At 40.1% G+C, this 288358-nt stretch overlaps 2 protein-coding genes and 3 long non-coding RNA genes across 8 annotated transcripts in view; 3 read left to right on the top strand and 2 right to left on the bottom strand.

Annotated features, from left to right (window-relative positions):
- Window positions 1-7672, top strand: part of PRLHR (prolactin releasing hormone receptor) — a 21950-nt gene extending 14278 nt beyond the window's left edge. Inside the window, exon 2 of one of the 2 annotated variants that reach the window (XR_007728766.1) lies at window positions 7605-7672. The gene's annotated coding sequence lies outside the window, so the exon portion shown is untranslated. The remainder of the gene's footprint in view (window positions 1-7604) is intronic. The other variant, XR_007728765.1, reaches the window with a different exon arrangement.
- Window positions 7673-117324: 109652 nt separating this feature from the next.
- Window positions 117325-282786, top strand: FAM204A (family with sequence similarity 204 member A). Of its 3 annotated transcripts, none has more exons than XM_050803996.1 (9): window positions 117325-117328; window positions 250413-250486; window positions 256297-256538; window positions 257077-257164; window positions 257292-257322; window positions 257507-257606; window positions 267435-267524; window positions 282194-282300; window positions 282598-282786. In XM_050803996.1, the coding sequence occupies exons 2-9, from the start codon at window positions 250426-250428 to the stop codon at window positions 282647-282649; spliced, it is 771 nt and encodes a 256-aa protein (XP_050659953.1). In that variant the 5' UTR covers window positions 117325-117328; window positions 250413-250425; the 3' UTR covers window positions 282650-282786. The 3 variants fall into 3 exon arrangements, with proteins under 3 accessions (XP_050659953.1, XP_050659955.1, XP_050659954.1); XM_050803998.1 differs by lacking the exon at window positions 117325-117328 and adding an exon at window positions 250828-251029 and having other exon boundaries at window positions 256300-256538; XM_050803997.1 differs by lacking the exon at window positions 117325-117328 and having other exon boundaries at window positions 250417-250486; window positions 256300-256538.
- On the top strand, window positions 190667-200108 carry LOC126962702 (uncharacterized). The gene is made up of 3 exons (XR_007728781.1): window positions 190667-190706; window positions 193258-193410; window positions 200059-200108. It is a non-coding gene; the product is annotated as an uncharacterized LOC126962702 (long non-coding RNA).
- Window positions 228029-235848, bottom strand: LOC126962697 (uncharacterized). The gene is made up of 3 exons (XR_007728777.1): window positions 235513-235848; window positions 231421-231542; window positions 228029-228544 (listed from the first exon to the last, which is right to left on the bottom strand). It is a non-coding gene; the product is annotated as an uncharacterized LOC126962697 (long non-coding RNA).
- Window positions 243141-250373, bottom strand: LOC126962699 (uncharacterized). The gene is made up of 3 exons (XR_007728778.1): window positions 250325-250373; window positions 248642-249885; window positions 243141-244398 (listed from the first exon to the last, which is right to left on the bottom strand). It is a non-coding gene; the product is annotated as an uncharacterized LOC126962699 (long non-coding RNA).
- Window positions 282787-288358: the final 5572 nt, after the last annotated feature.

The raw sequence follows: 288358 nt of genomic DNA, 5'->3' as shown, positions 1-288358 counted from the left end.
TCTCCTTTCTTCACCCATGTATCTCCAGGGTCCAGCGCACTTCCCTGCAGTGAGCCAGGCTGCACCCAAGAGGGCTATGACCACAAGGTTAGTGCCTTCATCCATGGGCTGGGCATAGGCTTTTGCCAGGGGAATTTCCATTATGTTCCCAGTATTGTCTTTGAAAGTACCCATAAATGACTTGTTCAGGAATGTACTAGATTTCCCTTCTTGTTTTTCTCATTTAGAGGCTCCCTTAATCACACAACTATGAGATCAGAGATTATGAAACTTCAAATAGCAAAAACAAACGAGTTAAATGACTTGCTTCAGAATGCAGGTACCATTATCTGATTTTACTAAATTGAAAGGCTCCCAAACCTGGCTGTGCATTGGAATCATTTGCACAGCTTTTTAAAAACACAGGTTCCTAGTACCTACCTGAGACCTACTAGATAAGAAACCCTTGATGTGAAACTATATTTTCAAAATGTCATGTTTGGGAATCAATTAAAAAAATGTTGATGTAGTGAACATGTTAAAAATAACAAGCTCGGCTGGGCGTGGTGGCTCATGTCTGTAATCCCAGCACTTTGGGAGGCCAAGTCAGGTGGATCACTTGAGGTCAGGAGTTCGAGACCATCCTGGCCAACATGGTTGAAACCCCATCTCTACTAAAAATACAAAAATCAGCCCAACATGGTGTGCCTGTAGTCCCAGCTACTCGGGAGGCTGAGGCAGGAGGATCGCTTGAACCTGGGAGGCAGAGGTTGCAGTGAGCCAAGATCATGCCACTGAACTCCAGCCTGGGTGACAGATTGAGACCCTGTCACAAAACAAAAGAAAACAAAATCAAGCTTGCTAGGAGACACATCCTTGTGTTATTGAACCAGAATTCTAGTAGCAAATTGGCCTAGGTCACGGGGTGGGTGTTTCTCAGGTGCCTCAAATGTGTAAGGTGCAATCTTTGGAGCATTTTCTCAGTCCAACTTCAAACAAGAGATAAGAACTCTCCGAGGGTGAAGTAAGCCCTGCAGGTGCCTCAGAGCTCTATGGTCTCTCCAGGAACTGGGGGCAGCCTGGTGGGCTCGGGATGGTGCACACAGTGGGTGCTTGGGGTCCTGCTGTCCTTGCAATGCAAAGTCAGCACAAGCGGTGGGGTCATGTTTCTTCCTGAGATTCCTACTCCAAGCTGTGCTCACACATCTTCAACACCAGCAACAGCCCTGCGGGATTGATACTGGTATCCCAGTTTTACAGATAAACAGACTGAAACTCAGAGAAGTCATTTATCCACAGGGCAGTGGCACTGGGATTCGAATCCAGACCTGTCTGGTCCCTAAACCCCTTTCTGTTACACTGTCCTACCTCACACAATGGACATAATAATAATGACAAACAATAATAGTAATAACTATTGAAACACACCTGATAGCAGTAGCTTAAGCACACCCTTAGAATCACCACATGGCAGATGCACCTGAATGTGTGTTCTGCGTGAGGGAGCCCAGGTGTGGCCAACTCAGAGATTCATTCCTTGGCTATTAGGAGCATCTGAGCCCCTGATTAGACATCTTATTGAAAATTTACTACATACTAGGCAGTGAAGTATTTTACAGATAGATAGAAACTCTATGAGGTTAGAATTATGGAAATCCCATGTATCTGTTAGCTTTGGCTGTGTAACAAACCGCCCCAAAACATAGTGGCTCATGCTGTGTCAAACCCCTAACCACTCCAATAAGGAAGGCACCAGGTTCAAGAGACTGAAGAAGAGACCCAGAGCCAGCAAATGAGACATGGGGTTTTATTAGGGGCTTACATACAGGGGAGAGAGTCCAGTGGTAGTGGGCTGGGCGGGAGAACTGCCTTACATACAGAAATGGCCTAGTGGTGGTGGGCTAGACAACATAACTGCACAGCCCTGTGGTAGTGGGCTGGGCAAGATACCACAACCACTTGCTAACAGCCTGCAATTTCTGTAGCATTTTGACTTAACACCCTCCTGTTAACAACCTCCACCTGGCAACCTTCATTTGACCCAAAACTCAGGGCCTCAAATCATCTGTGTAGCCTGTATTTAATGGGACTGACCAGGGACTCAGATGATTCTCATAGATAAGGAATTAATCTGAGTTGGCCACACCTGGACTCCCTAACGCAAAACACACACTCAGGTGCGTCTGCCATAGGGTCATTCTAAGGGCATGCTTACACTACTGCTATCAGGTGTGTTTACCATTCAGCTTAAATCAATAAAAAGTTATAGCTCACCGTTCTGTAGGTCAGCTGGGCAGTCCTTCTGATCCTCTGGCTGGCTCAGCTGATTTCCGTCTCCTGGTGAGTTGGCTGGGACTGGTTGACCTCACAAATCAACCTACAGTGCCTTCACAAGTCTGGTGGTTGGCAGGCTACTGTATTAGGGACCCTCAGCTGGAACCACTTATCTCTTCCTCACATAGCCTCTCATCCTCCTAGGCCAACCTGGGCTATTCACATGGTGGTAGAATTCCAACAGAGGGAGTGGAAGCTTCTAAATTTATCACAGTGTAGGCTTGGGACTCATACAACAGTACCCCTGCTTTATTCTATTGGGCAAAATCAGCCACAAGGCAGCCCAGATTCAAGGGGTGGGGAAATAGGCTCCACCTCTCAAAGGAAAGAGCTACAAAATATTTGTGGCCGTTGCCAATCTATGTATACCGTACTTTGTAGGTCAGGAAAGTACGTAACAGAGAGATTGAGTAGCTTGGCCAAGACCATACAGCTTGTAAGTCAGCAGCAAAGTTGGGAATCAAGCTCAGGCAGGCTTCTCCAAAGCCCATATTCCTTCCCAATTATCCCATGCTGCCTCTCGAGAACTGTACTGTTTCCTAACATGTGATGGGTTTTCCTGAACTGCGCTTTCTCTCTCCCTGTCCCCATTGCTTTGTGTTTGCCAGTATCCTTCGACGTCCAGACAGCTGGTCTCCTGGCACATGTTGTGCAAAGGCTGGCCTCGAGACAAAACTAAACCCACAGTGGGTCTCCCAAGCCAACCCGTACCCCCTCTGTGGATGCTGACCAAGTGAGGTCTGATATTCTGTCATTAGATAGACTTCCTTGCCTCCCTTTCTCTCCTCCTTTCCCTCCCTTCTCTCCTTACCCTCCCTCCCTCATAACATTTATTACCCATATCTTTCTTCTGCCTTTGCTACTGGTTATTTTCCACTCCAATGGAAGGATGAAGAATGCTCTGGCTGCTTGAATGAATGCCCTACTAAATACACCAGTGCATGAGCAATTTATCAAGCCATTCTTGCTCAGGTGCCCATTATGATAATTAGCAGGTAATAATACTCGGGGGCCGCAGCTAAAGCCTGAATAGAAATCAGCCTGGTTGGACTAAGAAAAGAAAAATCATGGTAAGACTGTATTTACGCACCCATTTCTCATGCTTATTGTCTAGGTAGTTAGGATGTGTGTCTCAATGAATCTGTTCATTAAGGGTGATTTGGTTTTGTGTTTATTTAACACTCAGCATCCCTTCCCTGTGGTCAGCGCACCTGCTCAGAGAGCATAGTTCATCGTGTTGTTTTTTGGCTGCAAACCAGACTCACGGTGAACAGGCCAACTCCTGGATGCTTGCAGCTGATGGAACAGAACCTAAGAGGAGCAGACACAGCCTTGCACTTTACAGCAATAAGGCTGATTTCTGCATTTGATTGTTGACTGTTATTCTGGGACACGCCAGGCACTGCCCACTTTACAGAATTCTGCTTGCTGCTGTGCCTGCTGGGACTTGGAGAAGATTGAGTTTCCTGCTGGCTAGTCATGCTGTAAAATATCCTATTCCGGGCGGGGAGAGACTGACATACACATAGAGGCCAAGATCCTCAGAAGGACCATGAGGGAATATCTGATTCATTCCCCTCATTCAACAGATGAGATGACTGAGGCCCAGAGAGGGTATAGGGCTTATCCCAGGGCACACAGCCTGTGTTAGTGACACAGCAGGAACATACGTCAGTGATTTTGTTTCAATTCTTAGTATCATTATTTTTCTGACTTTATAAATCATTCGTCTTATTTTTAAACTAAACAATATATGAAAATATAAGGAAGACATAGAAAAATGCAAGTGGTTTGTTAAACTCTACAAGAATATCACTGTGAGTTTATGCATGATCAGGCTTATTTCAGACACAGTTAAGAATAAAGCAGCTGGGCCAGGTGTGGTGGCTCACGTCTGTAATCCCAGCACTTTGGGAGGTCAAGGTGGGAGGGATGCTTGAGTCCAGGAGTTTGAGACCAGCCTAGGCAACATAGCGAGGTCTCATCTCTATTAAAAAAAAAAAGAATAAATTTGCCAAGGAGAATAGAACTGGCAGATAATTGAATAGCAGATAGCCATCGATTGATGGATTTCTTTTAAAACAATTTATTGAACACACTCAGCTTTTACAATGACAGCAGGTCAGTGGATTCAGTTCCCAGTGAAGCTTATTTAAAGCAAAGATGTCGATTTATACCTCACTTTTCCATCATGAAGCATGGTGCTGCAATGTTGGATTCCGGGACAAACAGAGAAAGGAGAGGGTATAGCGGGGACTCACTTAGGGCGAGTTCCCACAATGCAAGAATTCTTGTTGGGTGTTTACTATTTTTTTTTGACATATATATATATCTTTACAGTAACTTTTAAAATATAGGTAGTAGTGTATGCATTTAATATCAAAGAAATTTAGGTGCTAAGAGATGAGTTTATCTTGCCCAAGAATGGCAGCAAGAAGCTTCATAAGCTTATTCAATAAGAAGCCAGACTGGTCCAGTGGGGAGCACAGTGGGGATGAATGAATGCCACCTTCTTCCACTCTCTGTCTCCCTCAGATCAAGCTTAAAATTACAGGGAGGGAATACACGATGGACTTGACTTTGTTCCCCTGGCCCACTTCATTTAAATCTCTAAGGATATTGACTTCTGTTGGTAACTGGATAACAACTGCTCCAGTCTTTGGCCTGTACTCCATCCTTTGTGGTTTAATCATGGTTTTCATGCCTGTTTTCTGACCCCAGGACAATGGTAAGTACCCAGTGACAGAGACCATGTTTCATCTCTTGTACCTCCCAGATAAGACAGCTTAGTATGAAAAAATATGAATGAGTAGGTGAGTATATGAATGGATGTGTGAGTGAAGCATCTGAAAGAGGCAAGACACTCTTCTCCCTGTAGTCAGATGATTCTAGGGACATTTGTTTTTGGGGCTGCCCAGCCTCCATTGCCCCTTCCTGATGGAACTTCCCCTTTCTTTGGTGGAATTAACTCTTTCTCTGTAGTTCCAGATAGGTGGGACTGCAGTCAGGTTCCCTGCTCTGTGTGGCCACGGGAACAAAACCAGGTTAATCTCTTTGTACTATTACGCTAGAGAGCAGGAGAGTTAACATAGACCAGGAGCAAAACTACAAATGTATCTTGAATGCAAACTGGTTTTGATACTTTTATTCTGATAGGGATGAAAAAGAATGCATTTGCCTGATGAAAGGCTATAATATATCACATATCAGAGGCCAGGTTAATAATTTATAGCTAAGACACCATATTCAGCACAGCAGCTGCAGTTGCTTGGCTGAGTTTACAGCACTCCAATGTCATCTTCTAGCATCTATCTAGTTTTTACAAGGTCCAGCTTTGTGAATAAAATGGAGGTAATGAATAATCACAACCTCTGCATCTTTAGGTCTATAAGGGTGGCACTAATTTGTGCCATTCCCTCTGGGACACAGTATTGCTTTTGATTTACTGTTTTGGCTGGGAGGGGCTGTTTTAGTTTTTCTGAAGGCCTTCCCCATTCTGATAGGTCTTATCCCAGAGACCATGAAACTAATGTAGACGTTATACTATCAAGTGAGTTTATTCTAACTATCTGGGAACCACAAAAATGAACACCAGGTGAATCCATAGACCCAGTAGGCCTACTGCAAGTCAAATCTGGCTGAGAGTTCATATATTACCTGGCCCCCAAATACCCCCAACTATAATTGGGGGGGCATGGTGGAGCTTTGGGTCTCTAGGTGTCAGTGCCAATGGATATCCTGTGCTGACAGTCCTTGAACTGTTTGGGTATTCCTGTTCCCTCAGTGTACAGCGGCCTAAGTAGACGGCTGTAGGACCTCTTAGGGAAAGACTGCAAGAATCACTACCATGTATACTTGCTCGGGTGTTGCTGAATCCTTCCTCCTAAGACCTATCTCTGCTTTAGTCAATGGATTCTGGGTCTGAAAACTGGCTTGGGTACAAAAACTGGACACAGGACCATGACTTTTTATTGACATGACTATTCTCAATCTCTGGATCAAAATTTTGGTTATGTTAGCCCAGATATCCCTGTCCCATGTGTCAGCATCCCATCCTTTCCCAGTGGGGCCTTGACTGTAACAAGGGTTAGGTTAAGAGCTTGGTTACCTTTGCAATTAAGTCTGGCTTTGGTCCTCAGCTTTCTCTGCCCTTTGGCAGCAGATCAGAGCCTTCTTATATGTTCCCAGGAAAACTCTCTGGCTTTTACACGTAGCTTTAAGTGGCCAGTTAATTACCCTCAGCTGTTTGTTATTTATTTTTTTTTTTTTTGAGACCGAGCGTTGCTCTTGTCACTCAGGCTGGAGTGCAATGATGCGATCTCGGGTCACTGCAACCTCTGCCTCCTGTGTTCAAGCAATTCTCCTGCCTCAGCCTCCCAAGTATCTGCAAGTACAGGTGCCCGCCACCACGCCAGACTAATTTTTGTATTTTTAGTAGAGATGGGGTTTCAAAGTGACAATCAAGTTTAGCGACAGCCAACACCCTTTCAGCATCACCAGGAGCTATCTGAGCTTCACCGTAAGTGATGGGGTCCACATGCCAGTTGCATGATTCTATATCAGCGTGTGCTTTCTTGGACCATTCTTGGCACCCGTGATTGCAGGTTGGGTTACTCAGGAAGCAGATTGGAGATTAGCACATGGGGGTATTTATTAGGAAATGCTCTTGGAATCAATATCTGTGGAAGGAAAAGGAAAGATCGGGAAGGTAGAAGGAGAAATTGATTTCTATTAAGTGTCAGTGGAGGCCTTAGCTGATCCGACAGGTTGCTCTGAAGCTGGGATGATTCTTCAGAGTTGTTCTGATTTGGAGCAAGGAGTTGGGTCTTTATTTCCCAGCACCAATTTGGATACTGGATGCAGCCTGTCCCTAAAAGAGACAGGATCTTGGGGGAGGCAATTTTCTTTCTTGTTGAAGCAATCCTTGAAGAGGGCTGACAGCTGAGAGCTGTCTTCTGCCAGCACTCCCAGCAGCTGGGGAATACATCCATTTTCCCTGAAGGCAGAGCTGGGTGACACATCACAGTGCTCAGCATGCTTTGTGTGCTCTACCAAGTAAAGGGACTCTACTCATCTTCAGATGCCTCCTCTAGTATCACAGGAAAACTAGGAGAAGCATTGAAATTTCAGGAGTTCCTTTCCCTTGGCACCATTCTTCATTTCACTGTAAACGAAAGGAGCAAGCAGAGTGGAAAATTTGTCTTGCCTCTATCTCCCTACCTCCCTAGAAGACAAAGCAAATATTTCCAAATTTGTTCTAAGTAATATATTTCCCCCATTTTTCTACACAGTTAATACGCATAGAGGAAGCAGAGGATTGACATCTTTACGACGTTGAGTCTTTCAAACCATGGACATGGTATGTCTCTCTATTTTGATCTTTTTTGATTTCTTTCATCAGTAATGTTCAGCCCACGAGTCCTGTAAATGTTTTGCTAGATTTATACCTAAGTATTCCATTTTTTGAGCAACGGTACATAGTTTTAAATTTTCAATTTCATATTCAAGTTTTCATTGCATATGTATACATGTACAATTGATTTTGATTTTCATTTATCTTTTACCTGCTACCTTGCTGAAGTCACTTAATTCTAGGAGGGGGGTGTGTGTGTGTGTGTGTGTATGTGTGTGTGTGTGTGTATTCCTGGGATATTCTACATAGACAATCATGTCATCTGCAAACAGGGATAGTTTTAATTCTTCCTTCCTTTGTGATCTATTTGCTTTGTATTACCTTTACTTCCTTATTGCACTGGCTACTGCTCCCACTGCTATGTTAAATAAAAGTGGCGGGAGTAAATATCCTTGCCTTGTCCCTAATGTCAGCTGTAGCTTTTCTGTAGATGCTCTTTATCAAGTTGGGGAAGTGTCTCTCTATGCCCATTGTTCTGAGGTTATTGTCATAACAATGGGTGTTGAATTTTGGCAAATGCCTTTTATGCATCAGATGACATGATTATGAAATTTTTATTCTCTAGCTTGTTAACAAGGTAGAGTACATTGATTAATTATCAAATACTGACCCAGCCTTGCATCTCTGGAATAAACCCCACTTGGTCATGGTGTATTATTTTTTATATATTGCTGAGTTATATCTGCTAATATTGCACTAAGAATTTTTGCATCTATGTTAGTGAAGGATGCTGGTCTGTTCTTAAAAAGATTTGTACTATCCTTGTCTGATTTTGGTCTCAGAGTAATACTAGCCTGAGGAAATTAATTGGAAAGTGTTCTTCCTCTTATCGTCGGAATGAGATTGTGTGGAATTTGTATTAATTCTTCTTTAAGTGTTTGGTAGAAATCTCCAGTGAAAATATTTGGGCCAGGACTCCAGAGTTTCCCGGCACAGTAGGTGATCCTGCCGTAAATGTCCTCACCCAGGCCTTCTTAGCGGGTTTGGACTCAAGTTTTCAGAGTGTCCAGAGATGTCACTGTGATCACAAACTAGAACCTGCTGCATAGCCTGACCTGAAGGAACGAGCAGAGGATGCCTTTCCATTAAGCTCATTGAACCCTGGGTGGTTAAATTTGGCAAATGGTGGGAAGAAGATGCTGGAGAAGGGAATATCTTTAAGGAGAGTAGCACCAGGCCTTTGTAGAGGTCAGCCAGGCCCTGAGTGCTAAGCACCTCCCTGGCAATGAGGGTGGTAGAGGTGCAGTTGTGGATGGAAGCTGTGACCTCACCCTCATGGGGAAGAGGGAGGCACTGCCTCATTACTGCTAGGGGAGGTAGACGTTCAGGTTTTCCATTTGGCCTCCGTTGACACTCTAGAGGGAACTTATTTATCATTACTGCTGTATAATAGTGAAAGTCTTGACCCTACTAAAGGCCCCCTCCGATACTACCCCAATAGGGAGAGGGAGGGATCCCTTATTACTGCTGGGTGGGGTGGATGTCCCAGCTTCACGGATACTGGCAGGTTGGGGGTGTGGAGAAGGAGATGGGGGTCATTAAGGCCCAGCTGGAATGGAAGTCCTGGCTCCCTGCTTGGCCTCTTCGGATCCCACCCCGTGGGAGTGTTCGGGTGCCTTGTGAAGGTGGAAGTCTGGGCTTCCCACCTGGCTTTGCTCACATGGGTGTTGGCCACAGTGTTTCTGTGGTCTGTGGCTGGAGTGGAGCAGTTATCGTCTGAAGGTTACCTATCTTGCTAAGCTTCTTTCCTGGGCTTGGCTAGAGACAGCAGACTTTTTTGGGGGGCTTTTTTGGGATATATGAAGCAAAAAGACAACCCAGGGAACTCTCCACTGTGTTGTACCCCAGAGTCTGCGGTCCTTGTCTGGTCTCTCTCTTTTCCACCCTTCAGAGTCTTCTTATATTTTCTTTTCTGTAATATCCAGGATTTTTATTTGTACTTGGCAGGAGCAATAGGGAAAAGTAAATCTATTTTCTTCCTGGAAGCAGGAGTTCCAAGATAATGTTTTTAAAAGCATAACATACTATGTAGAGGTTTACAAGGGAAATCAATTATACTAAAACATTTAAACTGTTAAAAAGTCCACACTTGGGATATATTAATATATGTGTTTCTTTATTACTATAGTATATATAATATCTAGTGGCAGGTCTCATGGTCACTGTAATATTGAAATAATGATTTGCATAAATGGTATTCTGAGAAATTGCCACCGTTGCAGGGTAATGTCAAATGATCTGATTCCTACTGGTGACAGAGTCACTGGTTTCTCTCATACAGCTCTGCTTTTTTGTCCACATTTATAATGGAAGGAAATGACAGATTTTAGTTATAGATGAGTGAAAAATAAAAGGCAATTGTTTTCTGATCCCACTTCACAGACCCACTGAATCCTTAACCCTGGCTCACAGCCCCTGCTTTTAAGGATAAGATTGGATACATTTTTAACCTCAAGCCCAGAGTAACAACAGCAAACCTTATAGGCAGAGATTTCTGGCAGACTTTAAAAAAAATCATTTGAGACCAAAAGCCCACAACGATCAATACATAAGATGATCAGGCAGGGATAGCCAAGAGCACAGCTGGATCTGATTAGGGGATGACAGGAAGCCAAGTGTCTGAGCCAAACACGGGATTCCTGCTGCCCAGGACCATGGACGCTGAGTCAGTCAAGTGGGCAAACCCCGTGAAACCCTGGCCTCTGCTGATCGCCAGGGAAAGGTGCATCTGAGAAGACGGTGGGTCTTTGACAATTCAACTGGGCAGAGCTTAGAAACAAGAAGCCTCCCCCACCCCTTCCCAAACCAGCCAATGACTCACTCTGCGCCTGTTCCTGCTGCACAAAAGTGATTTTCCTCTGAGGACACTGTGTGCTGAATTCCAACGTTCAGGGCCTGACTCCCAAACAATGGCTATCTGGGCAGCCTCAGATTGGTCTGGCAAATGCACCGCGTCTTCATAAAAGGCAAGACTGCATGGTGAGGCCCTTGGAGGGCCGGAAAAGCTACATCTGCAGGAAAATGAAATAAGCACCCCAATTGACAAGTTACCAATTTGATCCTATTTGTCTAGGGCAGGCCTGATGCAATTTGAGGGGTGGTTAGAAGTTTCTTTTGCCTCATTCCTTGCTTTTCTATCCTTTTCATTAAAGTAAGAAATAACTGCGCCTCACATTTTAATGAAAAGGAGTGGAGGGAACAACTAGAGGTTTCTGAAGGAAACCTGAAATAATGGTGCAGTTGCTAAGGAACAGGCTGGACAAGTTAATTTTGTTGGCATAACATCTCCTCGTTATTTAATCTTGTAGTGTATTCATTTCATCCATCTGCCACCATGCCACTGAAGCCAGGAAGAGCTGCTACTTGCAATGCCAAGGCTGAGGACAGACCTGTCCAAACCCCTTGTACATTTCAGCTGTCAGAGTGAGATCCCGAGCTTTGATTTCACTGCTGGAGAGACCACCCCCTTCTATTTTGGGAAGAAAGCTGCTGAGGGGCCCACCACTCTCTTCTGCCAGAAAAACCTCTTGTATACCCCAAAAGTGGCTCTTTATATCTCCGCCGAACATTAGTCAGCTGGTGTGCTTTTTAAAAACCCATGTCTGTGCCCCAAGCCCAAGGATTCTGATTTAATTGCTCTGGAAATGGAGTCCAGGCATGATTTTTATAAAGCTTTCCTAAGTGATTCTAATGGGCTGCTCAGGCTGAGAACCACTGATTTATAGAATTGCTACCTTTCCACGGCTGTGCCTCAGTCTGAAATGAGCCAGAGCCTTTCAGTATTATTATTCTTTTGGTCATTTTCTTATCACTTTCTCCCTATTGCATAGAAAACTGTAAGTATGATAATGAGTTTTTAATGAGAGCCTAAAGCCAGGGTATGATCTTTTGGAATCCAACAGTCTTGTAAAGCAGGCATTTTAAAATTATCCCAATCTTACAGACAAGGAAACGAAAGCGTGGAGAGGTTAAGTACCCAGCTGGTTGGTAAGCAGCACATCCAGGATTTGGACATACGTTCCAACTCCAAAGTTCAACTACTCATGCCAGTGACTTCTGTCCCCATGGCGAACCAGCTGGAGAACTTGTAGGTGGAAGCTGTGACCTCACCCCAATGGGGAAGCAGGAGGCACTGCTTCATTACTGCTAGATGAGGTAGACATTCAGGTTTTCCATTAGGCCTCTGTTGACAAAGGGTTGCAGATGCAAGCTCAGCTTAGAACCAGCTGGGGTAGAAGACCTGTACTGGTGGATCAGATGACTCATCCTGGGCAGTTATATTTCATCAGCTTGGACCCTGGGTGCCGGCTCTGAGAAGCCTCATGTGGACTCTTCCTCTCAGCCTCTTGGATTCAAATCCAGCCTCCTTCTTACCAGCAAGTGACCTTGGCTGAGTGTCTTAGCTTCTTTCAGATCCGGTTTCCCCACCTGTTGAGAGGGAGGACAAATGCACCTGCTGTGTAGGAATGTCATGAGAGTTACATGAGGTAACACATATAAAACACTTAAAATAGGGGCTAGCACACATTACTCATGCAAGGTTAGTTACACTGGTCAGCCTTATTACCACAGAGCTAGAACTTGGAGGCTGCCTTACTCCTCTAGCCTCCGAAGGCCCAGAGACTCCCAGTGCCTGGCACGATGTCTGGATTCCAGATGCTGGACAACTCTGAGGTGGTCTCTGGGCTTCCTCAAGCTGGTGCCTGGACTCCCTCCTTCAAAAGCAAGTAGCTGTCGCCAAAGGCCAAGCCACTACCTTTACCTTTGGTTTATAAAAACCATTTCATGTGAACAAGGACCTTTCTTCACATGTAGTAGCAGGAGATTTTTTAGTGCAGGGAGAGAAACCTAACTCAAACTGGCTTTAAGCTGAAAGAGAATTATTGGCTGATGTTGGCTGATGCAACTGAGAAGCTGGGCTGGCTTCAGCGTCCACGGGCTCAGATGAGGTCCCCAGGCTTTTGTCTCCCCATCTGCAGTGCTGTTTTCCTTTCCTCTGTGCTATCCTCACCCATGGGCAGCTCAGGCATACAGCTTTATAACCAGCAAGCCCTGCTGTGAAGGAATTTCTTTTCTTTCCTTTTTCTTTTTTTTTTCTTTTCTTTTTCTTTTCTTTTCTTTTCTTTTCTTTTCTTTTCTTTTCTTTTTTTTTTTTCTTTTCTTTTTTTTGAGATAGAGTCTTGCTCTGTCACCCAGGCTGGAGTGCAGTGGCATGATCTCAGCTCACTGCAACCTCTGCCTCCCGGGTTCAAGTGATTCTCCTGCCTCAGCCTCTTGGAATTTCTTGACCTCAATAATTCCAATAAAGTCAGGCAATGGCCTCGGATCAGACCCATGTGTTCAAGGCCAGCGAGGCAGCAGTATCTAGTCTGTCCCATGTGTTGACTGAGAACAGAGAAGCAGCAACTCAAATCACTCCACATTTTACCGCCATCTGAAAAGTCAACAGCCAGGTGCCCAGAGAACTCCAGAAGTCCATCTTACGGCCTGTTTGCACAGATCAGAGTCTGGTTTGAAGAACAGTTGGATTGTGGTGGGTAGGGGGAGCTGCCTGGGGACACTTGCTTCCCCTCCAGATATTAAAAAGGAAAACCAAAACAAAACCCAAAATCCTGGTGGGGTGGGACGATCACTTTCAGCTGGCAAAGTGTAGGTCCAAAACTATGTGAGCCTTGATCACCACCTTGTGGCAAAGAGTGGAATTTTTCTAGGATGGACTTTTTTTTTTTTTTTTTGAGACGGAGTTTTGCCCTTTCGCCCAGGCTGAAGTGAAGTGGCCTGATCTCAGTTAACTGCAACCTCCTCCTCCCAGATTCAAGCGATTCTTCTGCCTCAGCCTCCCGAATAGCTGGGATTATAGGCACCCACCACCACCACACCTGGCTAATTTTTGTATTTTTAGTAGAGATGGGGTTTTGCCATGTTGACCAGGCTGGTCTCGAACTCCTGACCTCAGGTGATCCACCTGCCTTGGCCTCCCAAAATGCTAGGATTACAGGTGTGAACCACCGTGCCCAACCTGGACATTTTCCCAGGAAAACGCTTCAGCTGTGGGAAGGAAGGAAAGAAGGGAGGGAGGGAGAGAGAAAGGACTCATTAGATGCCATTGCACGGCCTGTCCTATGGAGAACCATTTAGTCTCCTCAACTGTGGCAAGAGGGTAACCAGAATAACTCATGAATTAGATAGTAGAGTAGCACTGGGCCTTTCGGGACTCCATGCCAGGGACACAGAACGTTACCCACCATGCGGAGAACCCGCTGGGCGGCAGATGCAAGCTCAGCTTCCACCCGTGGTGAGAACCAGCTCCAGTCCTCGTAGGGGTGGAGAACCCAGATAACACAACATGACCTGGCAAGCACTGTTTTAGAATATGAGAAGTGTCCCCATTTAAAGCAGTGTGTAGAGGGAAATTTATAGCACTAAATGCTCACAAGAGAAAGAAGGAAAGATCTAAAATTGACACCCTAACATCACAATTAAAAGAACTAGAGAAGCAAGAGCAAACACATCCAAAAGCTAGCAGAAGGCAAGAAATAACTAAGATCAGAGCATAATTGAAGGAGATAGAGACACAAAAAAACCCTTAAAAAAAATCAATGAATCCAGGAGCTGGTTTTTTGAAAAGATCAACAGAATTGATAGACCACTCGCAAGACAAAGAAGAAAGAGAGAAGAATCAAATAGACACAATAAAAAATGATAAAGGGGATATCACCACCGATCCCACAGAAATACAAACTACCATCAGAGAATACTATAAACACCTCTATGCAAATAACCTAGAAAATCTAGAAGAAATGGATAAATTCCTGGACACATACACCCTCCCAATACTAAACAAGGAAGAAGTTGAATCCCTGAATAGACCAATAACAGGCTCTGAAATTGAGGCAATAATTAATAACCCAGCAACTAAAAAAAGTACAGGACCAGATGGATTCACAGCTGAATTCTACCAGAGGTACAAGGAGGAGCTGGTACCATTCCTTCTGAAACTATTCCAATTGATAGAAAAAGAGGGAATCCTCCCTAACTCATTTTATGAGGCCAACATCATCCTGATACCAAAGCCTGGCAGAGACACAACAAAAGAGAATTTTAGACCAATATCCCTGATGAACATCGATGCAAAAATCCTCAATAAAATACTGGCAAACTGAATCCAGCAGCACATCAAAAAGCTTATCCACCACGATCAAGTAGGCTTCATCCCTGGGATGCAAGGCTGGTTCAAATATGCAAATCAATAAGCATAATCCATCATATAAACAGAACCAAAGACAAAAACCACATGATTATCTCAATAGATGCAGAAAAGGCCTTCCACAAAATTCAACAGCCCTTCATGCTAAATACTCTCAATAAACTAGGTATTGATGGGACATATTTCAAAATAATAAGAGCTATTTATGACAAACCCACAGCCAATATCATACTGAATGGGCAAAAACTGGAAGTATTCCCTTTGAAAACTGGCACAAGACAGGGATGCCCTCTCTCACCACTCCTATTCAACATAGTGTGGGAAGTTCTGGCCAGGGCAATCAGGCAAGAGAAAGAAGTAAAGGGTATTCAATTAGGAAAAGAAGTCAAATTGTCCCTGTTTGCAGGTGACATGATTGTATATTTAGAAAATCCCATCGTCTCAGCCCAAAATCTCCTTAAGCTAGTAAGTAACTTCAGCAAAGTCTCAGGATACAAAATCAATGTGCAAAAATCACAAGCATTCCTATACACCAATAACAGACAGACAGCCAAATCATGAGTGAAATCCCATTCACAATTGCTTCAAAGAGAATAAAATACCCAGGAATCCAACTTACAAGGGATGTGAAGGGCCTCTTCAAGGAGAACTACAAACCACTACTCAATGAAATAAAAAAGGACACAAACAAATGGAAGAACATTCCATGTTCATGGATAGGAAGAATCAATATCGTGAAAATGGCCATACTGCCCGAGGTAATTTATAGATTCAATGCCATCCCCATCAAGCTACCAATGACTTTCTTCACAGAATTGGAAAAAACTGCTTTAAAGTTCATATGGAAACAAAAAAGAGCCTGCATTGCCAAGACAATCCTAAGCCAAAAGAACAACGCTGGAGTCATTATGCTACCTGACTTCAAACTACACTACAAGACTACAGTAACCAAAACAGCATGGTACTGGTACCAAAACGGAGATGTAGACCAATGGAACAGAACAGAACCCTCAGAAATAATACCACACATCTACAACCATCTGATCTTTGACAAACCTGACAAAAACAAGAAATTGGGAAAGGATTCCCTATTTAATAAATGGTGCTGGGAAAACTGGCTAGCCATATGTAGAAAGCTAAAACTGGATCCCTTCCTTACACCTTATACAAAAATTAATTCAAGATGTATTAAAGACTTAAACATAAGACCTAAAACCATAAAAACCCTAGAAGAAAACCTGTGCAATACCATTCAGGACATAGGCATGGGCAAGGACTTCATGTCTAAAACACCAAAAGCAACGGCAGCAAAAGCCAAAATTGACAAATGGGATCTCATTAAACTAAAGAGATTCTGCACATCAAAAGAAACTACCATCAGAGTGAACAGGCAACCTACAAAATGGGAGAAAATTTTTGTAATCTACCCATCTGACAAAGGGCTAATATCCAGAACCTACAAAGAACTTAAACAAATTTACAAGAAAAAAATCAAACAACCCCATCAAAAAGTGGGCAAAGGATATGAACAGACACTTCTCAAAAGAAGACATTTATGCAGCCAACAGACACATGAAAAAATGCTCATCATCACTGGCCGTCAGAGAAATGCAAATCAAAACCACAATGAGATACCATCTCACACCAGTTAGAATGGCAATCATTAAAAAGTCAGGAAACAACAGGTGCTGGAGAGGATGTGGAGAAATAGGAACGCTTTTACACTGTTGGTGGGAGTGTAAACTAGTTCAACCATTGTGGAAGACAGGCGATTCCTCAAGGATCTTGAACTAGAAATACCATTTGACCCAACCATCCCATTACTGGGTATATGCCCAGAGGATTATAAATCATGCTGCTATAAAGACACATGCACACGTATGTTTACTGTGGCACTATTCACAGTAGCAAAGACTTGGAACCAACCTAAATGTCCATCAATGACAGACTGGATTAAGAAAATGTGGCACATATACACCATGGAATACTATGCAGCCATAAAAAAAGATGAGTTCACGTCCTTTGTAGGGACATGGATGCAGCTAGAAACCATCATTCTGAGCAAACTATCGCAAGGACAGAAAACCAAACACCGCATGTTCTCATTCATAGGTGGGAATTGAAGAATGAGAACACTTGCACACAGGAAGGGAAACATCACACACTGGGGCCTGTTGTGGGGTGTGGGGAGTGGGGAGGGATAGCAATGGTAGATAATCCTAACGTAAATGACGAGTCAATGGGTGCAGCACACTAACATGGCACATGTATACATATGTAACAAACCTACATGTTGTGCCCATGTGCCCTAGAACTTAAAGTATATATTAAAAAAAAGAATATGAGAAGTGTCCCATGGGGGCCCTGGAGAGGGAGGCGCTGTCTCTTCCTACAGACCCTGCAGGCCAGCTCAGAGCAGGCACACCATAAATGCTTGATGAAGGAACGTCGGTGGTTTCTCCCAGATTCCCCATTTTCCATTCTGTTTCTTCCTATGGACGTATTCCCAGGGCTAAAATTAGTCTCTGACACATTTCCAACTTTCTTGACATAGATATTTCTTCTCTCACTGCTGGCCTATGATTTGTCTTCCTATCCAGGATTTTAGGACCAATACTTCCCCTAGCCAATGACAAAGATTCTTTGCTTAGCCAAACTTCAGTCAGCCTCCTGCACCTTCTCCTAGGCCCACCTCTGTGCACTTCTTGTAAAATCCAGCTTTAGCAAGAGTCCTCCTAAATCAGGTTAGCTAGACCCCTCCACTCCTGGCTGTCATTCTCCATTTCTGATCACCCTCAATAACTGATCGGGTTCCTCATCTTTCACCACTGCCCTGGGGAGGTCTGATCTCCCTGTCCTGTCTTCAGCAAGAATCCCCTTGGCCCTAATGTTTCCTCTTAGCCATTTCCACCCACTGACGCCCACGCTGCTCCTTCACTCCAAGACTCCACTTGCCCTTATAAGTGGGAGTTGAGCCTGGTTCTCTATTCTCATTATTGCAATAGTCCTGAGTGAAATTGGTTTTTACCCCTTAGCTGATGTCCAGCTCAGGTTTTTGACTCCAGCGCTTGTCCCATCAATGAAGAAGAGCTCTTTGTCTATACAGTGCATGATTGCACACTCTAAACTCAGAAGGCACAGCTTAAAATAGGAACCCTCCACCCTGAGCCTGTGTTCATGGAACTGAAGTCATTTTCACCATATCATCTTACACACATGAGCCAGGAGAGCAGACTGGTCAGCAGAGCCAGGTTCCCTGGAGCCCTGCAAAGTTCACAAACACCCGAGCTGTGGGATGGCTTTGCAGCTTCTCTACCAGCCACCCCACCACAGGGGCAGGACTCAGGTATGCTGAGGGCCCAGGCTTGGTTGTGACCTCACCATCTCTGCCAGCATCTTGGTCTCCCTCAGCTGGGGGAGACCTGACCAAATTAAGGGGACCCCAGGCCCTAGCCTTCTCCCTGGAGTGTGTGGAAACATGCCTGATCGTCTGTGCCACTCCCATTTGGGCGTTAGAGTCTCTCAGTGTCTCATTTTGTCAACTGCTTCATTTGTACAAAATACAACAGGGAACAGCCTGGGTCATAGCAGAGGAATCATTAATTATGTAAACAACTCCATATTTGGGAGCCAGTGCCAGACGCTAGGCCCTGGGGATAGAGCAGTGAACTGAACCTGGGAGGCGGAGGTTGCAGTGAGCCGAGATCACACCATTGCACTCCAGCCTGAGCAACAGAGTGAGACCCTGTCTTGAAAAAAAAATAAAAAAAATAAAAAGGGTCACTTGGACAATTGACATGGGGGGCAAGAGAGAAAGTAGGAGGGGAGGGGAAGGGTTAGGGGGCTTCTGCCAGGTCCTATTGGACAAAGGTGAAGGCTGGGACTTGGGTAGGAACCACATTGAGGGGGCAAACTTAGGATGTGTTTTGTGGGAGCACCACCAGGGCTGGCCAATGGATTGGATGTGGGGCATGGGGAGGGAAAGGGGACCAAGCATGATGCCCCCTGTGGTTTTGGTCTGGGTAGCTGATTGATGGTGGTGTAGTGACTTAGATGGAAAAGCTGGAGGAATAGTAGGTCCAGTGTGAAAATCAAGCGTTCTGATTTGGCCATGTTGGATCAGAGAAGCCACCCACAGTAGGTTTAAGGCACTGCGTGGCACCTCCAGAGAATGACCAGGCTGGGAGGAAGCCTCCAGCCCTGTCTCAGGCCCTGGCTCTGGGGGGAGCACCCCTGCCCTCTTCTTGGAGTGGCCCCTGGTGAGTAGGGATCGGTAACCTCACCCACCTCCCACCCCGTTCATGAGGCTAGGCCACCGCATCTGGGCAGGAAACAGCAGAGCCACGCCGCCCAGGTTCACCTGAAGGCAGTGAGCACCTGGGGTGGGTTAAAATGCAGAGGCTGCAATCGGGGCCCTGAACGTGCATGTTGAACTTGGGACCCTGATATGCGTCATCAGGCAGGTTGTGTCCCATGCTCTGCAGATGTCTGTGAACCTAGGGTGTTGAATGGCCACGGACCTGAGTGTCCCCATGGAGACTCCTTCCCCCATACACCTCAGTTGACTCACTGAGGGCCAAGGTGACAGAGCCCTTAAGACTACGATTTTGAAATCAGATAACCCAGGATTGCCTCAGCTGCCTCCACTCCCAGCTGCCTGACTGGGAAGAGTTGGGGAACCTTTCTTGGGGATCATTTTCCCGCTTTGAGGAAGGTCTTAGCTACCAAATGGCCACATTCTGAGGCTTTGGTGGGCTCCTATAGGGGAAGGACATGGTGGCTCTTACTGGTTGAAGGAAAAGCCTCTGACTCCTGGAAGCTTCCAGGTGACTCTGGACACCTCACTTTCCATAGGAGGAAGACTCTGCCTGCCCAGGGCTGCAGCCACCCTCCTTGTCATTTGACTAAATGCACCACTTCCCATCCCTCCACCAGATGTCAGGCCAAAGCTGCGGAATGGAAGTGATGCCTGGGCTCTGCCAGGCGGCAGCAGCAGCCGCAGCCTGGAATGCTAACCTCCCACAGATGCCCCGTTAGGAGAGTTGGGAGGGGGCACTGAGGGTAGGGAGGGGATGTGCAGGGGTCCTGGCATCCACACCGGGGCTGGATTCTTGCAGTTCTGGGTCAAAGCTACTCTTCTGAAGTCAGAGAGGGAGGTGCATGGTGGGGTGCTGGGGCCCCTCTCCTCGCTGTAAGAGCTCAGAACACATGACCAGGAGGGACAAACAAATTCTCAGGCTCTACCAGATCTTTTAAAAAATGTTTTTGGTAGTGGGAGGCATTAGGATTTATTTGAAACCTGTCTTTTTCTATTGATTGAATTACAGGGGACAATAGCCATGTTTCATACACTCTCTTTTCCCTTTCGGGGGGACTCTTGGAGAAACAGCCTCATGAGTTCATCTGCCCCGTACCCACTGGGGCCGAGCCCAGCCAAGCCCAAGGGGTCTGTGGCGTTTCTGGACCCTAAACTGGCGGAGTAAGAAGAGAGGCTGCCAGAACCCAGGAATTCGGCTCTAAAAGAGACTGCAGGGGCCTTAGGTCCAATGTCCTGATGATGCCGATGCTGTTTGTTTGGTTTCTGTCAGTCCCACCAGACTGTAAGTACCATGAAGACAAAAACCACATCTGCATTGCTCACCATGGTGTCTCCAGCTCTAATAAGGTTTATTTGAGCTGAGAATGAATGCTTTTGGGGAGATGAAATATAACAGGATGCCCTGGTGTCAGTGCTTGCTTTGATGAAAAAAATCTTAGGTTTGTAACTTGCCTAGCTCTGTGGCCCTAGGCAAGTTGTTACAGCACTTTGGCCCTCAGTTTCTTCATCTGTAAGATGGGGAGAATAATGGTGTCTATTACACAGGGCTGTGGAAAGGAGTGCCAGAGATTCTGCACAGTGCCTGGTGCCTAGTCAGATGGGGTACTTGTTCCAGTTACCTATTACTGTGTAACAAACCATCCCAAAGCAAGTGGCACACAACAGCAACAATTTTATTACGCTCACAGATTTTGTGGATCAGGACTTTGGAAGGGAACAGAGGGGTCATTCTTTTCTGTTCTGCAGTGTCAGCCAGGACCTTGGTGGGAATGATTCAGATAGCTGGGATGGGGGGTGATGTGACAAGCTAGAGGTGGGAACAGCTGGGACTGAGGATCCACTTCCAATGTGGCTTCACTCAACTTTCCCTTGCCGGAGCTGGGGCTGCTGGGGGCCATCAGGATCAGGTGGGACTCTTGACTGCGGGAAGCCTCCATGTGGTCTCTCCTGTATAGGAGTCTCAGGGTGGCTCAGGGATCCAACAGCAAGCTTTCTAGGGAACAAGGTGGCAGCCTTATGGTCTTCAATGACCTTGCCTTGAAGTTCTGTGGAATCTCAGCACAATCGAAGGTGGAAGAAGACACAAGCCCATTTGCATTCAAGGGGTGGGGATGTAGGCCACCTCTCCGATGGGAGGAGTACTGTGGAATTCATAGCCATGTTTAAAAACTCCAACACTCTTAATTTTAATTTTTAAATTTCGACATAATTTCAGACTTTCAGAATAGTTGCAGGAATAGTTCAAAGAATTGCTGTATTCTTTTCACCAAGCTCCAAATTTTAGTCTTTAAAATGTATCCCTTTCTCTCTCTCTATATGTCTACATTATTTGTTTTTGCTGAACTGTTCAGAATAAGTTGGAGCTGTGATACTTCCTTATTTCTACACACTTCTATGTGTATTTCTAAAAACGAGGACATTCTCTTATATAGCCATAGTACAATGTCCAAAATTAGGAAATCAACAAATATGACTATTTCTGTTATAAGGTCACATTCAGATCTAATTGTCAATTATAAATTATAAATACATTATAAATGTCTTCATAACCAAAGAAAACCCAGGATTGTGTGGGGTACTCAGTTGCCATGACTCCTTAATATTCTTTAAACTGGAATAGACCCTGAGACTTGCTTTGTATTTCATGTATTTACATTTGAAGAGTATAGAGCAGTTCATTTTTTAGAATGACCCTCCTTTGGGTGTGTCTGGTGTTTCCTCATTGTCAGTTTCAGGTTATACCCTTTTGGCAGGAGTACATTATAAGTGATGTTGTATTCTTCTCAGTGCATTGTATCAGGAGGCACATAATCTCAATTTGACTCATAAATGATGATGTTAACATCAATCACTTGATTAAGGTGGTATCTGCTAAGTTTCTCTACTGTCAAGTTACTAGTTTGCTATTTATCATTAATAAATATCTTATGGTGAGATAATTTGTGACTATGTACATATTCATGTATAAAAATAAAAATTTCACCCACTAGTTTAAAGATTCATATGTTATTCTGACTTTAATCAATCATTATCGTGATGGTGATTTTCTAATTTTATCGTTTCTTCTATTAATACATTATTTGTTGGTTCTCCTCTGTAAAGAAGAACTTTCCTTCTTTTTCTTTCTTTCTTTTTTTTTAGATGGGTTTTGCTCCAATGTTTTAGTGCTAGGAGTTTATTACTAGGTGGATGTCATTGCTTCTAGGCCCTCACAGTAGGCAGAGCTTAGAAATAAATGAATGCACATGCACATGAATCTGTCTTTATTTTTGTATTGAGCAATGTGTATATTTTAAAACTCATTAGTTCCCACTGATACCCCCAATTTCAGTCATGTCTTACAGAGCATATTCTCGCCTTCCTTCTCCTGTATTTGTAACTCCTTTCTCTACCAGTGGGAAAACTGGCTCCCATGTTCTTTGGTATATTATTTATTTATTCAGTCCTAGTTTCAGAATTGCTAACCCATGGCTCTGTGGGGGGGGGGGGGGGGGGGGGAGGAAGTACCTTATTAACTAGAGTTCAGTATTTGTTCAGAGTTTTCTTTTTTTTTTTAAGTTTTAGCATGAGGACATGTTGTCTAAATACTGTCTTCAAAAGTTACTTGGATCACACTATTTTTATGCTATAAAAGGGAACCCAGGTCAGAGAGGAAAAGTGACTTAGAAGAAGTAATGAATTCTCTTCCAGTGTCGAATTCTCTGATTGGAGTTTGCATCCCCAGTGAAGCTCTCAACATCTCACCATAGAGCTATGCATCACTATTGACAGCATCCTTGGGACACTTCGCCACTTTGCTTCTCACTTTGTGCATTTTGTGCCAGGCTTGGTGGGAGAGGAAATGATTTAATAACTTAAATTATTTTAATCCTAACCTAGGATCAAGGAAATGAAGAAGGAAATTTGATAAAAAATAAAATTGCACAGTTAGAGAGCCATTTCTTTCTCCCTGTGGTCAGGTTGCCTTGGGAACTTGTCTGGTGGAGGCCAAGGGGGTGATAGTGGCCATTGGGATCCTACTCCTGGCTTTAGTGGGTGTCCCTTTATTGTCTCAGAGGAGTGATATTAGTTGTTAGTCTGGGATAGACAATTTTTATGGTGTTGAACTATTCCTGGTTTACCAAGAGTTTCTGACAGAGAAGGATGATAAACTTTATCATTGGCATTTATACAGATGATGATTTAGGTTTTATTTTATCTAGCAAGTATTTGTTTTATGGGTTTACTATATACCAGGCATTGATGTAAACATCTTTTACATGTGTTAGTTTATTTAATTCTCACAATATCCCCACAAAGTATGTAATGTTAGTATTCTCATATTTTGTAGTATTATTTTATGTGGCTGTCACATGTGGCCACAAAAGGAGACAGATGAAAGGCTCTGGAAAAAACTAAGTTTATTGTACTCATGGGTCCAAGAGACAGGAAGCACTGGCACACCATGCAGGACCACATGGGAATGACACCAGATGGTCAGGAGAGAGAAGATAGGGGTAGGGGAAGACTTAGGTCACTGCCTTTTCTTGGGGTTTCCAAGGGAAAGGCAAGGCAAGGAAGGTCAGTGGAAACAGTTTAGGATTGGCCAGTCTGGATAATTTCAGTGAGCTTTGGGCTACAGGGGTAGTGGTCACCAGTTGCCTGGTACGTGGACCTGGGATGACTAAGGCAGAGGAATATTGTCTCCTGGAATGCAGGGCCAGAGAGAGGGGGTGTGGCTCTGGACTGGCGAGTGTGCATGTCAAAGGCATGCTGCAGGCTGGATCCTTAGTAATCTCTAAGAATTAACTAGCCCTAGGAAGGACAATCTCTCCCCATCCAGAAAAGTTTATTTAAAGGCACCAAAACATTATAATATATAGAAAATTAAGAAAAAACATTTACAATACATCCCATCCCATGTCATAACAAAAGAATTGGGCACAGAGCTTAGACTGCTTGATGAAAGTCACAGTGGAAGTGGAAAAACCAGGTTTCTAGCCCAGGGGACCTGTCTTTAAAATCTGACTGTTGGCCTCTAACTATTCTGTTCTTACTGTTACGCCTTCTTTGATCTACTGACATGATAAATCACATTAATAGCTTTCCTGGTATTGAACCATGCTTGCATTCCAAATCATGGTTGGTTATGGTGTTATTATCATTTCAAAACACTACTTGATTTGATTTGTAACTTTACTTTGTATCTATATTCATGCAAATTTTTTTATTTTCTTGATGCTGTGTCAACAGTATTCTAGGCTTAATGAATTGAATTGGGAAACTTACTATTTTTTACAGACTTATGGAAATATATAAAATAGAAGTGATAGTTTCTTGAAAATTCAAAGAAAAATATAGCCTGTAAAACCAAGTAGGCCCAGGATCTTTCTAAATTGTGTTTTTCAATAATTAGCCTACTTTTTGAATTTCTTGTAGAGCTAATAGTCTGCTCAGATTTACCATTTACTTTTTGATAATTTTGAAAATTTACATTTTCTTAAAAAACCATCTATTTTATCAAGTTTCTCAAATTTATTTATACAGAATTACACATGTTATTTTCCCATGACTTAAAATGTCTTACATATCTTTGTTTATATCTCTTTACTTATTTCTAATTCTCAATATCTATTTTCCTTTTTTAAAAAACAGTACTTTCTGGAAATCTGTTTATTTTACTGTGTTCTTTCTTGTTTTCTGATTAATTAACATCTCCTTTTAATATTTACTCTCTTGCTTTTCTTAAATTTGCTGTGCTGCAAGGAACATTTTCCCCTTTTGTTGAAATCTGAAAACTCATCTTTTTTTCCTAGAAAAATTTCATGATGTTTTATTAACAAGATTATCATCACACAGTGGCAAAGCCTTTCATGATTGTCTTTCAGTTAATCCATTTACACATTCAGTAAAGGAAATTTATTTTTTGAAAGGAGCATGCTATGAATGGTTACATTAAATGTCTTTAGAGATATTTAGGCTATTATAGAAGATCAGTTTATAATTCATATCAAGCATTATAGATAACAGTTTCATTTTTATATCACTATCTGAACTGTCAATTTTCACATGTGTGCATATATGGGAGCCCATCTTCATTTGTCTTCCATTTGCATTTAAAAGCTCTGTTTAGCCTAACTCTTCTCAATATGATCTTATGTCCCATTGTGCTATTTCAGAATAATAATAGCTCAGGATTTAGGGCTGTGGAGGCCTAGTTTTACATGAAAATTTTTTTAATGGAGAAAAGGCAAGTAAAACAACAAGTATTTATTCAGCAACCAAGTGTTCAATGCTGGGATGGCAGGTAAGTGTGTTAGAAAAGTAGAGAAAACATCCTTGCCTTTGAGAAGCACATAATTCTGTCCATTATACACTTAGGAATGTGCAAGCTACTTTTCATGTACTTTGTGATAATTCTTATAATGACTTCTCACAAGAAAGCAAGGTAGGCATGACTGTCTCCATTTTGTAGATGAGGAGCCTGGCTTGCAAGAAGTTGAATCATTGACCCATGGACACATAGCTAGTAAGCAGTAGGTTTGGTATTCATACTGAGGTCTCTTTGAATCTGAAACCCACACTTCTTCCTGTTCTTGGTGATTTTCAAACTTCCAGAGTCTCAAAGAATATAACCAGCCCTATATCCCACCTTCTGGGTGATAATCTGGACACTTTCTACTGAACTGATCAACACTAGACTAGATTTTCTTTCACCTGTATTATATATTAGGCTTTACGTAATATTTCATTTGAAGATAGTCTTGTGGATGTGTTTCCTTTCACAATAAAAAATTGTTCTAACTAGTGTCCCAGTTCCTGTCAAAATGGCATGTATTGAGTTAGCTCTTCTCTGATAGTAATAATAAAAGCAGGAGGAAAAATTATCCACATTATGGATATAGATATATGTACAGTTATAGTTCAGGGGGTTGGTTTCCTGGATACCAAAATCTGTAGATGCTTAAGTTCCTGATAGAAAGTGTTGTAGTTTTTGGCCGGGCGCAGTGGCTTATGCCTGTAATCCCAGCACTTTGGGAGGCCGAGGCTGGCGGATCACGACGTCAGGAGATTGAGACCATCCTAGCTAACACGGTGAAACCCCGTTTCTACTAAAAGTACAATAAATTAACCAGGCGTGGTGGCCGGTGCTTGTAGTCCCAGTTACTCGGGAGGCTGAGGCGGGAGAATGGCGTGAACCCGGGAGGCTGAGCTTGAAGTGAGCCGATACTGTGCCAATGCACTCCACCCTGGGCACAGAGCGAGACTCCATCTCAAACAAAAAGAAAAAAAAAGAAAAAAAAAAAAAAAAAAGTGTTGTTTTTGCATATAACCTATGCACATCTTCCCGTATACTTTAAATCATCTCTAGATTACTTATAATACATAATACAATGCAAATCCGATGTAAATAGTTATCCTGTGTTTTAAATTTATATTGTTTTTATTGCTGTATTGTTATTTTTAATTTTTATTTTCTGAATATTTTCAATTTGTGGTTGGTTGAATCTGTGAATGTGAAACCCACCGATGTGGAGGCTGAAATACAGATGTGAAGGCCCTGGAGAGCAGCCAAAACAGGCAGGAACTGAAGGAAGCACAATCCCTGAATGAAAGGAAATACTTGAAGTGAGTTCCATGCTTAGATACTCACCTCAGCTTTCCCCCTAAGGGCGAGCACATTCCAGTTCAATAACCAGTAGGTCTTCACCAAGCAGAAAGCTATAATCTGACTGGGCCAAGGAGACAATGGATGGAGTCTGAGTCTGCCAGAGCAGGAAAGGATTGAGGAAGAAAATTCTGGAAGACTTAGCTACAATGAGAGGAGCTCTAAAATGCCTCGTAGGTCATTCGCTGTCTCCTGAGATTTCCACATACAGAGTGATTCCAAAGAGCCAAGCAGAAAGCAGCAGTTGAGAGGCTGGATTTCTGAGTAGAGATCCCAAAGCTTACCATTGCTGAGGAGCTAGAAATTGGAATTTAAGTTCTTTCAAATTGGGAGAGGTTTGGTTAATGCCTCAGATTCTCTGTTAAGATCTCAGAAGGACCATGCTCTATAAGAGAAGGAAAAACTGAAAGAGATGATCTCTAAGAAAGTCTTAAAACTTCCTTTCAATAGAATAAGGTGATCTGCTGACTTGCCAAAACGAAAAAGAAGAAAAATATTAACCATTTGGGAGAGAGATGACATAATTCAGAGCGTCACATCTTTGTTTTGATTCACAATGTCTATTACTTAATAAAAACTATAAAAAATGATTTAAACATATTAGTTTTTGAGACAGTCTCTCTCTTTTGCTGAGGTTAGAGTACAGTGGCACTAGCTCAGATCACTGCAACCTCCACTTCCTGGGTTTAAACAATTCGCATGCCTCAGTCAACTGAGTAGCTTGGACTACAGGTGCACGCCACTACACCTGGCTAAGTTTTTTTTGTATTTTTGGTAAAGATGAAGTTTCACCATGTTGGTCAGGCTGGTCTCGAACTCCTGGCCTCAAGTGATCTGCCTGCCTTTGGCCTCCCAAAGTGTTGAGATGACAGGCATAAGCCACCACCCCCAGCCTAAAAAAGGTTATTTAACTAGAAATTAAGAGAAATAATATCAATAAAACAGACCAGACCGGGTGCAGTGACTCATGTCTGTAATCCCAGCACTTTGGGAGGCTGAGGCGGGCGGATCACCTGAGGTCAGGAGTTTGAGACCAGCCTGGCCAACATGGTGAAACCCTGTCTCTACTAAAAATACAAAAACTAGCTGGGCATGGTAGTGGGCACCTGTAATTCCAGCTAGGCAGGAGGCTGGAGGCAGGACAGTTGGAGGCAGGGGTTGCAGTGAGCTGAGATTGCGCCACTGGACTCCAGCCTGGGTGACAGAGCGAGACTCCGTCTGAAACAAAAACAAAAATAAAAACAGAAACAGACCAACAGGTGATTCAGATAATTTCTCAGGAGCCAGATTTTAAATAATGATTAGTAAGTTCAAGAAAATGAAGATAAAAATGTAGAATTTAAACAGTAACCTGGATTCCATAAAAAAGAGTCCAGTGGAAATTCTAGAATTAAAAAATACAATGCCTAAAATTGGGAATTCAGTAGTAGATTGGACATGGCAGGACACAATGAAATAGAATGTAGGTCAGTAGAAAGTATCCAGATTGACACACACACACAGAAAATGGTATATAAAATAGAGGAAAAAAGGATAAGATAGTAAGTGGTAGGTCTAACATTTGTTTACTAAGAGTTCCAGAAGGAAAGGAGGCAGAGAATAGGACAGAAGTAATATTTGAAGAAATAATGCTTGAGAATTTCCAAAAACTGATGAAAGACATTGAATAATAAATTCAAGAATATGAGTCTCGAATAGAATAAATAATTATAAAAATTACATTTAGGCATAGTTAATTTCTGAAAACCAAGGACAAAGAGAGAATCTTAAAAGGAGTTAGAGAAAAAAGGCACATTACCTTCAGAGGAACAAAGATTGGAATGATGGCTTACTTTTCAACAAAACCTGTGGCAGTCTGAAGAAAATGTAATGACATCTTTACAGAACTGAAAGAAAATAAATGTCAACCTAGAATTATATAGCCAGCAAAAATATTCTTAAAAATGTAGGAAAAATAAAGATGTTTTCAGATAACCAAAGCTGAGAGAATTTAAAGCTAGCTGATTTGTACTACAGGTAATATTAAAAACAATTGGTAGAGGAATGAATTCAGAGGGAAGCACAGACATGCAGGAAGGAATAAAGAATACCAGGATGCGTAAATATGTGAGTAAACATAAATGGATATTGACTATTTAAGACAAGACTGATAATAATACACGGTATGGCTTAAAATATATGCAGAAGTAAGATGTCTGACATCAATAGCATGAAAGAGAGGAGAGGGCTAAATGGAGATTAATTGTAAAATTCTCATTTTCTTGAAGTGGCAAGAGTACTAAGTTAAAGTATATTCTAATAAGTCAAATGTGTGTGTTTTTCATTCAGTATCCAAACTGAAAAGCTGATAGTGGAGAAAAATATAAAATGCTTACCAAAAGAAGGTAAGAAAAAATGAAGGAAGAAAGAACAAATGGGGTAGGTAAAAAAGAGCAAGATAGTAGGTCTAAGCCCAACAGTATAATCAATTTCATTAAATGTAAATTGATTCAATTCGATTAAACCATCCAGTGTGGTAGCAAGTAGGCACAGGTGGCTAGTTAAATTTAAATAAATTAATATTAAACACAATTAAAAGTTTAGTTCCTCATTTGAACTAGCCATGTTTCAAGCGCTCAAAAGTCATATATAGCTTGTGGCCACTGAATTAGACAGCATAGATATAGAATGTTTCCATAATCACAGAAAATGCTATTTGATGATGCTGGAATGAAAACTCTAATTACAAGCAAAAGTTATCAGACCAGATTAAAAACCCAATTATATGCTATTTGTAAGAGAAATGCTAATAGAGTAAGGACACAGGTATATATACATATAAGTGAGTATCTTAATTAAATTTTTTTTCAGCTTTGTTAAGGTGTAATAGACAAAAATATTTATAGTCAAGGTGTGCAATATGTTTTGATAGATGTAAACAGTATAAAATAATTATTGCAATTATGCTATTAAAATATCTAATACTTTGTGTAGGTATGTTTTTGTAGTAAGAATATTGAAGATCTACTCTCTTAGCAAATTTCAAGTATATAGTACATTATTATTAACTCTAGTCACTATGCTGTAAAATAGGTCTCCAGAACTTATTCATTATATAACTGCAAATTTGTACACTTTGACCAAGATTTCCCTGTTTTCCCCACCACTCAACCCCTGATAACCACCGTTCTATTTTCTGATTGAGTTAGACTATTTTAGGTTCCACGTATAAGTGAGATCATGCAGCATTTGCCTGGACAAATACATTGATATATTTAAAGTAATGGGATGGAAAAAGATATGCCACAAAAACAATATCCAAAAAAAAGTTGGTCTGGCCATATTAATACCAGGTGAAGTAGACTCTAAGGCAAAAATTTTAACTAGAGATAGAGAATAAACTTCATGATGATGAAAGGATCAATTTAACAAGAAAATTCAACAACCCTGTATATATATGTACTAATAATATAGTTTCAAAATAAAAGTTGATAGAACTAAAAGAAGAAATACATGATTTTACAATTATAGTTGCAGATTTTAACATCCCTGTCAGCAACTGATAGAATAAATAAAGAATTCAGTAAAGGCAGAGATTAGATTAACACAATTAACTAGCTTGATCTAATTGACATTTATGGAACCCACACACAAACTGAAGAATACACATAGCTTTCAGTATTCACCAAGATAGATCACACACCGAATGATAAAGCAAGCCTCAACATATTTAAAATGATTAAAACCATAGTATATTTCTGAACACAGTAGGATTAAATGAGAAATCAACAAAAGAAAGAAAATTTGAAAATCCGTAAGTACTTGGAAGTTAAGCAACATATTCTTAAGTAACTCATGGGTTAAAGAAGAAATAATAAGAGAAATTAGAAAATATTTGGATGGAAGGAAAATGAAAACATGTTGCATCCAAACCTGTGAGACACAGCTTAAACGGTGCTTAGAGGAAAATTTATAGCTTTAAATGCATATAATAAAAAAGAAGACAGATGGAAAATCAATGATCTAAGATTTCATTTCAAGAAGCTAGAAAAATAAAACTTCAGCAAATTAAACCCAAAGAAAGTAGACGAAAGGAGACAATAGAGGAGAGAGCATAAATCCGTGATATAAAAAGCAAACATACAGTAAAGAAAATTTGAAAAGATTAATGTTGAGTATTTGGGTACGTTAATAATCTTGAGAAAACCCTAGCAAAACTTATCAAGAGGAACAAGAGAAAACACATATTATCAATAAGAATAAGAGAGGAGGGAACACGACTATATATCCCATAGACATTAATAAAGTAAGATATTATGAACAGCTGTACAACAATGAATTTGACAATTTGCATGAAATGAATAAAATTATTTGAATAGCACAACTTCCCAAAACTCACACAAAAAATATTTGAAAATCTGAAAACTACAACATTTGATAAGGAAATTGAACCCATAACTAAAAGTCTTTCCTCAAGGAAAGTTCATTACTCAGATGACTTTACTGAGAAGTGTTCAAATATATAAGGAAGAAATAATACTAATTTTACAAATGTTTCCAGATCATAGAAAAAGAAGGGATACTTTCTAATTTGTTTTATGGGGCTAGTATAACTCTCACAACAAACCCGATGGAAACATCAGCCAACATCTCTTATAAACAGACACAAAAATCCTCAGAAAAATTTTAGCTATGTGAATTCAGTTATGGATAAAACTGATACTTTATGTGATCAAGTGGGATTTGTCCAGGAACATATTAGGTTGTTGCATTAGTTTTTGTCATTAGTTTGGCAAAAGCCGTAATAATTACTTTTGCACCTACCTAATAAAATTGACTTAATATTTCAAAATTAATGGATATAATTCACACAATAACAGAATAAAAGAAATAAATCATCTAACCATCTCGATAGATATAGGAAAATTATTTAAAATACAAGAACTATTCATGAAAAGATTTCTTAAGGAGAACATACAACGCATTACCCATAGGCAAAAAGTTTGATAAAATTAAGAATTTTCTGTTCAAAAAATGCATCATTAAGAGGGTGAAAAGGCAAATCACAGATTGGGAAAAGATATTTGCATTACATATGTCTGACAAAGAACTGGTATCCAGAGTGTATAAGGAACTAATACAAATTGATAAGAAGAGATCATCACTTTTTAAAAAATGGGCAAAAGGTTTGAATAGGCATTTGACAAAAGAGAATATTTAAATGTCCAATGAACATGTGAAAAGGTGCTCAACATCATTAATTACCAAAGAAATGCAATGAAAATTATAAAATTACAATGGGATGCCACAACACACCCACCAGAATGTCTAAAATTTAAAAGTCTGACAATATCAAGGGTTGCCAAAGACACGGAATAACTAGACCTCCTATACATTGCTGGTGAGAGTGTAAATTGGCACAACTGCTTTGGAAAATTACTATTTGGTGGTATCTGCTAAAGCTAACCACACACCTTACACTGTGACCCAGTAATTCTACAGTTAGATATATACTCAAGAGAAATGATTTCATATGCCCACAAAAGGACATATCCAAGAATGTTCATAGAAGAACATGCATATATTCTTTGTTCGTAATAGTAAAAAACTGGAAATAACCCAAATATCCATCGATAGTAGAATGGATAAATTGCAACATATTCATACACCACCATATCATATAGCCATAAAAAAGACAACTGTTGCATGCAATAACATGGCTAAATCTAGACATTACATTGAGTGAAAGAAGCCAACATACAAAAGTATGTACTAGTTGATTCCATTCATTTAAAGTTCAAGAACAGGCAAAATTTATTATGGTGTTAGAAACTAGAATATTAGTTTCCTATTCAATAGGCGTATTGACTGGGAAAGTGGCAGCAGGCCTTCTAGGGGCTGAAAGTGTCCTGTGTCTTGATCTGGGTATGGCCACTCATGTATATACAAAAGTAACAATTCATCAGACTACACCTTTGAGATGCATTTAAGATTTGGGAACATTATCCCATGCATTTTATATTTTCTAAAATTGCTCCAACTAGGAGTCTGTCACAGCAATCCAGGCAAGGTAGATTCTCTTGGATGAATTGTGAGCCATGGACTAAAGCAAGCAAACAGGCATGCAGATTTGAAATTGTTGCCACCATAAACCTGGCCAGTGGCTCCCCACTCCTGCTCCCAATTCTGACCAAAGCCCTCTCCCTCCTTCTCAATTTAAACCACAATGCAGAGAAAAGAAAAGGAAGGAAAAAGAGGAAGAAGTAAAGAGGAAATAGTGGGCAGGGGACAACAGAGTGAATTAGATTTGTTCATAAATTGGGGAGCAAAATTAGAGCTGCCAAGGGGAGGACTAGTGCCGACCCTGAATCACATGGTCACACAGTCACCTTGGAGTACAGTCAGCCGCGATGGAGTTTGGCTCTGGGCACGTATCCATAGGGCTGTGAAGTCCTATGGGAACAGGCTGGAGAGTGAGGAATTCTTCCGTTTTCCTCCTACCAGGGGTCAGAGGCAGAGGAAAAGAGGCTGTATATGACAGCACGTGCTACCCACCCATAAGTCCAATCTTACGGACATCGGAGGCTTAAAGAGTCTGTTTCTGGCAGTCCTGTAACAATACCAGCTGTTCAAAATCTGACTCCATTGGTCCTGAGATACCCTCTCAGAGACACTCAAAGCTATATGGAGTTTTTAAACTTTTATACACTTATTCACTGTCACAAAAAATGAGGATGTTCATTAGATAAACTACACACACACACACACCACACACTCTTAAAGTCCTGAGAAGTCTCTTAGAAAAAGATCCAGTTGTGAGTTTGCGGAAATTGAATCTTATACCCTTGGAGCTGCATTTGACGGTAAAACTTCACTTAACACAAAGATCTTTCCAAAGGATATTGGGCTTGAGTTTCCTGGATGACACAGTGCAGGACACAATAGTCTTTCTTGTGGCCAACTCTTGATGTTTGAAACATTTCTAAAAGCTATTAATGTGTTCTCTCCCCCATCCTTTTCTAACTTATTAGGTAAAATAGCCCTATCATAATTAAATTTCTCCTTCAAGACCCAGGATGTTGGGGTCTCAGCCATGATGCTTATCATTCCACAATGATAATTTGTCTTCACCCAGGATCAGAGAGGAAAGTACATGGAAGAACATTCATGGTTCCCGGCCCATAGCTTAGTGAAATATATCCTTTAAATGAACGTCTACCCCGTCTCTGACCCCCCAAATTTGTGCCTTTTTTTCTAAGATGTTTTTAAAAATCCAGTTTAGTGAAGATCTGGGTTAATTTCAGCTTCAATTTACTGTAAGATTTTGAGTTTCTGAAAGGAGTAAGGATAGAGAAAGAGGGAAAGACAAGGAGTACCTGGAGAGTCATGATTCCTTCCTGTCTGCCTCTGCCCAGTTGCCTAGTCCACTGGCCAATGGTGATTTAACATATGTTCAAGTCCATCTTCCAACCTACTCACTGGAAATGGGGTACAATGTCCATAGGGAGCTTTGCCTCCCACCAATATGGATGGAAACACCAGAATCTCTGCAGAGCCCAGCAGAGAAACAGAGGCAGCTGGTCTACCCAGGGGGATGAGCAAAGAAGGGGTGGGAGAAACAAATTCTTGGTCTGAATACTCCTTCTCCTTCCTGATTCCTGGCTCATTCCTCCCACTCCTCTTATTATAGCAGCAGCACCAAGCCCAGCTCCTATGTATATGGCTGCCATGTAGGTACCAAACCGGTGGCTTGTCCAGTTGTGAAGTGATAGTCACACCAAGGTCAAAGGTCTAGCAGTGACCTTGAAGGTCATTTCAGGGGAGCCATCCATATCCGATGATGGATTAGTTAGCAATGCCTCCTTGAGGAATTTCCCTGCTTTTTTCCATGGTCAAAAAATAATCTAAAAATTTGCATAATTGCATTTCTGTTTCCCATTTGAAAGGATAAAGTGAAGTGCCACATTTCCACCAAAGGACGTCCTGCCAACAAGTTCCGGCCCGGAGGGCTTCTCTGGGCCTGCTGCTGCATTACAGCCATGTCGTAGGCAGTCCAGGGCCACTGGCTGCCTGTGTAGACCCAGTCAGTGGGTGGAGGAGAGAGACCTTCAATATATGGCTCAATGGAAATTCCAAATAGACAGAAAACAGTCTTAAATCTGATAGATGAAATTTCTATAATTTCTTGCTAAAATAATATAAGATTTTGGATAGGTCTTTAAAGGGCAATTTGACAATAAATATCGAACATGTTCCAGACAATTTTTTTGAGACAGAGTTTCACTCTTGTTGCCCAGGCTGGAGTGCAGTGGCGCGATCTTGGCTCACCACATTTGCCTCCTGGGTTCAGGCAATTCTCCTGCCTCAGCCTCCTGAGTAGCTGGGATTACAGGCATGCACCATCATGCCCAGCTAATGTTTTGTATTTTTAGTAGAGACAGGGTTTCTCCTTGTTGGTCAGACTGGTCTTGAACTCCTGGCCTCAGGTGATCTGCCCCCCTCAGCCTCCCAAAGTGCTGGGATTACAGGCGTGAGCCACCTCACCAGGCCCAGACAATTTTTAAAAACTTATTTTTAACTAGAAGAGACATGGGTAGAAAAAGAAAGTAGAATAGCCTGTGCATCCCACTATCAGCCAGTAATAATAATAATAATTGCTATCATTTATTAATATCTCCCACATACCAGATGCTTGACACACATGCATTATCAAACCCAATAAAGAAATTGAGACTGAGGATGTGAAGGGGGCCTTGCTCAACGCCTTTCAGGTTGGAAATAGTAGGAGGGGATTTACACCCAGGTTTCTCTGCTCCAGGGTTAAAGTACTTCATGTAATGTCACAGTGCTCTCATCGTAGGCATGTGGTTATCTCCAAGACTAAATGTCAGAGATCTCTTGTTTTTTTATTCACTGGGTATCTCCTTTGAAGACATCAGCTGGTTCTGAGAGCAGGTGTCTTAGTTTGGGCAACTATAACAAAATACCATAGACCAGGTGGCTTATATAAAACAGAAATTTATGTCTCACAGTTTTAGAGGCTGGGAAGTCCAAGATCAAGGCACTGGCAGATTTATTAATAGCATCTGGTGAGAGCCTGCTTCTGCGTTCATACAGGACTTTCTCATTGTGTTCTCACATGGTAAAAGGGGGAAATAAACTCTCTGTGGTCTCTTTTATTAGGGCAATAATCCTGTTTGTGAGTGCTCTACCCTCATGATCTAATCACCTCCCAAAGGATCTACCTCTAAATACATTGGAGATTGGGCTTTAATATATGAATTTTGAGGGTATACAGACATTCAGTCTATAGCCACTGGTACCTATGAAGATAGATGTCTTCAGGATCCAGCCTTATGCAAATGATTATTTTGAAATAGAGAAACTCTGCCTACTTCTCTTTACACTTTTATTGCTCTCAGCATCTGTCCAATTCAAAGAACTGCATGTCGTGGGCATTTTTGGCAGGAGTTCAAATGCAACTAATAAGGGCTGCATCTTTCTCCCACCTTTGGGATCTGCTGGTATCCATGGATTTGTCTAGGAGTGTTTGTATTTTAACTGGGGTAAGAAGGAGGACTTCTGGTAGTGGGAGCCGACCATGCGATAAATGGGGGAGGAAGAGGGTTGATAGGATTTGCCACTTAGCTGATCCCTTGGATAGAGTAATTGATAGGATTTGCCACTTAGCTGATCCCTTGGATAGAGTAGGAGCTACTGTGGTTGAAGGAATGAGAGTTGGAATGGCCAGATTTGGTTCTATAAGGGATCTTGTTAGACTCTGGGCAAAGTCATAGCTGATTTGGGGCTCAGATGACAAAGGAAGGAGACAATAACACCCAGAGGGGGTCCGCCACCTTTAGACCAGAAGACTTGGAGAGCACTGAGGTCATGCAGGTGGCCCCTGGGGCTCTGATGATGGGAGTGTCCACAACAGGCACCTCGTGACGCTATAAGGACCCAGATGTGAGTAAGTGGAGTTGCGGCAGGAGGGGAAGTGGGGACAAATGCCACGTGGTGACTGCCACAGCATGACTGTGAGAATCCTCTTAGGGACTCCCAGAAAAATGTGTGGGACAGTCAGCAGAGAGTGATAGTCCAGTTGAAGCCGGATAGGGATTACGCTACTATCATTTTGGTGTAAAAAGGAGTGCCATTTATTCTGTAGTAATACACAGATTTGAAAGTTGAAAGGAGCTGAATTAAATATAATATTCCCACTGATCAGATGACCTGAAAACCTATCACTCAAGTTGATGGGAAACAGCAGGAAAACATGCTCAGACTTCCAGAGGCCTCTACTGGATACAGCCCCAATCCACTTTTCCATTTATAATTACATGTATTAACAAGTTCATGGTGGTGATGCACGAAGCAGCATATTAGTAATCAGACTGTCTTTGATGGTATAGTTAATGCTAATGTGATGATTATGTGCGAACATTTAAATATATGACACTCATTATCAAAAATTGATTTAAGGACAAGATATCAGTTTTTCCCCCTTCTAGATTCTTTCATGTTCTTTGTCTCTAAGTTCTTACGAATTCAATAGGCACATGTCTAACTCATTCCTTAATGAAAGGACCTGGCTGGCATTCTGTTTGCTGTGACTGCCAGTCATCCTCAGTTCTCTGGAATCCCTGGGACAAAGAGTTTTTCTCCAGGAAAGGCCCTGCTCCTGCCCATGGGAACTGGAATAAGAAATTGAAATGCAAGGGACAGCATGGAGAGGAGAAAGACTGGCTGGGTAGGACGAGGTTTGCACAAAGCAGTTAACCTCTCTGGGATTCAATTTCTCACTTATAGAGTTGGATAAAGCTGGGCATGGTGGCTTATACCTGCAATCCCTGTACTTTGGGAGGCTGAGGTGGGAGGATCCCTTGAGCCTAGGAGTTTGAGACCAGTCTGGGCAACATAGTAAGACCTTATCTCTAGAAAAAATGAACAAAATTGTCTGGATGTCATGATGCATGCCTGTAGTCCCAGCTACTCAAGAGGCTGAGTTGGGAGGATTGCTTGAGTCCAAGGAGGTGGGGTCGTCAGTGAGCCAAGATCACACTCCTGCACTCCAGTCTGGGTGGCAGAGTGAGACCCTGTCTTGGAAAAAAAAAAAAAAAGATAAATGAGATGATAATCAAATGTCAACTGATAGAGGACAGAGTGAATAAATTATGGGGGATACAATGAAATACTGCACAACTCTTAGATCAAGACAGGTACATCTCTTTGTTTTGACAGGTGCAAAATTTGTTGTTTGATAAAAATATTTCACATATAGTATGATTCTATTTTTAAAAAATAATTAAAATATGCACATGAACAAAAGCTGCCTGGGGGAGTATGCACTGAACCACTATTGACATTTAACTCTGAGAGGTGAGGCTATTGCAGACTTTTGCTTATTAGAGCAAATATTTCTGTAATATTTTGAACATCTTACAATATGCAAATATTTCTTTTGAACGCATGTAATATATAAGTAAAAATTATAATATAAGTATATTATAACTTAGGTATATAAGTAATATAAGTAAATATAAGTAATATAAATCTTATATTTGTTGGGGTCCGTGTGTTTCCTAAACAAAGGAATGAACACACAAGACAACACTAGACAAGACAAACATGGCGGCCGCCTCGAATGGCGCGCTCTGCTTTATTTTATACAGTCGTTTGTGGAATGTTGCCAAGTCACAAGACACATTGTTGTTTTTCTGACCTTTCCCTGACTTTCTGGATTTTCAAGATGTTTACACATAAACAAGCCCCCAACGCCCTGCTTCCTTTGCAAGAGCAGGACTTACCGGGAACGCCCTGCTTCGTTTGCAAGAGCAGGACAAGAACAGGACAAGAGCAGGAACGTCTCGTTTGCGAGCACGTAGTCCTCTACATATATTTACTTATAAGTATATAAGAAAATATAAGTAAAATATAAGTAAAAATTAACAAAAAACTAGAGCCAAACCTGGCTTTTCCCCATGTTCCCTTAATGCTTTAAATATTAGGTTGGTGAAAAAGTAACTGTGGCTTTTGCAATTTTATAGCAAATACTTCTGCACCAACCTGTAACACTTTTCTAAGGCCACTGTCCTTTCTGCAGCTCTGTACCGTCATGGGAATTTGGGACAAACCAGGTCTTTGAGGGTGCTGAGAAATATTATTTAGAGCACAAAATCAGGGTTGGAGCAATGGGAATGACTGCCCATGTACGGTTAGTATGAAATGTATGTAGAAAACACAACAGCTCTGCGGGTGCTTGTGGGGCAGCGGGATCTGTTGAGTAGCTCACTGATACATTGTCCCTGATGCTCTAAAGGAGGAGCGGCATCTTCCTTCCTCTGGCCTGAGCAGGTACCCAGCCTTTCCCAGGCGGGCCTCTCTGGCTTCGTTTGCTATGATGTTTCACAGTAAAAAAATGTCACCTGGCAGGCACATGGGAGGTAACTCCCTGACCCATCTTGGCTTTGTTTGGGGAGCTAGGCCTTTGGAGAAGCCATGTGAGGTTGCAGAGGTGGCTCATGCTAGAAGGTGAGCTTGAGCTCCCCCAGGACTGGGAAGGGATGGATCGGATATGCCAGCTGCAGTCCACAAGGGCTGTATACATGTGGGCTGCTGTGGAGAAACTACTAAACCCAAGGTCTGGGGTGCAGAAGTGAGGGAGTCTCTAAGCCATCAGTGTGGGGAGAGGGTGCTGGGGAGCACTCCTGGGTCCACTCAGGCATCTGGGGATGAAGACTAGCCCTATGGGCGCATCACTTGGCAGAGGAGGCAATGATTTTCTGGAAAAACGTGTCCTGTTGGGCCTGGACTTGGAGGACTGGGGACACAAGGTGGGAGGTCAAGAGATAGAAGTCAGGGAGGAGGCTGAGAGTGAGGTTGGGGTGAGGGGGCACTGGGAGATGTGGTGGAGAGTAGAGATGCAGGGAAGACCCAGAAGCCAAAGGCTGAATTGGAATCAGAAGCCAGTCAGGAACCAGACAAAGAGCTGTATTGGACAGGACCAGAGTACTGAAAGATGACACTGACTGTTACCATGTTCCAGGCATTGTGGTAAGCATGAAGATTTTTGTGGACTATCTCGTTTCTGCCTCTGCAAGCCTATGAGGTAGTTGTCACTAATGCCCCCAGCTATAGAGTGTGCGGTGCCTGGGTACCCCAAACAGAGCTGCTGCAAGTGGAAAATGTCTTTGAAGTCTACTGTTTGATCTTTAAAAATTGTAGGGATTTTTGTATCCTACTGGATAACACATATGTGTTTGTTTTAATTTAAACGTCCTTAAAATTGCTGCCATTTTCCTCCTAAATCTTTGAATAAGTGTGCCATGTTTCTCCTTCTGTTCAAACACCTGGATCACCACTGGGCACCCTCTGGGATTCACTGGGAGACTGACACCCCACATTGCTGACTCATTCAAGGCCCTTCTCAAGTGGTTTCGATCCACATTTCCAAGGCTTTCGCCCCTACTTCCCTACCATTCCCTACGATGCTGCTGTGGAGCTCTGTTTGTTGCTCTAGGACCAAGGAAGGCACAGTTCAGCTTCCCACCTTGGCTCTTGCTGTTTCCTACCCTTGGAATGCCATATCCCTCTAACCAATGTCTCCCAGGCTGGCTTTCCAGGCTCCTCTGGGACACGCTACCTACTTCCATCTTCAGGACCCAGAAAGCACGTGCCTGTGGCAGTCACCAGTCATGCATCTTCTTTTGGTATGTGCCTGATGTTCCAGATGGTCTGTGAGGCAGGGACCTTGTCTTGTCCTCTGCTGATCCCGAGTCCACACAGCGCATGGAGCAGGTTACTCCCTGGAGCGTGTGTGGATCCAGCCACCTCCTCTTCCAGGTCAGTTCAACCTCCCAGAGCGCCATCCTCAACATGGCCAGAAGATGGCACCAAGGCTTCTGCAGTGCCGCCTGGCAGGTTTGTGTGTTTGGCTCCGGGTTGAAGGAGAGAAGCCTTAGAGGTTTTGCCCGCCATCTATGACAGTCCCTTTTCTTGAGTCAGGCAGAGGCGTCCCTCTGTGATTTTTACCTGTTTGGGCAGGAGGTGAATCCTGGCTAATTCAAGTTTCTAGAAGAATCCCAGGATTCCCTGTCCATCTCAGAGACGTGCCAGGGAAGACGAGACGGCAATGGAACGCCGGGCAGTGGAGAAATCACACCCATGTGAGCCCTGGCCTCCTCGCCGGGGCGAGCCTTAGCACTGTTCACCTCCCGAGGAGGAGCTGCAGAAGCTACGTTTTAGCAATTGAGGTGACCCCTGTCCCCCACTTCAATCCAGACATGACCCAGTTTGGGCAGGAAAATGCCTGGTGGGCAGAGTTTGACTTTCCCCCCAAAGGAAGTTGCCTGGTGAGGTTAGAAAAGACAGGGCTTCGGAGTCAAACTGGAAGCTGAATCCTGACTCCAAAAGCAAGTGGTGGCCTGACAGGTTAGCCACTTTCTGGTGTTGAGCTTTGGGCAATCTTAATGTTCCTGTCTGTAAAATGGGGTTGAGGGCATGAAATAAGAGACCATGGGAACACGTCTAGCACGTGTCTTGCATGGTGGTGAATACCGCTAGTCTCCTTCCCCATTCTGCACACACAACAGGGCAGCTGCTGTTGGTGAAGACGTATGTTTTTGGTATAGCTGAGAGACATCTACATGCAGACCTATATTTCCACTATATCTAATGCATCAACAATGGCATCTGTGGTTAACAAATACCCATGGAATACATGAATGAATTACAAGCAGAGATATGCAACATTTGTAATTTAATTACACACTTACATTTAAAAATATTTTTAACGTTAGACCTGGAAGAGCTCATAGAGATTATGTATTATAAAGTGTAAAGCAAACATTTTCTCATAACTAAGACTTTGTATTTGTCCAGAACTTTATATAATATGAAGTGCATTCATTTACCTTTGCTCCAATGGGCTTTTATGTTGGTCTCGTGAACTAAGCAGGGCATGTATTATTATCCTCATCTTACAGAGGAGGAAACTGAGGCACTGAGCACTCGGATCAGATCCCTGCCAATGCATCATTAGTGAGTCCAACAAGCATTTGCTGGTCCCCTCTTCTGTGCAGGGCACTGTATAGAGGAGACGAAGGGGCTTGGAGAAAGTGAGACATGGCTCAGCCCTTGGGAGATCAAGGCAGAGCAGGCCCAAGAGGTCCCAAGCTCCTCCTACCACATCAGGCTCCTGATCACAGTGGCTGGTCAGGAAGCTTTCACTTCCACATGGTAGAAGAGCAGTTCCAATGAGCTAAGTAAAATAGGCACTTCATGGGCTTTTATGTCCTTTGAAATTAAGAAATGGAATTGGCATCAGGCATAGCTGTATATAGGAACTCAAAGGTGATCACTGGGATTCTTTTTTCTCATTTCCATCTCTTGACTCTACCTTTCTCTTTATGTTGTTTTCCTTTTCTCTGCCAGCAAGAGGCTTCACCAGGGGGCCATAGAAGATAGCCATCAGCAAGCCTGACACAGGTACAGCAGTACTTGACCTTGAAGGCAATAGACAACCTTTTCCACCTGGGTAAAACTTTCCCTAGTGCTTGTGCTTAAGTCATATGCTCACTCCTGGACTAAAGTGAATGGGGCACTCTCATTAGCCAGCCAGAACATGTGCTAACCGCTGTGGCAGGGCACCATGACTGATTGGTACTGCGTGGAATAGGGGAAGGGAGGTTGCCTACAGGAGGGGATAATGGGATGACAACCAATAACTGCCTACCACACATATTACCCTGTTCTGCTTACCGGGGGGCCAGTGGCTCTTAAGAGATACGAAGGGGGCCTGTCTCAGAAGAAAAGCAGTAATTGACCAGAGATGAAACATTTTCCCTGGGATGATGGGGTGCTGGCCCTGTGCCTGTGTAGGGCATCCCAGGTAGGCACCTTGGCAGCATTAGGGCCTGACCCGGGGAGGGATGCCCTAGGAAATGACAAGTGGGTAGGAAGATGCTCCGTGCATTGATCTGACCACACTGCTGGAAAGTGCAGCTGTATTACCTTAGAAAAATAGAAGTCAGCTGTTTAGGAACATCATCTGATAAGGCCATTAGAGATTGTCTAAGCCAATGGTGTGAAATATATTACTTAGCAGCTGTATCAGTTAGCCATTACTGCAAAACCAAAACAAAAAGCAAAAATGAAAAGACAAACAAACTCCAAATCTTGGTGACTTAAACGGAAAGCATTTACTTAATTCGTGAATGTGCAGGTTGGTTGAGCTGTTCTTATCAGGGGCTGGATTTACTCATGTGTCTGCGATCAGTTGCCTATCTGCTTGTGTAGGAGGATTGGCTAGCTGTCAGCTGAGTCTTTCGCATGTATAGGAGCTCAGCTGGGAAGGCTGGAGTGGATCATGATTGTTGTGGTCTTTCATCTTCTTCCAGCAGGTTAGCCCGTGCTTCCTCATGTAGCAACTGGCTTTCATGAGCACCCAGAGAACAAGCCCCAATGTGCAAGCACTTTTAAAATCTCTGTGTCATGTTTCCTAATGTCCTATTGTCCAAGCGAGACACATGGCCAATTCAGACGAGATTGGGTATGTGTAGGGTGGTATGGATATAGACACATGGCCAATTCAGAGTCAGTGTGAAAGGGACAAAATCTGTAGCCATTTCAGAATCTACTATGGTAGCGAAACCATTTTTCAAATGAAATCTGTCTTAGAACTACATCTCCTAAAACAGATATTCCCCAGATAGTGTAGGGGTGGGGTGCCCTTGGCAGCTCCTAGGCATCTGTATTAGTCAGGGTTCTCTAGAGGGACAGAACTAATAGGATAGAGGTATATATAAAGGGGAATTTATTAAGGATATTGACTCACATGATCACAAGGTGAGGTCACACAATAGTCTATCTTCAAACTGAGGAGCAAGGAAGCCAGCCTAAGTCCTAAAGCTGAAGACTCTGATGTTTGAGAGCAGAAAGCATTCAGCATGGGAGAAAGATGTAGCCAGATAAGACTTAACCAATATAGTCTTTTCACCTTCTTCTGCCTGCTTTTATTCTGGCTGTGCTGGCAGCTGATTAGATGGTGCCCACGAGGATTGAGGGTGGGTCTGCCTTTCCCAATCCACTGACTCAAATATTAATCTCCTTTGACAACACCCTCCCAGACACACCCAGGAACAATACTTTGTATTCTTCAGTCCAATCAAGTTGACACTCAGTTTATTAACCATCACAGCATCTCCAGGGTTCCAAAGAATGGGGTTTGAAATCTACAAGTCATGTATAAACCCCTCATTGTACAGATGAGGAGTCTGAGGCTTAACAGGTGCCCAAGGTTGCACAGCTCATTAGAGGTAGAGCTGTCTTTTCTTGATCACATTTCTACTCCCACAATATATGATGTGAATCATTAGCGTATTGCAGTTGGAGAAGACTATAATGCCGAATAATTTTGGAGATGGTGTTTCCTATAAGTTCCGTAAGTTTTGATTTGAGGAAGTGACATTTAAACAGAGAGTCCAAGGAAGATGAGAAGCCAGCCTTATATAAAGTGTGGCGAAGATCATCTCATGCTATTCCAGTAAACTTCACTTCAGGTTTTTGTTCTAGTGGAGCTACAAAGTTGGTTATGAAATTTATTTGAAAGAATAATTTCAAATTATTTCTCAAGCAATAATAGAAAAAAACAAAAATGAAAGCAAAAACCAACACCTAAAATTTGGGGGGGCGGGGCGGGGGGAAGAAGAAAAACCAGCAGGGGAGAGGAATAGCTACCAGATACTGAAGTATAGTATGACTTCAATTATCAAAACGGTGTAGCATGGGTGCGTGAAGACAGATACAGACATATAGGGCAGAATAGAAAATCTAGTAATAAACCGAATTGTATATAGAAATTAAGAATGTAAAGAAAGGCTGCATTTCAGCTCAGTGGGGGAAATGATGGATTTTTTTAGTGAGTTGGGATAAGTTATCCGTATGAAAAAGAGAACACTGGGTCCATTCCTTATGCTGAACACAAGCATAAACTCCAAATAAACCAGATATTTAAATACAGGAAAGTGAAACCATGCAAGGGTTGGAAGAAAATCTGGGTAAATTATTCTATAATCTAGGATTAGGAAAAAAATTTACTAACTATAATACAAAATCTTAATGTAGTAAGAAAAAGATTGATAAATGTCAAAGTGGAACTTTTTCTTTTGCAGTTTATATAATACAGAATTAGTATTCCTTACTGTGCAGCCATAAAAAGGAACGAGACCATCTCCTTTGCAGAGACATGGATGGAGCTGGAAGCTGTTCTCCTTAGTAAACTAACACAGGAGCAGAAAACCAGACACTGCATGTTCTCACTTTTACGTGGGAGCTGAATGATAAAAACACATGAACACATGGATGACTGGGGTTGGTGGGGAGGAACACACACACTGGAGCCCATCAGGGGTGGGGGAGGGTGCGAAGGGAGAGCATCAGGAATAATAACTAATGGATACTAGGCTTTATACCTAGGTGATGGGATGATCTGTGCGGCAAACCACCATGGCACACGTTTACCTATGTAACAAACCTGCACATCCTGCACATGTACCCCTGAACTTAAAAGTTGAAGATTAAAAATAAAAATGAAAACAGTCCTACTAGCAAAAAATAATAAAATAATACAATAAAAAATATAATACATTTAAAATAAAGACAGAAAAGAAAAAATATCCAATGCTGAACCAAACCCTAAGAAGCAGCTTCTACACTAGCACACCCAGAGATGCTCAGAAAAGAAGGAATTAGTGTTCCTAAGATAGAAACACCACCTAAAAACAGAGAAGAGAAAGACCAACATAAATAGAATAGAAAAATGAGCAAGAGATGTAAACAGAGAATTAACAGGGAAAAAATTCAAACAAGCATATAATAAGAAGCTTAACTCCGCTCAAAAGAGAAATACAAATTAAAACTTCACAGAAATAGCCCTCTCCCAGTAATGACTGATTTGTAAGCTACTACTGGATTGAACCCTCTGTGGATAACAACAATAAAATGTGGACCAAAGCAGCTACTGGATGGTTCTGGAGTGTAAAGAGAAGCAGGCAGATTCTATTGTGGAGTTCATGCTTAGAGTAGGGGAGTTATATTGATTTAAGTTTCCTGTTTTGTTTTTTCTTTGCTTGTAGCCTGGAGGCATGTGGAGTGCTGTGTACACATGGAGTAGTGGGGGTGTTTGTGGAAAAACTGTAGTCTTTCTGGTCTGGAGAACAAGAGCACTGAGCAAGGTGTCTAGCCATTGGAGAGACAGGAGGGGGAATCTTGCAGGAAAGAGCTAAAAAGGGTGACCTCAAGCTCTGTCTTTCCCTAGCTCTGACTGACCCCTGAAACTTGCAAGCACAGAGGCCACTCAAAGCTTCCCAGCTGAAGACAAAAAAAATCTGAGCTGAGATGGGAGCTGTGGCCCAAGAAACAAAGTTAAAGTTTGTATCCAACCAAGTCAATTAACTGCTGAAACAAAAGAAACCTTACTCATTGGTCAAGTGTAAAGGAATCTAGACTCTCCACAATCACAGTAATGGCTAAGATACAAAGACTTAAAAGGTCTACAGTATGATCCAAAATCACCTGACATACAATGAACCAGGAAAATGGGGGAAAATGGCGATTCATCCCCAAGAGAAAAGGTAATCAAACGAGACCAACCTAAGATGATCCACAGTGTTGGAATTAGTAGACAAAAATGTTAATGTAGCTATTATAAATATATCAATGACATAAAAGTATATATGCTTTCAATGAATAAAATATAGGAAATCTCAGCAAAGAAATAGAAATGATTAAAAATTCTAGAACTGAAAAGAATACAATATGTCAAATAAAAACTTACTGTACAGATTTAACAGCAAAAACAAAAGAATCAGTATACTTGAAAATAGATCAGTAAAAATTGTACAGGCCAAAAAAAGAAAGAAAAAGATTTTTTAAAAAAGAACAGAATTTCAGAGACTTGTTAGATAATATCTAACAGAATGACATATGTATATTAGGAGTTCAAGAAGAGAAGAGAAATAGGGCAAAATATATACTTGAAAAAATGATCCAAAATTTCCTAAACTTGATGAAAGACATAGATTTGCAGATTCAACTTGCTTAATGGTACTTATCCCTAAGCTGGATAAGTACAAATGAGGGCATGTCTATGCACACATTATAGTCAAACTGTTGAAAGCCAGTGAGCTAATCTAGAAAGCAGAAAATGAGAAAAATGACACACTATGTATCGAGTAAAGGTGATTCAATTACAGCAAGCTTCTCATCATACATGATGGAGGCAAGAATAAAATGGAGCATTTTCAAAGGAATGAATTTTTTAAAAAGTCAAACCAGAATTCAATATCCAATAAAAATGTATTTCTGGAGTAGAGGTGAAATAATGACATTTTCATATATAAGAAAACTAACTAACTTCATCACTAGCAGACTTCAATTACAGTAAATGTTACCTCAGATCTTCAGAAAGGTGTAAAAAGCTTTGGAAATGATAAATATCTCAGTAAATATTAAAACCTATGCTTTTTCTTCCCCCTAGGCTTTAATTTCTTTATGATACATGCAATTGTTAAAAGCAAAAATTATAACACTGTCTATAACATGTAGATTATACATACATGTGTATGGTTATATTTACATACACGTGTGTATATTATACATTAGTTATAGCATAAAAGACAGGGGACGTTAACTGGACAACAAGTTTTCTACAATTTAATGTGAAGTGGAATAACATTAACTGTAAGTAGGCTATAAAAAGTTAAGAATCTATGTTGTAATCTCTAGAGTAATCATCAATAAAACAATATGAAATAATATGCCTAAAAAGCCAATAAAAATGTAAATGGAATTCTATAAAATCTTCAAATAATATTTCTTAACAATCACAGAAAGAAGACACAGAGGATCTAAAAAAGCATTTACAAAATAAATAATATGATAGCACAAACTTAATCATATTAATAATCACATTACACATTAATGGAATAAACACTCCAATTAAAAAACAAAGTTTGTCGGAATGAATTAAAAAGCAAGATTCAACTATATAATGTCTACAAAGATGCACTTTAAATATGACACAGATAATTTGAGAGTAAATACATGGAAAAGATATAGCATGCAGACAGTAAACAAGGCCAAAGTGAATCTATTGATTGATACCAGATGAAATAGATTTCCACACTAAAGGAGAATTACCAGTGGCAAATGACATTTCGTAGTAAAAGCAGGTCAACTCACTGGAAGACATAACAATAGCAAAGTAGTAAATATCTAATAACAGACGTTTAAAATGCATGAGGCAAAAAGGATAGAATTAGAGAGACAAATAGACAATTCCACAATTATAGCTGAAGATTTTTACACCCCTTTAACAGCAATTGATAGAACAATAGCAAAAAAAAATCAGCAAAAGCAAAGAAAATATGAACAACACTATCAATCTTTCTGACATAATTGATATTTATAGATTGCTATATCCAAACAAATAACTTACCATATGATTCAGCAATCTACTTCTAGGTGTTTACTTAAGAGAAATGAAAACATAGGTTCTAACAAAGACTTGAATGTTTATAGTGGCATTATTTGGTGGTAAAAATATGAAAGTTGCATGTATAAAGTTATTAATTGCAGCTATATTTATAATATTAAAAAACCAGGAAGTATTCATCAGTAGGACTGGTCAAATGAACTGTGAAACATTCAAATAGTGGAGTACTATGTATGCATAAAAGGGAAATGAAAATATTTCTACATACACATGTATTATACATATATTTAAAGAACAATAGAGAATAAATTGAAAACTTAGAATAAATCAACAATACCACAGGGTTCTTTGGAGAAATAGTTGATTCCAAGTCTGTGCCAGGAAATAAAAGAGACAAACCTGAAGCTTTTTGTTATGCTAGATAGGAAGGACACGTCAAAGCTTACTGAAGGTGTGCCCAAAAAATTCGGGAGCCTTTTATCTGATCAAAGATGAGGCAATTTAAGTTTTACTTTAAGAATAAAAACTACATTGGTTCAAAATGTAACATATATGTTTAAATCTACAAGTAGCTCATAATATAAGAAACCACCACTTGTCACCTTTGGAGGGTGCTAGGTAATTTAATTATGTTCTTTTATTTAATGATGCAGCATTAAATTACCTAGCACCCTCCCAAGGTGGTGCTAGGTGATTTAATGCTGCATCATTAAATAAAAGAAGATAACCAAACATTTTTCTTCTGCCTTTCTTATCCTATAGGATTCTATACTTTGGGTAACCAAATAGTTGACAAAATAAATCTTTTCTTTATAATTCCTCTTTATTCATTATTTTATTATAAATAGAAAAGAATAATGCAATTAGAATACCATCATTTTGTAACTTCTGATGACAAAATGGATGTAGGCAAGCTTATTAGTTGCTATTAACATAAGGGAAAGAGAGAGCTAGACATTCTATATCTCCTGATAGAACACACTCCCACCTACATTTGATTAAACTATCTAATGATTAATTTACAGAATACACAGAAGACAGAAGGACACGTTAAATGACATGAAGGGGATGTAATCAGAAAAATACAGACTGGAAAACTCTACAGGATCAATGACTTGGTTTCTTCAACAAATAACCTGCAAGAATATAAAAATGGAAAGAGTGGGAACCTATAGATTAAAAAGAAACATAGAAGAAGTATCAATCAATTGCAATGTTATTTTGATTTAGATTCAAGCAAATAAACTGTTAAAAAAATAGGATTTATGAGACCATGGGGGAAATGGGAATACTGATTGGAAACTGAATAAAATTAAGGAATTATTAATATTTTAGGTATATGATGGTATCATTTAATATTTTTTATAATTTTAGGATTAGGGCATGATGATATAATTTTTAAAAAGATCTGTATCTTTTAGAACTACATAAACATTTACAGTTTCATTGTTATGCTAAGATTTACTTCAAAATAAGTCTGGGTGGAAGGGGAAGAAGGGAGGGTAGAGATGGCCCTGGTTTATTGCTCACAAATTGAATCCGACTTATGGGTACACAGGGTGCATGCTACTCCTTTTTCCCTTTTTTGTATGTTTGAACTTTTCCATAATAAAAAGGAGTGTGTGTGTGCGCACTTACTTACACGTGTGTGTGTTTAAATAGAGCGAGTGGGCCGGGCATGGTGGCTCACGCCTGTAATCCTGGCACTTTGGGGGGCCGAGGCAAGTGGATCACCTGAGCTCAGGACTTTGAGACAAGCCTGGGCAACATGGTGAAACTCCATCTCTACTAAAAATACAAAGAATTAGCTGGGAGTGGTGGTGCATGCCTGTAATCCCAGCTATTTGTGAGGCTGGGCCACAAGAATCACTTGAGCCAAAGAGGCGGAGGTTGCAGTGAGCACCATTACACCATTGCACTCCAGTCTGGGCAACAGACTGAGACTCTGCTTCAAAACAAACAAACAAACAAGTGAAAAAATAGAGTGAGTGACGTCAATTTGCAGTCAGGAAAGACCAGGTACCAAGACTTTGAAGCACAGAAAAGTTTCATGCATTTGAAACCGTGAAGGAAGTCGAGAGGAACTACAGCTTGGTGAGGAGATGTCACAAGATACTAAATGGGGCTGAAGTAGGAGACAGAGGCCAGGTCATGTGGGCCTTGTGCCTGGAGAATGGAGTCTGGATTTTATTTTAAGAGCCATATGATTACACTGGAGAGTTTTTTTTTTTTTTGTTTTTTTTTTTTTTTTGAGACGGAGTCTTGGTCTGTTGCCCAGGCTGGAGTACAGTGGCACAATCTTGGCTCACTGCAACTTCTGCCTCCCAGGTTCAAGTGATTCTCCTGCCTCAGCCTCCTGACTAGCTGGGACTACAGGCGTGCACCACCACACCCAGCTAATTTTTGTATTTTCAGTAGAGATGGGGTTTCACCATATTAGCAGGCTGGTCTCAAACTCCTGAACTTGTGATCTGTCCACCTCAGCCTCCCAGAAGTGTTGGGATTACAGGCGTGAGCCACCACGCCCAGCCACACTGGAGGGTTTTAAGGATGGTATCAACATGATCTGGCTTATGTGTACATATATATATAATCTTAAAATTTTTTTTTAAAATTTTACTTTAAGTTCTGGGATACATGTGCAGGAGTATGCAGGTTTGTTACATAGGTATTCATGTGCCATGGTGGTTTGCTGCACCTATCAACCCATCATCTAAATTTTTAGCCCCGTATGCATTAGGTATTTGTCCTAATGCTCTCCCTCCCCTTGCCCCCCACCCCACAACAGGCCCCCTTGTGTGTTGTTCCCCTCCCTGTGTCCATGTGTTCTCATTGTTCAACTCCTGCTTATGAGTGAGAACATGCAATGTTTGGTTTTCTGTTCCTGTGTTAGTATGCTGAGAATGATGGCTTCCAGCTTCATCCATGTCCCTGCAAAGGACATGAACTCATTCTTTTTTATGACTGCTTACATTTTATGTAATAATAATATTGTCTATATTCCTTGAGCACCACTAGGCACCACCTGCCATGCCAGGTGCTGTGTATTCATTGTGCCTAGTCTTCGTATCATCCTCAACCCCGAAGCAGATATCAGTGCCCTCATTTTACAGAGGGGGATGCTGAGACCTAGAGAAACTAGGCCACTTGCCTGAGGTTACCCAGCCACTGAGTTGGGGGTAGATGGGAATTGTACTCAGGACTGTCAGGTCCAGAGCCCAGGTTTTTCCCAACAAGAATGGGATCGGTGAACCAAAAGAATGTCTTTTTTTTTTTTAAATTTATTTATTATTATTATACTTTAAGTTGTAGGGTACATGTGCATAACGTGCAGGTTTGTTACATATGTATACTTGTGCCATGTTGGTGTGCTGCACCCATCAACTCGTCATTTACATCAGGTATAACTCCCAATGCAATCCCTCCCCCCTCCCCCCTCCCCATGATAGGCCCCGGTGTGTTATGTTCCCCTTCCTGAGTCCGAGTGATCTCATTGTTCAGTTCCCACCTATGAGTGAGAACATGCGGTGTGTTTGGTTTTCTGTTCTTGTGATAGTTTGCTAAGAATGATGGATTCCAGCTGCATCCAAGTCCCTACAAAGGACTCAAACTCATCCTTTTTTATGGCTGCATAGTATTCCATGGTGTATATGTGCCACATTTTCTTAATCCAATCTGTCACTGATGGACATTTGGGTTGATTCCAAGTCTTTGCTATTGTGAATAGTGCTGCAATAAACATACGTGTGCATGTGTCTTTATAGCAGCATAATTTATAATCCTTTGGGTATATACCGAGTAATGGGATGGCTGGGTCATATGGTACATCTAGTTCTAGATCCTTGAGGAATCGCCATACTGTTTTCCATAATGGTTGAACTAGTTTACAATCCCACCAACAGTGTAAAAGTGTTCCTATTTCTCCACATCCTCTCCAGCACCTGTTGTTTCCTGATTTTTTAATGATCGCCATTCTAACTGGTGTGAGATGGTATCTCATTGTGGTTTTGATTTGCATTTCTCTGATGGCCAGTGATGATGAGCATTTTTTCATGTGTCTGTTGGCTGTATGGATGTCTTCTTTTGAGAAATGTCTGTTCATATCCTTTGCCCACTTTTTGATGGGGTTGTTTGTTTTTTTCTTGTAAATTTGTTTGAGTTCCCAAAAGAATGTCTTAACTGTTCCCACTGTTCCCTATATAGGCAGCTCGCTTACCTAAAAATTTGAGTCAATTAAAAAAAGTTAGTCCAGGAGGAGAGGCAGTGATACTAAACACCAGGCCGATTCTGTTCTTCTAGAGCTATTCTGTTGCCTGACACTCCTCCTTGAGAGAAGTCATTGCCAATTTCTGAGCCAAGTACCTGTGCCATTCAGCTTGCTTTGATTCATATCTACCTGAAAGAAGGATTAGCAAAAATTTCTATTAAGCAATAGGATACTTTATCAGAGGGATATGGGACTGAGGTTAAGAAATAGTAATATATAAAAATACTCTAATTGCAGCCACCACTCTAACCACCATCCCACCACCATCATCACCATAATCACCACCACCACACCACCACCCCTACAATATGCTAAGAGCTCTGCAGACTGAAGAATGCCTTGCATTTGTTAGCTTACATGTGTTGTATACTTTCCATCACTTGATCTTTACCAGAGACCTTCATACAATTTGAAAACGCCCAGGGAGCTTGGAGAGATGGCCCGGTAGGAGAGCTGGGTGACTATGGTTTCTCTCTGCAATGCATGTTTGTCCCGTTTCCCATCTTCTGGTTTCTTTGGGAGATACCCAGTAGATCAGAAGAGGAATGACTGTGTGGGTATCCCCAGTGTGAGAAGAAGAGGCCCCCTTGCATACCAGCAGGGCAGGAAAGAACAGCTAACCAGGGCAGAGAGACTACAGCTGCCTTCGCACCATATGCATCTCAGTGGGGCCAGGAGCTTAAAGAATGGACACTTTTGCTCCTCCTGGGCACTGTGTATCTGGCTGACCATTAGCAAGACCTCTGATGTTTCCTCTTTGGTCCGCCATTTGATTTAGGACATGGCAATGTAGCTCCATAAAGATGCCAACACACAAACCCACTGAAATGCTCATGATGATGGCAAAGGACATTGAAGGGGTCTCTATAGCTTCTCAACATAGTTCAGGACTGGACATAACAGGCCTGGTGCAGCCAGGCTTCCAGAAGGATCCCATGCAAAGAAAGTTTTATCTGAACATTAGTAGAAAATGCGTGCCAGGTGCCTCATTGCTGAAAGACCCAAGATGTCCCAACCACCGGCCATCCCTGCCCTCATGCCTCTGAACATTACACTGGGGAATGTCTCAGACTCCACAGGGAGCCTCTGCACTCCTTATTTGGAAGGCGTCTTTCTTTGGGGAAAGCTTGTAGAAAGGAGATTTTTTTTTTTCCTCACACCATCTGCTGGTGTGCATGGATAGAGGACTGTCTTTATTTGGTGTTATATATGTATGGATATGTAAACACAGCTGACATATGAATCAAGGCTGTGTAAGACTCTGCTGTGAATGCCTAGGGGACAGGTACATTTCCAGAAGGAAAAAAGGAAAATACATGTCTATTACTACAGTTTTACGCATCTAACATCACGGGCAAATATAGACACCTGGAGACTATCAAACCAAAATTAAAAACTCATCGAAAGGAAAGGACAGTATTTGCACAGATTGCCCGTAAATCTGCAACAACGGACTCTCTTTGGGCATAACATCAAATGTTTGCTTTCTTTGTGGTGTCTCATTAGGAAGGAAATTTATTGCCCAACTCCTGAACTATGTCAATTTGAAAAAAATATTGTGTGAATATTTCCAGGAACCACACGCTTGGTTTTATATTAGCTTTATGCCACTGAACAGGAAAAAGCTTGGTCTTCCCAATGATGAAATGACACTAATCATGAAATTAAAGGAGATAGCATGTACTCAGTTGGAAGAAACAGCAGTTTCCCATAAATGGATCATAGCCCTGGCTCCCTTTGATAAGTTAGGGTGACATCACTCCCTCCAGCCCAGGGGAAGTGGCCAGCGCACAAGCCACTTCCCCTGCCTCCCTGCCCTGGCACCTTCTTCCCCTATCTAAAAGGGGAGGCTTCAGAGGAACCAGGTTCTCATAGTGGGGTGTGCTCCCCAGCTGTGCTTGATTGCCTGCTGCAGTGAGAATAGTTTGCGAAGGCCCAGGAAGGAAGAGAAAAACGTTAAACAAAAATCAATGAATTGCACATGGTGCCTGTTAAAAATAATAACTAGGCGGGAGATGAAGGGCTGAGCTTACGCATGTGAACTTGTCTCTGCGAGGGCCCTGGCATCCAGACGGGGTGGGAATGGCTTCTTCCTGTTCTTGTTGCCCCACTCAGACCACGGCCTATGGCAAGCGCGTCACACAGTCACTGAAAGGGGAAGAGGAGGGGAGCAAGGAGACTTGTGGGTTGACCTAGCTCTGATCCCCACCTTCTCTGTGGGACTCTTCAAACAGGAGGCTGCCTAGGGCATGGGGTGGAAACTCCCGTCAAAGCAAGAAGGAATATTTAAATTGCTGCAAACATGTTTGAAAACCAGCGGAACATGGAAGGGGGGCTTCTGTAACACTGAAACCAAGTCTCAACTCACAGTTGGAAATGAGATTGATTGAGTGTTTTTTATGGCCCAATGTATGGCTCGCCTTCCCAGTTTTATTGTGTTAAAGACACTGCTATGCAAGCTTCACTGCTATTTCTTGGTAAGAACAGTTGTGAATTTTTTCTCTGGAGATTTTAAAGAACAGAATGGAGATAGAAAAGGAAATAATTAGTTCTAAAATAAAAAAATAAGTGAGATGTAAAGCTGCAAATTCACTTACTTTTTAGTAAAAAAAAAAAAAAAAAAAAAAAAAAATTGGAGGTCGGGGGAGAGAGACAGCAAGCGAGAGAGCCCAATACTCATTGAGACTAGAATGGAGACCACTCTCCTCAAATGAGCTAGAGAATGGGAGAGGAATGACTGAACACAGAACCTCATTCCTGGCTCTCCGATTTATGATTTGAGTCTTTAATTAAAGTATCCTTGGATGAAAGCCCTTTTCCCTCACGAAAATCATTTGCCTCTGTTAACATACCATTAATACTGATTTTCATTTGTTCAACTAATATTTGAGTATCTACTTGGCTAAAGACCCAGAGAGGCACGCAAAAAGGAGTCACTCACAAATAACTAGTATTTGAATAAAGAGCTGTATGAAACCATTTTGCAACATAATATGAAACTATACATATGTTTTTTTGTGTGGGTTTATATGTGTGTTTATGAATGTGCTTTTAAATTTTTAAACAACATGTACTAGTTTTTTTTTTTTAATGCAGCAGAGCCCCAAAAGGCTCAAAATATGACTGCCCAGATAACCCTGAAGACTTTTCCAAGAAATAAAAGTTACATATGAAATGATTGGAAAGTACTGAAAGGTGTGCTTTTAAATACCTTAAATATACATCCTGAAACCCACATTTGGAGTTGTGGCAAAAACTCAAAAGTTGTTTCAATTCTTTTTTTTGAGACAGAGTCTCATTCTGTCACCCAGGCTGGAGTACAGTGGTGCGATCTCGGCTCACTGCAATCTCTGCCTCCCGGGTTCAAGCGATTCTCCTACCTCAGCCTCCTGAGTAGCTGGGATTACAAGGTGTGCACCACCACACCCAGCTAATTTTTGTACTTTTAGTAGATATGGGGTTTCACCATGTTGGGCAGGCTGGTCTTGAACTCCTGACCTCAGGTGATCCACCCGCCTTGGCCTCCCAAAGTGCTGGGATTACAGGCGTGAACCACCTTGCCCAGCCAGTTGTTTCAGTTTTTAAAACTGCAGTGTATGTTCATTTCCCAGGGCTGCCATAACAAAGCACAAGCCAGGTGACTCAAGATGGTAGAAATTTACTCTCTCACTGGTCTGGAGGCTGGAAGTCAGAAATCAAGATGTTGGTAGGGGCATGCATCCCTCGGTCTCTGTGGTTGCTGGAAATCCTTGGTGCTTCTTGGCTTGCAGTTGCATCACTCCAATCTCCGCCTCCGTCATTACATGGTGGTGTTATCCCCGTGTCTCTTCTTGTCAGGACACTATACAAGTCATATTGGAAGAACGGTCCCCTCTACTCCAGTATGACCTCATCTTAACTTACATGTTAATTACATCTGCAAAGACTCCATTTCCAAATAAGGTCACATCCACAGCTACCAGGGGTTAGGACTCCAATGTATTTTTTGATAAGGGACACAATTCAACTCATGACACCTAGTTAAGGCTCATTTTTCTCCCAAGGTTCATAGACGGCTGAAGCAAGACAACCCAAGGTATTTCCCTGTAGTTATTTCCCCTACTTGTCCAGGTATGTGCAACAGTCAAATTTTGGGGGATCTTTAAAAGCACTCTCCCCAGCCATGGCCTTCCCATCTTCTGAAGGAAACCCAAGAAGAAAGAGCTTGGGAATGAAGACTGCAAACAGCGTTCTTTGCTACGTGGGGGCAGATGGCAGTGCCTCATTTGTGGTCTTTCTTGCAAAGTCCTATTTGGTTCAATGCACTTGCACTTACTGCTACTTCCTGGATAAGGAAGCTCCTGTAGTTTTCATCAGGGAAAAAGTGTGCCACGGTATTGGTAGAGCATTTTCCCATGTGAATCTGGCTTGGAGAGAGCAGAGAGACTATTGGTTTGAACTGTGAAATATATCTTGAAACCCTTCACTTCTCTCCGTTTCACTGGCCCAAATCACCATCACCTAGCTTCTTCACGTAGCAGCCAGATAGATCTCTTCAGAGCCTTGATCAAATCATGTCACTTTCTGGTTTAACTGCTCTATGATTGTCCCTTCCTCCCTTGGCCTTTAGAATGAAATCCATAAGGCATGGGCTACATGCCTCTTTTCTATGGGGGCACAGACATCTTAGAATTGAGTCAGTACTCTTGACCTGGCTTGGATTATATGCCCGTTCCTAACTCTGTCTCCATAGCCAGGGCGAACAGCGCTCTCATCAGCCAGATTCCTAGAGTAGAGAAAGGGGTCACCCCACCTAGACCATGTGCACTGACATGAGGGAGTGTTGGAACTTCGAGGATTATCAGTGAGTCATTACCAGAAGATAGGATGCCTAGCAGGCTATTAAGATAGGTGTCTGGCCGGGGTGGTGGCCAGCACTTTGGAAGGCCAAGGTGAGAGAATAGCTTGAGGTCAGGAGTTTGAGACCAGCCTGGGCAACATAGTGAGATCCTGGCTCTACAAAATAAAAATTACACGTGCATATTACATATATATTTTTTTAAATTTATTTATTATTATTATACTTTAAGTTGTAGGGTACATGTGCATAACGTGCAGGTTTGTTACATATGTATACTTGTGCCATGTTGGTGTGCTGCACCCATCAACTCGTCATTTACATCAGGTATAACTCCCAGTGCAATCCCTCCCCCCTCCCCCCTCCCCATGATAGGCCCCGGTGTGTGATGTTCCCCTTCCCGAGTCCAAGTGATCTCATTGTTCAGTTCCCACCTATGAGTGAGAACATGCGGTGTTTGGTTTTCTGTTCTTGTGATAGTTTGCTAAGAATGATGGATTCCAGCTGCATCCATGTCCCTACAAAGGACACAAACTCATCCTTTTTTATGGCTGCATAGTATTCCATGGTGTATATGTGCCACATTTTCTTAATCCAATCTGTCACTGATGGACATTTGGGTTGATTCCAAGTCTTTGCTATTGTGAATAGTGCTGCAATAAACATACGTGTGCATGTGTCTTTATAGCAGCATAATTTATAATCCTTTGGGTATATACCCAGTAATGGGATGGCTGGGTCATATGGTACATCTAGTTCTAGATCCTTGAGGAATCGCCATACTGTTTTCCATAATGGTTGAACTAGTTTACAATCCCACCAACAGTGTAAAAGTGTTCCTATTTCTCCACATCCTCTCCAGCACCTGTTGTTTCCTGACTTTTTAATGATTGCCATTCTAACTGGTGTGAGATGGTATCTCATTGTGGGTTTTGATTTGCATTTCTCTGATGGCCAGTGATGATGAGCATTTTTTCATGTGTCTGTTGGCTGTATGGATGTCTTCTTTTGAGAAATGTCTGTTCATATCCTTTGCCCACTTTTTGATGGGGTTGTTTGTTTTTTTCTTGTAAATTTGTTTGAGTTCTTTGTAGGTTCTGGATATTAGCCCTTTGTCAGATGAGTAGATTGCAAAAATTTTCTCCCATTCTGTAGGTTGCCTGTTCACTCTGATGGTAGTTTCTTTTGCTGTGCAGAAGCTCTTTAGTTTAATGAGATCCCATTTGTCAATTTTGGCTTTTGCTGCCGTTGCTTTTGGTGTTTTAGACATGAAGTCTTTGCCCATGCCTATGTCCTGAATGGTACTACTTAGGTTTTCCTCTAGGATTTTTATGGTATTAGGTCTAACATTTAAGTCTCTAATCCATCTTGAATTAATTTTCGTATAAGGAGTAAGGAAAGGATCCAGTTTCAGCTTTCTACTTATGGCTAGCCAATTTTCCCAGCACCATTTATTAAATAGGGAATCCTTTCCCCATTTCTTGTTTCTCTCAGGTTTGTCAAAGATCAGATGGCTGTAGATATGTGGTATTATTTCTGAGGACTCTGTTCTGTTCCATTGGTCTATATCTCTGTTTTGGTACCAGTACCATGCTGTTTTGGTTACTGTAGCCTTGTAGTATAGTTTGAAGTCAGGTAGCATGATGCCTCCAGCTTTGTTCTTTTGACTTAGGATTGTCTTGGAGATGCGGGCTCTTTTTTGGTTCCATATGAACTTTAAAGCAGTTTTTTCCAATTCTGTGAAGAAACTCATTGGTAGCTTGATGGGGATGGCATTGAATCTATAAATTACCTTGGGCAGTATGGCCATTTTCACGATATTGATTCTTCCTATCCATGAGCATGGTATGTTCTTCCATTTGTTTGTGTCCTCTTTTATTTCACTGAGCAGTGGTTTGTAGTTCTCCTTGAAGAGGTCCTTTACATCCCTTGTAAGTTGGATTCCTAGGTATTTGATTCTCTTTGAAGCAATTGTGAATGGAAGTTCATTCCTGATTTGGCTCTCTGTTTGTGTGTTACTGGTGTATACGAATGCTTGTGATTTTTGCACATTAATTTTGTATCCTGAGACTTTGCTGAAGTTGCTTATCAGCTTAAGGAGATTTTGGGCTGAGACAATGGGGTTTTCTAAATATACAATCATGTCATCTGCAAAGAGGACAATTTGACTTCTTCTTTTCCTAACTGAATACCCTTGATTTCTTTCTCTTGCCTAATTGCCCTAGCCAGAACTTCCAACACTATGTTGAATAGGAGTGGTGAGAGAGGGCATCCCTGTCTTGTGCCAGTTTTCAAAGGGAATTTTTCCAGTTTTTGCCCATTCAGTATGATATTGGCTGTGGGTTTGTCATAAATAGCTCTTATTATTTTGAGGTACATTCCATCAATACTGAATTTATTGAGCATTTTTAGCATGAAGGGCTGTTGAATTTTGTCAAAAGCCTTTTCTGCATCTATTGAGATAATCATGTGGTTCTTGTCTTTGGTTCGTTTATATGCTGGATTATGTTTATTGATTTGCGAATGTTGAACCAGCCTTGCATCCCAGGGATGAAGCCCACTTGATCATGGTGGATAAGCTTTTTGATGTGTTGCTGAATCCAGTTTGCCAGTATTTTATTGAGGATTTTTGCATCGATGTTCATCAGGGATATTGGTCTAAAATTCTCTTTTTTTGTTGTGTCTCTGCCAGGCTTTGGTATCAGGATGATGTTGGCCTCATAAAATGAGTTAGGGAGGATTCCCTCTTTTTCTATTGATTGGAATAGTTTCAGAAGGAATGGTACCAACTCCTCCTTGTACCTCTGGTAGAATTCAGCTGTGAATCCATCTGGTCCTGGACTTTTTTTGGTTGGTAGGCTATTAATTATTGCCTCAATTTCAGAGCCTACTGTTGGTCTATTCAGGGATTCAACTTCTTCCTGGTTTAGTCTTGGAAGAGTGTAAGTGTCCAGGAAATTATCCATTTCTTCTAGATTTTCCAGTTTATTTGCGTAGAGGTGTTTATAGTATTCTCTGATGGTAGTTTGTATTTCTGTGGGGTTGGTGGTGATATCCCCTTTATCATTTTTAATTGCGTCGATTTGATTCTTCTCTCTTTTCTTCTTTATTAGTCTTGCTAGTGGTCTGTCAATTTTGTTGATCTTTTCAAAAAACCAACTCCTGGATTCATTGATTTTTTAGAGGGTTTTTTGTGTCTCTATCTCCTTCAATTCTGCTCTGATCTTAGTTATTTCTTGCCTTCTGCTAGCTTTCGAATGTGTTTGCTCTTGCTTCTCTAGTTCTTTTAATTGCGATGTTAGAGTGTCAATTTTAGATATTTCCTGCTTTCTCTTGTGGGCATTTAGTGCTATAAATTTCCCTCTACACACTGCTTTAAATGTGTCCCAGAGATTCTGGTATGTTGTATGTTTGTTCTCATTGGTTTCAAAGAACATCTTTATTTCTGCCTTCATTTCGTTATGTACCCAGTAGTCATTCAGGAGCAGGTTGTTCAGTTTCCATGTAGTTGAGCGGTTTCGATTGAGTTTCTTAGTCTTGAGTTCTAGTTTGATTGCACTGTGGTCTGAGAGACAGTTTGTTATAATTTCTGTTCTTGTACATTTGCTGAGGAGTGCTTTACTTCCAATTACGTGGTCAATTTTGGAGTAAGTACGATGTGGTGCTGAGAAGAATGTATATTCTGTTGATTTGGGGTGGAGAGTTCTATAGATGTCTATTAGGTCTGCTTGCTGCAGAGATGAGTTCAATTCCTGGATATCCTTGTTAACTTTCTGTCTCGTTGATCTGTCTAATGTTGACAGTGGAGTGTTGAAGTCTCCCATTATTATTGTATGGGAGTCTAAGTCTCTTTGTAAGTCTCTAAGGACTTGCTTTATGAATCTGGGTGCTCCTGTATTGGGTGCATATATATTTAGGATAGTTAGCTCTTCCTGTTGAATTGATCCCTTTACCATTATGTAATGGCCTTCTTTGTCTCTTTTGATCTTTGATGGTTTAAAGTCTGTTTTATCAGAGACTAGTATTGCAACCCCCGCTTTTTTTTGTTCTCCATTTGCTTGGTAAATCTTCCTCCATCCCTTTATTTTGAGCCTATGTATGTCTCTGCGTGTGAGATGGGTCTCCTGAATACAGCAGACTGATGGGTCTTGACTCTTTATCCAGTTTGCCAGTCTGTGTCTTTTAATTGGAGCATTTAGTCCATTTACATTTAAGGTTAAGATTGTTATGTGTGAACTTGATCCTGCTATTATGATATTAACTTGTTATTTTGCTCGTTAGTTGATGCAGTTTCTTCCTAGCCTCGATGGTCTTTACATTTTGGCATGTTTTTGCAATGGCTGGTACCGGTTGTTCCTTTCCATGTTGAGTGCTTCCTTCAGGGTCTCTTGTAAGGCAGGCCTAGTGGTGACAAAATCTCTAAGCATTTGCTTATCTGTAAAGGATTTTATTTCTCCTTCACTTATGAAACTTAGTTTGGCTGGATATGAAATTCTGGGTTTAAAATTCTTTTCTTTAAGAATGTTGAATATTGGTCCCCACTCTCTTCTGGCTTGTAGAGTTTCTGCCGAGAGATCTGCTGTTAGTCTGATGGGCTTCCCTTTGTGGGTAACCCGACCTTTCTCTCTGGCTGCCCTTAAGATTTTTTCCTTCATTTCAACTTTGGTGAATCTGGCAATTATGTGTCTTGGAGTTGCTCTTCTCGAGGAGTATCTTTGTGGCGTTCTCTGTATTTCCTGGATTTGAATGTTGGCCTGCCCTACTAGGTTGGGGAAGTTCTCCTGGATGATATCCTGAAGAGTGTTTTCCAACTTGGTTCCATTTTTCCCCTCACTTTCAGGCACCCCAATCAGACGTAGATTTGGTCTTTTTACATAATCCCATACTTCTTGCAGGCTTTGTTCATTTCTTTTTCTTCTTTTTTCTTTTGGTTTCTCTTCTCGCTTCATTTCATTCATTTGATCCTCAATCGCTGATACTCTTTCTTCCAGTTGATCGAGTCGGTTACTGAAGCTTGTGCATTTGTCACGTATTTCTCGTGTCATGATTTTCATCTCTTTCATTTCATTTATGATCTTCTCTGCATTAATTACTCTAGTCATCAATTCTTCCACTTTTTTTTCAAGATTTTTAGTTTCTTTGCGCTGGGTACGTAATTCCTCCTTTAGCTCTGAGAAGTTTGATGGACTGAAGCCTTCTTCTCTCATCTCGTCAAAGTCATTCTCCGTCCAGCTTTGATCCGTTGCTGGCGATGAGCTGCGCTCCTTTGCCGGGGGAGATGCGCTCTTATTTTTTGAATTTCCAGCTTTTCTGCCCTGCTTTTTCCCCATCTTTGTGGTTTTATCTGCCTCTGGTCTTTGATGATGGTGATGTACTGATGGGGTTTTGGTGTAGGTGTCCTTCCTGTTTGATAGTTTTCCTTCTAACTGTCAGGGCCCTTAGCTGTAGGTCTGTTGGAGATTGCTTGAGGTCCACTCCAGACCCTGTTTGCCTGGGTGTCAGCAGCAGAGGCTGCAGAAGATAGAATATTGCTGAACAGCGAGTGTACCTGTCTGATTCTTGCTTTGGAAGCTTCCTCTCAGGGGTGTACTCCACCCTGTGAGGTGTGGGGTGTCAGACTGCCCCTAGTGGGGGATGTCTCCCAGTTAGGCTACTCAGGGGTCAGGGACCCACTTGAGCAGGCAGTCTGTCCCTTCTCAGATCTCAACCTGTGTGTTGGGAGATCCACTGCTCTCTTCAAAGCTGTCAGACAGAGTCGTTTGCGTCTGCAGAGTATTCTGCTGTTTTCGTTGTTGTTTACTGTGCCCTGTCCCCAGAGGTGGAGTCTACAGAGACAGGCAGGTTTCCTTGAGCTGCTGTGAGCTCACCCAGTTCGAGCTTCCCAGCAGCTTTGTTTACCTACTTAAGCCTCAGCAATGGCGGGCGCCCCTCCCCCAGCCTCGCTGCTGCCTTGCCGGTAGATCACAGACTGCTGTGCTAGCAATAAGGGAGGCTCCGTGGGTGTGGGACCCTCCCGGCCAGGTGTGGGATATGATCTCCTGGTGTGCCTGTTTGCTTAAAGCGCAGTATTGGGGTGGGAGTTACCCGATTTTCCAGGTGTTGTGTGTCTCAGTTCCCCTGGCTAGGAAAAGGGCTTCCCTTCCCCCTTGCGCTTCCCAGGTGAGGCGATGCCTTGCCCTGCTTCAGCTCTCGCTGGTCGGGCTGCAGCAGCTGACCAGCACCGATCGTCCGGCACTCCCCAGTGAGATGAACCCAGTACCTCAGTTGAAAATGCAGAAATCACCGGTCTTCTGTGTTGCTTGCGCTGGGAGTTGGAGACTGGAGCTGTTCCTATTCGGCCATCTTGCTCCGCCCCCGCATATTACATATTAACAAATTTTAAAAAAACTTAGCTGGGCATGTTGGCATGTGCCTGTAGTCCTAGCTTCTTGGGAAGCTGAGGCAGGAGGGTTGCTTGAGCCCAGGAATTCAAGGGTCTAGTGAGCTATGATCACATCTCTGTACCCCAGCCTGGAAAACAGAGGAAGACCCTGTCTCTAAAAACCCACTAACCAAACAAAAATAGGTGTTCACTCCCACTACAAAGGGCCATGATGGCTGTACATCTGCGGCTGTAACATTCTCTGGCAGCAATCTGGTAGGACTGGAATGAATGTAGGAGCCACATGTTTATGGGGTGGTGGTCGGACATAAAAGTTGGAAATTTGAGGAAAATTTTTATTTAGGAGTAAACCACAAGGAAGACTGGGAATAAGGAGGAGAAGAAAATACCATTCAAGACCCAGGGAAGCAATGTAATTCCAATTTCCTGGGGATTCTGCAGGCAGAGTTCTAGAAAGGTCAGTCATCTCTTGCTGTTCATCCCTTGTAGGCCCGCTCAGAGGAGGTGCCAGGGCTGTAGTGCAGAATCCAGGTGGGTAGGAACTTCCTGGCTTTCTTTACACTTGGCTCATTGTATTCATTATTTGCGTGGGGGTGAGAGAGGTTCAGACTATTTTTTGGGTGGGAGAAAGGACTTGGGCACTCAGGAGGGTGACTGCCAATCTGATAGGACCTGAGGCGCATTGGTCTGACTGTGCCTCAGAGGGTGCTGCGGTGGCCAGCAGGGCCTCACCGCATGGAGGGACAGAGCTGCCATCCTGATTGACTAGGATGCTTCATCGATGCAGCAGCTTATTCAAAGCCCTGCGTTTTCCTTCTGTGGCTCTGATTTTCAGCTCCAGATTTTTTCGTCATTATCAAAGTTTACACTCACAGGGTCAAAGGCTGAGTAAATATTTTGCTAGACAAGTTTGTATCGTATTGAAACTGAATATGCCTCTGATAATGCTTTTGAGTAAGCAATAAGACAGTGTACACAGAGAATCTTGTAAAAATTTAGCTGAGAAAGGGGGCTCTTTCCTCTACTCCAAAGGGAGTCATAGTCCCACACACTCAGAAGTCAGACTTCAGGCAGCCCTGACACTAATCCCAGCCTGCTTCACAGGTCATCTGCCATGTCTCCTCCTGAAATGAGATAATGCATGTAACCCATGGAAAGAACTGCCTGGTGGCCATGCTCAGTACAGGATCAGGTCCAGAAAACACATTAGCTTGGCACCCACAAAGCATTAAAAACTCATCCAAATCTTTACCAAGGTCATTCCAAGCAAAATAGAGATATCTTGTTCAGTTTATAGGAAAATTCCCCAAATATCTCTCCATTCCTGTGAGCCTCTCTAAGCCTCAGTTTTCTAATCTGAAAAATCTGAACAATACTTTTGTCCACTTGGCAGGGTTTTAGGAAACACCGACTACAATAATACCTGTAAAGTGTTTAGCACAGTGCCCAGCTCATATTAAGCCTCCATCTATCCAGTCCTATGGAAACACCCATATCCCACAAAGCTCCCTTGGGCCTCAGAATGAATCTTGCTAATATGGCAACATCCTACACACTCATGGACACCAAACACCAGCCATTTCTCCATTGGTTTCCTTAGTTAATGACATAGCCTCTTTCATCAACAAGTATGACTTACATCAGAGCCCAAAGGAAAGCTGCTTTTAGAAAACAAGTTATGGAGGGGCAGTCTCAGGGGAACCCTCTGATTGCCACTTTCCATTTGGAATACTTAGGACAATGCCTAAGATCCAAAGCCTTCAATGGAAGGGGCAGCATGGTTGAGAAGAGTCAGAAATTCCCATGGGACATCCCTGGACGTTTTCAGAACTATTATAAAAATCATATTAATAATTATGGCTCACTCAACACCCATTTCAGCCCCTTTCTCCTTGCTGTCTTCTACTAGAAAGGCAGAGGAATGAAAAATTCACTTCTCTAGCTCTCAGCTAGGAATAGCTGTTTGACATGGTGTCTGTCTCTGTTTTCTGTTGCTATTACAACAGAATACTACAGACTGGGTAATTTACAAAGAACAGAAGTTTATTTGCTAATGGTTCTATAGTCTGGAAAGTCCAAGAGCATGGCACCAATATCTGGCAAGGGTCATCCCATGGTGGAATGGTGGAAGGTAGAAGAAGCAAGCATGAGAGAGAGAGAGAGAGAGAGAGAGAAGGAGAAGGAGAAGGAGGAGAGGGAGAAGGGAAGAAGGAGGAGGAGGAGGTGGAGGAGGAGGAGGAGGAGGAGGAGGTGGTGGTGGAGGAGGAGGAGGAGAAAGAAGCACATACAAGAGTTTACTTTTATAACAACTCCCTCTCACTTTAACTTGCCTGCTCCCTTACTAAAGACATTAGTCTATTGATGAGGGCAGACCCCTCTTATTAAGCCCTACCTCCCAAAATTGTTACATTAGGGATTAAATTCCCAGTGCATGAACTTTTGGGGGACACATTCAAACCATAGCACATGGTCTGGCCAATCAAATGGAAGCGGACTGCACTGAGGGTTTCTGGGAAGTCTTTTGTTTACACCTTCCTTTCCCTTTCCTTCTTCTTCCCTTCAGAAATACAGGCATTGTATTAGTCAGTTCTCACACTGCTATAACTAAATACCTTAGATTGGGTAATTTTAAAGAAAAAGAGGTTTAATTGGTTCACGGTTCTGCAGGCATGATAGGAAGCCTGATGCCGGCATCAGCTTGGCTTTGAGGGAGGCCTTAGGAAACTTACAATCATGGTGGAAGGCAAAGTCAGGGGCAGCACTTCACATAGCCAGAGTAGAAGGAAGAGAGAGAGGAAGAAGGTGCTACACACTTTTAAAAAGCCAGATCTCATAAGAACCCACTCACTATCATGAGAACAGCACCAAGGGGAAAATCTATGCATATGATTTGATCACCTCCCACCAGAGCCCACCTTCAACTTTGGGGATTACAATTTCACATGAAATTTGGGTGGCGACACAGATCCACATCATATCAGGCATGATAACTGAAGGTACAATAGCCATTTTGCAGTCATGATGCGAAGTTCAGGAGAATCACAGAGACTTCAGTCCTGAAATTCTGGAACCTGTTGAACCAAAACCAGCAGATGTCTACTAGACTTCTTGCTAAATAAAAAAAAAAAAAAGAAAGAAATACAGTAGACCCTTGAACAACAAGAGTTTGAACTGCATGGGTCCACTTATACATGGATTTCTTTTTCAACCAAATGTGGACAAAAAATACACAGTATTCTCAGGATGTAAAACCTGCTTATAAGAAAGACTGACTTTTTGTATATGTTGATTCTGCAGGGCCAACTCTAGGAGCATCCTAGAGTTTGAGCTACATCTTAAGAGGTTAATCCATGTATTAGTTAGGATATAGGCTAAGCTTCTGTAACAAAGGCACCCTAAAATTCAGTAGCTCAAACCAGATGGCTCATTCTCTCTTTCATGTAACAGTTCAGAGGTGACAGGTACAGAGCATACAGGCTGCTCTGCTCCATGATGTCACCCAGAGCCCCAGGGTTCTTTTGGTTGTGGGTCTACCATTTCCAGGAGTGTTGCTCTCCATGTCATGTTTGAGGGTGGGTGGCTCAAAAAGAACCATGTTTGCACTTCAGCCCCTAGGAAGGGGGAAAGAAGACTGGAGGCTGAGTAGTCTCCTTTGTAAGGGCATGACTCAGGGGTTTTTGAAGACACTACTGCTCACAGGCCATTGGCCAGACCTTAGTCACAGCACCTTGCCTAGCTGCAAGGGAAGCTGGAAAATGTAGTCTCTAGCTGTGTGACTCTGTGTGTGTGTGTGTGTGTGTGTCTGTGTGTGTGCATTGACAGCAGTTTTATTATTAAAAGGACGAGGAGATTGTGGGGCCATTAGTTATCTTGACTGCATTTTCTGTTTTCACTAAATGCATTCCCTAATCAAAACATTATTTATAGCAATAATGTTATTAAATTTATTGGATACATTCAATGTCCTTTTTATTCATTATTTCTTTTTTTGAGACAGAATCTCACTCTGTCACGCAGGCTGGAGTGCAATGGTGCAATCTCGGCTCACTGCAACCTCTGCCTCCTGGGTTCAAGTAATTCTCCTGTCTCAGCCTCCTGAGTAGCTGGGATTATAGGCACATACCACCACACCTGGCTAATTTTTTGTATTTTAGTAGAGATGGGGTTTCATCATGTTGCCCAGGCTGGTGTCAAACTCCTAAGTTCAGGTAATCCACCTGCCTCAGCCTCCCGAAGTGCTGGGATTACAAGTGTGAGCCACTGTGCCCAGCCTTATTCATTATTTTTAACAGTGGATAGTTGTAGAGAATAATCACCTCAGGATGTTTCTTGAGAACCACATTTTTCTTGAAAAGCAGAGAAAGGACTTATAGCTGTTTCATGATGACCTAAGCTCACTAGGAATTTTCTGAGGTATCATGAACGTGGAAATGGAGGGTGGAGTTATTTCAGAACTTGTTTACTTCCAAGGCCGTGTGAATCACGGTAAGCCTGCTCTGGGTGATTCTTTCTTAAAGAAATCCTCTACCAGGATCTAATAGGATCAGCCCCAGGACAGGAAGGTTGGGGTTTCTTGGAAGGTGCTCAAATTAAATGGGAGAAATTGGAGGAGCATGGATTGACCCTATGGTTATGCTGAGAAGGGTTCTGAGCATTCATGTGTCTCTGGTCCATCAGCAGTAGGCTCTTGCATTAAAAATACCTACTGTCTGCCCAGTACTCTGTTAACAATTGTGGCCAGATCTTACATGCCAACTGAAGAGTCAGGAGCTACACATGAAAACTACACATGGTATCTAATGCAGTGTTCAGCTGAGCACTGGAATGTGAGGAACAAAAGATAAGTAAGAGTGTGGTTCATTCTCCACTTGCCTCTACCCAGATTCATTCTCTAGCCCTCACTCCTTGCTCTATGCCCTGAGGGGATGACCTTTCCATTTGGCATCACCAAGGTACCCCTCTTGGCTGGCTTCCATTAGGGTTTGGCCAATGGGTGGGAAGAGAGAGGGATTGGAGTGGTTCTCCTCTACCCCTTCTGCTTTGGTGCCATGTCTCTCAAAGTGGCAGCATGGCACACAACTACAACTCCTTTGAGGGGCCTCTTCTCTGGGTACCAGCACACACTGGGCTTCGCTAACACTACTTCCTCTTTTTGCCACTGGAGCTGAGGAGTGGTAACAGTGTCCCACTTTTGCTGGTCTCTGTGTGTTTCAACATCCTTGCTGGTTCCTTTAACCTGCCTACACCTCTGTATAATAGTTTCTTCATTAACGTTTCTTTAGTTGAACCACCTGAGTGTAATTCTGTTTCCTGTCTGATTTATGACTCATAAAGTATGGAATTCGGATAAAGACATGACTGTGTTGAGCTGGAGTCATCATGAAGGGCTTTCAAGCAGCAGTTGGTATAGAACAGGGTTTGGCAAACTATAGCCCATGGCCAGATCTGGTCCACCATCTATTTTGTAAGTGAAGCTTCATTGGAATGCAGCCTAACCACTTTTTCATGTATTGTCTACTGCTGCTTTCATGCTATGGTGGCAAAGTTGAGTTGTTGCCAACAGAGACTGTAAAGCCCACAAAGCTGAATAATATTTACTATCTGGCCCTTTACAAAATGTTTGCCAGTCCCTGGCATAGACGTTGGATTCACAGAAGGGATGAAAGAGGAAGTGTAATATAATGGAAAAAGAGGGAGAAATCTGTCCAAGGCCAGACGTGGTGGCTCACGCCTGTATTCCCAGCACTTTGGGAAGCCAAGTCAGGCAGATCACTTGAGGTCAGGAGTTTGATACCACCCTGGCCAGTATGGTGAAACCCAGTCTCTACTAAAAAAATACAAAAATTAGTTAGGCTTGGTGGCTCGCACCTGTAGTCCCAGTTACTCCAGAGGCTGAGGCAAGAGAATCTCTTGAACCCAGGAGGGCAAGCTTGCGGTGAGCAAAATCATGCCACTGCACTCTAGCCTTGGTGACAAAGCGAGACTCTGTCTCAACAAACAAACAAACAAACAACCCCCAGAAATCTGGGTCCAAATGTCAGTTCAGCCTTCATCAGCTGTGGGCAAGTTAACTTCTCAGAGTCTCAGTTTCCTTATCTGTAAAATAGGTTCTCTTGATGATCAAATGCAAACAGCATGACACCCACAGGTGAATAGTAGGTGATAGTCACTTACTCTACTTTTTTCCCAGTAGGGTATCAATAATGATGTAAGGGAAGACACAGATGTGGGTCTTAGAGAGGCAGCCAAAGTGTCCGAGGCATGGTGCATCGGGAAAGTGTGGGAGGTGAGTATAGATCACACCTGCAAGGAAAACCAGCTTTGCTGGTCCAGTGCAAAATGAAAATGCAGGAGCCCTTAATAAAAAAAAAGTAGGAATTGCAAGACAATGACAGCAGCATTAGACAATTCCAGGGCCCTTTTAAGTGTGGAGTCCTATGTGACTATTCAGGTCACAGGGCCGTGAAGTGCCTGGCGTCAAGTCACCAGATGGGACCTCACTATCCTTAGAGCAGATATTGGTAAAGCAAAGGAAGTGTGAGCCCTGGAGTGGTACGGTTTGAGTTCTAGTGTTGACATAGCTGCTTGCCAAGTATCTGGGAGAATGAATTACATGTTCTAGCGTTTGGTGTCTTCCGTAAATTAAGAAGGACCAACTGAAATCATGTTAAGGCCAGTGTGTGGCACTTTGCAGCCCTTAGTAAATGACAGTTCTCTTTCCTTTGATGGATTTATTCTTTCTTGGTTAACGTATGTACTTTACATCCTGTGTCTATCTGGAACCCCACAGAGAATATAAGAGCCTGTGGGACATGGCCAGAATTACTGAGAATTTGAGTCTCAATGTGTGGTTACTTCTGTGGGGCCACGTTGATGTTCACATCCTTTCCCCAGTGGAGAAAGATGCTAACAGAAGGGAGAAAACAGCACCTTTCTCCTTGCCAAACTCCCTGCTTCCCTATGCCTTTTGAGTTTCTAAAAATGTCAAGTTGAAAATAAAAATCCATCCTCCCTTCCCCTCAAATGGCTCTTGTCTAGTTTCCATTTGGTGTTAGCATCATGGAATGACTGCAGTCTGATCCAGGTCAGAGTGGAGCCCCTTGGTCCTGCCACAGGTTGAAGCAAACAGCTCCATGCTCTCCTGAAGATGGCAGGTGCTCCCAGAGCTTCCAAAAGCACCTGGTGTGGGATTTGTACAATGTACACCTGGCAGGTTGTAATTTGGAGTTTGCAGGGCAGCAAGTGACACCTGCTTGCCTAGGAAGCCACCCCTACTCTCTGGAAGGAAGCTGTAGGGGTGAGTCCTGGTGTGGGGGCTCCACTGCATGGGAGGACATGAGTAATGGAGACATTTGGCCTGTCCCTCAGTGAGCTCCATCCTGGAGCCGGGAATGAGGAGAGGGGACACTTAGAGGGTTTTGATTTGTTTTCTTTTAACGGCAATGGTGGCTTTCTGTCTTAGTTAAGGGACATGTTCTTCCCATTGTTTTTAAACAGCATTGGGAGGCTGCCAGCTTCCATGCTCCAGGTAGAGAGGCAGCACACAGCATATTCCACAGTCAGTGGTATTGGCCGCTGGACACTAGCATGCAAACAATTTAATCATGTGCTGCATTTTGAACCTGGCAACATGAGCACAACCTCTGTCTATTGGAACAGAGAATGCTTAAAACACACACACACACACACACACACACACACACACACACACACATGAAATGCATTGATTAGTTAGCATGGTTAAAAACAATTAGAGGGTGCTGGTTTTTTGTATTGTTGTTTTTTAATGGCATAGTGTGAAGAAGCCTTACAAATGAATTAGAAATTCCTTCTGAATCAATCTGGGCAGACAATACCTTCTGTGTCTCCGATTCCGATTTCCGGCACTTTGGTTTATGCTGGTGTATTTGGCCTTGGTGCTTGCTGGTGACGTTTGGAAATGGGGGCTCTGAGTACACAAAGGGAGTGAGTTAGATGACCTCGAAGTGCTCCTTTTTCTACAAAAGGAGGTATGCAAGAAGGTCATTTCTTTTGGCTCAAATGCACAAACAAATCCAAAAGGGTGGATAACCATTTCTCCCCGCTCTTTCCCCAGGCACCTCCACAGGGAATATACAGTAGTCAGCATTACACTTTGAACTTCTTAGTCAACAGAAAGTCAATTGTCCTCTCCAGCCAGTCCTGGAGACCTTCAGTGGTGTGATTAAAGTCTCCCTCTGCTATTTAAATGCCAAGGCAGAGACCCGGCATTTACCAAAAATAAATGATAGGTAAAGACTTGACATTTATTTTCAAAGAGGGACCATCTTTCCATCACAGCAGCTAGTTTGTTAGAAGTTATTTTTATTAGACCAAATGATTCGTGTTAGCAAATAAATATAAATCAGCTTATTGGGTCAGCAGGCTAACATGACCTCTGTTCACCATGCTGTTATTGAAAAGGTGGATTCTGATTTTTCAGAGCAGATGTGAGCTGGCTCAGGGATGGCTGATGAGAACACAGTAAGGCCATTGCTTCGCAGATCTGATAGGCAAAGTTTGCCACTTCTCTCCTTCAGCTTTAGTTTGTAGAGCTTGGGGTAGGATGATACCCAAGGAAGGTAATAGAAAATGGAATAGAGCACTTTGCAGGGATAGGACTCAAATCTATGTCAAGACTGTAACGAGCCTCCCCTAGACAGCTTGTTGACGGTTCAGTGGTAGAGTTTTGGAGACTGTTGGGTTAAGTGAGTGTAAGAACAGACCAGTGTTTGGTCTGGAGAGTTCAGATACCAAGTGGCATTCGGTTCTGCTGTCAGTGGCTGTGCTTCTGCTAGGCCGTCTTTTTGTGGTTTTATGGAGCCAAAGCACCCAGCTTCTCACCCTTCTTGACAGCATTTGTTTTACTGATCCTTTTTCTTCTCTAATGTCCATTTAATAGAGTTTGTAGGGCATGACCAGGATTGGAGGGCCTGAGGCTAGGTGTGGCACTGTTTGGTCACTGTTGTGCCTCAGACCTCAGGGAATAACATCTGACCAGGACCAGTTACATAATTTGTGGGGTCCAGTGAAAAATGAAAATGCAGGGCCCTAATTCATAAATCAAGATGGCAGCAGCAGGACCAAGTCAGGGCCCTTCTCAGTAATGGCACAGGGTGTACACCCATGTAACTGGCCTTGCCTCAGAGGTAGTAAACCTGGGGTTAGGATGAGGGAAGTCACCTTCCTCTAAATGGGAAGGGATCTGCTCCTGACTTAGCGGCCAGATGTTCCAGGAAGTGCATTTCTCCAGAGACACTGCATTTCTCCAGTGGGCAGATGTTCCACGAAGTGCATTTCTTTAGAGAAAATTGACACAGAAGGCTGGCTCCCATGAACAGTTATAAGAGACCGCTCAGAGACAGAGAACAGCTGCTCAAGGACAAAGTTCCCCTCGACTGGGATGGCTCCAGTCCTTAGCCTCCTGCCTGCCCCTTTAGCCCCTCACCACCCCCACAGGCTGATGAATGCTGAAATGGTACTAGCAACCGACATCATCCAGCTTTCTACCCTAAATACAAAGACAATTCTTACAGTGCTCAGGGAACCAGGGAAGGGATCCAAGGAATATATTTTGTTCCCATCCCTACTTATTTGAGATGAACTACAGGGGAGATCTGCACTCAAAACAGGAAACGAACACAAGGAAATCATGAAAAACTTCCATGCCATAAATGATGATCTGTTTGGAAGCCAAATAATGGAAAACATATGTTTGAGGAAATAATGTATTCCAAATCCTAATAAAAATATGAAAAGAAAAGTATTTACATGAAATAAGAGATTTTCATTATACTATTAGACCTAAATAAAAGAGATGTTGACATAGGTAAGAAAAAAATTTATGGAAACAGATAATACCAATATAGAAATTAAAATAATATTATAATCATTTAGTAGCAGAGCTGACACTGTTGAAACTTTTTGTAAGATGTGGGAAACAGGTTTGAGAAAAATCTTCCAGATGCAGAGGAAAAGATCACAGTGGGGAGATCAGTTAGAGGGATACTAATTGATGCAGTGGTGAGATTCCATAGATATAGGTATCTAAGGATTTACTGAAGAAGAGAAAAATAGTCAAAGATATGGTAGAAGAAAACTTTCCTGAACCAAAGAAAGATCTGAATTCATGGATTGAAAGGTGAACTACATATAGGTAAAATTAGTGAAAAATTGCCAAGACCTGGAGAAATATCTATATCTTGAATCTTAAAATCATCCTGGTTACCAAGAATAGAAAGGGATATAAGGCTGGTTCTAGACTTTTCTGCAATGTTAGATTCCATAAGATGTGGAACAACATTCATGAAGGTGGTTTGAGAGTAAAAAGGGGTGCAGTGCAAAAATTTTATGGTCAGCTGTGGCAGATGCCTTTTGTGTCCTACACCACAACTCTTAGGCCACTTGTCATTTTAAGCGCCCATGGTAGCAGTTTCCAGATATGCTGTCAGCTTCTCACTTCAAGCTTCCAAAGCTGTAGAAGCAAGAAGTCAAAGGGAGCTAATAATGTTCCTAGGTGAATTCTTGACCAGTTGGAGGGGAGAGTTGGTAGATGAATGCCCTGGCCTCCCACCTTTTGTGGAACAATTTTGAGGCACTTTTTACAGGGTCATCAGAGGTCCCCAGTAGCAGTGAGCTCCAGTTGCCCACAGTGTTAATCAGCTCTATTATACACTCATTATTGATTTTTCCATCTTCCCTCTCTCTCTCTGTTCCCTCACTGCTGTTTCCCAGGAGCAGCTCCAACATAAACTACCTGCACTCAAGTCCTTGTCTCAGGCTCTGTTTTGGGCAGAACCTAAACTAAGATGCCTACCAAAGTGTTATTTTTGTATGAAAGCAAGAGAAAGAAATTTTCACATATTTGAGGACCCAGAAAATATACATATATGTACTCTTTATGATAAAATTACCTGAATATATACAACATCCAAATGAGAAGTAAATAAAGCAAAGATTTCATGAATTAGGAAATGAGGGGTGAAAATGTAAAAAGGACCAGTAGTGAGCATAGGAACCAATTAAAACACAGAATTAGTCAAATGACCATGGTAAATGTCATTTTAGAGCAATGTAAATATTGTAACTCTTAGAAATAAAAGACAATGATAAACAATATCATAAACATCAAGAAATATTATTTCTACATATCATAAACATATAACATATCTACATATCGAAAACAGTATCATAAACATCAAGAAATATTATTTCTATTGTTTGACAGAATCTTCCAAAGTGTCCCCATCACACTCAGAATACAATGTTATTTCTTGATATTGATTATTCAAAATAGATAGCATAAAATATAAATATTAAAGTCCTAAAGGTTGCACCACTAAGATAAAAAGCACTCTTATGCCTTCTACCTCTGTTCCTGAGCCATTCAGTTGCCTTCCCTATAGGCAACCATCTTAGTTTGTATATTTGGAAATATTCAATACTTATACCAGCAATTTCATATATACTTCTCTTTTTTTGCACAAATAACATACTAAAGAAATTTGTTTTTTTTTCACATAACAGTGAATTTTGTAACAGTACTATTTTGAAAATTATTCCACCCTTTCCTTTTCTACAACTTCAGAATATTCTTTTGTATGGGTGGGCCTTAAGTCAGAGGTTCCTAACCCCCAGGCCACAGATGGGTACTGGGGGTTGGGGACCCTTGACTTAAGGACTCTCCATATGAAGGTACCTGTTTGTGGCCCATAAGGAACCAGGACACACAGCAGGAGGTGAGTGGCAGGTGAGTGAGTGAAGCTTCATGTGTATTTGTAGCTGCTTCCCATTGCTCACATTGTGCATGAGCTCCACCTCCTGTCAGATCAGTGGCAGCATTAGATTCTCATAGGAGCATGAACCCTATCGTGAACGGTGCATGCAAGGGATCGGGGTCTAGGTTGCACATTCCTTATAACAATCTAATGCCTGATGATCTGTCACTGTCTCCCATCACCCCCAGATGGGACCATCTAGTTGCAGGAAAATAAGCCCAGGGCTCCCACTGATTCTACATCATGGTGAGCATGTAATAATAATATAAACAAAGCACATAATAAATGTAATGTGCTTGAGTCATCCCAAAACCATCCTCCCAACTCAGTCCATGGAAAAATTGTCTTCCATGAAACTGGTTCCCAGTGCCAAAAACGTTTGGACCACTGCCTTAAGTTACTTTTTCAGTTTCTCATCATGGGTCTTTAGGGTGTTCCAATCTGTTGCTATTATAATAGTGCCTCAATGAATAACCTTAACACAGGTATGGGATTACCTGTCCCCCTTTCCCTTGTAACCCTCTCCTCTTTTGGTGTCCATGATGCTACGCTTTCCTTGTTGTCTTGTGACCTTCTTTTGTTGCCTTTTCTTAGTCTCCTCTGCCAACTTCTCTTCTTTCACTTTGTCCCCTGAATGTTGAAGTTACTGAGATTTCTCTTTTCTCCCCACACTTTCTCCCTAAGTATGCTCATCCATTCCAGGGCCTTAGAACCACCTATATGCTGATGATTGCCCAAATTCTGTCTCAACGAAACCTCACCTCTGAATTCCAGTGCCTTCGCAGACCTACACACACAATGTCCTTTGGATGTTGCAATCTTAACAGCCCCAAATAGGACTCTTGAGGTTTCCCTGCAAACCACTTCTTCCTCAAGTCTTCCCCAAATCATGCAACAATACACTCTTGATTTCCTCAAGCCAACTCCTGGCCACAATTTTATCTCCAAACATATTTACAATCCTACACTTTTCCTCTTTCCAGCATTACCACCACCATGTAGACCAGCATCATTGTTCATAGGGACCATGGCATACCCAGCCTGGTCTCCCCCTTCCCACTCTTGCCTCCTACAATTTACCCTGTGTTCATCAGTGGAAACGACTTTGTAGGATGTAAGTCACCCTTTTTTTCTATACCATAGCAGTTATCATGCTGTAATATAATGATTTGGTTTTGTGTTTGACCCCCTACAAGACTGGGTCTCCTTGAGTTGCAACTTGTTACTGATTCTCTAGCACCTAGAACAGTAAGGGCACCTATTACAGTAGGAAATTCACATGGAACTGAGTTTCCAAATTACAAAGAATACATTTAGGTAAAGTTAAGATGACATTTTCCCAATCACCATTAAAATATTAAGGATTCATTAGAGCAAATGTAGGATATCCGAACCCATCTTTCCTCTCAATGTCCTTTATTCTTTTCATCTTATTATTTGATCTTTAGATGACTTGAAATAATTTTTTAAGAGAAGCAAAGATCTGTACAGCTATCATATTCCTGAGTCTTTGGGAAGGTTCCCTGTCCGTATGCAAGGAACTCTAACAATGAAATCATAGTCCTGAAAGAATTTCAAGATGTCATGTTATTATACTACTTGTGAACAACAGTGATTATTATGATCTATTCTTCTGTATAGACACAGATATCTGTGTAGACTGGTTAAGCAACTGAGAATTAATTTATTGGTAATGAACATTTTCAACTTCATTAGATACTCAGAAGCCTACTACATTATCATTATCTGGATGCTAAATTTTAATTGCATGCAGCCTGGTCCCTCAATAATTAACACATTGTATATCCCACCTAATTCACAAACTAATTGTCATTTCTTAGATCTTAATATTACTTGCTAATTTTGCCAAGGATAAAAAAAAAATCTGACTGTCAAAACTCCAGAGTAAATGACATTATACAGGCACAATACTGACAAAACAAGTTAATTTATTGCAAAGTCACAGAGAGAAGGAGTTTTTAATTGCATATTTGTTACCTTCATAAAAGACATAAATGGCTTTTTAGTTACATATTTGCTTATTTCTTACATATTAAAAAAAGTGTTAACAAGCCTGATTAAAATTAATTGCAAAGGTCCAAGATCTGAGCAGGGATCCTAGCATCAGCAAACTTCTAATTGAAGCTGAAAGAAGAAGAACGAAAGGAGATGTTGGTGGAATGGGAATCAGAACAGATGTTCGACTGTGGAGATAGGAAATAATTAAATGACCCACTAAAGAAAACAAAATCTAAAGAGAAAAAGCAAACTTGATAATAATAGGAAAATTTTTATTCTAATAATATTAACAATTGGTAACAATGGTGTTTAAGGTTGAAGATGGAACAATAACCAATATTATTAAACAACTTCCGAGGAGTAACACTGTGTTGTTATGGTTTGAAAAACTGTAATAATGAAAATCATAGAATCACTTGGTAATATTCCAAATCATTGTTGGTTCCATCTACATGTAGTAAGTTCCATGTAAGTTTCTACTGGCAAAACATGGCATTTTTTTTTTTTTGAGATGGAGTCTCACTCTGTCACCCCAGTTGGAGTGCAGGGGCGCTATCTCAGCTCACTGCAAGCTCCGCTTCCCAGGTTCACGCCATTCTCCCGCCTCAGCCTCCTGAGTAGCTGGGACTACAGATGCCTGCCACCACGCTCGGCTAATTTTTTTGTATTTTTAGTAAAGACGGGGTTTCACCATGTTAACCAAGATGGTCTTGATCTCCTGACCTCGTGATCCTCCCACTTTGGTCTCCCAAAGAAAACATGGCATCTTTAATGAGCTGGGGTTACCATATCATTTGGAGAGACTGGCAGATGGGAAATACTCTTACCTTTTATTTTCATGATGGATTGATTCTAACATGAGAAAGTATACCATCCTCCCTTGTGGGACTGACATTTCCTTAGTCCCACTTACGTTAAATGTCTTTCAGTCCAGTCATTATCTGCACAGAGGGATGATGTCCTGGGGTACTGACATGGAAGATATGTCTCCAAAAATGAGAAATAGCTCTCCTAACTATAGATAATGCAACATGCCTGTAAAACAGGGCTTTCTGAGGAAAAGGATTTTGAATATGGAGGAAAACGACCATTTATACCATATATAGAAAGGTCAGTAGAAAATGACTATATATCCTGTGAATGAGTTAAACTATTAACATTCAATTTGTTTTCATGATGCATTTGAGCCAACATGGCTTTCTATTTTTTCAGCAACAAATTAATGACATCATCCATTCTGTTCATAAAGATTTTTTTTCCACAAGGTTATCCATTGATTGTAAATCCTATTATCCAGTACAGTGAAAAATAGTTATCACTCAATTAATTGAAAAAATGGGTTAAAGCAGGGAATTCTAAACTACGACACATGAGAGCTAGACTCAAAAGATCCTATTTTAACTTAAAACATTTATTTGTGCTTAACTTACCAATATTTTGATATGAGGCCAAGGCCTTTTCTGTGAGTGTGGGCTTGTTGATTAGATTTTATATATTTTTTGCGTTCAACAAACCCTTAAGGCATTACCTATCATTTCCAGAGTTAATTTCTTTAAACTGGGGCATGAATTTGAAAGTGTTTGTGAAGTAATTTAAGTGAAAAATTATTCTAGTTTTAATTTTTGCATGCATTTTAGAGTTTTCTCTTCCACAATTGATAGAACATTTTTTTGAGTCTGACTCTTACCTAGTCTTTTCAAAGGACTCTAGGTTGAGCTCATGAGCCATTGCACATGCCTGGAGCATTTGCTATATGTTATACCAATGAGTAAGAGAGTTTCTACCTTCACAAACAAATTTAAAAATAAATATTAGGAGTTGATTTTTTTTTAAAAAAAGTTACATCTATATAGTGACAAAGCAAGTTAATTTTAAATTGCAAAATAACAGAGGAACTTTATAATATGTGACAGAATATTATAAAGGAATCAAAGACATTTTTGTCACATATTTAATAACCTGGAAAATAGCTCATGATATATTAAGTGAAAAAGGAGGTTACAACACAGAAAGCATAATAGTATCTCATGTTTACAAAATGAGAATCTGCATATGCACAAAAGATTGGATATTGATTACCAACAACATGCTGAAATATTAACAGAGATTATCTCTGTAGGGTGGAATTAAAGGTGGTATCTATTTCCTTTGTGCTTGTCTATAATTTCTAAATTCTGTATAAGTGTCTGTGTTGTCATAAAGGCATATATTTTAGTTCTAAGTTAAAAGCAGGTTACAATTATTTCTGGTGAGTGTCCCAAGGGGATTACATCCAACGTCCTATGCTGGTTTGTTGCACCTCCCAAAATGGGAGGTCAGAGATGGTGACACCAGTTCAGGGAAGGGAGACCTCATATTGAACAGGATGACCCTGGGGAAGCTGAATCACTGGAGGTTGCATACAACCCTCAATCATAAACTCTCTCATAAAATCATAAACTCATCCCCCAAATCTGTGTCAAAGATGGATTTGGGTGATGGATTGACAAGACTTCCTGCTTTGGAACACTTTGTGGTTTACAAAATATTGTCAGCTTTCAAGGCACAGAACCAATTCTTGGCCTTTGAGAAGTCCTGGTCTTCTGATAGAGAAGTTTAGAAACCATTCTACTTCATTGGAAGCCCCAAAGGGAGAAATGTATTTTGTAGAATTAACTATGGCAGCAACTCTACAACACCCAAAATTTGGAATAAAATATTTGCAGAAATCCCTATTTTTGATTTGAACATTTCGTTAGACCCAATTCGCACACATGCATTCCCCTAATGTCTCTCCCTGGTGTGGGAAGGGTGCTCTGAAAAGGACATTCCCATATATTGCTGAAAGAGTGGAAACTGATAATCTCTTCCTAGAGGGCATTTTGGCAATATGTATCAAAAGCTCTAGAGTGTTTATCTGTCGGACTTGGTAATTCAACTTCTATAAAATGTTTCTTATGAAAATGCAGTTGATCCTTGAACAACATGGGTTTGAACTGTGTGGGTCTATTTATATGTGGATTTTCTTTTGCCTCTGCCACTCCTGAGACAGTAAGACCAGCCCCTCCCTTTCCTCCTCCTCAGCCAACTCAACATGAGGAAAATGAGGGTGATGACTTGATAATGATCAACTTCCACTTAATACATAGCAAAAATATATTTTCTCTTTCTTATAATTTTCTTAATAACATTTTCTTTTTCTCTAGGTTACTTTATTGTACGAATACAGTGTATATATATATATGTATGTATTTATATATGTAACATATAAAATATGTGTTCATTGACTGTTTACGTTATTGGTAAATCTTCCGGTCAACAGTAGGCTATTGGTAGTTAAGTTTTGGGGGAGTCGAAAGTTATACATAGATTTTCAACTTTGCAGAGGTCAGCACCCCTAACTCCTGCATTGTTCAAGGGTCAACTATACTCAGGAGAACTTAGAAAGGGTGAAGAACAAGGATGTTTACTGCAGAGCTATTTACGTCATTGGAAAATGAAGATAATCTAAATGCCCAACAACAGAGAATTTAATTAAATAATTGATTCATCCATAAATGAACACCATTAGCCTATTAATAGTCAAGCTTAAGAAGAATGTTTAATAACACAGGAAAAGCTCAGCACGTAATGGGGTATAAAATATATAGTGAGCCCAATTTTATAAGAGAGAAATAGAATGTTAGTCCATAGGAAAGTGTTGGAAGCATACCTCAATGTTAACAGTCTAATCTTTGATTGGTGAGGCTATGGGTAATTTCCTAAAGACTTAATTTAATTTTATTAAAAAAAAACCAGTCTAACATAATAAAAAGTATTTAGTCAAAGCTAAGACTCCTTCCAATGCCTACCTTCCACACAACCAGATCCCTCCCCTCATGCAACCATTACAAGTTTCTTATGTTTCCTTCCAGAGACATTCTGCACACATTAGGATGGATTTTATTTTCTTCATCATAATTTACTATATTTTCTAAAATAGAAAAAACACAAATATTTAAAAATATATTTTACTTTACTTGTTCCAAATCTCCATAAATAATTTCCACCAGATCTTGAATCACCATTATGTCATATAAATGAAAAGATGGAACAAAAGTTAGTCATCTTTTCATTTAGTTTCCATTTATACTTCGAAATGAAAAACAGCTTCTTGCAATTTTACTTAAATAACTAATTTTGATACTGTTCTATTAGCCTTCTAATAGCATGAAGGCCCAGAAATTAAATTGTTCCACTTCCTTATCCATAATTATGTGCAATTAAAATGGTTACAGACCCTAAAGTTTTTTCTAAGTTCCAGACCCTTCGACTGTCATTCTTTATTATCTTGAAGCCCAATACTTTTTAGCAACACATTGTATACAGCAAGTTAAGTGAAAGAGGAGGTATTATGTTTAACTGATGTGGGTGTTCTTTAATTAATCTGAATTAGCTTTTTTGATATGGGTACTAATTGTTTTCTTTGAAAAAAAATCACCATAGATGTGTGATTCTTCTATGCCTGTTGCTCTTCAATAAAATAGTTAATTGCAGAAAACAAGAATGTTACCTTTTTCAAATAAATAATCAGCTTCGCATCAGAAGAGTTACTCAATCTAACTTTCTCACTTGTGTTAACAGGAAAATTGGTAGTGTTTGTGAGCAGTAGAGTCTCCTCTGACTTTTGATATTCTCTTTACACTTATTCATAAGGCAGGAGGAATAATTACAACATGAAGTGGGAACAACAAGGGTTTCATTTGTTTATCTTTAACAATGTCTTATAGCTATACATCAAAATATCTAAGACTCTATATAAGGGAGCAATGGTAAGAATCAAGTCCGTATCTGGAATTATAGAGACAACTAAGCAAACTTGTTATTCTTTCAAGATCTCTTAATTCCATTGATTACCAAAATGTAAATCGCTTATACTAAATAGATGGATTTGACTACAATTACCACACTCCACCCTCATTAAGGCACCCTTTTCAAGATCTGACTGTTTTGAGCATTTATAAAGAAGTGTTACCCTAACAAGAGTGATAATGAGTTAAGTGCACTTGAAAGTCAAGGTGCAGCTGAATAATTTAACTTTACAGAGATCATTAAACCAATACTGTCTTTTCAAAAAATTTGATTGTAGTATTTTCAGATCACTTTTTAATCAATATAAAATCTTACGCAGAATCCTGCCCACCCCCAAAAAAGAAACTTTAAAAAACAATGGTGAAAACTTGGTAATCTATTACACTCTCTATGTTTACTTGATGTTTTTTTCCCATTATGGAACAGGATAACATCTTTGAATCTAGTCAACTGTGGCATGTGTCAGTATATTATCTGTATTTTTCATCTAAGTAAGAAGGGCTCTGAGTGGGAAAAAACAGCCATGTGGAACATGGTGAATTATACATGCTTCCCCCCCAAAACTCGTTAGAGCTCAAAATACCTTCTTGTGCTTGACTTCGTCATTTTGGACTTTAGCTGGGAGCTAGCTCTCCCGCAGGCCACAGAGTTATAGTTATTCCTTCACACATGGCGAACAGAGGTAAAATACTCTGTGGGAAAAAACCCAACAAAGTTTAAGTGATAAAAGCATGCTGTAAGCTATTTCCAGTAGAAACACGAGAAACGATTTTCTGAACGCTCAGTATCACATGAACTTGATTTTAGCCCCAAATCTTCTTTGAGCATCACTGGGTTATTTCATCACCCACTGAATCTTATCTTTTAGTCTACACATATTTTTCTAAGGGCCTGCCATATTTGCAGCACAGTGTTGGAAAAATAATTGATAGGTATTGGGCCGGAACAACTCGTGCTCTCTATGGGGATGCAGGTCACAGGTGTGCAGAGTTCCAGAACTGTGCTGGCCAGGTGCTTGCTGGGCATTTCAGAGAAGCCGGAGAGTGGGAGAAACACCAGTGGCTGGACCTGAGCTCTAGGGAATGGAAAAGGCCTTTAAAGGTGGAATGGAGCAGAAAGGGCCTCCAGGGCAGGGGCTGGGCTCAGAGGAGGGATCCACAGTGAGTGCCCGGGAGCAGGCCACTGGCTTGACCTAGAGAGAAGGAGTCACTGTTTCTTAGGTATGAGAATGATATTGCTGAAGACTCTTGAAGATATGTCTGTGGTTGGTTTTCAACAGCAGTGGTGGGTTTGGCCTACCTGCTATGACAAATGATGTCTTTATGGAATGGCTAATGATGTCTGGGGGCTCCCTGAGGCCCCTGCCCAGAGCACAGCAATGTGGCCCACGTGATTCAGCCCAGGCTCTCTCCTCATCACCCACTGGACTCTCTGGCTTCAGGCAAGAAGGAAGATTCCAAGGTGAAAAGGACAGGGTCGGAGGAGCAGGCCCCACTCAGGCTTATACCCTTTCTGTAGCCCTGTGGCTTGTCACTGCTTGGTCACCCCAAGAACCATGCTGGGCAGCCCACCTAAGAAGCACTGGTGGGCTCTTCTATTTCTTTTCCTCAGCACCATCAAGGGCAGGTCTACATTTTTTTCTAGTTCGATTTTCACAATGCTTTAATTGAGTTATTTAATTCTTTTTCCAGGATCATAATTTTGATATTTTTTTTTACCCCAAGCAAGGCAAGTACGTGGACTTCAAGGTTGGCTTTGCCTGGTAAAGCTCTGATGAGGAGGATAATGACAAGGTATAGTAAGAATCGCTACTCTTTATTGATGGCTTGTACATGCCAGACACGTTTTAAAAGTTTATATATGTTAACTTGTTTAATGCTCTTTACAACCTAATGGGGCAGTTGCCATTGTCTCCACTTTATATATGATGAAAAATGAGGCCCAGAGGGGTTAGGCTACTTGTCTAGAGACACACTGTTGGCATAGAGAGCCAGATAAGCACCAGGCAGTCTGCTTGCAAGTTTGTGCTTTACCACCACATGTATGACCTCTATGTGACCTTGGGATGCATTTGTTCACTTGTTTATTAATTCATGGATGCCCTGTTAGCTTCTGTGTGTACACTGGAGCTTCAATTCCAGGGGGAAAGCCAGGAAATGGTATCTGTGATTCTAACACAGGGTGACAGGAGCATTGACCAGCCTCTGCGCTGTGAGCCCAGAAACAGGCATCCAAACAGACTGTGGCTTGGGGAGAGCAAAGGGATGTCATGGAAAACCCCCTAGAGAAGCTATCTTTAAGCACTGGTTAGGTCAGAGGGAGGAGATGGGCATGAGATGCAAAATGAGGAGGTTATTTCAACTCTCCGAGGCTCAGCTTCCCTTTGTGAAGTGGAGAGGATGACTTCAGGGTTGCCATGAGAATTACATGATATAATATGTGTTAATTGACTGAAATGGCGTCTGGCACACAGTAGGCCCTTCACAAGTGGAAGCCCTGATTACCAGGGCAGAGAAGGATTAAGCAAATAGGTGTGAGGCCTGTTTGACCCTCTTGGGGCTCAAATACTGCAGAGCGTAGCAGAAAGATTGAGGAGTGGTACCTGCACTGTGGCCAGAGAAGCCAGGGCTGTGGGGATGAGTGTGAGGCTGGGGAAAGTTGCTGTCAGTGCTACTTGGACTTTGAGGCACCTGGTCCAGCAAACCCTGAGTGGGCTCATGAGCGTTTCTGTCTCTTTCCTCCAGGCAGAGTTCAGCCTGGAGTTCAGCTAGCGGGAAATAAAGCATGCCCTAGAGGTGAGCTTGTAGGCTTGGGAAAAGAGAATTTACTGACAAACACTGATGATCTGGGTGAAACAGGGCCCTGCTTAACCACAATAACTTTTCACTTTGTTTCAGCTGTGGAGACTTTGATTAGGAAATAATGTGTTCTTCTTTCCCCTTAGTAATTGAGAATACATAACAACATCAATAATTGTAATCACTATAAAGTTGAGGAATGAGATTGCCTGGGTTGGATCCCAGTTCTGATACTTGAAGCCTGGCGGGTTGCTTATCTCTGTATGCCTCAGTTTCTTCATGTGTAAAAAGGAGAGAAATGGTAATGAATAAATTATATGATCCATATAAGTATACATAATCATATCCACATTAATATATTAATCAGATTATCATATATAAATTATTTATTAAATAATGTATATTGTTTATATATTAAACAATATATTTAATTTATTTATATATTAGATTTTTAAAATCTATTTTCCTCAGCACTAAATCTAAAGTTCTAGATTATTTAATTTTATTTTTTAATATATAATCTATCTCTATCTAATATCTAATCTAAATAATATATAGATATAGATATCTATAATATATATTTGTATTATATATATTATTTATTATATATAAATATTATATATTTATTTACATATTAAGTAATCCATCTCAGTAAGTGCCTACTCAATGTCAGCTTGTGATCTATTTATTGAGTACTATGCAATGCCAGCATTGTGTGGGTATGAGCATGGGGCTGGCTCAAAGTTCTTCTTGCGACCTTGAGAGACAAGGAGATGGAGCCTCCAAGGGGTGAAGTAACTTCACCGAGGTCACACAGTGAGAAAGTGCCTGAACTGAAGTAGTTTTTGCCTCTATTTCACCACCTACAACATCAGGCTAGGTTTCCATACTGGGATTTGAAACAGACCCACGGGAAGAGTGTGTAAATGATTTGAATAGAGAACTCAATGGGAGCTTAAAAAACAAATCTTCTTTGCATTATTCACTTCTCATTTTAAGTGGCACAAACGTAATTTATAGCCTAAAAGGTACTTGCACAACATCGGTAAAAATGTGTTCATTTGTCATTTATAGATTGTTTTATTTTTAGATTAATGAAGATCCAAATTAAACCATCGGAGTGCAATCATCCTGATAGTCCTTAACACATTTTACTCATTATCACTTCATTTATATTTATGATGAAGAACAGATGGTACCAATGTCATATTTCAATGTGTATCATATCCAGCTACGAGGAAATATCTCATATTAGCTGCACTTATCAAAATATTTGTACTTAACAACAACAGAAATCTGAGCTTAGTACTATCTTGTCACCATGTCATAGCTACCATTTAGAAAAAACCATTTAAATTAGATATGCTAAGGAAGAACGCATTCTTCATTATTATTGAACGAATTCACTGAACTCTGAACAGTAATTATGGGTTCGTTGTAAGGAGAGAATCATTAAGCTTCAGTGGAAAACAGCAATTACAGTCTGTTGTTTTTGTGGCACGATCAGATTTTTTGATGTAAGTTGCTTTTGGAGAGCACCAAGAAGGAAACAGAACAATGGGTGATGGTGAAACAAGAGGCTGTAAGGCAGACAGTGGGTGTGGCATAGACACCGAACTGATGAGTCGGCCTCCCTTTCTAAATGGTAGCTCTAAGGAGAAGCAGCCTAGGAAAAGCCTGCTCTTAGAGATGAGTTAAAGCCCTGAGGATCATTGTTCAAAGGCTTTTCTTGCACGTGTCAATGTTGCAGACAGTCTCAAAGGGGTGAGGAAATACAGGAGCCCCATGTTCCGCCAAATAATAGTCTTCGTTTCTTTTCTTTCTTTCTTTCCCTCCCTCCCTCCCTTTCCTTCCTTCTTTCCTTCCCTTCCTTCCTTCCTTCCTTCCTTCCTTCCTTCCTTCCTTCCTTCCTTCCTTCCTTCCTACCTTCCTTCCTTCCTTTTTCTATCTTTCTTTCTTTCTTTCTTTCTTTCTTTCTTTCTTTCTTTCTTTCTTTCTTTCTTTCTTTCTTTCTTTCTTTCTTTCTTTCTTTCTTTCTTTCTTTCTTTTCTTTCTTTCTTTCTTTCTTTCTTTCTTTCTTTCTTTCTTTCTTTCTTTCTTTCTTTCTTTCTTTTTCTTTCTTTCTTTCTTTCCTGTCTCTTTCTTTCTCTCTCTCTTTCTTTCTCCTTCCTTTCTTCCTTTCTCTCTCTTTCTTTTTCTTTCTCTGTCTCTCTCTCTCTCACTTTATCTTAGCCAAAAGGCCATGAAGTCATCTTTTTCTCTATCTCTTTTTCTCTTTCTCTCCCTTCCCTTCCCCTTCCCCTCCCTCCCTCCCTTCCTTCCTCTCTCTTCTCTTCTTTCTTTCTTTCTTTCCCTTTCTTTCTTTCTCTCTATCTCAGCCAAAAGGCCACAAAGCCATCTTTTCCTGTCTCTTTTTCTCCTTCCTTCCTTCCTTCCTTCCTTCCTTCCTTCCTTCCTTCCTTCCTTCCTTCCTTCCTTCCTTCCTTTATCTTTCTTTCTTTCTTTCTTTCTTTCTTTCTTTCTTTCTTTCTTTCTTTCTTTCTTTCTTTCTTTCCTTTCTTTTTCTTTCTTTTCTTTTTCTTTCTTTCTTTCTTTCTTTCTTTCTTTCTTTCTTTCTTTCCTGTTTCTTTCTTTCTCTCTCTCTTTCTTTCTCCTTCCTTTCTTCCTTTCTCTCTTTTCTTTTTCTTTCTCTGTCTCTCTCTCTCTCACTTTATCTTAGCCAAAAGGCCATGAAGTCATCTTTTTCTCTATCTCTTTTTCTCTTTCTCTCCCTTCCTTCCCCTTCCCCTTCCCTCCCTCCCTTCCTTCCTTCCTCTCTTCTCTTCTTTCTTTCTTTCTTTCCCTTTCTTTCTTTCTCTCTATCTCAGCCAAAAGGCCACAAAGCCATCTTTTCCTGTCTCTTTTTCTCCTTCCTTCCTTCCTTCCTTCCTTCCTTCCTTCCTTCCTCTCCCTTTCCTCTCCTCTTCCCTTTCCCCTTCCCTCTTTCTTTCTTTCTTTCTTTCTTTCTTTCTTTCTTTCTTTCTTTCTTTCTTTCTTTCTTTCTTTCTTTCTTTCTTTCTTTCTTCTTTCTCTCTCTCTCTCTCACTTGATCTTAGCCAAAAGGCCATGAAGCATCTTTTTTCTCTCTCTTTTTCTCTCTCTCTCCTTCCTTCCTTCTTTCTTTCTTTCAATGGGGACTCACTCTGTCACCCAGGTTGGAGTTCAGTGGTGCAGTCAAAGCTCGTTGCAGCCTCAACCTCCTGGGCTCAAGCAATCCTGCCACCTCAGCCTCCCAAGTAGCTGGGACTGCAGGCACATGCCGCCACATCCAACTAATTTTTTTTGTTTTCTGTAGAGATGGGGTCTTGCCTTGTTGCCCAGGCTGGTCTCAAATTCCTGGGCTCAAGTGATCCTCTGGCCTTGGTCCCTCAAAGTGCTAGGACTACAGGTGAAGCCACCATGCCTGGCCTAAGTTTGTTTTCAAATAGGTGGTCAATCAGCATGTACTGAACATCCTATTATGTGCCGGACATCTGAAGGATACAAAGAGGCATGGGACATGCTTCCTATCCTCGAGGAATTGATAGACCCATGTGACATGATAACAATTCTGATGACAAAGCAAAACAAGGCAGTGTATACACGGTGTCAAAGTGGCCCAGAGGGAGAGGTTAGTTCTGTTATGGAAGTCAAGAAGGGCTTCATAAAGGAGCAGATATTGGATCCACTGCTATTGGATCAGTAGCGGTGAATGTAGTTTCATTTAAGCGCCCAGGAACTGCATCTGTTTTTAGGCCTAGTGTGGGAACGGTTCATGAGTGTAAGACGTCCTGAGATGTAATTATCATCCTGAAGGCTTAATAGACGTTCAATGTTTACATAAGGAGGTGGGCTTGAAGAACATTCTGTCGGGCAGCAGTGTGTCAGAATGGCCAAGAGCTCAGTTTTGGTGCAAGGCAGACGGACTTTGAGTTTTAATTCTAACTGCTTACTACTTATATGAACTTGGGCCAGTCATTTATTACTTTGTGCTTCAGTTTCCCCAAACTACAAAATCAGACCAATAACCATATCTATTTCATAAGGATGTTGGGACACATTTGGTATAGTGCTTGCCACGTAGTGTGTACTCAGCAAATGCCAGCTCTTAATAGCATTCCAGGCACAGGGCAAGACATGAGCAAAGGCCAAGAGGCATGAAACAGTATGGCATTTTTGTATTTTTTTCAAGGCGTAAACCTCCAGCAATTGCATATCATTATATAACTAGAAAGGCCCAGAAAAGATGAAAAGTCAATGACATTACAAAATCTTTAAAGTTTTAAGATGACATTAAAGGCAATTGCATTTGATGATGTAATTTACCAGCAATTTGTTTAGGAAACACAACCAATAGGAATCATGTTTAATCTGAGTGAGGATGCTGGATCCTTTCGTAAGGGGAAAGGCCTCTTGGAAACGGGCAACTGTTGCAGCCACTTGACGGACAGGGTTTGGAGGAGCACTGGGCTTGGGGTTGGCCTCAAGTAGCCACAGGCCAAGTGACCCTTCAAACACCAGGCATCTCCTAGTTCCTTGTTGAATGACAAGTGCTCCTCACGTGGGACTGACTGCTCTCTAAAAGGGACTGATGATGGACAAGATCCACATATGAAAAGCAGCAAGACTTTTGCAAAAATCTGACTTGAGAAAACTATAACATGTTTAACACAAAGATGTATGAGAAAGGGTGGTGGAGGTTTGATTTGCTTTTCAATCAGGACACATTTGCAGGTACAGGCATATTCCGCTGGCACATTCTGCTTGCGACTGGATCAGAGACTTGTGGTTCCATGCTCACCAAGTGGGCTGTCCTGTTTCATGACAGTGAAGTAGCAATGCCACCCAGGGTGAGGGGAGCAGAACAGCAGGGCACCATCGTGGGCCCTCAACTGTTCAAGAACATTTTAGTGAATGAGCTCGCCTTGCTTTCATTTGCTCTCTGGCTGAAGCGCCCTCTCCTTTGAACTTGGCAGGAGTGCCTAGTGGCTGACAGTGGGGAGAAAGCACAAGACACTTGTCACACTGGACTCTACTGACGTTTTCTTCTTTCCTGCAATCCGAGCTCATGTGCCTGGACTCTCTCTGCCTTAGGGTGAGGCTTTTCCCAACAGGCTCCTGGTCCCTTGTGCAAATCGATTCTTGGCACATTCTTTCCCTAATGCCTGGACAAGCCTGAATTCTTCAGGGTCCAGCTTAGGCTGCAAAACAAGACTCCTGCTACACAGTGGCCCTAAACACTCCCAAAATAATAGCTTGTCATGACAAGGGAATTTGCAGAGCACAAAGACGGTGAAATCTCAGTGACTCATGTTATTAACACATTGCTTCATGCTCCCAGCCAACAGACTCATTTCTGTGGGCTTTGAATTTAGGTTTGGGACTTCCTCCCCTAAGGCAATGGCATCACAGCCATTCCCAGAAGGACCAAATATAAGGTCATCAGCACAGGGCAAATACCCTATGAAGTTGCACAGGAACCTTAATTCCCAAACTCAAGTAAACTAAGACCCCATGAAACGAGAGTCTTTTAAGGTGGTCGACCCAAGCAAAGCTGCATCGTGAGAGAGATTATGATCAGAGGCTTTCGTGTCAGACCAAGTGGGGTTGACACTTGTTTGGCTACTTACTAACCATATGACCTTGGGTGGTTTACTTAACTAATCTCTGCCTTAGTTTTCTTATCTGTAAAGGAGTAAAATCATATGTATTTGTGGGGTTTTATGAATAATCATAGGAGATGATGAGTCAAAAGCGCCTTGCCCGGGCCCAGCAGCCAGGAGTTGGGATGGTTGCTGGCACAGATGCTGTGGCTGTGACTCCACTTCCAGGAGGGCTGTGACCCAAGGTCTAGATGTGCAGAGCAGATGAGGCAGGAAAGCCAAGTGAGGGTGAGAGGAAAAGAGGAATAGGGCGTTTCTGAGAGAGTGAACAGTAAAGCAAAAGCATGGATAAATATGAGGTGTTGGGTACAAGGGACTGGAAGAACTCCTTGTAGAAGATCCTTTTCAAGGAATTTTCGAGATCTCAGGGTTTAGATTTAGAAGCCTCCCTGAATTCTCCATCCTCTGCACAACTCCTGGTTAAATCCAGGCTCAGGTGGAATGTTGAGATAGCCTTGTCTAGACTGGTTGATGAGCCATTCGGGCCTTGTGCATTTTGTGCAGGGCTGCCATCCGTTTTTATGTCATGATATGATATGTCAACAGATACTGTGTTTTTTATGGCAGACTGCCAATGATACTAAAAGGTAATCACAGGCTATAAATCCACTCACATCACGCCAGCAAGGGTTTGTTAAGCATCTACTATGTGTTTAGCACTATGCCTTAGACTACGATGAATAGACTTAATTTATCTATGCTTCTTTTATTGTTATTTATTTATTTATTGAGACACGGTCTCATTCCGACACCCAGGCTGGAGTACTGTGGCACAATCTCGGCTCACTGCAACCTCTGCCTTCTGGGTTCAAGGGATTCTCAAGCCTCAGCCTCCCAAGTAGCTGGGATTACAGGCACCTGCCACCATGCCCAGCTACTTTTTATATTTTTAGTAGAGACGGGGTTTCACCATGTTGGACAGGCTGGTCTCGAACTCCTGACCTCAAGTGGTCCTCCTGCCTCAGCCTCCCAAAGTGTTGGGATTATAGGCATGAGCCACCGTGCCTAGCCTATCTGTGCTTCTTTTAGATCAAGCTTGGTTTAAACAGCTTCTAGGTTTTCCGGTATTTTTTCTAGTTCTAAACTAAGAGAATGTCCTTAAGGAGCTTAGAAGTGTGCCGAGAGGATAATTTTTTTTTTTTTTTTTTTTTTTTTTTTGAGACGGAGTCTCGCTCTGTAGCCCAGGCTGGAGTGCAGTGGCCGGATCTCAGCTCACCGAAAGCTCCGTCTCCCAGGTTCACGCCATTCTCCTGCCTCAGCCTCCCGAGTAGCTGGGACTACAGGCGCCCGCCACCTCGCCCGGCTAGTTTTTTGTATTTTTCAGTAGAGACGGGGTTTCACCGTGTTAGCCAGGATGGTCTCGATCTCCTGACCTCGTGATCCGCCCGTCTCGGCCTCCCAAAGTGCTGGGATTACAGGCTTGAGCCACCGCGCCCGGCCTGAGAGGATAATTTTACTATGATAAATATTATAAACAAAATGTAACCAAGTACATGTGTTATACTAGCAATCAGCTTAATTCTGAGTTCATAATAATAGCCACTAAGCAGAGGTCAGTAAGCCTTGTAGTACGCCTCTTAGTATCTAGTATGGGGAAATCACTTCGTATTTGGGGCTGCAGAGAATGCAGCCCCAAATCAAACCTTAAATCACACACAACTTTGAAGTGTAAGAGTTAACCATGGGGGAGAGGACATTCCATGTGATGCCACGTTCCCTCTGAGAGTCTGAGCCCAGCGTTTGTGCGACACAAAGTTATTAAAGGCGACGTTTTCTATTTCAGGTCTGATGGGAAGATTCTGTTTGGTGACTGTAATCACAGATGGATTGAAATGGTTTGTTCCTATTCAGCTGCTTATGAACAAGCACAATTAGAAGTTGACAGCAAACACGCTTCATAAAAATTATCACATTTAGTGTGATTCCCATAATAAAAACAGGAGTGAGCTCCGGAGTCTTTTCAATTTACACAAAGAGCCCTGGGGTCTCTCGACAGTCACTGCCGATCCAATGTTTCTGAGTAAACTTTATTAGGAAAACAGATTGAAAACTCCTGAGGTTTAGTTGAATCTTGGTTTAAAACACACACACACACACACACACACCAGACACACACACACCAGACACACACACACATACACACACACACGGATGAACTCACACCTTAGTATTCTTTCTTTCTTTAGCCAAAGCATCCAAGTAAGCACTACACAGACACTGAAAAGAAGTAAGAGGCATGGAGTGGTCCTACAGCCACCACATTCCATGTGATGTGCTAAGTATTGAAGGCACTTCCTAGACAAGGAGGATATTATGACTCTAAACCTCCGCTGCCTGCCAGTCTCATTATTATTTGCAACACTCACTTGTGTACTATTTTAAGAAGTCTTCAAATATGCTATTTGATTTAATCCTCATAAAAATCCTGAGAGAGGTAGATAGAGAAAGTATTTTCTATCTTGGTTTCTAGGGAAGAGCAGATGTTCAGAGGGGAGAATGTTAACTCACCCCAAATCACCCTGCTCTTAGGAGCTGGAGCAAGCCTTGAATCCTGGGATGGATCCTGCCTGAATTTTCATGCCCTTGTTTCTTTAGGCATCAAGGAGGCAAGAAATAAACACATAAATTACTTATTCATTTAAAAAATATTCATTGAGCACTTATGCTGTGATTGCTCCATGCTAGGTATCATGTATACAGTGGGGTGGTGTTTATTATTATTATTTTGTCTGCTCAGTATTTGGGAAACTATCCCTCATTCATTATTCCATAATGTTCTTGTTCCTTCTACCGGATTTGGTCAAGGCTGACTCCACCCTTCTGTGGTAAGGGAGGACTGTGTCCCTGACTAGCCAATTAGAATTCTCCATGCATGCATAGACTGCATAGACTGTTGTGATTGGTTCAGGCATGAGCATGTGACTTCAAATGGTTCAGTCAGAGGTAGCTCTTGAACTTTTCGCCAGAGATTTGAGCGACATCATTTACTTCTTTCTCTGGAACTGTAGGGGATCACATTGTTTCCATAGGGGGAAAAATTGTGTGACAGTGGAGCAAAGAAAAAGCAAGCAGAGCTGAGAGATAAAGAGTACAAAGGTCCTGACAGCTTAATCTGAACTCTGAACCCAGCAATCACTTTGGTTTTCCCAGTCGCCTGAGGCAATACAGGCTCTTTTTAAAAAATTTAATATAATTTGAATTACTCAAGAAAGGAACAAGATAGATAGGACTCTTCTATTGAATAGAGACAAAACAGACAATAAACTAGTAAATGAATATATGCGTATCAAATTTCAAAGAGTGATATGTATTATAAAGGTTAAACCCAGGGGCAAAAGTTTGATTGAGACAAAAATGCTATGGTCAAAAGAGGGAACTTTAAGTGTGGTCCAGGAGGAATGGGACTTATTTATTAGAGCATGTGTTAGTTTGTTTTCACGCTGCTGATAAATACATACCTGAAACTGGGAACGAAAAGAGGCTTAGTTGGACTTACAGTTCCACGTAGCTGGGGAGGCCTCAGAATCATGGTGGGAGGTGAAAGGCACTTCTTACATGGCAGCAGCAAGAGAAAAATGAGAAGGAAGCAAAAGCTGAAACCCCTGATAAACCCATCAGATCTCGTGAGATTTAATCACTATCACGGGAATAGCATGAAAAACACCGGCCTCCATAATTCAATTACCTCCTCCTGGGTCCCCCCCACAACACGTGGGAATTCTGGGAGATACAATTCAAGTTGAGATTTGGGTGGGGGCACAGCCAAACCATGTCAGAGCTGATGCCACTTATGTTGGATTTCGAGTAATAGGAACAGTAATAGTGACAATGATTTTGACAATAACAAGGAGTGTGACAGCTAATATTTAATGACTCAGTGTATGGTACGTGCTATCTTAAATTATTTAATTTCCATAGAACTGATGAGGTAGGAATTATTATATCTGTGTTTTACTGATGAGAAAATGAGTTCAAGAACCGTGAAGTCACTTGCCCAAGGGACATAGCTGGTAAACTGCATAGCCAGGCTTGAACCAAAGACTGCCTCCAAAACCCATGCTCTTTAATTTGTAGGGTGTGTTGCCAGCAAAGAGGGGAGTCGTGTTTTGGATGGGAGTTACAATCCAGAAATTTTCCTTAGGAGAAACAAAAGGGAAAATCTGGGAGTGTCCTGGGGCTTACGTCAACGCTATTCTTTAATATCTTAGTATACCTCTGTTGACACAAAGCATTTATCGACTCCTGGCACAATCCCGGCACTGGGAGACAGAAGTGCACGAGCCTCAAACCCTGCCCACAGGTCCTCAGCCCTCACCATCTGGAGATAACACAAACAATTGAACACACGTGCAGCCCAGGGCTGATCAGAAGTTTAATTTCCCATTGCTCCATCTGCAGTCTTTCCCTCCACTTTCTTCTCCTCTTCACCACCCCTTATTTCTCATTTCTTACATCTTATTTCTTTCTTGACTGGAGCTAAGTTGGAAATGGAACCTGTCGTGGTGTACAATTAGACAGTAAATCCCCTTGGCTTATGTGCCACTCGATCCTTCACTTGCGATTTTGCTTTCTGTGAGTTACTATGTGTGAATTACATATGCGCTGGATGTGAAAATCCAGCCCGATCAAATGCAGACCTTTCCTGCTCACTGCCCCACCCCCTTTGCTCCCTTGCTTTTATTCATTGCTGTTCTCCCGTCTCTCCCCCAGGTTTGACAAAAGCAGATTCTTCAAAATTATCCTTCTGGGACTGTCTATTTCATTTTGAACTTGATGCAAAATTACTATTTTTGACAGCTGAACTTTTCAGCATGCTTGATAAAAATATTTTAATATCCTGTTACCTGAGCTGAGGGAGAGATAAAGTTTTACACCAGACACCTACAATGGCAAGGGAATACGTTTTCTGGTGACTGATTTAAAGGTACAGTAATAGCAAAATGGTTAATGAGCTAACCATGCTTGGTAGGGCGAAGGTCAACAGGGAAAGTAAACCCTGTAACTCAGCCAGCACTCTGGGACTCACGTGAACAAGGAGATGCTGCCTGTAAGACAGTGCAATAGTTTCACCCCAAGTGCATTCCCAAGAGACTAGAACAAAAAAAGTCAGTTGCCATTGAGGATATCTCTTGACTTACCCCAAGGCTTGGAAGGTAGGTGGGAAGATGTGAGAGTAGCCAGGGTGACAAGCAAAGAAGGCTCATGAGTGCTGGTGTGTGGGATGAGATGGAATGACAATTTTTGTCATTGAGGAAGTGTGGTGGCGGTCATCTGGGTACAAGAATAGATATCAAAATATTGGAATAATCTCAAGTCCATATGCTCAGCAAACCAGAAAGCGATGGGGTGGCAGGCCTGGGAAGGGAGTAATGGTGGCAGAGCTGAGTCCCTCAGGAACCAGAACTGACTCAAGTGGCCTCAGAAGCATCTAGAGCAGCCCTGGCTGATAGAATTTTCTGGAATGGTGGAAATTTTCTCTTTTACACCAGTTTGGTAGCCACTAGCTATAGTGGTTACTGAGCACTTGGAATGTAGATAGTATGTCTGAGGAACTGAGTTTTTAGCTATATTTAATTTTAATTAATTTACCTTTAAATGTAATAACTTTACATGGCCAGTGTTACTGTACCGGCAGCAGAGCTCTGAATCCTGGGAACCTGAGAAGCAGTCCTTGATGCTGGCTCAAGCCTCCACTGCAGATGGAGCTTGGCTTCTTACAGGTGTCTTTCTGTCTGTCAACTGCTGTCTTCACCTTCTACTCTGTGATTCTCTTTTTCTACCTTAAGTTCCTGCTCCCTCCTACTTTCTGTACCTTCCTGATTCTGACTTATGTGGACTAACAGTATTATTGCTGCATGAACTTAGTAGCTAAAAATAACACACATTTGTTATCTCACAATTTCGACGAGTCAGGAGTCTTGTGGGCCAGGCTTAACCATGCCATGTACTGTAGGGTCTCACAAAGTTGCAGTCAAAATGTCATCTGTAACTGGTCTCATCTCAGGTTTGGTTGGGGAAGGGTCTCCTTCCCAGCTTCTGTGCTTGTTAGAAGGAACTGGTTCCTTGTAGGCTGCTGGGCAGAGAACCTCAGTTCTTGCTGGCTGTTGGCTGCCCTCAGCTACTGTCCCATGGGCCTTCCCAACAGGGCTGCTTACTTCTTTAAAGTCAGCAAGAAAGTCTTCTCCCAAGATGGGCAGTGCAGTCTTACACAACCTAATCACAACTCTGTAATCACATACATGTAACCCCACAGATTCTATCGTCTTTGATCAGAAGCAAGTCACCCACCCTGCCCATGCTCAAGGGGAGGGAACTACACAGAGGCATGGACACCAGGAGGCAGGGTGTGTGTAGGGGTTCTTTTTTTTTTTTTTGAGACGGAGTCTCGCTCTGTCGCCCAGTTGGTCCTCCGACACTGCAAGCTCTGCCTCCCGGGTTCACATTTCCAGCCTATAGGCTTACACCACCATTGACACTGAGGATACCAACTTTCGGGTATTTCTGTGTTCAAATTCCAGAAAGAAAAATAATTGACCCAGCTACACATTTGCACCTGGCTGCTTCATACATCCTGACCTTGGGTCATGTGGGCCACCTCTCTGGGTTGATCAGCCTCAGCCAGGGATGGGGCCACATGGGGCAGCATGGCTGGGTCAGGCAGTGACGGACTCCCTTGCACACAGAGGCAAATGGGGTCAGGCCAAGCAATGTTGGCCTGTGGTAAGGTCCTGCCCTGCACACATAGAAAGCATAAGAAATTCTACTCCCAACTCCTGGAAGAGGCAAAGACATTTTCTTTATTCTCCTTCCTTTGCTCATAGTTTTTATCAGAGGCCCCCAGAGAAGAGGAGAACTAGAAGGAAGGAGCCCTTTGAAACAGCATCCAGTTACATTTTAGACAAATTGAAGGAAATGTTACTTCACAGAGTAGAAAGTAACCTTAGTGAATGCTTCATTCCAAAAGCAAAGAAAGCTAGGAATATACATGGATTAAAAAAAATAAATGACATAGTCATAAAATATGTCTATGAAAATAATTCAAATGATTAGCAGTATGGGAACAGTTAAACAAATGATGGTAAATTAACATCATTAAATGTTATACAGCTCTTAAGAATGATTATTTGAAAACCAAAACAATGGAAAAGTAATTTTGATCCAAAGGTGCAAGAAAAAAATTCCTCAAAATACGAACACTTAAATATGAAAAGATTGCAACTTTGTAAAATTATATAGGCATGGAATGGAACATGGAAAATGTTTGATTAGGAAAGTATGAGTAATTTTTTCTTTGAAAGTTCTTTATTATTATTATAAAACTTCTTATGCAAAGAACATAAAAAGTAAAAACAAATGACTGAAAATAACAGCTAAGATTATTTGAGTGGCTTGCTGCACAGCTGACCCTATGATAAATGCTTTCTATGCTTTCACCAGGGTGGTCCTGGCTATTATCTTTAATTTGCAGATGAGGAAACCAAGGCTCTAAGAGTTCAAATAACTTGCTCAACCAGATAGAGGGCTGTGAACCCAGGATGTCTGTCTCTTACTGTAGGGTTCTTTCAGTCATTTTTAGGCACTCTAGGCAAAGTACATGGGGCCTGCAAGCTCCACAAGGACTTGAGGAAAATTGGAAACCTAAAAAACGAAAAAAAAGCCCACAATGCTTTCAGTTCAAAGTCAACCGTGATAAATGTAGGATGAGATGCCCATAGAATGTGACATTACATTAACTGTACTGTCAAGTTTAGCATTAGCAACAATTCAAGTTTCTCATTTCGCAAGAATTCCTGATTGCCTATGGTGATTTTTGCAAAATCATGGCCAAGTATAAGCCAAATGGGTTCGTTTTAGACAAATAATCTCACCAGTAACCCTGGAAAAATCATCCCAAATATTTTTGTAACACAAATAGTCTACAAAATGGGTGCAATTAAAATATTTGATGTGGTATGGGGTCTAAAGACTCTAGAAATCTTCAAATAGCCCTACCCAGAACTTATCAATTTCAGCTGATATCTATGCTACCTCTTTCCTGCGAAGAGAAGATGTTGTACCTCAGTAGGGCACAGGCCTTTGGGGCAGTAGCATGAAAGCAAGAAAGAGAGCAGGGGTGAGAGGAGAGGCAGACAGGGGAAGAGGGGACTGCGGGAGAAGTGGGGGGCTCTGCCATAGGACAGTGGACTCCATGGGTCATGAAGCTGACCCTGTGTGGTCTAATATCTGAGTTCCTGATCCTATGGTCTTGTGAGGGTATATGCTCTGTGTGTGTGTGTGTTTGTGTGTACACACACATGTACACCCACACATGCACGTAAGACATATAGGGGTGTTGCGCAGTGGCTGCGTTTGTGGTAGAAACACTCAGGTTGGTATGATGCCCTTACCTTTTTGTAACATTACAACTTTATGGGTCCATGTTTTTCAACAGGTTGCAAACCCAAACTGTAGCCATCTCCAGAACCAATCCTATGCTTAGGGCCACCTGAATTGTGGAATGTTTTAAAATAATGAGGTAGCAATTGTTAAATGGTGAACTCAGGCAGGTTTCCTAAGGTGAATATTTACTAAATTACAGGAGTTGCTTTATTCTTTTCAGGTTTTCATACTCATTTAAAATAAAGTTTTAACCTAGGCTGCTCTCTGTATGGAAGTCACTCTCTGGGAATTTTAGGGGTCCATCCCACAAGCACCCTCAGTTTTGGGGGCATCGATCAGGTCAATTATGATGTTTCCTGAAGCAAGTGAACCAGAATGTTTTGAATGTTGAGTTGCTTGAAATTTCATTATTGGCTTTCCTGTCCTCCCTCCATCCTGCCCCCAGCTCTCTTCTCTATCAAAAGATCCTTCTCAATTTACAGGTGGATTTTAACTATAACCTTTGATTAAGTTACTCAAGACAAATTTATGAGAGGAGGCCTCTGTACACCAACTGTGAGGCAATTATGAGATAGGAGGCTAAGATAACATCTTGGGACTGGAACCTCTTACATTTCTAGCCTTGCAAACTCATTTTTGATGACACCCTTTAAATAACATTTCTGGCCTTTTTTCCTCCATCCTGACCAAGTACTGGGATCTCATTGTGATCACTACGGGCTGTATGTTACTTGATCGGTGTAATGTAGAATAATTACCGTCCCATTGCACTTCATTACACCACTGTAATCGGTGGTGGGTCAGTGTTTCAGCTACAGCTGCTCTGAAAATTGAGCTGACATGGATACTGTGATAGGAATGATAGTATGGGGCCCCCCATGCAAATGACAGAAATTAGCATCCAGTCAATGGGTTCTGAAATGCAATATTCAACTCAGCCCAGGACACCTGCTTTGGGTCTCTCATTTTCTCTCAGATACAATGTGATGATCATGACATAAATGAATCTTTCCACTTGTGTTGTGCCTCATAAAAGGTCACGGAAATGCCAAAGAATGTTAAATACCACGGAAATGTTTGGAGAATAACATTCCTTAGCATATCATCTAATTGTTTCTAATGGTCAGTTTCACCCATGCAGCTGACACCCTGCATCAGTCCAGATCCAATCTGTAGCTAGCTTTTATAACATTTGCACATTACAAAGCAATGATAAATGGTCCAGAGTTGTAAAAGGGCTATGAGACAATCATATAATTTATCATTCAAAATAAGACACTTCTGAGAGTAAAAGGGAACAATGTTAATAATTACACTGGGTCAAGGGACATAAACCCGGACTGTTCCTGGCTAAATGGAAGAGATGGCACCCGAGTCATAAGGCACAGCTATGATCTTTGTTCTCTATCCTTCTCCTTGCAGTCAATGCTAGCATCATCTGAAGATGACAAAGGTCATGAGCTTGGCCCTTCCCCCACAAATCAGGTGAAATGCATTCCACTGGCCCTCTTAGTCCAGAAGGAGATGTTAACACAGACCTGGAGCTTCTGAGAGGAATCTAGGACAAATATAGAGGTTAGGAGTTGTCCCTGCATATCCTGTATATGTATGTATTTATGGGAAAGCCTCACCTTGGAAAATACCATTTTGGAAACCACGGGCAGAAGAGGGGGAGTATGGAAGCAGGACAAGGAAGAGTCTACAGGGAGCAGGAGGAGAACTTGGAGAATGCAGTGTCCTCTAGAGTGAGAGAAGGACTGACAGACATCTGGCAATGGAAGGTGTGGCAGCCAGTCTCCCAGACAGCTCCCACTGGTCCTGCCCCTTAGTAGCCATACCCTGTGTGGTCACATCAACAGGGCTGAGTTGGTGTATTAGTCTCTTTTCATGCTGCTCATAAACACATACCTGAGACTGGGCAATTTACAAAAGAAGGAGGTTTAATGGACTTACAGTTCCATGTGGCTGGAGAGGCCTCACAGTCATGAAAGGCACATTTCACATCGTGGCAAACAAGAGAAGAGAGCTTGTGCAGGGAAACTCCCCCTTATAAAACTGTCAAATCTCATGAAACTTCTTCACTATCATGAGAACAACATAGGAAAGATCTACCTCCATGATTCAATTACCTCCTACTGAGTCCCTCCCACAACACATGGGAATTCAAGATGAGATTTGGGTGGGGACACAGCCAAATCATATCATTCCACCCCTGACCCCTCCCAAATCTTATGTCCTCACATTTCAAAACCAATCATGTCTTCCCAGCAGTCCCCCAAAGTCTTAACTCATTTCAGCATTAACTTAAAAGTCCGCAGTCCAAAGTCTCATCTGAGACAAGGCAAGTCCCTTCTGCCTATGAGCCTGTAAAATCAAAAGTAAGTTACTTCCTAGATATAATGGGGGTACAGGTATTGGGTAAATACAGCCATTCCAAATAGATACATTGGCCAAAACAAAGGGGCTATGGGCCCCATGCAAGTCTGAAATCCAGTGGGGCAGTCTAATCTTAAAGCTCCAAAATGATCTTTGACTCCGTGTCTCACATCCAGGTCACGCTGATCCAAGAGGTGGGTTCCTATGGTCTTGGGCAGCTCTGCCCCTATGGCTTTCCAGGGCACAGCCTTCCTCGTGGCTGCTTTCACAGGCTGGTATTGGGTGTCTGCGGCTTTTCCAGGTGCACAGTGCAAGCTGTCAGTGGATCTACCATTCTGGGGTGGAGGATAGTGGCCCTCTTCACACAGCTCCACTAGGCAGTGCCCCAGCAGGGACTCTGTGTGGGGGCTCCCACCCCACATTTTCCTTCTGAGCTGCCCTAGCATAGGTTTTCCATAGGAACAGCATAGGAAAGATCTGCCTCCATGATTCAATTACCTCCTACTGGGTCCCTCCCACAACACATGGGAATTCAAGATGAGATTTGGGTTTGGACACAGCCAAACCATATCAGCTGAGTAATCAATAGGACATTGAGGAAATGATAGAGTGTGCCTTTTGAAGCTATGTTATGAATGACATTGTGGCTTCCACTGTGCTCTCCCTTTGCTGACTCATGCTGGGGGAAGATGGCAGCCATGACAGGAAGACACTTAAGCAGCCCAATGGAGAGGGCCATGCAGTGAAGACCTGAGGCCTCCTGCCAAAAACTGTGGGAGTGAGCCATTTGGAAATAACGTGTTAACAAAGAATATATTCCTTTTAGGCTTCCCACAAGAAATGTCCACTAGATTTTCAAGGGAAGTGATACTATCAGATGTGACAAAAAATATGATTTAAGGCACTATATGCAAACCCCTGCCTTATTACTTTATGGCTACACTTTTTGTTTTCCAGGGAAATAGTCTGAATCTCTTATTATTGTATTTTTATTATAGGTAAAATTTTATGACATAGGGTAACCCACATAAAATGGATCCATAATAATTTTTCTAAGTGGGCCAACTTACAGTACAGGCCACTTGGAATTGCTGGATTACGTCCAAATGGTATAATCATTTTCCTGAAAGATAACTACACTGGCATTTGAATGCCTCTGATTGAAAAAAAATGGAGATGTGGCCACATGGCCCTGCTGGAGTTTACTGACATTCACTTCCTTGTGAAACTCAAACTGCATGTGGCATTTGCAGGGTGAGCTGAGTTTTCTCTATTAGTTTCATCCAGACCCACACCCTCCTTTGCCTGTACTTCCCCAACTAAATCACATCCCTTGATATACTCTAAGTCATGAATTAGTAAAGAACCAACCAACTGCCCTATCTGGAGAAGCACGTTTAATCTTTCATGGCCAGCTCCAGGAAGGATGCCCTTTCAATGACTGTCTTTCTTTTTTTTCCCCCATGCCCCTCAAGAGCTGACCAAGACAAATGCTCTCTTGATTTTGTCAGGTAATTTTTAAAAAAAATACTTGAGCTCACAAAATGAGGAAGGAAGAAAGTCAACATCTAAGGCTGCCATGAACAGCTGTAGAGACTGTGCACTTCACAAGGCATGCAGCAAAGAAGGGGAGAGCGGCTGAAATTCAGACCACTTGCCCAAATGCGGGCTCTGGCCTGGTGGAGGATGTGATATGGGAGGGGGTCAGGGAAGTACTGGGTAGAGAAGAGCAGGGTCCCTGGCAAAGGCCCCACCCTCAAGCCTGAAGACCTGCTGCCCTAAATGAGGACAGGCATTTCTGTTTTCACACCCACAAAGTTGCCTTTTGGCCTGCCACGCCCCCATGTTGCCTCCATATAAACCCAAGACCTTAGTGGGCGCACAAGCAGCTGAATGTTGAGACCAACAGACCAACGGACCAGCAGACCAGCAACAGCGGAACAATGTGGCAGAGAAAGAGAGATGAGGAGAGATGTCTGGATACTGAGGGGAGTTCGGCTGGGGGTGCTCAGAGAAGAGCCCGGCCACTGGGTGGCCTGACTCCAAAGAAAGACCACCTTCCAACTCCATCCCCACTTCAGGCTTCCTGTTCATCTTGCAGAGAGTCACTTCCACCACTCAATAAAACCTTGCACTCATCCTTTGAGCCCACATTTGATCTGATTCTTTTGGGGCACTGGGCAAGAGCTTAGGATACAGAAGGCCGTCACACAGGCCCTCTGCCTTTGCGATAAGGCAGAGGGTCCCTTGAGCTGATTAGCACACAAGCCAGCTGCAGATGGCAAATCTGAAACAGTTTGGTAACATATGCCCACTTGGGCTTTGAGAGTCGCAGACACCCACGCCTAGATGCTGCCGTGGGGTGGGAGTCCAAAAGTGCTTGCGCTGGTCTCTGCACCTGCCCGTCTGCATGCTCCCCTTAGGGGTTTGAGCTGCAGGCTGATCAAGCAGGCGAGCCACACCCCTGTAGCATGTCCTGCTAGGGGCATCAAGGAACTTTCCCATTTCACAGGGACCATTTTCTGATTCACACAAAGGGCCCTGTCTCAGCCAACACTGTTCCTGCCAACGTTGTTTCTTTCCTTCGTCTTGTCTTTTTCTTCCCTTCTCTTTTCACTTTAACAAAAAACCTACGTAAAATCTCCTGTAATTTGTTTTCCTTCTCCAGGAAAGGTTAATTCTTGTATCTGTAACTCATTTGCAGGAAATTAGACACAGGAGCAGTTGGACACTCAAGATAATTTGAAAAGCCCCTTTGAAGCTGTTTTCCTTCAGGTTCAGTTAAATAGGCTCCTTCCCCATCCTGAATTCCCAATGGGGTTCAGTGTCCTAAGGAGGGGTTGAATGGGGGTGTCTCGGGGAAACGAGACTGGGCTGGGGTATAGAACTGACTGGACTGTTCCCCAACATTCCCTAGTCTTCCCCTCCTCAAACACTTCCTTCCAAGGTTTTCATCAAGCTTTTCAATGTTTGTATCAATTCGAGACGATGGGCCTTTCTCTGTATCCATACATAATCCCTACCTTTGGTTTATCTGTCACAACAGAGTCAGAGGACTGAAAGCCACAGATAATTCAGAAACACCTGATGAAGGAAAGTTTTAATCTTCTCTTCCTTCTAAATCTTTTAGCCAGGGAGAGCATGAGTGATTGAAATGACAGATTCGAGTTTTGTCCTAGACTGCTCCCATCTCCTGGAATGGTGAGCTCCAAGGACTTATTCATAAAATTTGTTGGATTTTATTGTCTTCCTGGCACTATTTTTTCTTCTACTAAGGGCAGTGTTGTGTAGAATGATCTGAAGTCAATTCCTGGCTCTGCCACTCTAGGCTGGGTGACCTTGGGCCAATTATTTCATCTCAATAAGACACAGCTTCCTCTTTCACAGGATGGGTTTATGGAGTCAAACAACAGGTAAATAATATGTATGTGTATGTGTGCGTGTGTGTGAGAGAATGAGTGTGTGAATGTTTGTGAGAGTGTGTGGTGTGAGAGTACATGTGTGTATGTGTTAGTGTGTGAGTGTGTATGTGTGTGTGAACGAGTGTGTGTGAATGTGTGCATGTGCATGTGAGTGTGTGGTGTGTGCGTGTGTGTGTGGTGTGTGAGTGCATGTGTGTACGGGAGTATTAGTGTGTGTGTGAGAGTGTATGAGAACGAGTGTGTGTGAGAGTGTGCATGTGTGAGTGTGGTGTGTGATTGTGTGTGTGCAGCGTGAGTGTGTGTGCCTGTGGTGTGTATTGTGTAAGTGTGTGTGTGACCAGTACAAGTGTGTGTGAGTGTGAGAGTGTGTGTGAGAGTGTGTGTGGTGTGTATGAGTTTGTGTGTGAGAGAGTGTGTGTGAGTGTGTGTGGTGTGTATGAGTTGCGTGTGTGACAGTGTGTGTGAGAGTGTGTGTGAGTGTGTATGAGAGTGTGTGTGGTGTGTATGAGTTGTGTGTGTGAGTGTGTGTGAGAGTGTGTGTGAGAGTGTGTGTGAGTGTGTGTGGTGTATATGAGTTGTGTGTGTGAGAGTGTGTGTGTGTCCCTTATATGTTCTGTTTCCTTAAGGAACCCTGATACCTACAGTGATTAAATACCCACTGAACCCAGATCCTTCACCCTCAGAATAGGATTTCCCACCTCAAGGAAAGGGGATTTTTAACATAGGACTTAAAGCCAACCAAGGGGCTTGCTGAGAAGAACCAATACACGATGCCATGGGTTTTGCAGAATGCCCTCCTCTTGACCCTGTGATTACACACTGTGTGCCCTGGTCCTCTCACCTATGAAGCATGCAGGGTGACAAGATGATCTCTAGGTACCCCTTAGCTCACACATGCAATGAACCTGAGTCAACTTTTTATTTGTTTTAATTATCATCATTATTCAAAATCACAAAATTATCACTGATTACCTTGCTAATAAAAATAGGTACTGTTTAATTGCTTATTATGTGCTAAGCACTGTGGTACATTCTTAGCAACCATTGTCTGATTTGGTCCTCACAACATCCAAATGAGGTAGGACTATTACCCTCATTTTGCTAAGGGGCTTGGAAACATTAAGTGGCCTCACTGTGATCAGCTGCTGGAGATGGGTAGTGCTGAGATGGTCACCTGCTTCTGCCTCACTCATAAGTCTGACTTGAACCCTCTGCAGTACTTCACAAGGAAGAATAGTAAACTCCAAGCCCTATGCCACATTTCCTCGTTGAATTTATTTAGTCACCTCCTCCACCATTATCCTGTTGTGAACGGTGCCACACTGAGTGTGGGAATTGCCTTCATGAAGTTCTTATCGTCTTGTACAACACGATGTAGTAGCAATGGTGGATTACTTTAGTCTTTAAGCTAGTATCTAATGTTGTGCTGCCCTCAAAACATACTTTGCAGATTAACCTTACTTGTTTTTCATCTCTTTTCTAAACTGACTAGTGGAGAAATTACTCTTAAAAGTGTCCAAGGAACTAAAGCTAAATGACGTATGTCCTATGACTCAGCAATCCCCACATGTGTATGACACCAGAAATAAGTGCTTATTTCCACCAAAAGACATACACAAGGATGTTCACAGAGGATTTCTTAAGAGCCTAAATCTTGAAACGACCCAGATGTCGTTGACAATAAGAACTTGTGTAGAGTTATACAGTAGAATACTAGATAGCAGTGAAAATGAACAAATTATAGCAACATGCAAAAACACGGAAGTGTCTCATAGGTTTAGTATCAAGCAAAAGAAGACAGACGCTAAAGAGTACATACTGCATGATTCTACTTATGTGTAGGTCAAAAACAGGTCAAGCTAATGTATGATAATAAAAGCCAAAATGGTGGTTATTGACTGGGAAGGGCTGTTAGAGATTTCCGGGTCCTGTGAATGTTCTATATCTCTATCTGCGTGGTGGTTACACAAGTATATGTATATTGTAAAAATCTATCACTTAAGATTTGTGTAGTTTACTATATGTAGGACAGAGTTCAATAAAAGAGAAAAAAAGCAGCATTGGAGGACATGTATTTGTTGGGAACTGATGTTGGCCCTTGCTAGTTGACTCAAGATCTCTGCTGTTGCCCCCTTCCAGAAACTCCTCCAAGATTGTTCCAAAGTTGGTCCTGACCCAGTGGGTGACCTTGATCCACCAGAAATGCATGGAATTCGTTGCACTGCTAGAGCTTCAGTGTCTGGGGTGAGCCTCATGTCATATTTTGTTGTAAGCAGATTTCCAGCGGGTTTGTAGCTTTGCCTCAATTCTGGACCACTGCTGGGAATGCTGATGCCATGCCTTTCTCCTGCCAGCATCTTCATCCCCAGGTGCTTGAATTCCATTTTCACAGCTCCAGTCATGGGGTATAGGATGGACTGATCTTCCAGAACTGTGTTGGCATGACCTGCCTATGAGAATCCCCATTATTGGAGCCACTTGCTTGGGTGGACCACACCCCTTCCCCCGTTGATGACTGACAGGCCCCTCTCCATGTATTGGACTTTTGGATCCCAGAGCAGTGCCCCTACAGGTGGGTCAGTTCACCTACTGACTGGCCCCAGCTTCCTCTTCCTCCCCACTGGGTCATGTTGGCCAGCCCCAATCATGAAGCCCATTACCCCTCCTACCCACCCAGACGGGGACAATGAACCCCCTATCAGCTGCTGCATTTCTGATATGCCTGTATCAGCAGACTATTAAAGAAAACAGATCTGTCTGGAAACATCAGTGTACAATGAAACATATATTAACACTTTCTTTTGTGCTCTTTCTTGTGGCATTTCTTTGGAGAGGAAATGCTGTTTTGCAACTGCCCATTAACCATTAATGTCTTGAGGCACAGTGGGAAAAGGAGAAAGGAGAAAAGACAAAGGGATAATGCCTGTGATACAGGCAACCCAAAAGGTTCTCCACGATGTGAATTATTTCAAACATATTCGATCTGTTTCTATAATTTTGTTATCCATGAGACATACAGGGAATGAGAGAGCAAAGTAAACACGACCACTTACGCGGTGGATGGAGCACACAAAGAGAAACTCAGCCACAAAACGCAGCAAAAGAGCAGAGCATCATAGGCAGAAAAATTACATCTGGATTATTCTACTTAAATAGAAGAAACATAAATCACACTGAGGGGCTCGGAGCAATGTGCACTGGAGTGATAATGAACAGACAGCGTGTACTGCCCTCTCCCTTCCTCATGAGCCAAATCCTTTGCTTCCTGTGTGATTCAGCAGAAGTCCCAGGAGCCAGTCTTGCTCCCAATTCTCCCACCCAGTCCTGCTCAGTCCTGTCCAGTTCAGCCCAGTCCACCGTTGTCTTGTCCCTCTCTGTGCTCTCTAAGTCATCACTGACGACATTCTCTCCTTGCTGTTATGCCTTCCTATTTATTTCATTGGTTATGTTTGCATATGCCTTTGTTTTATCTTCTCTCTCAGATGAAAGCTTCTCAAAGGCCCTTGTGTCCTACTGTTCTTTGTACCTTTTTCCGTGTCTTCGGCAAAATCCTTTACATACATCAGGTCCATGATATGTCTATACACTCAGATATACCCATGTGTTTGCTGGTTGATTAATTTCAAATGCACATTAAATTTTCTCTGCAATTTGGACTGTGATCAAAAATTTTGCATGCACAGCACTTTTGGGGGCAGATGGTAAATTACCATGGAGCCACCAAATATAGGATCCTATTTGGACAAACAAATCCATTTATAGCAGCTGTTTCTCTTAAAATACTTCCAACTGATTGATAAAAAATGTGACAAGTTCAAGCATTTTAAATAGTAAATTGTTTAGTCTAGATTTCTCCAATTAAGCATTTTCAGAGAATCACTGAGATTTGAGAACTGATGCCTATATTATTATACCCAGTGAGAACATCACGAAATCAGTGATCTGTGTGTTCTCTCAATGATTCTTTTCTAATGTCTCAATTTCCTTCGAATAAGAAATAGTAGAAAGGCTGAGCTATATGTACATCGTATTCTTTCTGAGTTCTAAAATCGTTGTAAATCAGAAATATCTCATTTTTTCCCAGCCTTACAAATGTTGAGGTTGCATTCATCCACTTTTCAACTTGGATAGTCAGTGTGACCTGGGAGGAAATGGTCCCTCATGTTTGTTAAGTTCCAAATATGAGTCACACACTGTGCACCTCTCCCATGTATGAGGCAGTAACTACAGAACCTTTCTGTGTCTGTGTTTCCACATCCATGAGGGTATTGAACCAACATCAAAATGTGGTCATGATAATTAATTTGGTTAGTATATGTAATATGTAGCCTTAGTTGAATGGCCAGCACATAGTAAGCACTACGTAAGTATTTGTTGAAGAAATAAAGATAAAATAAATCTAATTCTCACAACAGTGCTTTGTGGTAGGGACTTGCAAAAAGTCCATCTACCAAAAATAGCTAAAAAACCAGCTAATTCATTTGTTTTTATCCTTAGGTTTACAAACAAAGGATATTATCAGGCAATTTTCTCTTACCCTTGGTGGTAATTATTTTATACAGCCTAGCAGTCTCAACATTATTTGTTTTGAATAAATAAATATAATTATACCCAAGCTTGAGGCCCCAAGATGCATGTCCTCGATACCAAGAGTGAAAAGATACATGGCCATATTTTCTTGTAACATGACTAAGTCAGTTTCACACTTGGCAAAGGAGAAGCTTAGCAGAATGGGAAAATGTCTTAATATATTAATTGTGTATGACTGAATTTCATACAGTTTAAAATTTTCTGAAAGGTGTTAATAACAAGAACCTTGTAATGACTCAGGGGAAACAGTGACACACTTGCATTATATTTTGTGTTTTATGTTTTATTTTTCTTACTTTAAGTTCTGGGATACATGTGCAGAATGTGCAGGTTTGTTACATGGTTATACATGTGCCATGGTGGTTTGCTGCACCTATCAACCCGTCATCTAGGTTTTAAACCCTGCATGCATTAGGTATTTGTCCTAATGCTCTCTCTCCCCTTGCCCCCCACCCCCAAAAAGGCCCCAGTGTGTGTTGTTCCCCTCCCTGTGTCCATGTGTTCTCTTTGTTCAACTCCCACTTATGCCTGAGAACTTGTGGTGTTTGGTTTTCTGTTCCTGCGTTAGCTTAATGAGAATGATGGCTTCCAGCTTCATCCATGCCCCTGCAAAGCACACGATCTCATTCTTTTTTATGGTTGCATAGTATTCCATGGTTTATATATGCCACATTTTCTTTATCCATTCCATCATTGATGGGCATTTGGGTGGGTTCCAAGTCTTTGCTATTGTAAATAGTGCTGCAATAAACATACATGTGTATGTGTTTTTATAGTAGAATGACTTATAATCCTTTGGGGATATACCCAGTAATGGGATAGCTGGGTCAAATGGTATTTCTGGTTCTAGATCCTTGAAGAATCACCACACTGTCTTCCACAATGGCTGAACTAATTTACACTCCCACCAACAGTGTACAGTAACACTTCAGTATCTGATTGTCACTGGAAATGACCATTTGCTGTGTGTAGTTTTTCAAACAACTAAATCTTGGTCCTTTAATCACAAAAGCTTTGAACATTTTAAGCTTTTTAAAAAAATGATGGGGATATAAAACCATTCACTATCTTCTTAAGCATAGTCTGATTAACACCATACTCGAGAATATAAAAACTGCTGAACATGTTGACTTTTTTGTTTATAAAGCAAAGGCCAACATTTGCTTCACTAAAGAGTATTACAGTAACGTGTTCAGAGATTTTAAGACATTGAAGGATTCTGTGCCTCCCATCCTGAATGGCCCCACTGTTGATGACATTAAATATCATGTCAGGGTTTTATATTTTTATTAGTTCGTAAAGCACTGTAGGACTAGTGGGCTTCACTTCAACAACTATTGGAAACAATTAGAACTAGTTTCTGAGGCTAAGGATAAAAAGGTAGATCAAGCAGGCGCTATACGAGTATATACCTATAACCATCTACTCAGCAACATGAGTAATTGTTATTGGTGCTTAAAGAAAGAGGAAGAAGGAAGAGAGAAGAAAGGAAAAGGAGAAGAGGCACAGGGCATCCAGGAACTTTTTTCTTTTGCACTTGAGATTGGTATAAAATGGAGGTTGGGCGTGTGCAAGAGCTGGGAGGGCATATTAGTTCATTTTCACCCTGCTGATAAAGACTTACCCAAGACTGGGTAATTTATAAAGAAAAAGAGGTTCCATGTGGCTGGGGAGGCCTCACAATCATGGTGGAAGGCAAAAGGTACATCTTACGTGGTGGCAGGCAAGAGAGACTGAGAATCAAGCGAAAGGGGTTTCCCCTTATAAAACCATAAGATCTCATGAGACTTATTCACTACCATGAGAACAGTATGAGGGAAACTGCCCCCATGATTCAGTTATATCCCCCTGGGTCCCTCCCACAACATGGGGGAATTATGGGAGCTACAATTAAAAATGAGATTTGGGTGGGGACATAGTCAAACCATACCAGAGGGTCTGATGGATCCAATGTAGGGTTTCTGGAGAGACTGTAGCCTGAGGGGACACTGCAACATAGTCTCAGTTCTTGGGACTATTCTGGCTGCGGGGGGGTGCGCACATGGAGAACCCTCTTGGATGACACCACACATATTAGGAACATGAAGTTACCTTGCACCTCCCTCATGGGGGGAGCCCAAGCTATTTGAAACATTTCAGATGTTTTCACAAAAAGAATAGTCTTTTCCAGAAAAGTCAAATTCTGCCAATATTTACAATATGATTGCTCACAAAACTATTTATTGGTCAGGCTGAATTTTGAAAGATAAGAACAGCAATGCCTTTGGATTAGAAAAGACACAAAAATAATGGATAAAGGGCAAAGGGCCCTAAATATTATAAGATAAATTCTGAGCAACTAACCTTGCTGTGCCTAGTTTACAGCATTTGGTGAGCAGCACCAACCTGATCGTTGCTCTGGGATGCTTGGCCACGTGTTCTTTTTTTATCTCATATAATTGTCCCTGGCTTTTCCCAAGCCTTGGAATTTAGCTCCCCAATTCAGGAGCCCACAGGCATTGCTGGTGCCTGGAAAGGTGTCTTGCATTGAGTAACATCTTCAGACAGCTCTTGGAAAGAAGTGTATGTATACGGAGTTCATTCTAACATATACTTTTGTTGGCATTGTGATTGTTATTATTGTGGTTTTTCCTTGTGTCTGATCTAATAACCTCCCAGCACCCTCCCTGAGAGCTCATCTCAGCAGGAGGCAACTGTGGGTGAGAATCAGACTGAAGTCTTCTCCTCATCCCTCCAAGAAGGAGGCAGGATATTTTCATAAGACAAGATGTCGCCATATCTACTCTAGGCGTATTAGAGCTCCAGTGGCCATATCAGGGCTTCGTGATAAAGAAACTGCCAGGTATTGACATTCAATGAACTCTTCTAATAATGCCAACAGCTGACGTGTGTTGAGCATTTGTTGGTAGCAGGCACTACTCTGAGCAGGATGTGCATTATTTCATTGAGTTTTCCAGCAACTCTGCCACTTGTGTTGCCTGAAACAAGGATCTAGAACAAGCAAGCGGCGGGCTTGGGGTCCTAGAGTGAGTTAGTGGTAAGGCCCTGGACTGCCCTCTTACCAGAGTTACAGTGCATCATTACCGTGTCAATCAAGAAGTGAGTTGTGTCTCAAAATTCAACTAGTCCAAGGTAGCACTGAGAACCGAGCTAAAGTCTAAAACTACGCAGGATATGGGGAGGGATGGTACACAGAGCAAACTGAACCTCTTAAGGACAGGCGCATTGTATGAAAACTATGTGCTAAGTTAAAGGAGCCAGTCGTAAAAGACCACATATTGTCTGATTCCATTTGTATGAAATGTTCAGACCCTGCAAATCCAGAGAAACAGGAAGTTGATTAATGGTTGCCACGGGCTTGGGGAGAGCTTTGGGGGAAAATGGGGGGTAAGCTTTCTTTTTGGGGTTATAAAATGTTCTAGAATTGATTCTTGTGATGGTCGTTCAACTCCGTGAATATTCTAAAAGCCGTTGAAGTAGACACTTTAATTGGGCAAATTGCATGGTATGTGAGTTACATCTTAATACTGTTAAGATATATTAGTAATAACAAACCTTGAAGTTTTGAGTCTTGGCCCAGATAATTCAGGGCAAGAAAGAGGCAGCTTGAGAGATCTCATGCACACGTGGGATTCATAAAATTCCCTTATTAGAAGAAGAAATGGCTGATTAATTAAATTTGTATAAATAATTCATGTTGAGCATAAAAAATTTAAAGATTTAAACCATAATCTTGATGCTTCGAAATAACCATTGTTAATATTTTAGGGCTTATCCTTGAGAATTTTTGTCTATGCATATGTAAGTTACATATATAGAGAAACGATCCTACTGTGTCTGCCGTAATTTGCTCTTCTCACTAAGCAGTGCTGTGTCACAGGGGCTCTCAAAGTGTGATGCGTGGAGCATCAGCATCACCATCACCTAGGCATCTCTTAGAAATACACATTCTAGGCTGGGCGCCGTGGCTCACGCCTGTAATCCCAGTCCTTTGGGGGGCCGAGTCGGGTGGATCACGAGGTCAGGAGATCAAGACCATCCTGGCTAGCACGGTGAAACCACGTCTCTACTAAAAAATACAAAAAACTAGCCGGGCGAGGTGGCGGGCGCCTGTAGTCCCAGCTACTCGGGAGGCTGAGGCAGGAGAATGGCGTGAACCCGGGAGGCGGAGCTTGCAGTGAGCCGAGATCGTGCCACTGCACTCCAGCCCGGGCGACAGAATGAGACTCTATCTCAAAAAAAAAAAAAAAAAAAAAAAAAAGAAAGAAAGAAAGTAAAAAAAGAAATGCACATTCTAGAGCCCCATCTCAGGCTTACTAAATCAGAAATTTAGTTGGGGTGGCGCCAGCGATCTTGTTTCAAGACGCTCTCCATGTTATCAATGACATACACTGAAGTTTGTACAACCAAGGCTCTCCTATATCTGTTTGCATTTAAATACATGTAGGCCGTTGCCATAATTTTTGACTAATATTCCGGTATTTTGCTACTATAAATAATGCTGCAAAGATCATCCTTATACTCTCCATGTGCATTTGCTTAATTATTTCCTCAGATATATCCCAGAAGTGTATTTACTGGGTCCAAGTCTCAGGCTTTAGATACTTCCAAATTTCCCTCCGAAAGACCATCTTAACTTACATTCCTACCTGCAATATATGAGAATGCCTGTGTGTTGCTTCACATTTTTGGCAATTCTGGCCATAATTTTTAAAAAGATCTTATAATAAAAGAAGTAAGTAGGAGGGACCATTATGTTTAAGCTTTTATTTCTTTGATTACTCATGATCTTGAACATTTGTATGTGGTTATTGACTATGTTTCTTCATTTATGAGTATTTTGTTCATGTCCTTTATCAAAATTTTTATTGGATTTTCCATATGTATATTTCTTGTAGAATTTAATATGTCTTTAAGTTATTAAAGACATGTCTTTAAGCACACCAACTCCTTGAATATCATGTTTATTGAAAATATGTTTTCCAGACTATTTGCCTTTTAACTTTGTGGTTTCTTTTTTCATTTAAGAGTTTAAATTTTGAATTTTATAAATTTTGCTTTGGTGTCATTCTTAAAAAGCAATTCCCATAAAATATTACATAAATGCTTATATATCTTTTGTTAGCACTTTTATATTAATTTTTTTAATGCACATGAAATTTATGTCGGCATACTTTGTCTGAGTTTTTTTTCCCTAGATTCTTTATAGAATAGTTTTAGCTTTCCTGCTTGATTTGAAATCTCAGGTGGGGATGGTAGCTATATCAAAATTTCTTATACGCTTGGGTCTGCTTCTGAGTTTCCTACTCTATTTAATCTGTCTTTTTTGGATTCAGTTTTAATTATCAAAGTTTTAATATATTTTAAGAGTTGGGAAGGCAAATGCCCTCTTGTTAGTCTTCGTTTTTCTCCCATTTTCTCTGGTTATTCTCACATATACAGTCTTCAGATAAACTCTCGTCAAGTCTGAAAAAAATATATTGGAATCTTAATTGAGATTACATTCAATTCACAGCATGATTTGTCAGTATTAACATCTTTTAAATACCAGATCTTCTCAACATAGGACATAATTTTTTTTTTTTTTTACAATCATTCAAATATCCCTTTGTATTCCTGAGTAGTTTTGTGGTTCTTATGTGGGCTTTAGTCATTTATTGAGAAGTTGTGTCTAGGCATTAACTTTTTATGGCTCTTACGAAGCATGTATTTTCTAAATGGTTATAGACGTGTTATTAATTTTTGTGTGTTGATTTTATAACCACCTACCTCATTGAAGCTTCTTATTAATTTCTAATATTTCCTCATAAGTTTTGCAAGCAGACAGCTAGATCATCTAAAAATGATGATGAGGCTGGGTGCAGTGGCTCACATCTGTAATCCCAGCACGTGGGGGGCTGGATCAGGAGGATTGTTTGAGATTAGGAGTTCGAGGCTGCAATGAGCCATGATAATACTACTGCACTCTAGCTTGGGTGACAGAGAAAGACCCTGTCTCAAAAAAAAAAAAAAAAAAAAAAAAGATGATGATTTTTCTCTGAATTTTCCAACATTTATCCCTGTTATTTCATGTTCTTTACTATTGTATAAGCTGGTACTTCTAGAACAATGTTAAACAGTCATAATAAGTAGATATCCTTGTTTCATCCCTGGATTTTAATGGAAGTGTTTTCCATGTTTTATGCATGATGCAGCTATTGGTTTAAAAAATTATGTGTGTATGTAGGTGTGTGTATGTATACATACACATATACACACATCCACACATCCGTCATGCCTATGAGTAGCTTACATTCTTCATTTACCAAGAGTTTTTCTGAACACGAATGTTTATCAAATGTCCTTTCAGAACCTATCAAGATGATAATGTGTTTTTCCATTGCCCTACTTAACAATTATTTTCAATTCAACATTGTTGGCCATCTATTATATTACTAGTAATTTTACTAAAAAAATGGAGACACAAAGAGAAGCTAGGAAAGTTACATTATTTCGTTTCCCAGCTCTTAGCAAATCAGAAACCACCAAAGAGAAAGAAGGATGCTGGACAGAGGCAGGTGCTGTCATTCAGTTGTGGCCAGCAAGCACCAAAGAAACCACACAGAACATGGGTCTCCAAAGTTAACACCTGCGCCGCTCACTGGGGTCATTTGGAGGAGCTCCTAAAAACCAAAAAACCAGGACCTATGCCCTAGCAAATCAGAACAGTGTGAATGTGTGTTGGGGAAATGGGGATAAATCAGGCATCCAGGTCGACAAACATGGTAGCTAAAATGATGCTGCAATTTAACTGAATGATGTCCTAAACTTTGCTTTAGAAGAGTCCGGCAGCTAGTTATTTGGCAAAACTGGAGTGGCTAAAGTCTGCTCTGTGATATTGCCATAATTGTTATTATCATTATTAGGTCAGTCTGTATAAAACTGCCATTTTTGGCAGATAAAATATTGTCAACTATCAATAATTTCATATGATACAAAGTAATATTATTGTTAATGATTACAATTTTTTATCTATCACATACCAGCAACTGTTTTGGTATTTCCTACAAGTGATCTAATTTAATTTCCAATAACAACTCCCTGAAGTACAGAAAACCTTCAGATGAGAAAAGAAGCCCCAAGAAGTTAAGGAAGTTGTTTAAAATCACAGAGCTAGTAAGTGGTAGAGCCAGGACGCAGATTCAGGTGAGTCTGACTCTAAATCTTACGATATTTCTTTGACAACAGGACAGGCTTCAGTCTGTTTCATTCACTGTTTTTTTTTTTTTTTTTTTTTTGGCCATTGATCCAAGCAGGGAAGTCAAGTCTGTTTACTTCTCAGTTCCATAGAGCAGGGACTCTCAAAGTACGGCCGCAGACCATTAGCATCACCTGGGAACTTGTTAGAAATGTAAAATCTCAGGCTCCACCCAAGACCTGCTGGATCAGAAACTCCAGGGGTGGGGATGGCAGTTGGGATGATTCTGGTGCATGTTAACATTTGAGAAGCACTGCCGGAGGTGTCAGTAATAATAGCTAACTTATACAGAGCACTCACTGCGCACCGGATCAGAACCATGCAACTGCCGTATGACTTGGGGGTTTGTAATTATCTTAATTCCTATTTCCACAGAAGGAATATTGGAGCCTGGCAGAGAGTAAATGGATTGCCTGAGGCTCTGCCGAGAGCAGGTGGTCAAGTCTGGGTTTGAGCCCGGCTCTGATGACTGAGTCAATGGCTTTAACCACCACACTCTGGCACTCATCTCATTGCTGTTGAGAAGTACCAATGTCTCCTTCTCTGGGAATAGCGGATGGATGGAGAAGAGATGGTACTGAGGTAGAACAGGGCATCCTTAGGATGGGGAAAAAAGGGAGCCATTGTTTTGGCATAAAAGTTCCCTTTCAGGGGACCAGGGCATTCCAGATAAGGTGCCCTTGTTTTCTTTCCCACAGGACAGATGCCTTTATTCAGGCACTTTGCAACAACTGCACTTCATCTGCAAATGCCCAGTGTGAGTCGGGGGCTTTGTATGTTGAGGGTCTTACTGGGGATTATCGTAAGGCAAGAATAATGGTGATATTGTTTGCAGAGGCAAGGTGGAAAATCAGACCCGGGTGGAGGATTTATTTTTCTACCATAAAGCGGTTGCCGGGGGTGGCTCTTCAAAAGTTCACTGACTGTGGCGCTAAGTCTTTCTGTGTGGAAACACGACTGGATGACATGGGCAGATTCCTGGCTAATGCTGTGCACATGCCTCTATCACCAGGCATCCAATTCCCAGCGAATTTTGCAATATAGTGACAGTAATGGAAAGCAAAATGATCTCTAAATAATGGTTTAAGATGGCTACTTGATAAAGGGCCCTGCAATAATTATGATCAATGGAGCATGGATTCAATATATATTGCCCATTTAGATGCACCAGATTAGCTTAACAGCTTTCTTTAATCTTCTAAGTATTTTGCGTGTGTGTGGGTGTGTGTGTTTGTGTGTGTGTGTGTGTGTGTAAGAGAGGGAGGAAGGAGAAGGAGCAGAGGGGAGGAGGGAGGGAGAGAGGGGGCAGGCTGCAAGCTGCTATGAGCATTACTCTCCTTCATATTGATCAATGTGGTTGAGGTGACACCGTGTTGAGGAGGAAAGGAAATTGAGCTTCAGAAGTTGTATGATCCATTACCAAGAGAAAGCACTCAAGTGTCATGTGTCACAGACAGGGCCTTTGTGGAGGGTGGTGGAGGCAGGGGAATGGGACTGGGGAGAGACACTTGATATGAGTTTAGTCATTTTGCAGAGGGCACTTTCTGGATGACTATTTGGCGTAGGCACGGAAATTAGGCATGCAGACAGCCAGCCAAAAGAATCCCTCCACATCCCAGGACACGAGCACCATAAACTAAGTGAGCTCGACAGCTGGGCCGACCATGGAAATGTGTTTTACCAGGAGGGGTAATGGTTTACTTGACACTGGTCCTAATCCTCCCCTCTGCAGCCCCCCAAGGAGGGAAATTTTCCGTGACAGCCTGTCTAGAAATCTGGGTCCGTTCCCTACCTTTTATGTTTCTGGGCTGGTCCCAGGTAATGTACAGGGTCTGTGATCAGCGTGTAATGATGAGGGCAGCATGCCATATGGGCTGAAATTCCTTGGGATAATGAGGATCAAATGATCGCAGTCTTAGTCCTGACTTGCTTTGATTTGTCAGTTAAAATAACAACCCCTTCTCCGCCCTTTCATGAAAGGGCATCAGTAGGAAGTGTCACTGTTTCACATGATGAGAAGCCAGACCCTAAACCTGCTAATCTCCCCCAATGCCCCTGCTGATTGTGAGTTGCTAATTGACTCAGTGATTTTCAGGCCTGGAAAGGCAGCTGGAGTTTAGATGATAATAACACGACTAATGCTCACTGAGCATGTACTGTGTGCTGGAGGCTTCCTTGTGGTGTTCTCAAACTGTGACATGCACATCAATCTCCAGGGAGCTGATTAAAATGCAGATTCTGATTCAGTAGATCTGGGGTGGGGCCTGAGGGTCCAAGGTTCTTGTAAGGTTCCAGGTGGTGCCAATGCTACGGATCAGCAGCCCTCACTTGGAGTAGCAGGGGTCCAGTGACAAATCTCATTTGATTTTCACATGTACCCTATGAGAGGGTACCATTATGAATCTCATTTTATAGGGGAAGAAATGAATGGAAGCTTAGAGAGGTCAAATGTCTGCAGAATGCTTCACAGCTCTTTAATGACAGAATTGAGATGCAAAACTGGGCATTTTATCCTTCTGTCCCTCTTTTCCCCCTCAGCAGTAACCATGGAGAAATGCATAGTATGATGCATTGCAGAATCACGAGCTGGAAGCAGCCTGGATTCCTGAGTGACTGTGTGGAGGAGAGATGTACCTCAGAGTCATCCAACCTAGATGGCATGAGTAAGAAATGGACTTAGCTGTGTAAAGCCATCGAGACGTCAGGACTCGTGTGTGGCCACAGCTGGCTGCATTATCCTGACAAGCACAGACTCTTGTCCGCTGTGCTCAGGCTGATGTGTGCACTTCACGATGCCGCCCACTTGGTCATCAGGCATCCAACTTTGTCTGGAGCATCACATTGTGAATGAGCTGTCCCAGTGGGGTCCTCCAGGAGTCCTGGGAGAAGGGAAGGTGATTTGTGTGGCTTTTGAGCTTTCAAAGTAGAAAAGCTCTGTCTGAGGGCCTTACCTGGAGCTCATCAACACCTCAGACCCATTTTCAAGTGCTCCAGACCTGATTAAACCCAAACGGCAGTTTGCCAAGTGCTTCCTCTCCCACCTTAATTATTTAGATTGTGTAGCATTTGAGTAAAATCTAATCCAGATGTTTCTGATTCATTTACGTTTAAATCACCAGAAAATGCTCTTAAGTTGCTATTTGATGTTGAAGAGGTTTTTCAAGCATTTTCCTCCCTTCTTAATACGAGAGGTCATATTTGGGTAGGGGCAAACGAATCCCATGCACCTAGAGGCTTTATCTGATTTGATTTGAAAACCCATTTTGGTGAAATCTGAGTCAGAACTCAATTTTCCTTTGACTTCCTTTTCAAATCCCTACCATGGCTGTCTCAAGGGAGAGCTGGAGTAATTTGCATGCAGTTGATATCAGGGATTCTTGTTTGAAAAAATAATACCCCCAGACCTGGCCTTTTCTGGCCCTGTGGTCTGATTGGAGCTGGCAAGTGGCCACTCCCATCTTGAACTACAGGAGAAACAATTCAGGCCAGGTGAGCATGTCTGATTTCACTTTATTTTGCTACCTCGGTATTTGCTCAGCCGAAGCAAATCAATCTGGCACCAAGTGTCTGAGAGCTGATAAATGAGGCCGGGCTCGGTGGGCTCATGCCTGTAATCCCAGCACTTTGGAAGGCCAAGGTGGGATGATCACTGGAAGTCAGGAGTTCGAGACTAGCTTGGGCAACAAAGTGAGCCTTCTCCCCCACTCCTGCCCCTCCTCACCACCCTCTCTCTATCAAAAAAAAAAAAAAAACTGATAAAAGAGTTCTTAATGCAAGGTTATCATCAACAGTCCAAAGGCAGTGATTTTCAAAGTGCAGTCCCCAGACCAGCAACGTCAACATCGCATAGGAACTTGTGTATTCACTGAAAAAAAAAAAAAAATAACAGAAGAAATGCATCTTCAAGAGCCCTATCCTGGACCTACTGAATTAGAAACTCTGGAGGCGGGGCCCCGCAGCCAGTGTTGTAATAAACCCTCCAGGTGATTGAGATGTGCCCTGAAATTTGAGAATCACTGGCCTAGTCCCTTGGGTAATGCTTGTTATCTTACTCAGCCATACTTGTTACTTACTTTGAAGAAATTAATGAGATAACATTGTCACATGATTCGAGACACTCAGACCCAGGTTATATTTACACAGGGCTGTAAGAGTGACCTTTTTGATTGAGTTGGAAGACCAAAGAAATCAAACAACTCCTTGAGTTGACTTTTCCCCTCTTGGAATTGACTTTTTTTTTTTTCTTTTTCAGTGTCTGCATTGAATGATTGTGTAGAGGCAGTGTGATACAGCCAAAAGGTCTGTTTTAAGCAGCAGCAGCCTCGAAGTAAACATTCTTCTGATAGCCACTGTCACTTTCTGGAGCTTGGAAAATATAATTTCCTCAGCAGTCTTTTCTGCACCACTGGGTTTGGCAGGTTCTATGAGAGAGCCTTTTCTCCCTGAGTTCATTCATCCAGCCTTACATTCCTCCAATGGCGATGGAGCTGCTGCTACATTCTGGTGCTATCTTAGAAGGGCTTGCGAAATCAAACCAGAGGCCTAGCTCATAACCCCTGTGCTTAGCCAAAAAGTTCCTAGACCAGAGGTTGTCAAGGACAGGTGAATGAGTGGTCAATAACACAAAGTTCTATGTGAGCGATTCCCAGGCTGGCCTGGGGTGGGCAGAGGGATAGCTGTGCAGGGCTTCCCAGAGAAGGTGCCACCTGGGTCTCAGAGGACGAGGAAGGGTTTCCTGGGTAGGCAGGGGTGGCACATAAAGAGGCATGGAGCCAGGAGGGAGGACTACAAGTGTTTCAGGATTTCTTGCGTTCAGGGAGCTTGAGGGAGAGAAAAGCTGGAGACATTGTTAGGACCAGGTCACGAAGGGTCTTGTACAATATGCTAAATTCCCTCTGGTCCTTGACATCCTGTTCAAGCATATCCTCCTCAAGGAGCATCCATGCTATCCGTGTCACCTGTCATCCCTCTCTCTCTCTCTTCTGGCAGTCTTGGAAAGGCAGTAAGGTACAGTAGAAAGGAACAGAGTTCAGAATCAGAAGACCTAGGATTGAGTCTCAGCTCAAAGCAGTGAAGATAAGTGCCCTATACACACCATACCCTGTGGTGTTGGTAGTGGCAATGATGTCATCACCCTACTTACTCATCCACAAGGTGGAGATCAAAACCCTATGCTTTGCATCTGACATGCTTGCACCCTCCTTTCGACTTTCTCCTCTTGCTGTTATCACTCACTAGGATGAGACAGCTCAACTGCTTCTCTGTGTTGTCATGATCATTCCCACCTCGCCCTGTGCTCAGGTCATTTCTCCTGCCCATCTCAGGATATGCCACCTCCATGAACCTTCTCCGGACACCCCAGTCCACAGAAAGCCATCGCTCTAATGTTCAGAATATCTTGTCTGTCCTTTCATCGTGTGGGACATCAGGGATCTTGTTTTTATCTGGGTGTTATTGGGGTTTATGTTTTCTCTCCCCAGCTTGAGGAAAGATCCTTCGTATAGACTCCAGTGAAATCTAGGCACCGAATGAATACATGGTAACCCGGGAGGTTGGCACCCCACTGTGTCTTTGGAAAGATTGGTACTAATAACTCAGTGTTATTTTTCACAGGGAAAATAAACCATATGTCACATACTAACCATAAACCATTAGGACTTTTTTGGGAGGTGGAGTATAGGAAAGATGAGTTCTTTGAAAGTGTAGGTGTTTATTTCTAGAATGCAAATCTGATCACCTGACTCCTCTGCTGCAAACCTTCAGTAGCCCCATGTTCCTCTTGGGATGAAGTTCAAATTCCTCATTATGACCCCAACCCTGAGCAGCATGGGCTCGTCCACCCTGTGATTCCCTCTTCTACCCCTCTGCCTTGTGGTCCAGGCTCCTGTCATGATAAAGGGTTCCTGGGATCCTGAATGGGCATTTTCTTTCACCACTGCACCTTTGAGCAACCACCACACTCTGTCCCTCGCTCAGTTACTTGGCTAACTCCACTCCTGAATGCCAGGAGCTTATGCATCACCTCCTGCAGAAAAGGGCTTCCCTGATCCTCTTGATCTAAGTGCTCTCCTGTGTGTCTTACAGGGCCATGGATTGCCCCTCTCATTGCACCCATTGCATCTATATTGTGCCTGTGATTATTCTCCCTTGACGATGTCCTCCGTGAAGGCAGGGACCCCGTCTAGTTCATGATGGGTGGGTGGGAGGCTCTTGATTTTTGGTTCCATGAACAAGTGAATGAACGCATTGCTGAAAAGATAAAACCAACAGCTTACAGGTTAGAATAACATTCACTATGCAACAGTAGTAGGTAAAGTCCCCGCTTAAGATCGTCAGTCACTTTTGGGGACTAGAGCAGGGAGTGCATTTGTACCTGTAATAAAAGCACCTTTGACCGAGAGTCCCAGCAAATCCTCTTAAATGACTCCATTTCTATGCTTTTGTTGACATATATTCTTGCTACTGAAAACCTGTCATGACAATTTCACATTTCAAAGTGCTGAAAGAATGTGCCTAGGTTGAAACTTTCTTTCGTTTGCCAGGATGTCAAGTTTTATTCTTGGGTGCATTTTTTCCCAGCCGGCTTTTCTGTCCTCGATAATGGAGGGCTGTAATGGAAATGCTGCGGATTCATCAGCTGCAATGTGGTGAGCATCACTGTTATAATACAGCCAGCGATAGGTGCCTGCAGTCCATAGAATGACTCTTGACTGAACAGAAGAAGCAATTTTGAGAGGTGATAAGGCTCTACGCTACGCTTAGGGACTGCATAGTCCCCCCTGCAGAATAGTTAAGGAATTATAATAAAGAGACAGGTCCACAATCATTCTTTCAAAGTGGCTCTAAACAGTCATGATAATATGGTATCTGAACTTTTAATGACACCGAAAGAGAAGGCTCTCTGTTGTCGTTGCGAATGTTTGCAAAAGCACTTCGAGACAAAATCCCAAAGAATTTGCTTCGAAATAACCTGCCAGCCACCCATTTGCCAAATATCCTAATTAGACACATTTACAACAACACTGTCAGGGTAAGAAATGGGATGAGGACTTTTGAGATGATAGAATGGGTGATATACAAATATTTTGGGTGAGACATAATCAGTTAATTGGTTTATTAAATTATAAAACCATTGTTTGCCCGAAAGAGCAATAAAACTAACGAAATGAATAGTCACCCCTTTGAAGACTTCTTACATTAATTATGTTTTTGCATCACTTGCAGCAGCGGTGTTAGACAAAGGGCTTTTTATCTTTACATGCCATAGCTACAATGTATTGTGGCACAAATGATGGCACCGACTTTATGTCTACATAATTACAGAAATCTTATCCCTTTTGTGTTTGCACATCATTTTCGGTTTTTTGGAATAGTTAAACTCCATTTTACTTTTTAATAACATTTTAGAAATCATTGTGATTCGGGTAAACAGAATTTGATTGCTTTGATGGATTGAAAATGGTTAGCTCAGCCCGAGTTTATTTGATTTGTTTCTTCAGGGATTACAAAGAATAGGATTTTATCTCCAGACTGACAAAAGAGACAAACTGCATTTTTGCCTATGCAGTGGCAGAGCCGCTAAGCCACAGCTCCCCCACAGGGAAATACGTTAGGCAGGGGCTGGATTTTTATTCACGACCTGCATTTTCATTCCATCATACATTAGGTGGGCGGGGAAGAGGCGTACTTCACCCTTATTTTGCTTAGGATTTTTTTTTTTTTTTTTTTTGTAGTAAGAGAAAATCTGGGTGATTGCATGGCACTAAATATAACACATCCCAAGGAGACAATTTGATGAAACAACGCCTGTCCTTCTTACTAATAGTCACTTTAGGTAAAGGCCCATCTGCTAATTGAACGAGTTTCAAGAGGCAATGTGCTGATTACTTGCCAGGACTCACCTAGAGACAGGTTGCTGTGGGTTTCCTGAAAGCTCCGATCCAAGACCCAAGCAGATTGTGTGGTGTTCCTGATGCTGCTCTTTATTTTATCTGGTGTGACCTGTGACCTGACATGGGTGTGGCAGCAGGAGACCAGGAACATGTAATGTATAATGCAGAGAAAAGCTACAGCGCATGGCAGATACCCTTGCTCAACACAGCCTTTTTGCATTAGGGAGGATGGCATTCCCTTAATTTTTGGCTGTTTAGGAAAATGTCTTTACATCCTGACTTCCTGGGGGATGGGAGCTGTGGTTAGCCAACTTTGAGTTGTTGGGTTTCAGAGACCTGCGCTGATCCTGTCATGGGCTGGTAACAGAGTACTTGGAGAAAAAGCAGTAGGATTTGGAAAGAAAATCTGGATCCAGATTTCTAACAAATCTCATCACCTGTTTGACCTTGGACAAAGTTTTGAAACCCACTTATCTCAGTTTTCTCCTGGAATCACTGGAGGGATTAAATTAGTCCATATAAGCCCCTGATCCAGTGACTGGCATGGAGTGGAGGTCCAATGTGTGTTTGTTGATGCTGCTGTTTATTGAGGGCATGGTCATCACCCTGAATATCTACCACGTGGTTGAGAAGGCTGCACTCAGATGAGGAACAAGTGTTTGAAACACACTGGCACCTTTTTGTACTAGAGGTCCCTAATGAGGGATAGCATTTTAATACAACCTATATAGGTTTACAGGAAATCTTGTTATATCACGATGGGGTCTTTTGATTGTGATTGAAACAGACCAATTTCATATAGATTCCCTGCTAGAAACAATTGCAGATGTTCAGCAAATACCCTCATGCAAATAACCACCAGGCCAAGTCTCATTACAAGAAATCCAGTATATAGAAAGCAAAAAGCAACAACCCAAACTATCCCTAATGGCACTAAAACGTCCTCCAGTCTTATTTGCTGCTTAATTGATTTTAAAAAGGAACTGATACAATAAAAATAATAGTTTGTGCAATCCTTTGAAATCTTCTACAATGCCATTAGACCTAATCCTGGAAACAAGCAGAGTCAACTCATAATGAGGGTTAGGAGATGCTAATCAAAGAAGGTTATCAGGGGGAAGTGATTTTTTCCTTCCTTCCTTCCTTCCTTCCTTCCTTCCTTCCTTCCTTCCTTCCTTCCTTCCTTCCTTCCTTCCTCCTTCCCTCCCTCCCTCCCTCCCTGCTTCCCTTCCTCTTTCTCTCTCTCTTTCTTTCCTTTCCTTTTTTCTTCTTTCTTTCTTTTGAGGCAGGGAGGAAAATTGAAGGTGGGAAAATAGTCTATGTACAAAGGCAGAAGTAATGCAAGTCATGATGGAACCAGAGGACAGCAATCTGAGAGGGGAAAGAGAAAAGCTGGCAGAGGTAAAGGATCTCTGCCTGAGGGTTAGTTCTTAGCTGAGAAATACAAATGATATTTGAGGAAGAGCAGTTCTTACTCCAGTAAGGACTTACCAAACACTCAAGAAATTAGCCCTCAAATGATTTTCCATGGCCTCTAGAGCTTAAAATAGATCCTAGGTCCCCTGAATGTCCTAGCTAAAATGGTTTCTTTTGGCATCACTCACAAGGAGTTAAAACCATTTTGCAGATATTGGAACATAGAACCCAATTCTCTTCCTCTCACTGTTTACCCCTGATATGGTTCAGCTCTGCGTCCCCGCCCAAATCTCACCTTGACTTGTAATTCTCACGCATCAAGGGAGGGACCTGTAATCCCCATGTGTCGAGGGAGGGAGGTGATTGGATCATGGAGGTGGTTCCCCCATGCTGTTCTCGTGATAGTGAGTGAGTGCTCACGAGATCTGATGGTTTTGTTTGCTTTTTTTTTTTTCTTTTGAGACAGAGTCTCACTCTGCCGCCCAGGCTGGAATGCAGTGCACCATCTCAGCTCACTACAACTTCTGCCTCCCAGGTTCAAGTGATTCTCCTGCCTCAGCCTCCTTCTTAGTTGGAATTACAGGCACCTGCCATCAAGCCCGGCTAAGTTTTGTATTTTTAGTAGAGACAGCGTTTCACCATGTTGTTCAGACTGGTCTCAAACTCCTGAATTCAGGCAATCCACCTGTCTCACACTCCCAAAGTGCTGGAATTACAGGTGTGAGCCACTGCACCCAGATAATCTGATAGTTTTATAGGGGGCTCTTCCCCTTTGCTTTCTCTTCTCTCTCCTGCCACCTTGTAAAGAAGGTGCCTGCTTCCCCTTCTGCCATGACTGTAGGTTTCCTGAGGCTTCCCCAGCTCTGCAGAACTGTGAGTCAATTAAATCTCTTTCCTGTATAAATTACCCAGTCTCAGGGAAGTTCTGTATAGCAGTGTGAGAATGGACTAATACAGCCCCACAATAGGTCTGCCCTGTGGTTGTAACCATGCATTTAGATGAGTCTAACTTGGCTTCCTGCCCTGGAAGTGATCTCTCTTCCCATCTCCTTTTTTCATTTTTTTTCCACTGGGAGTTCTTCAGGAAGATCAGCGAGAAACAGACCCATAGTACAGGCAGGACTGTTCATAGGATGGCATAGTAGCGGGGGCGGTTAGGGGCGTGCATGAGGGGAAGGGGTGTAACTGGACCACATCTGGGCAGTGGGGTTGACAGCAGAGCTTCCCAGTATCTGTGTCTCCCAGGCGTTAGCGTGACAATCATAAGTTCTAGGAAGCTGAGTTGTCTTCTATGCCAGAAGTCAAGAGAGTCTATGAACAATGACAGAAGCAGATTGGAACCCTAGGCAGACAAATGTGTGAGGTCAAAGTCAGCAGGGGTCTGTACTGAAGATAATAGGTGTGAGACTTGAAGACACACCCCCCAGAACCGCAAATAGGGAGTGGGATCGGGAGGCAACCTCCTCAGCTGTAGATAGCCGCCTTGCCCAGGGTCACACCCTCCCTTAGAGGAACCCACATCCCATGACTGAGCGAGGATGGAGGATGAAGTCCTGGCCATTTTGCCTAAACGGGGGACAACTCTGACAGGCCACATTCATCTAGAGCTCCGCGCCGTATTGGCAGACTTCTCCCTCTGCCCAATCCCAGATTCCTCCTTCCTTCTACATGTGTGGATCCCCTATAAACATCTTGCAGCCCAAACTCCATTACTGCAGCAGCTTCCAGAAAACTCCACCTATACTGACAGGAAAAGACTCTGAACATGATGCCCACATGGCATCGAGAAAGGTTTGCAGACAACAGGTGCCAGTTTGGCAGCAGCAGAATTAAGAAATCTATGGGCATCTGCTGGGTAGTAAAGCAGGCAGGATTCTGGATGGAGCCTGGAAGTCAGGGAAAGGTGTGGTTCACCAGGAGAAGGCTGACGAGCCTTCGTGGAAGTCCCTGGGTTATCCCAGTGTGCTCCCTGGTAGGGCAATATGTTCGGGCTGCTACAGCAAAGTACCATAGACTGGGTGGCTTATAAACAGTCATTTATTTCTCACAGCTCTGGACATGGGAAGTTCAAGATTAAGGTGCCAGCAGATTTTGTATCTGGTGTCTGGTGAGGGTTCACTTCCTGGCTCATAGCCTGCATCTTTCTGCTGCGTGCTCATGTGGTAGAAGGAGTGAGGGGTCTCTCAGGCCTCTTTGATAAGGACACTAATCCCATTCATGAGAGCCCCACCCTCATGACCTAATCCCCTCCCAAAGGCCTCACCTCCTAATGCCATCACCTTGAAGGTGAGGATTTCAGCCTGTGAATTGTGGGGGACATGAACACTAAGACTACAATATGTAGGATGTCATGTTAGGGTCTGGGCAACTTGGTACTAACAGATCGGAGAGCAGACAGATAAATTCACCTGGCTAGAAAGAGGGATGATCAAATAACTCAAAGTAAACCCTGAAGTTGTCCTGAAAATTCCCTTCCTTCTTAAGCCAAAGCATCTTATGGCAGGTACCTTACCTACTGTTTGCATGTAGAAGATGCTTTATTAATAACTGCAGCATAAATGCATGAACAAGTAAGTGTTGAAGCGTGCCTGCAGCCCGACCCAGAGAGCAGTGGAGGTTGGCACAGCCCAGGCCCTGGGGGAATGTGGATACTAGCTGCTGTGAGCATTGTCCAGGGCTGTTGAAGAATTAAATTTGTTCTGGTTCCCCCAGTCTTGTCTATGGTTCTGAATACCTTTCAGCATTCAGGCCACAAAGTGATGGCTGACAGGCACAATTCCAGCCCATCTGCATATATGTAAAGTTATTTGACTTGGTACTGATTTCTTTGCTTGTCAGGCATTTCCCTCTTACATTTGGCATGCCGTGTCAAATTCTGCATTCTTTTAATCAATCTGCTCTTACAACCTACTCCACCAACTGTCCCGTAAATGAATTGACCAATGGCCTGACCAATGGCTAACAGTGCATTAGACAGTCCCTGTAGAGGAATAGCTGTCTTGAGCACCTTTCATCTACAGGGACATCTTCTGTCTCTATCTTGCTGGAAGGGAAGTTGTATTTTTAGGTTTTAAGGAAGGAAAATAACTATATCAAGGACAAAGTTATGAAATTTATAGGTCTTAGCACCCATTATTCATTACCCAAGCTAAGGATTAATTCCTCATGGAAGCTAAGCTCAGCAATTTTATTTTATGTTTCCATTTGGAATTTCCCTTAACTGTAATTTAAAGGGGATAGTGAACATTTTGGAGACCTGGAGAAAGCAGCTCACATAAAATCTGATTAGGTTCAGTTTATGTCCTAGGAAACTTTCTGGTGAAGACAGGTGAAAGAGTTCTTTGATTTGCCATTTCTTATATAAATACATTTGTGAGTTTTGGAGGGAAATTTCTTTAGAGTGTAAAGTACAGTTCATTATGCTATTTCTGTGTGGCTTTCGCATCCTCTGAGGTCTTTGAGCTATTTTGTTTTAAAATCTGGTTTTCACCCTTCAGATCTCAATCCTGTAGGCACATGCCAAGCCAGCCTACTTCATTAGATAAATCTGACTTCTTGGTCTTCCCCTTGGCTGGGTTAGGGGTTGGGCATCACGACAAGGTAGGACTTTAGTGAAAAATGGGACACCTCACAAACTTAGTGCAGGTACGTTATTGATAAGCAGAACCAAGGGTGTCAAGTTGAGTGAGAGAGTCTGATGAGTTACCACGTCCCACCAGTCTCTACTGCCAGGGAGAGGGGGCCAACCATAACTGCTCTGGGAGAATGATGACTTGGGGTTGGTGAGACTTTGGTTTATAATCCAATGAATGGTGAAACTGTTTACACACCTCTGGGTATTTCACCCTTTGAACACTCTGACTGCCAATCTTGCTATCCTAAGAATATATCATTGGACATTCTTTCTTGATAACTCTCTTCCTAGTCAGAAAAAAATATTTCTCCTGAGTCATAAATTAGTATGAATGCCCAGAGAGGATAATTATAGTAATGATAATGAAAACAATAGCAACCATTTATCTGTGCCAGGCACTGTGCAAAAATACTTTATGGCCATAAAAATAGCTCTGCCATTTAAATTTCTCAACGATTTTGGGACAGAGACCTCACTATCCTCACTGTCAAATGAGCAAACTAAGGCCCAGAGAAATGGTGCTATTGCTGGAGGTTACATAACTACAAAGTGTGAGAGCCCCCAGGTCTCTGTGACCCCCAAAGCCCATGCTTGTAACCACCATGCTGAGCTCTGCCAGAAGTATGACAGATGCTCTGGGGTACCTGAGGCTGACTGTACCACAGTGGCCCATCAATCCCATTATTGCCAGCATATCTCCTGGTGCACATATGCAAAAAATGCTCTAGACCTGGAAGAGCTTGGCTGTACAGAATGTGTGTTATCAGCTTCATAGACGTTACCTAGATGTTCATTATATATTATATATTTATTTAATACATACTAGTTATTATTATTAAAGTTCAATTGATTAGGTATTCATTATTAATTAGTAGTTTGTTAAATATTAAATAGCGACTGTGCCAGTTCAGAAAAATTTCCACTTTCTCCACATCCTTGTTTTCATCTGGATCTGATATTGCCAGATTTTTCTAAATGAGTGATATGTTGGGAGCTGAATACTGTCTCATTGAGATTTTGATCTGCGTTGCCTTCATTCCTTATAAATCATGCAATATACTGGCCATTTGGGCTCTCTCTTCTACGAATCTCCTGCTTGTGCTTTTTTCTCTTGTTTTCTATTGGGTTATTTGCCTTTAAAAATAGATTTCTAGGACATCTTTATAGAGCCTGGATACTAAGATTTCATTGGACATTTGTGCTGCTAATATCTTCTTTTCTGTTGACACTGTTTAAGGTGACTTACAAAAGTTGTATACAGGATAATTGTATACATCCATTATTGCTTTCTTCTAGGTATTTTTGCATCCTATTTATTATAGATAGTCTCCTTTTATGTTGTAAACGTCTAAGTTTGTGTTTTCAAAACGAGGCCTATATTACATTTGAGATATGTTATTATTTTTCTATAGTTTGACATATGATCTAAATTTATTTTTGCACAGAATAATCAGTTTCCCCAGTACCACTTATCACGAGTGAGTGCCTTCTGCTCTGATTTAAAATATGCATCGCTCCTATATTATTTCCATGAATATGTGGGTTTGTTTCTGAACTTTATTCTTGTGCCAAAACTGATTTAATTAATGTATCTTTATAATAAGCGAGTCATGCTTAATTCTCGTTCAAATGAATTTTTTTTTTTTTTTTTTTTGAGACGGAGTCTCGCTCTGTCACCCAGGCTGGAGTGCAGTGGCCAGATCTCAGCTCACTGCAAGCTCCGCCTCCCGGGTTCCCGCCATTCTCCTGCCTCAGCCTCCCGAGTAGCTGGGACTACAGGCGCCGCCACCTCGCCCGGCTAATTTTTTGTGTTTTTAGTAGAGACGGGGTTTCGCCGTGTTAGCCAGGATGGTCTCGATCTCCTGACCTAGTGATCCGCCCGTCTCGGCCTCCCAAAGTGCTGGGATTACAGGCTTGATCAAATGAATTTTGTTATTCTTAGTCATATAGATTTTAGCCTCGGCATGTCAATAATCTACTAAAAAATGAATTTGTTGTTTGATGAATTAAATTCACTGATGTTTCAGTGTTTCGGGGTTTGAACACATAGTACAGTGGGTTTCACTCACCAGGTGAATTCGTTCATTAATATAATTCATGTGCAGTTCACCCAAGCTGGCTTAAAGCTGACCATTGACCACATTTTTAACCCTCATTGCGTGTTTAATTAAATACATGTCAGGATTTTAGTCAATTTGATTACTAAACTGAATCTGAAGTCTATGGGTCAGAAGATAGTTGGGCATTGTAATTGTAGATAAGAATCACATGAAATCGTATGAAGAAGAAAGTCATCTCTGCTTATAATGTAGCCTTTCCGATGCATTGCACAAAAGATGCCACCAGAGGGCAGAATGAGCACGAGAGTCCCACTGGCTTCCCTGGACAGAGGAAGACAAGCCCTCTTGAGTTCCGACCACCGCATGTTCAGTGTATTGAGCTGGGACAAACGTGTTTTGCGAGGGATGTTTTTCAGCTGCTTCTCAGGATGATGTTTGCTGCTGGTCTTGTCTCAGCTGAAGTATTTTCCCCTAGCACACCGAAAGAGGAGCTCACTTCCTAATTGTTGCCATCAAACTTTTGACTTTTGTCACAAGTAAATGCTGTTTAATGAAATTTAAAAAGGAAAAAGAAACAAGCAAACACCACTCCCACCACGTTGCACTTCAGTGCAAAGCCAGGGACTCACCAAATGGTATAGGGTTATATTTCCAACTGGGCTATTTTCTAGCTGGCAACACTATTTTGTTTCCACTGATAAAAGGTCCTATTTATTGGAGGGCAAGTTGATGGGTGGGTATTTCATGGCCAGGGAAGTTATTTGGTGGCAACGCATCCACTTTTGCTTATATTGCCAACTCAAACAGCATGATCTTCTGGAGTACTGCTTTTTTCACAAATAGAAAGGAAAACACATTTTGTAATTCTCTTTGCCAAGGGAAACATGCCAAGGTATAATGTAGTTGTTCCTTTGGGGCTAGGTAGAAGAAAGGAGGAGCTGAACCTTCTGTGGGCACATGCCTTCCATTCAGCATGTTTTGCGGAATGCCTGTTAGGCGTTCTCCCTAGTTCGAGATGCCTTGCAAGTCACTGTCCTGTCTTGATTTAACTGAGCCTCATTGAAAGAGATTCCTTCACACTGGGGAAGTCGTTCAGAGCAGCTAAAAGATAAGATCCTTCACATGAAAAAAAAAAAGTTTAATATGGATTTTGAGTTTGACTACATCCACAGTAGCTGTGATTATCACTTTCGTTATTTAGTTCAAAACTTCTTATTAGAGGCTTTCTTTGGTTCCCCGTGAAATTCTTCCATCTTTATTTTCATGGCAAACAGTAGCTCAGACGTTCCCTCCTCTGGGATGCCTCCCTAGATGTCACCAAGCAACATCAGCTACTCTTTCTCTCACTGGCTCTTACTCTTGTCACTGGCATGGCCAATGAGTGTTGAATGTTCATGCCAAGGCTATTGAGAACAGACACCACGGGTCCCAGACACCAGCACAGAGTTGGGCACATGGCATAACTCACCAGTGTTTGCAGAATTGAAGTGAGGGTCTATCCTCTCTCCCCAGGCCCTGAACAGAATCTTTGGAAAGCACTACCAAGCTTTCACTTAGCCATCTCGGTGTAACCCAGCAGGCTGCTTTGATGCGAGGAGCTTCAGCCACATGGCTCTGCTCTGCTAACATTTGGGTGTGTGTTCTCCAGAGCTCTGTAATATCTGAAAACTGATTTACACTAGCTTAAATCCAAGGCTTTGACACTTCAAAAAGTTGAATTTTTCTTATTCAACATAATAAATGGCTTTCCTGTGCCTAGGAGTTTATGGTTTACATCCTGGGAGGGAAAGAAAGGGTAATAAAAAGAACATGGCCTTCTGGGTCAGTCAATAGGTACTCAAATATTTGCTGTATGATGAGTCAGTGATTCACAGAGTTGAAAATATTATATACACTACAAATAATGCATGCATTGAGTGCTTTGCTAAGTGATTGACAGCGATGCTAAGTGCTTGCTTTAAAGTTTTATCTTGTTTAATCTTTAAAACTCTTTGAGGTAGATAATCTAGTTAGTCCCATTTTACAGATAGGAAAACTGAAGTTCAGAGAGGTTAAGTAAGTCTCCTGATGCCACACAGCTAGTAAGTGTCTGAGCCATGATTTGAACCCTGCCATTTTGACTCCAGCAGAGTCCCTGCACATGGAATGCATTAGCTAAATAATAGATGTGCTCCCCTTCCTGGTCCTGCTGCAATGGCCTCCTAAAGTCTTTGTAAAAAATAATACTGTTATGGAATACACAGGTCTAAAAAATGTGACATATATTTCTATTTGGCTCCTGAGCCTTCTGATCTTTCTCTAATAAAGAAATGTCTGGGAGCTACTGTATTCTATGAAAACAGAACTCCACGTCTCCAAGGGTACAGGCCTCCTGAAACGGAGAAGAGACCCCAAGCAAAGTGGTCTTTCCAGGAGACATCACATTCAGTCATCACAGTGACTCTCCTCTCATCTCCTCCTCACAGCATTGGACTTGCCTTTAAGATCTCCAGTTAAGAACAGCTTCAGTTGGAGGGTGGCACTGGGGGATGAGATGGAAGCCAGAATTTGCCCTCCTAAATCTGGCCCGAGCGATAGAAGGCATCTTTGGCCTGAAGAAGTGTTATACAAAGAAAATCCTAATTGCTACAGCTAAGTAATTAGAAGATCCAACCTATAAATCATAGGGCGGCCACCTCTTTAATTATGTGCACAGTTCGGTCGGTGACTAATGCATCTTTTTTCCTAGATGAGCGTATTTAATATCCTGTGATGGCAACAAGTTTCAAGCTGATTTGTCGTTATTTTGTTTGGTCAGATGATTTTTCTGCATTTTAATGTGTTTTGTGGTTACATATTTGCTATGAACAAACAATGCTTTTCCCAGGTAGTACGCTCTAAAATGTGGGCTGCATGATTTGTTTACTATTCTTTTAGGCCTCTCAGAAATCAAACAACATTATGTACTTATTTTTAAGTAGCTGCACTAAAATCTTAAACAGTCTCCTTAGAGCCCTTCGTTCTCTGGCAGTATGTACACATGCAATAAAATATTTGAAAAATTATTAATTTCCTTGAGTCTATTTCTGACACCTGGATAGGAAGCTTTGATATGAAACTCTAATCACCATAAGACCAGCAGCATCCACTAACTGTGAGATGGTATCTGACTTCAGAGGTGCTAAGGACAACACATTCTAGAATGCACATGGTATTACATTAGGCATTCCACTGAAATTTTAAAAAGTAGTAATAATAATAAACAGAACATTTTAAACATGCACTCTAAAGGCTTATGCTTGGATCCAGTGAAGTGGTGGAAAGACTCCAGGCACTGGAATCAGACAGACTTGGGTTCAAATCCCAGCTCTGTCTCTTATTAGCTGTGTGGTGCAAGGCAAGTTTGTCTAACTTCACTGGAAGCAAATTCCAGTAAAAAAGGAATCAGCTCATCTTCTTTGCACGGTTTCTCTGAGGATGAGAGACTTCGCCTAATGAGGCCGCTAGCCTGGTACCTGGGATACAGTGGGTTTTCAGTGAGTGCTAGCTCCTAGTGAAACTGTAACCCGAATAAATTTGGGCCTTCCTGCTCACAGAATCCAAAAGAAACACGAATCAGATTTTGAAAGCCCTGGTGGTAATGTGCACATCCCTGCAGCACTCTTTCTTGAATGGCAGTAGAGGGGAAATCGCACACACACACACACACACACACGCAGTCAAACTTCTAAAATAGCCTCTATTCCTCTTTCTCTCCAAAGTGCCCCAAATTATTTTTCTCCCTTTTTAATTTCAAAACTCCAGCCCCACACCAGTTCCCCAAGGCCCCTCTGATCCCTTTGGCTCCCTTCTCCCCATCCCCCTCAGGGGCTTTCTGTTTTCCGGCCAAAACTCCGCCCTCCCTGGCACAGGGAGAGTCTCCTGCTCTCAGCTCTGCAACTCCGTCCCTGGCCTCATCTCAGCAAAAGCAAGACCAGGGGCTGAGCATGAGAAAGCCTTCGTCTTTAGAAGGAGAGAGGGGAGAGGCCAGGAAGTCTCATGCCCTGATACGTATTGTCCAGGAAACACTCTCAGGTTATGTTCCACAGACATGATTTTAAAAAGCCAGCTACGTGATTACAGTGTATGCTCTTTTCTGGGTTGTTGAAGAGAAGTGAATGATTGGAAAGTATAAGAAAAGAGTAGACCAGGGAAGAAGGTGAGAATGACAATAGAAGGGTTAGGGGGCTGCAAAGGGGAGGAGAGGGGAGAGGGATACGTTATGGGGAGGCCTGAGAGTCACCAGCCGTCTGGGAGCCCACGGCCGTGTCTTCTGCTTCCATAACAAATCGCTGACTTGTCCAGAACATTTAGCACTTTCTCAGTACTTTCATGTGGATTGATTTATTTTCACAACAAATTTATTTACGTGTATTGATTTATTCTCACACCAACCCCAGGAGGTAGGAACTTTAGTATCCCCACCCTCCAGATGAATCCAATGAGGCAGAGCAGATCTAAGTGACTTGTCTGAGGTCACCAAGCCAGAACCCAAAGTCAGGCAGCCTGGCCCCAGGGCCCACATTCTTACCTGCAGTGTTATCCAGCACCCCGGTCACAAAGAAAGAAACACAAGGACAACTTCAACACCGCAGATTAGCCTGCACCACAGGAAGCCTTTTAGAAGAAAAGAAAGGAGGCCTGTGGCTGTGCAACTTGTCCCCCAGAGGTAAAACTGTTCTGGAACGTGGTCAGTCCTTAGTAAACATCTGGGGACAGGCAGACAGGTGTGTCCAGTGGGACGGGAATGAATTTTAGCATGAGAGGAGGACGGTAGGGATCTCTCTGCCACCAAGCAATGGAGAATTTTCAACATGCAACCCTACTATTGGCTGATTTAAAATTCTACTATGAAAATGGCAGAGTTTTCAATATGAAACCCTCCTATGATAGGTCATAGTAGGGCTTCGTGTTGAAAATAACCAACCAGCCAGAAAGACACAAAGCCAGCAAACGTTTCATGGTGGTTTGGGGTAAGTGGAAGTTGCTTTTGTGTTTTTCCTTTTAAAAATATGTCCTGAAAGCATAAGGGATATTTCTTTAGAATAAACCCCCTTATGAATTACACGAATATCTCAACATCAAAGGATGTGAGCGTCAGGGATGGCACCTGGCATACGAACAACATCTCCCAGCAGGATATTGCAGAGCAAACAGCAGAGAATGTCCAGATACTTGAGTTTTGATTTTGTTTTAAAGAAGCTTATAAAGGATAAGGAGGACTTTTCTAAGGTTCTCGTGTAGGAGCCCAGTTTAAACAAATGCCACTGAAATCCAGTAATAGAAACCCTAAATCAGCTGTAGCCTCAGGGGACCTCTTTGCCCCTGTGGACTTCAGAACTGTCACCGTGCTTCTTGATGGAACTTGAAATAAAAGCAGAGGAGTCATTGCAGAAGGTCCATTTAAAAAAAGACGTTTGTGTGTGGTTTTTCCTACCCAGTGCTAGGTTTGGGATTAGCATCCAGAAATGAAGGTTATTTCTTTCTATCCAGCTCTAATTCTGAATCTGTCAAGGGATACTCATCCCATTTAGTGCTGAGAATTTCACAGGCGGTAAACAGCATCTGGGCATCACTTACCTCCTTTGATGTTGAACACAATTTACAATGAAAGCTTTGGGAGACATTTAAAACCATGCAAGGTCCTAAATCATTAAAGGAATGTGGTGCTAGACTTTAAAAATGATAATTGAATGCATTCAACAATAAAGCTGCCAAACCTCAGTGGCCTGTTTGCTAGAGGCTCTTTTGGAGAAACTGAGCTACATTAAAAAAAAGCACGTGGCAGAACTTCTCAAATAAGAAATTGTTATTACTTGAATTAAACACAGATTGAGGCAGGTAAAAATAAAAAGAAAAATAGATGAGCTAATAACATCCAAAATACCAGAAAATCAGAATGTAATCATACTGGACACCTTTTGGAGTGTGACCCAATTATCCTTCTACTTCTCTGAGTCCCTGTAACTGTCTGGCCCATAAATCTATCACCTCTTTTCCATAGGCCAAATGCAGCCTGGTTTGCTTGGGACAGTCCAAATTTATGTCTTTTATCCTGATGTAAATTTTTAAAAAATGTATTATGGAAAACTTCGAAAATGTATAAAAATATACACAACAGAATAATAAAACTCCATGCATTCTGATTTCTTCTCCTGTACTATTTTTGTTTGTTGGGTTTTTTTTTGGTTTTGGTTTTGGTTTTTGTTTTGTTTTTTTTTTTGAGACAGGGTCTCAGTCTTTCACCCAGTCTGGAGTGCAGTGGCACGATCACAGCTCACTACAGCCTCGATCTCTTGGGCTCAAGTGATCCTCCTGCCTCGGCCTCTCAAAGTGCTGAGATGTGCCACTACACTTGGGCTTCCTGTACTATTTTTAAACAAATCCCAGGCATCATTATTATAAAAGATAAGAACATAAGAGAAAGCATAACCATAATACTATCATCACACCTAAGATAATGAGCAATAATTTTGTAATATAATGAAATATCAAGTGCTAAAAATATCACTTTTCTCATAAATGTTATAAATGTGATCTTTTTAAAGTTTTTTTGTTTGTTTGAATTAGGATTCAAACAAGGGCATGCATTGATATGTCTATTAAGTCTTTTTTCATCTTTAGGTTTCTTCCTTATATCTTTTTTCTTTCAGTTTATTGTTTTTACATCATAATTCATGAATTTAGTATATTTTATGTGTTTTAATTTATTACAGCTATTATCCTTATTGGTACTGAAATTGTTCCATGTTTGGCCAGTGGGCATATCTTCATGTTGGCTCTTGCGCTCTTTGACAAGATCCCAATAGTCTTTGATAGCTTCCTTGCTTCTAATAGAACAAGATGGTCCAGGATTATCTTGTGCGTTTCCTGCTGCAGTCCTGGAATCAACTATTGCTCCGACAAGTCCTGTTTTCTTTTAGCAAGGCAGTATTTAAAGACCACAATCTGGGCACTTGGGATGTTCATTCATTGGTCATGGTTTCTATGCCTTTTCGATGGATATAGCTAAGAAAATTTTGAAGATAAAGCATATCATGAGTTTATGCTGATACTTCCACCTCACGTTCAGGAATACAAGATTTTTACTTTAAAATTTTGATCTTACATTTGTATCTCCATTTTCTCATGCCAAGACTTGAATCACCAGTCCTTATGTCGCTGCCTCTCCTGACATTTCGATCACATGAAGCTTATCATTGAATAGATTCCTCAGGAAGAGCACAAGAGAAAAAAAAATGTTGAGTTTTTAATGTTCTTAACAGTTTACACTCACTATTTATACTTTAATATAAATTTGGCTGGGTACGAAATATAAAATCACATTTTCTTCCCTTCGTTATATTAAAGATATCACATCATTTTCCTTTGATATAAAGCATTGTTGTTCAAAAGTCTGATGATAATCATATTTTCTTTCTAAGTGACTTGTCTTTTTTGTCTGAATGCCTGAAAGATTTTCTTCTTAAAGTCTAGCAGATTTTCAAAACTACATTTCGGTGTTGGTTTTTCTGAACTTTCCTCCCTCCCTCCTTTCCTTTTTTCCTTCCTTCCTCCGTCCCCTCCCTCCTTCCTTCCTTCCTTCCTTCCTTCCTTCCTTCCTTCCTTCCTTCCTTCCTTCCTTCCTTCCTTTTCAAATCCATGCTATGTCCTTTCAATATGCAGTTTCAAGTGACTTTTTATTTCAGGAAAGTTTTCTTCAATTCTTGATTTCAATATTTGATCTACTCCACTGCTTTGGTTTTCTTCTTCAAGGTGGGGGGACTCCTATTATACCTATGTTGCTTTTCTTTTTCTGTCCCATCTCCTATATCCGTTATTTTCTTTTGAGTCCTTTTCATCTCTTTATTTATTTGTAATTTTAAAAACTTTTGCCTTTTTGCCTTTACATTTCATAAGGCATTATATGTTGTGTTCATTCACTTATGTATTTTGTACCATTTATTCTTCATTTATGAAGTAATTTATTACTTTATTTCTAATTTTTTCCTGAGTTCTATAACTTCATTTCTAGATTTAAAAAATCTGACCTATGATGTTTAAAATATTTTCCACAATTTTATTTCATTTTCTTTATTTCTTTTAGCTCATTTTGAAATAGTAGCTGCATTTCTTATCAATTTTGTGGGCATGTTTTCTGACATGCTACTTATTCTCTTCTTTATTCTCTTATTTAAAATAAAAACTTTGTATGAGATTCAACCACAATTATATTTTCTTTGTCATTATTATGTAAAATTAATTTTCTTTCACTTTAAGGAGGGGATGGGGGAGTTAGAGCACATCCTCAATATCCTCATTTCAAAGCTCTGGAGCTCTGTCTTCTGATTTTTTTTCCATGGAGTGATTTAAAAACTATGGCTTCAAACTTCAGAGAACTGCCCCTGATGTTGCCTGCCCACAGCTTTTATCTGGATCTTATTTTTTTCTTTGCTGTCCCTGTCCTATTCTGGATTAACTCCCAATGTTTCTTCTAGGTGAGGAGCTTTGTCCTAAAAGGAGACATTGCTTTGTTTGTTTGAGAGTTTATGGGACCCAGACAGCAGCCCTCTGGACATCTTCCACAAATCTTTGCACTTGCCTGAGCACTGGAGTGTGCAAATATCCCTCTCATGTTCGGTTGCTATTTTCAAGTGGACCTGCCACATTCTCAGTATCTGTCTATGGGGGAATCTGTGGATTCTCCTGTTCTCAGGTCCTCTGAGGCCCCATAGTTTCCTTTTGCTTCCACCTACATGGATGCCATGCAGATCTTGTAGCTCTCCTAAAGATTTAGTTGCTTTTGGAGTTTATGGGGATTCCTGTCACTTAGGTTTTCTTTAATTTTCTTTTCTTTGGTAGATATTGCTCATGGGTTTTGATTTTACTATCCTTGTTGCTCTAACTATGATTATGGGAAGGTTGGGATATTAAAAAATGACACTAATACTACTGCAGATTCTCAGCGATTGCTCCCAATGTAATTCTTAACAGCACCCACTTTACTTTCAGAAGTGAAGTTTGGATGACAAATTTCATGGTTACGCTACACATCCTCAATCAGGAATCCAAACAACTCTTGAAAACCAAAAGATTTTCTAACTCATTTGGGGCATATTCCAACCTGATCTGAATTTATTTGACAGCAAAACCTGTGCTAGCCTGACCTGAAGATGTTTATAATTTTTTAATTGTCCCATTTATTATGAATATTCATACATTTTCCTGCAGAAATGTTCATGTCTTTAATTTTAGAATGTGACCTCAGACCCAGTGGTGATGTTATATAATACAGAGTATATGAACCATGTTGATGTTGTAAAACATGAAAAGCTATAAAAAACAAAAACCATTTGTATCCAAATATTTCAGATAAGGAATTGCAGACCTGTAAGATACCTCACCCCCATTGCCACTGAAAATTATATCAGGATAGACGTCAATCCCAAGCCAGGTGATTAGATTTTTCTCTCCCTGGAATTAGGAACAGGAGCTCTGGACTCCTGCTGGTGCTGGCATATAGACAAGTGCTTGAACTGAAGAGACCACAGAATCACCTGGGGAGACAGTGTCTAACTCATGTGTGCAGAGAGACAGAAAATGTTAACTGAAGACACAGAGAGGTGAACAAAACAGATCTAAAAAGGTCAACTGTGAAAAGAAACCATAGGACTGGAGGCAGAGAGTAAATATTGCTTATGCTAGTTTTTTCCTTTGCGATTTCAATCACTCATGAGTGAATTTCTCATTGCTTCCCCCACCTCCACCAGACACTTTCCTCTAAGGCAGATGTGAACATCTAAAAATAGTCTAAAAAGGCAGCTGCAGAAGTGATAAGAGGGGCTGACCAGGATAGTCTCATAGAAATTTCAAGGATCCCTTAGTTTGAAAGAACTTGCAATTCATTCATTCTGCCGATAAATATTTACGGAACCCCTTCACATGCTAGGCACTGTTCGAGACTCCCAGATGGTGGCAGGGAGGAGAAAAGGACAAAATCCTGGCCTTCATAGAGCTGCCATTGCCCCCGGCAGAAGACAGAAGATAGATAAACAGTCAGATGGACACGAAAGATGAAGAACAATAAATCAGGAAGGGGGAGAGGGGATTGATTATGTGTGGGGTGAGGTTTGAGTTTTTAAACAAGATGGTCAGAAAAGGGGAAAGCATTCGAGGACCAGGTGGGACAGGTAGTAGGGCCGGTCAGGTGATGGTCAGGTAAGACTCAGGGAACGGTTCTCCTAGGCCACTGCAGGGACTTGGGCTTTCACTGTGAGTATGCTGGGCGGTGAATGGAGAGTTCTGAGCCCAGGAGGGCCATGATCACTCTGGCTGCTGGGTAGAGAACAGACGGAAGGAGGTGGGGCGGGAGTCAGCAAACCCGCTGCTGCAGGAATTCCAGAAAAAGGTGTGTGGCGGCTGGGTCCTGGGTGGTGGAGTGGAGGTGGGGTTCTGTGCTCAGGACCACGTGCACTCCTCTTCCTCCCCTGCAGTCAGATTTGCCAGGGTCTTCCTCGGAGTTTTAACAGTGTGTGATTTTTATGATAATTACGTGCTGCAGGTTTATAGGCGTCCTGTCCCATGTTTGATGTAGCAATTTAGGAAACTATGACACCATTTCACACCTTTCATCTTCAGGTTCGAAGAGGATGACACATTTTCTGCTCTGCCGAGGCCAATTAATTAACTTGATTCCAGCCTCTCCACAGAGGAGCGTGCTACCATTCCCATTTCAGAGCTGGTAAACCGAGGCCCTGTGCTGCTCTGTGAAGTCCCTATTGGCCCCCCTGTTCCTTCCCCTGCACTTCATGAGCAGAATTTTGATTTCAGAATATCCTCATCCAAATCTTTTTGAACTTTTGGAACTTACATGTAGCTAGCAATGGGAATGATTTCGTCTGGAATCTTCATGGGGGGGAACGGAGTAGGAATTCTAAATAGGAAGTTGAGCTCCCTTCCCAGTCATATTCAGGAATGAAGATTCCAGAAACCCCATTCAGTGGAACTACTTCTCATGCACATTTAACATGTGGGCAAATTTCAGCTGTATGTTGGGACAGAAAAGACAGAAGAGAGGCGGCCGGCAGGGGGGTGTTCCCCGGGGAGGTGAGTCATGCATGTCATGCATGTGTTTGCCTGGCCTGGCAATTCTGTGTTCCATCCACCTGTGGACATCGGCAGTGACACCGTGTCCTTAGTGAGTCCCAGTCCCAATTTCGAGCTTCTTGCTTAAATATAAGCATTTTGGGTCCCTAAGTCTAAGCCAACTATTTCATCTGGCGTCCAGTGAAAGAAACAGTGATTTGTTCCTGTGCTGGAGGAAAAACTGCCTATGCTAAATGGTCTGGTTAGTCTGTGTTTCCCAGGAGAGGCTTGGTACAATCTTGCACTCTATGGGCAATGTGAGGCATTCTCAAAATAACATGGGTTTGCACTGCGTGCCCCTCTCATTCCTAATTCTCTGTTGTGGCGTCGTCAGCTGAGGGTCAGGAGCCTTCCAAAGTGGATCTAAGAAGCAGTGGGTGCTCCAGAAGAGAGTGGCCCTTTGTGTGTCATTGGAACCGATGCCTACTTGTTTGCCAAGAAGCAGTCAGGTTTACCTTGACATTTTTCTTCAAAGTCCTGGTCACAAGTAACGATATGGACTGATGCATGTCTAGGGACTTAGGACAGCAGGGTAGGCAAGGATTTTTCTTTGGATTCAGGCCAGATTTAATCATCTTTCCTTCCTGAGAATGAGAAGTTGCCTCCTCCAGCCTGTATCTGTTCCCTTGCTTTCTTCGTGGAGGAGGAAAAAAGGCAGTATCCGTCTCATATACATGTGTGTCTTTTCTGATTGGTCTTGGTTTCAGCAACAGGCCAGCTGGCTGTTTCGGAAAAAAAAAATAAAGAGCTCAATGCACATTGCCTGTGTGGGTCTGAATTCTACCCCTCTGCCAAGGACTTTGAAGACGCAGCATCTGCATCCACGGCTGTCATGGGCATTCAGGCTCTTGGATAACAAGATAAAGGGCAAAAGCTGAATTTTCTTGTGCCAAGAGGAGGAAGAATATCAGAGCCAAGAAGATCAAACCACTGCTGCCGAGAGTGGCTAAATGGTACCCATTAACCTCTGTCAGTGCTAGAGTCCTGGAAGGGGAATTTTGCCAGAAATCAACCCTGAATGTAAAACAAGGTTTGGCTGGCTCAGGATAACCATAGGACCGAGGAGGGGTATGGGAATTTACAGTGAAAGAAGCTAAGCTGTTCCATCCCTGTCTGCAAGAAGGAGCCCCAGGGTTGGAGTCAAGCATATTGTGAACTGATGGGATGCAGGTCTGTCCCTCGTCCCATGGAGGAAGTGGACAAAGGGAGTTCCTGCTTGTTGTGGTCACGCTCCTGGCAGGCAGCCACTTCGGATGGGGCTGTGCCTGTCCTGGCTGGCCGGGAGCTGGCCACGTTGAGTGTCTGTCTTCTGCGAACTGTTTCCATGCTTCCCGCTCCTGGCATCTGGGGGACTTGCAGTTTTCTACCCCCGCTCAGATTTGTTGGCTCTGTTCTTCACTCTGGCGAGAAAAGAATACTTGCCACATGTTAAATGACGGATATATTGAAACTAGGATATCCAGTCCTTTGCTAGAGAGAAGACTGGAGGAACAGATCACCTGAGGATATCATTTGAAAGGCCGTAAGCAAGGATATACCCCAAAACCACTCTGCCAGAGATTCCTCCTCCTTATTCTTTGATGGGCTGTCAAGCCTGGCTTAGCTTCTTAGCAAAAACCACCTTTCCCCCCGGCTAGTGAAACTGGACTAATAAATTTGGGTGTTCACCAAAGCCGGCCAAATAAGCCAAAGTACTGCACTGAGCTCCATGCAGCAGTTATTAACAAAAGCCACTTATTCCAAAGCAAAGAGCCCTGAAACTAGGCCGAGAGCAGTGCACTTCCACTGTCTGAACAACTCCCCATTTCGTAGAGTTGTTACTTCTGATAAGTTCTGGATCTTGTATTATTTGGGCTTTCTTTTTCTAGTCACTTAGTTTTTTAAAAAGCTGATAACTTCTTGTAGGAGTCAATTATGTTTTTATCGAATATGGTAAATCTGCAGAATCCTCGGCTTGGATGAAGTCTTCCTGTTCCATGCCACCCTACCTCTCTGACAGGGAATGAAAGTGGGAGCTCATTATTAGAGGTATTTTATTTTCTTTTTTAGAGATGGGGTCTGGCTTTGTTGCCCACACTGGAGTGCAGTGGCATGATCATAGCTCCCTGCCACCTTAAATTCCTGGGCTCAAGCAATTTCCATGTTCCTCCCACCTCAGCTTCCCAAGAAGCTGAGACTAAAGGTGCATGTTACCATGCCCAGCTGATTTTGTCACTTGTTGTAGAGACAGTGTCTTGCCTTCTTGCTCAGACTGGGAATTCCTGGGCTCAAGCAATCTTCTAGTCTATGCCTCCCAAAGTGCTGGGACTACAGGTGTGACCCACTCTGCTTGGCTTTAGAAGGTTTTTAGTAAAGGAAATTCAAGCAGCAATTTTTGAGCATAGTATTGTAGAATAGTGTTGTTAAAATCGTAGGTGAGCAATTCCATGAGCAGTTCAGGACCAGCATAAAAAGAAGTCAGTGAACTAGAATCAAGCAGAGCACACAGATCAGCTCAAATCACACACAATGAAGATCAGATTTGCTTCTTGAAATTTTGTTCTAGTTGCTTGTATATAAGTATGACTGGAGCACAATGGAAAGTATGCTGCTTTCCATGAGCAGTTCAGGACCAGCATAAAAAGTAATCAGTGAACTAGAATCAAGCAGAGTGCACAGATCAGCTCAAATCACATTCAGTGAAGATCGGATTTGCTTCTTGAAATTTTGTTCCAGTCGTTTGTATACAAATGTGACTGGATCACAATGATAAGCACGCTGCTTATAGCAATTCGTAATCAAGACAGCTCAATAGTCATTGTGCATAAGTGACTTGGGTTCTAGCCCCAATTCTGCCACTGCTTCTGTGACCTTGGGCGAGACTCTTGTGGGTCTCTGTCTCTCATCTGTAAAATGAAGCAATTGTCCATGACATTTCCTCAGTTCTAAAATCCAATGACAAAGTAAAATTCCCAAAGAAATCAATTTCAACATTCAATAATTATCAGTCACAAAAAAAGAAATTACTCCACATTGTCAATGTCTGTCTTTCAGGCTTTGGAAAGACATGCTTCCCCAGGAGCTCTGAAGTGTGCAGACCATGTACATGAACGAAGCCCAAGATGGGGAAGCCATTTCATTGAACCAACTTGGCTCAGGGACAGTCTCTTTGGACTTCCAACAGAAGTTTTGTACCAGATTTCTCTGGTTACACTACAATTATATTTTGGTTATATTTGAAAATACAAATCTTCTTTGGGATGATGGGGGAGGGCGGATGGAGAAGGGCAAATAATTGCTCAGGAAATGCTGAACTTGGTTAATTTGGAAACCACTCCCAGCTAATGTTGAGCTTTGGGCCATTCACAGTTCCTGCTTTGTATTATGACTAATAGAATGTCAAAAAAAAAGCATTGATCTAATAAGAGCAACTAAGGAGACCAAGAGTAAGCCAGGCCTCTGGGTGGAGAGTGATTGAAAGCTTCTTATTTCTAGGCCAAGGTTCTTTCAAAGCAATCTTTAAAACTACTGATTCCTTCATTTATAAATTCATAAGGGCCTAAGAGCATAATTTGGAAGGCATCTCACACTATTACTTTTATCTCATAATGCTTGTTGGGTATCATCTTCCAAATTAATATATCCCTGAATTCACATAGAGAAAAACCAGGGTGTCTCAGGCACAGCTGGGAGAAATCAGCTGTGTTCTGGGATTTAAATCATGTATCTTTAGGAATGGGTTCTGTTATGTAGCTGGTGTGTGGATTCCAGAAATGAAAGTGGGTTCGGATTCTTAAATCTTAGGTCTAAATCTAAACTTGAGGTTTGCAACAATAAAGCAGGACATGTTCATCAGTATCATCTGCGTTCATTGTCCTCTAATCATACCAGTGAATTTTGTAGCCACCAAAATGTCAGAATGGGAAGGAAGCCTGCCAACAACCTCATTCAACACCCTTATTTTCAGAAGAAGAAAATGAGGCACCTGTTTCTAGCCACTTTTTTGTTTGTTTGTTTGTTTTTGAGATGGAGTCTCACTCTGTTGCCCAGGCTGGAGTGCAGTGGTGCCATCTTGGCTCACTGCAACCTCTGCCTCCCAGGTTCAAGCAATTCTCCTGCCTCAGCCTCCTGAGTAGCTGGGATTACAGGTGCTCACCACCGCCCCTGGCTAATTTTTTTGTATTTTTAGTAAAGACTGGGTTTCACCGTGTTGGTCAGGCTGGTCTCGAACTCCTGACCTAGTGATCTGCCTGCCTCAGCCTCCCAGAGTGCTGGGATTATAGGTGTGGTCCACTGCACCCAGCCTCTAGCTGCCTTTACTATGTGTGCATGCATCAAATGCCTTTAAGGAAATATTATTTTGCTCTTGAAGATCGAGTTGTCAGTAATTAGTTGGCTAATTGTAAATGGAGTTTTGCTTTGTGTTGACTTTTGCAACATTGAATTTCAGTATTGGTAAAACACAGTGCCTACCAATGCCATAGAAAAATCGGACACCTTCTATCCATGACCCAGTCCCCTCAAAACTTAAAGCCAGAGATGCCTTAACATATACAAGAAACATTTGGGGTGGGGGGTGGGGAGTGGGGCAGGTGGGAGCTTTATTAGCTTTGATTTTGACCCTGTTCTCATAAGTTATGCAAAATGTGTCATTTATATGAACAGCCCAGAAGAGCAGTTGCCATTTGTAATATAAAAAATGATACCACAGAAACTGAGACCTGGTTGTGGCAGATACTCTGTCAAAGGAATGATTTATAATCTGGAAATACAACCAGCAAGAGAGGCCCACCAGCTAGGGCTGTATCATCTAAAGCAATCAAATCCCGCAAATATAAAGCAATTTTGTATTACCATTTCCAAGTGCTCCCCACAATAAGGACTCTTGTATGCCCAAGTTTAATATTCAGAGCAGAAACCACAAACTCTAACAGCCGCTCCTGGTCAAGATAGTTAATAACAGTTCCCAGGCAAAGGCAGGCTGTAATAGCATCACTCCAAGCAGCTGGGGATTTGCTTGTATGTCAGCCTCTCTCTGAAAACTAGAAAACGATGGTAGGTCAGACATCCATTCGCTTTATATATTGATATAACTTCATCAGAATTTATGATGTGGGAATTATTGCACAGGCTAGAAATGTAATCTATCCTTCATCTCACACAATGCAGAAAAGATATTATGTTTTTGAGAAAAATATACTGACTTGTTGAATCAGATTATGCACGTGCAACCCTAATGGATTTCAATATTTCCTTGGACAAGTCATTGCTATTTGCATTGTATGTATTAAACTGGCTTGTAAATAAGACGTTTTTACAAACAATAAAGAATTCCAATGCCATTTCTTCTTTCATTTTCTCAAGTTGTGGCATGTGCGTTTATTCTGGTAAATTTTAAACATCTGTGCATGTGTAATAGCGTATTCTAATTTCTCTAGCCCATATTTAGACTCTTAATATCTAAATATTGCAATAACATATATACTTCTCTTTCATCTCTGTGAAGAGTTTGTGAAGCTTCAATTGTCAAGTCGAATAAATGCTGATAGCCTTCAAAGACCATTTCAGAGATGGCCATCACAGTGAGTCCATTAGCCCTTCTATTGTTTGGCCCTTGAAGCAATATTGATTACCTTCAATTCTATAGTCTCCTTTCAATAGGAATCCGAATATAAAATATATTTTTAAATTAAGTGCTTTCAAGGTGGCACTTATTTCATCTAGAACTAAACATTCCTCAAATCCAAAATTCTTTATATGTATTTCAAGGAAGAGATGACATCTTACAAATTCAGAGCGGTGCCCCAAACCTGTATGCATCCAGAAGCGTCTTTTTCATAATCCGCCCCCCTCCTTTTTTTTTTAATTTGAGACAGGCTCTCTCTCTGTCACCCAGGCTAAAGTTCAGTGGCATGATCTTGGCTCACTGTAACCTCTGCCTGCCTGGTTCAAGTGATTCTCCCACCTCAGCCTCCTGAGTAGCTGAGACCACAGGCACGCGCCACCACACCTGGCTATTTTTAAAAAATTTTCGGTAGAGATGGGGTCTCGCCATGTTGCCCAGGCTGGTCTTGAACTCCTGAACTCAAGCCATCTACCCACCACGGCCTCCCAAAGTGTTTGTAATACTTTTTGATTTATGACCATGGTTAATCTAGGCAATCAAAAGTCACTGTTATAATCATTCTACAATGGTTCTGTTGAATCGCAAATACTTTGTAGAGTTAAAATCCACATAATCTGGAACTAATTTTTTTATAATGTGTACCTAAAAGAAGGTGTATTTAATCCAAGTAGGAAAAACTGATGTTTAATTGGCTGGTGTCTCCAAATAATAGTAGCTACTCTTCATTTTGTATCTACTGCCACACACCATTCCAGGGGCGTAATGTACGTTATCTCTGGTCCTCATCTCCCTCTACTTTGAGGTCACCATTTTGACCCTCATTTTGCAAATGCGGGGCTGAACATTGAGAAAGATTAAGTGCCTTGCTCAAAGACACATGGGTAGTGAGGGGTAGAGCCTGCATTCGATCCAACATGGATCCCAGAGCCTGGGTTCTTTTCAGTGTTTCTTGCAGCTGCCCCTTTCTGAAAGCTGGCCAGTCCTTTCGACTGTTTTTTGAATACCCAAAAGCCACGACCAACTCTTCCTTCCTAATTATTTCCCACTGTGGAAACTCGAAAGTCTTTTATGTGACATAACCAAACGTCTGTGGAGGTGGGTAGGGTTCAGGAAGCCATCTGCTTCCTTAAGGAAGGAAGACTAGGATCAGGAGCAGCTGAATGGCCCTACTTCTTTGCCTTCTTTTTGCCTTGAACAAGAATGCAGTAGCTGGTGCTGCAGCAGCCAGCCTGCAACCATGAGGTAGAAACTGAGAGCATTTCAGACATGTGGAACTTGACATCACTGAGCAAAGAAAGCAGTGCCTGCAGCCTCCCACCTCCACATGTCTTATTATGCAGGAAAAACAAACTCCTGTCTAAGATGTTTTAAGTAGGAATTCTGTAACCAAATGTCCACTAAGGTACACACACCACCATAAAACATTTTCCACCATGTGGAAAATTCATTCAGTCCCTTGTTTCTCACAGGGGAGACCGAGGGAGGGTTCTCTTATCCCTGAGTCTCTGGAGGGTAGGATCTAGTGAGGAAGGTTGTGTTACTGGCAACTAGGCAGAAGCCACATGTGGGATGTATAAAAGTTCAGGTGACCCTAGACACAGGTGTGACAGTCTCAGGAGGAGAGAAAACCCAACAATATTTCTGTTCCTTGAGAATCACCTCACCATCTCACTCCCTACATCCGTTCTTGTCTTTTGAGAGGATCCTTGATCACTAAATAATAATGAGTTTTGATACAGTTGCCGAGGTATGAAGCCTCATGGGATTTAACTTTTCTCAATCTCATTCCACTAGTCTTATCCATCCTGATTTCCATCTTGGTTGCTCCATGAAGACAGGGTTGCCAGGTTTAGCAAATAAAACGTCAAGATGCATTTGAATTTCAGATAAACAACAAGTACTTTTTTTTAAAGTACAAGTATGTCCCATGGAGTATTTAGTGTAAGTATAACCCATGGCATATTTAAGACATATTTTATCTGGCAATTCTCCTTGAGGACTCTGTCCTCAGCACAAAGAATTTGTACCAGGACATGCCTCAAGGCCCTTTGTCATTCCTGTATTCAACCACTCCATGTCATCTGTTTGCTTTATTTTACTTACCCATCTTTACCAACTGTTACTGAATTTTATCTTTTTTTCCTATTAAAGCAGTTTTTATAAGTAAAATTCCTCTTCCAAGGAAACCAATAATTATTTTCTTTATTAAACAGAATAAGCTGGTAGAAAAATGCTTTGCATATTGAAACGTCTACATCCTAGAATGTGGCCTTAATGACTATATTTTACCAAGAAGTGTTTGTGTATAAAAATAAAAAACATAAATATCAAACTGCTGAAAATGCAACACAGTGTCAAAATTATTAGTACACAGTGAATTTCCATGAATATAAAAGCAAAAAAAAAAAAAAAAAAAAAGAGAAAAGTTGGAAAACCTGGCAAGGAGCATGAATGGCAATTTAGTAAACAATAAAAAGGGAGGTGCACAAGCGATCAACGAACATAAGAAGAACAAAAGTGCAAATAATAATACAGCAAGAAAGAATTAAAGAAACAAAAATGTAAATAGCAATATGCCATTTCTTTTACCTTTTTTTTTTCCTTCAACTTTTAGTTTAAGTTCAGGGGTACTTGTGCAGGATGTGCAGGTTACAGAGGTGTATGTTTGCCGTAGTGTTTTGCTGCAGAGATCATCCCATCACCTAGTTATTAAGCCCAGCATCCGTTAGCTATTCTTCCTGATGCTCTCCTTCCCCCAACCATCTCTTACTGATTTAAAAAAAATCCTACTTCTGCTGAGCCCCTCCAATTCTGATGCCTGATGGGTGATTTCCATCTCTCAACCTTTGGCCCTTTGCTGTGGGTGGATCTACCACGAATCCCTTCTTCCCATGCATGTGAGTCCTATGAAACCCTCCTCCAGCAAGCATGGCCCTTGAGGACAGTTCCCGCCCATACAAAGGTGGGAAGCCAATCTCTCATATATTAATGGACATGGCAGCTTTATTCTCACTTTGATGATGAAACATTATTGTTCATCCATTTATTTATTGGACACACAGCGATTGAGCATATGCTACATGCCAGGCACTATGGGGAAAAAATGAGTAAGTCATGGTGCCTGATTTTGAAGATCCCACGATGACTTGCAGAGATGAACTCAAAACAAATGATGATGATGCAATGCTACCAAGAGACAATGGCTCGGAGGACCAGAGAAGAAAGGGCTCTCTGCATTCACTGGGGATGTAAATGCTGCTCCTCTAGCATGGCTGCTCTTCTCCTGTCCCCTACCCAATTCTAGTCTTTTCCAATGGCTGGATTTGTATACAGTTTCCTGCTGACCCACCACCTGCCTTATTGATTCATGGTGCCACTCTGGCACCTACTCTGGAAATTCCCAGAGGGCAGCACAGAGCCCTTCATGCCTGCCTGCTTGCCTCAGCACAATGAAGGTCCTCAAAAATATTTGAAGAGTGAGACATTGATGTGCTTTTTAAAGCAGGGCTTTTTTTTAAAAAAATGGAGGAAGTGAGAGGATTACATGGCTTTTTAAGGGTTATGGCACAAGTAAGTTGCTGAGCAACAATTAGAGGTCACAGCTTTGAAATTTATGGTCGCTTGGTACAGTCAGGCAAGAATTGAATACACATAATTTCCAACTCCATCTAAAGCAGAATATCTCTAGGCCATTTCCTGCTAGTTGCCTTGAAACAGACCTAATGTGTTGCTTTTAAGCATTCCTAAGCCTCACAGTATGTATTTAAGTACTTGCAACATGGAGAGCCTTCTTCTCTCCTGCAATGTGTCATCACATCTCTTCAGGGGTCCCTGTTGGGATCCTTTCCACTGGCCAGGGTCTCTGCACACTCTATGTATTTAGAGAAGCACTTCTGCCTGTTTGACTATTCTGTAGGTCTGTTTTTACTTAACAGCACACAAGAATGGAAACGCAGCTGTTAGATTCATCTGGCCTTGGTGAAATATGTCTACTTTATGAGTAAGATGACTGAAATTTACATTTTTGTTACTCTTCAATGCAGGCAGGCATTTAACTCCTATTTGCAAGATCTTTCCAAACATATCTCAAGAGACCCAACTGCTCCAATAATGATGCTGGTAATATTGGGGCAATGTGAAAAGAAGAATTAACTCCATTACTGTAGTTTACTTTTAACAGTCATGTAGGGATAAGGGGCTAATGGTGGACTCACAGTAGACCAGGCAGGGCTGCAAAGTGTGATTGCCTCCCCTCCTGCAGCTCAAGGCCCTAATCACATTGTCCTGTTGAGTTGTGTGGCTTAGATGACGGGTGCTTGCACACAGAAAGCTGATGAAAAGGCAGCTCTTATAGATTTTCTTCGGGGAATTGTGCTTTACTTACTTCAAGAATGCTCAAAAACAATACTGATTGTCATTACTGCCCAAGAACATTGATAGCTGTTAGCATTTTAAATTTGTCCCATGTCAAATGGGTTAAATGACAGAATGATTCATTGATCTAGTTCATGCTGCAGAACACCAGATTTGGATGAAGTCAGTTAGAGTATGTCTCATGGTCAGCCTTTTCATGTTTGTTTCCCATTGTTATCGTAATCTAAGCTTGTATTGCTACAGACACTGTTTATTGCAAACATCCTAACTGCTCTGTTGCCTCCTTATCCATCCTCCAAACAAGTCCTTTAAAAGTATCTCCGCCCTCAGTGAGCTGAGATCGTGCCATTGCACTTAGAGGGAGACATTTAGAATGACAATCACACAAGAACAGTAGCAAACCCCTCCTTTAAAATTCTATTAAAAAAATCCTCAGTGTTACGTGAAACATAGGCCACTTTCAGAAATTTCAGCAAAGAATGGAAGCCGAAATTTAAGAATGCATGAATAATCAGAAATAAAAGTAGCTTTGAAGAAAAGGTTTGAGGCTGGGCACAGTGGGTTACACCTGTAACCACAGCACTCTGGGAGGTTGAGGTTGGAGGACTGCTTGAGGTTAAGAGTTTGAGATCAGCCTGGACAACACAGTGACACTTCACCTTTACAAAATTACAAAAAAATTAGCAAGGCACAGTGGCTTGCAACTGGCATCTATAGTCTCAGCTACTCAGAAGGCTGAGGGAGAGTAAGGTTGTTTGAGCCTGAAGTTTGAGGCTGCAGTGTCATTGCACTCCAGCCAGGGACAGAGCAACAACCTGTGTCAAAAAAAACCAAAAACAAACAAACAAAAAAAAAAAAAAACAAAGAAAACTTAAAAAGAAGAAGAGGAAGAAGAAGAAGAAGAAGGAGAAGGAGAAGGAGAAGAAGAAGAAGAAAGACCTGTAAGGCTACACCTGAAATGCATATTTATAAAAAAATAAATCAAAATATTTCTGAGAATAGCTGGAATTTATATTCAAAGATACAACCAAAGATGCATGGTTATTAAACATCTTCATATTATTTATCCTGATATGGAAAGAAAGAGAGAAAGGGAGGGAGGGAGGGAGGAAAGGAGAAAGAGAGAGAGAGAGAAAAGACAGAAAACTGAATTAAAAAAGAAAACAGCATTAGCTTATCATTGGAAGTAATAAAAATTAGAATTAAAATATGAAAATTAGATCAGTATAGTAGAAGATAAAATGAAGTCATATAAGCTGAATATACAGCAAACAGTACATAGAACTGGAGGATAGAGAACGGGTCCAAGGTGGGTGATAGGAGTTCCTGAAGAGAGGAATATGTGTGCACGTGAGACTGTAAATTGAGAAGGCTGTAGGGTTGATGTGCTATAGACAGAGAAATAACACTGAAATATAGCTTCATGAAAAGAAAAGGGATATTCCTTGTTTACAAGTAAAAAATTGAGGTTTCTTAGAAGGGGGAGCAAACTGAAGAGGGTTTTTATCTTTTCCCATTTAAATGATCAAAGTTAGACATGGTGGAATCACGTTTCAAGGAGAAAGAATGTGGCTAAGGAATGTGTTTCATTTATAAAGACAACTGAGTCAGAAGTTCATGTATTCATTTAGCTTAGAGCGCTCAGGAAACATGGAGGGTTTTGGGTGTGATGTTAGGGCCAGGGGCAGAGGTGGGATTGGGTAGAAACATAGAGGCTGGAAGGATGGGAAGGGATCATCCAGGGAAAGGGGGTAGAGTAGGAGAGTGCAGAGGGATGGTCAGAGGCAAGGCTGGATGGGCACATGGTGGACAAACCAAGTTAAAGACTCTTGACTCTATCCTGAGGACACTGGAGAGTTACTGAAGTGTTTCAACCAAAAGAATGAGAAACAGTTTTACATTTAAAAAATCCTCTGGATATACAGGGGAAAATAAATCAAATATGAGCAAAGCTTGGTGGGAGAGGGTTGAGTAGGGACTTTGTTGCCATTGTTCAGACAAGAAATGATGGTAACTTGGACTGGGGTGGTGGCAATAGAATTAGAAAGAAGCAGATGTACTTGACAGGTATTTAAGACACAGGTGGAAGGAAAGGAATGGAAGAGTGTGAAGTTGAAGTTGATACTGATGTTTCTGCTGGAACAACTGGACTAGGGAATTTAGAAGCAGCAGCAGTTTGGGGGAAATTTTGGGCACATGCCAGGGAAATGTCCTGTAGGCAGATAGTAAAAGCAATGGGTTTGGGCTGCAGAAATAGATTTGAGTGACTTCAGTATGAAGAGGATCATGATGTCATAGAAGTAGATGCAGTTGACTAGGGTCAGTATACAGAGTAAACTGAAACTAAAAGGCATTCTCAGAATAGCTGTCTTAGAACATGTAAAATCCACAAACCCTTTTCCTTAAGGATGCTGGTGGATGCAACAGGTATGGGTTAATAGATGGTGAAAAGTAAATAAGCAACACATATTAAGGAAAGGGTTGTTACTGCTAAGTTTAATTAGTTGAAGCTACCACTAAACTAAAAAAAATTCTTTAACTCAAGAAAACTGAAGAAGTAAAATAGAGATATTTCAGGATTTTAGGTTAGATGAATGAAAAAGCGAATGAATGAAGGAAAAGGAGGGAATTTCAAAATGCCAACAATCTTTGTCTGCCATAAAAATCAGTCCAAAGATATTAACAATACATATGTGACTTAATGTATAGGCCAAAAAGGGAAAATGAAATCTCCAATCAGAGTAATCCCAATGTATATCAGATACACACAAACAGGAGGTGGGGGCTTGTTTTGTTGTGGTGGGTGTTATTGATAGTTCCATTTTACAAATAGGAAACTGGAGCTCAGAGAGGCTGACAAATTGAATTACATTGTTGATTTTAAATCTGATGACCTTTCTACTTGTGTATTTCATGAAAAACACACAACATGATAACGGTATTAGTCCGTTTTCACACTGCTGATAAAGACATACCCCAGACTGGGCAATTTACAAAAGAAAGAGGTTTAACTGGACTCACAGTTCCGTGTGGTTGGGGAAGCCTCATAATCATGACCTAAGGCAAGGAGGAGCAAGTCACGTCTTATGTGGATGGTGGCAGGCAATGAGAGAGCTTGTGTAGACAAATTCCCATTTTTAAAGCCATTGGATCTCATGAGACTTATTCACTATCATGAGAACAGCACGGGAAAGACACACCCATGATTCAGTGATCTCCCATTGGGCCCCTCCCACAACACTTGGGAATTATGGGAGCTACAAGATGAGATTTGGGTGGGGACACAGAGCCAAACCATATCAATAACAAAAGACAAATCATGTAGTAGTAATTATTCCACTGCAGTAATGACCATCCTAAGCACTTAGAGTACTGCCTGGAACATAAGGGGTCTTCAAATAAGTAGATTTCAAATGACTGGATTAATTAATTAGCTAATCAATTAAAAAATAAATGTAAATGCTCAAACTTGCTTGCATTAAGAGGCAAACTATGAAAATCAATTATGTAATTCAAGAGAAGAGACACCTTAAAAGGAGCATATGTATATACACAAATATAGTAAAACAAAAGCACAGGACAAGAGGTATTGCAATGGAACAAAAAGAAAGCAGGACCCAGATAATTAACAACAGTAACATGGACTTTCATATCACAAAGTATGAAGCAAGACAAGGATAAGTCAGAGACAAAAGACAATTAACAAAGGCATAAAATACTTAAAAAAACCTAAAATTAATATCAAATAAGTAGACAAAAATACATCGAGGAGGTTAAAAAGATAAATAATGGTGAAATTAATAAATATGTGTCAGATTTTTGTTTTATAACCATGGAACAGTCCTTGTTTGTATATCCTCAGAATATTTAAAAGCCAAATGCAAAATAATTCCGCAAAGAAAAATCTCAATAAGCTTTAAATCACCAAACTACAATTTGTTAAAACTTCACTAAATATCTCAGGATTTATATATACATTAAATATGCTACAGCTGGTTTAAGAGCAGACAAGAAAATAATGGTAATTTAAAAACCCATATAGATATAAACATGTATACATTCTAATAACTGAATTTAGACTTTTAAATTAGAAGTCCTAATTTTAAGAAAGACAAAGTGGCATAATATCTAATTTTACGATTGTAGACAATAGAGAAAAGAATAAACTGAAGCAAATGAGTAGAAGAAAATAATAAGGGTGCAAGCAAGAACAAGTAAATTATGATTACAAACTGGAAGAGTTGATAAATTAGAGCACTAAATCTTTTAAAAGATTAATATATTAGAAGAATCTCCAGAAAATGTAATTGGGAAGAAAAGCTGAGAAACAAAATTCTAAATGAGAAAAATATCATAATAAAAATGAATGTAATATTAAAATAGCAATATTATGCCTCAGTATGGTCAATTTTGAAACCCGATAAAATAAATGAAGTTCTGATCATTAAAACTTGAAAATGAGCACAAGAAGTCTTGCATAGATCAATACATAAAGAAGGAATTGAAAAACTCTTAATAATATTATTGCTTTCCTACAAATACCAAAAGGCAAAGAGAACCAATAGATTAATATAAGGAATAGAAAATTCCTATTATACAAAGCTTTTTTGAACATAGAAAAATATGGTAAATTACCTAATTTGGTCTCCATGAAAATATAGCTTAATCTAATCATGATATAGTTCTTATCCAAAACAAAACAAAGATAACAGAAAACATGGGTGGAAAGACTTATGAATATGTATGTGAAAATTTTCAAATAAAGTGTAGTAAGAATAATTCAGCAATACTTTAAACAAATAATTGTTCAATAAATTTACTCCTGGAATGCAAGGAAAGTTCAAACTAAGAACTGAGTATAATTACTAAAAAAAAACTTGATGAAATAATTCCCAGTTGTAGGTCAAATTTTTAAAAATGAATAATTCATCTTAAATATAACAAAATACAAATTTGACAAAAGTTACTCATTTCTAACTTAAAAAATTTAATTGGAATAGGGTATTTTTAAATTTGTTAAAGAGAACCAATTTAAGATACAAATAACGACATTGACAGACATTGTGCAGGAGAGAGTTTAAAATTATAAGCTCTAAAAAGTACCCAGGGTCAGGTAGTGTATGGCGTTGGTTAAATATGCTTAACAATCAGCTCTTCTGGGGGAATGCTATAGTTCGAATATTTGTCCCCTCAAAATGTTATGTTGAAATTTGATTCCCAATATTAAATCTGGGCTGGGTGGGAGGTGTTTTGGTCATGGGGGCAGATCCCTCATGAATGTCTTGGTGCCATTCCCTTGGTGATGAATGAGTTTTCACTCTATTGGTTCACACCAGAGCTAGTTGCTTAAAAGAGCCTGGCACTTCCTCCCCATCCCTCTTTCTTGCTCCCTCTCTCCCCATGTGACACCGCCTGCTCTCCCTTTGCCTTCCACCATGATTGTGAGCTTCTTGAGGCCCTCACCAGAAGCAGATGCCAGCACCATGCCTCTTGTACAGCTTGCAGAACTGTGAGCTCAAAATACACCTCCTTTCTTTATAAATTACCCAGCCTCAGGTATTCCTTTATAGCAATGCAACATGGACTAAGACAAAGAAGGACTGACATAAAGATTGGTAAGCTTTGAAAGTATACATGTTTGAATAGAAGGCCATCTTGACTTGCCTCAGGTCAAAGAATTGTATTTTGTCAGTGTCAAGATTCTGTGGCCCAGACAGTTACCTACCAAAGAGTTATTTTCACCCTTCTCTCTCAAATTGAAAAAAAAAAAAAAAAAAAAAATCTAAGTTTTAGCTGGGCACATTGCTGCTGGGTTAAAAAAAAGAAATTACATCCTCCAGGCTCCATGACAGCAGCTAGATTTGATCATGTATCAAAGTTATAGACAATGTGCCATGAAGCTTCTGGGAAGTCTCATTAAAATGGGGGAAGTGTACCTTTCTTACCTAGTTCTTCATCCTGCTGCTTGGAAGGAGAATGAGAAGATGGAATGGGAAGATGATGGCTGGTACTCCAACAGCCATTTTGGAGCATGCAGATGAAGGCTTTCGTAGGTTGAAGCAGAAAGCTGTTCCATCAGACTCAGCTTGAAGAAGCCTGGGCCTTGATGACTGTGAATCTGTGAGACTCACTTGTTTTAGCCATGGCTTCATGAGTTTCTATTACTTGCACTTGAATCTTACCGTAAGTGATAAAATTCCCAAGGAATAATTTTGAATTGGCTCTAATATAGAGATAAATAAGTGATGTAAGTCCCAAAGGCCATAACCAAGATAATTTTAGCTCAGTTAATTTTTAAAGGATTAGTAATTTAACATTCACATTGACTATTAAAAACTAATCTCCTATATATGTTTCAAAAAAGCTATTTGCACAATCAGATAATTAAGGTAATTTGACATGAGAGACTTTTGGCTATAAATAAGTTAAAGGTGAGGAATGCCTAAAATAATGACTGAGGTTTAGGTTTTATAATAGTTAATATACAGCCTTTCTTTCTAGAAATAACTAAATATATATTATAAATGTATATTTCTCTATATAGTGTTTAGCTAAATAGATGTATATTTATTGCTATAAATATATAAATGCATGTTATAATATATAAATATAAATTTATTTTATATTATTGCTAGAACATACACATTATAATTTCCATAATTTTCTAGCAAAATATATAATTTTAACTAAATACAAATGAAACATATGAAATAAATTACATTCTTTTTTATCAATGAAAAGTAATTAGAGGTTATGCAAGAGTCTTGTTGACAATAACATTCAGAAGTATTAATATAAAAACCTAAGAAACAGCATAATAAAAGATGTCAGTGACTTACATAAAGACATCATTATTGGAAAATGTAAGTTAGAATAAATGGTCTTAAAAAGGTTAGAATCAAGGAAGCATACAATGCTAATTTTTCCTAAGATTACGTATAGGCCAAAGCAATCTCACTTGAAATTTCAGAAGTTTATTTTGGATAAAACAAAAGTCATTTATGACTTCATTTGAAAAAGTAAATGGTGTGACTCTCAATAATGTTGTTGAAAAGAAAAAAGCCAGTCTTATCAAATATAAACCCATACTATAAAACAACAGCAGTAAAAACTACAAGACTAGAATACTAACAAATGAAATAGGTCAGTGGAACAGGATAGAAGCTCATAAATTAAACAGAAAGATTTAACATGTAATACAGTATTAAAAGCAATAGCAAAATGAAGAATTCTTTTATAAATGTTGAGATTGAGGAAAATTCATTTATTCCTTGTTTTCTATGTACCAAAACCAATCTCCATATGGGAAAAAAATTAAGCTAAAAAAGATCAAATCAATGAAAATCAGCCAAAAATAAAATAGAGTATCAGGTAGATGGAAGGATGAGAACTTTCCAAAGATTGAAGCAACTGAAGGAATTGCAAAGTAATAAATTGCAAACAAATTTTAAAATGCCTCTGCAGTAAAAATATAAAAAATAAAAATAAATTCAAGTCAGAAAATATATTTATATAAAAAAGACAAACTGTAGTACTTTTTCTAGTGCTATTTATGTAGTGCTGTATATTTATAGCGTATAAAGATCTTAATCGACCTTGTAAGAATAATATTAAGACTCCAATGAATAAATAGACCAAAGATTTGCCCAGACAATTTAAGTTTGAAGAGATACATTTGTTTAAAAAATATTTAAATTAGCTAGTAACAAAAATGCAAATGAAAAGTACCACTTATTTAATTTATTTATTCTAACTTTTAGGTTCAGGGGTACATGTGAAGGTTTGTTACAAAGGTAAACATGTAACATGGAGTTTTGTTGTACAGAGTATTTCATCACTCAAGTATTAAGCCCAGTGCCCAATAGTTATCTTTTCTGCTCCTCTCCCTCCTCCCACCCTCCACTCTCAAGGAGACCCTAGTGTCTGTTGTTTCCCTCTTTGTGTTCATAAGATCATATCATTTAGCTCCCACTTACAAGAGAGAACATGCAGTATCTGGTTTTCTGTTCCTGTGTTAATTTGTTAAGGATAATAGACCCCAGTTCCATCCATGATCCTGCAGAAGACATGATCTCATCCGTTTTTATGGCTGCATAGTATTCCATGGTTTATGTGAACCACATTTTCTTTATCCAATCTGTCATTGATGGGCATTTAGGTTGATTCCATGTCCTTGCTGTTGTGAACAGTGTTGTAATGAACATTCACATGCATGTGTCAAAAGTAGCATTTATTTTTATTAGGTGAAAGTTTTATTAGCATTTATTTTTATTAGGTAATAGTTGATGATCATGAGATTTTTAGTAAAATAAGCAAATAGTAATTATTGGAAGTAGTAGAAGTTAGTATAACACTTTTGGAAAACAATTTGGCAATACAATTCAGGACCTATGTAATGTTCCTACTCTCTGACACAGTCTAATCACTATTGGGAATTAATTCAAAAGAAATAATTAGAAAGTAAATATGATATGTAGAGGAACATGTTCACTGAAACATCATTTGTAATAGCAAAAAATATTTTAACTAGAAGAAAGGAACTAAACAACAACAATTACAAATTATAATTATAAATATTATGTGACAAGAGAAGTTTTACATGATAACATTAAGTAAAAAAGAGCATATCACAAAATTGTATAATAGTTGTAGTACAACTATATAAAATGTGAGTAATAGCCCAAAAGACAGTATGAAGAAATTGTAAGAGTGGTATCATGCTGAAATTATGGCTAATTTTGAAATGTTATGTAATTTTTCTAGGAAAACCATTTCAATCAGTGTGTGTGCGTGTGTGTGTGTGTGTGTGTGCATATAGTGTGGTGGTTGGTAATTATGTGACCTTGAACAGGTTACAGGAGATCTTTAAGCTTCACTTTGCCCATTTGTAAAAAGAAGATAATAATAGGATGCACTTCGTAGAGTTGTTACAAGGGCATAATGAGGTGATGCATGTAAAACACAAAGTACTAATGCCAGAAATCTGGCACTGAGTAACAGTTCATCAGGGTTAGGGACACAGCAATGATTTTAGGTATGAGGCTGACGATCTGATTGTTGTTCCTGTATTTTTGTATATCTCCATTGATTCTCCACTAGTCACAGAAAATTGTTCAAAATTCTAATCTCGACATTTAAAGATTGCCATTGTTTTGCCCATCCTATCTGTCTACTTTCATTTTCAACCCCCTAAGATGAATTTTCTGCTCTCGTCAGGCCAATCTGAGATTTTTGTGTACAGTTTTGTAAACATTCAGCCGCTGAACAAATATGGAGAAACAGTCATACTCGGGCAGTTCTTCGTGTGCTGCAGGTACATTTATATTCTAGGGGAGGGAGACAGACAATAGGCATGCCAACAAACAGAACAAGAAAATACTGAACAATCCCAAGCCAGGCTGCTATTTCAGCGTTCTGCACTGTTACGGTGCATTGGTTGTTAATGGCAGGTTGCAGCCCTCTGATTGGTTAATATCTGTGCCATACCTGTTGTCAAATATTTTAAAATCAGGAAAATCAGTGTCGTGCCCACTCGTTTGCTTGGTTATTATCTTAAAAAATCACAAAAGTTCTCTTCATCAACCCAAACTCTTACCAGCCACCAAAGCTCAACCCAAACTCATCCCTTCTCTGCAAAATGCTTTCTCCCAGTGTTCTATTCCACTCACCGCTTCTTTCTCTAAACATTATTATCTGTTCTACTCACTTTTCTTTAGCTGGATAGGAAGATCCCCAGGGCAGAAAAAAGTTGTTGATTGGTTAGGTTTTTTTTTTTTCCCTCTTAATAATTTGTCAAAATTTCTGTTACGATGCTGAACATATATACCCTATAAATATGCTTTTGAATCAATGAAACATGTTAACTAAGAAAAGATCAATAGAAAAGATCAATCGTGATTCTGATTTACTTCAAGAGGAGGTACCAACATTGACCCATCAATAACTCCTAGAGGAGATTTTCTGAGATGACTTTCCCTAGGCCTTAGTAAGGGACCAGTTCTGAGAGCAAACTGGGGCCTTGGTCGAAGGCTTGGCCAGGAACACTGTCACATATACAGTTCTGCCACACTGGGGGATTTTCTTACAAGGCCATTTAAAACTAACTAATATGTAAGAAATAGCTGAAGTCTTGGTGCTGTCTTGCCTAATTGAAGTGCCTTTTTTTCTAAGATGGTGCTGTGTTGCCAATACCCAGACATCCAACTCAGAGGAGGAAACAGAAGACGTAAAGATGATAGCTGAGTGCTCAGCTTGGATCGAGAGTGTAACTCAGAGAAAAGGCTGTGTCCTCACCTCGAAAGTGCGCTGTTATAAAGAAATCAGTCAGCTTTATGCTGGCAATGCCCCAGCTCTGTATTAACTTCCAGATTAATGTCAGATCATACCCCAGGAATTATTCATGAAGCCCCTCTTTACAATGTAATTGCAGATTTTGGCATCCAGAGTGAAGTCTCATTGTTTTATAGATTAGCTCCTCTTCCTGTACTGCGGAAGAGACAATGATCTGACACAACTTAGTCTAGGGGGAAAAGGAGTTCATGTATTTCACATGAAAAAGCGTTTGTCAAGTGAGAGATCCTTGGTCTCACTTTCACTCCGCCTTGAGAATGGGAACCTGTGGCCACACTGAGAGGAGATGGCTCCGGACCCATGAATGGTGACTTTCATTGCAGATCTTTCCCATGTGAATGGAATGGCTCTTTATCTATGCTTAAGAATTAGTTTTACCAAACCAAAGCTCTACTAATCTCTGCTACAACATCACCAAATGTAATTTATGCATGTGGATGAAGAAACCTACTGGTTTCCAGGGAAGGGTACCAACCAGCAAACAATCTAACTACAAAGAATCATTAGAGACTAGTCAATGTAATCAAAATATTAATACATTGCAAAAAAGATTCAATATTTTTCTGCAAATGTCAAGTTACCTTGGGGATCAGCACCCCTTAATTGTGAGATCTTAGACTCTAAGATCCCTCAGACTGTGACTTGTAAATGTGAAGAACCGGAGCTTGTTTCTTAAGTGGAGTTTGCTTATTTTACTATGTTTATAACAAAGATAATAATTTTGAGCCAATCACTGTGGGTCCACTTGGTACATGGGTAGTTTGCTTTCTGTGGGATAAGTATGTGTATGTGTGTGCTCATGAATGTGCATCTACAGATGTGTGTTTACATATATATATATACACACACACACGTGAATATACATGTATATATAACTTTTGTATAAAAATAAATATATTCATCTGGATCATTTAATCCACTGATTTAAATATTTAAGCAATAACATTCTCACGTGTCTCATCTCTACTTGACTATATGTTTATAGCTTTGACTTGAGCATGATTAGTTACTGAGAAAAAAGATTAAGGGAGTGGGAAAAAGCAACAAGAGTTTTAGTACAGCAATTTTGAAAAACTTATGGAGGTTCCTAAACAAAACCCCTAAAAATAGAATTACCCTATGATCCAGTAATCTCAGTTCTGGGTATTTTCCCAAAAGATTTGAAGTCAGCTTGTCAAAGAAGTGTCTGTACTCCCATGGTCACTGCAGCACTAGTCACAATAGCCAAGTTATAAAATCAACCTGTGTCCACTGCAGATGAATGAATAAAGAGCATGTGGTGTGTATACACAATGGAATACTATTCAACCTTAAAAAAAGAAGGGAATTCTGACATTTGCAACAGCATTTGGAGAGCCATATGCTAACTGGAATAAGCCAGGCACTGGAAGACAGATACTTCATGTTCTCATTTATAGGTAAAATTGAAAACAATTGAATTCGTAGAAGCAGAGAGTAGAATGGTGGTTACAGAGGCTGGAGAGTGAGAGGAAAGGGGAGATAATGGTTGAAGGCTACAAAATCTCAGATAGGAGGAATATAGTTTTTTTTTTTTAGTTCTATTGCACAGTGTGGTGAATATAGTTAATAATAGAGTATTGTACATTTTAAAATTGCTAAAAGAGTATATTTCAAAAGTCCTCACCACAAAAAGTGTTAAGTATTTGAGGTGATGGGTATGTGAACTAGCTTGATTTAATTCCACATTGTATTCATAAATCATAACATAATTTTGCATCCCATAAATCTATACAAGTATAAGTTATCAATTTGCAATAAAAAGGAGAAGAAGGTAGGTTACTAAAAATAGTTTCACACACGGTGATGAAGAACAGGCCATCATCATGGGCTTGTTCTGTGACCTGTGAATTGACCTCAGGTTGTTTTCTCCCATGGAAATTCATTAAAGAAAGATGCAATCCAGTATACAGTAGATTCTAATAATAATTTAACTTGAAGTTTCATAAAGATATAATTTATCGTAGCCTGATGAACTAGATGCAGTTATTTCCCTCTTATATCACTTCAGCTATTTGGGAAATTGGATAAGAGAGGAGATTCATTATATACAGTATACACTGTGTATATCTGTATCTTATACCTACAGATGCTCCACTTTTTAGCAGAGAAAAAATATCTTCTGGCAGATCTGCAATATCCCCAGTTGCTCTTCAGCAACCCTTAAGAGTGTTTGAGTTAGTACCTGCCAACCCACTTTAATTCTGAGAACCCTTCAAGAATATTCTGCACCACTGTGGCGTGGAGCTTTATCGAGCACTGTATGAAATAGAAAACGCATTTCTATTTCATACAGATGAAACTTTGAGCATAAGGATGTAATGTTTTGCTCTGTGTATTACTGAATTGGCACTACAACTCCTATGTTATTTTTTGTGGGCAAATATATCCTTTCTATTTGTGGATTTTCCTAAATACAAAGTCTCCGGACCCTGGATAATGAGGACTTTATAGCTCTTCTAGCATTCTTTTAGATTATGACATTTTCCAACACAGAGATCTCTCCGTACAAAGGAATCTTTTGTAAAATTAGAAAGTGGGAACTCCAGGTGAGGTTTTGCATTCTATGATGGTCATTTTAGACATTCTTCACCTTTAATTGCTTGTTTACTGTCTGTTTTCCCCATCAGTATGTAAGCTCCACATTGTAGAGACCATGTCTGTCTCGTTTACATCTGCATCTTCTCTACTCAGCCTCTGATCTGTAGACACAGGGTGGGTGCACATTAAATATTTGTTGAGTAGGTGAATGTGTGTCTACTACATAAAATCTGTTTCAACTATTAGCCTTCTTTTATGAGGTCCTACAAAGAAATCAAAAATTCCTGCAAAGCTAGCCCCTTTACTCAAGAATCAGAATTTATAATACTATTTGTCTTATATGGGTTAACTGTAACAACCTCGGGAGACAAATAGTTTATAATATATATATGGTATATATATAACATATATAGGGTTAATCATAGCAATCTATATAATATATATTAACTATATATGTGTCTGTTAAATATACAACACATATAGTTAACCTATACATATATAGTTTCATATATGTTAACAATATATAAATACAGTTATATATGTTAACTATATAAATACAGGTTTGTTAACTGTATATACAGTTTTATATATAGTTAACCCATATATATACCGTTACATATGTTTACTATATGTAGTTTTATATATATATATATAAAACTCCGAGTGTGTGTGTGTGTGTATATATATATATAAAAACTATAACAACCACAGGAGACAAATAGTATTATAACTTCATATTACAGAAGAGGAAGCTCAAGCTTGGAGAGGTTATTTAACTTGTGCAAGGCCTCAGAGTTAACAACAGTCAGAGAAGTATTTATACCCAGGCAGTCTGTTTTCACGGTCTTAACCCTCATCATATTCTGCTTCTTCGTGTTGTGAGAATATTAGAATAATTATTCCGATTTAGTGTTATTTTATTTCCTTGTTGCCAGGTCATTAGTGCCAGGGCAGCGGCACATACAGCATTTGATTGTCAGAGACAGATGTTAGAATCTTTCACGGTTTTCACTGACAAATTCTCTGTTTTTTTCCAAACACATAGGCAGAATAAATTGGTATGCCTGTATATCTGGAGAGAAGAAAGTGTATTTCTAAAAATCTCTGAAAAAAAAAAGAAAAATTTATTTTGTAAAATCCCAAAATGATTTCCCGTAGCTTAGTGAAAAACCCACCCACCTTAAGGGGAAACCTTTCGGCTGTTTGTGGGCCACTTCGTAAGCAGACGTCGGTCCCATCCAGCAGAGGGCGGACGAGGTAGCAAAACCTCCAGGTTTCCAGCTGTGCAGCCTGGGCTCTTAGGCAACTCTGGAGACTTCAAAGCCACGGGCTGAGGATGTTGTGCAAGATGGTTGCCGCCAGGCTGTTAGCACAGGAAGAGAGAGTGCTGTTTCTACTGGAGGAAAAATAGACGATGAGAAGCCTTTGATAGAAAGACTTGGCGTGTCTCTACTTGGGACAGTCTGTGTGTGAGAAAATGTGGTGCTTGCCTGTTACATGTAGAATCAAAACAGAGTTGACTCCAAGGACACTTTGGCGGGACCTGGATTCCATTTTCATTAAGGAAAATGAGGTTGGAGTGCGGCAGGGTGAAAGGATGCTGATGCGAATTCACACAGTTTAGATATGAAGCGACCTTAGAGGACGTCTAATCTCTTCAGCAGTACAATGGATGAAAAAGAATTTTGTTTGTTGTTATTGTTGTTTTTTAATCACTAATTTCACAATAATGGTGGTGAGATCAGGGGATTCAGACCAATTCTCCCAAGGAGACCAAACATGGCGCCCTCCGCTGTCATTCTTAATCTGTGACGTCTCTCTCTCCAGGCAGTCTTGCCTCATGACTCTGCTGTGAGCACTGAGGAGGGCCAGGATTACTGAAGTCAGCCTCTGCTACCTTCACAGAAAACAGTCTTCAAAACCATTAATTCTGTGCTGGGGTTATACAGTGTTATCATGAGGGAACTCTTTTGAACTCAAAGTTATTTTGAAAACATGTGGTGTGTGTCCTATAGTGTGAGACAAAACTAGAAATTCAAAATATTCTGGTGAGCTCTCAGGCATGACCTGTGAAAGCCATGATAACTCCATGCAGATAGGGACTTGCCGACTCCTCAGCACTACGTCACATGCCCTTTCTTCTAGAGCGTTCCTTTGAATATATTGTGGATAACACTGATTACCAGGCCTTCAGAACAGGGTGATGGGTACAATAGAACATTTTGCAAGCTTTCCCCTCACCATATTTAATTTTTGCAGTTGTACAACATGGAATGAGAAAAAGGCTGTTGTTTTCTCATTTTGACAATAATGTAGCAATAAAAACAATAATACATAAATAAAATATGCTCTCTGCTAGAAATCAGTGGGCTTAATTTCAGGGCAATACCAGTTTCTGTGGCTGGGTTATCAGCACTGCATGTTTATAATGGAATTACTAGCAGCTTTCTCAGCAGTGGTGGGCAAAGGGCTTGCACTTAGAAAACACACAGAATTGGAATCTGACAGTCAAGTGTCTCTGTTGCCCCTGATATCATGATTTGTGCTTTCTTCACCTAGGCAGGTGAACTCTTCATCTGAAAGTTATCACGTTTAGCCCTCGCCAGAATGGATGCAGCCAGGAGCTGATCTGTCCTTCAAAGGGCAAGATCCCTTTCTGTGCAGAAAAATAGAGGCAGCGGCCGGAAACTTCAATCAGCGCTTTCAGATTCCAAAACTATGACACTGTCACACTGGTGTCATTAAAGCTAACTAACCATATTAAACGAATATTAAAATATGGGCTCCTTTGCATAACATAATGAGCAAAACCGCTTTTAAGTTTCTCCCTGTGCTTTGAGGTGAGGTGGCATTTACATTCCCAAACTTTGAAGTCAGAACAAAATGTACAGGTAGAGGGTACTAGATCAAATAATAATCAACTTCAAAAAGCATTTTGGCTGTTGGATGTCCCAGGGCTAATTTCCTCTAGACATTTTAAATGTAAATGTCTAAACTCATTTAAAAATTGTAAATTGGTCTAGGTTCAATCAAAAAGCATCCTGACGCAGAACAGGGAGACTAGGCTAATTGTCATTTGTTTGTCAAATGAATTCCATTTGGAAAGCAATGAAACCTCCAAGCTAATTCTTTTAAGGTGAGCTGGTAGTTGTATTATCAGTTAAATGCAGTAAAATGCATAATCATATGATGATAATGAAAACTGAACCTGTGTTAGCGCCGGGGCTCTGCCTGCCACGGGGCATAGAGTGATGAAACTTAAGTACTGTAATGTTGCCTTTGCCACAATAGTACCAAGTCTGGTCTTTAGCCTTACAGACACTTTCTTTGCATTTTAAAAAACTTTATCAAAGCACCGTGGCAATATAGAAAATGTCAAAGTGAAATGCACTGTAGGCAAATTGAGATTTCATTAAGTTTAAATTTATTGCTTTTGACTGATGTATTACCATGCTTGTTAAGAACCAGTAATTTGGAATATCTGTCTGCCTGGTAAAATAGCTTTGTCTCCTTGCATATTACTTTGTATAGACTTTGAAAGACCACAATAATTCAGAGTGAGCGTGGGCTGTTTTTTTAGTAATGTTTGGAAAATTGTAAGGCATCTGGCCTTGTGCTCTGACAAACTTCCACATACTTCATCAAGGTATTGGAGGTTAATTGTAGAACTCTCATTTATGGGACTTCTGTGAATCTTGCCAAACCGTATGATGTGTGCAAAAGTGGAGAATTGGAAACGTCTCTTCTGCTGATCTGTTTCTTCTTCATACTCATGAAATGGACATAGATGAGTAATGAAAGATGAATAATGATGAAGGATGCGCCATGTTCAGTCAACAGAGAAACAGAACTATAGTGGTTTAGGGAAGGCAGATGATATAGTTCAACTGAGATATTTTACAAATAAGAAAAGAGAGACCCAGATGTTACGTAGCCCTGGCAGAAGTAGATGAGAACCCAGGATGCCCTGTAGCCATTCACATCTCAGCCTTGATGTCACCTGCTCAAAAAGGTCTTCCTTCGCAGCTCTAGCCTTGGGTCCTTTTCTACCAGAGTTGTGGGTCTCTAACATAGCAGTTGGCAACAGTTTTATGTAAAGGGACACACAGTAGGCCAAGAGGCAAAATTGACGATATCATGTAAGTACTTAAATGACAACAGAGAAAACAAATGAGCACAATTAAAAAAAAAAAAAAAAAGGATACTCAAAATAGGACAAATAAGCATAATTTTTTGTAATGTAGGTCTATGAATGAGAAGACACATTCCACTTGTTGGGGTTCAAATATAAAAGCCATTCTTAGCTTATGGGCCATATAAAAACAGGCAGTGGGCTGACTTTGTCTGTAGGCCATAGTTTGCAGACCCCTATTTTGTCACATTACACTGCTTCATTTTCTCCAGTGGACACAATCACCTTCTGATTGTTTACTGGTTTAATTGTCAGTCTTCCTACAGTAGAAAAGGCAGGTCCTGAGAACAGAGGCCTTGTCTGTTCAGTTTGCCTCTGTGTCTCCAGCTCCTGGAATAATAATAGGTGCCACAGTCCCATGCCTGGTGCATTAGGTAGTAGTTACTCAGTTGATGTTCTGTTAATATAGAGTGAATCTAGATCCTACCACCAAACCGAATAGATAAGATATGTGACTTACCAAATGAATAGGAGATGCTCCTTGTTCATTTAGCATTTCTTACTACCTTACAGCAGTGGTAGTACCAAAATAAATAACTCAAACTTCAGGTTATTTCTGACTTACGTCAATATTTTAGTCCCTGGATTCCTTTCTGATCTTATTATTACAAGGAAATAATACTTAACCAGAACATGACATATTTTAACATCCTTACTATTCTGTCTTATTTGGCTGTTTATAAATACCCTCTTGGTCACGATCATAAATGAGTTGAATTCTGTCCAGCTGCTCTACCACTTCTCTACCTCCAAGTCTGGGTTTTCTGCAGGGGAAAGCAGCACCTTGTGGCCATGTACGTCGCTTCAGGTTGACATCCTTTGTGAAGCCTTTCCTGAAGACCCCAACCTTCACAGAACCCCATTCTCTGAATACCTTGTACTCTGCATCATGCAGAGTGTGCACTGTTCTGTTCCAGAGCAGTACATTCCTCTCCTTCTTTCATGGGTGTTGGTGTTATCTGCCCACAAGGATGGGGAATAAGCCTGACAGTAGCAGTCCCTCTCTTCCTTTGATATGCTACATAGTACCTGAAACATAAAATATGCCATATTCTTTTTTGTATTATACTTAGAGGAATAAGATGAAAATCATTTTCAAAAACCTGTATTGAGAATTTCATTTTAAAACACACATACCCACACACAGGAAGGAAGAATTTTCAAGGTAGTCATAGCCAGCTCAACTTCTTATGCCACTAAATTGCAATGAAAATTCATAATCAGCATAGGGACCTTGAGTCACTTTGAGTGTGCCACCCAAAAGAATTATTTCATAATTATCAGCATAAGAAGCATTTTATGAAGATGTTTCACATCTAGGTTTTTGGTAAGCATTCTTGCTGACTTTAAGTTAATCAAGAGATTCAAGGAACCAGTAAGGTCAGGCTTGCCTAGACTGTACTTGGTAGAAATGCAAACCCTTTAGATATCTGTCGTCAAAAATATACATATATCCCGAGGCTCTGAAATCCATGAATGTGCTTTTATCTGACATAAACTGTCTGTTCCATAAGACTCTGTTGGAATGAAGAAATCTCTCTGCTTTGCTGGCCTAATAAAAATAATTAGTAGGAGGAGAGAAATGGGCAGATTCCCAGAGTTGTCTTTGGTCATTTCCACATGATTAACATCAGAGGGACTGGCAGGGAGAAAATGTCCCCTCAGTCTTCTAATTGAGGACTGGTCTTTAGGGCAGTGGTTCATAACTGGGGGAAGTGAGGTCAATTTTGCCCCTCATGGGACACTTGGCAATGTCTGGAGACATTTTTTATTATCTTAATTTAGGAAGGGGAGTGTTACTGATATCTTGAGGGTAAAACCCAGGGTTGTGGCTAAACTTCCTTTGATTCACAGGACAGCTCCTGCAACCAAGAATGGTGTGGCCCCAAATGCCAGTAAGGCCCCTGTGGTAAAACTCTTCTTTTAAGGCAAACCTTCTTCATTTGGGAACCTCTGGAGTGCAGATGGGGAATGAGCTGGGGCTTCTTGCCTTGACAGTTGGATTGTACATAATGGGACCAAATAATGCCAACTATGGAGGGATCCATGGAATTTGAAGTGTAGCGTAGAGAGGTGCATCGGAAGGTATCAGGCAATGAAACATACTGAGTTGATGAATTTGGAGGAAGAGGTCCCCAAAACACTATTTCCTGCCCAGTCAGCAGAACCACATGTTGTTTGAAAACTCACATGTCCCAGTTGAACTGTATCTTTTGTAGTCTTCCAGTGCCCTATGAAATCTCACTGTATTATCAATTTGCTGAGCCCTAACTAGCTAAATCACTTATTTACTAGAATTTTTTCTGTGCTCTAGATTGTTCGTGGTGAGGAAAGCACCACACACACAAAAAATCTAATTTATAATGGGAGTTACATATATTTTAAAAATAAATTGTATTTTAAAATTACAACTTATTCAATATGCTTTCCATTACTTTCTATGACTACAATGACAATTTGGTCTACAGTGATGACTCTGAAGCAATGAGTGACCCTAATTCAGCAATGAGAGACTACCTGGATATACATATTATGTCACAAGACAGGGGAGTTAAAAGAAATTTCAGCCAAGGTTGAAGCAAGAAGAAGTTTCTTAAAACTTCTGCTATGTAATCCCAGCACTTTGGGAGGCCGAGACAGGCGGATCACGAAGTCAGGAGATCAAGACCATCCTGGCTAACACGGTGAAACCCCGTCTCTACTAAAAAAAAAAAAAAATACAAAAAGTTAGCCGGGCGTGGTGGCGGGCACCTGTAGTCCCAGCTGCTTGGGAGGCTGAGGCAGGAGAATGGTGTGAACTCGGGAGGCGGAGCTTGCAGTGAGCCGAGATCACGCCACTGCACTCCAGCCTGGGCGACAGAGCGAGACTCTGTCTCAAAAACAAAGAAACAAACAAGCAAACAAACAAAAAACTTCTGCTAATCAGAAAATTAAGTCACTTCCTATATTCTAACTGATTGGTGTTTTATGGAATGTTGTCATATTATATATTGTGGAGGTGCATCTTTACGGAACACTCCGTGGTTTCTCTAAGTAATCTATAACTCTCTGAGTTATTCATCTCTGAGTTATCCATACTTATCTGAGTTACTATAGTTCTCTACAGTTATTAGAATGTTACTGGATTGAGTCTTTTGAAACAAGTAGATAATATTATTCTCTAACTATGCTAGGTGTATTACATAGGGACTTTATAATCTTCCCAACAATCCATTGGGGTTTAAATTTTTAGTCCTATTTAATAAAGATTGAGGTTTAGAGCTACTAAATGGCTTGCCCAAGGTCATATAGCTGGAAAGGACATAGCTGTCTATGAATCCAAGTCTATCTAGCTTAACTACTGCATGGACGTATTGAAATGCTTAAATGCTCTTTGTGGTTATAGAGTGACATTTTTATGACTCCTTATCACGGTGGTACAAAAGAAAAATAAAAATCTGTTAGGTTTTTTTTTTTTTTTAAATCAGTCTGGCTAACCTATAATTCTGAGGGCAGAAAAGGGAATTTTATGGACAGACTTATTTGAGTTTGCATTGACCTAATCAAATTAACTGGGAAATAAGCAATCAAATGAATAAACAAACTTTCATTTGACTCTAGAGTCACAGTTCTCAAAATATGGTTCCCAAACCAACAACATCAGCATCACCTGGGAAACCTACTACAAATGTAAATTCTTAGACCAAATCTACTGAATCAGAATCCCTGAGGTGGAGCCGACACCCCGTTTCAACAAAGGCTCCATTGTTCTGTTGTACATGCATATTGGAGGATCTCAGCTCTAGATAGAACTTATGTTACTTATGGTGTCCATTTGAGCTCATAACCTCCACACGGCTACATCTCCAGTACCTTAATTGAAGTTTTTCACATTCTGTGCTTTACTTTTATTAGCAAGAAACAGTTGACAATAAGAAGCTGAAGTCTCAGGCTTGTTTAAAATGCCAGTTCCCCAGGTGTATCCTAATAAATTCAACATGTGCTCAGCTCAATCTCATACATTTTCTACAGCCATAGGATTATAGGATGTTAACCGATGGCCTCAGCATTGACTTGGCAGTCGTGCAAATTCCTGACTTTAGGTGAAGTTTATTCAATATAGTTTTAGAATTTAATGTAGTTTAGCTTGATAAGGTTATTTAAAAATTGGTAATCTGTATTTGATATGGATGATAACTCTTAATAATATGAAATAGTTGAATGTTCTTAAACCATTCTGAGTAAATGGGAGATTGCTGTCTACTTTTTTTCACTCTGGAGCTTGCCAAACTTTTAATGGAAAGCCAAGTGCCTTCTTCAGATGGTCGTTATGAAATAGAAAAACTTACTGATTCTTAGAGAATTCCTGCTTCACACACACAACTTCTGAAAAGAGATTGTAGGATCATAAGTGACTCATAACAAAATTATCAGAGTGCCTGTTTTTGAGGGAGGGTCCTTGTTTTGCTCCTTCTCTTCCATCCCAAGATGTCTCCTATGAACTAGTCCAGGGTGGGAGACAAGTGAAAGAACACAATGTTCTACTCAGCAGGCTTCTGTCACTCCCCTACCCTTGCATGCATTTCCCAATGATCGTACTTATTAACTTAATTTTGTTGGACATGCAGATTCACATATGTCAGTACACTTGTTTATGGAGATGTGTGTTTCCAGGCAAGAACCAGTCGAGACTGTGGAGAAAAGAAGTGGTAGCCCCGTTCTAAGTTGTCCACCTGCCATCCTACACTCTAGATCTTCTTGGGATTATCTTAATTCAGACTTAGATTCTGGTTTGAAAAAATCTTTAAAAATAAATTTAATTCCAAATTAGAACATGTAAAACTGTGCAACACACAAATGTAATGACAGAGTTGCTGTTCATGTTGCCATAGGAGAGAGGCAGGACAAATGCGGCACCTTGAATAAGTTTTACCTTTTTTCACCTTATCTCTTAACGTGTTACTGAATAATGGTTTGAGGACCATGTTTATTTCAGCTCTGGGAATAGGGTCTGCCACTCAGGAGAAACAAGATAGATGTTTCAAACCAATAGCAGTGATAAGTGGCCCTGTGCGAATAAATCTGCATGAGGGATGCTCTACAAAACCCTCTCCATAGGCATCATGACACCTTACAGGAGAAAACTTGTGCTGGAGAAAAGTTGGAAGCAGTATGACACATAGAAGAGAAAAAAACCCTAACCAACTGCCCCCACCCCTTAGAAGCAACAGAAGCAGAGGCCCCATTTGGCTCAGGGTCTCCAAGTCCTGTTCAACATAAAAGTCAGACAGCTGTGAAAGTCCAGCCTGTAGGACAGTGTCCTGGGGATCCGTAAGAAAGAGCACCCATTGGACAAAGATATTGGAGTCATCTGCATCGTTGCCTCAGCAGTGCGAAATCACTCCTTGTGGAGGCAGACATTTGGAAACAGATAAAGCCCATGAAGAATGCCTCTTTTTGACTTCAGAGATGAATGTAGATGTGAACACATTACTGCTGTTTTAGGGAGACTCTTCTCTGTTACAGATAACCGGGATTGGGAATATTGGATTACCTAATAATGGCTCGCTTTAGTTCTACCATCAGCACTTATCAGGTACATTAGTTTAAAACCTGCAATTTTGAACTCAGCATGATTGGGCTTTCCAAAGATTAAGTTACTGAACTTTTGTTGGTGAGTGTCTCTGCGAAATTTCCTGAAAAGGATAGTCCTCCTTCTTTGTGTGAAAGTGAAGCCAAATCACATACTTTATTGATATTTATAGACATACAAATGATAGAGCTAATGTACTTTAATGTCTGCTACTTGATGGAAAGGCTGTGGGCTGTGCTTTCGGGCTTTTGTTTTTCTTAAGATAATGTGGAGTACTGTAGTCTCTTTGTGAGCCTAATCAGAGTAGGTAGCTGTTTTTCTTTCTTTTTGTTTTCCCCAAAGCCTTATTTCAGAAAAAGGCTTACACCAAAAATCTATTAAAAAAAGAAAGCTCTGTGTGTGCCCCTGATATGGGCATGGTCTTTACTGTGTTCTAGCACTAAAAATACATCCCTATGTCTCCTTAGTGGCTTAGGTGGAAACCGTAGGAACATGGAAGCTTTAACAAAGGCAAGTCGATTTTAACACTCTGTACTAAAAAATACCTACACTGAGGAAGAGAGTCTTAATCTCCCAGCCATGAAGATTTAATGTTTTCAGAGTAATTTTACAGACATTCTGCCTGTCAAGGCCCAGTAGGGTTTAGAGTTCTCGAGTCCCCACAGGCTTAAGCATCCAGGCATGAACCAACTTTGTAATTTTTGAGCGAGAGGAATAAATGTTGATCTGTGGTGGCTGAGCAGAATTAAGAAATAATTTGCCTGCCCTCTCCTTAGGGAGTTTGCATACAACTTCTGCTCATTAGAGGTGACTTATAAGACAATTTAAGGAAAAGACAGAGCAACTGCCCCCACCCCTGACACACACACATGTACACAGACACACACACACACACACACACACACACACACACCCCCAGTTCAGTTCAGCCTTCAGGTCCTTCACTGTCTTGAAGCAACAGAAACAGGGGCCCCATTCGGCTCAGGGTCTCTTAAGTCCTGTCCAACATAAAAGTCAGAACATCCGCCAAAATTGGTAATAAAGTCTTAAATTTCTCGGAGAAAGGAATGAATATGTAGGAAAAATCATAAATGGCCTGCGTGTATTGATAAGATGCTGGAGAAAGAGGTGGGGTTTGTTAAAACAAAAACAAAAATAAAAATCTGGTATCCACCAAAGTCGATTTCTATTCTGGTGGTTCTGAAAATTCTGAAAGCTTAGATTTCTGGGAGTCATTGGTAAAATAGATTTTTGGTCACTAGTGTTCCTATGATGGTCATGGTTAAAATATATGTTTAACCTGAGCAATCTCTAGGGCTGTGGTTATATTTTGATTTAAAAAATTAGATTGACTGAAAAGTTTGTGAGAAATATAAACATCAGGCAAAGATAAGTAATATGCTTTATACCTAAATTTGTGTGTTGCAAAAATAGCAGAGCTCAAGCTATTTCATGTCATTATCCTAATCCACAAGCATTTAGCAACCTATGTCAATGGTATTTACCTCTCAGGTTACACAAAGAAATCTATCTTAATAAAGTCAGAAAACTATAACCTGTTTCTGCATCATTTCTAATATCCTGGTAGGGGATTCAGTCTCCATTTAACCAGAAGATATTTTTGGTGGTAAGCTGCTTTAAATGGTGAATCTGAAAGTAATACTCTTAGTATCCCATTGGCATTAGACAGAAAACTCTGAATTCTCTTTCTCTACTGTTTTGGTTCTGAATCTTAAATTTGGATATAAAAGGAATTTTTCTAGGGAACTCTCTTTTCCTGACCTGAATCAGAATTTAGCGTGGGCTGAGATCTCCTCCCTGGTAGAAACTCCCAACTTGTATTTCTCACTGGTATATATCCAAGTGTCTATTACACAGATTCACCCCCAGGTGTGGGAATGTATGCAAATACAATCTCCAATCTTACAAACGATCTGGCCAAACTCTTTACAGGGCCTCTGGCTTCAAATGGGGCATTAAGTAAATGGTTCATTTTATTTTTTATTCAAGCATCAGGATACTTAGGCTTTTTCTCTAGCCATTTAAACCACCTATGAATTAAGACAATGAAAGGAATCGAGTATTTCTCTTTAAACAAGATATACTGTTGTCAACTGCAGGATAAAGTCAGGAGTTAGATTTTGCCTGGATGCTGAATTCTCCCGGAGCACAAAGGGCGTGTAGAAGACAAATGGGTGTGGGGACATTAATGGAACACAGTTCCTTCTCAGAGACGTGACTCCAGAGAGGCGAAGAAAGGAAAAGCCAAGAGTGAGAGGTCACCCCGATAAGTACAAAGAAGTCGCTTCCAGCACTTTCTCCCATTGTGCCTGTTACACTTATTGGTGTGAATAATGTTGTTTTGTTTTCAGAAAGACAGTCATGAGCAAAAAAAAAGAACAGTGAGTGATAAGCCAAGCTCAGGAAATTTGAGAATGACACATTTGTGATAATATATGTTAATTTAGTTGGAGAGATGTGAATATTTTCTTAAAGAACAAAGAGAAAGACAGACTATAGCTTAGAGTCACTCATTTAGACTTTTGTACAGGCATTACCCATGTTCAAAATGCACAAATCTGCTGGAAACAGTTTTTTTTCCCCCCAAATACATTTTGTTGTGGTGGCTTATTTATTTAAAATTACCATATTTTTCTTGCTTTGGAGATAAAAACTCTAGTGGAGCCAGACTTCAAATAGATGATGTTCTGAGCACATCAAAACAAAGAAAGTGTTTCTGAAACCAAATGAAAGCGTTTTTTGAATGACTCCCTCATCCATTCACGTCTCCTTTCAGCTTAGCGGCTCTGGCTCAGATAAAGTCCCGAACACCTCACAGCCTATTCAAAAGTATCAGATTCAACTGAAGGTGAAGAAAATGGGCTATCTGCAGTATTCATGAGTTGGAAACTTCCCAAATTTGACCATTGTCTGAATGACTTTACAACTGCTTGGGGTATGCATTACATAACTGATATTCACAGGCATCCAGTGCTCCTATCAAGCCAAGCCTTGTAAGCGAGTCCAAAGGACACCCGCCCCCACCCACCCCACTCCTCCCCAGCCCCATTCTTTCCTAATTCAGGTCCCAAGAAAAATACTGCCCAGTCTTTGAAGTGTGCTATCCTACTCCTTGGTTTACCAGACTAAGCTAAAGGCCTTGATAACACTTCTTCAAGTTCATGAACTAAAATGTTTTGTTTTCATAGCATTTGGGGTAGTTTTCTCTCTAATTGGATCAAAGCACAGTTTAGTACACCAAAACTTTCCGAAATCAAAAGACAGATTCCTTTACTGGGATAAGGTGAGAAATAAGCAAGAAAGTATTCAGCAGTCTGAGTGATCCTAGTTCTGCTCTGCCCAACGGGAGTGGAATTTTCAAGGCCCTACTATAGGATAAGAAGTTGCAAGATGAAAGTACTATTTATTTTTAATATTTTATCCTCAAAATAACTGTTGTGTGCCTAATACCCAACCTGAAACCAAGGTCAAACATAAGTACTTAGAACCTTATACCTCCAAAGCATGGGGTGGCAGAAAGGTCTCCTGAATTTGAGTCTCGGCTCTGTGTCTAAACTGTGACTTCGGGCAAGTAAGTAGATTTTTCTGGCTTATTTTTGCATCTAACTAATGAGGGTACTGAATCTCATCTCTAAACCACACCATTTTATCTGCTGTTCTCCTTTTATGCAAAATAGCATCCTAGATAGATGTTAAATCAAGTGTGAGGGCTAAAACCGACTTTGAACCTGGTGAAGAAAATGAGAGCAAAGGCCTCAAGAATTACAAGATTACTAGGCACCTATGGAGTGTTGAATTACGTCCCCCCAAAAGATGGGTCCACATCCTGACCCCAGGAACCTGTGAATGTGAACTTGTTTGGAAAAAGGATCTCTGCAGATATCGTTAAGGTAAAGATATTAAGATGAGATCACCTTGGATTACATGGGTGGGCCCTAAATCTCATGACAAGTGTTCTTGCAGAAGACAGAAAAAGAGAAGACACAGACACAGAAGGAAAGCGAAGTAAAGACAGAGATTGAAGTGGTGCGGTCACAAGCCAAGGAAGGTCTTCAGGCAACCGGAGCCAGAAGACTGAAGGAAGAATTCTTCCCTATGGCCTTTAGAGGGGGCACGGCCCTGCTGGCCCCTTCATTTCAGACTTCTAGACTCCAGAACTGTGAGAGTGTAAGTTTTTGTCAGTTTAGGCCATCTGGTTTGTGGCATTTTGCTGCTGCAGCCCTAGGAAGCCGATCCAGTGCTGGTGTGGCGGCTGTCCCTCAAGCACATACTCACTGGAGGTTACACGGGGCTATGCCAAGCGGAGAGAGCCATTCCTGTCTTCTCCGATGCCAGCTTGGACTCAGGAAAGGCCAAGCATGAGACTTTCTGGAAAGCTGCAGTGCTGTGGGGGAATGTATGAGCTGCTACTTCAGGAAAAAGCAGCTCTCCTCTCCAGCCTTTACTGTGTAACTCCCCCACCCCCAAACCCTCTTGGTATCATGGAAAGTCCGTGCACTTGACCTCAAGCCCATGCTTCTTGAAGGAGTGAATGGTCTACTTGAAAGTTTTCTGAAAGGTTTCAGGAAGCAAAATTTTCTGGGCAGGAGTTTATTAGTAGTTGGCTGATCTTAGTAGAAGGCAGAGAAAAGGGATGAAGAAAGAGGTGCCTGATCTGTCAACCTTACCTGAATCATCTCGACCACCAGCAGAGAGCAGCTTGGGTCAGGGGGAAAGAAAGAATGAAGATGTCACGGGGGTGGCCCACAGGCCCAACTGAGAGAGAAGAATTCCAACTGGTGACCCAACCTCCAGAGAGGCTGTCTCAGTCACTCCCATGCAATTCTGTGTGTCTCCGAGCTGCCAGTGTCTTGTTGGAGAAGGGAGACAGTGAGAAGAGCTCACTGGAGATGAAGGCGCTGCTTCCCCGGCATAGTTCTCACCCTCACGTCTGGGGCTCCGACACACCATGTCCCCCAGTGAGAGGCTCAGGAGGGAGGTGAGATGACTCAAGACAGCTTACAAGGACCTTCACCACCTGTCGATCCCTCCTGATCCCTGTCCAGGTTCATCTGTGATACGCACTTAGAACTGAGCACCTCAGCTTTGCTGACTGGCCCCCTGCTTCTCGTCCCCACTTCCCCGTGGGAACTTCAGAGTTCAGCTTAGCCGTCACTGCTTCAGGGGAGCCGTTTGTGATCTAGATTGGCTCATGCACCTTTTTGAGGAGCTAAGCCACCTTGACGTTACTCTATCAGTGCACCTGTTTCACTGAATTGCCAATAATTTTTCCCTACCTGCCTTTATCTCCTATGTAACCTTCTTGGGAAGGGGCAGTATGTCTGTTTTTTTCTTTTTTTGCACTTTATATACCTATAATCATATGTATTATGTTAATATGGCCTCATACAATTTCAGGCATTACATAAACATGATAATAAAAAGTGAATGTCCCCCTCACCCGACTATACCCTCATTCAATGTCTAAAAGGTAAAGTCTTTAATAACTATTTGGCAAGTCTCCTTCCAGACCTGTAGTTTTCCATTCACAAGCATGTGTTAATATACTCTACCCATCCTTCCATCCATTCATCCATCTATGTATCATTTATATTAATCTATCTATCTATCTATCTATCTATCTATCTATCTATTCTCTCTCTCTCTTTCTTTCCCTTCACTGTGTGTTTTCTACAAATTGCTTTTTTCCTTTAACATCAGGACTTGGAGATCTTTTCATATTGATACATGGTGATCTACGTAATTTCATAGTAACTCACACACTGATAGAGGGACGATCAGGTTGTTTTCACTATTATGAGCCATGCAGCAAGGCTCACCCTCTTTCATACATAGACTGCACAAATGTAAATATTTCTTTCAGACAGATATAATTGCTGGGTTAAATTTTTAACCACTCTGACAATTTCCACAGGGAACCTGCCTGCCTTCCTCCATCCTTTGCCTCTGCACTTGGAACTGTCCCAAAATGGCTTCTCTCTCAGAGGCATTTCCTGCTCTTTTTTTTTTGAGCTGTAGTTTCTGCCTGACTCCTAGTGTACTTTTCCACAGATTTGATCCCTTCTATCGTTCAGAAATTTCCCAAAGCCCTGGTCAGTCTCTTGTAGTTTCCAGCACTGTTATGAGGATGCATACACACACACACACACACACACACTCTCTCTCTCTCTCTCTCTCTCTCACTCTCACTCAGTCACACAGTCACTCACACACTCACATCTCTGTTCTGATGATTTGTGAAATGTGGATGTAGGAACCAGCAGACCTGTGAACTTTGCCTGCTCTCTTGAGCCAGGTTGTCACAACTTCTCTGTGACTAGTACCCAGCATCATTATGTGACAACTATTAGGCAAGGAGAAAGCATTTGTTGAGAGAATAAATGAATTTTTGTTTTAGGCAGGTAACAACATTTGATCAAGGACCCATGATCCCTTAAAGGGACTGATTTAGTACTGATTCCTGTGTTAGTGGATTATTCTTCAATTAACCACTCATAACTACAAGATATTGTGTCGCTGACTACCTATGTGGGGGTAAAAACGGAGTTGCTTTGAAGGAACACATTTGCATTCTTAATCTCCATGTAAATTCAGGCTAAAGGATGATTCCTTGTTGTTCATGAGGGCCTTGAAACCTCCTACCAGACAGCAACAAGTAAATTTAATGGAACTCAATTTGATGACTTGTGTCCCACAAAAGGACGTGTTGGTATACATGTCAGGCACTCAGCTTTTAAAATTTCCCTTCAGAGACGTGCTACCACTTAGATTTAAAGGGATACAAGACTGTTAATGGGACAGCATCAAAGGATGCTTAAAAACAACTACATGCCCAGAATACTTTGCTGAAATTTGCCAAGTTCCACTTGAGATTCACAGAACCTCTCCAGCAACCTGGATTCTAATTATTGAGCCCAAACAGACCCTCGTCTCCAGGCCTGCACTTGCTCCCGTGCCCCCACCACCAGGTGCTGCAGATGTGAGGCCTGCTGGGCCTTCCTCGGCAGCCATCTGTCAGCGAGGCCTTCGCTCCTCCAGGCAACAGGCGTGTTGATAAGAATATACACTTTCTGCAGTTGACAGACTTTGCTATTCAAAACACTGTTAAAAAAATGGCTATAGGAATTTAATTAGCAACTTCCATTAAGAGATTAGATGAGAAGAACAAAGAGAAACCAAGGGAAAGACTTCTTAATAAAATCGGAGAAGCTGCAGAATTATTCATAGCATAACAAAGGAAATGGAGAATCTGCTCCATGAATTGTTAGAGGTGACAGATGTATTCTGATGTTTACTCACGGCATGGTTGGTCTATGACTAATGAGGCACTGTGTGAAGGGCAGAACTTCAAAGAGCAACTCTCACCAGCTGCAGCTGGTAGCAGGTGTGGCAATGGGCAGTGCTGCAACGCAGATGAACCTGTACGCTTTCAGATGTAGCCATGTGTTCCCTGGAGTTTGTGGCTAGTCCACTCAGCTCCAACATTCAGGGATTGACCCTAAATGGGCCAATTGGCTTATCACCGGGCCATGATCTCTGGTGCCTCCATCAGTCGCTTGGCTGACTCAGAGGTGTGTGCTGGGTCCAGAGGGGCAGGAGGATATAAATGGACCAGAACAAGTCCATCCATTCTATGAAGGAAACTGACTTTGATGAGGTATTCAGCAGTATCTCTGTTATGTGTATATGGGGAAGGGCAGATATTCAGTTCTTATATAAGTTCAGGGGAATTGCAGAACCCATTTTGTTTATACCCATTATATTGGCTAACAAAACAAAAGGCTGGTTCAAGATCCTATGGTTGAAGACCTAAGCATGAATTTCTGTGATTTCTTAATGCCAGTGTTCTTCCTAAAGAATGTATAGTAGGAGAACCAGGTGAAGAAATAGGCCACTTAGAATAGCATTCTGGAAATCAGGCTTCCACTCAAAATGCTGCCAACCATTCCTCACCAAAGCCACTTCTATCAGAATGAACTGTTTCCTCATACCCCTGAGAGAAAAGAATGGTTTCTGCATTACAAAGCATCTCTTGCTTTTGATTTGATTGAAAGTGTTGATAAACAGATTTAGATAAGAATCCCCAATGCCATATCAGATAGTATCAATGAAAACAACTAGCTCGGTTATCCTCATTTGTTAATTGACATAAACTCAGATGTTGTAAGATTATCTTTACATTTTCTAGAGGAAGTCCTGATAGCCACAGGAAATCTGAAAATACAAAGATTTATATAAACTTGAGTTTGCAGCAAAACTGACCCGTACTATAAATCTGTCAAATACATGGGTGTACATGGATTTTACTAGACAGATATGTCTAGTAAAGTTAAAATACAATTTTTATGAGATTAACTATGCTTAGCTCCAAAGTCAAAATTACGTAAAAGATACATTAATTAACAACTGAGTCATAGCCTACATACTGTGAATACAAGATATCTCTATAATGGGTTCTAGTTACTAAAAGGTTAATTAATTTTTTTTATTTCCAAGAAAAAAATAAGGTGAATTCAAGATAATGAGATAGATGGGTGGATTTAAGTGGGGGAAAGAAAGATAGAAAATTGCTGATGGCTTTGGCAAAAGAGCCAGAGGAAATTATCATCGTTGTCTTTTGTTCTTGTGAACTCAAAGCTGTTTCTGGTAGTTGTTAGTGTAATGTGAACTAAATTAGAGAATGCGTGATTTTGGTCGTGGCTGAATGCAGCCTGGCCTACTTCGAGTGGGTCATACTGCTGCCCGTAAGCCTCTGTGGGCTAATGCAACGATGGCCTTGACCCCTTCTGGGGCTGGCACGTGCTGGTGGGCTCTCTAATGCCACCGCTCCCTCCTGCTTGCTCCCTGGGTCCCCTTTCTTCATCTACTCTGGAAAAAGGCCACTTTATGATGCAAGGCTTATCATTACACAGTCTTTATCACTAAGGAGGGGAATCCCTGATCTGTATTTCCACAGAAAGAAAGGGCTAGAGAAGGCCAATGGCATTAAACACTATTTTTTGACATTGTTGGTAAAAAGGAGTCCCACTAGTCCCCCCCTTCAGTTTCCTTTTCCGCACCATGCCACTGCAATAGACATCTGAAACACACCTTCCTCAGAATCTGCTCCTTTAGACTCAGCTTCAGAACTGAGCCAACTGCCCTCCTTCCTTCACAGACCCGGGAAGCCAAAGGTGCTTTCCTGCTTCTCACTTCTGGTGTTGTGGAATGTCCCTGCTGCTCTTGAGACGTCTCTGGCTATCAGCCAGGTTTAGCTCCTGGAACCTCTTGCTACAATACCATGAAGCTTTCCCAGGCTTCAGCTCCAGACAAGAACTCATTTGTTCCTCAGTATCTCTGAAATATTTACCGCACGTCAGGCTCTCTGTTCTAGGCACTGGAAATACTGCAGGAAAAAGAGAGAAAGAAGCCTTCCCTCACTGAACTTACACGACACTAGAGAGAGCTAGGCAACACACAAGGAAGGATGATGGTAAGCACCATGTAGTTTCCTCAGCTGAGAGAGGAGATATTGGGAATTCCTTTCAGGCACGGAGTTAAAACTTAAACCCATCGTCAGTTTATGATGGAGTGTGTGCACAAAAATTAAACACCTCCTTAGATTTTTTTTTTAAAACAAATATGGAACAGAAAATCTTGGAGTGAGGAAGCATTCTTGGCTCTTGATCTTGAGCAGTCAGAGGTGGCCAAAGCTATTTGGGGATGGAGAGGGCTATCTGATCTTTAGGGAACAGACAGCCAGCTTGTCCCCAAGATTATCCTTCGAGGAACAACGCTGTCCCTCCATCCTGCAGTATCTCTTTTAAACTTATGTTTAAATAGCTATTCTTAAATGATAAGGCACTTGCCTTTCACCTCCAGGATCCTAACTGGATTCAAACTCTAGTCTTCTGGGAAATGAGTTTGGTCGTCTAATCTGAGCCTCATAGACAAAAGTCCTTATCTCCAAACTCCAAGCATAATTCAGCCCATCATAGCAGGACTGGAAGTCTGCTCTCGGGGAAAGAAAGGGAATGAGCTGGGGTTGAAAGTAAATTATTGAAGTAGTTAAATCAATCCTGAATTCAAATCCCAACTATTTAAATGATAGTACCTTTCTGTCCAGACCACAAAACTGCTTTTCAGCACTATGCTTTTTAGCTGCATTCCAAAAAGGGGGAAAAGTCATTTAGAGCAGTTAAGCCTCCAAAAATGAGGTCAAAGCTGCAAAGAAGCACAAGCACGAGCACCTTAATAAATTTAAATTTTCTTTGAATAGTATCCTTATCTATCTCCGAAGAATACCGGACGTCTTTGCCCCATATGTGCTGCAAGCAACGCCTGTGACTTTTATCTCTAATATACTTGAAGATGTCTAAACATGTCAGAGAAATATCATGTGCAAAGATTGTGTGTTCTAAAGCAAATTTGGTCGGTTTAGAATAACATAACCAATGTTGTCCCCAAACACTCTAAAAATAAACATAGAATAGAACCTAAAAGGGACTGCAGAGGAGCCGGGCTCTGGTTTACTCTGCTTGACTCAGAAAGGAATAATTACAGGCAAGGAGCTTTGACGACTTAGCCTATTGATGAGAAATACGCCATTGAGGGATACTTGGATTGTTTTGAATACTTTGCTTTCCAGGTATTCAGACTCAGGCATTTATTTACCCTGCTTTGGGCTGGCTCCCACCCCTCCACCTTCCATTTATCAAGTTAGCATTTTGATAACAATAAAATGGATGACAGTTTCATTACAGAATGGCATCACTTGTCAAACTTTGAATTACTGATCATAAAAATATCTGTTATGCTTTGAAGGATTGTTGGAGGACTTCCACATATATATATATATATATATATATATATTTATCAGTTGGACTGTTTAGTGCAACATGCACGAGGGAAGAACAGAGATGGGGGGGTGGGGGCGAAATCAAACCCGGTTGAGGAGCCCAGGGTTTGCTGTCTCCTACCCATACAAACAAGCCTCTATCACAGCTCTAGACAGCAGAAATAAAAGGGAGCTTTTTGGCTCACAGCTATAAAAAAAAATTATCATAGTGATGAAGTTCCTCAGCCATCAACAGAGCTGTGATAACGCTGTTTGATGATGATTTTCCCATGAATGTTAAACAGCCGCCACTGCGGAGGCAAAGGAGCTTATCTGCACCTAATACTGATCTCTAATTCCTGCCCTTCTTGAACCATCCATTTTCTAACAGCATTAACTGGCAAATTTACATCCCATCTTAATGCTGCTAAAGAGGACAGGAGATGAAGAGTAAATGACAGCAGTGTAATGAGGGTGGCTTTTTTCTCCTTTCTCTTTAATGGCTGAAGATTTACACAATTGTCTGTAAGCTTATATAGAGAGCTTACCTGAACCTTTTCCCAGCATGGATTCAACTTACAGGAGCTTTTGTTAACTAAACACACATAAATATTTTTAAGGAGGTTTAATAGTATGACTTCAAAAGGAAGCCAAAGGATGGAAAAAGAAAAAAATTATGAATGTCATCAATAATATAAATGTCTTAAAGGGCTAATGATTTCTGAACAAACAAGGTTGTAAAAATAATGTTCTGTTAGGTTATTATATCACTAAAAAGCTTTCAATATATTAAAAAATGATTAATTAAGACAAAGATTTAAAGAAAGCTACGTTCCTTATGCCGCCAAGACCCGGGATTTCTCTGATCATGTAACATCCATCAAAATACTACCTGTTCACTAACAGGGTGTGAAGAGATAGAAGGCAATTTCAATGGTAAATCTGAATATAGGGAACTACAATAGCTAGATGTGGGAAAATCCTATTTGTGCCTCCAGATGATAAAAGGAAACCAAATAAAAATCACCATGGACAAGCCATTTAACATCACAGGCTAGAAACCTTGAAGTTGTCTTTGACTCTTCCCTCTCTTTCGTCCCCTTTATCCAATCCATTACGAATCTTGCTTTTCCTGCCTTTGAAATGTTTTTAACATTTACTCCTTCTTTCCTCCCACTACCCTAACCCATGTCTCTAGCATCTCTCAATGGAAATATTGTAGATTTCCCATTTGCCCTGCTTCTAGCCTCTGTAGATCTTTCCATAGTATTATTAAAATAATACTTCAGCATTTTTACCATGTAATTTGACTTCAAAAAATCTATTAATGTCCCCTGCCCCCACCGCTTTCTGTAATGGTTCTCAAAGTATGGTCCACAATAATGCTTAGGCATAGCTTTAGTGAAAGAAGTGCAAGACCCATACATTGAAAACTACAAAACATTGCAAAGAGCTAAATAAATGGAGAGATGCGCCATAGTCAAGCATTACCAGAGACATTGGCAAACTTTTTCTATAAAGGGCCACATAGTAAATGTTGTTGGCTTTTGGGGCCACATAGTTTCTGTGGAATATTCTTCTTTGTTTTGTTTTTACCAGTCTTTCAAAATGTAAAAGTTATTCTTAGCTCACAGGTGTATAGAAATAGGCTAGATTTGGCCTGCAGGCTGTAGTTTGTTGATCCCTGGATTAGAAGATTCAATATTGCTAAGACGGCAATCAGATGGCGATCCTCCCAAATTGATCCATGGATTCAGTAAAATACCAACCAAAATCCTAACAAGCATTTTTGAAGAAATCAAAAAGTTAATTTGAAAATGTATACATCAAAGCAAAGGACTTAGAGTAGCTAAAACAATTTAGAAAAAGCGCGGAATTAGAGGATTCATAGTACCCCATCTGGTGACTCACCATAAAGCTATATATCAAGACAATGATGCACTAGTGTAAAAATAGATCAAGGAACAGAATAGAGAGTCTAGAAACAGATGCACGATCATAAGGTCATTTGATTTGATCAAAGATACCAAGGTAATTTAATGGGGAAAAGATAGTTTTTGCAACAAATGGTGCTGGAACAGTGGGATATCTGTATTTACATAAAAAAGAACCTTATAACCATTACCTCACATCATATGCAAAAATGAACTGAAATAAAAATGCTTTCAAAAAGGAATAAATTGACAAATGAGTTTCATCAAGACTAAAACTTCTGTTCTTTAAATGATATAACTAAGATAACAAAAAGGAGAGTCACAGACAGGAGGAAAATTTTGCAAGATATAAATCCAACAGATGGCCCGTACCCAGAATAGCTAAAAAACTCTTACAAGTTAATAATAAGACAAACAACTCAATTTAAAAATGGGCAATTGAACAGAAATTTTCACAAAAGAAGATAGCCAATAAGCACATGAAAACGTGTTCAACATCACTAGTCATAAAAGAAATGCAGATTAAAACTACAATGAAAAATCACTACACACCCACTAGAAAAGGGCATATACTGGCAATACTAAGTGTTGGGGAGGGTGTGGAGAAAATGGAGCTCTCATGCACTGCAGACTGGAATGCTAAATGGTGAAGGTACTTTTGAAAACTCCTATGTCAGCACCTTGTAAAATTAACCATGTTTACAATATGTTCCAGCAATTCTACTCACAAGTATTTACCTAGGAGAAATGAAAATACACATCCACAAAAAAAACATGTAGGTGAATGTTGATAGCAGCATTATTGTTTGTAACCAATAACTGGAAGCAGCCCGAGTATCTAACAGTTGGTGAATACAATAAAGAAATTGTGGTATATCCATACAATAGAATACTACTTAGGTATAAAAAAGAACAAATATTAATATATGCAACATGGATAAACCTCAAAATAATCATGGGAAATGAAGGAAGACAAACATAAAGACTAAGACTGATCCCATTTACATGAAATTCTAGAAAAGATAAAACTATAGTGACAGAAAGCAGATCACTGATAGCCTGGAACTAGTGGTGAGGGGAGGACAGTGAGTGCTAAGTGGCATGAACGTATTTTTGAGGATGAGAAAATGGTTTCATACTTTGAGACCAGTACTAAATTTCATCACACTGTACATGTAAAACTGGTAGATTTTTTCATGTATAAATAATATGTTAACAAAAAAGAAAAAAGACACTAGAAATTTTCAAGTTTTGGTGTCGTATGCATAAGAAGATGATCCATGATTACCTGAAAAGACTATGAAAATACTCCTTTTTTCTGACTATATATCTGTGTTAGAGGAAACTTTCTTCATATGCTTCAGCCATACTAAACATACTAAACGCAGAAGATATGAGAATCTAGCTGCCTTCTATTAAGCTAGACATGAAAGAAATCTGCAGATAACATTCTTAGAATTTTTGTTTGTTTGGAAAATACAGTTATACTTCATGAAAGCGGTATTTTTATCATGTAATGGGTTTATCACTGTCATTTAATATTTTACTATTAAAAATGTTGATGTTTAAAATTTGTTTTGGTTTTAACTTCTATATAGTAAACACCGATAGGTAAAACCCATGTAAACAAAAGTTCTTTGGGGTTCTAAATAATCGCTAGGAGCGTGAAGGGTCCTGAACCCAAAGACTTTAAGAGCTGCTGGCTTATAAGACTGAACCCAAACTAGGACTCAAAGTTCTGCATAACTGGGATATTATTATCTTAACTTCATCACCCAGGCTGGAGTGCAGTGGCACCATCACGGCTCATGCAGCCTCAACCTCCTGGGGTCGAGCGATCCTCCCAAGTCGCTAAGACTACAGGCACATTGCATCACGCAGGGCTAATTTTTTTGTATTTTGTGTAGAGATGGGGTTTTGCCATGTTGTCTAAACTGGTCTTGAACTCCTGTGCTCAAGGGATCCATCCACCTTGGTCTCCCAAAGGGCTGGGATTACAGGCATGAGCCACTGCGCCCAGCTCAACTTATTTTATTTTATTTTTTTATTCTGCAGTTTCCTCATCTGTGGGGATCAGAAAAGGATCAACTTCAGTGATTTCTTGTGAGGACTGCATGAGTTTGTGCAAAGCACTTGGGATAATACTTGGCAGATGGTGAGCTCTCGATCCATGCAAGGTGTTGTCATAGTTGTCCCTGCGACAGCTCCCTTCTCTGCTTCCCTCTCATCTCTGGAAATGCTACTTCTCCATGTTGCCAGGCCTACTTCTCTTACCCTGAAACTTGTGTAATATAATGAGTGCCACTCAGATTTGCTCTTTTTCTGATTGCTTTATATCTGAAACTGCTTTAAAGCAAACTTTTTCTTAGTCACATTTTACTTAACACAGAACTGGACAAGCAATGAATGGTTAATAAGTACTTGTTAGTTTACAACCCTGCAGTATGGGAACAATGATAGCATCTTTATCATCTTCTTCATGGAAATGTTGTGATAATACATATGATCAAATTTAATTTCCTTTAATGATGGAAAGATCCGTAAGTAAATCAGATCCTCTTCTTTGCTTCCCAGTGTGTCCTAGGGCCATGATAAGGCATCTTTTCAGACACCAATTATTGTTAAACGAATGCCCGTATTTAGATTTTCCCTTAATGTTCTGAATTCCTTTGGTGTATTGAATTTTTCATATCTAACAATGCGATTCTGTCAAATAAACTTTTAGGGAAATAGCAAAGCTTTGGCTTCATAGAACACAGGAAGATGACATTTTCTGTTGACCTTGTTAAATATGTTCTCACTTAAAATTTGTATTGTCAAGTTTCTGCCCCTGAAAGTCTCAGGAAGGAAAGGATTAATCCATAAAATTCCAAAATGAACAAGACCTCACTGGCATTTTGAAAGCATTTTTGCAACATTATTATGACTACTTCAGAGTGTATAGAATTTTTTCAGATACGGTGAACTCTAAATTTTAGCCAAAATTCGAACTTTTCTCAATGATGAGCCTAAGAAATCTTGAGGAGAATGATTTCAGATGTGCCTACCAGAGGCACAATGTGATGTTATCACACTGAACTGATCACAATGACCTGATGCACAACAGATGCAGAATGTTCATTCATTTAAGAAACGTACATTGAGCATCGACCATGTACTTGGAACTGGGGACATAAAGTGGGGTTTGATTCTAGTAGCAGGAGATAGCACAAATGAAAAATATTTAGTTTTCTCTCTCTGAAATGAGGTAATTCCAGATAGTGATAATTGTAATGACTGCAATAAAATAGGATGATAGGATGGAGAATGGGTCTGGAATGTTATTTGGATAGATGAGCAGAAATTGCAGCTAGTTATTTCATAGCTATTCAAAATGTATGCCTAATGAAAAATTCTAATATAGATTATCTCTGTGAATAGTGATTTCATTATCTCCTTTGTACTTTTCTGTATTTTCCTAATTTTTTACTTGAACATGCACTACTTTCATAATCAAAGAAAAATTACATATACAAAACTTTACTCTGATAGCAAGCAAATTCAAATTGTGTTCATCCTACGAAGAAAGATACTACAGAGATCTAAAATTCTAAAGAGAGAGAAACTATTATCTGTGATTTTCTATATTCACGATTCAGTTGCCTATTAAATAAGTTGTAATAAATTTGTAATAAATAATTTCATAAAGCACTTAGAAGAGTGCTTAGCATCTAGTTAGTGCTATGTCTATGCTACATTAATAAACAGGCAAATATGTTGAAATGATGTCCAATTCAGTTTAACAAATAACTTTGGGGAAAACTGCCACATACAGATCTGGTTTTTAAGCATTGTGGAGTAAAAAATAATGAGCGTGGCATGGTCTGAGATTCAAATTTAAGTGGGTGTCCTGTACTTATTTATTGTCTTTCTCTCTTCACCCTCCATGTCTTGCCCCCATTTTGTGAAATCTACCAGCCCAGCCTTCAGGAAACTTAGAAATAGTTCTTAACCAGAGGTAACATAAAAAAACTCAAAAAAGGCACATTAGTATCCTAGATACTAATGTGTGTGTGTATTTCTATTAGGAATTTTAAATTTCTCGACTTTCAATGAATTATTTGCATAGTTCAAAGGAATGGTCCTTAAAAGAAATGAACACTCTCCGTAAGGCACCTTCCAGACCTGGTGGGCTGTTCCTGGGTCACGGGCTCCTTTCACCTTGCTGTTTTCTTCCACATCTGATGGGCAGTACCTGTAAAAAGCTTTGGGTTCCTGTCCAAGGTCTCTCATGGAAGTGGCTGGAGGAACCCCAGTAGAGAGGCTGAGGCAAGTTGTTTGCAATGTTGCACCTTTGGGGTGACTGGAGTGAGCCCATCTGGGTGCTGGTCAGGCCGATGGGGGCTGTGTGTGACGGCAGGGTCAGAGCTTAAGCAAAGCGCTACCCCGCTAGATGTCGAAGAGTGGATGGAGCCAGAGGCCAAGATGCCCATGGTTCTTGGAGGGCACCTATCAGAATCCTGGTAGAGCTGGAATGGGTGAGAATGATGAGGAGGTTTTGGGTAATAGCCACGAACCTGGCCTCCCTTAATGCCTGCCAACTGGATGGCCAATGAACAAGGTGGAATGACTTCCAGTTACAGGGCTCAGTAAACAATGTCTACAAACATTGCTCTTTGGTCTGCTGCATCAGTGATGGTGCTGACTTCCTGATGTTTTTCCTTCAGAATAAATGACGAGTTAACGGGTACAGCACACCAACATGGCACATGTATACATATGTAACAAACATGCACGTTGTGCACGTGTACCCTAGAACTTAAAGTATAATAACAAAGAAGAAGAAGAAGAAGAAGAAAAGAATAAACACTTGAAAACTGGTGAGCATGCATTCAGGATTTTGCTTTATAATACCATGCTTTAAGACGTCACAAAGTAGCATCTACAGTTTGTCCACAACTGTTGTTTCCCGTCACCCCATAGCAAAGACAACATCCTTTGAAGTTTTTTTTTTTTTTTTTTTTTTTAAATTGCTTTCTTGCTGTCAGCACCAGTTCTAAACATCAGGGAACCCAGACATTTCCACCTGAACCTCTGTGGGCTTAGCCCTGCCTAGGTCTGCAGGTGCATTAGGAAACCCTCCCAGGATTCAGTGAGGTTTGAAACCCAACCTCTAATGTCTAGGCACTGGAATGGACAAAGCCCTGGGCATCACATGAGTCCTGAACTCCTTGCTCTACCCCAGTGCAAGACAAATCTGTCCCTCTGGCCCTTCAGTCTCAGCTTCTGCTACCCAGTGTACCCCCGGCACCTAAAAGAGCCCAAATTCCATTCCTCTCTCCTAGAATCTGCCAGCTCCCTTCTCTTATAGTTAGCCCTGGTTTCCAGATGCCTTTACCTAGTCCTGAGAATAGATTTGTCTACCAATGATCTAAATGTCTCTGGATATTGACAACTACATCCACCCAGAATTCTCAACACTGCATTTTAGCCTACCTCCTGGACTCCTTATTGTAGTTGTATCCTCTACATTTTTTTTCTTTTTTCTTTTTTTTTCGAGACAGAGTTTTGCTCTTGTTGCCCAGGCTGGAGTGCAATGGCGCCATCTTGGCTCAATGCAACCTCCGCCTCCCAAGTCCAAGCGATTCTCCTGCCTCAGCCTCCTGAGTAGCTGGGATTACAGGCATGTGCCACCATGCCTGGCTAATTTTTGTATTTTTAGTAGAGATGGGGTTTCTCCATGTTGATCAGGCTGGTCTCAAATTCCTGGCCTCAGGTAATCTGCCCGCCTCGGCCTCCCAAAGTGCTCTACATCTTATATTTGGGATAATTAACTTGAACCTCTGCCTAGTCCTACCCTCATTGTGACTGCTCCCGTCACCCCCTCCACCCAGTCTTGCACTCATCATGGGTTGCGTTCACTGACTGTCTTCTGCTGGAGGTGGTTCCAGCTCACCAGCAGCCCACATCGTGGGCTTGACCTAGCACGTACCTTGGTCAAGACTTTCATCACATTGGAGAGTCCCTGCGCAAGCTTAGCTGCAGCCAACGCCTCTGTTAATAAAATGACTACGTCTCAGAGTCCATTTGCCAATAGTAATAATATGCTTAGAGCACTGTAGAGTTTGTTATGTGCTGTCTAATTTGATATGCATCCACTCTTACGAAATAGGTAGGTCCAGTATTACTTCAGCTTACAAATGAGAAAGCTAAGGCTGTGAGTCATTTGCTCTTTGAAATACAGTCCCAGATTACTTGGCTGAGGTCACATAAGTGAGTGGCTGAGTGATGAATTGAATCTGGGTACTCCTCTCACTCACTCATGCTGCCAATGCCGGTCACGTAGGGTTACACAAGAAAGTCAAGTCTGACGTCCAGCGGTTTGTGGTCTTGATTGAGAAGCTGGGTGTTATATTCATCCATTCAATAAATATTTATTGAGTGCCCACAATGTGCCAAGCACTCTTCCTAAGCACTGCTTAGGACCCATCGGTCAACCAAAGGGACAAACACCCCAGTTCTCGCAGCCCTTGCATTTAGTGGTCTACTCTTCAGGAATGCTAGGCTGCTAGTCCTGAGTTCAGACATGACTCTGCCCCTTGTTTATCCTCTGCAAATGAATAAGACTGTACTGGTGACTCCAGGCCTTGTCCAGCTTTGGATCTGTGATTCTGTGGTCTGCCCCTTGAAGACTCCTTTCAGCCAGGAGCTGCCAGTCTCCTTGTGGGTCCCTGATTTGTTTACAACCTCTTGGCAGCAAAACGACTACAGCAAATCTGGACAATACCGTTGAAAATTATCTCAGGGAAGAAGCAAGAAATAAGATAACGCTATTCCTCCTTAGTGTAGCTGTTGAAAAGCGTCAGTGATGCAATGAACAGGGCACCTTTTAATGTCAATATTTCCAGTGAGGCTGAATGAAAGCAACTCTACTATGTGGCTTGATTTTCAGCTGGTTTTACAAAACAACAACAACAACAACAAAAACAAAGCCATTTTACTGGTGAAAATCATTTTAGAAGAAAAACATAATACCTGAATCTGGGCTAAAAATATTGCATTTTTGTGGTGCATATAAAACTTTGGCATAGAAAATAATATATAGCTGATTTGATTCACAAAATAAGCCAAAGAGATCTGTTATATGTTATAATTATCTTAGAATCTTTTGTACAATGGGAGCATGAAAACCTGACTCTCTGTGCTGTCAGAAATGTTTTCTTTCATTCCTTTTTTTTTCTCTTTTTCTAATCTTCCTTAAAATATTGGTGTGAATTAAACTCACCGAGGAGGAAACCAGTGAACATCTTCTGCAATGCAGTTATGAAAATAAGAGCAGAGTTGTTATTGCTCCCATCTGGGACACCAGATGTTTGCAGACTGGTGTGGGAGTTGCAGTACATTTCTGACCCCAAACTCAAGACATGGTTAAATGTATTTAAAATATCCCCTTTCCTGCTCCAAACATGTCCATGCAATCGAGTAACAACAAAAACAAAAATAGGAATACCTGGAGTCTGCTAAGAAGGCATGGGAAATAATCACTGGCAAAGACAAGTGGCTGAATTGGAATCTCGTTTTGTCTATTGTTTATAATACAAAGGAGTACAGAAAGTTGTGCCACGCAGGCTTTTGTCATTTTAATAAAACCACACCCTGTTTTACTACTGCTGAAAGCAGGAAGTCCAATAGAGGAAGCTTCCTCGGAGCCTTTGTCTTGAAACGTCAGAGATAATATAAATTTTCTTTTATTCATGTATCTAGAGGGTCAAGAGTGGACACATACAACAAAACTGAAAATACCCCAAAATCAGTTGTAATATATCTCTGTCATTTGTTTAAGGCCAAGTGGTCCACCCATTTATCATCTTAACACGAGAGCCTGAAGGAAGTGCTCTCATCTGGGATCAGTCTGTTGCCCATCACTTGTTTATTCATAATTTTAGGAGAGTAGGGCTCCCTTTGCAGGCTCTGATGAGGGAGGATAGGGAAATGAGAGGTCTAGCAGAGTACTGAACTTCTGTAAACAACCTCTGGACTTCTAGAAGTTTCTTTTAAGTACGAAACATTTGAGAAATGCTCCTCATAATATATGTGCAATTTGATAGGTCTATAATATGATTAGTTCTTCCAAGTTCAGAAAAAACATATAATAATTATCTTGACCCACAATGGCATGAAATAGTTTTCATGACAGTTTGATGACAAGGATATGAAGAAAGAGTTCCTATGCCGTAAAGATCATGCATCTCCTTAACTCTGTTGACAGTAAAATATGGATTTCAGCTTAGTTTGCAGCTCAGGAATATACTTTGTTGAAACAGTAGTTTTATGTCTTTCTTTTCTAAGACCAAACAGGATTACAGGTATGATTACAAACTTCAAGGATTTAAAAAAATAATAATTGAACTTTAAGAAAACAAATAAATTAGAAGATAAGACCCTGTATCATATTAGGATTAATACATTTCTTAATGTTTACATTTATAACCAGGCGCTAGTGTACCTCCCTTCTAAATTTAGTCATGTAGCCTACATAGGTTTTTTTGATGTTAATAGTTTTTACATATGCTAGATAAAATGATTAATTTTATAAGGCAGATAATTTACTTGTACTGTACAGAATAATTCCTTAATGTATCTGCTTCGAAAGTTTGGAATTCTATGTGTAATCTTTTCTTAGAATGACCTGAGTGCATCACAAAGCTTCCATTTTCCATCCTTTGTGATTTAAAATCAATAATTAAACATAGATACAGGGAAAGGATAAAAATATCCTTGTTTCCTTGCCTAACAGCCTAGAAATATCTGCAGATTGCTCTAGATCCCATTTAATCCAAAGGTTTTGTAATAAAGTTTTATTAAAAGCTAATGTTTAAAAGACTAAGTAATTCTTCTAAGCCACAATAAGGTTTTCTATTTTACATAAATAGGATGTTTATTAAATCTTTACATGATGTATACACAATATAGCAAGGCAGTTGTCTACCTCCGTTTCCTCATGTGTGAAATGAAGAATTCTAAAATTCATACCTAATAACTCTCACATTTCACAGTTGTAAATAGTTCCCAGCAAGTAGAGAGAAAAATGGTTGAAAGAAAATTTGTATGTATGCATTTTACAATGGGCTCTGGGCCTCAGAATTAAAATCTTCTCTCCGTCATATGTATTTTCTGCATATGGACGTGCTGTCAATGTACAGAATGCCAGTGGATATTTACTTGTTTATAATAGAGGGAGTGGGGAAGTATTTCTATAGCCTCTCACAGGCTCTGCCCAACAGACTATTATTTTCATCTCACATTTTAAGCTGGAGAGGACTGTTGCTCACTTCCCTTGTGGATAGAGTCAGGAATGAGAGCATGACATCCAAGAACTTAACTGCCAAATCTGAAACTCATTCGGGGGCTGTCCTCAACAGATGCCTTAGTGAGAGCTCCTAAGCGGAGCCAGGGAAGGGTGGAAGGTTAGGTCACACTGCAAGGAGCTTGCCAAAGAGTCAGCGCCACAAGCAAGAAAAGGCCCCTTGGATTTATTGCTTGGGTATGGGGTCTGGTTCTTCCTCTGGGGTCTGCAGAAAAAGTATTCCCTCTGGCTTTTTCCTAGAGGAAACCACCGACTCTTGGTATACAGGAATGCAGAGGAGTCATTTGACCTTTTGGATGTATTTGCATTTGGACGTTGCAAAGGCTAACAGGCCTTCGAGGGGTGAGGACCAGCAGAGGGTGGGCACCAGTTGAATCCTAACTCTGATGCTTACCGGCAGTGAGGGCTTAACACAAGTTTACCTCACTTTTGAGGTAAACGTTGAGGTTTTCATCTCAACGTTCTCATCTGTAAAATGGGGACACAATTTACCTCCTCATGAGCTTTAGGGAGGAAAGGGGCTATTACAAATGAGCCAACTGCCCCCTTCAGGGCTCTTTTCCCTAATGGGGTGAGTCCTTGCCCTTCCCAAACCCACCCAATTACTGGCTGATCTTCCTTCATTCTCCAGTTCAGCTTGTTCTTTTTCCCACCAATTGAACTAGTTTTACTGTTTACCCAATTTTTTACTGTTTACCCAATTGTTCTTTTTACCCACCAATTGAACTAGTTTTACTGATCTTAAAAACCATTTTCTGGGCTATACTGTCTCTTCACACTATAATTCCCACTTGCAACTTTTCCTTCAGCACTAAACTTATCAGGACAGAAATAATCTATGTTTTCTGCGTCTACCAAGTGCCACTTCAGTACTCTACAACCTGGCTTCCACCTCCATCATGCTACTCAAACCAGCAGTCAGGCTAACTTGACATCTGCAGGTCATTGTGAGGTAAATAGCTACACAGAAATATTTATACATACACAACACATACACACACATGTGTTAGTGTACAAACATATTTCATTTTTTCCAGCAACTGAGAGGTTCTAGAAGCAATGACACCTCAGTAGCAGTGAGCTCACCAAGCGCCTAGATCTTGGTTTCCAATACCATTCTCTAACAAAAGGAACCAGGTCTCCTTAGAGGAAAGGCAAATTTTAGAACTGGGGCAAGAAACAGACGAGGTGACTCTGGAGCATCTTGTAGTGCCCAAAAGTAAGTGTCTTAGTGAGTTCAGGCTGCTATAACAAAAATACCATAAGCTGTGTGGCTTAAACAGTAGATAATTTTTTTTTCACAGTTCTAGAGTCTGGGAAGTCCAAGATCAGAATGTTGGCATGGTAGGGTTCTGGCGAATGTGTTCTTCCTGGCTTGTAGAGATGTCTTCTCATTATGTCCTCACATGGGAGAGAAGGGGGAAGCAATTCTTATTAGGGCACTAATTCCATCATGAGGGCTCTATCTTTGTGACCTAATTACTTCCTAAAGGTCCTATCTCCAAATACCATCACATTGGAGTTAGGGTTTCAGCATGTGAGTTTGTGGGGGACACAGGCATTCAGTCCATGCCAGTAAGGAAGTAATTAGAAAAAAGAAAACCTCACAGTAAGAGTGATATGTCAAAGAGACACAGGAATAAACTGAAAAAAATTCTGCAAAGCTGAAATAATTTAAGCAACAAAACAAATAAATTAGTGGAATTATAACCCACAGTATAAATAAATATCTATACTGATGTAAATGACTATGTAAATAAATAAGTCGGGGAGAAATCTCACATGCAATAGAATTCCAAATAATTTCTGTAGATACTCTCCCCTCAAGATGGTGGAGCATAATTTCTCATTCCTTAAGTATGGGTTGTGCCTAGTGACTTCCCGCCAATGAGCACAGCATGAAAATGGGAAAAAAAGATGAACTTTACAGGGATGAAACCTGACAACCATGACCTCAGTTGGGTGACCCAAGTTACCATGTACAGTACTAAGTTCTGTTGATAGCATGTGCCCTTAATATGATGAGAACAGCACTTTACCTCTGTGGGTTTTTCTTTCAAATGTCCATATTCCCAGTCTAATCATGTGGTAAAATATCAAATAAATCCTAGTTGAGGAACATGCCACAAATACCTGACCAGTATTTCTCAAAACTGTCAAGGTCATCAAAAGCAAGAAGAATCTGAGAAACAGCCAAGAGGACCCTAAGGAGATAAGACGACTAATTGTAATAAGGTATCCTGGATGAGATCCTGGAAAAGAAAAAGCACATTAAGGTAAAAACTAAGAAAACAGGGCCAGGTATGGTGGCTCATGCCTGTAATCCCAGCACTTTGGGAGGCCGGGGCGGGTGGATCATGAGGTCAAGAGAGCGAGACCAACCTGGCTAACACGGTGAAACCCCATCTCTACTAAAAAATACAAAAAATTAGCCAGGTGTGGTGGCGGGTGCCTGTAGTCCCAGTTACTCAGGCGGCTGAGGCAGAAGAATGGCATGAATCCAGGAGGCGGAGGTTACAGTGAGCCGAGATGGTGCCACTGCACTCCAGCCTGGGAGACAGAGCAAGACTCTGTCTCAAAAAAAAAAAAAAAAAAAAAAAAGCAACTAAAGAAATAGAAATAAAGTATGGACTTCAGTTAATAATAACATATCCATGATGGTTCATTAGCTGTAACAAATGAACCATGCGAACGTAAGATGTTAAAGATAGGAAAAGTTGGGCAAAAGAAACCAAAGAAGAGCCAAGAGGAGTGCATGTTGTAAGATCTCATTTACACAAAGCTGAAAAAATAACAAAAGTAATTGATGATTTTAAAAGTCAGGATGATGATTCCATTTGGGGAGAAGGAAGAAGGTAATGATTGGGAGGGACCCAAGGGGGTTTCTAGGGAGCTGGGGATGTTAATTTTTTTTAGCTGGTTGTGATGACATGGGCACGTTCACCTAGTGATAATTCATCTTAATGTTGTCCTTTCCGAATGGGCAAATTCATCTTCAAATAGATGAGAAGTTAATTTAAAAGATACTTTTGAATTCAATGACTATTATCTTTAGTAAAACTGCTCTAAACAATTTTTCTATTTAATGTGTATTTTAAAAGTAAATTTTCATCAGAAACAAGACAAGAGTGTTTACTTTTACCACTGCTAGTCAACATTGTACTGGAAATTATAGCCAGAATAATTAGAGAGGAAAAAGAAATAAAAGGCATCCACATTGGAAAGGAAGAAGTAAAACTACCTCTATTCACAGAAAACATGATCCTATATAAGGAAAATCTCAAAGAATCCACATGAAAACTAAAGCTAACAAACAATTCAACAAAGTTGCAGAGCACAGGACAAACATACAAAACTCACCTATGTTACTATACACCAGCAATAAACAATCTGAAAAGGAAATGAAAAAAGCCATTCTGTTTACAATAGCATCTAAAAGATTAAAATACTTAGGAATAAATTTAACCAAGGAGATGAATGACTTGTACAATAGAAACTATGAAATATGACTGATAAAAGTCAAAAGATCTAAATAAACGAAAGCACATCCAGTGTTCATGAGTTTGAAGACAATACTATTAAGATGGCAATGCTTTCTAAAGTGATCTACAGATTCAACGTAATCTCTATCAAATTCCCAAGAGCCTCTTTTTGGTTTTGCAAACTCTCAAATTCATATAGAATTACAAAAAGCACCAAATAACCAGAACAATCTTGAAAAAAAAAAAAAACAGAGTTGGAGGTATCACACCTCTTGATTTCAAAATGTACTACAAGGGTACATTAATCAAAACAGTTTGGTAATGGCATAGGATAAATTAATGGGATAGAATTAAGAGTCCAGAAACAAACACAAACATCTGTGGTCCACTGACTTTTGATAAGGATTTCAACTTCATTCAATGGGAAAAGAACAGTTTCTTCAACAAATGGTCTTGGGACAGCTGGATTCCTACATGTAAAAGAATGAAGTTGGGCACCTACCTCATACCATACACAAAAGTTAATTCGAAATGGATCAGTGACCTAAATATTAAAACCAAAGCCATGAAAGTCTTAGAAGAAAACATAGGAGTAAATCTTCTCAACCTTAAATTTCAGAATATATTCTTAGATATGACCTAAAAACACAAACAAAACAGGAAAAATAACATGTTGTACTTAAATTTAAAACTTTCATTCATCAAAGTACACCATCAAGAAAGAGAAACAACAACCTACAGAATGGGAATTATTTGTCAAACATATAGGTGACAAAGATTTAATATCCAGAATATAGGAATAACTCCTAAAATGCAGCAGCATCACAACCCAGTTAAAAAAATGGGCATTTTCCCAAAAAGGATATACAAACGACCAATAAGCACATGAAAAGATGTTCAACATTATTAGTCATTAGAGAAATGCAAATCAAAACCACAATATATCAATACACCTCAACTAGAATCACTAAGCAAAACAAAAACACAAAATGACAAGGATTGCAGGATGTAGAGAAATTGGAACCCTTCCTTGTGCATTGCTTGAGGAAATGTAAAATGCCGAAGTGTAGCTGCTGTGGAAAATAACTTGGTGGTTCCTCAGAACAAAGAGTTACCATATGTATTTGTCTTCTTGGACTGCCATGCAGAATACCACAGACTGGGTAGCTTAAACAAGATAAATTTATTTCTCACAGTTCTGGAGGCTGGGAAGTCCAAGATCAAGGTGCCAGTTGATTCAATTCCCAGTAGGAGCTCTCTGCTTGGCTTGCAGATGGCCACCTTCCCCCTGTGTCCTCACATGGTGGAGAGAGAGCTCTGGTGTATCTTCCTCTTCCTATAAGGGTACTAATCCCACTATTAGGGCCCCACCCTCACAAACTTATTAAACCTAATTACCTCCTAAAGGCTTCATCTCCAAATACCATCACATTGGGTGTTAGGGCTTCAACATATGGATTTTGGGGTGGCACAATTCGGTCCCTAGCACCATATGACCCAATAGTTCTACTTGTAGGTATATACACAAGAGAATTGAAAACAACGATTCTGGGCGGGCCTGGTGGCTCATGCCTATAATCCCAGTGCTTTAGGAGGCTGAAGCAGACATATCGCTTGAGTTCAGGAGTGAAATCCTGTCTCTAAAAAATAAATTTAAAAATTAGCTGGGCATAGTGGGACACACGTACAGTCCCAGCTACTCTGGAGGCTGAGGTGAGAGGATTCCTTGAGCCCGGGAGGTCACAGCTGAGTGGAGATCATGCCACTGCACTCCAGGCTGGCTGACAGAATGAGACTCTGCTAAAAAAAAAAAAAAAAAAAAAAAAAGGATTTAGTAGATGCTCATATACCAGTATTCATTGCAGCATTATTCACGATAGTCAAAAGATGGAACAACTCAAGTGTCCTTCAAGAAATGAATAAGCAAAAGGTGGTATATACATACAACAGAATATTATTCAGCCATCAAAATGAATAAAGTTCTGACACAAGGTTGAACATGGATGAATCTTGAAACCATTATGCCAAGTGAAATAAGCTAGACACAAAAGGACAAATGTTGTATGATTCAACTCAAATGAAATGTCTAGAATTAGGTAAATTCGTAGAGAAAGAATGTGGATTAGAGGTTATCAGGGGCTGAGGGTGGGGGCGGGAGATGGGGAGTTATTGCTTAATGGATACAGAGTTTCTGTTTGGGGTGATGAAAAGTTCTGGAAAAAGATAATGGTGATGGTTGCACAACACTGTGTACGTAATTAATACTACTGAATGTATGCTTAAAAATTGTTTAAATGGCAAATTTTATGTTATATATATCTTACCAAAATAAAACATTTGTAAAAAGTTTGTATGTAAGAATTGCCTAAAGAGAGAGAAAAACAGTAAATTATCTATTATAAATTTTTATTCAACTAATTTTGGGGCCAACCCATTGCTAAATTGCATGATAGATCATATTCTCTCTCTCTTTCACACACACACACACACACACACACACACACACACACACACACACACGTGTGATGGCTGCACAACATTGTGAATGTAAATAAAGTCCCTGCATTACACACTTTAAATAATTAAAACAGCAAATTTTTTATGTTATCTATATTTTGCAGCAACAAAACAGATAAATAAAATCGTAAAGATTAGGGAGATGAGAGAACTTGCAAATAAGTAACTGGTGGAAATGGGATTCAAACCCAGGTCCTTCTGATTCTATGGTCTATATTTCTTAGACACATAAGACCTAAGTTGAATAGTACAGAACTATCTTTCATCTAGAATGTTGAAGCCAAGAAGTAACAGAACAAAAGTGACCTTTACCTAAGATCATCCTGGTGGGATAGATGGGTGTGGAGACAGAGTGGACCCCAAAGATCAGCTAGTACAATAATGCAGGGAAGAGAAAACTAGAGTCTAGACTGGAGATGTAGTTGTGTGCACGGAGAGGAAGGGGATGAATACAAGTATAGTTCAAGGAAAGTAATGACAGTGCGTAGTGATAGCTGGAAAAAGATAGTGAAGGACAGAAAAAGTCTACCCTGAGAAGACAAGAGCACTGTGCTGCTGCTGGCAGTAATGAGGTATTTGAAGAAGCCTTCTCATTATCCTAACGTACCCAGGATTGTGTTCTCATCTCCCAACCAGATGAATATTAGTGTCACCAACAAAACTGAGCTTAGTATAATTGGCTCTTGGGCACTAGATGTCTGAGAATACAAACCCCTCTACAGACTGTCTCCCTTCTATGGAGACAATGATTAAGTTAATGCATAATCAATGGGGACAGAGGAAGGGGAGAAGACAAAGGTAAGACACAAAGGATGTATTTTTCTATTTTTATCCAAATTAAATCAATGATAATGGATATCCTCACCTAATTTTATTGTCTTATCTCTTCAAGCACAAAGTTCAAAATGCTACCTACCTTTTGCCGAAGAACCCAGGTTTTGTTGGTCTCTTTGCATATAGACTATAATCTAAATATAGCTAAAGACACAGGCACCCATCAGGACATGTGATTACTAATAGAGAAGGAAGAAATGTAAGGTCAGGATAGGATTAAATTCCCACCTGCCTACATTCTCTGGCTTTGGATGCTATTTCTGCACCTCTACTGCTAGGAGAGAAGTCATAGTCTTCTTCCATAATGGCTGCAGCTGAAGTTAAGCTGACAAATTATCTTCCACAGCCCATGGAGAACCGGCAGAGCTATCTAGAGACACAAAGACTCTGACACTTACGCTATACTCCTCGGTTCTCACATTTTCCCCCAAGAGACCGAAACGATAGAGTTTTAGAGAAATTGCCAGATTTATGTATTCTAACGAGCCAAAAAAAAAAAAAATATTAAAAACCCAAAGCAGATCTATTAATTCAATGAGAATTTTACATCCTTATGTGTTTAATTGCCATCCCTTAGGAAGTTCAGGACTTTTTCATTACAGGAAAGGAATATATTGAAGCTAAAAGAAGCTATTGCTGAAAATATAGCACAGAAGAGGTTTCTGAAGCATACGTCATGTAGGTATATAGTAAAACAACAGACATGCAAATATAAAGGTTTCTTGGGCTACCACAAAGCATTAGAATAATGAAATCAGTTTAAATGTTAATAACACTTAGGAAAGTAGCTAGAACTGTAATGATTTTATTTAATCTCATAGACTCCAAGCATCTTGAGAGCAGTGACCACATTAAGTGAACAGTCATATTCACTGTTGGCATCTCCAGTGTCTAGCACAGGCACATGGTAGGCGCTCAACTGAATTTGCTGAATGAATGAATAGTAATACCACTGAAGTTGACTTTAGCAATGTTATAGAATCATTCTAACTGCATTAGGGAAAAAGGAACTTCACATTGGAGTAATATAGGAGGATTTTAATGTATTATTGAAAAAAATGTAGCTTCAGTGCAAAGTTGCTAGAGCTGTGAATTTGAATCTAAAATAATTACGCCTGTAAGTGTTTTAAAGTTGTGTGGTAAGTTTGAGGCTGATGTGAACTGGCTACTCATTTAATTTGAAGGGAGTAGAAAGAAATTAGAAATTACAATCTGAACTACTTCTCAAGGTTGCATCTCTCTTTCCATCTCACTCCACCTCACTTTTTTAAAAATTGATTTTGTCCTGTCATTGTGCTTACCCAGTCTGACTTGTAGGAGGGTTCCAATATTTCGGGTTACGTTTGCCTAGATATGGCCAAATCTCTCCAATTTTTGGTGTGCCTGACATGAGTCAGAAGTATTTCAAAACTGTCTTCACATACTCCATTAAGGAGTATCTTTTATCCTGGGTCACACATCCTATGCCCTCAGTCACAGATGGCGCGAGTAACATGATCTTTTATGGCCACACATGGTAAATTGTCATTCATGTAGGAATCCCTAGGGACCACATTAAAATACAGATTCTTGCTCAGGAGGCCCCAGGGTGGGGCCAAAATTCTGCATTCCTAACCTGCCCCGTTTTGAGGCTGGTATTGCTGGTCTACAGGCCACACACATTGAGTAGCAGGATGGGTTTTACATGTCTGATTTCTTTCAGCTGTACAGGGTGTATGAAATGCTATAATACTCAATCTCCTAGACTGAAACAATTTTGAGTCAGTGACACTGCTCCTTCCCCACCTCTAGAATTTTCTTCCAAGTCTCAGCTCCAGCCATGAGCCCAAAGACCATCCCCAACCTTGCTCGGGGCTACGCTGCAGCTCTGTGGCAGGTGGTTATCTTCCATTACCCTCCGGGGTGTGACGTTTCCCTCCTGTCTAACCCTAGTGAATTAGCGATTGTTTCCCTGTCTTGCACTGACTATGCCAAAATCTCCCACAACTTGGATCCTATGGACCTTTACGTTCCAGTCTCTGGAAGCCTGACCCTTGATATTGATCCATGTCATGTTTCTGCATCATTTTATAAGCTCCCTGTTAAGCTCTATTATTCACTTGTGACAATTTTGGACCTGGAATCAATCATGCTATCAGTTGTGTGAACTGGCTGCACCACCCCTGTCCTGGTCAGAGCCATGAGAAAGTCTCCCCTGAATGTCGAGCTTCCTACTTCATATGCCCATACCACTTTTTCCCTCCTCCAACCTGCAGCTGGCATGGTATTTTTGAAATATGAATCTAATGACCTCTGTCCTTCTCTCCACCCAGGAAGGCAGACTATTTCCTCATTCTGTCCCTGTGCTGTTGAGTGAGTTTCTCTGATCCACCCTTTGAATGTCTCAGCTTCGGGAAGGGGGTTCAGCTCCTACTTCTTACCTGCTACAGCCCAGAGCTTCATCATCTCCTAGCTAAGCCTTGGGGTTACTGAGATCAATAACTCCTACAAGGCAGCCAGGGTGTAGCTCACTGCTTTACTCAGTTCTTTCATCAATTCTAGCAACTAAGGGTTTCTCATTTTTAGGATTCTACTATGTAGCAAAGAGGATATTTGTCATTCTGTATCCAGCATTTCCAGGAGTTTGCTGGCTGCCTACTCCTCTCCCTCTCCGGAGCCCCCTCGCTCTCTGTCCTCATCCTACAGGCCCTCTTGCATCTCCTCCAGGGTTCAGTTCCTCATTCGATTGTTTAATGCTGGTCTTTCCCCTGGGAAGGCGCTCCCTATTCAAGCTTCAGATCACAAGCAAAGGTCAATTACATAAGAAATATTCCCTAATTGCTTCCTAAGTCTAGCTTCTCTCTTACCTGTTTCCATAGTTCACTGTTCTTCTGAAATAGCACCTGTCACAACTATACCTAGTAACGTGTGCCTCCTCCTCTAAAACCTGAAGCAGGGGCTAGAGCAGTCTTGTTCCACACTGGACATAGTCCCCATAGCACAACATGGGAAATAACGAAAGCAAGTGTCCAATGAGCTCTTTCTGTATGCCTTACCCTGACTCCGTCAGTACCCCCAGTTTTCAAATAAGGAAACAGAAGGATAAAGAGATTAAGCAAGTTGCCCAAGGCCCAAAGCCAGCACTCAGCAGATCTGAAATACAGTCTGGCTCCAGAACCTACTGCCTTCACCTCTGTTTTGGGCATACATGATTGTTGCTCAGTAAATTTGTGTGGAATGACTCTTCCTGAGAGTCCATGGGCTCCGGCACTCTCTGCCAGAGCCAGGCCAAACATGTCTCATTTCTTCCTTTTGCACCACAGGTACTTCCCCAGGGATCCTCTGTATATGCATTTCCTCGGCGAGGAGCCCCAGGGGCTGAAGCTCATTTGCATGGCAAAGGTGGCTGCCAAGCCGTCAGCTTGGTTACCGGTAGCTGGTCATTGGTCACTGGTCTGCCTCTACCCCGGGTTTTCTATGAGAACATACTTAAGTGATATATAGAAGGGACCTTCCAGAATGCTACAGCTACTGAATAAGGCAGATTCTGGTCAGTCAGTCTAGGGTAGGGCCTGAAATTCTGCGTTTTAACCCCATCCCAAGTGATGCTGATGGTGCTGGTCTGCAAATTTTCAGTGGTCAGGAGCCAGAGCAACATATTCCTCTGAGCTTTCATTTCCTAGTTTATATTTGGAACTAATCCCACCAACCTTGCAATATGAAAATAAGAATAAAAGAATGTGTATAAAGTACCTGGTCTTGTAATTGGAACATATTAGGTGCTCAGTTAATCGTCTGGTTGCTTTTCCCATTTTATTTTTTTAAACATAAGTCAATATCAAATCTGGAAAGATTTTATCATCTGACATTATAATATTTCCACTGGGAAATTAAAACACATGCATACACACAGAGAGCTCTTAAATAATGTTTGTAAAAAAGGAATCCAAACAATGCATTTAAAATATCCATCTAACATTAGGTAGTATGTTAAAAAGTAGTCATCTCACCCCTTTGAAACTTAAATGCACTCCCTAACCACCTAACCGGATGTTCTCAGCCTGACTGTTAAAAGCTGATGATGAATCAAGTTAAGAAGGAACTCTCATTGCTTCTGGGTTCTCACCATTACTGCAAATCCGTAAATTGCCCAGAACTACAGCTTTGAAGGCTCTTCGCTCCTAAGATTTCTATTATGAATTTGTACTTAATCTTTGATCCTGACATATCTTTAAGGCTTCCTATTTAATTATTTACCAGATCCACCATTAAAAGCCCCTGTGAACCAGCCCTCTCCGTGGCTGCTGTCCATTGCTCTCTCCTCTCTACGTGTGTCTGTGGCTCCTGTCTTCCTGGGACCCTGCTGCCCCCGCCTGCCGCTGTTCTGGGGGACTCTATAATGGACTGATTGAGGAACTTCTCTTGGTCTGGAACTCAGTTACTGACATTTTGACTGACACCAAGCATGAAAATCACATTACCCTGGTTGTATAAAACCTTCACTGGCTACCTGTAAAGTACAGGATTATGTGTAAAGTCCTAGTTATTAACTTACAAGTCCTTAAATTGACTTGGGTTTGAATACCTCAGAGACATTCTGGAACCATACATCCCCAGTCGTTTTCTTTGGTCTCACTCAATTGGATTAGTTCTTTTTGGCTGAAGACATTGAGCTACGGGGCATTTTTAATGTTTGCTCTCTACTTATGGAATTTATTAACCATGGAGGTCAGGCTGTCTTACTCTCTGTCAAGCTTTCAGTTCAAATTTAAGAGGTACCTTTTCCAGATTGTTGATTTGGTTAAATAAGCCATAAATCGATCCACCGTTGTTTAGGTTTTGGAGCACTGTTCTTCTTTGGTATTTTTATGAATCTTCTCTAAGAGTGTGTTTGACATGTCACAATTAACTTTTATATTATTCCACTTAATAACTTTTCCCCCCCCACATACTGGCTTGAAACACTGTCAAAGTGAATTTACTAATTAAATGCTTTGCATGACATACTACCTTTTCTCATCTGCTTCAGAAGGATGTCACAAGGACAACGAGATGTTATATGTGAAAGTACTTGGATTGTGAAATATCAGGTTTTAAATTCAATTACGAACATATATTCACTTTATTTTGGTTATTCATCAATCACTCCACTGTTAGGGTACTCAAATATTAATTGTTGAGTGGTGAATGAACGCCAGACCCAAAGGGGACACAAGTACAGGTCATAGATTTCTTGAGCAAATTTTAATCTACCCTCTTTTAATAAGGCATAAATATGTCTAAAGTTAGCTAGCAATAAAATCTTTAAAAAGTAGGCTGAGACAACATAGAAAAATATAGCACTGGATACTGCACAATTAATGGCTGAATATACTCTAAATTACAGCTCTGCAATTTCCAAGGAGAGTGGAGTTCCCTCAGGCTGGGGAAGCAGGGGGGAAAAACTGGTGGTGAGAGGTTGGATTTTCGTTGGAGCCACGTGGACGTGTAGCAATGGAATAGGCAGCAAAGAGATGGGGGTATTACAAGACGCGAAATAATGGCAGGAAACAACAAATCACCATGGTTTTATTTAAGTTGGAGGAGGGGCATATACATTAAACCCACTTGGCTGGAAGTTGATTCAGAGAAAAAGATAGTAAGTAGGGCTTTGTTACATGTTTAAGTTACCAAATTAATACGTTTCTCTCTCTTTTTTTTTTCATGAGGAGGAGATACTTCTTTCATTTTTCTGAAAGTTGCAAGACACTTGGCTGGGGTCAGAGAGATGGGTTAGGAAGGATGGGGACATGAGGAAATTTCTTTGGGGAAGTAGAAATAGACTCAGTTGCTGGTTGTGTTTCCTTTTTTGTTTTGGCTTGTATGTTTGAGCACAGGTTGGTGGGACCAGGGAGACAAGGCATGAGATCCAATGCTGGAACTCAATTGCTAAGAGCATCACTTCTGCAGACATCTAAACACATCAAATCTGCCTAAAATGTCTCCCATGTCAGTCACTGAGTCCGGTTTGGGAAGAAATGTATTCTCAACATAGTGTTAGAAAGCCTGGTCAGTTCAATCCAATCCAACTCAATTCAATTCAACAATAATTACCATGGCCTTCTGTGCTGTGTCATCATTGTTGCTGCTGTCTGGAGGTAAAGGTAGGTGGCAGAGCTTAGAATCTACTTACAAAGATAAAGTTCACACCCAGGAAACATTTACTTATGCAGCTTAACATTAAGCTTCATACCCAGGAGACAGAGGCTAAGAAGTACAAAGATTAGTACTAAGTGTTGTCCAACGGCGCTCCCAGAATTCAGAGCAGGGACTGAGGAGGAAAAGAAAGGATTTGGGGGCTGGATGCGGTGGCTCACTCCTGTAATCCCGGCACTTTGGGAGGCTGAGGCGGGCGGATCATGAGGTCAGGAGTTCGAGACCAGCCTGGCCAATATGGTGAAACCCCGTCTCTACGAAAAATACAAAAATTAGCCGGGTGTGATGGCATGCACCTGTAGTCCCAGTTACTCAGGAGACTGAGGCAGAAGAATCCCTTGAACCGAGAAGCAGAGTTTGCAGTGAGCCAAGATCGTGCCACTGCACTCCAGCCTGCACACGACAGAGCAAGACTCCATCTGAAACAAAACAAAACAAAACAAAACAAAAGACAAAAAACGGATTTGGGGAGAGAAAGTCCTGAATTGACTCAGTGGAGTGGGAGTGTCACCACTCAAAGTGTGGTCCTTGGGCCAGCAATGCCAGCATCCCTTGGAAACTTGATAAAAAATTCAGACCCCTAGGCCCCATCTCAGACTGACTAAATTAGAATCCGCATTTTGGCTGGGCATGATGGCTCACATCTGTAATCCCAGAAACTTGGGAGGCTGAGGCAGGAGGGTCACTTGAGCCCAGGAGTTCAAGACCAGCCTGGGCAATATAGTGTCACACTCTCTCTACAAACTTACAAAAAAATTAGCTGGGCACAGTGGTGCATGCCTGTAGTCTCACTACTTGGGGGGCTGAGGTGGAATGATTGCTTGAGCCCAGGAGTTTGAGGCTGCAGTGAGCTATGATCATGCCATTGCACTCCAGCCTAGGTAACAGAGAAGACCCTGTCTCAAAAAAATGAAAAGAAAAGAAAAGAAAGAGAGAGAGAGAGAAGGAAGGAAAGACAGAAAGACAGAAAGACGAAAGAAAGAAAGAAAAAAGAAAAAAGAAAGAAAGAAAGAAAGAAAGAGAAAGAAAGAAAATAAAAAAGAGTCTGCATTTTAACAAGACTCTAAGTGGCTCATGTGCATGTCTGTCTAAGAAGCACGATGTCAGAAGACCCCAGCCCCCCTGTGAAAGATAGAAAGCATCAAACAGAAACCCTGAGGAAAGAAACTCAGGCCCATGGGGTGCCCCAATTGTAGCTGTGTACTCCCCAAGTCTCTCCCTCTGCCAGACCTCCTGTACTTTAATGGACCTTGCACAGACCATCCGAGGACAGGGGTGGCTGTGAAAGCACGGGAAGTGCCACTTAATGGCCAACCATGTTGAAATATATTCCCGAGTTTTGATGGAAATGTAGAAATATTTAGAAGGTGGGCACAGGCTTGGGAGTAGACAAGGATTGAAAATGCCCTCTTCAGCAGGTTTGGGTCTACACATAAGTGTCTGCAGGTATGGATTTGATCCATTGCTTTCAAAAGTAAAACAAACAAACAAACAAACAAAAAACCCCAAAACAAAGACCTATACACACGCCAAAAAACCCAAAAAACAAACAAACAAAAGCCACCCACCTCCCTGTTTCTGTCATATCTGTCCTATGAGTTCATGCTTGCCTGGTTTGAATTAAACTAGTTCATTATGTGGCAGGGAGAGAATAGACATTTTAATGGAATTGGCAAAACCCAAGCCACAATGTCCAGCAGAACAGGCTAGAATTTAACAGCTATGCCATGACTTTCTTCATGTGAAAAGGGTTCCTCATGCCTAGAATTAACAGTGCAATTAAACAGCTATACAGAACATTTTATAACTCCTTCCTTCCATCTTTCTACATGCTTTAAAAAATATAATGTGGTTTCCATGCAAACCAAAACCAGCTAAAAGATTGCCAAGGCCAAGATGTAATTGAAGATGGCATTTAAGCCTTTGTGTCTCCTTTGTCTCCTGAGATATTATCATAAAATAAAATAGTTCATCAGGTAATATTTTCTTCATTATTCAACATCATAATTCCGAAGTGGAAAAAAAGATAATTAGACATATGCAGTGCTGTCAACACATAGTTTATGAGGAGCTTCTAGTTAATTAGTTATGGTAAAAGGTTTCCATATAGTCATAATTACTTTAGATTTCAGAGGAAAAGAAGCAAACATACAAGTATTTTATTTTACCTGGTGACAAGTTTATCGAAGTGATGCTGATGTTTTGATGACCCTTCTGCACCTTCTTCAGACTTCCCAGGATAGAATGCAAGGTGTCAGGAGGGGATTTTAACAGCACAACTCGTGTTAACTTTGACAGGAGCTACACATCTAAAATCTTTACACATCGTCTTGCTGGATTCTGCAAGAAAATATCACCTTCTCTGTATCCTGAATTTCCTTTAACATCGATGGAAGACTTACCTATGAACTAAAGAATGGTTACAGTAATTTTGTTTAACATCTGAGATGAGCCAGCTTCATGGGAATACTTCTCCCTTGCTAATTTCTGGGGTCAGCCACTGAAGCAAAAATCATGGCAAAAATAATACTGGGAAATGTAGCATTCTATAATTTATTTGTTTAAAACAAGTTTAACAGCACCATGAGACAGAGTGAGAAAAAAAATAGAAATTTTAAAAAGTTTAATTTATAAAAACTCTCTCTTTATTTTACCAGGTATTTCTATCAAATCTCAATCTAATTAAGAAATGAAGATAACTTCAAAGTAAGATTAGTATCCTTGGTTTTGCCCTTTGTGTCAGGAGCAGTTTCAATAATGTCTTAGCTGAGGGAACAGCCAGATGACATCTGTCCTGTCCTACATCCACCTGGGTGCCCCAGAGCACAGGTTCTCCATTTTCTAGCAATGCCAACTCCTGAGAGAGAATTAATCAGGTAGCAACTTGCTCTGGATTGTTGATCTCCTAAGATGTCCTCAATCCCCGTTGAGTGCTTTATTTATTAGAACAGAAGATGGAAACCCGAGATAGAGGCTAAGAAGGCAAATGGGCTGATTTTCTATGGCACCATGCAAAATGCTAGTGTCATCTTATCCACTGAAAGTTGCCAGCTGGTCAACTCCAAGAGTTGATGGGAGGCTGGTGCTTCTCTCTACTTCTGCCATATTATCGGATGGCACAACATGTCTAGACAGATACATGGGAAATCGTAATAGCTGCCATTTCTTGAGTATTTAGTGATGCTTGCACCTTATTGTATACAATATGGGTTTCTTTCACTTAGTCAGGGCCTTGCCACCTCTTAGATGAGTGACTTGGGGCAAAACACTTAATCTTTCCAAACCTTGGTTTCCTCATCTGTACAATGAGACTAAAAATAGTTTTAAGACAGATAACAAATGCACGATCAGCACAGTGCCAGACACACAAGAAATGCTCTGTAAATATCAGCTATTGTTATTTTTACTCTGAGAATAACTCTAAGAGTTAAATACTTGCCAGGTGCGATGGCTCACCCTTGTAATCCTAGCACTTTGGGAGGCTGAGGCAGGTGGATGACTTGAGGCCAGGAGTTTGAGACTAGCCTGGCCAACATGGTAAAGCCCTGTCTCTACTGAAAATACAAAAATTAGCTGGGTGTGGTGGTGCATGCCTGTAATCCCAGCTACTTGGGAGGCTGAAGTGGGAAGATCACTTGAACCTGGGAGGCAGAGGTTGCAGTGAGCCAAGATCGTGCCTCTGCACTCCAACCGGGGCAACAGAGTGAGACTATCTTAAAAAAAGAAAAAAAAAAGACTTAAATACAATTATTATCCCCATTTACCACATGATGAAGCTTAAATTTAAGGAGGTTAAATCACATGGTGAATGTGTGGTAGAACTGGAATCCAAACCCATGTCCGAAACCCAAGTTACTGGCATCATCATAAATATCTGTAATAAGTCTGAACCACGTCTTTCCCTGAACTCTTCCTTTTGCCACCCCAACCTGGTAGACGTACTGGATTGAAAGCTCTGGTTTCCTTCAGCTCTTTGGACTGGCTTTGTGTGGATCTGGAGGAATTAGGAGTCTAGTCTGGGTATCCCTGCATTGTTTGCTTCAACTTGCCTGGCTTTAAATGCTTCCTAATTTATTTTCTTCTACTTAAAGATAGGTGAGGGGAGGAGGACCACCTTACTGGGACTTCCCAGATATGCTTGTTCTCCTCGCCCACCTGACTGGTCTTCTGTGATGAATGGCAAGGCTTTCACTGCTATGTCTTTTTTTTTTTCTTTTTTCTCTGTAATCCTCCCTGCATGGTTTCTGTTTCTAACATTATTCTCCAGGATGGTAACATATTTTTCTTGGATAAGTCAGTTAGAGACCTCTTCGTTTTCCCAGCCAGAGAAAAATCAGTCTGAGTATTCATCACCTCCAATATCCCATCTACTTTTTTAAGTGAACCAAAAAGGGGAATCAATTCTTAGTCTAGGTTTCAAGTTTGCCAAATGCAATTCTACAGTATGCTGATATATTACATAGGAATCATATTAGTAAACTATGGTTTTCATAGCCGAAATGAAGAAAGTGACTAACTAAATTATATTTGATTGGGGGCATAGAGGGCCTGAATAAGTAAGATCAAATAGTTACTGGGTTGTCATTAATGTGATTCTCATCCTGCATGCTTATTTCCACCCTAAATCTAAACATATGAGTTATGCCCCAGACGTGAAATTAAGACACAGAGTTATACCTGAGAAAAGAAGAGCCATCTTTAACCTCACTTCTTTGAGATAATGAAGACAGTATTTACTATTTCTATGTTTTTGGTTTTTTTTGGGGGGGGGAGACCAGGTCTCATTCTGTCACCCAGGCTAGAGTGCAGTGGTGTGATTCAAGCTCACCATGGTCTTGACCTCTGGGGTTCAGGGGATCCTCCAGCCGCAGCCTCTCGAGTAACTGGAACTGTTGGTGCACACTAGGTTAATTTTTTTTTTTTTTTTTTTTTTTTTTTTTTTTTTTGAGACGGAGTCTCGCTCTGTCGCCCAGGCTGGAGTGCAGTGGCCGGATCTCAGCTCACTGCAAGCTCCGCCTCCCGGGTTCACGCCATTCTCCTGCCTCAGCCTCCCAAGTAGCTGGGACTACAGGCGCCCGCCACCTCGCCCAGCTAGTTTTTTGTATTTTTTAGTAGAGACGGGGTTTCACCGTGTTAGCCAGGATGGTCTCGATCTCCTGACCTCGTGATCCACCCGTCTCGGCCTCCCAAAGTGCTGGGATTACAGGCTTGAGCCACCGCGCCCGGCCTCACTAGGTTAATTTTTAAAGCATTTGTAGAGATAGGGTCTCCCTATGTTGCTCAGGTCAGTCTCAAACTCCTGGGCTCAAGTGAGTTGAGCTCAGTCTCCCACCCTGGCCTTTTTTTTTTTTTTTTTTTTTTTTTGAGGCGGAGTCTGGCACTCTTGCCCATACTGGAGTGCAGTGGCCCGATCTCGGCTCACTGCAAGCTCCGCCTCCTGGGTTCACGCCATTCTCCTGCCTCAGCCTCCCGAGTAGCTGGGACTACAGGCGCCCGCCACCTCGCCCGGCTAGTTTTTTTGTATTTTTTTTAGTAGAGACGGGGTTTCACCGTGTTAGCCAGGATGGTCTCGATCTCCTGACCTCGTGATCCGCCCGTCTCGGCCTCCCAAAGTGCTGGGATTACAGGCTTGAGCCACCGCGCCCGGCCCACCCTGGCCTTTTAAGGTGTTAAAATTATAAACTTGGGCCACCTCACCTTGCCTATTTCTAGGTATGTTTAATGTGAATACTTTTAGCTGCAATTGTAATCACTACTAGTCATCTTGTAATCTAGGAAACAAACATGGATTTAGAATGGCAAAATAATGCTTGGAAATAACCTCTCACAATTTGTCTCTTCTAAAGGAAATTTAAAAAGCTTTCATATATTTAAGGTGAATGGTTTCTAAAATTTGTGATACTGCAGGTCCAGTTAATATCTTAAGCTCATTTATATAGAATACCATAATATTCAAAGTTCCTGGATAAATAGTTCTCAATTAAGTGTGTTAATTAATTCTCAATTAATTATGCTAATTTATACTAATTTCTAATGCAATGAGAAAATTGAAGATTAACCTGGAAATTTGGAGGAGCAATGTTTCTGTTAACTAAACAGGAATACATTATACAGGCAAGAGCTAGGCAGGTTCTTTTTATTTTGTTTTGCTAGTTTGATGCCTATGTAGTACAATATAATCTGAAAACACCTAACTTCAGTATCTAATCCACCTGCAAAATTGTGAAATCAACTCCACCATTCCCTTCGCTCCCACCTGTATTGTTTGTCTTCAACATTCCTGAAATTTTCGAAAGCTGTTATTAACGATGAGAAGATCATCTCTAGCCCTAAGAGGAAAAATAAGACTAGGTTCTTCTAAAGCATTTTGTCAGTGTCTGCCTAGGCTGTTGAAAAGCCACAAAATTGCTAGACTTGTTGACTATTGAAGGAGACTAAGAAAATATGAGTAATCTTTGTTTGCTGAACCCAAACTAAAGACTCTAAAGGACGTGCTTATTGTGACTGTGGCTTAAATTACAAGGACCACTAACCTGCAAAGTTTCAAATAGATGTAAGAGAAAACTGGGGTGGCTGTTGGAGATGATAAGCAATGCCATTCTTAACCATTGTACCAAGCAGGGGGATTTTATGATGTATTGCTGCATTTTGCACGCTAGATGGCATTTATAGAGCTTGAGGGGCTAAATTTCTCTATGACTTACTGATATTTACCATTTATTTGGTAAATTACATTTACCATTTACCATGATATTTACCATTTAGTCCATCAGTTAATAACATGTGTGTGTGTGTGTGTGTGGGGGACTGTCCATCTCAGGCTCTGTGCTAAATCTTGATTATATAGAGATGAAAAAGTATAATCCCAGCACTCAAGAAGTTCTCACCCAAATAGAGGTGATGGATGTCTCACAGTTTTCTCAACAGAAAATTATTGCTTAGAGAACACAAGTTATCAGCAGTGGGGAAAAAATATAAAAATAATAAAAAATAAAAAACTATGAGGAAGAATGGGAGGAATCAAAAGAATGGAGCACTTTGAGAGTCTGATTCATGGAGCAACAATTTCCAACTCAGTTCGCATTACTGACCTATCCTAGACTCATGGACAGAAATATTTTGTGGGTTCACATAGGGTGGAATAATTCATCTCATTCCGAAGCTGTAAGGAAGGGGTCACTTTTGCTTCCTTCGCCTCGAGGCTGCAGGAGAAATATTTCCCCATGAGCTAGTAGAGAAGAAGCCACTGGGAATTTGATGTAATCTTTATTTCCCCTCTAAAAGGCTTGTTGACTTTCATTTGGTTCTAACCTTACTTTTAACTCCTAATGAAAACAAATGTTCTTCTTCTGAGGTAGGGCACCCATGGACCTGGGATGCGGGGAAGAATAACAAACAAATGTTTCTGAAGTACTTTAAACATCCAAAATGAAATCTGCCACATTAAAGCCAAGTGTTACTAATGACAGGAACTGCCAACGTGCTAAGAACAAAGCAAAGTGCCAAGCACTTCTCATTCATCTTATCCTTTTCAATTTATTGTGCCTTTCTTTAATGGTAAAACTGATCTTGTAATAAATTCTTCGTCATAAACTCCTTGGTTAAAATCTTGTGACTGTTCATTTGCATAAACCATGAGGTAGATTTCTGCTGTAATTTAAAAACCTACCAAGTGAGCTATAATTCATTTACCATTAACATCCAAATAAGAGCTATAAACCAAAAGAAGAAAATGAGTCATGGTTGCATTCCAAGATATATTAAAGAACGAAATGTTATTTTCAGTACATTGGGATTAACTATTATTTGCAAACTCCACCACTTGTAGCCCTCTCTCTCAAGACAGAAAGTGCAAAAACACATGATTAATCCCAACATGTTGCTTATTAACATTAATCTAGATTAGTGTCTCCCAACCCTAGTTTGTTTCAACTGCAGGACATTTCCAACTACCTCAAGAGATTTTATGGAATTCTTTCAAATTCCTAAAGCACAATTAATTTTAATTTATATTAATGTTAAGAATAAATATATGCCATATGGCAGATTAAGGGAGAAAAAATATTGGAAAGTCATACTAACAACTTAGAAAAAGATTCCAAATCATTAGCCAACTTGAGGATTTAGATAACACTTTTTAAGCTGCAAACTCTCAGTAAACAGGAATGTAGTTCTAGAAACCAAGAAAAAATGACTGAATTTTAAGTCCTCATATTACATATTGAGGTCTCTTGACAGAACACTTTTCTTTATACCACACAGATTTCTAGTTTCAAAAACATCTACAAATATCCTTGTTCTTTCACAGTTTAGGTAAAGATAATGTTTTGCCCTCCACTACTGTTTCATGGTTGATCATACACTTCTGCACGTGGTGTCTTCCCTGATAAATGATACTGGGGCCATGTCTGGCCATGGAGAAAGAGAACTGAAAAGGCTATCTCAGTGAATGATCTTCCCTAAACTAAATTTCAAGTAGAATAAGGTTCTACGACACCACTGAGAGTTCACTATTAGCACTTGGGGAGAAATGGGTCATGGAAACAGCTGCTACGTTGATCTTGCCTCCCCAGCCACAGCGCCACCTGTAGAAACTAAACGATGCATGGCCTTGGAGTTACTCTGTCCCGCTCCCAAGTAGAGGGAGGGATGGTCAGGAGCCAGTGGTGGAGGCGATAAAAGAAAATTAGTGGTTCACCATAAACAGAATTGAAAGTAAGCCGTGTGGGTAGTAAGTGCCTGGGAAAACTGGGTGAGTGGGCAGGTAGACCACGTGGATGGAAACTGGAAAACTCACAGTGGAGCAGTTTCAAATGACACCTACAGAGGGAGGCATCTGAGACCCAAAAGCAGATCCAGAGAGAGGCTCGCTCACTCTTTTAAAAAGACCAGCCCTTATACGCAAGTTAAATACAAAGATATTCTGCTCATTATGTCATTCAGGGGACTGAGGAGTAATTTTAATGTCATTCAGGGGACTGAAGAGTATTTTTTTTAAACCAAAATTTCTTCCCCATTTGTGATAATATGAACCTAACTTATATTCTGGTTTTAATACTTGTTCAGAAGAATGCTATTGGAAATAATCTTTTAATGTTTTGAGCATATATCTAATTTTTAGTATACTTACAATGAAGTGAATTTACTGAAAGCATCATTATAAAAATAGCTAAGGAAGCTATTAATAATTTGGAAATTCTGAAATTTTAGGTCTACCTACTGAAGAATTACGCCAAACTTGTATTAAACTCACTGACCCTAATCTGAGTAAAATGCAAATCAGGATAGATATGATGTTTCATGCTCTTGGGCTATTCTCTGAATCTCTTCCTGTAGGTGGCAGACACAGAAAAATGTAAACAGACTTTGAAGGGGTTTCTGGTCCCTGTATCATGGCCAAGAATTTGACAACTAATTATTTTTAGTTGGTTCAGGAACAGTTGTTCATCCAACAACTTTTGTAAAACTCTTCAGCAGACTAGGATCTTGGCCTCCAAAAAGTCACAGTTCCGTGTAATAAATAAATATGCCAGCAAATAAGGTTAATACAATATAGTAGAGGGCTGCAAACAAGGTATGTACACAAAACCCTAGATGCTCATGGAAGGGAATGATAGGCTCTTTCTAGGGGTGATGGGGAAACATTCTCAAAAAAGACAGTCTTTAGATTCCTAAATGAAGAATAGGAGTGACCAAGTATAAGAGAGGGGCATGGAAGGCCAAGGGAAGAGCAAATGAAAAGTCACAAGGGTATGAAATGCATTCTTCAGGGAAGAAGGAGGAGAAACACATGCCTGGGGCACCGAGTGGATGGCGGACAAGCAGAAACAAGGGCAGGGGTACAACATGGAAGGATAGATGTAAAGCGGAAAAGTTCTGAAAAAAAAAAAAAAAAAAAAAAAAAGCTCCTAAAATGCAAAAGTGTCCAGGAAAACAATATTTGACTTGGCAACCATTCTAGCCTTGTACTTATTCCCAATTCTGAAGCTTCTTGTAAGTAGTTTATTCAAGGGATACTAACCTAATAACAGAAACCAGCAAGAAAATATACCTTTCTCTCTAGAAATATGCTTTACAGTTTATTTGCTGTATCACACTCATTTTATACTGAACTCATGGCTTAGTTTTAGTATTGGAAAATACTTACTAACAAAAAACTAGAAAGGATTTGTGCCCTGATTGTTAAGAAGTGCCAGATTCCTACAATTCTGTTGGAAAATTAAAAGACTTCAAGTGTACAAATTTAATAAAACCACCATCCACATTCACAACTGAACACTTTCCAATGAGACCAAATTTTCACCTCCTGTGTTTCCCCTAGCTATAATCCTCCCAACTCTACTAAGAAGCTGCTGGGAAGTATGCCTATCATGAAAATTGCTCAATTTTCAAAATGATCTCTGAATCATAATGGAAATCTTGGTGGTTAAGTGCCTCCAATAACATAAAAACACCTCCCAGCCCTTAAACAGGTGGTAGAAAGAAGTCAGAAATGACTCTTACAATGGTCTTTTTTTATCCATTTAAATTTCAGTATATCAGGCAGCATTAAGAAATATTTTTAAATATAGAGGATGATTACACAGGTTTTCTGTATGATAATATTGTAAGAGAGATAGCTAAGTGCCTGGGTTAAAATCCTGGATCCATCACTTATGAGCTCTGTGATCTTGGGCAAGTTCTTGGGCAACTGACGCCTCTCTGTGTGTCAGTTTCTATAAAATGCATGCAACAATAGTACCTACTAAATAGGGTTATTATAAGTATGTGGAGTATCTTCTATTTGCCCCTTTAGTTCCACTTCCAACCTTTCTCCAACCTGCTTCTGTACCCTGGGAGGCCGACCTGTACAAGAGGCATCAATGGGCTCTTTGCTCTCCGACTTTCTGTTGGATTTGGCTAATGAGAGTATGGGCAGGAGAGCCAGGGGCAGGAGGACAGTGAGGTCAGAGTGATTATTCCCCTTGTTCCCTGCCTGTTAGGTTGCCATGGGTTGTCTGCCACCCAGTGCTCCTGCCTACCAGTCTCTAGGAAGAGGCTCTCTCTCGGTACCTCTAACCACTCCCTCTCCGAGGCCCTTCAGGCAGGCCCGGGGGTGGTATAGGCTCCCTGCTGCTGTGAGCCAGGGTGTTGCACAATCCCCTATTGCATTTTCTAAATCCCACTCACACCTTTGTAAATATTCCTTGTATTCAATTCGCTTCAATTTATCCAATTTGAGCGTGCCATCTGTTTCCTGCCAGGATCCAGACTAATAGAATGAGTTTCTCTTTGTAAAGCACTTAGAATAATAGCTGGCACATGGTAAGCACTATATAAGTATTTGCTAAACAAACAAAATAAATGAGATTTAGAAACTTTTTTGTAGTCGACATTAAACATATCTTTCTGTATCCTGTCATACGAAGCAAAAATCTTCAGAAGCTTTTTCCCAAATACAGCTCTCTTCTCTTCAATAGGCTTTTTGTATGTGAAATAACCATCATTCTATTTTTAATCATGTTTGTAGTGCTTTGGTTGAAAAAATTCTGTTAAGTAAAATATTATTAAAGTTTTTTATTCGATAGGAGCCGATGGGGAATTTATATAACTATATTCATTGTAATCGTTATGTATAGTTATTTTCCTGTTTTAATACTTTGTTATCCTTTATATACCTTTTAGCACAGGTACAGTATTGTCTCCTTTGATGTTTTAAAACAATTTGGATTGTAGACATGTATGTTTTTCATTCAAACCATCAAATAGAGCAGCATTTCACATTTTAAATGTATCTGGTAAAAACAATAGGCTTGTTGCTTTTCTGGGTGAAAGACAAGAGATTTTTCATGCTGGTTCCACTTTTTCCATCCTTCATTTCTTGAATCTGAAGTTCTGAATGTCTTCCTCACCCCCATTTGATCCCAGGATATTTTTCTGTTTTGTGTACTACTATTTTTTAAGTCACTTAAACCAGAGCAGCTGCGGCCTTCTAGTTTGAGCTCTCGTTTACTTACTTCCGTTTTGACAAGGGGTTACCTCAGATTCATCTTAGCAGTAACATCTCCATTATTTTAAAATTCTAATTCATTTCCTAATATTTTGGTATGTGGCCTCGAGTAAGCTGTGAAAAAGACAATCTGAGACTTTATGGATCTGGGAGTCTCCTTTCTTTTTCATTTATGTGTGAATGACAGCTTCCTTAAGTGGGGTATCCCAAGGTCTCCCACTCTTTTCCTAAGCGTTCCAGAGATGTTAGTCTGGCATCTTGTAATGATTGCTATAGCAGAATATGATAAATGTGGTCTGGTTTTTACCATTTTGAAGTTAAGTAAGGTTAGTGGCTAGAAGACCATCAGACAAAAAAAATTTTTTTTTTAACTCCAGAAACAGACACTTGGAAAATATAAACTTATTTTTAAAAGGTACTATTTATAAAGCAACTAAAAATATAAGATACCTAGGAATAAATGTACCAAAGATTATTAAATCTTACTGAAATACATTTAAAATGACCTAAATAAATGGACAAATTGCACAATCATGAATAGGAAGAGGGAGACTCAGTACTATAAAGATGTCAATTCTCCTTCCTAAAATCTATGTATTCACTGTAACTGGGACAATCATTTATCCATATGGAAAAAAAACAGATTCATATCTCACACTGTATATAATAAAGTCAATGTAGACTCAAGATCTAAATATGAGAGGAAAATGTTAAGACTTTTAGAAGAAAATAAAGTAGAACATCTTTATTACCTTACGGTAGGAAAGGATTCCTTAAGTAAGATGAAAAATCACAAACCACACAGAAACATGATCAATATGACACATTAAATTAAAGACTTTTATTGATCAAAAAACATCATTTAAAAGTAAACAAACAAACAAACAAACATAAAAGACACAGACTAGGAGAAGGTATTCCCAAAACATCTAACTAACAAGGATGAATAAAGAACTCAGTCAGAAAAAAGACAATCCAATAGAAAAATGGACAAAAGACAGGAACAGACATGTCAGAGAAAAAATATGGATGACTAACAAACAGAAAGATGATCAATCTCATAAGAATCAAGGGGCCAGGCGTGGTGGCTCATGCCTGTAATCCCAGAATTTTGGGAGGCCGAGGCGGGCGGATCACGAAGTCAGGAGATCAAGACCATCCTGGCTAACACAGTGAAACCCCGTCTCTACTAAAAATATGAAAAATTAGCTGCGCGTGGTGGTGGGCGCCTGTAGTCCCAGCTATTTGGGAGGCTGAGGCAAGAGAATAGCATGAACCTTGGAGGCAGAGCTTGCAGTGAGCCGAGAATGCGCCACTGCACTCCAGCCTGGGCGACAGACTGAGACTCTATCTCAAAAAAAAAAAAAAAAAAAAAAAAAAAAAAGGAATCAAGGAAGACCAAAATAAGACACTGTAAATACCATTCTGTGCCAACTGGATTGGTCAAAAAATAAAAGTTCTGAGAATATGAAGTGCTGGTAAGAATGTGAAACAGTAGACACTCATATAATGATGGGTGGGAGTATAAGTTGATACAATCACTTTGGACAGCCATTAATATTACAGAATCAAGATGCATGCACCCTCCTGTGACCTGGTAATTACACTTCTAGAGTAGTGAGCTCTCAAACTTGGCAGTGCATCAGAATCTCCAGGGGGCTTATAAAATACAGATTGCTGCCCCCACTCTCAGAGTTCCTGATTCAGCAGGTCTGTGGTAGAGTCCAATTAAAGTATTTGTATTGCCAAGCAGATCACAAGTGATAATCAGGCTGCCGGTACAGGACCATGCTTTGACACTATTTTAGAGAAACCCTTAAACATGCATTTCTGAATTCATGTATGAGAAAGTTGGTAGCGGCATTTCTGGTAATACCAAAAAATTTAACAATCCACATATTTGTGGAAGGGAGAATTAAAAAAATAAATTGCAATATGTTCATAAAATATTGTTCATAAAATAAATGAACAGGAGCTATGTGCATCAGCCTAGATGAGTATCAGAAAATATAATGTTGAACTCAAAAAGTTTTAGAAGAAAACATAGAGTATTATTTCGAGTTCCAAAGCATCAAAACTTAAACTACATATTGTTTAACAATAAATGCACTTACATTAAAAAGTTAAGATAATGATAAAACTCAATACAGTGGGCCAGGTGTGGTGGCTCAAGCCTGTAATCCCAGCACTTTGGGAGGCAGAGGTGGGAAGATCATGAAGTTAGGAGATTGAGACCATCCTGGCTAACACGGTGAAACCTCGCCTCTACTAAAAATACTAAAAATTAGCCGGGCGTGGTGGCGGGCACCTGTAGTCCCAGCTACTCAGGAGGCTGAGGCAGGAGAATGGTGTGAACCCCGGAGGTGGAGCTTGCAGTGAGCTAAGATCGCACCACTGCACTCCAGCCTGGGCGACAGACCAAGACTCCGTCCCAATAAAACAAAACAAAACAAAACCTCAAAATAGTGGTTACAATGTGGGGGTGTGTAGAGAAAAGTAAAATCAGAGAAGGGTAAATGACCAAGTGTCCAGTGGTATTTGGTAATGTTTCCTTCTCTCCTTTCCTTCCTTCCTGCCTTCCTTCCTTCCTTCCTTCCTGCCTGCCTTCCTGCCTTCCTCCCTCCCTCCCTCCCTGCCTCCCTGCCTCCCTGCCTCCCTCCCTCCCTCCTTCCTTCCTTCCTTCCTTCCTTCCTTCCTTCCTTCCTTCCTTCCTTCCTTCCATTCATTTTCTTTCTTTCTATGGTCTCACTGTGTTGCCCAGGTTGGAGTTCAGTGACTATTCTCAGCCTTGATCATAGCTCATTGCAGCCTCAAACTCCTGGCTGAAGCCATCTTAATGCCTCAGCCTCCCAAGTAGCTGGGATTACAAGTGTGTGCCACCACACCCAGCTTGTTTTATTTCTTAAACCAGGTGGAGCTTACACAAATGTTTGACATATTATTTTCAGATTGTTCATGATATATGAAATAAACTTGAAATGATTCAAATACAAAACTTAAAAAGGAATCTAAAGTTTTTCTCTTTAAAAGTTGAAAACTCTCACCGGGCGCAGTAGCTCACGCCTGTAATCCCAGCACTTTGGGAGGCTGAGGTGGGCGGATCACGAGGTCGGGAGATAGAGACCATCCTGGCTAGCACGGTAAAACCCCGTCTCTACTAAAAATACAAAAAATTAGCCAGGCATTGTGGCGGGCGCCTGTAGTCCCAGCTACTCAGGAGGCTGAGGCAGGAGAGTGGTGTAAACCCAGGAGGCGGAGCTTGCAGTGAGCCAAGATCACACCACCACACTCCAGCCTGGGTGACAGAGTGAGACTCCATCTCAAAAAAAAAAAAAAAAAGTTGAAAACTCTCATGTCTCGGTTATAAGTGACTAAGAATATTTCTTGGTTTATGATATTACTTTTTTGCAGTTCTGAAACGTGTTACTCTGGTGTGATTTGATCTTTTTGTACTTTTGCTATTTGTTCAATCTCCAGAACATTTTTCACACAATTTGGATATCCTTGTTATTATCTTCTATATCAATTATGTTTTTTTGAATTTTTCATTTCTATCACATATATATCTGAAATCTAAAATTACATTTTAAAAGACTCACTTCTGCTAATATACATTTATCATGTATATTATATCTTCCTCAATTTTTTTATTCCATTCTCTCTTTTCTTTCTGAAAGTTAATTATATGTATGCTAGATCTTTCAGTACTGTCCCACAAGTCCCAGAAGCTCTGCTCATTTTTCCCAGTATTTTTTCCTTTATATAGATAGAATTAGTTATATTGATCTGTCTTTAAATTCTCTCAATTTTTCTTCAGTCATTTCCATTTACTGTCAGGCCCATATGGCAACATTTATTTCAAATATTGTATTACAGTTTTTGGTCTTAGAATTTTTATTTTATCATTTTAATAGTTTCTAGTTCTCTGAGATTTTGTATTTGTTAATTCTTTACAAACCTGTTTTCCTTTACATTGAGAAGCATAGTTATAATAGCTGATTTAAAATTTTTGTCTGCGAATTATTTATCTGAGTGTCAGTCTGCATTGATTGTTTTTGGCTTACGTTTTCTTTTTTTCTTCATATGCCTAGCATTTTAGATATTATCCAGAACACTGTGAATGATATGTTGCAGAGCCTCTGGGTTCTGTTGTATTCCTCTGAAGAGTGCTGATTTGTTTTAAGCAGGCAGCTAATTTAACTATTTCAAACTCTAAACTGTCTCCAGTGTGCAGCAACAGAAATCTCTGATTGGTTCTTCTAGCCTTAGCTGGGTTATTTGCACACATGGTTCAGGAGTCAGCCAATGACTTGTGCAGAGTTTATACATAGAACATGTTACTTCCCCCTCTTTGGCTCTCATTTTTCCAAGATTACCCCCTCCTCACTTTCTGGTTACTATAATCACCATGAACCCTGTCTCCTGACTCTTCATGCCAGTAAGACTACAGATTTTCCATTCATGTTTTTTTTTTTTTTTTTTTGAGACGGAGTCTCGCTGTCGCCCAGGCTGGAGTGCAGTGGCCGGATCTCAGCTCACTGCAAGCTCCGCCTCCCGGGTTCACGCCATTCTCCTGCCTCAGCCTCCCGAGTAGCTGGGACTACAGGCGCCCGCCACCTCACCCGGCTAGTTTTTTTGTATTTTTTAGTAGAGACGGGGTTTCACTGTGTTAGCCAGGATGGTCTCGATCTCCTGACCACGTGATCCACCCGTCTCGGCCTCCCAAAGTGCTGGGATTACAGGCTTGAGCCACCGCGCCCGGCCTCCATTCATGTTTTAGTAGCCTTTATTTGGCATGGATTGGGACTGGCTTTCCAGCAAAGAGCTCTGATAATGGGAACTTTCCCACTGTCATCTCCTTCTTCCAAATGCAGATTCCCCTCCATTGTCTGCCTGCTTGGCTGCTCTTCAGTGCCTCTGGATAGCTGCTTTTTGTATTTTGTCCAAAACCCATAGTTGTTATGTGTAGGAGGATTACAGAAGCCATAGCTTATTTCATTTCTAGTTTGAGTTTGTTTGTTTCCCATGGTTTTTTTTTTTTTTTTTTCCCCCTCCATTATTGATTACTTTTTCCTCTCTGTGTCCCAGGGCAGCTCTTCTGTGAGACTCTGTGCCCAGAGTCTCACAGCCTCTCCTGAAAACAGCCTCAACAGACTTCATCATTCCAAGCACAGAGGGTCAAATCAAATCCAAGGGGCCAGACAGGGGATGAGGATACGCTATCAATGTCCTTGTCTTAGTTTTATTTGAAAGCAGCATAGTTTATAGATCAGCAGCCATTTATTCAATTCAGCAAATATTTGCAGAGTGTGTATAAGGTACAAGACTGTTTTAGGCCTTTTGGATACATTGATAAACAAAAAACTCAGGGATCTTTGCCCTTGGGGAGTTAAAATTCTAAAGAAGGACACACACAATAAACAATAGACATAATAAATATTATAGTATGTGGTATACAAGGCAGTAATGTCCCCAACTTCATCCTCATCCCCAAAGCAGTTTTGATTGTTTGAAATCAGTCTTTCCCAACACCTTTATCTCTCTTCACTTTGTTGACTCGTTAGAGTTGTTTTCCCAGAACTGAGAAATAGGCCATGAATCCTGAAGGAAAAGCTCTCTGCCTCAGCTGCTGCAGTGACTCAATTTCACCACTGGATGGGGGAAAAAAAATAGAAGGAGCTAAAGAGGAATCCTAAAGGAATAGAGGGCAAAGGAAAAACCACAGTTCACGTATTCCTAAATCCAACCTACTCTCCACTCGCCATGTGACTTCTAGTTTACTTGTAGTGCAAGGATCATACAATCAGGTAGTTTCATCAGTCTTGTACTATTGTTCCTAGAAACTGAGAAAGTATTTTTTGGGGGGGCACAGATTATTTGTGTGTGTGTGTGTGTGTGTGTGTGTGTGTGTGTATGTATGTATGTATTCTACTTGCCTTAATACTTGTATTTTTCATATATGTTATATGTAATATATATGTGTATGTGTGTATGTATTTTATTTTACTAGCATTAATACATTTAATGTATTAAATTCATTAATACATTAATTTACTAGCAATTAATACATTTTACTAGCATTAATATATTTTTCATGTATTACATGTGTATACGTATGTATGGGTGTATCTATTATAGGCCTTCAACAAGCCATTTTGTGTTAATTATTTTCTTATTTTCTGATGCTTTGACATTTTGGGGTCTTGCTGATCATGGAGAGACTGCCCCTTCCAGAGATAGTCAATACCTAGAGATAGTAAACACCTCCCAGGAGTGAACCTTTCATAAACAAACCAATCAATCCAGAGCCCCTACCCTCAACCACCTCCCTTATCAAGCTCCTCCTCTCAGGGACACTATCCCCCTGCCCCACTTACCCTAGGGCCAGGTATCAGGAGACTTGGGGTGGTTCCTGTCCCTCAGAACCTGTGGAAATTGTCCAAACTAGCCCATCCTAACTGCCTACCCTGCTTGTCTTTCTCGCAGAAACTTCAATAAAGGTTCCTGCCCACGTTTCCCTCTCAACCCCTCTGCCCTCTGCCCGATTTGGTGCTTCTTCCACACGGCCTGTGTGGTGTACCCTGCCTCCTGTTTCTAGGGACCCGTGAATATAACTTCCTCCTTCATGACAGTTATTCTGTGTCTGCATATCTCAGCATACTTGATTAAAACAAATCCCAGGTACATTTAAAACACAGTGTTAAAGCCTTTTCGAGGTATAGTGTCCTCAGTATGATGATTTTACATATATGTACACCATCATCATTGTCATTGCTCACATTAAATAAGTTTACTATGGTCCAAGCATTGTGCTAGGTACTTTGGGGTATTTAATCCTCATGATAATCCCTCAAAGTAGATGCTTTTATTACTCCCACTTTACAGATGAAGAAACTGAGGTGTAAAGAGGTTAACTCACCCAAGTTGGAAGTAGGATTTAAACTCAATTCTGCTTAACAAAGCCATTATTCTTAACAGAAGGTCAGTGCACATTTTTTGCAAAAGGCCAGATAGCAAATATTTCAGGCCTCGTTGGACTTATGATCTCTGTTGCACCCACTCATCTCTGCTGCTGCTGCTGTAGTGCAAACACAGCCAAATATGATGCATAAATTAACGGGCATGACCCTGTTCTGATAAAACTTTATTTGTAAAAATAGGTGGGGGGCTGGGATTTTGTACGTGTGTCAGTTTGGCTGCCCCTGCTCTTAACCACTCGGCTTCACTGTCTCCATGATGGCAAAGACTCTGATTAAAACTGAACATTCTTCTCCTCTCCCACTTCATAACGGTGCTCATCAGAGGCAAGTCACTGGACCGCTCTGGGCCTCGATCCCTCCTTTAATTCTTCACTGTGAACTTCAATCCCTTAGATCTTGGTGGGAAGAGGAACTTGACCTATGCTGTAGCTCTGAACTTTATAATTCTGGATTTTCAAGAACTGAGCTCAGCCACAAGGAGTTGTGTACCATCATAGAAAAGGATAGAGTATGTCAACGTCCATAAGGTGGCTCCATCTGTCTAAAGGAGACATTCAGATGAAAATTGTAAAAGAGCCTTCTCTTCTTTTGTCTCCAAAGCAGTACACTAAGTGGTCTACCATGCTGTAGCCAATGGGTGGACAAGTCAGATATTCTGTTTAGGGGAACAAGCATGCTTACTGAATTTTAGTATGCATCAGGCCATCAGGCACAATGCAAGGCATGTGAAAACCCTTATTTCACCCACAATATCCCTATAGAGGTAGGTATGGTAGTTTAGGGGTAAAGGAGGAGAACTGAGACGATGTCTATATCCAGAGGACTGCAAGCAAGGGCCTCTCTGGACAATGCCTCATTTGGGAACCTGGCAGATCCAGAAACTAGCTATCATTAGTATGTCCAGTGATGACAAATTCAATTACTAAATGAATAGGCCATCTGTTCTGACACATTGGCCAGAGTATCAATGTATTTATTTGTCTGGAAGTATTCATACCTAATGTGCAGTTGGTTCAATGAACATTTCTTGAACACCTCGTATGTGCTAAGGCCATGGGAACAAAGATATAGAAGAGGACATAGTCTTTGCACTGAAAGAACTTTCAGAGTGTCACTGCATGACACTGAGGGATATGAGTGCTGGGGGAGATGGTGAGTCAGGGACAATCTGAAAGTGAGTCACACCCCAGTACAGACCTACCTGCTGGGGCACACTCATCTGGAGCCTACCTATGGGATAGACGGAGGACACTGAACTGGCTGCCCAGGAGATCTATAGCCTTTCCTCTGCTCCATCTTCTTAGGAGACATTGAACACTAATGATAATGGCTCGTATATCTTGATGCACACGGCACTGTTTGCTAAGTACCTTACATACATGGCCTGGCAAACCAAATCTGCATTCTTGAGTGTGATAGTGTAGGCCTCCTATGATCGAGCCCCAATACTACATGCTAGCTTTTTCTGCTCTGTAGGTACCCTACCCTGCAGCCATACTGCATTGCTCTCCATTAATTTCACATTCCAGCTTTAGCTGATACGATACCTTCCACCTGGATTGCCTTCCCTGATTCAGTCTGTCATTAAGATGGTCTTCTTTCCATGCCCAGCTCACACACTCACTCTTCCTCGAAAATTTTCCTTGACAGGGATCTCTCTTCCGAACACCTGTAAAACTTTGTATCTCACTCAATGGCACTTAAATCTCTTAAAAAATAAAATCAACACTCTTCGTTCTGATTATAAAAGTAAAACGCTGCTCAATGGAAATGACTCAAACAAGAATGGTGAAATTTTGGCAAAAACATCACACTCCTCTCATTTTAAGTTCCTCAAAGACAAGACTGCATTTAATTCATCTTTATATCCCCTGGAATCTGCCCACTTTAGCACCAGATTGTCTGCTCTAGCCTTCATTCACAGTAAGAATTACATAAGTATTTATTTATTTGAATGAATGAATTATACTTAGGATTTTTATTGCTAAACCTAGAGCTGATTTTAAAAATTTATATGAGGTTTATGATTAATGATGCTATTAACATGTCTTTACTTCTAATATTATAATATCTTTTCTCTAAAAAATTACTGATACAATTATTTTGTTGCCAGATTAATGCAACGTCTGTACTTTCTTGGAGTGTCAGGCCAAATCCATCTCTGATCATTTGTTATTACTGGAAATTCTATTGCCTCTATCTTCAGACCACTTTAGAGATGAATTACTTAATTCATGCTGAGAACATTTCATTACTTCAGGTTGTTCACCTTTCAAAGTTCCTCAGGTATCTGCAAGAATTTGTAGTTAAAATATTCCAGGGTTGTAGGTCTTAACTTCGTTGCAAATTGACTACACATTTTTATCGTTAAATCATAAGCATCAGGTGACTTTCACATTTCTGCTGAAGGCATGTTTCTTATTAGGCTAAAGCTGTTCAGTCTGTACAATTAATGGTTCATAGCACACTAAGGAACATTTATTAATTTTCATTTTACTTGTTTTTTTGAAGGTTACTTGTTTTTTTTGAAGGGGGTTAAGGGTTCTAAGATGGACTTATTGAAATTTTAAAAGGTGTAAATAGGTAAATATTATGGTCCTTGAAAAAGCGAGACATTTTCCCCTTTAAGCATGTGATTAATATTACTAATAAAAATGTCATCAGCCTTCCCTGCCAGGGTGATGCAGTTAGAAAGACATTTCGTATGTACGTGTGTGGTTTGCTTTCCATATCTAATATGACATTTTGAGAGACAACTTAATGTAAGAAAATTACTTTTAAAAATAGATTCTTGATGCTTTGTTGTTCTTATTCAATAATGCTAAAGGAAAATTGTATCTTCCTGTACATTTACTTAAGATTTTGTCTGACTACATTTGGTAGCTTATATCAGTGTTTGAGACATAAGAATTTTGTCTCTCTTATCAGATCATGTAACATGAATACCATTCTTGTTGAAGTTTGAGTTTCTGGAAAGCAGGCCTCCTTCCTATGCTTTTGTGGATAGATCATTTATCTTATACTTAAATTTGGTTTCATTCATAAGCTAGTTTCTTAAATTATTTCTTATGCTACTATTCATAGTATATGGCATTGGTTATATATAGCAAACTAATTTTGGCATAGATCAAGCAGTACTTTTTAAACAGCCATATTGAGATATAATTGGCATACCATTATAGTTCACACATTTAACAAGCATAATTCAGCACAATTCAGTGGTTTTTAGTCTATTCACAGGGTTGTGTAATCATCACAACCGTCTAATTTTAAAACAATTTTGTCACCCCCAAGAGAACTCCCACACCCATTAGCAGTTACTTCCCACCAGCCCTAAGCAACGACTAACCTACATATTTTTTTTTGAGACAGGGTCTCGCTCTGTTGCCCAGGCTGAAGTGCAGTGACGTGATCTCAGTTCACTGCAACCTCTGCCTCCTGGGTTCAAGGTATCCTCCTGCCTCAGCCTCACTAGTAGCTGGGACTACAGGTGCACACCACCACACCCAGCTAATTCTACTTTCTATCTTCATAGATTAAGCAACATTTTAGCAACACATCTTAATTATCTCAAAGTTTTGGTGATTTCATGACCTTATTAAAACTAATATATTCAACTTAATATTCGGGTATATGACATTTTTTATCTTTGTACAATTTTTATCTTTAAAATGGAGCATCTGGTTTATCACAATTTCAGATCCATAGTTTAATGGCAGGAGTGTTAGGTTTGCCTGTGCTGTCCTTCTGCTTGGTTGGTACTTTAAGAGCTTTACATTTGCATCTACAAAAATGCAGAAATGTTAAGTTAGAAATATGGTGAATATTTGAATGGTTAGCACGAAACATACTCACAGCAGAACAGCTGAGGCAACTGTATCGTCCTTCCTTTTTATTCTTCAGTTTCTTCTCACTGCCTCCCAACACATAAACACACACACAGACACATACACACTCACACACTCACATTCACACACACACTCACACACACACAGTAGTCAAGGTCACATTTAGTGAGCAGAATATATCCAGTGACAACAAGAAGTAGCAATACATGTCTAGTATTGATATATTATTATGCAGACTGTAAAAATAACATGTGCTGTGTATTTTAATTACATACACATATGGCTTATTTTTATATCATAGTGGGAGTTACGGAATGTTCTCGAGAGGTTAGAAGTGCTAAAGCAGAAAGCAAAACTATATAAAATAGTATTCTAGGTAGATGTTTGATTCTACTGATTTTACTCATGGCATTATCAGAAAACCTGGAGATCATCCATCTAGCTAATCATTTGTTCCACACGTATTTATTGATTAATGACAACATAAAGGGCATAGTACAAGACCCAATAACGATAAACAGCTAGAATTCAGCTTCCTCAGGAACTGTTGTCCAACTTCAGCACATAAGAGTGGTCTTTCTTCTCACAAGGAAAGAGCTCAGTGAATCATGAATCTTGTACTTTTTCTTGAAAAACCAAAGCCCATATTTCGCAGGAAAATTCAACATAATTGGTATATACCCATCTTTTTAGGTGAATTAGGCCTTAACTGACAGATAACCCACTTTGTTCTAAAATTCAACAAACTCTCGGAAAATCTTATTCCACACAATCTTTTGAATATGTCATTTGCCATTTATATTTGATGGCCTTAAGAAAAAAAACTTATAAAAAGGTATTAATGCAAGTAGATAATAAAGCTGCATTCTATAAATCTATAGCAGCTTACAGTAATCATTAAAGCATGCAAAAGCCTTTCATCTATTCAAAAATATGCAGTGCACAGAATGTCTGCTAAGGTGCATGACAAGTCAGAGTTAAATATATATTAATAAATGAATTAGCTTCATAAATAATAGCCATAATGACATTTTAGGAGACAATAAGTCTGAGGATTGTCAGAAAACGGTTGATGTATGAGCTTCACGTCTCAGTGATTCTTCAAAATGAATAGGCTTTGCGAGATAGTTCAGACCCGCGACCAGCCTATTTCCTTGAATAATTTACTTGTTGTCAATTTGTACAGCCACATTACACATGCAAATTGTGCTGCCTGTGCAAACACCACTTGGAGATGATAAAAACAAATTTACGAAGGCTATAGAAGAAGGATTTATTTCACTTTCTCACCCAGGTCAAGCAATACATGTATCTGACGATTGTGTGTACCCAATTTTGTTGTAATTATATCAGCAAATTATTCCTTATAATCTTATTATTTTTAGCAGTCTCCTTGTGCTTGGGATAATTAGCTTTCTTCACTCAGTGTAAAAACAATTCAACTTGCCAGCCAGGTAGGGCATAGCTCCATTATCTGTTTTGGGTTTAAATTTATTCCCTATATTCTTGGACACTTTGTGTAAATTAAAAATTTCATAGTCCCTAATACTGTACACGCTGTTCATTCAGTGATGAATTAAGGCCCCTAAACCTCTCCGTTTGCTATTAGATATCTCACCCACTTTATATGTTAATCTGTGCTAATGAATTCCACAACCCCTAGCCACAGTGAGATGACTAAAATTATTACCACTTACAGAGATATGCCTTTTTCATTTAAAGTTCAATTCAAATTGCTCGCATAAACAGTCTGCCACACAAAGATACCTCCTATAAAGGAGAGTTACTTACCTATAAGTAGAGTTCTCTGAAGGTAGTATTATCTTTGGATGCACATTCCTGGGTCACGTGCCCTCAGGTCTGTGGCATGAGGGGAGAGAATTCATCGCTGATGGGCAGGTCTTTCTTTCCTTGGGGCCCTTCATTAGCTCTGTGGCCTGTATTCCTGAGGGTTATTTGTGCCACACCTCTTTACCCAACCAATCCTTTCCTTAGCACAACAGACCCCAAGGAAATAGTGGGGTAACAGAACCACCTAATGAGAATTGTAGGACTGGTTATCATCAACGATGGCTGATGAGCCAGAAGCAGCTTCCATCTTTATAGAAGTTACCTATAAAATAAAGTGCCCAGTAACTAAAAAAAAAAAAAAAAAAAAAATCCAGTTTTTTTAAACATATAATATATAATTTAAAATCTATACATTTTTACTTTTTGCAGAAATAGCATTTTCATTATGGAAATAATACATTCTCATTGTGGAATTCTCATAGTAGAAAATACAGATAAACAAAAAGAATAAAAATCATACATTCCCACCAATGGTCCCACCACCCCGTGACAGGCACAAGTGGTTTCTGGTATCTATTTTTACAGACTAGTTTTCTACTTAGATACCATCTTAAGATGACAACAAAATCACTAGTCTTATTAGGTCCCTCTTCAACCCACTCCAACCAGAGGTTCCAGGACAGGATGCCTACCTCCTTTGCCCCTATGTCTTCCACTTAACTCATTTTAAGAGTGCTGTTTGCTATCTTTCCCTAAAGTTGAGTGATTCCCAGAGTTTTGGGTGCTGAGCCCTTTGCTCCTTCCACCTCTCTTTCCTCAACAGAATATCCAAGCAAGTTCTCATCCTGCTTTAGCCCTGATTTACTCTCTATAATTACCACCTTCTGAAATAATCTTCCAGAAATGATGCAGTAAGACACAGAGTGTAAAGCACAGTCTGAGGTCAGCCCCTGGGCCAGACCTCGCTGTACCTTGTATACCTGGATTGTCTCAGTGGTACAGGTGGTGCTGCGCTCTTATTGCTGCCTCTGCATTTGATCCTCACAACTGCTGTGCAAGCTGGCAGAGCAGGTGCTGTTATTCCTGTTTTGCAGATGAACATCTAAAGTCTTGGAGGTTAAGTAACTTGCCTGGGAGAAAAGAATTGGTATCCAGGTCTTTGCAACTCCTGAACATGGGACTCTCCATTTTAATTATTGCTCTTAATTGTTGCTTATGATTTTGGAACTTAGGGCAGTTGGTATGTTTTCAGTATTTCTTCTTAAAGATGGATTCTTTCCGAAGGTAAATCTTTGGAAATCTTTTTGGTTAGGGATTCAGAGCTTCATACATTATTTTATTTTGAGGTTCCTTAATTATTTATTACCTTGAGAAGGCTATTTACATAAAGCAAATATTTTGCTTTAGGGGAGTTTATAGGATTCCCTGCTTAAAAGTCAAAACAACTTCTTGGGAATGAGAGTTTTCCAGTCTATGGTTAAGAAAATACTCACAGATTAACTTAATTCATTATCACACCTGGATGGAGTATGATCAGGGCCCAACTTGAGTCCTTCCCACTCTTTGCTTCTCTTTTTGCCACAGGGTCACTTATAGCATTACACACTCATGCAGTTAAGATGGCAAATCCCATGTGATATATAGTATGGTAATAACATCAACTTAGAGGAACATTTAGTACATTGTTTGAAAATGTGAAGCCGTCACATGGATGATAGATTGAGCAGCCTACAATTAACCTGAGTTAATATTTGGCAGAGCCAGATGGATAGCTCTTAACATCTAATCTCACGCAGAGTGCTTTATGTTCTTCATAAATAAAGAATAAAAAAAACGAATATACTTGAATTCAGCATCTTCTCTGGAACACAGTGTGTTCGCCTAATTGTCTTATCTCCATTTCTGAATTGCAAATGTGAGTTTGGTTGCAGCAAGACCAAGCCCAGAAAAACATGAAGTAGGTGAGCGTGGCTTTCTGCTTCTCAACCATCCTCATTAACTCCTTTCTTCCTCCTCCCAGCGTGCCCCGGCCCCTTCTTCTTGGGTGCCTTTGGCCTGCTAGCTCTCCTCTCATTAAAACGACCTCCCCGAACCCAGATGGTCATTCAGTTTCACTGCAGTGCAGTTGGATAATGAAGTTTACTGTGTTCTCGCCCCCAGGATTATTTTTGTTTCGATAGGGGAAAACTGTGGAGAAGAGATTTAGGGACCAGGAAGACGTTCCCGGTGGCTATCAAATGATGTTGTTTGGCTCCAAGTTCTCAATTGTTATGCACATCTTGGTTGTAGAATTGTTGAATGCCATGTGGAAGATCTAGGTACCTTGTTTGGTTTACTCATATACTAGATGGAGATAACAAGAAACCTCCCCGCTATGACTGTTGTGAGAATTCAATTAGTCAGTGTATGTAAAAGCACTTGGAATCGTTTGGCAGTTAGGAAAGACTCAGTTCGTTTTTAGAGATTCTTCCATCCTCGCCCTTCTCTTCTTTCCTGGGGGAGGCAATGTGGTATAGGAGAAAGCATATGGGCTTGGGAGTTAGGTGATCCTAGGCTCAGATCTAAACTCTGCCATTTGCTAGCTATACGATCACGAGCACATAACCTTTTCTGAACTTTAATTTCCCTTAGTTTAATTTAGGGATAATCAGAGTATCATGTATGGCTGTCATGAAAATTAAGTGAGATAATGTGTATGTTATGCTTAGCATGGCGTTTTGTACCTAGCAGACACACATTAGTGAATTATTATTCATGCTAATAAACACAAAAGACATAAATATATTGAAATTCAACAGCATGATTTTTAAGCTATTGCCTCTTGTAGTCACTTAACTATGAATGTCAGCTTGTTTGCATTTAGTAAGAGTTTCTAGGCTTATGAACCATAGGTATCATTTCCTTTCTGTGAATATTTCCCCACTATTCAAAAAAAAATTTAAAAATCCAATAGTATATATGGATAAAACATTTTAATGAAGTTCTAAGGAGGTGTTAATGAGTGGATCGTGGCTATAAAAGAGATGTAATATATGGCAAAACATGAAGTATATGTTAATAAGACCTCAATGAACAAAATAGTAAACAAAAATAAAATCTAAAAATTCTGTCAAGCAAAATTATGGAGAAAGATCTTTAAGTTTTAATTTAATTTAAAAAATTAGTAAACATTGATAATTTTTTTTGCAGCATCTTTCAAGTCTTATTACCACTTAAAATAGTTTATGATTATTTCAAAATATATTTTAAATAATTCTCTTTATATCAGAAAAAGAATCCTATGTATATACCATATAAAATAATAATATATAATCTACTTTACAATAGTTTCAGAGCTGTTTCATTAAATTGGTTCTAGCTGTTTCCATTAAACTTCCTGAGTTTCCTTCTTTCCTTTCTCCATAGAATCAATGGCCAAATCCTTTATATTTGTTCCCTCTTTCTCATTTTTTTCCAGTCTATGCTTGGAACAGAAAATACGATCTTTTGTTTTTGGATTCAGTCCTATTGCCAATACTTTTTACTTTATTATTGCTACAGCCAACTAGCAGGCTTCCCTAACTACAGTCTACAGGCCTCTATTAACCTACCTTTTCAGAGAGAGTCTCCACAATTTGAACTCCACTCACCTTTCCCATTTTTCTGATGATGAAACTGAGGTTTGGGGAAGTTTAGACTGTTGAACACAGTCATACATATCTTTGTGATTTCAAAGTCCTAGGTCTTATCATTAAACCATGCTACTCTTTCCTAAACATGGCCGAACATTTTCCAAATTTTTCTAAGACAAATTTTCCTATCATATATACCTATTAAGCTCTTTACTTCCTCCTAAGGCCGGTATATATCCTACCTTTACCAAAAAACTCTTTGGAATCCTGAACTGATTACATTGTTTTCTATTTACTGTGATCTTGATAGTTTTATTTTAACATTTATTTTAAGTTCAGGGGTACATGTGCAGGTTTGTCACACAGATAAACTTGTGCCATGGTGGTTTGTTGTACACATTATTTCCTCACCCAGGCATTGAGCCTAGTACTCATTAGTTATTTTTCCTGAACCTCTCCCTCCTCCCACCCTCCACCCTTCGATAGGCCCCAGTGCGTGTTGTTCCCCTCTATGTGTCCATGTCTTCTCACATAATAGTTTGTTCTAATCTCAATATAGCACTTAACAGTTTTTTGCTTTATATTAAAGTTATTTACTTCTGTCTGTATCCCCAACTAGATTTTAGATTCTTGGATGGCAGGGAGCATGTCTTTTCTGTCTTTTTAAAAAAATTTTGTTTTCAGATAAGGGTTCTTAGAATTATCTGTCATATTTAATTATCCTACCCTTTCACACAAAAATAGTGTTCTCTAAAGTACTTTGACATTAATAGATTTTAAGTCAATGTTAAATACATGGAATCAAAATTTTATTTTAGAGGAGAAGTGAGGTTCTGTTTTTAAAGAAATCTAAGTGTGTTTTTTCTGTTCTAATGGCAATTTTTAATGAAAAACAGCAATTATTAATTAGGTCTTCTTACACAGAATAAATTTTCTCAACAAGGATATATTCTGTATAGCTAAGAAAAATGTATGCCAAGTTTACTCGTTATTCATCATTTAAATATTTACCAAGTTCCCAGCATCTACCACTATAGATAATACAGTTGTCAAAGTGGTACTGAACATAAAATGTAACAGTCCTTGATCGTAAATAATATAAACTAAAATGAATAAACTCTAACAACAACAACAACAATGATGACGAAAAGACTCCATGAAAAACACAAGGGATGTTTAAGGAGGTATGTAACTGTTTGAATTACAAACACACTTCCCAAATAAGCTTCTGTGTTACCAACCAACCTTTCCATACATAATAACTGTAGACTTTAGAAAGAAGCAAAATAACTGTTCTAAGGCACTGGAGAAGAAACAAAAGCAGGCAAACACTGGAGAGGTTAGATACTCAGAAGAAGTGGAAGGCAAAGGATTAGTTTACCTTTTTTTTTTTTCAAGCTTTTATCCTGAGACCAGGTCATAGCCAAAGCTGGGTAGGAAGGCTAGAAACTGAATAGAAATCTTACTTGGGGAAAGAGTTTGGGTCAATAACAGCTGCTAGAAACTGAACTGGAATCTTGAAAAGAAGCGAGGCAGAAAGGGTGAGCCTAATTTCTACATATAAGCTATGTACTAATCTTTGGATGACCGTTGAATTATGCAAGTGAGGGGCAGACTTTAAGGAGCCCAGCTAAGGCTAAAATAACTGAGCTTAGCTTTGAACTGCCACCTATTGCCAGGGAGACAGAGCTTACAGTTTGGGCTTAACCTAGTTAGGTGTCTGCTTAAAAAAAAAAAAAAAATATATATATATATATATATATATATATAAATTTTTTATATACATTATATATTTATTTATATATAATGTATATTCATTTGAAGAAGCATAATAAAATCCAGAGTTTCTACAAAATATCCATCACAATTTCTAGCATAAAGTTCAGAATTACTTGTCATATAAAGATAAAAAAAACATGAAGCAGCTTTAAGGAAAAAGAAAATCAATAGAGACTAATTCTGAGATGACACCAAAGTTGAAATCAAAAGATAAGAATTTAAAAAATAATTATGCTTCAGGACTGAAATGAAAATATATTATAATAATGAAAAGATAGAAAACCTTAGTTGGGAGATATAAACTATAAAAAGGAAATAATAGAAATTCTAAAACAGAAAAATAAAATATGTAAAATAAAAAATTCACTGGATGGCTTAGATGCAGAATGGATATGATAAAAGAAAGAATCAGAGAACTTGAAGATAGACCATTAAAAATAATATATTCTGAAGAACAGAGGAAAAACTTTTTTTTAATATATGGTTTTTTTCTAAATAGAGATGGGGGTCTCACTATGTTGCCTAGGCTGGTTGTGGCCTCCTGGGCTCAAGTGATCCTCTTGCCTTGGCCTCTCAAAATGCTGAGATTACAGGTATGAGCCACCATGCCTGGCCTATTTTAAAAAATGATCAGAGCCTCAGAGTCCTGTAAACAAATATAAAATATCCAAAATTGGAGAAAAGTAATGAGAGAACAGACTAGAGACATTATTTGGAGAAATAATGGCTGAAAATTCCTCAATTTTAGCTAAAGATATAAATTTTGTAGTTCAAGAAGTTCAGTGAACTTCAAGCAAAATATTTAAAACATAAACAGCATATTTAGAAACACTACAGTCAAACTGTTGAAAACCAAAGATAAACAGACAGTCTTCCAAGCAGTCAGAGAAAAATGACACATTCCATATAGGGGAATAATAACTTGAAGGACCTCAAAGATTGCATCAGAAATAGCAGAGGCTAAAAGACAATGGAACAACAATTTCAAAATAATAAATGAAAAAACTATCTACCCAGAATTCCATATCCAGAAAAAGCGCCTTCAAGAATAAAGATGAGTTCCACTTCTACCTAAGACATAGAAAGCTACAAAGAGCATTAATACCATCGTAAAAATAAGAAAGTGTCATATAAATGACAAAAGTATAACTTTCCTTGAACCCAGAACACTAAGTTCACAGGGCAAACAAATAGCTATAAATCTAAGAAATGACAAGCTCCTTCAAGGAGCAATGATACGGGAGCACTGACTCACCTGGGAAAAGCACAGGAAGAAGGAACAAAGAAGAAATAGAATAAATACAAAATATCTAGAAAGGTGGTAGATTAAATGACTATACCAATAATTACGTCAAATATAAATGCTCCAGCTACAACAATTTAAAGAGATTGACAGGATAAAAAAGCAAGACCCAAGTACGTATTATCCATAAGAAAAACACCTTTTTTTTTTTGGAAACAGGGTCTTGCTCTGTTGCCCAGACTTGAGTGCAGAGGCATGGATCTTGGCTCACTGCAGCCCCAACCTCCTGGGGTCAAGTGATAGTCCCATCTCAGCCTCCAAGTAGCTGGGTCTGGCTAATTTTTGCACTTTTTTTTTTTTTTTTTTTTTTAGAAGCGGGGTCTCACCATGTTGCCCAAGCTGGTCTCAAACTGCTGAGCTCAAACACTACACCTGCCTCAGCCTCCCAAAGTGTTGGGATTACAGGCATGAGCCACCATACACTTTAAATGTAAATCATATATATGTTAAGAATAAAATAATGGATAAAGATATGCCATGCAAATACAAATTTTTTAAAACCTAGAGTGGCTATCTGGATATCAAACAAAATAGACTTCAGAATAAGGAATATTACCAAGGATAAAGACGACTATTACATAACAACAAAAAGGTCAATTCACAAAGACGTCATAAAACCCCCATATATATGGGCACCTGAAAACATAGCTTCGAATACCAGAAGCAAACCTGATATAAATGAGAGAAGAAATAGACATATCCATAATAACAGTTTGAGAATTCAACATTCCTGTCTCAGTAATCAATTAAACAAGTTGGCAGAAAATCAATAAGGAAGTACAAAACTTGAACAGCACGAGCAAGTTGAGCTAACTCATGTCTGCAGAACAATCCATACAACAACAACAAAATGCATAATAAAAATCTAAAAATTATTTATATATAATAGCAATGAAAAGTTGGAAATTGAAATTAAAAAGAGTTCCAACACAGTTTATAACAATTTATAGCATAAAAGCCATGAAACAGTTTTAAATATAAAATATGTGCATGATCATATGTTTGAAACCCCAAAATATTCATGAGAGAAATTAAAGAAGACCTAAATAAATCTAGAGATAAACTTTTCATGGAAGACTCAATAATGTTAAGACATCAGTTCTCTCCAAATTGATCTATAGGTTTAATGCAGTCCCAATCAAAATATTAGCAGCATATTTTTGTAGAAACTGACAAGCTAATTCTAAAATTTATATGAATAAGCAAACAAACCAGTATAGTAAAAACAATTTTAAAAAAAGAATGTGGTTGGAAGACTGACATTACTTGATTTCAAAACACATCATAAAGCCACTGTCATTAAGACAGTGTATATTGGAGAAAGAATATATGCATAGACTAATGGAACAGAATTGAGTCTAGAATATATATGGTCAGTTTGATTTTCAGCATAGGTGCAAAGGCAATTCACTGGAAGAAGGAGTTTCAATAAATCATGCTGGAACAACTGGACATCCAGGTACCAAAAAATAATCCTTGACATATACTATATCATATATATAGTTGACGCAAAATGGATCATAAACCTATAATCTAAAACTATAAAAATGTGTAGCATAAAACAGAAATAATAAAATTGAAAATAATTTTTGTGACCATTAGCCAGTCATGGTTAATGGAGACTCAGGGCGCTGAGGCGGGAGGATGGTTGGAGCCCACGAGTTTGAGGTTGCAGTGAGCTGTGGTTGCCTTGAGCTATGGTTATGTCACTGCACTTCAGCCTGGGTGACAGAGTAAGATCCTGTCTCTAAAAAAAAAAAGAAAAAAGAAAAAAGTTATAATAAAAAGCAAAAAAAGTCTTTGTGTCCTTGGACAAGGCAAGGATTTCTTAGAATTTCCTAGACATAACATCTGAAGCATAAACTATGAAAGAAAAAATTGATGTTAAACTTTAGCAAAATGGAAAACTTTGCTCTTTGAAACACACCGTTAAAAAGTCAAAAGACAATCCAGAGACATCATAAGTTATTAGATAAATTAAAATTGATACACAATGAGATACCACTATACACTTACTTGAACACACTTACTTTTTATGTCCATACCGAAGAATGGGGAGCAACAGGAATTTTCATACGTTACTGGTGAAACTGTATAATGGTACAGGCACTTTTGAAAACACTTTGGTAGTTTCTTATGTAGTTAAATAAAAACTTATCATTTAATCCAGCAAACCCATGCCTAGGTATTTACCTAAGAGAAACAAAAACTTTTTTTATACAAAAACCTTTATGTGAGCATTTTAGCATCTTTATTTATAATTAATAATTGCTAAAAACTGAAAACAATTCAAATATCCTTTATCTGGTGAATAGACGAACTATGTATAGCTACACAATGGAATACTACTTAGCAATAAGAAGGAACAATCTGCTGATACACGCAACAACACGCATGATCCTCATATGCATTAAGCTCCTTGAACTAGGCCAGACTCCAAAGACTACAGACTATTTGATTTCATTTATATGACTCCATTCCAGAAATGGCAAAACTATGAGGACAGAGAATACCTCAGTAGTTTATAGGGGCTGGGGAGGGAGAAGTGGTTGACTATATATGGGCATGATGGCAACTTGGATATATTCTGTATACTGATTGTGGTAGTGTTTACATGATTATATGCATTTGTCAAAAATCATAGTGTATACAGAAGGCGTGAATTTATATTGTATGTAAATTATAAAATTATTCCTCAATACACTTCACTTTAAAAAAGATAAAGATATTTTCAGATAAAAGAATACTAAGAAAATCCATTGCTGGCAAATCTACACTACAAGCCATGCTAAAAGAAATTATTTAGAATGAAGGTAAATGAAAGCAGATGTAAATTCAGATTTACAGGATGGAGTGAAAAGCCTTGGAAATAGTAAATATGTAAGTGTAAAAGACTATTTTTTCCTCTGTATTCCTTTAAAATACATAATAGTTTCAAGGAAATAAAAATATCTTAATGTGAGATTTACAATGTGTGTAGATGCAGTGCATATGACAACATTAAGAGTGGGCCAAGAGCTTTGAAAGGACCCACGCAGTTCCAATATTTCTACATTTCACACAAATTGTTAAAATGTTAACTTTAAGAAGCCTGTAAAAAGGATGAGTACTGTAATCCCTAGAGTGACCATTTAAAAATAAGACAAGGTATAGATAAAAAGCCAATGTATATATTTGATCTGGTTTGAAAAGATGAAAAGATATTTAGCAGATACAAAAGAGAAATGTATTTCAGGCAAAGGAAATAGTATATAGTAAATTCCACTTAGCTTACTTTTCCATTCTTAGGACTTCCATAGTTCATATTTACATCATGAACCTCACAATTATAGTACTCATGGTTTAAATATTATTATGTCTCAGACTACAAACTTCTTGAGGCCAGTTTCTACACAGTTCTTTTTTTGCATCTTCAACCCTTAGCATAGTGCTGAGCGTTGGGCACATAGTAAGGACTATGAAGATATTGACAGATAATCTAATACTCTATCAACATTTATGGGTTTCTTAGTTTTTACACGTGAAGGAAGGAAGGAAGCTAATATTAGCCACTGACTACATGCCAGGCTCTATGTTAAAGTTTTATATGTATTCCTTCATTCAGAGACATTAATCAGACAGTGGGATGTTTTTGGAAGGTGAAAGTATTAAGAAAAGGAAATTAACATAGACTTCAATATAACGAATCAGGAATAATTGAAGAGGATGCCTCGAATGGGATCTGATCACTCACTAGATCCTGAGGGGGAAGGAGAGAGAGAAGACATTCTGCTACTGAAGCCTCTCTTTTTATGAGTTCCCGGTGGGTATAACGTGCCACTGGGCAGTAATGATATCCACACTTTATTGGTTGCATTGTGCTGGCATTTATCAGGAACCTCTTCTTAAAAGAGGCAGTATGTGGACAGTGGAGACAGCAGGATCTTTTGAGTCCAGTGAAACTTCCCCACTCTGGTTCTGCATGTTACTAAGCACATGACATTAGACAAGTTTCTTAAGCTCTTGAAGTTTCAAATTTTCTTAGCTATAAAATGGATACACTAATAGCTACCTTATAAGATTACATAAGATATTAGATACAAATTTCGTAGCCTACAAAAATGCTCAATAAGCCTCCCTCTCCTGTTCTGCTTTCTGCCTATGTACAACCTGTTGGAACTGAAAAATTAGAATTACTAGACATGACCAATAAATAAAAAGCGTTTTTCTTTGGCAATGTTCTGTATTACAGAAATTTTGTTTTCTCAAACGTCAAGTCCTGTTGATATCGTAGTGTTAGTTATTCGACATATTCTTGGAAGACTAACATGGTTTATAGATGCTTCAGTTTGCAAACCTAAAAAAAAAAATCCAGATAGAGGGCCAGGCACAGTGGCTCACACCTGTAATCCCAGCACTTTGGGAAGCCGAGGTGAGCGGATCGCAAGGTTAGGAGATCGAGACCATCCTGGCTAACACTATGAAACCCCCCGTGTCTACCAAAAAAAACCCCAAAAAATTTAGTCTGGCATGGTGGTGGGCGCCTGTAGTCCCAACTACTTGGGAGTCTGAAGCAGGAGAACGGCGTGAACCCGGGAGGCAGAGCTTGCAGTGAGCCAAGATCAGCCACTGCACTCCAGCCCTGGTGACAGAGCCAGACTGTGTAAAAAAAAAAAAAAAAAAAAAAAAAAAAAAAAAAAAAAAAATCCAGATAGAGAAATTGTCATTCCTTAATCATGAAGGATATCAACATGAATCCTGAAATTCAGAACTCCCTGGTTTCAATTCTTTTGCTTAAGTCACTAAATCACTTTTTCCTCTCAATGCCAAAAAAGAGGTGTTTGTATAGAAGGAAATTAATATTCTCTTTCTCAGTTTCAGCAAGAAGTACATTTATTATATATTCAACAAAGTTGTATTCACTTTTCCAACTTAAAAATATTTAAGGGGTTTCATTATATTTTGAGAAATTATTCATCAATCAGGGATTTAGCAGCCACCAAAAAGAACTCCACAATTAATCTTTTATAATATGGGTGTGACTCTACACTAAAAAATTGTTAAATGTAAGGAAAAGCTGTTCATAAACTATAATATTTCTTGGCAAAGAAAAACTGCTTTGTGTTTTTAAAGATATGGTTGAGAATTTAAATGAGAGCTACATGCTTGAAATTAGTGCCAGATGCAACACAATTCAAGCACAATTCGCTAACTGCATCAGATATTTCACTGTGATTTAGTAAAAGGTATCCAACAATTCTACATTTCATAGAAATCTCACAAACACAAGTATTTCATTCACAAAACTCATGGCTTGGCAGGCTTCCAGGGCAGGAATTTGCTGGAAGAAAGGTAAATTTATTGATCAACATAAATCAAAGGACTGACATTTTCCCTAGAAAACTGACAAAACAATAATATTCAGAAACTGAAGTTCTTACAACCAGAGCTAGAAGAAAAGTCTGAGCTATTATTTACATTTATTATAGGCATCCAGTATTGTGATAAACAATTAGGTAGTTAAGAAGTTTCAAATCAGCATTGAGAAACTTAATTTTAAAATGTTAGATATTTTTGAAATAGGATTTTCCAAAAACTTTTGCAATGAAACCTGGTGTTTGTAAATCTTTGTAGTAGTTATAATTATATGCCACCTCTCTCCCTTGCATTTACTAATATATGCACTAAATAATGAGCATTCTTTGATGGGATCTATATAGAAACAATTGAGTTTTATTTTTTGTTTTTGGTATTTTTTTGAGATGAAGTTTCGCTCCTGTCACCTAGGCTGGAGTGCAGTGGCGCAATCTCAGCTCACTGCAACCTCTGCCTCCCGGGTTCAAGTGATTCTCATGCCTCAGCCTCCCGAGTAGCTGGGATTACAGGCACGTGCCACCATGCCCAGCTCATTTTTGTATTTTTAGTAGAGATGGGGTTTTAGCATGTTGGCCGGGCTGGTCATGAACTCCTGACCTCAAGTGATCCACCTGCCTCGGCCTCCCAAAGTGCTGGGATTACAGGTGTGAGCCACCGTGCCCGGCCCCAGATCATTCTTAAATATACAAACATTAATTCCTTCCTACCCCATGCCTCAGTTCTTCCCCCTCTGCTATCTCTTTTCCCATTCTGGTTATATTTCCACCACCAGCAATTGTTGTGAGCTGAATGTTTGTGCACCCCTACAATTCCTATCTTAAAGCCATAACCCACAGTGTGGCTGTGTTTGGAGATGTGGCCTCTAAGGCAGTAATTAAGGTTAAATAAGGTCAGAAGGGTAGAACCCTGATCCAACAGGATTAGTGTCCTTTTAAGTACAGAGAAGAGACACTCGAGAGCTCTCCGAACAGCGCGCACAAAGAAAAGGTGATGGGAGCGTAACAGGGTGAGGGTGGCTGCCTACCAGGCAAGAGAAGAGGCCTCAAACAAAACAAAACAAAACAAACACAACAAAACCTACTTTGATGGCATCTTGATCTTGGACTTCCCAGCATCTAGAATTGTGAGAAATAAATTCCTGTTGCCTCAGCTACCTTGTCTGTAGTATTTTGCTATGACAGCCCGAGCAGATGAAGAGCAATTAAGAGGCCTGATGCAGTTACAACAGCACTCTTAGGCACACCTTTTTGTTAACTGTTTAACTTTTTAAAGATTTGGATTCAAGGAAAATCCTATTGAGAAGCTGAAGAGATTCGGCCAAAAGAGTTTTATACAGATCCTTAACTCATTCAGCCTTGCTTCTACTTTAGAATCAGAGAATGTGAACAGGAAGATGGACTTCAGTGATCCTAACTTGTTAATTCAGGTTTTACTATGATGCTGGGGTTATATAAAACTGATCTCTAAACTTGGTGCATCTTCTAGAAGATGTTGGCAGTGAGGTGGTGTAGTGGATAGTTAAGTAATAGGCTTAACCATCCGTTGATGCGAAATTGAGATATATTACTGAGTGCAATGCAAAATTTTATACACATTCAGCTTTCTTTGAAGGAAGACATTATTATGTTAACAGCAAAAAACAGCTGAGATTGAAAATTAGTGTGGGCCAGGTAATATGTTAAAGTCTTTATGTGTACAGTAATCTCCCTTATCCACAGAGAATACCTTCCAAGACCCCCCAGTAGATGCCTGAATCCTGGAATAATGGCGAACCCCATATACGGTTTTTCAATCTGATAACCAAGATGGCTACTAAGTGCCTAAGAACCTGGTGGCATAACAGCATGCATATATACTAGACAAAGCAATGATTCACACTGCAGGATATTTCATCAGGATACCCAGAATGGGATTGCAATTAAACATTTGAATTGCTTATTTCTGGAATTTTTTACTTAATGTGTTTGGACCTTGGTTGACTCCAGGTAACTGGAATCAGGCTAAGAGAAGCCACAGATGAGAGAAGCCTACTGTATTTTCTTTCTTTCTTTCTTTCTTTTTTGAAACAGCGTCTGGTTCTGTCGCCCAGGCTTTTCTTATATAATCATCACAAAATTAGCAAATAGGTACACTTAATGTTATTCTTATTATAAAACAGATTTCGGAAAATGCAAATATTTCTAAAATTTCACTATTCCCATCCCTATCACATAGGATACTTTATCTTCTTCACAGTGGTTTTCTCGTTTTTGTTTTTGTTTTTTGTTTCTTGTTTCCTCATTTTCTATGTTCTCCAAGTACTCCCTTCAGGGCATAACACAGCGCCTGCCACAAAAAAGAAAAAAGAAGTTCGGTAAACTTTTGGTCCAGTCAGCGCCATCACCAGATGGTAAGCGCCATGAGAGCAGGAGTCTGCCCGTTTTCTGCTAACCAGAGATTGGCATGATGCCTGGTACAAAGTAGACGCCCAATAAATAGGCGAAGAAAGAAAAAAAAAACAAAACAAAAATAAAAAAAGGAAGAGAGGGAGGGGAATGGATGAAATGAATGAAGACGTTTGCAGAAGGGCCTAGAAAGAAAGCACTGCAACATTCTCCCTCCTGGTGGCATCAACTCTTAGTTCAAGGTCTATCTATGTCAGCCCTTTCCTCGCCCAGACGCATTGGCCGACAGCAGAGAATGAAGAAAGGACAAAGTCTTTAAAAATGTTCAGAAGAAAGAAAAAACGGCAAGAGAAAAGAGAGAAAAAAAAGCAAGGAACCACCTCCTTCGCACGGACTAAAAAGGCACGCCCCACGAGGCCGGTTGCCAAGGCGACCCTAGGGCCAGAACGGCCCCAGCCCATTGGCTGAGACGCAGGAGCCAATGAGAAGGCGCGATGTTGACGGGGTCTTAAGATGGCTGCCGGGCGACCCTTTCCTGACAGGTGAGTACGGCTTGTGGAGGGTTGGTTACCCGCCGGCTCGGGCTCCGGCATGATGAGTTGGGAAGGCCTCTTGCCGGCAGCCGAGGGAGGCGGTATGGGCGGCCTCATAGCTCCTCGACCGAGCCTCCCGGAGCAGGCTAGAAAAGCCCCCGGCCCGGGGCCGCGGAAGCGACGGCGGGGCCACCCTCAGCCTTCCTCGGAAGGGGCGTCGCAGCGGCCTCCCCAGCCTGTTATGAGGGAGGGTTTCTCCGTCCCACTCCAGTCAAAGTGAGAGGGGATTGAGGAGGCTTTCGACAGGGGAAACAGGCTCATGTTTACAGTTGCTGTATCCCGGAAAACAGCTCCAGTTAATGGGACTGCCAGCAGGCTAGACATCCTTCGCCGGAAACTGCAGCGCTTAGTTCTGTGCCCGAGAGGGGATTCTGCCTGTTTTGGGATTGGAGTGGGGCATTGCCGCCAGAAAGCCTGCAGAATTCCCGGTTGTGCAGCCAAGCAGGAACAGGTGTACCTTACTAGACCCATCCTCTTGCCATCTTGGACCTTGTAAGTATTCTCACAGCGGAATCGACTTAAAATGAGCCTTGAACTGTTAACTTGGTTTATTGTCTTTCCATGCAGGATCTTGGGTCTGGGAAAATGTTTTTCGGGCCAAGTAAACGAACACTCTCTTTAATTAAAACAGTTGCATACATGCAAAATCTTGCTAAATAAGTAGGTTTTCTGGATTGGCCGATTGTCAACCTAAATTCGCTTTCAGGCCTGTAATTCAGTTGTCCTTTCTGTACCTTTTTTGAGAAAAGGAGCACATTCATTTCATAAAAGTAAATAGGATATTTACGTTAATGTTGATGTTAACATGCTTGAAAATAGTAACCATTTTTAAGTCACCGACACTGATGATGATGTGAATTACAATCTTCAGATTGTTAAATGTGGTGGCTTATAATTAGTATATAAGTGAAATTAATTTTAGATCAGATGAAGTTCAGGCTTCTGGGATTACTTCTAATCAAATACAAAATATGGGAAATAAGCCTTATACAATGAAAATGGAATTTAAATTCTGGAATAGAGACAGAAAACATTTACCCATCGAGCTGCTCAAATAATATCTTTTGAGTTTTGGTTATAAGCAGCTGCCTGGTTGTCCAGAAAATATGACATTATTACTCACACCTCTGACTGTGACTTTGACTTTGATGTATGTAACTTAGTATAGCATCTTACATAGCTTTCTGTACTCAAAAAGTACAGAAAAAGAATTCTTAACCAAATTTAACAAGTCTGTAATTATAGGCTAAGATCGTTCTCAGACCGAGTCTCAAATCCTTGTCCCCGCTTACAACTCTGCCCTGTAAAAGTTCATAATCTAAAGCCATGGGGCTATTTTTGTAAAACAAGTGGATCAGAATTCATTAGGCAAGTCAGTTATCCTATCTGTAAATTGAGGGCGGAGCGGGCAGGGGAGGGGCAGATATAGATAGTAATTCCTAGTGGAAGGTTTGTTGTGAAGATTAATGGTAAACCAAGGCCTGCCACACTGTTTGTATGCCATGTGTAGCAGTGACTTGCTTTGTTTCCCCTTTCTGGTTCTTGTGTTTCCTGTTGTAACTAGGGTTCCTTCCCCTTCTCAGTGTCCTGAAGTGTACAGCATCTCTCCGAAAACATTCTCTTGGCTGAGTTGCTAGGTAGAGGAGAGAAACCTTATCTACTGGGATACTGGGCTCTAATCAGGATTGCAGTCCTGGAGAGAATGGAGTGATACATCCAGGAGTGAGATGACTCTGGGCATTTGGGGCACTTATAATATCAAAATCTTAAAGAGACACTTTAGAGCTGTAAGACATCTCAAAGATCATTTGATCAAACCTTTATTTTATAGCTTAAGAATGGAGGCCCAGACAAATGCAGTGACTTTTAATTATGTTGCTCAGGACTAGAAACCATCTTCCAACTTTAAAAACTCTTTTCCCCTGTAATGAGTGCACAGTCTAGAACAGTTTTTATTGTAATTTGATTTCTCCCTGGCTGCTATATTTTGAAAGATTGTGTCTACGAAACCTTGTTTATGAATGTTTTTTTCTGATAAAAGTCAGGCCTATAACTACCATTGAACCTCTGATTATCATGTGGTGAAGAATAGTGCTTCGCTAAATTTGTCTTTTCCTGTAATGGTGAATGGTACTGTCTCACTGAGGGGAAAAATAAAATAGTTTGGGCTTTTTGAAATTAGCTTAGAGACTCCTGTTACTATATTCATACTTAGATTAGGAACTACTGAACTGTACCCTGTTTTTGAGTCATTGTTATCTGACCAAATATGATAACTAATGACGATGGGTGGTTTTCAAGGGCAAACAGACAGACAAAAAAACCCTAGTTATTCAGACTAGGACGGTATATAAATATTTTCAGTTCGTGGCAAATTGTGTTAGCCCAGGACTAAAGATGTGTTCTGCATAGTACACACAGAAGGTCTTTGAGGATAATTGTGGGATGGAATAAATCTTAACTCTAGAGGTGGAGGGTGTGTAAAATGAAGAAGGTGATATTCAAAACCATAGAGAGAAAAAGGATTCTGAGTCATTTACATTTTCCTTGGGGTGAAAATGATTAAATTGAAAATTATTTGGGTTGCAGGGTAAAAAAAAACGAAAGCTTATGAATTAATACGTTGGCTGCTACATGGACTTGGCTATAATCTATAGTAAAAAGATTTAAGTTTCTGTTTCTCTGATATTCCACATCTCTTGAGACTGGCTGAGTGAATTTTCACAGTTAAAGGGTAACTTGGGATTATCTGCTTTAAAATAAAGAAATACACTCTGAAAGACATGAGTAAGAGACACAGATAATCATCCTCCACAGCAGCCAAAAGAGGAATAACAGGAGGCCTAACATGGTGCCAGTTGGAAACTTTGTGAATGACAACTATATGCTATGAATAGAAAGACTATTTTCAAACATGAGTCCAAAGCAAAAGTCACTAAGCAGCCACTCCATATTGGCTGATCTGTAATTGGGCTGCTGCTTACACAGGCAACTCCATTTTGCAGGCTGCACAGTGAGTGGCAGCAGTTATCCATGTTTATCAGTGACTGCTCAGTCTCCCTTGTGTTTGGTTTTTTGAGAGTCATGGGAAAATGGCACATGACTTTAAAGGTTTTCAAGAGTGGAGTTCACAACCTACCTGATTTGGATTTTGCCTGGATCCACTTTTTTCAAGCTATTTTAATTTTTTTTTCCTTTGGGTACACTCAAGAAATTACCATACCAGGCAGATGCCACATCAGCGGGAGCTAAAAATATATAATTTTGAGAAAATTTAAAAAGCCATAAAAAATGCCTACTTGAAGGCTGATTAGCAACAACAACAGCAAAAATCTTGCCTTCTTCAGGGCAACTGAGACTGTTCCCCAGAGGGAGGTATGTTTGGGTGCCCAGAGCATAGACTATCACCCTGCAGAGATGCTAAAACAGTGGTTTGGTGGGAGACCTGTGCCATTGCCCACTGGAGAGGCACACGCATTTCATAAGCAGTCACATCTGAAGTCCAGGTCAAGGAATACTTGGCTCAAAAATTGAACAGAAACTTGCCATGTGTGTAGATGTCATTTCATGAGGCTAGGGATTTTTGCCTGTTTATATACTTCTGTCCCCAGAGTCTTGAAGAGTGTCTGGCACACAGATGGGCATGTAAAATATTTTATGGACAGGAAGGGAAACACTTACTTCTAACATAGACTCCAGTGATGCTAAGAAATCCAAACCTGGAATTTGTTACTGTTTTAAGTCCTTAAATGATAATGAGCCTAAAGGTATATTATATGCCGGTGGCCAAATCATACTGGAACTTATTACTGCTTCCTTCCCCTTGCTCTCAGAACAGGAGAAATCTTTTTCGTTAATAGCATGATACCTATTTTTCAATATTGTCATATTTTACATGATGTCTTTTGTGCTCTCAGAGTATCTCAAGAGTACTTCGGTCTCAACTTTAAAAATCCACAGACAGGTTTAGGGATAGATCTGGGTTTTATGGGGCCTGGAGCTCATATAACTTCGGGTCTCTTCCTTTAAAAAAAGAAATGCAAATTCTGAAAGTACAGTACTTTGGAAGGACCTGTGCAAATGAGGAATCTTGGAGCTTAGGTTACCATTATCTTCCTGGTAATTTGCCCTCATTTTATTGCTCCATTCAGAAAACTAAACATTAATATTTGTTATAGACACTTCATCTCAGATTGTGACTATCAAGGAAGGAAATGATGGCATCAATTGCTAAGTGAGTGCACCACAATTATCAGAAACTTCAAAACTATCTTACGAACCCAGTCACTCATAATAGAAATGATAAAAATGTAATACATGGCCATAGAAATAATAATAGCAAAGAGAACTTAACATTTATTGAGCCCCTAGGACCTCCTAAACACTATGTTGAGGGGCTTATCTCATTTAATCCTCAGAATAACCCTATAAGCAGTATAATTATCCCTGCATTACAGATAAAGAAATCGAGGGTCAGAGATGTTAAATGATTTCCTCATACTACTAGTAGTGGCAGAGTCAAGATTCTATTTGGAGCAGTTAGATGCCAGAGTCCTTCCTCATAAAAAGCCAACAGAATATTTGGTGAGGATATTTCAGAGAGCCAGCAACTGATGAGACTGGACCAAAGCCACAAAAAGTAAGATCTGATTCTTCGGACCTGGAAGGAAGTCTTGAAAAGATAACATAAATCTGTTATCGCAAAATCCCTGATGTGTTTGTCTCAGAGAGAATGGTGGTGGTTTTTTTTGTTTGTTTGTTTTTTAACTAGGTTAATCACAATATGGGACAGAAAACTGCAAAACAGATTTCCGTCCTTCCATTTTATTCCTTCAGGTTGATAGTAAATCATGAGCAGTACAACCGGCTTCTTTATTTTAAGCATCTTTTGAAGGAACTGGTTTTGACTCAATATATGTGCTAAAATAGACTGTGCCATGGAGATCAATAGTGAATATGTACTTGAGTATTATACTTTTAGCAAATGATAACAATTTTGCTATTTTAACACGTTTTATTAAACTTAATGGTTCTCTCTACCAATGGACTGTATAGCTAATGCTAAGTATTATCTTGAACTTTACCATTAGTTTCCCAAATATAGTATTGTTACTTTAAAAAGCTGTACATTTTTGTTAAATTGTTAGGATTATATTTCATTTAATATTATTTTAGCAAACAATATTAAACTAAAAAGTAGGATATCCGTTTTACTACCATACCTTCCTCCAGCTATTTACATAGCTTAAAAATTTTCCTTTAGTTGCTTTCCTGCTCCTTAGACAATACGCCCTCTGGAAGCTTGGTCCATTAAATATAGGTGAAACATGCAGTTTTATTCTCTAATTGGTATAGCTTCAAATATGGTATTTTAATCCTAAATTGCTTGCAAAGTATGTTGTTAGGTTTTTAACATTCTTGAGCAGTGCATTACTGAATTTCATGTTTTTTTAGACAAAGCTACTCATATATTAGAGAATTAAGGCTCTATTTTCTTTGCCCGTAGGTGTGTGTTGTAACAAACTTGTTTAAACAGCTTTTAAACTTCTAAACTTTTTTTTTTTACTTACACAAGTGAAGATTTTAATTATTTTAATATGAGTTCATTCTATACCAGTTTAGATGGGGGAAAAAAAAAGTTTAGATGGACTGTTCCCAAACCATTGTTACAATTATTAGGCACCTGGAATGTCTTCTAATGGTCTTAAAATTATTTCTATGGTTATTCTACATGTGTAAATTAATCTTTTTCCTCATAGAAGAAAAGATGTGGAGTGGGCTGCTACCTCCTGGCCTAAATGAAAGTGATGCTGAGTCAAACTCTGAAGATGAAGCTATGTTGGAGAACTCTGGACTTAACTTACAGGAAGATAAAGAGGATGAGAGCATCAGAAAAACAGAAATCATAGATTTCTCAACAGATGAACCACAAACTGAAACAGAGTCAAATGTAAATGCCTATGAAGAGTGTCCTTCTGGAATTCCCGTAGATATGTGGAATGTAGGTTTTCTCTGAAATGCTCTTGCTACAGCCTGTGCGTGTACACACCCCTGATTGTGTCTCTGCCCTGGTCAGAATGTGCATGTGTTCTTGGGACTTAACAGGGAGGGAGATGGACTCAGAATGCTTTTACTATTCTCTGAGGCATTGGCCACTTAGATACTTGCTTTTATTTTGTTTTGTTTTTCATAGAAAGACAAAGAAAAAAAAAAAAACCCCAAACCACTATGCAGGATTAGCTGTTTGCCTAGCGTGGTACATGAGGAGTTTCTGTCTTTATTTTATCTTTTATTTATCTTTTTTGTTATCTACATGAGCTTCACTCTCAAATTATGAAATGACTTATTTTAAAACAAGTGAATATCAAAACTCAGGTTGTGAGTCTCAGAGAATAGAGCTTCTCAAGAACTGACTACCATCATTAAATTGGTATCTTTATACATGCTGAAATATAATTGTTTTATTACTTCATTATTTTTTAAATGCATGTTTTTCTGGAAAGTGTATTTGCTTCTCAATATTTTTTTCTTTTACATAGAAATTTCAAGAATTGCATAAAAAACATACTGAACAGAAAAGCACAACCTCAAGATTCAGAGGGAAAAAAAGAAAACGCTCCAGAAAAGGTGTTTTGTTTTAATTCAGGTTGTTAGTCGTGCTAATGCTAAATTGTGACTGAATTTAACCATTTTTTTAAAATATGGTTTTGAAATTAGTGAAGTTAGGTATTGACACTTTGTGAATTCTTTTCAGATAAATCGAAGAATGAAAAAGAATCTCATAGGTAGGTGGAATTTAAAATAGTTATATATTTTAGGCCATTGTAGAAATTGTTGAACTAATTGTTTCTGATCGTAATCAAACATATATGAACTAGTAATTGTAGTATAATTGTAGTAACCAATTAAAAACAGTAAAAGTAAAGACAGTATATATTGTATAAAACAAAACTTACTATCTTCTTTTAGTGAAACATCCTCAAATGAAACCCAATGGAAGGAGCTTACTCAGTATTTTGGAGTCAATGATAGATTTGACCCACCTGTTAAAAGGAAAAAAGTTGAGAAGGTAATATCTTTGTTATTGCATCTTATACCAGCTAGGAGGATACATTTGTGATTAGCCTTGCCTAAAGTACTTGTTCTCATTAATTCATTCAGTTAAAAAGTTAAGATGCCTACTACGCACCAGAAAAGGTGCTAGATAAGTAAATAGTTACAAATTATTAAAAAACTGCTAAGAGAAAGAACGGGCTGTTGTGAAAACATTAAAATGGGGGCTGTACTTTAGCATGGATGGTCAGGGAAAGCCTTTCATAGAAGGTGCCATGTCACTGAGACCTGAAGGATGGAAAAAACTGTTTATATAAGGAGTGCTAGCACAGAGACATGGGTAAAGATCCTAGAGAAGAGTCGTCCTGGGACATTCCAGTAATCGTAGGAAGGCCAGCCTGTCTGGAATGGGATCAGTGAGGAGGAGGGTAGCCCACTATATGATTATAGAGGCAGGCAGTCACTGACCAAATTGTGTAGGACCTCAAAGGGCTTAGTAAAAAAATGGGTTTTATTCACAATGCAGTTGACAGTCATAAAGGCTTTTAAGTCAAGGGAATGACATGACCTATGTTAAAAAGATTCGTATGACTGTTACCTGGTGAACTGATTGTGAGGCAGCAAAAACAGATGAGAACAGAACAGTTAAGAGACTTCTAGGCATAAAATGATGATGGATTGAGCCAGAATGGTTCTGCTGAAGAAGGAAAAAAGTGTATGGATTTGAGGCATATTGTATAAGTAAAATTGATGATACTTGCCTCTGGATTGCTTGCGAGGTGATAGGGAGGGTTTGAGGTATGTGGAAGGAAAGAGGACCATTCAAAGCTTTAGCTTAAGCAGTGGTGTGAATAGTGATGTTACAAAGAGAAATTTGGGGAGGGGAAAGGATTGAGAGTGGGACTTAGCCAAAGTTCAGCTTGGGACTTGAGTGTTGTTGGAAAGCAGGAGCAGAGTAGATGGTTAGTATAATGAGGGTAGGGGCTCAGAGGAGAGCCTGACCTTTAGATGCACATTTGTAGTTGTCAGTCTCTAGACATACTAATACTTAGTAGAGGCTTGTGTGAATGAGTAACTCACTTATTCACACAGGGAAATGTTGGAGCATGAAAATCAAGTGCTGAGTGCTAGAGCTGGAGGCACAGGGGGCTAGTTGAAGCCCAAGTATATTGTATCCTGTGTGTAATAGACAGATGCCTCTTTCATGGATCATTGCTGTAGACTAGTGTGTGTACCTAGAGACCTTTGTCACTTTCTGATCCATCTGTGTTTCTTCCAAAGTACCTCTGATTTTAAATCCATCATTGCATGGTACTGTGTCATTGAGGGTGCACACATTAAGGAACTGTCAAAACAGAATTTTGCTGTGAATTTTTTGATTCCAACTTTGCAAAAGTTTCTTATCATCCAAAAACAGTCCCTGGAACATTGGGGAATTGGAACCAGAATCTCTTTCTGCCTCAACTAATTATTGCTCCTGAGCAATCTCATTTTTACAAATGTTCAAGCAGGTGCAGAAATGCTAAATATCTTGCAAAGAAAAATCACTGGTACAGTTGAAACTAAAAACCAGGTTTCATGACAGCAGTCTCAGTTTCCTAGGCTCAATGCAGAAGGGGTGATAACTGTTTGCAAGTGTAATTGCCATTCTCTTGTGATGCTGGTGGGCCGAACAGTGGCTGTGTGACGGGAGATGCTCTTGACTGTACCAAATGTGTTCTAAGGCATTAGGGAGGAGGACCATGCTGGCAGCCTGGGTCTGGGTGTTATCTCTGGCAGACCTGCCATAGAGTTCCAGCTGCTGGATGAATTATTCTTTTGAGGGAAGGAATGGTCAAATATTGGTTCTATTAGGAAATATTTTTTTAAATTTTACTTGTGAATTAGATGGTCTTTGAGTTTCATTTGTTTACCATGTTTGTTAGGTTTTCTCATAACTATATTGACATTAGAATGTCTAAATTGCTTCTTAGTGAAGTTAAAGCCATGAAATGAACTTCCTAGCTACTCTAAAAAGTAGAAACTTAGACATGATTTTTTTTTACAGTCTATCTTTATTAAAATTTTATTATCCTACATATAAATTGTACCTTCTTGATACTGGCTAGATGCCAGGCTTACTCTTATTCATTGTCTAGGATTTGGAATTTGTATGGAGTTGCTTTAATACAGGTTACTAGGATTCTTTGCACAAAATTAAACAACTCAATTTTAGGAACCAATGTTCTATTTCACATTATGCATTAAATGTGTTCTAGAAGGAAATTATAACCCAAACACTATTTTGAAAATGAGGTCTCTGTGTAAGGGAGACTGCTATAAGTCCTTTTGTAACTGCCCATTGATCTGTTTTATACGTTTGGGTTTTCTTAACTTTAGATATTCATCCTTGTGATGATATTCATCTTAACAGTAGATACTCGTCCACATAAATTACATCTAGCTAAGGAAGTTATGGTGGTTTTCTAAACAAGGAGCCTGAGCTAACCAGGCTTCTATCTGTCTAGGATTTTCCCCGCATTTAATATTCCACAAATAAACCCAAGCATAAGAGGAAAGGAAGGACTTAGTGAAGCCAGATTCTTTCATATTCTCTTGGTGGTTCAGTATAATTGCATGCCAGCAGGTTCCCACTCATTCTTTGGTTTGGGATCGTTGGTTTAAATGGCACTCCTTTGGCTGTCCTGCTAAAGTTTCTACTGCAAATCCAACAGAGTAAATAAACTTTAAAGAATGTCCACATTGGAGATGCTGAGATAAAAATTAAATAAATGTAAATCCAGCACATAGTAGCGACTGCTTATGAAATCTAGAGATGATCATGAAAATCTGTGATGCAGTTAGAACAAAACTAGCATGAATTTCCATCCACTATTTTATTTCTCTGAAGCAGAGGGCTGATCTGTTACCATATCTGAGAGAACCTTTTTATTTTGTATTTACTCAACCCTCTAGAATGGTAAAACAAAACAAACTTCTTAATCTGTGTCTATCGTGCAGTCTTTTTTTTCTCCCCGTTTTTCTTTTTTGGAACACTGCCAAACTGAAACTGTTGCTCAACCAAGAATGTCTGTTTACAGCACTGCTGTCACCTGCCTCTCAGACAATGCAGAGGCTTGTATTTTTTAAACATAATCTCCCTAATATCCAAAGCTGTTTTAAAGTGTTCTTTGTATTAAATACAGCTATAATTGTGTTTCTGGCAGCAGTTCTGGGGCTTACTAGTAATTCTGTAATCATAGCATAATTATTTTGAATCTGTGGGAATTTCTTTAGAATAAATTTCACTCATTAATTTCACTATAAATGTCTCAAGTATTCTTTAGTTGAATCAGTTTGATTAGTCAGCAGTCATTATTGAAGTAGTTTTATGTATACCTAATGGATACTTTTTGGCATGAAAAACCAGAGTTACTTTATTAAATGTTAGAGTAATTGTACAATGTCTTTGATGAATTTTTCAAGTTTTTTATGAGAGGAAACTGCTATTGTATAGTGTAGCTTTTTCGAACTTGTTTTTTTTTTTTTTTTTTTTTTTTAAGCAGAGTGCTTTTTCCAAACAGACTCTTAACATGGTTCTCCAATACATAGATCAGTTAAAAATCTGGCTTCCTTGGGTGGGTGGAGGGAGGAGGTATAGGAGAGGGAGGTTTAGGGGTGTGATGAGAGAGGTATGGGGAGTGTTGAGGTGGTACCATGAAGATCTCCTGGTATCAGTTACAAACCATCGCCTCTTGGTTCCTATGTGATTCCTGTGGGGTGGGTTGATAGGTCCAGTGTTATTCTCATACGGATAAAGAAACCGAAGCTCAGCATAATTTGCCTAAGAAAACAAACCAGGTAAGAAGTGAAATGAGACTTTAAACCCAAGTCATTTGGTCCCAAATCTAGCTTTTTCTGAATGGGGTTTTTATTTACCTGACTCATATGATTTTTTTTTTTTTTTTTTTTTTTTTTTGAGACAGAGTCTTGTTCTGTTGCCTGGGCTGGAATGCAGTGGTGCGATCTCAGCTCACTGCATCCTCCTCTTCGCGGGTTTAAATGATTCTCCTACCTCAGCCTCCTGTAGCTGGGACTACAGGTGTACGCCACCACACCCAGCTAATTTTTGTATTTTTAGTAGAGATGGGGATTCGCCATATTGGCCACGCTGGTCTTGAACTCGTGACCTCGTGATCCTCCTGCCTTGGCCTCCCAAAGTGCTGGGATTATAGTCATGAGCCATCACACCCAGCTGACTCAAGTGATTTTAAGTAGGTATGATTATATATATATATGTAAAGTTAACAAAATTATAAATAAATACATGATTTACATTTACGTATGAAAGTACCTCTTCCCCTCTCCCCCACTGCCCTTCTTTATGAAGAGATTGCCTTATTTTTTCTTAGATATTTAGGTTCAGTAATGCAAACTTCAATGGATAATTCATTTGTGTTAAGCTTTAAAAATTGAATATATTAACCGAATAAATATTTAGTAGCAGAATTTTCATATAAATATATTGTGGTATAGTTTGACTTTAAAAGCTTTAACCATATATAAAAAGTTATTCTACATATGCACATATAGATGTTAGCCCACAACGTTAAACCAAGTACCCACACATTTCTTAGATATTTGTAGTCCTATCTTCTTGACATTTATGGTAAAACTTTATTAATTGGCAATTGTTGCCTTGTGGGTTAGATACTTCGTTTAGATGAATTTTTCACCTGTGGCCAAATTGCCATTCCTAGGTTTGTGTTGAGATATATCTTAAATTATGTTTTGATTCTAACCAAAAGGCAACTTAGAAGCACACCAAGGCGCTGCAGGCTATCAATAGCTCCTCTGTGCCTCCTGCCACTCCTGTAGTATGGAAGACATCCTAGATAAGTCAAATAAAGGCTACTCTTGAGTCTAGCTTAAAACTTTTCAAAAAGCCTTAATACTCAGACTCTAGTTCATGAGACTATTTACTGACAAAGTTGAATGCTTGAGTCTTGTACTTGGGTCTGAGCTTGAAGTATGATACAGTCTGTAGCCTTATAGAGATAAGCCTTCTCTTTTGCGATAATGGTATCCTGATATTTAGGTTTAATAATAGGAGCAGCTTATTATTTATTGAATGACTGCTATATTCTAAAAATGTGGCTAGGTATTTTATATATATGTTCTTTGACTCATCATAATCTTGCAGAGAATGTGGTTTTATTCTCATTTTATTGCATGTGAGATAACTGCAACCCACAGAGGTTTAGAAACTCATTCAGGGTTGCTTAATTCATAAGTATAGGAGCTAGTCTGAACCTAGGTCTGACCCTGCCAGCTGTGCTCTTTGTGAACTGCTATGAACTTACAGTCTTTAAGGAGATGGGAATGTTTTACTAAGTGTTTTGAGTGTATTTGGAATATTAATATGTTCTTATGGAAACAAAGTTTGTACATGGAACCAGGAGTTTTTCAGAACTAAAAGAAGCTATTACATTTTATTTAAATAAATTGCCAGAAAGAGAGATAAAAGGGCTTAAAAACAAAGTTGAAAATGTGATAGAAATCTAGAATTTTTATTTATAGAAGGGTTACTCATTCAAGCCAGTCTTTTCATTACCTTTGAGGAAACAGAGGCTTATGAGTCAAGTATGTCATTTACCCAGAGCTTTGACCATATCTCCTGTCTTCTAGTCCTGTGCTCTTTCCATTGTAATATGCTATTACCTTTAGATTCTGCTCTGAATGGCTGGGGGAATGGAAAGGCTTAAGAATGGAAGCTGTTAGTGAGCAGGTTGCTGAGATGAAAGGTTGGAGCAGGTCTAGGTTGATTGCTTCCTTGCATGAGATTGGATAAGTTCTGAGTTGAGGTCAGGCTATGCAAGAATTTGTAGTGCAAGGAAACTTGTAGTTTGATATTAATGTTTTGTACAAATACATTTTGACACATACAAATATGTGTCAGTGACATTTGAGGCAATGCCTAATATTCTGCACAGGAAAGTGAGACTGTTGTATTTACATTTTTTAAATAAAATAACTATTTTCAATATAAATTAAATAGTAAAGTTTTAGGTGCAGGTACTATTTTAAGCTCTGTGAGCCCAGGATGGAGAAGATACTCCCCGTGCCCTTGAGGAATGTATATATTCTAGTACCAGGATAGATGCATATATAAATGAGTACAATACATGTACCTTTTTTTAACCATAGGGGCATTATTACTTCAATATTACTGTTGTGAATTCTCTTGGAAGCTTCTCAGAGTAGTTGGTTGTAATAAATGTTCCCAGTTTGAGTGGGGTCCTTTTAGTATGAATGCAAACATGGATGACTGCAGTGTGAACATCGGCTCAGTAGCACAGACTGAATTAATGTCTTCTATGTAGAAGGAACTGGGCTGGATTCTGGGACACACCAAGCCAGTGACACACAGCCTGCTCCCACTGAGTATAGGACCCAAGAGGGGAGAATACACAACTTGTTGTAGTGTGTCAGACAAGTTAAATGCTGAAGGGACACAAGGTACAGCAACAGTACAGTGTGGAGAGCCTTGTGTGGGGTTTGGGGAGGGTGATGGGGTCATAGGAATGTAGGGCTGAGGAGCGCTACATAGATAGGGAAGGTAACATTCGACGTGAGCCTAAAGGAATGATTAATATTTTTCCAAGAGAAGCACATCAGAGGCACAGGGAACATTAAGAAAATGGTAAATGTGGCCAGAGATTAAAAAGCATAGCATTGCTGAAGATGGGGCTGAGAAAGCATTTGGGGACCCCTTTGTGAAGGGAGTGGGGTGTTATTCAAAGGGAATATGAAGTAATGCTTTAAGCTGGGTAATGATATCTGTTTCAGAAAGAGAAGACTAGTTTGGAGATTGTTATAATATTCCAAATAAGGGATTGCATGCCCCTGAAGAAGCACAGAATGAAGAAATGAGAGACCTTTGCCAAAATAGAGTTCAGATAGGAGCAAGGGGTTGGAAGCATTGAAGATAACTCAGGATTCTATCAAGGGTGACTACGGAGGAGGAGAAGTGGGACAGCAAGTATTGGGCTTGTTACAGACCTTGCCTTTTCAGGCCTTCAGTGTGAAGATGATTAGCAAGTAGCTGGAGATGCAGATATTAGTACGGGGGAAGTCAGGTGTTTTTAATTATTTAGAGAGCGCAACCAGCTCATAAAAAGTAATTGAAGCTCCAGGACAGAGTAGATTACTGGGGAGGGTGAAAAGTAAGACGAAAAATATGCTAGTCAGAAACTTGAGGAACACTGTGATTAAGGGACAACCAGAGGAGATAGTGGGTAGTTTTGAGAAGGAGGACATGGCCGACTGTGGTGGCTCATGCCTGTAATCCCAGCACTTTGAGAGGCTGAGGCAGGCATATCATGAGGTCAGGAGATTGAGACCATCCTGGCTAGCATGGTGAAACCCCGTCTCTACTAAAATACAAAAAATTAGCTGGGCGTGGTGGCATACGCCTGTAGTCCCAACTACTTGGGAGGCTGAGGTAGGGGATTCACTTGAACCCAGGAGGCGGAGGTTGCAGTGAGCTGAGATTGCGCCACTGCGCTCCAGCCTAGTGACAGAATGAGACTCTGTCACCCAAAAAAAAAGACACAGTTGACATATATTTTAGCATGCATCAGAATCATATGGATTGCTGGGCCCCTAGTCCAGAGTTTTTCACAGAAATTGCATTTGCATTTCCAAGAAGTTTCCAGGTAATGTTGATACTGCTAGTTCAGCACTTAAACTTTGAGAACCACTGGCTTAGAGTTTAGTTGATAATGGTAATTGTGGGTTGCAAGTTAGAGAGGAAGAAGAGGAGGATCTAAGAAGGGACTGAAGGACTGTGCCAGGGAATGAGGTTCCAGTAAAGGCAAAGCAGATGCATTAGGTAAAAAGACTTAGGGTGAGTGGAAGAATTATATTCAGGGAGTAGAATTCTAGATTATGAAGTTTTGGAGGTGGAACTTTCGGGCAGTGTCTATAACATGACATACAGCAATCTTACTCCAAGTGCACTGATATACAAAGAGATAAGGAATGTGTGCCTGAATGTAACTCAGTGTACTACTTTCCTCATGGAGAAATTCTAGTCCCCCACCACCCCCAGCAAAAGCCATCTAGACAAACTGTTTTGTTGTTGTTTTTAAGAGACAGGGTCTTGCTCTGTCACCCAGGTTAAACTGCAGTGGTGTGATTATAGCCCACTGCAGCCTCAAACTCCTGGGCTCAGACAATCCTCTTCTGTCAGCATCCCTAGTAGCTCTGGGACTAAAGGTGTGTATCAGCACTCCCGGCCACTACAAAACTATGTTTAGTCATGAAGCTGATTTGTATTCTGGCACAAGCTCCTCATCTTTACATGGACCAAAATAAACGGTTCATGGGTAGGCACTGTGTACAGACCAGACCTGGCCCACAGGCCGTGACTGAAGCGGCACTGGCCTAGAGTATAGATTTCTGAAGTGCATGAAGTTAGAGGTCCCAGGGTGGTGTTTGGACCATTAGGAGAGGAGTTCTGTAGAAATGGAAGAAAGAGATGTTTCTGGAGACTGGTAAATGATCATAGGACAAGAATGGGAGGTGAGCATTAGATCCTTATGGCCTCAGGTCAGACCATGAGGCACTGTTGAATGGTCTCCAGCTAAACAGCAAAGCAAGCAGAAAAGTCTGTTGCCCTTGCAGGTATTAAATACTTAGGTGGGGTTTGTGAGAAGGAATCATCTTCTCTTAGCAACAGACATCAGTGACGACCTTACTGGTCTTTGTTTCTGTAATCTGTTTAGGCAAATTATGTTGTTATTTTTTACATCTCATCTCAACAAAGGCTACACAGGAACAGAATTCTCTCAGTTGACTGGCATAATCAAGCAATATGCTGATGGAAGAGACATTCTTAGGACTTCTGTTATTAAATAAGGAAAAGTCTGTAAGAGGTAGAGTATTAACAGTGAATGTGGAAGTTAAGAGACTAGATAAGACATTGTTGGGATAAAATTTGCTTCTAAGAAGCATATATTAGACCATATTTTAAATTTTTTATTATCTGTAGTAACTATTTTCACAAGCTAGAACTGCAGTTATTTAAGTCTAAGCATCTTTTTATAAATGTGTGATGCATTCTACCCTAGTCTGTTTGGTAATCCCATTAAAATATTAATTATAATTTCCTGAAGTATCTTTAGTAAATAGAAACATATACATAAGAAAATAAAATCAATCTTATGTGTAATTTTCCTCTGCTGTTTAATATTCAGCCTAACGGTCATAGTCAAAGACTGTGGAGGCTATTGATTGAAACTCTTGAGCTATAGGAATGGGCAGTAAGAAAAGAGACAGAAGAAACTTGTGGTTGAGAATGCAGGCTCTGAGCAAACCTGAATTCATGTGATGGCTTTACTGCTTACAGACTGTGGCTTTGGCCAAGTTCAGGAGTCTCAGGCTCTGTTTCCTCACCTTTAAAACAGGATAGCATTATTATTCATGGTGTTATTATAAGAATTAAATGAGCCTTCTTACAGTACTAAGCCCAGAATCTGCCACGTAATAAACGCTGCATAATTTTTAGCTATTGTTTTCATCAACATTATTGTTGTTATTAAGGGAAAGCATAGGCTTTGATTCACAAAAGTCTGGATTTGCATCTTATTTTTATTAGTTCAAGAAGTTATATGACCTCAGGTAAGCCATTTACTGTTTCAGCCAGTACCAGTGGGAATGGTAGCAGCTACCTTCTGGTGTTACTGTGAGAATTAAATGGTCTACATGTGTAACACATTCAGTATAACCCTGTGACATGGTCTTGGCTAGCAAATGTTTGCTTTTCTTCCTGCCCTTAATTTTAGGTTTCTTTTCTTTGTAGTCAGGCCTTGAAAAGAGGATAGACCAGGCTGTGGAGGAGTGGAATATTGAGAAGGCTGAGGAACTTAGCAACCAGCTAGCTACTCGAGAGGTGAGTCAAATGGGTTACACATTTTCTGTGTTTTCAAATTTTCTAAAATGAATGTGTATTCTTTTTATGATCATTAATAAGTTCAGTATTAAAATATTTCATCTAAGGTTTTCCTTTTTGTCCATTTTCTTCTCTCTCATTCTGTCATTTAAATCATTCTGGTCTAAAACTCTTGCTAGAAATAATGCATGATTGATACTGAACCTTAGATTTTACCTAGATCAGAGAGGTTTGTTTCAGGTATGATTAAAATGCTAGCTTTCTTTTCCATTTGCATCTTTAACTCATTTGAACTCTGAGGGCAACTGTGTATTCTAAGGTCACATCCCTCAAACTTTTCTTAACCCTTGGTAAAATGCTTTCTTACTGTTTGCTCAGCACATCCCCCCTCAGCCCTAAAGAATTTTGAGTCTTTTTTCTTTTTTCTATAGTATAAAACTAATAGATATATTGGATATTCTTTTTCCAAGTACAGAAGACCACAAGAAGATTCTGACTTATACTCCTGGAGGTGGGGTGTGGGCAAATTCCCCCAGTTGAGAATTAATGTCAGTATAGATTAAAGAGCTCATATTGGCATGTGTTTTTATTATTTTTGTTGTTTTGTAATTCCTTTTTTTCCTTTCTAGGAAAAAATCTCCACCATAGTCTTTTTTAGTGCCTTGATCCTTCCCTCCTTCACCTCAGACTTAAACTACTCCATAGTGTTTTGTTACATAGAGAGCATCATGGGTTATCTGGGTAAATTACTGGCCACACTCGCTATTCGGACTTTTTATCCTAAACTGAGACCAGAGATAACTTTGTGATTTCTATGGAAGTACTGTTGCACTCTTTCATCGTTAGATCTGATGCAAAAATATCTACTGTGGATGGATGGATGTTGTGATTTTTGCATTTTTCGTTTTGTCTTTTTCTTTTTGACTGCAGGCTTTAAGTATCTTGTGAATTTTTTATTTTGGCGTAAGGAAAAACAAGTTCAGAAAGGGGATTCAGAAATTATCTTTTTTTCTTTAAACCTTTTAAAATCATTTGTCACATTAAATACTTCTGTGTTTAATGTGTGTGAATGTGTTTGTGTGTGTGTGAGAGAGAATATATATTAATGACTAATGTAAAGGAAATTATAAAGCCGTGGACTTAATTTAGGGAAATAGCCAAGAAATAACACAAATGGCAGTTATTTGGCCTTTCAGAAAATAAGCTGACATTTTATATAAGGTATTTTTTAATTGTAAAATGTGCGTAACATAAAATATACCATCTTAATCATTTTTAACTGTGCGGTTCGGTAGCATTAAGTACATTCACATCGTTATCCAACCATCACCATCTTCCTCCAAAGCTTTTTGTCTTGCGGAACTGAAACTCTGTACCCATTAAACTCTGTACCCATTCTCTCCTCCACCCAGCCTTGGGCAGCCACTCTTCTGTCTCTATGAATTTGACTGCTATGGGTATCTCATATAAGTGAAATTATTTAATATTTGTCCATTTGCATCTGGCATATTTCACTTAACATAGTATCCTCAGATTTACTCCATGTTGCAGCATGTGTCAGAATTCCTTTCCTTTTTAAGGCTGAATAATACTCCGTTGTATGTACTTCTTACATTCTGGGTTTATATTGCATTTTGCTGATGTATTCATCTTTCAGTGGACACTTGGGTTACTTCTACCTTTTGACCATTATGAAAATGCTGCTATGAATATTGGTGTACAAATATCTGTTTGAATGCCTGCTTTCAGTTCTTTTGGGTATGTACCCAGAAGTGAAAGTGCTAGATCACAAAGTATTTTCACTGTTTTTTTTTTCTTATAAGATACAATTCTCCCCTTCCCATCTTATAAGTTCTTGTGCGTGCAGTTTAACCATTACTCTATTTCATCTCTAAGGTAGCCATATTTTGATTCATTGAGTATAGCTTTCATTGTGTATAACAGCATTTTATTAATCTATTTTAGAATAGAAAGGTACAGGTATCTCATTTTAATAAAGTGAATTTGAAAGTGTGTTGAATGGTGCCACAAACTCAGTAGGATTTCAGTGTTAGTTGTTATTACAGTGGCTTCTTCAATATGAATAAAGTAGGAGTCCTTCTCCCTATGATGAGATCTGTGCTGAAAATCATCTTTAAAATTCTATTCAACAAACATAATCTGTTTTGTTTGTTAGTAAGTAGACTCTTTTGGCACTTGAAACTTTTATTTCCATAGAAAGGCTTTTAGAAATAGTGGCTTCGTTTCTTGACCAGCTTGGAAGTATAGTTACTTCCAAGTATAGTATATACTTTCAAGTAATTGTACTTGAAAGTATAGCAAAATTATACCAGTAGTATATCTAATCTCCAAATTTTGGAGAGTTGACCATGAAAATGTCAGGAAATGGTGGGGAGGGGCAGTGCCTGTGGGATTGGAAGAGACTCCAATGCATAGATACCTTTCTGGCTCTAAGGATGGGGGAGTATAGTGAGGAGTGGCTGAAGATTTAAGGGAGCTTTCAGGGACTGAAAAGCACACAAGGCAGCAGTAACCAGTCCCTAGGGATACAGAAGCTGGTGGAAGTCTGGTCTGAATATCTACCTCATTTGGATCAGAAACAGAACCTTCTAGAGAACTGATACTTAAATGCATTACTAGTGATGATGAAGTATTCCATGTCCTGCTGTATGTTGAACAAGTGTCTCTTGAATCCCTTTAACAATTCTGGAAATGTGTTACCAGTTGCTGTCAGATGCTGCCTGCTCTGGAGTCTGTGAGATAGTTCCGAGTAAAGCGTAAGACAGGCGCATAAGAAAAACTAACAGAGACATAGAGTATGGCTGCCCTATTGTTCTTAGAAATGGTATGGAATTTTTCTCTTCGCTGGTCTCTTCAGGATCACAGGACTTAACAAACTGGTGTCCTATTGCCGTTGCTTGTCCATTCTTCCTTTTGGAAGATCCCAGAGTTGCGTATTGTGTGATCTCTTCCAAGTAGCAAGTGACAGACCAGCAGAATCCCCCAAGTCAGTCAGTTTCCTCAGAGTTTGCTTTGCTAAAGGAAGAAAAGGTAAGGCAAAGCCTAGTCTTTAGGGTTAAAATGTGGACTCCGTGTGATCTATGCACAACTGTCCATCTTTTTATCTTTTTCTGCTTATTAGTACCCCCATCTGAAACAAGGGGAATTCACAGAGAAGCATTTATTTTACTGCAGGTTCGATGCTCCTTTTAGTAGAGTTAGTAATGCTGAAGTTTTGAGTTGAACACATTTTACTTAAAACAAAAAACAACAACAACACCCTTTATATTTTGCAATTATTTCAGACTTTCAAAAAGTTGAGAAAGTTGTAAAAAGATTTCCTATTTACCTTTCCCTCAGATACTGGAAATACATTTTACAACATTTGCCTTCATGTTTTCTAGTTTGACATAATTTATTTAAGTTTGCCAGGTGTCCCACTAATTCCATTTATAGCAAAAGAAAGTTCTTTTTCCTGGTCAATGACTTTGCATTTTGTCATCATGTTTATTTAGTTTTTTTAATCTGGAATGTTTCCTCAGTCTTTCTTTGTTTCTCAGAACCTTAATATGAAGAGGCCAGTTACATTGTAGCATGTCCCTTACAATTTTGATTGTCTACTGTTTCCTCATGATTAATTTTAGGTTATGCATTTTTGGCAGGAAAATCCCGGGAGTAATGTGTGTTTCTCAGTGTCAGCGATCCAGAGACTCATGCAGTCTCTTTGTCCCTTTCCTGATGGTGTTACTTTGATTAACTACTTCAGGTAGTGTCTCCAGATTTCTCCACTGTGACGTTATTGTTTCTTCCTTTGGAATAAATAAGTGTCTTGTGGGGAGTTAGGAGATAATCTGACACTGTGTAAATGTTCTCTTTCTCATGTTTTCCCCGTTTGTTTTAGTGTCCACTGCTGATTTTCTTGCTTGTGACAGTTTTTATTATGGTGACTGCCAGATTCCTTTTGATCTTTAAAATATGACCTCATTGTACTTTTAATCGTCACCTGGCAAACTAAATCTAAAACTTGGCTTAAGTGAGCTATTGGATTATAGAATCTTTTATGTGTCTTTGTTAAATTTCTCAGTAAATGTGGACAATTGGGATTTGGATAAAGTTTTCCTAAATGATGCACTGGGTTGGTGTAGGGTCACCATGTGACATTCTGCCCACCAGCAGTTGCATATGCACTCTGTCCTTGTCTGCCGCGTTACCATTCACTGCAAGCTTTCCTTCTATGTGCAGTTTGAAGCTGTTTGTCAAAGCATACAGAACTAGTGCCTTAGAGGTTTCAGAAATGTGAGTTTCCTTTGAGGATATTAGGATTCTTTTTTTTTTTTTTTTTTTTTTTGCTTTGTCATACTGCAGTTTTAGAAATGGGAATTGTATGATACTGACTAGATGTTTTCCATTTTTTAAGGGCTATTTCCTGTCATACTTTTTGACAAATGAGATTGCTTTAGAGATACATGAGATTTTCAGCACTTGTAAATGTAAGAATAGTAAATGTTTTCCTCAGTGTTCTTTTTATGTTCATACAAATAAATTTATTTGATGTGGGATTATAGCATTCTTTTAATTAGATTATAGCATTCTGATTAAAAGAAAAATAATTTAGGCCCTGTTCTTTGCCCTGTATAAGTGGAAAAACATCTGGAAAATGTTTGCAGTTCAGACACAGGCATTGGAAAGATACCGATGTTACTTTCATTAAGCACCCGTGAAGAATAATCAAGTTGGAATTTTTGAATGAATAGTTTGGTTTGAGATTTAATTTTACATATTTATCTCCTTGGTACCAATCACTGTGGATATGAGATGGGATTTTGAGAACTAAGTGTGAGTTTGGGGACAGAAGCCCTTTATGAATTAAATGTATACGTGCATGGTAGGTGTCCTTTTGGAAATCAGGTATATTGGTTTTCATCAGTACCGTTTTCTTTTTTCAAGCAGCAGTGACTGGGACCTGCTGATAAAGCCTTTGCTTAGAGGCACAGATCTCAGAGTTCTTAAAGCCTTTTCCAACCATAATAAGTGAAACTAATTTTTGATGTTTAACATTTATAAGCCTATGAAACCAATGGGGCAGCATCAGTATTGAGAAAAATGAAGCCAAAAGTAGAACCATGTCTGAGAATAGGCCTTGAAAATAGTTCTTTAAAAGAAAAAAAAACCCACACACACACAAACGGTATTCCAAAATAAGACTGTTAGTGTGCTCCTATTGTGATACAGCAAGAACATAGTTTTCCAGGATCATGTTCTCTTGAATTAATGATGACATTAAGATGTGTAGAATCTGGTTTGGGGGGATGGCTCAATCACGTTCACATGTTTGAAGCCTAGATTTTGCCATCATCTTTGGTTTTATCATGTAATGTGGTTGAGACTGTCCCTCCTGTTGATTACTTTGTTAAGTCTTGGAGGAGAGATGAAGTAGAAACATATAGTTGGGTTTGTGTCATACTGATGAAACTGTTTTAATTTGAAATATGTGTGTGTGTGTATGTGTATAAAATACACATTCAAGTATTTGAGCATATTTGTGGCTTGTTAAACTCAGACTTGGTTTGATGTACATTTCATTCATTGATAATGATCATTGAAAATGCCACGCTTTGGTACTTTCTTTTCTTATACATTATGTTTATTAAAATCTAAATCATACCAATTTATAGAAAACAATAGAAACAAATACTTTAAGATTAAGTGCTAAAGCCTAGATTTAGCTAAGGAAACAGATTTAACTAAAAATTGTAATAAATAAATTATTTTAATTTAATTTTATAAAGTTTATTTTATTTAATAAATTAATTTTTTATTATAAATGAAGTAGAGTGCTTAAAATTTTGGATTTTAAAATACAGGTAAAGTTAATAATGTTAAAGAAGTAGCTGCTTACTACTGATTACTTAGATTGAACCTCACATAAAAGGGAATTTCTCTCTAGGCATCTTCATGTTAGCCTGCTGTAGATAAAAACCAACTTGGTTTGGCTGCAGAACAGTGAGTGTCTGCCATCCAAAGCATCATACCTATTGCTCAGGTTGATTTCCGTTATACCTGTATAGTGTGATGGCAGAAATGAATGGGGAAAAAGAGGTTGCCTGTGAATTTCATTTTAGCTTTTTTATGCCCTTAAAGATTATACTTTGTCTGTAAATAGCTGAAACAGGATGGTCTTTGACGGCAGAGTAAACCTGACTCCTTGAAAACACCAGAATTTCATGTTGTAACATAATAGTTTTGCACAAGCTACAAAGAGTAATCATATTGGTTTTTGATGATTTGCAAGGCATTTAATATAATATTTACATCTGAGATCCTATGGTTATAATGCACTGCCATCTTTGTTGAATCCAAACCCTTTGATTTAGAGTCATGATATGATAAAATTTTTCATATTTTAAAGCTCATTTTTTGAACTTATAAAAAAGGAACTAAGGCAATGACTTTAGCCTTTAGTGCTGTTGAGCTTAATATTATTGAGTATATAACCACGGTGTATCACAGGTAGAAATGATAAATATATCTATATCTCATTTTAATGGTACCCTCTTTATAGATGTAAGTGTGGTATTGGCAGAATGAATTGTGCCAGGAATTGAATTTTAATTTGATTATAAATGAAGTAGACTGCTTAAATTTTTGGATTTCAAAATACAGGTAAAGTTAATAATGTTGAAGTAGTAATAGTTTGTCAATATTTCAAGAAGGTAGGAATGGCCATTAAAAAAAAAAAGTTTGAATTGTTCAAGTTTTATTTTATAACTAAGTGAATTAAATGCTTCCTAAATTTGGGCAGACTGTTAATTTGTAGCCTAATCTCTGTAAAGCAATTGCATAGAACATCTGAAGGCATTCTCCTAGAAGAGGACTATATATGAACATTTGAGGAGACAGATTTTTCATTTTATGTTAACATCTGAGAAGTAGTCCTTTCTCAAAAGTGCTGTGGATGCTGTAGCACTTGCTCTAATATTCAGGAGGACTTTTCCAGTCAGTTTATTGTTAGCTTTTGGTTTCCTTGAGAGGGTTCGACTACAATTCTTCCTTTTCATTTCAGTTATTAGTTTTATGTAGATGCAAGTGCTGTTAATGTTGGTGGAAAAGGAGCTTGAAGTCCCCTCCCCCTGGGGGAAAAAACCCTCTCCCCAAATAATACAATTTTGATCAGAGTACCTAGAGTGTTACTGTATCTGGAGTTCAAAACATTTGTTTAAATTTTGAACTAGAGATGTTCTCAAACTTAAGTTTAAAGTTACTTCTAGTCAATGCCATTATGTTTGCATCAAAAAAATAACTGAAAAAAAGTGAATTGAAAGACAGTGTTATAGTGAAGCAGATCTTTTTTCTGTTTTTGTGAATACTTTGTGTAGAAATGTCTTGACAACCATGTTTCTGAGGTAAAACGGTTTGCTCAGATACGAAGCTTAACGGTGTATTCCAATTAACTGTTCTAACAATTGACCACTGGAACCTGTGACCCTGCGGAAAGGTTGCAGGTCTTTTCTATTGTCTTAATTGTGATTTCTAGCCACTGAAGACTGAGTAAACATAGTAAAAATGCATTAAGTATTATATGTATTTTAAGGGTTTAAATTTAATATCTCCAAATCAACATTTTATTTTTATGGAAAGGAAGTTATTTCATTGCTAGTGTCAGGGATGTGTATGATGAATATAATCTAGGTTTTACTGTAAAAGCAAATGGTTGTTTTTTGTTTAAATGGTTATTTCATACAGAGTCATCTAATATCTGCACTCTCCGGCAAAATATATTTTATGTCTCTCTTTCAAATTTTACTACTGTGCCTTCTGTCCTTTACTTTTTCTTTTGTTTGCTTGTTTATTATTACACTTTCCAGTAAAGCAGTAGAGTTTAGGAGACCATTTTCTTTTTGGTATATTTCACTAATCAGCAATGAGAAAGAATCTAGGAGACTGGGGAGGGAAAAAAACCTCTCACCAAATAGGCTTGTGTTGGTCAGCAGCTAATTCATCACCTAGGGAAGGTGGGAACTCTGCCTTTGGGAAGGGTATGTGTGTCTGTTGAGGATCATCTAGGACTCGCTCTCATTCATTAACTTTGGTCATTTTTCAGTGCTTTTTAATTTAAAAGTTCCTCTGTGTATCATTTTGTATTCTGCACATTATCTAGGGGGGGCATTTAAAGGGCTATTTTAATTATTTGAAGCCTTGTTCTCCTTAGTTCTTACAAGTAATTCAGCTATTACATGTAGATCAACAATTAGCAAAGTTTATGGAAAATAAGCTGTGTCTTCCCAAGTAGGAGAGGGCCTGGATGAATTTCTTTACATCTAGTTTAAAGATATGTTTGTTCCCATACAAAATTGTGCACAGCCGTGACATTGCAGCATTTTAACATCAGAAAAATAAGGCTAGTGTTCAGTAATGGTTTTTTTCTCTCAGGTTTTTAGGTGTGCTCATTCAGATCTCATTACATTGAGGATGTTTTCTTTTAACCTTTGGGGTATGATTGGGTGATCACCTCGAATGGCGTTCCTTATGCTCTCCTTTAATTATGTTTATCTGTGCTTTTAACTAACCTTAAAAGATTTCAGATGTTACAAGTCTAATTAAAGAGACAGACAAAGCACAGTTTATACTGTAGATTTTTTCTGCAGTTCAATTAATCAGCATGTTTTCTCTTTTAATTAAAACCATTTTAGTAAATTAAAGCCCACAGCAAAACACATATATAATTTGTTTGTAATTAGCTCTTAATTGGTGGTAGTTGAAGCTTAGCACCCTTGGTTTCTTTCTTCATGATTGCCATTTTATTAGCAGCCAGTCATTAATTAATCTTTTTCTAATTAGCTTATAAAACTGTTGATGGCACATTATTGTAAATGTGATTTTAAGTTCAAAGCTTGTTAATAGGCTTTCTTACTTAGAAGAACGGAGATAAAGAAATTGCTGAAAACAGTACTACAGTTCTTTAAAAAAAACTGTCTTTCTTATGGGGGCTGTGTAAAGCATCTAACAGCTTATGGTTAATTTTTTAATGCTTTTTTCCCTTATGAATGGCATAAGTTGCTTGAATATAAATGTCTGTATCCAGGAGTAATTTCAACAGTAGAACATCTTCTTCTCCCTCCTTTGGAATACTGTAATCCACATATAATTTGAAGCCTTAATAGTCATCATTAAAACAGGTGTTATGTAAATGATTTCACTATGAAATCAGAGTTGAGTATATGAATCATATATGCACATATACACACATATATGAATGATATGTGGATATACACATATATGATAAAAGATATTTGCATATATATCTGATGTGTTTTAAAAACAGGATTTGTTGGGTTATGCTTTGAAATAAAGTGATAGGAGTTGTAGGTATAAAAATAAATGATAGCTGTTTATACAATTGTACATACATATAGATATATGTAGTACACAAACATGCAAACATATGCAAACCTGTCCATGCACATTTTAAGGTGACAGTGAAATTAGGTTATTTTTTAGAACAGAAAATGATTTGATTTAAAGAAGGAGTTAAGTGACTGGATATGGCCTAGTTTATTTGCTTCACCAGGGCTTTGGCATCTCAGGTGTGACCACGGAGGGAAAGAAGGTACCAGTTCAAATGTAGATGTCTTGAATTTACTAGAGCACATACCATATTGAATTGTGGTTTGAGTGAAACACATTGGTCACATTGTATTCTTTGTTGAAATATACCACCAGTTTCTTAAAATTCCTTCACTGCATGGCATTCTGAGCTGTTTTTTAAAAATCAATCTTAGTGCAGCGTTTCGAAAGTTATTTTTTAAAAACACAGTATTACCAGTCATTGAAAGTGCTTTTTCTTATTTGCTTCTTGAACTTTGTACGTTATTTCAACTTTGGCTATTTCTTTGCTTGTTTTTTGGAAGGCATTTTATGATGCTATGCAAGAGACACTAGAAAGGGATAGCTGACAAGGAAAAAATTAAAAATTGGATAAAAAGTAAATGAATAATGTCATATTACTAAAAAGATGAGAGGCTAATTTGTGCCGACTTTTTGCTAATTTTGTTCAAGCCTCAAAATGAGGAGCTGTCACCCGTTCTGTGTAGCACTGATGACAGTGCCAATGATCCATGAAATAAGCTGCCGCTGGCTTTGTTCTGATAAGAATGAACAAATCTGCACAATGTTCGGCTCCCAGAATCTCATTTTCATACTTGCATGCAGGCTAAAAGAAATAAGCTGTTTGCAGGCTTGATTAATCAGACATTGGAGGGGTTTTTGTCTCTTTGATCTCTTTCGTCTCCTAGGTAACTTGCTTGACATTAATGTTGAGCTTGAGTAAAGACAATCAAGAATTGTCGACCAAACTGATATAAAAATTAAAGACCTTAACACTTTAAGTACTCCAGTAATGGTTCCGCTTTACTTCAGAAAACATCTGTTTTCATTTAATTAAAGAACAAAAGAGAATGGCATAAATATTTTTCATAGAGACCTATTATTCCATAAAAAGTTAAAGTATGATAATTGGTATTTTTAAATAAGTGCCTTGAAAGTGTTCAAAAGGGAGGAAAACTTTAAAAATCTGTTACAAGCTAGTAATTTTGAGATGAGTAAAATATATTCTGAAACGGATAAGAAATTTACAGTTATGCTAGATTAAGCGGTTTGAATCAGATGCTTCAAATGATTATCAGCAAACTTTATAATGACAAGATTTTGCAAGAAAAACTAACTTAATTTGAAGTTTGTCTTTTAAAAATCTGTACTATGTTACAAGGATGTGCCATTATATCTATTTTACAACCCAATATGATTTACACACGCTAAACCTGTAAAATTGAAAGGAATTAAAAAAAATGTCGCCGTGCATTTGCTTGAGGTTATGCAGACGCTTTTACAAATCTTCCAAGTGGCTGTAAAGATGAATGCCTCAAGGGTCCAGCCAGGGCCCTGCTTTTCCAACCAGCTAAAGCCCTTATCTTAAATCCAAGCAAAGTACCATTAATCTTTTTGAAAGACCTTTTATGGCTTTTAATATATCCCAAATTAGAACATTTTACACCCTTGGTTCCTGAAATATGGTGATAAAAAGCCTTTAGAGCTTAATTTTCCTTACTGCATGCTCTGACCAATTTGCAGTTCTTTGTGATAATGTTTAGACACCTTAATTAAAATGCAGCAAAATATTGGATGTTCTATATGGAAAATGCTGATACTTTGGCTACACATACAAGAAATTTTGTATATATTTTTATTCATTTAAAGAAATTTCTTTCCACATTGTGTTGCTATAGTTATCTGATGACCCAAAACCATTTTTTAAATATAAAACCATTGACCAAGGTTTTGTGATGTTTACATTGAGCATGAAGATGCATTTTTCTTTTTATAGAACTGAAAGAGGGATTCTTTTCGGCCTATTTTATTTGTTTATAATACTGCAACACAGCATGATATTCTTTTATATTCTGGAACCCAGGTTAGTCATCTCGACTGGGAAACCATTTCTTCTCAACTGCCTGTTTCATAGAAGGTCTTATTATCCTTTTATATTTTCAGATATTTTTTCTTTCTCCAGAGAAATAAGTGAGACACATTCATTTTAATTATATGAAGGACACAAAAAGGCTGAGTTTTCATCATCATTACAAGCTATAAGATGTCTTTCTGTGGAGAATACATAGACCAGGTTTGTTTAGTGTTTTATCAGCTGAAGAATAGTTTAACCTAAGCCAAGGTAAAATACAGTTAGAAAATACACCTTTTATAGGATCAGGTCTGTTTGAAAGTGTTGCCTATGTACCTAGTCGTTTATTAAGTTTACAAAATGATAGAGCCCTCTCATGTGAATGGCTGTTTAATACGTTCTAATGAATTATTTTTAACAAGCATATACTGTATTAAGGAACATATGCTGTAAGTATTTACCGTGATGCTGGTTGTGCTGGATTTGGCCTTAGCTTTGCTAGAGCACTAAAAGCTTTTACAGTCTTAGAGTACATGACATGTCGAGGGGAAGAGTCTATTGAAGTCAAATGACTGCATGCCCAGACATAGGGATCTGCTCTTTGGCTTGGTTTGGCTGTCCTAACCAGGACAACCATGTTGGGAAATTCCAGTGAGAAAAATGTAAGCCATGTCTTAATTGACAACAGTTTTAAAAAATAATTTTCTCACATTGTAAATGTGGTACATGGCAAATATGGCTCAGATAATTTTTGTTTCTTATAGTATAGTCTCAGTTGAAATATAAGAGAAGCTAGCTGAGTGGGCCATTTTTGGTGGGTGGTTTTAGCAAAACTGAATTTGCATTTGATAGGAATGGAGTTAATGGAAAAAAATATAGATTTTTCTGTTTTACCTTTTGGCGATGGGGAACAGGAAAGACACTGAATTGTCCACTTGAATGTTGAGAGACCTATATGCATCTTAAACACAAGTAGCCAGCTATGATTTACAGCAGAAGATAGTTTATTAGGTATATTTACTGCTCCCTTCAGAGCCTGCTGTACCTCCACATTTCCCAGCCCCCTTGTATTTAGTTGGAGCCATGTGAGTAGTTCTGACCAGTGGGCTCTGAGCAGAAATGATTTGTGTCACTACTGAACTAAAGCATCGAAGAGCCATTGTGAGGCCCTCCCCCTCTTGTTCCGCCATGATAATCCTGAAAGCCATATGTTGAGATGTTGGCATCACAAGTTAGAGGAGAGTCCTGCCCATCCACAGGGACTTAAAGCGAGACAAGAAATAAAAGTTAGCTAGTGAGATTTGGGTATTTGTTGGGTACTGCAAGGTTGACTAGCCTAACTAGTTGACAGGTGTTAACTTGATTTTTTTTTTTTTTTTTTTTTACATGTATGACAAATGGATAGTTTTTCAGTGGATAGGAATTTCATCTTAATGATAAATTATGCCACAGCCTCCTTCCAGAGTTTCATTTTCTCCTGGGATGATGATGATACAGGCTTTTGATTCTTAGCCTTTTTTTATTTGTTGACTTACGTGGACTTTTCTACAATAAAGAACTGGAAACGAAAAGAGAACCAAAAGAACAAAGCCAGTACTAAAGCAGTCAAATGTAACTGCCAACTCCTCCCCAGCCCCACAGTTTGAAAACAACCCATTTTGCTCAATGCTATATCTCCAGCACCTAGAACAGTGCCTGGCAAAATTATGCATTTATGCCTTTGTAAAATTTGTTGAATGAATGTTATTCCTTTGAAAAAGAGGAAGACAACAGTAGCACTGCTAAATATGGATTTGAGTTTTGGGAAGACACTGAGGTCAGTCTGCTTTACAATGACTCATCCTTTCTTCGGCACCTTTCCTGTTGATGTTGACCAATTTGGCACTGTAGTTCAATTGTCAGCTTCCTTCCATTTGTTTAAGTTCTTTATATATATGTTCTTAACTGTACTGAAAAATCAAATCTGTTTTTGCCCTCATTTATAAACTACAGACAGTGCTTGATTACTACTTGTCGATTTCATCTAAAGGAGACTGTTCTCCAAGATTAAGCTGAAAGACATGTCAAGCGTGCCAAACCTTGCTCTCCTAAGTTTGCTTCTTTGCTTACACATGTGCTCAACCTCCTGCCATGCCTTACTATTGGCAAGCAGATTCCTAGAACTTAGGCTTTAACCTGTTGACTTTAGAGTGGCTTCTATGTCATTTCTTCTTTTTTGCAAGTCTGCCTGTCTACTAATGTGCATCAGTTGAGTACAAGGGATAGAAAAGGCAAGAAGCACCAAAGAGGTACTTAGTTTTTATTGTTTAACCTGGGTTCTTAATGGGTACTCTTGAGCTGTCCACATTGGTGGGCATTTTAAAAATAAGAGCACACTAAAAGTAGAAGATATCATCACAGTGCTTATCCTGGAGAGACTTGCTGGGGAACAGCTCTGCAGCCAGAGCGCTGTGTAGAGCAGAGTGTGTAACTGAAAGTTGAAGGGCTGGAGAAACAAGGACTGTTTTAGGTGGAGTTAAAGAAGACTTCTGGGATGGGGGATTTCACTGTGAATGGACCTTGTAGAATTGGCAGATGGGTGTAAGGGGGGCACACATAGAGGGCCCTGCACAGGGGACACTTTAATACTGTGGTCCTGGTGCCCAGCCTTTTCACCTTAGTACCCCTGATATTCTTTTTTCTCTCAGTGAATTAAAAGCTGTTGCCCATCATACAGAGTGCATTTATGAAGTAGTAATTAGCTTTCCCATGTTTTATTAATCACATCTGTGACTGCCAATCAGAGCTTCTGATCAGCATGAGATAACTGGTGTGCCCATACTGAGTTGCTGTAATTCTAGCCCAGAGCAAAGAAACTTGATGTCTCTGTCAGTGTCTGCAGCCTTATCAGGGGTAAATTCCTGTTCAGCCTACTGCAATGCTGAAATAGCTTGAAGATCCTCATTACTACCTTTGTGGACCCTCGAGGGGCCTCAGTTTGAGAAGGATTTCCATCCAGGAGACTGGTATAACTAGGGTAAAGGGTCTATTGGGAGTCACAGGAGATACGGGTCCTATCTTTGTATTCATTATACTTTGAGAGGGACTGAACGTAGAATTTCTAATTTCTAGACATGGCTTTCTTACCCATAAGTTCTCAATTATTTGTATAAATGTGATTACTGTATTAGCTGGAATATTTTCACTTTTTTTTTTCCTCCTTTGTAATTCTTAGCTTGGTGTAAAAATTGCCAAAGCAGTTGCCTGCCACAACTTTGTAAAAGCCAAAAAGGAGGTTGAAAATTCACAGGCTGCCCGAAAAAAGAAGAAACTCGCATGGGGGTGAGTTTACTTAAGATTTTTAGTAGTAATTCTTCTGACTTCATAGAAATTGTAGAAATTCTGCTAATATATTTTGTGATCTAGTTCATGTGTAACTGTTACTCACTTTTTTTCTTTGTTGAATGTTTATCAGATTATAAATATGGAGGTGTTTCTTCATCCTGTTTAATGTTTATTTTGTAATCATTGGAGTATGTGAAAAATTTTTGTTTGTTTTGCTTTGGTCTCTAAACGTGTTCAGCGAAGTATTTTTTTATTTTAAGAAATAAATTGAGATTTTTATGTTCTCCATTTTAGATTTGAAGCAAAGAAGAGATGGGAAACCAAAAGCAACATGGGATACATGTAACTTGCCAGAGTGCTTCAAGACATTTGTAGACTCAGATGCTCAATTTACTGAGAATGTTTTCCTGCCTGTGTTAATACCTCAGAAAATTGATAGCACTAAAACAAAAATAAACATAAAATTTGAGATTTTGATTATCAGCTCTTTTCAGTCTTTCTTTAAGGATTTTGTCCTGTTGAAGTGAATACAATGAAGCATTCTGTTATTTGTATAAGAAATGTAAGAAAATATAGAAAGAAGAGGATAAGATTTTGTTTATTTATTTGTATGGATGGACCCTCGGCATAAAATCACTTTGGGCGCTTTTCATTCATTTGGTTTAGCGTGGCCAGTGAGTGTCTTGTACTTAATTTTTTTTTTTTTTTTTTTTTTTGAGACAGAGCCTCACTTGCTCTGTCACCCAGGCTAGGGTGCAGTAGCACGATCTTGGCTCACTGCAACCACTGCTCCTGGGTTCAAGTGATTCTCATGCCTCAGCCTCCTGAGTAGCTGGGATTACGGGCGAACGCCACCACGCCCAACTAATTTTTTTTTTTTTTTTGGTAATTTTAGTAGAGACGGAGTTTTGCTGTGTTGGTCAGGCTGGTCTTGAACTCCTGGCCTCATATGATTCACCTGCCTCTGCCTCCCAAAGTTCTGGAATTACAGGCATGAGATACCATGCAGGCCTTGTATTTTCTTATCTGTACCCAGTGTAACTACATGTTTACTGGAACTGTGTTTTTAAGATTGACAGTTGTTTATAATGGATTAGTCGTAAGTGCCAAAAAGTCTCAGTTGATATTATCTTTACAAATGACTTGGCCTTAATGTTATAAAAGTAGTTACTTTTTTTTTTTTACTGGAGGCAGACTTGATATTTCAGAATTGCATAGTAAAAGCAATTTATTAAGTTTTGTGTACTTTCAAATAAACTATTACAATAAAGAAAGGGGCAGAATATAGTATTTGGAAGATGATTCAAATTCAGCAGTGCCTAAAAATGTCTTACTAAATATCTTTCTCAGCTATGTCATTCTTCAAATTATGAGATGGTTCTTAGAAGAGGTAATTGTATTAAACGGACAATTATAACTCAAGATAATATAACTTTGAACCTTCTAAGAACTGATTTGTTTGGTTTTCCTCCCATTCCCCATTCTTCCTTAAAAGATTGAATGACTTAATGAGCCGAAAGAGAGGATTGATAACATGGGAAATCATTTTCATTAGAGGTACATTTCCTGGTTCTAACAGAAAAGGGGCTCAGGGAAATCATAAAACAAGCAGGTGAACAAGACCAGGTGTGTTGGCGCCTGCCTGCTCAGTGCCCAGCAGAGGTAAAGAACCACTCAGCATAGTTTTCATCAGTTCACCTCTTTTGTCATTGTCAGAGGTTTCCTACCTGTCTGATATAAACCTTCTCTGGGTTGATAATATAAATTCAGAAACATATAAAATGAATCATGATTATAATTATATTATTGTTATTTTTAGACTTAAAATAGTAACAAAATTTTATTTATGGTGAAACATTTAATGGCTTTTTTTCTATGTTCTGGAATAAGAGAACCTAGCTACTATTTAAGCATCCAAAAATCGTACCTTGCTTTTTCACTTAGTTGAAAAAAGCCAGCATAGAGAAAGCAAAGTTTTAGAAGATTGTGTGTCATACTAATTCAGTATCCAGACCAAATGTTGGAAAGTCTTATTTTATGATTTAAGGAAAGTCTTATTTTATGATTTAGTATCCCTTGTTCCATTTTATAGATACGATCATGTAAAACTTACCTACAATATTCATTTCAAACTGCTAAATTAGGTAAATACAGACTTTTAGTATAGAAACCTTTCCTCTAAAAATCCATTATGGGGGAAATATTCACTATACAGTCCAGTGGTTTTGTCTGAAATCCTAAAAATGTTATTTTTGAGCAGGCGAGTGGTATAGATATTCTCACACTTGGGCCCCCAATATGGGCATTGCCCTTTGACTTCTGTCTCTTTTTTTTTTTTTTTTTTTTTTTTCTGTTTCTACTCCTTAGAGCATTTAGTGACCAGTGACCCCTGCAGGCATGTTGCACTTCCCACATTGAGGCCTTGCCAGAGTGGCCTCCTGTAGGGTCTGACTTGGAATCCTGTCTAGCCAAGGAAGCCCTTCTTCAGCCTGCTCCAATGCCTGCAGTTGCCCCCTCAGCGCCCCCTTGGGGTTCTCATGTAGATGGGAACATTTTAGCTAAGCGGAAGGCAGGCATTGCAGCAGAATTAAGTGTAGCGGGGGCTCATTTAATAAAGGAAGCCACGTCTCCCAAGTCCTCACCCTTTTCGGGGCATGGGTTGTGGAAAGCTCTAAAATATTATGTATAGCAGAAGAAGGGGTTGGAGGGAAGATTTGTGGGGAGAGGTTGTCTTGGTTTGGCCCTGCTGACATGTCATTTGAGAGCAGTTTTATCCTTTCTAATAGCAATTACGCATTTTGCTCATAGGAACATTATTCCTTGAGTACACATGCTGCTCAAAGGATGTAGTCATTTGTCCATTCCATTCTAGTCATAGCAAAATAAGGATTCTTTTTGGATCAGTAATAACTTTGGTTCCTAAAACTTCAATATGTGCATTTACTACTACCAGAATGCCTGAGTTAGATCAGTAATGTAAACGTCAGTTATTGTTCACTGAGATTAATATGTTTCAGGCCATTGGGTATGGAATTAATGGAACTATGATTTACTCTTTAAGTACTTTAGGCTAAAACAACTTACTAAAGAATAGTAATTTTGAGCTTTACAGCACTGGTTCTGAGAAGTAAAGTTGGCAGTGCATTCTTGTTTGGGAGCCCTCAGGATGTTTCTGATTTTCAGCAGAACATTCTGTGTCTTTCACCGAAAGGAGAGATTGAATATATAATCTTAGGTTTGCTATAATTAGTTCTGATGACAGAGTTAAATACCTCAGCCAAGACTGTAAATCAGTACGTAAACAGGTTTCTGCAACTGATCATAAATCTCAAACTCCATATTTTAAACACACTTATTTTTTTAGGCTGACAGATAAGGGAGCAGCAGGCTAAGGATAGGAATAAAATGTTATCTGAACTTTTAAGTCACAACTTAGAACTCACATTAAAATCTTCTGATTTTCTTTATACCTTTTGTCTAAAATATTATCTTTTAACTATTAGCTTATTAATAACTTTAATAAGACAAGTTTGAATTTAATTCTCAAAAAATGAAGATATAATTTATAAAACGTCCAAATTTTTGGTAAGACATTACTTTTTAAGAAATGTGATCTTGCTAAATATAAAACATGGTATGAGGTTGTTGTTTAAGCAAAATGAGAACTGTACATTATTTTTTAAGAGATGATAAAGTTTGAGGAGGCAAGCTGATGTTATGTCAGATCTCATTTTGAAGTTAGTGAAACCTAGTCTAATCCAGAACCAACTGAATCCAAGTTTTCCATTTTGGCAGAAGTTGCTTTTATTTTTAGTATCTGGCAGAGCAACAAATGCTTTGCATGTCAGTTTAATATTTTTTCCTGCCAACTGTTTATTCATTGGCTTAAAATTTACAGTCTACTAAAGTCTTAGCTCTGACTTTCATGAAACAAATAGTAATATTTGGACAAAATATGTACATGAAAATCTTTTTCCAGAACCAAATGTTGATTGGTATTTGTGACATCAGTGCCTTCTAGCATGGTGACGGGTCGAAAAACACTTTGAAAAGTCGAAGGCTGTGTAAACCCACGGCAGTGCATCTCAAGTGATTTTTATTATGACGTAATCAGAGTATCTAGGTTTTCAAATTTAAATTAGTGGGTGACTTTATGCTAGAAAGTAGAATATGTGTTAGAATAAGTTTATCAATATATATTCTTGGCCTTTGTAGGATACTGAGACAATAAGGTCCATTTTTCATTTTTGAGGTTGGGGCGCTCTACAGATTTTGATAAAATGTGCAGAACTGCATTCTTTAATCTTTATTATTTCATCCTCCCTCCACACTGCTTGCCTTAAAAGAAAAAAATACCTACACACATTTTTTGGTGTTACTGCCGTAATCAGCACAGACTTCCTGGAAAGGGATTCCTGCCTTCAGTAAAGGACATGACAGCATGTGGCCAGTGGAGATTGCCACGAGGAAACTTGGAAAGGCATCGAACCATTTTGCTCTAATGTAAAAGTGAGGTGTGTTGTGTCTTTGGTATCTCCTCCTACTCCACTGTGAGTATTCTGGAGGTGTCTGTTCACTTTCCGGAATTTCTTCAAATACAGCGATGCTTCAGAGTAGCTTCCTGCCACATTGGCTTTCACGATCTCCATCCCTGGAACACAGCTGTAGGCTTCTGGGAGACAGTTTATTAAATGCCATGCAGAATGCTATGTTTTTAGATGTGCATGTAAAATCAAGAATTAGCTGACGAATAATTATCTTTTTATTAGTAGTAGTAGTAACTCATTTTTAGAGTCAAGTAAAGTTTGTTTTCCAGGTGAGATGACATTTTTAAGAAATTGAATTTAAGTATGTGCTTTTATATCCAGACCAGGTTTCTCAAGGAAACAGAATACAAGGGAATGAAAGGGGAAGGGAGAGTAATGGCCAAGAGAAACCTCAGCTCCTAAGTGCTCCCCTGCCAGGTTTCCCCCGTGCCTGCCCACTGGCACCGTCCTGGCAGCTCCAGCCCACACCCCCTCCTGGGCCCTGGGCTGCCTCTTGCTGAATAGCTGCAGGGGGCCTGCTATGTGACAGGTATGAAATGAGGTAATCTTTTTCCACCTCTAATTTCTGAAGGGTGTGTCTGTCCAGTTTTTACTTGTTCATTGAACTTAAAGCCTTAGAAACCAACAGCTACAGTACAAGCTGTAATTATTGATGTCTGTTTCATATTCATCTGTAAGTTCTGGCATGTGATCAAGAAGTTAATATATCACTTCATCTTCAGGCGAATGTGTCTCAGCTATAAAGGTTTTATTGTTTGATGGATAGCATACAATTATGACTGCCCACAATAAAAAGTGTTTTCATTTGTAAGATGGGTGATACCAGAAGTAATTATGAATGTCACAAGGAATAGTGAAACAATGAAGCTTTGCGTTTCTTTGAATTGCTCCCTACATAATGCCCAAGGAACGTTTACTGAACGCCTACTATATGTCAGATAAACTAACGCTTGCAGGTGAAAAGATGAATAAGCACAATCTAATAGGAAATATATGTAAGCCATGTTTTGAACAACTCGATTTTCAGGTGGACTATTAGAAAATCAGTGAGTTTTTCTTTGCTGAATACAAAGACCTAATCTACATATAAGAAGTAATGTAAACTTAAAAATTTTAGTTACCTGAGTATATGCTTACTCTACAGGTTGCTGAATTTCCTAGCTAGGCAGTCAGCTATAGTGTCTCACCAGCTTAGTGACTAATCCATACATGCTGACATCAGAGTGGGTGGGATTGATGCCCTGTCTCCCCTGGAGATGAGGAGCATTGGTGGGGTTTGACTCAGGAATTAGTGCAAATATTTGTTCTGCACATTACTCAGTGATTTTAAGCTTAAAATTTTCTTAGACTGCATTAATGTGTCCTTTATTTTAGCTTGGGTGGGCCACGGTACCTGCCCGTGTTAGGGTAATGCTTGCTACTACTACAAATATGCCCCCCAAAATATAATGACTCAAGCACAGTGCAAGTTTATTTCTTGTATATGAGACAAAGGAGGATGTTGCTTG

The sequence above is a fragment of the Macaca thibetana genome, chromosome 9, assembly GCF_024542745.1.
Source record: "Macaca thibetana thibetana isolate TM-01 chromosome 9, ASM2454274v1, whole genome shotgun sequence".
Lineage (NCBI taxonomy): Eukaryota > Metazoa > Chordata > Mammalia > Primates > Cercopithecidae > Macaca > Macaca thibetana.
Note: the sequence above shows the minus strand (reverse complement) of the source record. Positions and strands in the feature narration are given on the sequence as shown.

Coding starts and splice junctions, on each gene's coding strand:
- FAM204A (XM_050803996.1), top strand. CDS start 250,426: ATGAGAAGGCGCGATGTTGACGGGGTCTTAAGATGGCTGCCGGGCGAC. Junction 257,165..257,291: donor AAGAAAACGCTCCAGAAAAG/GTGTTTTGTTTT, acceptor AATTCTTTTCAG/ATAAATCGAAGAATGAAAAA. Junction 257,607..267,434: donor AAAGGAAAAAAGTTGAGAAG/GTAATATCTTTG, acceptor TTTTCTTTGTAG/TCAGGCCTTGAAAAGAGGAT.